At 39.9% G+C, this 253754-nt stretch overlaps 4 protein-coding genes and 1 long non-coding RNA gene across 51 annotated transcripts; 2 read left to right on the forward strand and 3 right to left on the reverse strand.

Annotated features, from left to right (window-relative positions):
* Positions 1–8855: 8855 nt before the first annotated feature.
* Positions 8856–9718, reverse strand: LOC103552573 (uncharacterized). The gene is made up of 2 exons (XR_545280.2): positions 9593–9718; positions 8856–9493 (listed from the first exon to the last, which is right to left on the reverse strand). It is a non-coding gene; the product is annotated as an uncharacterized lncRNA (long non-coding RNA).
* An 86-nt stretch (positions 9719–9804) lies between these two features.
* Positions 9805–119474, forward strand: DENND4A (DENN domain containing 4A). 19 transcript variants are annotated; one of them, XM_070576612.1, is made up of 36 exons: positions 9805–10108; positions 37012–37095; positions 39014–39150; positions 40975–41078; positions 43121–43453; positions 49044–49293; positions 56630–56699; positions 58526–58695; positions 59503–59744; positions 63176–63242; positions 64903–64961; positions 66902–67046; positions 67334–67509; positions 71277–71377; positions 73883–74101; positions 75442–75587; positions 82911–83044; positions 85648–85783; positions 86156–86362; positions 86456–86584; positions 86850–86991; positions 87392–87523; positions 89839–89955; positions 90568–90699; positions 95895–96994; positions 102114–102303; positions 106420–106514; positions 107805–107980; positions 108077–108223; positions 109747–109945; positions 110182–110436; positions 111934–112051; positions 112171–112197; positions 112663–112825; positions 112995–113059; positions 116949–119474. In XM_070576612.1, exons 5-36 carry the CDS (start codon positions 43143–43145, stop codon positions 117083–117085), a joined length of 5757 nt encoding a protein of 1918 aa, XP_070432713.1. In that variant the 5' UTR covers positions 9805–10108; positions 37012–37095; positions 39014–39150; positions 40975–41078; positions 43121–43142; the 3' UTR covers positions 117086–119474. The 19 variants fall into 19 exon arrangements, with proteins under 19 accessions (XP_070432713.1, XP_070432764.1, XP_070432730.1 ...); XM_070576663.1 differs by having other exon boundaries at positions 87395–87523; XM_070576629.1 differs by having other exon boundaries at positions 37017–37095.
* Positions 119475–121525: 2051 nt separating this feature from the next.
* On the reverse strand, positions 121526–149382 carry SLC24A1 (solute carrier family 24 member 1). Of its 2 annotated transcripts, XM_070576765.1 has the most exons (9): positions 147366–149382; positions 136947–137000; positions 135584–135692; positions 131621–131707; positions 130467–130558; positions 126716–127414; positions 125890–125979; positions 124810–124976; positions 122158–123970 (listed from the first exon to the last, which is right to left on the reverse strand). In XM_070576765.1, exons 1-9 carry the CDS (start codon positions 149256–149258, stop codon positions 123721–123723), a joined length of 3441 nt encoding a protein of 1146 aa, XP_070432866.1. In that variant the 5' UTR covers positions 149259–149382; the 3' UTR covers positions 122158–123720. The 2 variants fall into 2 exon arrangements, with proteins under 2 accessions (XP_070432858.1, XP_070432866.1); XM_070576757.1 differs by lacking the exon at positions 136947–137000 and having other exon boundaries at positions 121526–123970.
* Positions 149383–160745: 11363 nt separating this feature from the next.
* Positions 160746–192101, forward strand: INTS14 (integrator complex subunit 14). Of its 23 annotated transcripts, XR_011527433.1 has the most exons (16): positions 162187–162303; positions 163093–163202; positions 165873–166156; positions 167801–167908; positions 171074–171229; positions 172279–172397; positions 173095–173237; positions 175183–175275; positions 176536–176658; positions 177310–177454; positions 179030–179163; positions 180461–180562; positions 182483–183026; positions 187328–187446; positions 189455–189520; positions 191224–192101. XR_011527433.1 is itself a non-coding variant. In XM_070576782.1 (14 exons), exons 3-14 carry the CDS (start codon positions 165935–165937, stop codon positions 191473–191475), a joined length of 1680 nt encoding a protein of 559 aa, XP_070432883.1. In that variant the 5' UTR covers positions 161003–161919; positions 163093–163202; positions 165873–165934; the 3' UTR covers positions 191476–192101. The 23 variants fall into 23 exon arrangements, 21 of the variants coding, with proteins under 21 accessions (XP_070432936.1, XP_070432918.1, XP_070432883.1 ...); XR_011527434.1 differs by lacking the exon at positions 182483–183026; XM_070576782.1 differs by lacking the exons at positions 162187–162303; positions 180461–180562; positions 182483–183026 and adding an exon at positions 161003–161919.
* A 429-nt stretch (positions 192102–192530) lies between these two features.
* On the reverse strand, positions 192531–237112 carry HACD3 (3-hydroxyacyl-CoA dehydratase 3). 6 transcript variants are annotated; one of them, XM_070576947.1, is made up of 12 exons: positions 236840–237112; positions 235705–235798; positions 213843–213885; positions 211886–211959; positions 210458–210622; positions 209008–209059; positions 206659–206769; positions 201226–201353; positions 199593–199705; positions 198004–198110; positions 197281–197412; positions 192531–194248 (listed from the first exon to the last, which is right to left on the reverse strand). In XM_070576947.1, the coding sequence occupies exons 2-12, from the start codon at positions 235795–235797 to the stop codon at positions 194172–194174; spliced, it is 1095 nt and encodes a 364-aa protein (XP_070433048.1). In that variant the 5' UTR covers position 235798; positions 236840–237112; the 3' UTR covers positions 192531–194171. The 6 variants fall into 6 exon arrangements, with proteins under 6 accessions (XP_070433048.1, XP_070433059.1, XP_070433072.1 ...); XM_070576958.1 differs by having other exon boundaries at positions 236817–237022; XM_070576971.1 differs by lacking the exon at positions 206659–206769.
* Between the last annotated feature and the right edge of the window lie 16642 nt (positions 237113–253754).

Consider the following 253754-nt stretch of genomic DNA (forward strand, 5'->3'; position numbering starts at 1 on the left):
TGGCCCTGAGCTAAACACCCATGTCCATCTTCCTCTACTTTATATGTGGGACGCCTACCACAGCATGGCTTTTGCCACGCGGTGCCACGTCTGCAGCTGGGATCCCAACTGGCAAACCCCATGCTGCTGAGAAGCTGAATGTGTGAACTTAACTGCTGCGCCACTGGGCCGGCCCCAAGAAATGTTCTATATCTTGATGGTGGTAGTGGTTCACAAGTGTATACATCTGCCAAACTCAACAAACTGTACACTTTAAAAGAATGAATTTCGTCGTATGTAAATTTTATCTCAACAAACCTGACTTTAGGAAATTTACACCAAAATCTTTATGAAAATGATGGAAAATGATGAAGACTATCCCTGCCCCTTGCACCTCAAGAGTTGTATTCCCTCATACTTAATTACTGCAAAACTCTTCAAAGAGAATGTCAGCAAAACTTGATGAACTCCTAAAAGATTCCTGTGTTGTTTTCATTACATGGAACTTAGTAGTAATGAAAACAGGGGAAGAAAATAAGGTACAATTAATCAGCCAAACAGTTACAACTAGAATGACTGTACTCCATGAGCCGTTAAATTTTGACCCAATTTCTTGTATTAGAGGAAGTGACCTTGTTAACTGTCCTTTCACTACTTCCTGAAAGTAAGATAAAAATTAAAAATGCTTTGCTTTTGTATGTAGATTATCTGCAGTAATAATTCATTGAACAAAATTTAATTTTACAATAGTTTAAAAATACAGAAAAGTGAAAAAAGAAACCCATGTACCAACACAAATTTAATAAGTGCTATAGTTTTGCCACATTTGTTCAGATGCTTCTTTAAGCAGAAATACAAGGCTACAATTGAAGCCCCGACTTCATCCCATTTCCCATGCTCCTTCTCCAGAGGTAGCTAGCCACTATCCTGAAGTGGGTACATATCCTTGTATTTTAGGGATTTGTCCATGTTGATAGATGTCAGTAGATTTCACTAATTTTAATTATTGTATAATATTCCATTTCATGACTAAAGACGTTTAGTTTTTGTCCAGTCATCATTGCTATGAATAACAGCCCAGTGAACATCCTCACAGTGTCTCCTTGAAGAGATTCTCTAGGTTCAGGGGTCTTCAAGTTTTTATGGCTGAGATGCATAGTGAGAAATAAAATTCACATTCAGATCCTGTGCATATAGAGTCAGCCCTCTGTATCCATGGCTTCCACATCTGTGGGTTCTGCATCCACGGATATGGAGGGCCAACTAAGGGACTTGAGCATCCATGGATTTTGGTATCCAAGGGGGTCCTGGAACCAATCCCCCACAGATATCAAGGGATGAATGTATCCATACATTGTCACAGGCTGAGTTGCCTGGGAAGTAATCTGGGACAGAAATTTGTGTGTAGGACATTTATTGGGGAGTGTCCTAGGATCAGCACGCCAGGCTTGGTGGTCTAGTGGTTAAGATTCCGGACTCTCACTGCAGTAGCTCAGGTTCACTTCCTGGTTAGGGAACCGAACCACATTACCCATTTGTTTGTTGTAATACTGTGGAGGCTGCGTGTTGCTGTGATGCTGAAAGCTATGCCACCAGTATACCAGCAGGGTCACCCATGGTGAACAGGTTTCAGTGGAGCTTCCAGATTAGACAGACTAGGAAGGACCTGGCTACCCATTTATGAGAAAATTGGCCATGAAAACCCTATGAATAGCAGTGGAGCACTGCAAAAACCCTGGGCACTGCAAAAAGATCGGGCAGGGTTCAGCCGTGCTGTACACAGGGTTGCTAGCTTATCAACCACCAAAAGCCATGTGCATTTCCCTGATAATTAGGTAATGTTCAATTTTTAGTCTTGCAAAATAGAAATCTAGTCTTGCAAAATAAATCTTTTAATCTTGTAATCTTTTCTGTAACACCTAGCTGAGTGCACAGCATATAACAGTACAAAGTAAAATACCTGTAGGTTGAAGGAGGGAATTCTATACCTAGGCACATAGCATTGAAGACCACTTTTTTTGAGTCCCTGAGGCAGTGTGGTTTGGTAGAAGCCTGTTGGCCCAGGAATTGTGAGGCCTGGGCTCTGTTCTAGTCCGGCCATGTCATTTGGTAAATTCACCCACTTTTCTAATCTTCAGTTTCTTTATCTCCAAAATAAGGATTTTCCTATGTATCTAGCTTCATGGGAGTTTGGAATACTGAGTTCTCTATTATCTCTATTATGATATTTACAGAACAGAGAAAGCAAAGAACTGGGAATCTGGGGATCTGGATTCTAGTCCTGGTTCTCCTCCCACTATTGGATATATACCACCTTGGACAAATCACAAGTAGGCAAATGGTCACCTTTTGTAAAATAAAATGGTCACTAAATGATCTCTAAGTTTCCTTCCTGCGCAAAAACCCTATGTTTTGGGTCAGAGAAACATGAAGTCAATTTATGAAAGTGTCATTCTCATAAAGCCATTAAAACATGGGTCAGACGATACAGTTTAAATTCATTCCTAATTGCCTGCCCCACCTCAATCGCTCTATAACCCAATCCATTCAGCCCTGCCCTTATCCAACTGCCCTGCATGATACCTGAACTTCACCCTTGACATTTTCCTTTGCAACTCATGACCATTTTTATTACCTTTAGTATTTCAATTCTTGCTCCTAACCTTGTGACAAACAGAGCCTCTAGGCTATGTGATCATCAGGAGACTTTGAAATGGAAGAATATGTTTGTCTCTTTGCATAACTCCACCAATACCCCCACTCCCTTTTAGCACAGAGTTTGTTTAAAATGAGCTGTATCACTCTCTTCAGCCCGACATCAAGGATTCCATGGCTCTCCTTTCTTCACTGTACCATCCACCCCCTTCCAGACAGCATGCACAGGTGGGCAGGAGTTTGCCATCACTGCCCTATTGTGCCATCTCTAAAAGACTTTCTTCCATTTCAGTTCCAATGCCTTCAAATAAAAGCCTCATATCAACTTCTTTTTGCTTCTTTTTTAGCATAATTTAAAATTCTGTAAGTTATTATTACAATATCTAAATTCTATTAAATCAATAAAGTGATATTTATTAAATTAGAAATGCTGTTAAAATTATTACAAGCAAATATGAAAATGTGCAGAGTTACAAGCAGAGAATGTAGAGGAAGGATATCCGTTTCTAGGAGATAGTAAAATGATGCTGACACTCAAGAGCCTAAAATAAACTCAGGAGCGGTTTTGGAGATCTTTTTTGTTTCTAATTTAAATCTTTATTACTAAAGTCTATTATTCTCCAAATCCCAAATAAACTAATTATCAGAGTTTCTCCCTTCTGGATTAACTTTGCCCTTAAAATAACTAGCTTGATATAACCAACCAATCCATCTCTTTGTCTTTATGTACATGTGTGCTTATGGACAGCAGAGGCTTAAATGTTTTCTCTCGGTTAAGAGCCTCATGTTGTGAGTCTGAAAGTGTTCTGAATGAGAGGCCGTTTCCACAGTACTGGAAAAGGGAAGGGGAGATGAGGCATAGGCGCTAATGCCCTGCTCCTTTTAGGTAACATCAAGACTGGACATTGAGGACCTTTTCCAACAAGAACAGGAAGAAAGGAGAGGAGGAAGCTAGCAACCTCAAACTACCTCTGGAACAACTGATCATATTTCTTCTTTAGAAAGATCAGCCTGGCAACAAAGGGAGGGACAGACAGAAGAGGGAAAGACAGGAGATAGGGAATCCGATTAGTTGACTGCTGCAAAATTTCAGGTAAAAAAAATCAAATGTGGGTTTGAACTAGGTCAGTGGGAATGGAGATGGAGAGGTAAAGAAGGATACAATTGATGTTAAGCAGGCGACATCAATTGGTTTCGGTGATTGATTTAAGTGTTAAGCAATGAGGGGAAAAAAGGAGTTGATTACTCACAGGTTTTGACTTTTGTGACTGGTGCACGGTGAGTACTATTCAAGAAATTAGAGGCTATAGGAGAAACAGGTTTGCGGTAAAGAAAATGAGTTTGACCTTAGAAAAGTTGCGTTTCAGGTGCACTTGGGACTGAGCTGTCTAGAGGCAATTGAATATACAATCCTGAAGCAAAGCAGAGAGGTATGGACTAAAGATGTGTTTGTTTCCTATTCTGAGAGATTATATAGAAAACAGAAGTATTTTATTTTTTTTTTCAATTGCAGGTGTTTCCCCTTGCCAGCAGGGTTCCTTAAGCCTTGACAATAAAAAGGGTGTCCCTGTTGTCTTCCCTTGCAGGATGCATGTCTGGGCCAATCAATAAAAAGAAAAGACTTACGGTGTCTGATTTGTTCAGCTTCATGTTTTCCAAATATCCTAGCTGTAACGACAGTGCTGAGTACACAAGAAAAGCTGACTCATATTTCCTGCAAGTCAGCACAGAGAGCCATCCTTCCAAATTATTTGAACCTTCGGCCACTCCCAAAGAGAGCCAAAGGGGTGGAACAATTTATGAGCATCTCTTTCATTTGTTGAGAACAATTCTAATACATCTGTTATAAAGATTCAGAGTAGAAAAAACAAAAAAGCTTTTCCTGCCTTGTACGACTCTCATCCCCAAGTCCCAAACAACGATGCCCTCACCTTTCATAGAAAGTCTAGGTTCTCTCAGGATTGGTTCAAATGTCATCTATTTGTCACCTTCAATCCTCACCATCAGAATTAACCATCCAACTCCCCGAGGCTCCCACAACAATGAATTTATCTATGTAGTGCAGAACTTCTCATAGTCTGATTTTTATTAAAGTTATATGCCTGGGAATACACCTTGTGCCTCTAATATGTGCTTATTTTTGTTTTCCTTCTGTGCCCAGCATAGTGCTTTCTGTATAAATACTGACTGAAGTGACTGTTAAAAGTTATACAGACATTGTCTTACCATTTAAAGAAAATCAGGGGGCTTACTTGACTGTGGACAATGACACACTATATAAAAATAACTTTCTTTTGCAGATCATTTAAAACCTAAAGGTTGAATTTAGAAGGAATTGTTGAGAGAGGTAAAAGCATTAACCTGAGGAGGATGTTGAGAGGTGATAATTTTCAAATTCGTGAAAAAGTGCTGAGTCAAAGATATGACTCCTCAGCTGGCCCCCAAGAGGGTAGAGACAGCAGTGGCTCAGACTGGTGCAGCCCTCCTGTCCCTGGACACTCCTCTCAAGAATCAGGTTTAGAATTTGTCATTTGCAACATGATAATATTATTCTCACAAGCTGTTCAGATAATTTGTCTTTCAAAAGTATTTCGTCAGATTTGTGTTTTTAAGAAATAAGTTGATAATTTGACAACATTGCTAGTAAATTTCAGTTTGTGGATTAAATACATTGGGACGTCATTCTAACACTGTTTCACAATGCATAAAATTTGGCAATGTGTATACTGCCTTGAGACATATCCAAAGAGTTTCTAAAGGACTATAAATCCCTGGGGGGAAGGCTTTCTCACCCATAAGGAGGCCCCATGGCATAGATACCAAGAGCCGCTTTATAGAAGGCTCCAGATTTTCATTTAAAGATGTGGCAAATTTCTGGTATAGCAATTAAGGTGAATAGATTTAACAGGTGGAGAGGATTAGGCCGTACAACAGCTCGAGCTTCTAGTGCTTTAAACTTTTACTGGTTTCATGGTTTTCCTTCATGCGTTGTTCAAACCACAGTAGTTAAAAACAATTTCTAAGAAATAGCCAGATAGAGTTCCAGGTGTAAAAGGTGACATAATTTCAGAAATGGCATGGGGCCCATGTTTCTAAGCCACATTCTTCTATCTGGCCCACGCCTGCATTGTTAAGACTCCCCTGCCCAAATCACATTTAGGGTTTAAGTTTGTGTAACTGTGACTATGGTGACATATGCCTGGGATGTTGAGGACTCGATAGGACCGTCAAGGGCTCTGAGGTACTTAAACGCACTTCCTGAATATGCAGTCAAACAGTGCTTATCGTTTTTCCACTGCTTTTTATTATGTTCTTTCAGAAAGTGTTTTCTTTGATTAAAAAAAAAACTACTTCAAAGCTTTTCAACTTTGGAAACTTTTTAGAATTCCGTTTTGTAAACTATGCTTGCAACTATATATCTATAATATTTTAATTGGTATTCTGTAATGTAGATGAAAATATTTAAATTTTCTTGCCAACTGAAAGAGTGCTTTCTGTTGCTAGTCAAATGTTTTCATACACCACGCTGCTCCTCAAAGAAGAATTGACCTGATAGGTGGCACAACAATTAAAATCAATGAAAGGCTGTATCTGCAGCCAGTGAGAAAAGAATGGGAGTTTCCCAAGTGAACTCTCAATTTTTTTTTTACAGCTTTATCGAGATATAATTGACATACAGAGGACTATGCTTGTTTAAAGTGTACAACTTGGTAAGTTTGACATAGGTGTACACTCACCATCACTATAATCTAGATAGTGGACATATCCATCATCCACAAAAGTTTCCTTGTGCCCCTTTATGCTATAACCTCTCCCCTGAAATCAGTGACTGGCCTATAGCCATGTCCTCACTTTGGAGATAAAAACACTGTGGGCAGCGGGGAGAAAGAGTCTAGCCTGGAAAAGAGATTTAGCTTTTCATATAATGGAGTTAAAATGCTGCATCTAGGATGTGCTTAAAAAACAAAAAAGTTATCAACTCAAGTATTTTCAGGTCAAAATCTTGATTTTTTTTGAACTTCATAACTTTCTGGAATGCTTGGTTATTTGAAATATGGCAAAAACTTGCCTCCTTCTTTCTTGCCTTTTTCTAATCCATTCTTCACAGAACAGTGATTTTAAAATTAAATTTACCCAGAGCTGGAATCACATATTTTTTAATGACAATTAATAGCATTAAAAAGACATGCATTTAGAGTAGTTGTACATAAATGGAGGGGGAGGTTGTTTGGGTCATTTTGGAGCATACATTTACAAGACTACAGAGCACATTTTATGGTCATGGAACACAGTTTTTCAGTGCTAAAAATTAATTGATCCTATATTAGTACTCCTCATTAGTATGATGTGTTAGCCATCTGAGCTAAAAGCTTACACTAAGCCTTATTTATTGGGTCATGGTTTCTAAACTTACATGGTATGGTCCAGTGAACCTTCAATGGGAGCAAACAATTTTACTGATTACCAAGGCCATTTGCCATTTTTGGGGGGGAGGGGGTGGATTCACCAGATACCTTTAAAAAAATACACGTCTTAGGGGCCGGCCCCATGGCCAAGTGGTTAAGTTTTCGGGCTCCACTTCGGCAGCCCAGGGTTTCGCTGTTTCGGATCCTGGGCGCAGACATGGCACCTCTCATCAGGCCACGTTGAGGCGGCGTCCCATATGCCACAACTAGAAGGACCCACAACTAAAATATACAACTATGTACTGGGGGGCGGGTAGGGGAGAAAAAGCAGAAAATAAAAAGAAGATTGGCAACAGTTGTTAGCTCAGGTGCCAATCTTAAAAAATAAAAATTAAAAAAATACATGTCTTAGAAAGTAGAATAGGAATTATTGTTTATTGGGTACAGAGTTTCAGTTAGAGATGTTGAAAATGTTCTGGAAATGGATAGTACTGACCGTTATACAACAATGCAAAGGTACTTAATGTCCCTGAACTGTACACTTAAAAATAGTGAAAATGGTAAACTTCGTGTTGTGTTTTTTTGGGTTTTTTTTGCCGAAGATTAGCCCTGAGCTAACATCTGCCACCAATCCTCCTCTTTTTGCTGAGGAAGACTGGCCCTGAGCTAACACCTGTGCCCACCTTACTCTACTTTATATGTGGGACACCTGCCATAGCATGGCTTGCCAAACAGTGCCATGTTCGCACCCAGGATCCGAACCGGTGAACCCCGGGCTGCTGACGCAGAACGTGCAAACTTAACCTCTGTGCCACCAGGCCAGCCCCTATGTTGTGTATATTTTACCACAATAAAAGCACTTTTAAAATTCATGTCTTGATAGCGAATTTCATTTGAAAATGCAGATCTAATTCCTAAAAATACATTTAGAACTACAGCGTCAAGAAATTACACATTTATAACAGTTCACATTCTTTTCCCTCGCAGCTCATTGTGCTAAAATGAGTAAGAATGACTGATTTGCATAACTACTTGCAATCAATAAAAAAAATAAATGTACTTATCAAATAGCATTGATTAGGCAACAATACAGGACACTAACGTAATACACGAAACACTTAGAAACAAATTTCATTATTTAACAATTTTCAGTGAAAGTAGAATTTTTCTGTACAGTCTTATGTGATGCTCACACATTTTTCAATGTTAGGAAACTGAAGGTCAGAGCATATAACTTGACCAACTTAGGGTTGAAGAGGCTCAACCCCAGGTTTGTTTGTTTTACTTTAAAACCAGTTCTTTGGCCCATAAAGTACCTGAAATATAGATACAGATGTCTTATCGCAAACATCACTGTTCCCAACTTCCTAGCTCTAACAGAGTCGTTCTCCACCCTTCAATGGATTTCAGTTGTAATTACAATAAAATCCAATCTTGTTTCTATGTCTTCCTAGGCCCTTGGAGAATGGCCTTCCTTCACCTCTCCAGTCTCATGCCAGGCTCCTCCTTGTACCATGGATTCCCTAGTGCCACAGACCCCACTCAGTTCCAATAGCCAAGTGCCTTCCTACCACAAGTCCTTTGCACAGCCCTTCCCTCTTCCTTAAACAATTCCCCAGGGCACTTCTCATATTACTGGCTCCTTCTTATCCCTCAGATGGGCCTTTCCTGACCATTCTGTTTTTTCAAGCTATCCTTTTATTTGCTCTCCCAGAACTCTGTTCATTACCTTTATAGCATGTTTCCCCCCAGAATGTGAGAAGAACTTATTGTCCCTCTTTTTCCCACTAGACTGTCAGCTTCATGAAGGCAGACTTTTCCTGTTTCCCTCACCACTGTGTCCCCTCAGTTTGAGTTTCAATGGGTGTTTGTTGACTGACTGAATGAATACAATGAAAGAAGTGGAGATAGGAAAGAGCTGTAAACTTCGTTAGCAAAAGGGATTAATGTTTATTCTGTGCAATTTAGGAAAATTGACTTGAAATTTAGAGGGGTTTTTAGGGTCCTGTATCTTCCTTCATTTGTCCATGAAATAATATCTAGCATTTATTGAGTACTTTCAGGAACTATGCTAAACATTTCACATGTATTATAGAATTTAACCCTCAGAGCAACCCTCTGCGGTAATCAACCTTTATTATCCTCATTTTTCAGAGGCAACTTGCCAACAGCCATTAACGGTGGAGCCATCGTCAGGTTTAAGTAGGCCATCTCCCATTAATGTAATCTACACCCCTTCATTCAACAATAGGTGTTTTATCAACGTACTTTTCCGGGAAGCCCTCTGAATTCCCCGTTTTGCCTGACCTTCAGTATCTCGGGACCGAAACCCACTAGGTGGTTGCTAACCCTTCATGGGTTTTCTGGGGAATCTGAGCGCCCTCGATGGAGGAGCGGCCGCTCAGACAGAAGCACAGTGCTCTGGCTAGGTAACGTCAGGAGCCGCGGTGCTGCTGGGGAGGAAAGAGGAAACAGGTCAGTTGGCCCAAGACGGATCCCTAACCCTCCGGGTGGTAAAAGGGGAAGGGAAGGTGCGTCTCGCCCACGCTCACCTCGCGCTCGGGATCTCCAGACCAGAGTGGGAACCACGGCGCGTTTCCCCAACTACACAGCACGTCACCGGTGAGCGCGGCTTAGCCCCGCCCACCTTCTCCGCCCATCTCTCAGCGCCTGGCTCTAGGACCCCGCGACACTCAACCCGGCCCTGCCCCGCCTCCTCGGGCCAGGCCTGGCCCGCGATTGGCGCTTGCGGGTCGCTATCCCCGCCCCCACCCCTTCCGTCACTGCCAAGATGGCGCCGGTCTCAGCGGCGGCGGCCCCGGCGACTGGAGCTAGAGAAGGAGGCGGAGGCAGCGGCGGCCGCGAGGGGAGGGGGAGTCCCGTCTGACTGAGACGGCAGGCCTGGGCGGGCGGGGGTGCCGCGCAGGGCGGAGCGCCGGGCTGGGGATGAGCTAAGCGGGCTCCGAGCGCCGCGGCATTCAGCCCCTCGTGTCCCGCCGCCGCTCGTGAGGGGACCGGGCACCGCTCTCCAAGCTCGACCCGCTGCTCGCGCGGGAGCCAGCCGTGAGGTGAGTGCGGGGGCGCCGACGCGGACAGCAGTGGCATGTGGAGATGTCACGGGCCGGAGCGGTGACAGCCGTGGGCGCAGAAGCGGGGCCGACCGGGCTCGGAGCGGTGGCGCGGACGGCCGCGACCTCCGCCCGTGGGGTTCTCAGCGCCGGGCCGTCCTCCGCGGGCTCGGTCCACTCCGGGATGGCGCGGCGCTGCCGAGAGTACCTCTCGCGCCTCTGCGTCGGACGCGCGGGGTCTCTGTGTGTTCACGCCGGATTTTCTATTCCGGGCTGGCCTGGGGCTCCTGCTCTCGGGAGGTGGGGGCGGGGGCGGAGGCAGTGAGAGGGGAGGTCCTGGAGCTGGGATTTTGACAAGCCTGTTACGTAAGACGGAGGTGGCCGCCCGGAATCCCACCTGCTCGATATTTTAAACAGGCGGCCGCGGGAGCCTGGCGGGCCCCCAGAGGCCCGATTTTCCTCCCGGGGGTCTGCCTAGCTTACCCCGGCCAGCGGGAGCCGAGTCAGCGTCCAAGTTGACCTGCTTTTTTTTTCCCCCCAGTCCTTTTTTTGGGGATGAGGGGGGGTGGTAAACGATTCCTGGTCGCTGCCATTTCCTTTGAAGTTTATCGTTTTCTGGGGGGAGGAGGAAAAAAAAAAAAGCTTGTGACCTGAAACTGGGTCGCGGCGACAGCTTTTCATTATCGTGCTTTTGAATGACAGATGTGCTGGAAGATTTTTGTTGTTCCAGTGTGCTTTTAATTCAAACGTATGGTCACGCCTGGAGCCTTAGAGAAGGGTTTTTGTCTTATAGGACAGTTATTTCTTGTTTGCAACACCAGGACAGGCATCAGTCAACAGGCATGTATTTATTTGCGAAAACGCGTGTCAGCCAGCTAGAGACTCGTGAGGGCAGAAATTGTATTACTCCGTGAATATGTTATTCTTTAAAATGTATTATGCGTTAATGAAAATAATAGCCCAAGTGTAAAAGGAGCAATTTTACAAGATTGTAAACTGTTGTTTGGTGTATGTAGTCTCGATTTTCTGCTTGCCCCAGTCTACCTCATCTTTCCTCCTGGGGCGAGGAGGCGGAGACACCTGTAAACAGCGTAGCCCAGGTTACACTAATCTATTGTAGTACATTTGAGATTATTGTAAAAAGTAGTCTCTGGGGGACCTAAGATTAGGTAATATGTAAGGATTATTGGGCAAGTCATTCAGTTTATGTTTAGAGTAGATCTGGGATTCAGCTTTTGAAAACCTGAGTATACAGAATTTCGGAGCTATTTGAACGCTGTTTGAACTTAAAATGAAACAAAAGATTGTATGTGACTTCTTTTATCGGGACTTTATTTTGTTTTGGCCAAAATTAAACATTTTGGGCAACTTTTACTTCATTTTCACGATTTCCCTTTGAACTGCAGCTCTCAGAAGGAGTCCAGAAGAGCATATATCATTATCATCATCGTCATCATATATACTATATGTTACATAATTTTCTTTTTCTGAGTGATTAAACAGACTCACTTCATTGTGGAATTTTATAAGAATGTACTTGTCAGGAAAGTTAATCGATCTTGACACCAGTCCAATACTGGGAATAAATCTGAGTAAATTTTGACCTAAGTTTTAAATTTGTTTGCATGGATTTACACTTTTGAAAGTTGGTGAAGCGATATAAATTTTCCGTTTGTGCAAGAGAACCTGGAAGCTGATGCTGATTTGTTCTGAACTTTTCCACATGAATTACCGATGGCTTAAATAGTTATTGATTCTTAAGCTCGGAGCTGTTGGCCTATTTGTGGCAACTTGAATAATATTTGGAATAATTGGGAGGCTATAAGAAGGAAGAGAGACAGTACAGGACATTTATTAATTAAAAAAATAATAAAAATCATGGCAGAATTGTAAAAGAAAACTTACTGTTTTCTCACTGAGTGACATTACCTCCATTATCTTTTTTGTTTGCAGGATTTTCTAAGCAATCTACTTACTATGAAAACCTGGATTTAAGCACCCGTATAGATAGAGATGTTTGATATATTACAAATCTTATGCTATTCCTATTTAAACTGATGGTTCGGTATTCTTAGTGGAAAACAAAACTGGCTCTAGCAGGAAAATTGACTTGTTATTCTTGCCCTCTCTGATGTCAGAGACTTATCTTTGTGGGACTTTCTTCTTTCCTACCAGATGTTGAAGAAAATGACTGAAGAAAAGTTGATAAAAATTTCTTCCTTCCTTTCTTGTTTGTTTGTTTGTTTGTTTAATGCCCCAGATTATTGATTATTACTCGGTAGAATTTGTGGGTTGGAGGGGAAGTCAAGCACTCCACACTTTATTACTGTATATCATAGTTATCACTTTGAATTCTAAAACAGCAGTGTAGAACTTTATACATAAGAAAGGGTTAATTTATATAATGTTACTATAATAGTGAAAAATTTGTAACAGTAAAGAGGACTAGTGAAATTAGTGGTAATTAATCCATGTGGTAGATGCAGTTATTGTCATATTTTTTAAAAAATTTACAGACATGAAGCCAGATAGAGACAGACAAACTCTGTATGACTCTACTCATAGGTGGAAGTTAACATATAGACAAAGAGAACTGATTGGTGATTACCAGGGGAAAGGGGAATGGGAGAAGGGCACAAAGGGTGAAGTGGTGTACCTACAACATGACTAACAATAATGTACAACTGAAATTTCACAAGGTTGTAAACTATCATAATCTTAATAAAAAAAATTTACTGACATGAGAAAATATGATACAATGTTGAGAGATAGATCAATATAAGGAAATTTATACTGTGTTATTATTTATGACATATCACATGTATATGGCAAAGTGATTGGCAGGAAATACATAAAATATTAAACGACGTTGTCTCTGGATGATAGGACTTGGGGTAATTTTAATTTTAGTGTTTATACTTTTCTCTGTTCTGTTTTCTGAATAGCGTTACTCTGACTCACAAAAATGACATGAAAATAATTTCAATGGTCATAGGAGAAAATCCTGAAAATCCCATGTAACCACTGCTCCAAGAGAGAAATTATTTTATGGTTCCTTATTAGAAAAACTAACTCAAAATATGGTGCTTATGCAGTGCACAGTAATGGAAAGAGCTAATGATTTAGGTGAAGGCGTTCTCCTAGTTACTGCCAACCTTGGAATAGTTTTACATATATGGATGCTCATATTAACACATATTGTGACTCTCCAACCTCTTTTCTGTTTGCATCTTACGTCCAAACTGTTCTGTGTTGACAGTGCCACCTATTGATGGACTACTTGACTCAGTCTTTTCCTCGTCACCTCATCAGTCAGTAGGCAGTGGTTTTTGAATGTTTATGAGGTGCTAGGTACTTTGCTAGTCACTGGGGATACAAAGAAACATGAATTCTGTTCTCAAATTCTGGTTGAGAGCCCCTTTTTTCCTTCTTGGGCCATCAGTGCGTATTGTGTACTCTGCTTTTCCTGTTTCACTGCTCATGGCTGGGCACCCCTGGTAGTATCTTTTTCCTGGTGCTCATATCCTCTTTTAACTTTCTTATGGGAAAATATATTCTGAGTTCCAGACAACCAGTTTACAAATAAATTTTTGGAACATTACTTGATTGGATGTTGGGGAATCTTATATTCAGAAGGGCTGCTTATATGTTTATCTGTGGCTGTTATTGTTATTTTTAAAGTGTGTGACAGTTTCTTGGTACCTTCGTCTTGCTCCCTTCTTTTAAAAAGCACAAACAAGTAAAAAGCAACGGAGAGAACAGACAAGCTATCAAGAAAAAAGAGAAAGATATCAGGGGAGTTTTCCTCCTAGTGCTATACTTTATTTTCGCTGAGAATAATGAGTCATCAAAATGTACAGTAAGAGGTACTCTTTCTGGTATACTTTTAGTATCTCTTTTGATTCATGTAAAAATGCATTTTCCATGGGTATATTAAAGTATATATACTTACATAAACTCATAGTTTAGCTGTTTTCATTTCCAAATAGAAGCTGAAATGTGGAGATTGGAAATTTCTTTTTATTTCTGTTGTAATATTGTTTTATAGATGAGACATTTTTATTTTTGGAAAGTTTTAAAACTGCAGAAAATTACCAAAAAAGTAGTAAACACGCACATACCTATCATACAAAATGTTAACATTTTTTCGTTTTTGCTTCAGATAGAGATTTAATATAAAAGAACTAGGTCTATTATAGTTATCACACTGAATTCTGAAAGAGCAGTATAGAACTTTATACTCTACTTGAACATTGCTGATCAAGTTAAAGTTCCTTTTGTTCTCCCCAATTTCATCTTCTCTCCTCATATCCCTTCCCAGAGGCAATTATTATGATAAATTAGATGTGTATCCTTCCAGTTTACCTTTTAATAAAATATCTTTATGAACAGTACATGGCATTGCTTTAGATGCTTTTGAAGACTATGGACTTTGGAGCCATACACTCCCTTGGTTTGAATCTTGACTTTGCTAATTAATAGTTTTGTGACCTTAAGCAAAGATTTTCGGTCTCTCCATGCCTCGGAGTCCTCATCTGTCAAAGAAGGATAATAGAAATCTCTGCCTCATCAGGTTGTTGTAAAAAGTAAATGAGTTTATTTACGTAAGGTACTTAAACTGTACCTGGCACTTTTTTTTTAATGTGCTGCTAAATTTAAGCAGCTTTTAATATAATTGTGTCATGGTATACATATTTTGAAACTTGCTTTTTTCATTTTACTTTTTTCCCCCTCAGCCATCATTGGCATGGTAGGTCTGGTTCATTCACTTTGACTGGTGTGTGGTGTGCCATTGAATGTGAATATACTGCAGTTTATCATTTCCTCTATTGATGAGCATTTAGATTGTTTTCATTTTTTGTCTGTTTAAACAATGCCTCATGAACATCTTTGTTTCTCCTGAAGCAACATTCCAGAATTTCTCCAGGTCTTATACCTGATGTCAAATTGGTGGGTCTTAGTATATGAACACTTTCCTTTTACAGGATTTTTTTTTTTAAAGATTGGCACCTGGGCTAGCAACTGTTGCCAATCTTTTTTTTTTTTAAGGATTGGCACCTGGGCTAACAACCGATGCCAATCTTTTTTTTTTCCTGCTTTATCTTCCCAACCTTCCCCCGCGCCCCCCCCCCCCCCCCCCCGGAAACAGTTATATATCTTAGTTGCAGGTCCTTCTAGTTGTGGGATGTGGGACGCCACCTCAGTGTAGCCTGATGAGCAGTGCCGTGTCCGCGCCCAGGATCCGAACCCTGGGCCACCGCAGTGGAACGCACAAACTTAACCACTTGGCCACGGAGCTGGCCCCGGGATATTTTTAAGATGTTCACAATTTCTGTTTCTCCATATCTTTACTAGCAGTTAATGTTGTCAGACTGTTTGATTTTTTTCCAATCTGGTATAAAATGGCATTTCATTTTCTATTTTTATTTCCCTTTATCTTTTCTTATGTATGAGCCTTTGGAATCATCTCTTTTCAGTGATTTGCCTGTACCTATCCTTTACACATTTTCTGTTGGGCTGTCTTTTTTTATTGATTTGTAAGAGATTTTTTTTGTTTGTTTTTAAATATATTCAAGAAAGTTACATTAATGAAATTTGTTTTTGTTTTTTTAAGATTGGTAGCTGAGGGGCCGGCCCGGTTGGCACAGTGGTTAAGTGCGCACGTTCTGCTTTCAAGGCCCAGGGTTTGCTAGTTTGGATCCTGGGTGTGCACATGGCACTGCTTGGCACACCATGCTGTGGTAGGCATCCCACATATAAAGTAGAAGAAGATGGGCATGGATGTTAGCTCAGGGCCACTCTTCCTCATTGAAAAGAGGAGGATTGGCAGTAGTTGGCTCAGGGCTAATCTTCCTCAAAAAAAAAAAAAGATTGGTAGCTGAGCTAACATCTGTTGCCACTCTTCTTTTTTTTTCCTTCTCCCCAAAGCCCCCCGTACATAGTTGTATATTCTCGTTGTAGGTCCTTCTGGTTGTGCTGTGTGGGACACCACCTCAGCATGGCTTGATGGGCGGTGCCACGTCCATGCTCGGGACCCAAACTGGCGAAACCCCAGGTCACCGAAGCAAAGCGCACAAACTTAACCACTCGGCCATGGGGCTGGCCCCTGAAATTTGTTTTTTGAACTTTCCAAATGTCTTGAACAATGACCATTATGGACTCAAGTTATTGTGAATTTTGCAGTATAGTATATTGTTATTAGTGAGCTTTCCAATGTACTTTCTTAAAATATGTATAGTTACATTTCTCTCCTACTGAAACTATGAGAAAGTGTTTCAGTAATATAGTAAAATAATTAAAAATATATTTATTTAAATATATTTAATTTATTTAAATAAAATATATAAATATTTACTATATTTATATAAAAATATAGTAAAATATATTTTACCTAAGACTATTTAAACTTTGTAGACTTCAAAAGCCACATGGAATTTTATTAATATAAGTAGTACCACAATTTTGCTTTAGTCCAAAATTTGAGTGGCCTCCTGCTTAGAGGATAATTTTCTGGTCCTAAAGTGCTTGCCAACTAAGGAATAAAAATATACACATGTCCACGCCCAGGATCCAAACCGGTGAAATCCTGGGCCATGGAAGCGGAGTGTGCAAACTTAACCACTCGGCCATGGGGCCAGCCCCTGTATTTCTATTTTTGTCCAATTCACTATACATGACTTAAAGGACTAAAATCCATCTAGTTAAGGCAATAACTTCCCTACTATTATTATTATTTTATTTAAATAAACTTTTAATTTTGGAATAGTTTTACATTTACAGAAAAGTTGCAAGGAGTTACCATACCCTGCACTAGTTTCACCTATTGTTAATGTCTGAAATTTCTGTGTAACATTTGTCACAACTAAGGAACAAACACTGGAACATTACTATTAACTAAAGTCCATACTTTATTCTGATTTCTTTAGTTTTTACATAATGTCCTTTGTTGGTTCCAGGATCCTATCCAGAATACCCTAGTACGTTTAGTTGGCATGTTTCCTTTGGCTCCTCTGGGCTGAGACAGCCTCTGACGTTTTCTTTGGTTTTGATGACCTTGACAGTTTTAAGGAGTATGGGTCAGATATTTCGTAGAATGTCCCTCAATTTGTGTTCGTCTGATGTTTTTCTCATAGTTAGGCTGGGTTTATGGGTTTGGAGGTGGGTGACCACAGAGGTAAAATGCCATTCTCATTACATTGTATCAAGGGTACATACTATCATTATGACTTATCTCTGATATTTTTAACCTCTCTCACCTGGTTGAGGTAGTGTTTGCCAGGTTTGTCTACTGTAAATTTTTCCCATACTCTACTTTTTGGAGACAAGTCAGTAAGTACAGACCACACTCAGTGGGTGGGGAATTAAGCTCCACCTCCTTGAGGGGGAGTATCTACAAAATTATTTGAAATTCTTCTGTAAGGCAAATTTTTCTCTTTTCCATCATTTATTTATTTATTCAATTATTTATTTATATCAGTATGGACTCATGGATATTCATTTTATAACTTTGGGATATAATCCTATAGTACTTTATTTATTTTTTAGCTCAAATTGTTCCATTTCTTTCATGTTGGCACCTGTGACCAAATATCCCATTGTTTTATTTTTTGAGCACTTCCTTACTTTCTGGCACTACAAGATGCTCCAGGCTCATCTTGTATATGTCCTGCGCCAGCCCTACAATCAACCATTTCTCCAAGGATCCCTGGTTACTTTTATTATAGAATGATGCTAGAAACCAAGATCTGGGCACTGGGTGTGCTCACTGCTGCCAGGGCATCGTTGCTTCTAGGCCCTCTCAGTGTACAGACCTAGGAAATACGTGTATGCATACTAACACATGTAGACAAACATGTAACTATTTTTGTCTCTTATCTATCTGTGACTATAGGAAGCTAAAACCTGAGTTCATACTGATATCTTTGACTCTACTTAAGTACCACGTGGTTCATTCTGGCCTTACCTCCTTACTTATCTGTAACCTCCTCTCCAAAAGTGAGAAACCTGGTTCTTACCGTCTGCCATCCATTTACTTATTTGTTCATTCTTGTTATACTTGTACAGTTTCATAATTGTTGACCTGTGTCTCAGTAAGAAATGATTTGCCAACGATTTGTCTTTTTATGTTTTCCAAAGTTACTTAGGTCAGAACCTTTTTTCTCATGCTCTGTATTTAATCTTAATTTTTATAAACTAGTCTAAATTACATAGTGATTATGTATAAAACTTAGTGAAAATTTCCCTTGCTTAACTATCGAGCCTTAGCTATGTATGGGTTTTTTTATGGTTTTCGTGGCAAAAAAAAAAAAAATCCCTTCTCTGAAAGTAATGTTTCCTGAGGTTTAGTCAGAACAGTACTCCTTCATTTGGTTGTTAGTAGACATCTTCATGATTTGGACTCTGAGTTATTATAGCTTCAGATATGTTTGGTGATACATGTTGAGAAATGCAGTTTAGTGGAGCATTAAGATCTTTGCAAGTAAACAATTATAATAAAATAAAACAAATAATATTTGGGTGCTCCAACTGTACCTGCATTCTTATAATAATTTTATCTGAATTAACTCAATTCCCTCAAGAAGTCTGTGAGTTAATTACTTTATTATTTTGCCACTTTTAAAGAGGAGGAAATGAAGACACTGAGAGATTAAGCAACTTGTCCATGGTCACGGATCTAGTAAATGGCAGAGCTGGAATTTGAATGCAGCCAGTCTGATTGTAGAACCTGCACTCTCAATCACTTTGCTATATTTCCTCTAAATAAACCAGAAAAGTTCAAAGAGTGGTCAGAGTTATGAAGTAAGTCCCATGAAGGATGATGTGAGAAAATGACTGAAAGAGGGTCCTCAGGGTGCTTGTTAGGGAAGTCCTCTCTTAGGAGATGATACTTGACGGATGAGAAAGAGCTGGTTATGTGAAGAGCTGAGGAAAGAGGGATCCTTGTGGGAGAACATCAAATGCAAAGGAGTTTGGGATGAGAACAGAAAGGCACCCAGTGTGGCTAGGCGTAGTGAGCAAGGGCAAAAATAGTCCGTAAGGGCCTATAGCACTTACTGTATGTGAGGTTCCATATAGTAAGTCATTTAGTCCTTAAAATAACCCATTACGTCAATTTTATAGATGAGAAAACTCATAGAGTAGTCTGCATTGGCTGAAATTATTATTTTTTTATTCCACTTACTCTTTATCCCACTGCAGTCTAATTTCTACTTCTGCATATCATTAAACTTGCTCTTGCTAAAGTAACCAAAGACAATAATACTGTTGGCCACTTTCTCAAAAAACTCTACCCTTTGACTTCCACCATGCTGCCCTCTTCTGTTTATGCTGTAGCTTCTCAGTGTGTTGATATTTCCTTTGAGGGCTTGCCTTCCTCTGCTTGTCCCATGAGAAGTGATGTTCCCAGGGTTAGCCAATTGCTCTTCTTAGTCTTCACATTTACCCTAGAATGTCACAGTTATCCTATGGTTTTACTTACCATGTATCTACCAATTACTCCTCAAGCCGTTTGTCCAGCATTAGTATCTTTCCAAAGCATCAGATTGTCTTCTTTGTTTGCTTTTCTTCACCTCGTACTCCGTTTGTCCAAACTGAACTTATTTACCTACTTAAAGTCTTTTTTGATCTGTTGTCATTCAAAGACATCATGGACTACTATTGATTTCATCATCCGAGGAACTTAGGAGTCATTCATGATTCCTCCCTCTCTTTCTCTCTTATTCCTCACATCCATTCATTTACTGAATTCTGCTGATTTTCTCAATATTTTTTGAAGCAGTTGCTTCCCTAGCATCCCTGTTTCAACCACTGCCTTATTAGGAGCTACTCCCTTACCTTCTCACTGGTTTTCTTGCCTTCAGTTTTATCTGCCTGAGACTCATCTTCTCAGAATTGCCAGACTGTATGTCTAAAACACAATTCGAAAATTCTTCTTCATTGATTCCCCATTGTCAACTAGATAAAGTCTGAACTCCTCACCATGTCATTAAGACTTACCAGGATTTGGCCTCTGACTCCTTCTCTAATGTTAACTCATAAATTTCTGCTTTCCGTTTTCCACTCTAGCCATACAGAAATACTTTTTGAAGATTCTCTGAATGTACATGCTATTTCTGAATTGTTGACTCTTGCTTATATAGTCCTTCTGCTTGGAATGACTTCATTTTCTCCTTCCCTTTTCTTTTTGCCTATCTAACTCCTTTGCATCTTTTGAGACTCAGCCTAGGCATTATCTCCTCCAGAAAGCCTTCTCAGACCCACACTCATGTGTGGATTATCAGGTGCCTCCTGAAACAATCAATTAGTAACTGTTATATCTCAGGCACCTAGAACAGTGCCTAGCACAGAGAAGACACTCAGTAAGAATTTGTTGAATTAATTATTGTAGTATTTGAGAGGGAGTATGAAGTAGTTGGCTCTGGATCTGGACTATCTAGGATTGAAATATGGCTTTGATATTTGACTGTGTTATCTCTCTGTATCTCTCAGTTTCTTCCCTTGTAAAATGGAGATAATGATGTCTTCATAAGATTGTTGTGAAGCTTAAATTTGTTAATTCAAGTAAAGCATTTAGAAGTGCCTGACACTTTGTTCAGTAAATAACCGATTATAGCTGTTGTTGCCCTTAGAATGTTTTAATTTATGTGTCTGTGTCCCTTTACTTTTCTAGAATTAGTGAATGAATGAACAAACCAACTAACCCTGGATTTTAAAGAGAAAGATTCCTTGCTTTTGAGAATGTTGTGGCAAGTTGATCATTAACCTTTCTCTCCAGTAGCTCCAACATTTGGTGTTCTGTGACAAATTTGAGATTGCATTAATTATGATTAGCATTTCTTAATTGTTCTATTAATGATTTAAATTTCAGTGCACTTTTCTTATTCATAGCACTTTACTCTAGGAATGCCCTTTATTTACTCTTAATCTTCACATAGCCTGAACTCTAGCATTTGATCCAGACTTTCCTGTTACAGATTAAGGTGTGAGAAAGGTAGCTCTGCTAAGATGGTGCTTTTTATTAATTTGGGAGATACAGTGAAGCATGTTTTAAGGAAAGATTGAACAAGGGGGCAGAATGGGGAACTTGGAAAAATTCCCAACTATTTCTGAGCCAAACCTGCATACCATTTCTTTACTATTTGGTTTAAAATAAATTCTCAGGATATTGGACACTCATAATCAAATGTAATTTCAGTAAACACATTCTAGAGGTAATATAAGTCATTAAAAATTATTGATGCTTCTCCCTTCTTCCATTATGGTAAACAATTGAGACTTGTTTACTTAAAATCCTTATTATGGCATTCACAGTTAATTTTTCATAAACCCTAAAGTCAGTGTCTCTCATTTTTTCCTAAATACCAGAATTGTCTGTGTAATCTTGGCTGATTTGATAGTACTCTTTGTTTTGTTTGTTTTTATCTCTGAACTTGCTGTTACATTTGTAGATTTTCCCAATCTTGCTAAATTTTGATTATGTGAAACTAGTCAGTTTTTCTTATAAATGTAAGTTTGTCCTGTTTTAAACCTAGGAACAGTGTAAGTTACTGGTATTCACTCTCCTTCACTATCCATTTCAAAATTGTTACTAAAGAAACTAGATTTTGGGGTCGGCCTCGTGGCTGAGTGGTTAAGCTCGTGTGCTTCGCTTCGGCGGCACAGGGTTTCACCTGTTTGGATCCTGGCGCGGACATGGCACTGCTCATCAGGCTGCGCTGAGGCGGCATCCCACATGCCAGAACTAGAAGGACCCACAACTAAAAAATATACAACTATATACTGGGGGGATTTGGGGAGAAGAAAAGAAGTCTGATTTGCCAAAGGAAGCTAACAACCTAATGTTGAAGAAAAATGGAAAACCTAATATATAATTCTTGCTTTAGGAGCTAATGCCATATAGTGACTGTGCTATTGGGAAATGCTTCCTTTTTTTAAAGGTCGCTGTCTTCTACCACTGACTATTTTAGTCGAGGACATTCAAATGGCATGTTTTTAACAGAAATGGGTGAGATGAATGGGGAAAATGGTGTAGTATGATATTTAGTGTTTGTTAGGACTGGCAGTTATCATCAGAAAAGACAAACCCCCCACCTCCTTTTTGGTCAAAATTGTAGTAAGTGGTATTATTTTTCTTTAAAAAATAATTTGTTCTAATAAGCTCTAAAGTATTGCCTATCCTTTAATCTCTCATTTTTTTAATGAAGTTTGAAATCGAGTTCTATTCATACTGACTCACAACTATGCTAAAGTTGCATTTATAAGATGTTGTTTGAACCTGTTATGGTTGGTGAATATTTTTCATTTTCTTAAGCTGAGGAATGCCTAAAGAACCAATGTAACAGCTATTTTTTAACAAGGCATTTTTTTTCCTCGTATGAGTAACTGACATTTTGATATTCCTACTTGACCGCTTCATTTTTGAGGTTCTTAAAATCAAATTTCTTTTGTTTGTAAGTAATAGAAACCAAATTCAAACTAACTCAAAAAAAAAGGAAATTAATTTTAATGGCAAGGATACTGGGGATTTCAAGGGACCTGAAGATAGAAGCACAGCCAGGCTTCATGAGGGGAGGGAGCCAGGAACTGGAAACTCATCAGTAACTCAGGCAGCTATTTTCTTACAACCCTAGGGCAGCATGATCTCTCTGTTTCTCCCTGCTTGTCCACTTCATTTTTCTCTCTCTGCATGTTGTCTTTTACCACTGCGCATGGCTGAACAAGTACTCTCACTCTTAAATTCATATATTCACTCATGGTTCGTGATCCCTTTTGAAACCCCTGGGAGAAAATCCAATTTGAGGCATATGTCTATGCCTGGTCTAATCAGCTACGGCGAATGAAACCAAGGTTTCGTAGACTATTTCATGCCCCATTTTTATGGTAAGGGAGTGGATGCAAGGCATACAACTCTCAGAAAAGAGGTATATAGGCTAAATAGATATCCTAAAAGGTGGTGATTACAAAGGAATACTAAACAATGTGAAATAAAACTAAGATTTTTTTGAAATAAAGAGACCACTCATTGGCTTTATATAGTAGTAAAGAACTTAAATTATTTTATCGCCAATCCATGTGTGATTATTGTGAAAGCTATGTAAATATCTCTCTCATTTTCAAATAAAAACAAATGGAACTGATTTTTTAACTTCTTCCTACAGAATTTTGAAGTTTGAGTCCTGCTATTTCATGAACACAGATAACTTATCTTAATATCATTATTAATACATTATGTCATTCTCTATTTGACAAGCGTTTACTGACTGCCTATTCTTTGCTAGGGTCTGTGCTGAAACAGATATTTGCAGAGACAGAAATGTAACATTGCCTACTCTCAAAAAATTCCTAATCTGGTTGTGAAGAGTAGACGTTCAAAGAAATGATTATGGTATTGATAGGATAATCATAATAGAGATATATATTGGGTGCTCTTGAAGCATAAGAAGAGAGAATGACAGTCTGTTCTGGAGAAGAAGTTAGGGAAGGCTTCAAAGAGCAGGTCTCAAGTATTATGCAAGAGCTGGTCATTTGAACAGGGGCATTCTGACAGAAAGAACTGAATTTGCAAAGCTGGTGTGGAGTTTGGTATGACTGAAGTGAATTTTTACACCATTCAACTTAATGAAACTGAAATGAAAACTTATTTTCATATCTGTTCTCCACATGATAGTGAATACTACTTTTTTCAAAGGAGGATTATAGGTTTCAGAATACCCGAATCATTTTGTTCTGTAACTTTGATGTCACTTTGGAGAATGAGATGTCACTGATCATTTGCTTTCAGCCTCCTTTATCAAATTTTTCTAATGGTGGTTGGTTGGTTGGTTTGTTAGTTTACTTTTATGGTGATTTTTCCTGTTCAAGCGTAGACATCAATACACTGGATGACTGAAAATGCTAGAGCTTATGAGAACTATGAAGATGACAGTTTTTATAAAAGTAAACAGTGAAAATACATACTATAAGCCTAATATAATTTTAAGAGATAAATCTCTAAAAATGATCTACGTCAATCCTGAAATTTTATAATTTTAGAGGAAAGAGCAAACATGCACACTATTTTGTAAAATGTTATTTTACATCAGTTTTTTTCTTCTGTAGAATTGTGCCTGTCTTTAAGCAAAACTAGTGTAAGCAGTTGGCAGAATGCTTTGTGCTTCACTACTCTGACCAGTTGATTAACACCTTTACTTCTCTTTTCAATTCCTTTATCCACTCATTCGTGATTCCTACACCACTCCCATCACAAATAAGCAACCAACCAAACGGAAAAAAACCCCCAAACCCACAGCTCCATAGTTGACTGTTCTGAGAAGTGACTGAGGTAGGTGAGGAGAGAGAAAAGGGCGGTAGTTGTGGCCAGCTTTGTGGTGGCAGTACTGGTGGTGGTGGGTGTGTGTGTGTTTCAAGCATGAGGTTCATTTTCATATAGCAAGCTCAAAAATACCACCATTGTCACCCAGGTCACAAATTGTGACCCCTTCCACAAACCCATCAGTCTGACTTTTGTCCTTCAAATATGCTTTTGATACTGTGTAGGAAGGAGGCGATAAGCAGGGAAAAGAAAAGGTTATATACGTTCTACTTCTTGCACCTTTTGTTTGGAATGCTCTTTCATGTCCTCTATTACCCGACTCATATTTCAAGATTTAGATGAGATCTCTTTCTTTTCTAACTCCTCAAGCCTAAACTGTGTGTTCTTCTTATGCTTTCTATGATTACTCTTGTTATAGACTTATCGTTTATCATAATTGCTTGTTTATTTGTCTGCCTTCTCTATTAAACTCCTGTAAGGCAGGGCCATATCTTATTTGTCTTTGTTTTCCCAGTGCCTAGTGCAGAGCCTGGCACATGGTAGGGTTATAATTTTAGGATTCTTGCTTGCAAACAGCAGAAATCAACTCTGATTAGCTGAAGCAAAACAAAAGGATTTTATTGGAAGGATACTAGTTAGCTTACAGAAATGACTGGAAGACTGCAGATTCTGAGAATGAGTAGGAAACCAACCAGCTGACCTCAGGGCTAGACCGTAGCCAAAGTTATAAATATCCTGTTCCTGTTTAAGACACCATTGACTTTTCCCCAGGGCACTACTGAAACGCTGCCACTAGGTGCTGTATGTCACTAACCTAAGAATGAAGTTTATACTGTCTTTGCAACCTTAGCTTTAGATGCAAATTCTGCATGAAAGCATCTAATTAACCAATCTGTGTGTCTGGGCCCTAAACAGGAAAGCAAGTATCTTGTCTTTTTGGCTTCCATGGCTAACTTCTAGGGCCTAGCGTCCTTCCAAGACACACATAGCAGATTCTCTAAACACAGACAGGGAGTTCAGATGCTGGACAGTCAAAAATAAAACGGACACATATCCTTTTCAATGACATTCGATAAATATTTATTAGATGAATGAATGAGAGAATCAGAGTCGTAATTTCCTGTCTCTAAACCTTTACATCATCAAGCATTGAAGTAATTATGGTGCCACTTCTGTAATTCAAAAGAAAATAAATTCCAAATCATAAAATAAGCAAAATATAAGCAAAATCATCAGTTCTGATTTTCTAAGATGATGATACCTCATTGTTAAATCATTTAAATAAAATTGTTTGAATTAAATTTAAACTTCTTTGGTGCCCCTTTTTTGCAATACTCTGAACACATGCTTATTTGCTTATCTGATAATCTAACACTGGACGGAGCCAGGATTTGAACTTACCCAAACTGATTCCAGAGACTTAGCTGCTCTTTTTATAGTCTTCATATAATTGTTTTCAGCCATGACTTAATTAAAACAAAGGTAACAACAAATTAATATTTTAGAGAGCTCTGTCAGAGGAATGTTTCTGCTTAGGAAAAAAAAAGTTTTTATTTCTAAGCCATCTTACCCGTGAAGTATAAGGTCTTATTACAACCACTTTGGAACACTGTTTGGCTTTATGCACCAAGGTTGAATATCCTAGCAATTTTATTTGTATGTATTTTTTTAAATGCATGCACTTGTGCATCAAAAGACATGTACAATAATTTATACATGACTTTGTAATTATTTATAATAGCCTAACATTGGAAACAAGTCAAATGTCTATTAACAGTAGAATGGATAAAATTATGATATCTCAAAATGAAAGACTGTACAGAAATGAAAGTGAACAAACTACTACACGTATGAGTATGGCTGAATCTCAAAAACATATTGTAGAGTGAAAAAGCTAAGCCAAAAGAATACGTACTGTATGAATCCTTCCATGTTCCATTTTCATAAAGTCCAGAAACAGATAAAACTAATCTAGTGTTAGAAGTTAAGATAGTGGTTCTTTTTGGGAAGGTTGGAGGGGGTCTGGAAATTTCCTGTTAACTGGTAATGTTCTATTTCTTGATTTGGGAGGTATTTATAATGGCTGATGTGTTCACTTTGTGAAAATTCCTGGAGTTGTACACTTTTCTATATGCATGTTATAATTTAATTAAAAATTTAAAAAAAACAGACTTCTCTCTGGATTAGCTTTGAGAACATGGCTCTATGAACCCCTAAAGTTGTATGAAAGTTTTATCTGAATATCTGTGTCTGTATTTTAAAGATTTTATTTTTTTCCTTTTTCTCCCCAAAGCTCCTCGGTATGTAGTTGTGTATTTTTAGTTGTGGGTTCCTTCCAGTTGTGGCATGTGGGATGCCACCCCAGCATGGCCCGATGAGCGGTGCCATGTCTGTGCCCAGGATTCAAACCGGCGAAACCCTGGACCGCCAAAGCGGAGGGCGCGAACTTAGGCACTCGGCCAAGGGGCCAGCCCCTGTATCTGTATTTTAAAGGAGAGAAGATCCATAGCACTAATCAGATTCTCAAAGGGGTTTATGACTGCAAAAGGTTAAGAACCCATGTCACCAAAGCCTGCATAGTCAGAAAAACTGTTAAACATATTATTATGGAAAGTTTGTTTTTACAATGAGATAAATCCTTGCCTCTATGATCAGACACACTGTTTCTTGGATCCTATCTCCTCAGTTTCTCAAGGTTTTTGTTTTTACAGTCATCTTCTTATTCTCCTTTATCCTCATTTTGTCTGTCTGCTGGATGATTGCCGTTGGCATACCTCCCTTAATTTCATTAGTTTTTTTTACAGTTCTCTGTTGATTCCATGCCTTCTACCAGTTACCACTCCATTTCCCTGCTCCCCTTCACATCAGAACTCCTACAAAGAGTTATGTATTTCACCTCCCATTTTGTCCTCAGCTCATTCCGGTTGGGTTTTTCTTCTTACTAACACTTTACTGAATGGGTCTTCTCAAGGTTACAGTGATTTGAGTTTTGCTGAAACCAGTGGCTAAATATCTCTATTTGGGAGGAAGCAGAGTGAGAGCACCTCAGGTATAGAGATTTGATTTAATCATATTTCACAGTACACTTTTGTCATTGGCCTGTGCAGGGTTCTGCTTTAATTTTATTTTATCCTCTATCTTTGCTCCCATTCCCTTTCTCCCATAAGTATTCACTTTATTATATTTAGCATATCATCCTGAGTATATCTTTGAAAACTATAGTGCTGTTTTGAGTGTGTTTTTAATTTATATAAGTGATATTTTGCTGTAGATTCCTTTGTTTCCTACTATTCTCATTCAACATTAAATTTTAAAAAATTTATTCATGTTGCTGTGTTTACATCTGTTTCATTGCTTCCGACTGCTAAATAGTATTCAAATCATGGTATCTGCCACATTTTAAAATTATACATTTGGGGCCGGCCCCGTGGTCAAGTGGTTAAGCTTGCGAGCTCTGCTCCCGTGGCCCAGGGTTTTGCCAGTTCGGCTCCTGGGCGCGGACATGGCACCACTCATCAGGCCATGCTGAGGCAGCGTCCCACATGCCACAACTAGAAGGACCCACAACTAAAATATACAAGTATGTACTGGGGGGATTTGGGGAGAAAAAGCAGAAAGAAAAGAAAAAGATTGACAACAGTTGTTAGCTCAGGTGCCAATCTTTAAAAAAATAAAATAATTCATTTGTTTATGGACACTTGGATTTATTTATTCATTCTTTAGCAAATACTGACCACATACTATTCTCTAGGCACTGTTCTAGGTGCTGGTTATCTAGCAGTGACTAAAACAAAAAAATTCCTACCCCCGTTGAATTTGCAATCTTGTGGAAAGAGAGAGAGGTAAATGAAATGAATAAGTATAATATGTAGTATGTTAGATAGTGAAAAGTAATAAGCTGAGAAAATTAAAACAAGGCAAGAGCGAATATGAAGTTGCATATAGGAGGTTGTTGAAATCTTAAATAGGGTGGTCATGGAAAGCCTTACCGAGAAGGTGACTTTTTAGAAGGAACAACCTGAAGGTGCAGCTGGCTTGGCTGGCATTGGGGAAGGCTATTCCAGTCAGAGAGAGCAGCAAATATGAAAGGCCCTGAGGCTGGAATATGCGCATTTGTTCAAGGATCAGTAAGGAGGCTGGCATGTTATCTCCGAGAGTACGTTTCTAAGAGTTTTTTAGTATGTTAAACTTTGTCTCTTACTATTATATTAGGTCTTTTTACTGCTATCATATTTTGTGTTTTTTGTTTACCCTTGTTTCTTTTTTTTCTTCTTTCTCTTTTCCTGTTTTCTAAGGATAAATAAAATTTTGGTACCAGTTTGAAACTTATGTGTTCTATTTTTATTCTTCTGGTGGTTACCCTTTACTTAGATTCATACTTATCGTTATCTGTCAATTTTTAAGCTTATTGATCATCTGTATAATCCTCCCCCTGAACAAGACATGTATCTGAGTAGGCTCTCACAGTCTTCTATTCTTCCCTCATCTCTGCCCCTACCATATTAGGGTTCTCTAGCCTTTTGATGTTCAGGGTTATTATGGGTCTACTTTCCTTTCCTTTTTTTTCATTCGTTCTTTCCCTCTCCTGACTCCCATTGTTTACTTAGCAATAGTGAGCCTTTAAGTTATTTACTCACCCTTCCTTGCCATATCTTATAGAGTCCCCTAGATTTATTTGTCCTCTTATTATAATATTTTCTCTCACAGTGTCTAAAATTCTATGAGTCTCTAAGGATATGCAGTTTAAATAACCCTCAGACTAATAGTTTGATTTTTTTTTATTGTTTAGCTGTTTTCTTGGTAAACCATCTGAGTCTTATATACCTAAGAATATCTTTATTTCACCTTTGCATTTAAATGAAAATTTAGTAATATATAAAATTTCCTTTCTTTCAACATTTAAAAATATTACTCCATTATCTTCTTACATCTAGTGTTACTGATTGGAAGTCTGGAATTAGATTTTTTTTTTTTTGTAGGTGGAGTACCTTTTCTTTCTAGGGATTTAGAATTTTCTCTTTGAGTAGTTCTTAGATTTCTATTCAAGGTGTCCAGATGTTTTTTTCTTCTCTCTCATACCAAACTGATATCTTATATCTTTAATTCTTGGAAATTATTAGTCATTATTTCTCAAGTGTTTCCTCATCTCCATTTGTTTTTTTTCTCACCTCCTGAAAGTCCTATCATTTAGATGTTGTCTCTGATTTTTCTAACCTCCATATTTTGGGGGGGAGGTTTCAGAACTAAATCTTTCATTTTTTCCTTTTAAGTACACGTTATTTTTTAGAGCAGTTTTAGATTCACAGCACAATTAAGCAGAAAGTACGGAGACTTCCCTTGTACCCCTGTCCCCATACATTCAGCCTCCCCAGTATCAACATCCCACACCAGAGTGGTACATTTATTACAATCCATGAGCCTACATTGACACATCATCACCCAAAGCCCATGGTTTACATTAACATTCACTCTTTGTATGGTACATTCTGTGGGTTTTGACAAATGTATAATGATATATCCACTATTATGGTATCATACAGAATAGTTTCACTGCCCTAAAAACCCGCTGTGCTCATCCTATTTATTCCTCCTCTCTAACTACTGGCAACCACTGATCTTTTTACTATCTCCATAGTTTTGCCTTTTCCAGAATGTCATATAGTTGGAATCATACAGTATGTAGCCTTTTCAGATTGGCTTCTTTCACTTAGTAATATGCATGTAAGATTCTTTGATGTCTTTTCATGGCTTGATAACTCAGTTCTTTTTAGAACTGAATAACGTTCCATTGTCTGGATGTACCACAGTTTATTTATCCATTCACCTATGAAGGACATCTTTGTTCCCTCTAAGTTGTGGCAATTAAGAATAAAGCTGCTATAAACATCCATGTGCAGGTTTTTTTGTGGGCATGTTTTCAACTCATTTGGGTAAACACAGTCATGTGTCACTTAATGACGGGGATATGTTCTGAGAAATGAGTCAGGCGATTTTGTTGTTGTGAGAATATCATAGAGTGTACTTACACAAACATAGATGATATAGCCTGCTCCACTCCTAGGCTATATGGCACTAATCTTAGGAGACCACTGTCATATATGTGGTCCATCATTGACCAAAATGTTACTATACAGCACATGACTGTACCAAGAAGTGTGATTGGTTATACGGTACAGGTATGCCTAGTTTTGTAAGAAACTGCCAAAGTGATTGTGTGTCTTCTTGCATTCCCACCAGCAATGAATGAGAGTTCCTGTTCCTCCACATCCTCGTTATCTTTTGGTGTTGTCAGTGTCCTGGATTTTGGCCATTCTAATAGGAGTGTGGTGATATCTCATTGTTACTTTATTTTGCATTTCCCCAGTGACATATGATGTGGAGCATCTTTTCATTTGCTTACTTGCCATCTGTATATCTTTTTTGGTGAGTTATCTGGTTAGGACTTTTGCCCATTTTTTAATTGGGTGGTTCATTCTTGTTGTTGAGTTTCAGGTGTTCTTTATATATTTTGGGTAACAATCCTATTTAGATACATCTTTTGCAAATATTTTCTTACTCTGTGGGTTGTCTTCTCATTCACTTAAGCCTCCATATTGTTTAACATTTATAATATATTATTTTCAATTTCTTTATGCCTTCTTAACACCTCATTATGATCATCTACTCATTGATTTTATTTTTTATTATATTCATTTTATTATTTAACCTATCTGACTTTTTAAATGTCATTTATTAGATTTTTAACACTCAGTATCTCTAGTTGGTTCTTCATTATTTCTTATTATTTTCCTAATATCCTACTTTAGTTTCCTGAGGATGTTTGTTAATGTTTATTTAGGAAATGTGTTTGATCTGGACCATAAATTTTGTTCCTCTGGGGTAAACCATTTGTGTTCTTGGCTTTTTTTTTTCCACTCCTTCCTTGTACTCCTGCAGTGTTTACTTTTTCTTTCCTGGTGCCTATATTCCCTTGAGAATATCACCTACCTTGACTGATAATATGTATAGGGAAAATTCTAGGTTCAAATTTGTGCCCTTCCTCATGAATTTATAGAGTATAGAAAAGTGCATTTAGGTGTAAAGGTGGAGATTTGCCAAAGAAATAGTTCTGTTTTGGTAATTGGTTATTCAGGTAGAGTTATCAAGTAGGCGTTTTGGATCTCAGTGGAGAATCACAGTTGGTGACATAAATCTGAAAGTGAGCAGCAGTTAGTGGGACTGATAACTTTTCTTGGGAATAAGAAGAAAGGGAAGATCCTGGAGGTTAGTTTGATTGCTGAAAGTGAGTTAAAGGAGTTTAAAGAGTAGTAGATCTACTTTGTGTAGGGCTGGTCTTGGCCATCAGAGTGTTTAGAAAGAGCGATGTGTCATCTGGCCTCACTAAGCTGATATGCTTATCCTTGTCAATTCTGGGTCACTGTTTCAGGCTTCTGTGGAATAGTCTGCATGGCACAGTAGCAAGGGATCCGGGATAAGGAGTTGCAGGCCCTGCTCCGCTTCTGATGACCATTGCTACTTTAGGCCAGTCAAATTTGCCTTTTTTTCTACACTTTAATTTCCTCATTAGCATAATGATAAGATTGAACCAAAAGATTTTTAAGGTCCTTTTCTACTCTAAAATTCTATGAATCTTTAATGAGGTACGGTTGTAAATAAACTAGCTCAACAGTTTGATTAAAAATATATATATTTTCTTGAGGTGATTTCACTAAAATAGAATTAGCTAATAAGAGTACAATTAGTTTTAAGTAATTGCTGGATTACTTTTAAGAAAAATTGTTCTAATTCACAATGTCATTAACAATTTTTAAGTGTACTTATTACTTCCCTATAGCACCACTAGCATTGGGTTTAGTTTTTTTTATTCATGTTTGTTAATTTACTGGATATGATGTAGTACCTCAAAGTTTAATTTCTTTAATTATTTGCAAGGCTAACAATTCTTCCACGCCTTTTATTATTTGGATTTCCTTGTGTATGAACTGTTTGTTTGTAGTCTTTGATCATCTAGTAACTCCTACAAATTGTAAAAAAAATTGTATCAATCATTAACTGGAAGAATAATAGAATTCTCAAAGTTGTTTTCAAGGATTAATTCTCAAAATCCCTTTCAGGTGCTTATTAACAAATAAATTGTTATTTGTTACAGTTTGTGAGGAAGTGGAAAGGGACTTTAAAAAAGGCTTAAAGTATATTTAAATAGACGGTGAAATGAAGTAATTAAGAATTGAAATGTTTGACGTTAGTGAAATGACAAAACTATAAATCTTGTATATCTACTTTTTCAAGAAAGGTGATATTTTTAATCAGTGCATCTCATTTTTGTTACACATTAATATAGCTGAATTTTAGATTGCTTAAGTAAATGTGTTTTTAGTCACCCCAGTGAATACTATTTTGTGTAGCTTGTGTAGGGCTGTGAAAGAGAAGAAAAACCAGATGTTTATGTCTAAGAGAAACTTTTGGGAAGATTCCTGGTGGCAGCAATTCATTTTAGATACCAGGTAACAAATGATTATGATAATTCAAAGAGGAAGCAAGAACTTTGTGATGTGGGAGTGGTATGCTTATGGGAAATTAAAAAAAAAAAAAAGATGGTGCAAGAGACAAAATTTAAAACAAGACTTCCCTTTCACTCTAGACTGTTAAGCACCATGTATTTGCATTTTATGTACAGTGCTGGATATGAACAGATTTGCAATACAAGATTGGTGGTTGATTTTTGTTGTTATTGTCAGTTTATAGGGAATCTGATATCACTGTAGGAATGGTAAATCTCATAGTTTCTTTATTTTAAAAGAATGTTGTAAATAGCTTCATAAATTCTACAGATATAATTTCCCCATTCCTTTTTAAGCATTTCTCACTTTTTTCCTTCCCATTTCTGCATTATTTTTTAGTTTTATTCCTTTTATACTTTGCCCCTCATCTTTTTTTATTCCTTTTCTTGCCATTTCTCTTTGTTCAACTTCTTTCCTTTTCTGTTTTACTCTTTTCTCTTATTTTTGGCCATCCATTCTTTTTCTTACCTGCTAATTGCCCTGTTCTCTTCAGCCAGTTTAACTCCTCCCACTTACCAATTAACTTTTTTTGTCTGTCAAAGCCCATGTCCACTAATTAACACATAGTTCTCCCCAGGACATTGCTTTCTTCTCTTCCATTCTTGAACTGAAGTATGGTATAGTAGAACTTCAAATTAAAAGCCGTAAGAATTGAGTCATAAATTGATATATCTGGTTTTAGGCAAGCTGTTTAACTTTCATGCCTTAGTTTCTTCAGTTATAAAAAGAATTGAAACTAAATCTCCAAGAACCCTCCTAGCTCTAAAATCCTATGAATCTGTGATGTCTTAACTTTCCCATTTTTCTGCTGTGCTGACCTCATTCATTTAATAAATATTTACACACCTACCATGTGTTTATAACTCCTATAATATATGTGAGGGAACCAAAAGAAATAAAAGACAGGGTTCCTGGAAATAACTGTGTTATTTCCAGTCTGTTCCTCTTCTCTCCACACCAGTTCCATATTCTCAAGGGAATACCAGCTACTTTAGTTCCAACTTAATTTCTGGTTGAGGGGCAGAGTTGCCCCTTTTTATGTTCTTGTACGTCTAGGAATCTCCATTGTAGTTGTTTTGTAGCATTATTTTATGTTGTCCACTTGATTCCTGTCTGCAGTTTATCCATGATAGGAAGTGTATCTCAGGACTAAGGAAGTTGGTCTTCGCGGTGATTTAGGACATGATCACTCTCTGTCCTTCTTATCTTTTGTGTGCATGCGTATGTCTGTGCATTCATATGTTTGTATAATCGTGTTCGAATATAATGTTCTATATGGCCGAGCAAATGTGACCAGTCTTTCCACATCATATATGCTTATATTTTTTTCTTTGGTTTGTTTCTGTACCTATTTTGTAAAAGGTGGGGGGGTGTTGCTTTTGGAGACATTTTCTTTTCCTTTCATAGCCTGTATATGCTTTCTGGTAAAAATATACCCCTTCACAGGTGTTAGGGACAGTGGCAGGGAGCGTGGGAGAGGGAGGTGGGCATATTTATAAAAGGTCAACACTAGGGATCCTCGTGATGGTACTATTCTGTATCTTGACTTTGGTGATGAATACTTGAAGTTGCACATGTGATAAAATTGCATTGAACTAAATACACACACAACACACGCACAAATGAATACAGGTAAAACTGGGGAAATTAGAATAAAATAGGTGAGTTGCATCATTGTAAATATCCCAACTGTGATACTGCACTGTAGTTTTGCAAGATGTTACCATTGGAAGAAACTGGGTAAAAGGCATATCAGATCTCTATTATTTCTTTCATCTGGATGTAAAGCTGTAGTTATCTCAAAATAAAAGATTCAATTAAAAATAATAGTTTAAAGGAGTCTGTGTTGCAAGATAACGTAACATATGTAGCTGCAGGAAGCACATTGACATACCACTCTGTGGGCATGACTTTCCATTTACATCAAAGGATGCTCTACTGGATAGATTTTACTCATTTTGTATTGCAAGTTTTCTTCTGCACGTGTGGAAAGAGAAGGAATAGCTGGGATGTGTTGTCTCCATTAGTAGAAGAACTTTGCAAACACTTAAGTGTTACTCAGTTTTCTGTCTCATCTTCCAAGTAATAGAAAATCAGTTAATTCTAATAATGGGTCAATTTTTTCTTACAATTCATGGAATCAAAGTAAAGGTTTTGGAAGTTCATTCTGTCAAAGATGAAACATTTGATATTGTGAATCCTATTGTAAATTAGTCTAAAATTGTCAACATTGAAGAAAACACTTTGTTTTTTGAGCAGTAAACAAATATTAAGTTTAGTGGAGCATAGAGTCATGGTCAAAACAATGTTCTTACTATATTAAGAAACGATGTAGCAGAAAATGTTATTTGGAATTGGTTATAGCACATTCATAATTAATAATTGCATCTAAACAAGCCTGATATTCTACCAATAAAATAGGAGTTGTAATTTTCAAAATTTACAAGTATTTTATAAACATAGAGTATTTCAACTAGCATATTTTTATGATAATCTGATGTTGAATTTTAAAAATGTTTCTGCAGGTCAGTATTTACATCATCTCTTTGCTACCTATGCAGCAATAAGATTTTTGAAATAGTTGAAAAATATGTCTACCGTGTCGTATTTACTGACTGAAATTTTTCAGTGAGTCTGAGGTGGAATTTTTAAAACAGATGTATCCATCCTGACCATTTTTAGTGGTCCAAAATGTAACAAGATTGTTCTTATGTTATTTTTCATTCATTCTTTTCACCTTCCATTCCATTTCAAGACACTATCAAATCTTGACTGAAATAATTTTGTCCCTTTCCTTCCTTCTCTCCCACTTCCCACAGACACGCGCACATCAAGGGCTCACTAAATTAGGTAAATCTAGTATCTGTTGCTGCTGCTATTTCCCTGTCATTAGTAGATATTCCATATTGGTTAAAGCTGTGGTTTCTTCCTCTCGATGTTCTTGTGATTACTGTTTTTCAACTTGCTTTCCTGCAAAAGCTTTTGACTTACTGAAACTCTTGGGTGTGTGTCTCCAGCATTATAAAGCTAAATTACAATAAATTGGTACAACACAATTGGACTGGCTACACTCTGAGACTTTGTCAGTGGCATCATCTTTCCAATTTGGTGTTTAAAATTACTCATAACTACAACTTACTAAATTACTCAATTTTAAGAAAATATGATGATGGCATATTGAATCCCGTAATACAGCATTGTTTGTTATCTTGGTCAGAAGACCTGCATTCCTCGATGAGATCCCAGTCATATCTTGTTGTTAAGGATTTGCTATAACTGATTCTATTTCAATAGTATTTTAAAAATTTGTAATACAGGGAAAAACTTTTGGGTATTGATTTCTTTGAAACATGTTATGTATATGGATGTTACTTCGGTCTAAATTTTTTTTTTTTTTTTGAGGAAGATTAGCCCTGAGCTAACTGCTGCCAATCCTCCTCTTTTTGCTGAGGAAGACTGGCCCTGAGCTAACGTCCATGCCCATCTTCCTCTACTTTACATGTGGGACGCCTACCACAGCATGGTGTGCCAAGCAGTGCCATGTCCACACCCGAGATTTGAACCGGCGAACCCGGGGCTGCCGAAGTGGAACGTGTGTGCTTAACCGCTGCACCACCAGGCTGGCCCCCGGTCTAAATTTAAGTTGTCTTAAATGTCTATATTTTTCTTCTAGGAATGAGATACTATACATAATGCTCCACAAATAAGCGTGTTTTCCTTTCTCTCACTCTTTGCTTCTGTACATATTTACTCTTTTGTCCACTTACTTATTCTTTTGTTTCTGTCTTTCTCCCCTTTATCTGCCTTTTTTTTTTTTCAAGTCTGTATCTATTCTTGACTGAAATGTGTTTTCTGAAAGAGCTGAGCTGGTGTTTGAAAATTACTTATTGGCTCTTAACCATATGATAACAACATATGCAATCCTTTGTTTTGAAAATTATCATTGTTAACAGAACTTTAAGCATCCACAGGCATCTAAGGGGGAAATATTTGATTGGAATTAATTTAAGCCCAATTCTTGTTCTTTTCAGCACAGTATTTCTCAAACTCTGAGGCTTGCAGAATTCGCAAATTGAGATCTGGCATCATTTTCAGAGGGAGACCTTCAGTTATGTGTAAGTAGTTTTTGTTTTTCATTTTGTTTTGTTTCTATTAGCTGTTTTCTGTATTTAACCTAGTGAGATCTTAATTTACCAGATGCCTTAAAGAATTTGGCATATATTCACCACATAATGATTATGAGTAACAAGTCACGCAAAATAACCTATTGAAAGAAGATGTCTTAAGATGTGCCCTGGGTCAGTATTAATTCAACACCATGTAGTATCCTCTTTACAAATGTAAATAATACTAGATTAGGGACTAGAGTTTTGCCCAGGCTCTGCCACTAACTAGCTGGGTAATCCTTAGGTAAGCCACCTTCTGTGCTTCAGTTTCTTTGGCTATAGAATCAGGGATTAGACTATGATTAATAATAATCTCTCCTCTCTAAATGCTTATTATTCCTATTTTAACTTTTAAAAAATAAATTATGAGTTGATAATCTTTCAAGAGGGAGCTATCAAATTGCACAGTTATATTTTGATTCCTTGTTATTTGTTTTTGCTTGATAATAGGTATTTAGGGGGAGATGGTTCCAAAGTAGACTGGGAGACAAGTAAGCCCCTCTTGCTCAAGAGATTTGCCCCACATAGTCAATCAATTTGGGTTAATAAAGCTTATTTTTAAAAAATCAAGTTTGCTTTGGGTGGGTTAAACCTTTTTAAAAGAAAATCAATCTACTGTTTTATATGATACACAAATAAGATTTCTTTCCTTTCAAAATCTTCATAGAATGCTGATGTTACAAGAGCGCCAGTTTTCAAAGAGATGGGGAAAGGGACAATAAAGTAGGGATTACTTCTTTGCATGGGGCTTTTGGGGAGAAACTGGTAGGGAAACTCTGGATAGGGTGAAGGCAAGCACGTGGAATCTGAAAGGGTTATAAGGAGAAAATATGGCTAGAGGTGGAATAAACGTATAGAAAGAGAACTAAACAAGAAACTCCTTGAAGAAAGAGGCTGTTACTTTCAGCAGTTGAGGTTCAGCAAATTGATTCTGAATTATAGAAAAAAGACACTCTGTTTGGTATAATATGCTTTCAGGAAGGTTATAAGGTGAACTATTCATTCATTTAACAAATATTTTTTTAAGCACCTACCTACCATACTTTGGGTACTAGCTGAGAATGCAAAAATGGAGTTCTGATTATAGTGTATATTTCTGTTTAATGGAATATTGTGTAGTCATTTAGTATAATTATGAAGATTATAGCAGTTTAGAAAAATGCTTATTAAATAAATAAAAATGCAAATATTTATATTCTATCTCATACTGTGCATGAGAATTAGAAGGATGTTTTCTCTTCTCATAGAAAACTGGGAAACGTTGTCAAATGTAAACCAAATTTACTGTCATGAATGGGATTGTTGAATTTCTTTTTCTTTCTGCTGTTTTGTACAATTTATGAAGTTTAAATGAAAGTCCACATAAATTTAAGTTGTTTTGAAAAATGTGATGAACATATATTGACTAGAAAATAGTGTATCATCAAAGAAAAAAATGAGTAAAACTGTATTTGATGGACAGGAGATAGATTACCTTGGTTGGAAGAAAAATGAGAGATGAAGTTCACAAAAGGTGGAAATGAGGATGTCTAGTTTAGTTTTGATAATGTAAGAAAAGATGAGCTAGATTAGGTTCTTAACTATGAAATTAAGATTAAAAAAAAGAAAATTTCCTCTAGCTTATTTATTTAAGTGAATCCGAGTGAGGGGCAGTTGAACTGGTCCATTGTGTTATTGACCATTTTCATGTGTAAGTTTTGAGTTTGTGGCTATTTATCAGGCCCTCTCTGAAAGACTTTTCCTCCTTTTACCACTTTAGTAATAGTTTATAATTTTGTGAAACTTTTATTATAGTCAGATTTTTTGTTTTTCATTTATCTTTACACTGTTACTTCTGATTTCCACTCTTGCCTTTTCTTGTCCTTAGGGTTAGCCTAGGTAGCAAATGCTTATTAACTACTTTGACCTAATGAAGTGATAGAAGAAGTAAAAAAGAATCTGAATTGATTGGGCGGAGATCGAAAGGGAGGAAAAGAAATCAGTCTTCGTTAGTTGCTGAGTTGGGTAAGAGCTTTCTTGTAATGGTTTCTCAGTTTCATTCTCGAACCTTTTAGGAATAGAGAGCACATTCTTCTTGTTTTCTGTTCTCAAAGAAAATAGATGTAATTTGAAATGAAATACTAGCTAAGCAGGTATCTGAAATTTTAAGATGCTCATAAACCTCTTTTATTTATCCATAAGTTATCCATATCATGTTGAACAAAGAAGAATTGAAAAACAATAATGGGTTAATGATGTAGTGTTATTGTTACTTCAGCTTGAAAAAAAGTTATTTCAGGGTTTTATATTCCTGTGATTATTTAGAGAACTCTTGGATCAAATGCTTATCTTGTGTGGTCCCCAGTTTCCAAAAGTGAATTTGAAGAAATTTACCTCCCCTCAAAAAGAAAAGAAATTTGCCTCCTAATTGTTGAGAGGTTTTTGCTCTGAGGTATTACACTAAAAGTCCAAGTTTTGTGCATGACTAGGACTGCTTTCCTCAAATGCTATTTCCAAGTAATTTTTGGTGGCTCTGGCCAACACAAGGCATTTTGTTTTGATATATACATTTAGTTTTTCCATGAGGATTGTAGATTATACATGCCAGTGGAAGTCACTTGGTTTAATGGAATTATTAGGAAATATTATTAATTATTCATTTCTATATTAAATACTTTCAATATTTTCTTTGACTTGAATTTTTAAGTGTCTTCCACCAGTTCTAAACTTCAAACTTATTTTTAAAACAGTTTATTTAAATTAAAAAGTGGATGTGCATTTTTAGTATTAGAGACTCTTCATGAGTGAATTAAAGAGCATTTAGATGTTGCAGGAAGTCACCTGGAATGTTGCCAGCTATGTTCTTGGCATTGTGTACTTTGTCAACTGTGCCTTAAACTATTTTGCTTGCCTTCTTAATCACTCACGTCCATAAAGAATAAATGGAAAACAGCAATAACAACAACAAGGCAGGAGAACTGGAGTGATATATAATTTACTTTTCTGTCAATAAATGTAAGAGTTTGTTGTCACTACTTTAAAATTGATTGTTGTTATCTAATATATATTTATGACGAACAATAACTTATTCCCTGTTCGTAGTTATTTACTGTATTCAATTGTGAATGAGATCAATTTATTAAAATTTATGAACCAGAAAGTTCTAAGAAAAATAAATTTTTCCTACAAATTTCTCCCAAATATCTGCTTATTAGTGTAATAGCTGTTTATTTTTATTGGCTAAGGTAGTAGCTTCAGAAGAACTTATTAAATATATATATGTTTTCATGATGGTACCGTTTCCATTCTGTTGCCCTGAAAAGTGTATTTATGGTATGCAATGGTGACTATATGCTTTAGTTTAGATAACATGAAGTTAGAGTCTAGGAAAAAGGAGAATATTTAAATCTCTTCATTACAATAAAAAGAAAGTGTTCTACAAAGGCAATTTTGAAGACTTGTATCCATCAAGAGCTTATAATTTAAAATTCATGCACCCATAAAAGCACACAAACACTGTTAACAGAGGCTGGTTATGTGACTTTTGACCTAGTAATTCTACTTCAATAAATTTATCCTGAAGAAGTAATGAGTTGTAGCCAAAGGTTTATGTTCAAAGTTATTCTTCATAGCATTTAAAAAATATTAGCAAAATAAGTAGAAGTAATAAATGATCAACAATAAGAAAATAGTTAGATTGATAATGGTGTGTCCATAAAATAAAATACTAAATAGCCATTAAAAAATTATTTTCAATGACTGTTTAATGAAGTGAAGAAAAAAGTTATATAAATACAAAAGTGCTTAAAAAAAAGTACCTTTTTTCTCCTCTTCTTTAAAAATGAATAGACAGTCATCTGGGTAAAACTGCTTGCTTTTTGCGGAGCACCTATCATATGCAGTCAGCTGAGAGCGACTATTCAACATTTCACGGAGTCTTCTCAGGAGGACAGGTTAGTACTTTTTCTTTACTGTCAGTCTAGTAGACATTTCTGAAAAGTTTAAGCCCTTTATTTTGTGCAGAAATCTTATGTGTAAGGGAATTGCTGCATAGGAGTCATATATATCTAAATAAAACAAGTAGGGACATTTGATTCTTCTTTAGGCTTGTTTTCTAAGCCAATAGAGGGAATATTTGCAGAGTATAGTTGAATAATGGATACACATTGCAAAAAATGTGGCATGAATTCTGAAAACAACATTAGTGATGTAGAAAATCAAATGACTTTTGGGATTATGATGAAAATGGTGATAATTATATTATAAACAAGTATGCTACAGAAGGATTTCTTTGCCCTCAGGTATTTTATAGTCCACAAAAGAAAGTTGTTTAAACTAGCATTTTCTGAAGCATATTCTTTTTCTTCTTTTTTTATTTTTATTTTTGCTGAAGAAGATTGGCCCTGAACTAACATCTGTTGCCAATCTTCCACTTTTTGTACATGAGTTGCCACCACAGCATGGCCACTGACAGATGAGTGGTATAGGTCTGCACCTAGGAACCGAAGTGGGCTGCCAAAGCAGAGTGCACCAAACCTAACCAGTAGGCCACCCGGGCTGGCCCTTCTGAAGCATATTCTGAAGGTTTTTTTCTAGTTTTTCAGTGGGAAAATAGGGTTTACTATTCAAATAGACTTGGGAATTCCTGGGGTAAGCAAAGTTAATCAGGTACCTTTATCAAAGGACTGCTGAGGCTGTAACATTTTTATATATATTGTAAATACAAACAAAAGAGTAATGTAATGTATACATACCTAATTTATTTGTCCAGGGAATCCTTTCTTTGCATTTACTGGAACTAAGTCTAATATGAGACACATGTTGGGAAATTTCTGTTATAGATTATATTAAACTTTTTTCCTACAACTATTATATAAGTAATGACATTACTGTGGTGGAGTATTTTCCGGGTTAAACAAGCAAGTAAGGTTTAAGTGATACTAGACAACTGACGGAGATTTTGCTATTAAAATGTTTGCAAATACGTGATAGATTCTACTTAGTGTATTTTTTCTTTGAATTTGTTATAAGCTTGCTTTACTGTTGTAATCTCTGCCCTACTTTTATTATTTGAAGTTCTTCTGTTTGTTGTATCTGCTGAGACTCATTCAGGGTGGATTTTTCTTTGTGTGTTTTTGTAGTTTTGGAATAAGAGGTCTTCTTCGGCTGGACTTTAACTGTGGAAAACCTGGGTTGAGGGTGTACCCTCTGGCACTGTTTTGCATTTGCTTCCCCAGTGGTATCACTAGCCTGGGAACACTTTTATTGTTAATATATCTGTTTGGAGGTGCCTGTGACTGTGTAGATGGCTTAAGGTCAAACCTCAAATCCAAGTGTGAGTAGGTCTGTTGTTATGAGTTCTGAGAGACTTTTTTCCCCAGGGCCCAGATTGAGGCAGACTTTATTTTCTTCCTGTACCAGTGGATGGGTTTTTTAAATCTACTCTTTAACTGGAGATGTAGGCCTCTGAGGCTCTTGGCTTTATACAGGTGTCTCAGTTTCAATGCCCTATCTTCCATAGTCCCAAGGTCTTGTCTCCTGTCCCTGTAATGTCTTTTAAAACACAAACCCCTTGATTACTGAGGAGATCAAGAAACTTCCCCCACCCAGTATCAGCTTGTACATTGCATTTTGGCTTTTGGTTTCCTCAGTGTTTTTGGGCCCTGAGAATTTCCCTTACATTCCTACAAGTTAATGCTTTTGAAAGGATGTATTTTGTTGTTGTTGTTGCTGTTATCTATTAGGCAATCTAGGCTTCTGTATTGCCAAAAATGGAAATTCATGCATTACTTTTATCATCAAAAAATAATGCTAACTATATTCCCATTTTTAAAAAAGGCATACTTTTTACATACAAAAGTGACATATATAACACTAATGTGTTTATCAGGGAGGTAATGCTCTTTTTGTAGTTTTCTGTTCTTATTTGCATACAAACCTCTTATTTTTATTTGGCTTATTATAGGAAAATACTAGTCTTTTACTTTCCTTTTAGATGTAACCTTCTGTAATGGAAGATGATTGAAGATAAGGGGCCTCGTGTTGCTGACTACTTTGTTGTAGCAGGATTAACTGATGTTTCAAAGCCTCTTGAAGAAGAAATTCACTTCAATGATGCCTGTCATAAAGTAGCTAAACCCAAAGAACCTATCACAGATGTTTCAGTTGTTATTAAATCTCTTGGAGAGGAAGTGCCACGAGATTATATGTGTATTGATCTTACCCCAACTGGATTGTCAGCTGATCTCAATAATGGAAGTCTTGTGGGGCCACAGATTTACCTTTGCTATAGAAGAGGAAGAGATAAGCCTCCACTTACAGATCTGGGGTAAGTATTTTTTAAAAAGAATTATTGTGGGACTGGTCAGGTGGCACAGTGGTTAAGTTTGTGTGCTCCACTTTGCAGCCTGGGGTTCGCAGGTTCAGATCCTGGATGCGAACCTATGCACTGCTTATCAAGCCATGCTGTGGCAGTCATCCCACATATAAAATAGAGGAAGATGAGCATGGATGTTAGCTCAGGACCAATCTTCCTCAGCAAAAAGGAGGAGGATTGGCAGAAGATGTTAGCTCAGGGTTAATCTTCCTCAAAAAAAAAAAAAAGAATTATTGTTATTGATCCAAGTAATATGCCTTGCAGATTTTGCAGTTAATGTCATTTGTCCATTAATAAAGATATGACAGCTTTAGAAAAACAGACACATTTATATCCAGAATGCTGAGTTCTCTTTCTGTGTTCCTTATACCTTTTTCTTTTCTTTTTTTTGAAGAAGATTGGCCTTGAGCTAACTGCTGCCAGTCCTCCTCTTTTTTGCTGAGGAAGACTGGCCCTGAGCTAACATCCATGCCCATCTTCCTCTCCTTTATATGTGGGACACCTACCACAGAATGGCTTGCCAAGTGGTGCCATGTCCACACCCAGCATCTGAACCAGCGAACCCTGGGCCTCCAAAGTGGAATGTGTGCACTTAACCACTGCACCACCAGGCCGGCCCCCCTTATACCTTTTCACTGCCCCTTTGTCCTTCAGGTTCCCAGCACTTTCATCTTGTCTGAGTTTCTTTCTATTAAAGATAGGGGAGAGAATTTGAAAAACATTTATAGAAAAGTACCAGAAAATTAATGTATTATTGTAATCACAAAATTTTTAATTATTTTTAAAGTACTAGAAAAGGATGGCTTTTAAGTATCAGTTATAATGATCCTTGTAGCTGAATGCTTAAGTCTGCATCAAACAAGGGTCTTGGGGTAAATTAATGCTTTACTTAGGGTGCTATATTGAACTTGGGGCTCCTTTTTTATATAACAACTTTATTACGATATAATTCACATACCATACAATTCATTTAAAGTGTACAGTTCAGAAGTTTTTAGTATATTTATAGAGTTGTGCAAGCATCACCACAATAAATTTTAGGACATTTTTATCATGTCAAAAAGAAACCTTGTATTCATTATAGTCACTATCCAATTTTCCATAAGCCCCTCAGCTCTAGGCAGTCAGCAGTCTACTTTCTGTCTCTTTGGATTTGCCTATTCTAGACACTTTATATAAATGGAATCATAGTATATATGGTTTTGTTGTGACTGGCTTCTTTCATTTAGCATCATTTGTGGTTGTAGGTTTTTTTTTGTATTTTTGCTGAGGAAGCTTCGCCCTGAGCTAACATCTGCTGCCAATCTTCCTCTTTTTTTTTTTTTTTTTTTTTGTATGTGAGCCACCACCACAGCATGGCCACTGACAGTCAAGTGGTGTAGGTCTGCACCTGGGAACCAAACCTGGGCCGCCCAAGTGGAGCACACTGAACTTAACCACTAGGCCACTGGGGCTGGCCCTAGCATCATGTTTTTAAGGTTTATCCATGTTGCAGTGTTTGTCAGTGATTTATTCCTTTACATGGCTGAATAATATTCCATCTTATGGATATACCACAATTTATTTGTTTGTTCATCAGTTGATGGACCTGTGGATTGTTTCTACTTTTTAGCCATTATGAATAATACTGCTGGAAATATTTGTGTACAACTTTTGTGTGGACATATATTTTCATTTCTCTTGTTTATATACTTAAGAGTGGAATTGCTGACTCATATGGTAACTCTGTGTTTAACCTTTTGAGGAACTGCCAGACTGTTTTCCAAAGGAGCTGCACCACTTTGCTTTCCCAAGGGCGGTGTATGAAGGTTCCAGTTTCTCCACATTCTGGCTAACATTTTGCATTGTCATTTTGATTGTAGCTGTCCTAGTGGGTGTGAAGTGGTATCTTATTGTGGTCTTGATTTGCATTCACCTCATAGCTAATGATGTTGAACATCTTTTCACGTGCTTATTGGCCGTCTGTATATCTTTGGATAAATGTCTATTCAGAATCCTTTACTCTTTTTTTTCCTTTGGTGAGGAAGATTGTCCCCGAGCTAACATCTGTTGCCAATCTTCCTGTTTTTGCTTGAGGAAGATTGACCCTAAGCTAACATCTGTGCCAATCTTGCTCTACTTTATATGTGGGATGCTGCCACAGCATGGCTTGATGTAGGTCCATGCCCAGGATCCAAACCCGCGAACCTCAGGCTGCCAAAGTAGAGCTAGCGAACTAAACCACTACGCCACTGGGCCAGCCCCTACCCATATTTTATTTCTGTTGTCTTTTTATTGTTGAGCTCTGACAGTTCTTTACATATTCTAGATGCAAGTCCCTTATCAGATACATGATTTACAGATATTTTCTCCCCTTGTAACGGCTGTCTTTTTACTTTCTTTATGGTATCCTTTGAAGCTGAAAAGTGTTTAATTTTGATGAAGTTTGACATACCTATTTTTTTCTTTTGGTATTGTATCCCAGAATGCTTTTACTTATCCAAGATCATGAAGATTTACACCTAAGTTTTTTGTCTGAGTTTTATAGTTTCAGGCTTTATGTTTAGGTCTTTGATCCATTTTGAGTTAATTATTGTATATGGTTGCAAAAGGGTTCCAGCCTCACTCTTTTGCATGTGGATATCCAGTTGTCCTGGCACCAGGTGTTGAAGAGAATATTCTTTCCCCATTTTCCAAAATTAATTGGCCTTAGCGTGTATGAGTTTATTTCTAACTCAATTCTATTCTATTTGTCTGCATGTCTATCCTTATGCCAGTACTGTACAGTTTTGATTACTGTAGCTTTGTAGTAAGTTTTTATGTTGGGAAATGTGAGTCTTCCAACTTTGTTCTTCTTTTTCAAGATTGTTTTGTCTGTTCTGGGTCCCTTGAATTTCCATATGAATTTTAGGATCAGCTTGTCAATTTCTGCAAAGATTGGGGTTCTTTTTAGAAGAGGAATGACTATATATGTATTTTAGGTTTGTATGTAAACGAGGAATGTATAAATGTAAAAGATACATGAAGCAAAAGAGGAACAAAATTTAAAAGGTAGAAAAATAAGATTCCCACTGAAAAACTGAAAAAAAAAAAAAGGCTGAAGGAAGGCGAGGGGTAGCTCTGATAACGTCTTCAAAATAGATGAAGAGTTTATAAGGAATGAGATTAGCCTTTTTGTTTCCATTGCTCTGTTGCAAAAGGGGATGGGCTTAACTTAGAATATTTTGGTTAAAAATAAGGAAGATATCGATATCCCTACTGATGTTACCAGAAGGGGCTATAAGAACTCCATCTCGTAATCTACTGAGTCAGAAAGTGGATCGTCGTGTTTAGTAATTTCTGAGGGGAGATAGAATGAATTGGAAGAGCTCCTGAAGTGTCTTCTGCTTTTAAAATTCTGTTCTAATGTTTGATGGCAAAAAGTTATATTAAAAATGTCTTTATTCTGTTAATTCATGAATTAATGACAGTAACTTTAAATTGGGTTCAGAACAGCTACTATATTGCTTCATATAAAGTTTACGTATGTAGTAAATGACTTGGGAAAGTAACCCAGCTGTTAGATCTTGTTTTCAAAAGATTAGGTAAGTTGGTCCTACGACCACTGACTATCCTCAGAATTCTAGCTTGTGGATAAATTGAAGGGAATGTTGCAGATTCTTGTTAGGATTAGGAGTTCCCTAGTTTAGAGATGAGGAAATTTCCAAGCATAGCAAAGATTCTCCAATAGGAAACCTTGAGGTGGAATGAATAAATATGTTTGTGATTGTGGAGGATATGACATCATTCTTGCCTTGGAAAAGCTTACAGTTTAGTTAGACAAGAAAAGTTACCTAACAATATAAAAATCAAAACTAGTAATACAAGTAATATATACAACATCACAGTACCTGATTAAAGAAAATAAGTATCTTATGTATCAAATGTGTTTATATGCCATATCTTTTCAGAACTGGAGGTAATAAACGGTGGTTTGTTGTTGTTCCATGTGTATTTTTGTTTTTCTTGTTTTCAATTGAGCATCTATTTGTCAGGCACTATTTTGGAGACCTTACTTATACTCTCATCTAATTTTCCAAAAATCCTATGAATTAGATTTTTAAATTTTATAACTTAGTGTACTGTAAGGCTCAGAGAAGTTACGTAACTGCCTAAGATAATACAGCTAGTAACAGGTGGTAGAAATATGAATTCAAATGTGTTTAACTTCTCTCGGTTACAGTGCCTTTTTTTAAGATTAAAAAAACAAAACAGAAAAGTAAGATCAAAAGGAGGAGGAGAAGTAAGCAGTTAAACTAACATTAGGATAAATGTAGTTGCTATGATTAAGCTCAAATTTAGCTCAAAATTTTCAAAACAAAATGTTGAGAGAAAATTTTTTTTAGATTTGCTGACACCAGGACAACAAGGAAATTAAAAATTATATTAGAAAGAAATTATTTGATTTATGGTGCTAAATTTTATTTGTAAATGGAATTTTATAAAAAGGAATCTGATTGATGTTGGGGACATTGCCTGTTATAACAATTTTTATAGCAAATGCAGAAACACATTTAATATAGTAGAGCTTTAAAAAAATTTTTGACTAATGCCAAGGACTTAGCATTAAAGTACAAATCAGTGAATTCTGTGAGGGAATAAACTACTATCATTCAAGCATTATGTTTCCTTTGTGTCCCCAAGAGCTTTAAGTGTAGTATTTAGAAGACTTAAGGAATGGTGCTTGGTCTGCCCTTTATTAAAAACTTATAATTTAACTACAATAAAGAAGAAGAAGAAGAAGAAAAAAGCTTATGTTTTTCACCCATACTTTTTTTCTTTTGAGGACGATTAGCCCTGAGCTAACATCTGCCAATCCTCCTCTTTTTGCTGAGGAAGACTGGCCCTGAGCTAACATCCGTGCCCATCTTCCTCTACTTTATATGTGGGATGCCTACCACAGCATGGCTCGTCAAGCAGTGCCATGTCCACAGCTGGGATCCGAACCGGCGAACCCTGGGCCGCCCAATCGGAGCATTTGCACTTAACCGCTCTACCACTGGGCCAGCGCCTTCACCCATACTTTTGATTAAAGATAGATTTGAGGTTATTTTCTCTTTTGAAAGCCTAAAACTATCTCGTAGACCTGAGGGAACTATTGGAGGTAAAGTGTGCAAGCAGGTTCTGCACTATCTGGCGGTGAGTCTTTGTAAAATTTTAACTTTGGCCAAAGCACAAAGTTGCTTTTTCTAAAGAAGATGCTTGATTTTAGAAACATAAGTAAATGAATAAATATATTAAATGGAACACTAAAACAAGTGCCTTTGCACTTAATTGTTGCCATTCTGTGGTTTATGTCAACAAAGACAAAGGTTAATCTGAATTTTCCCAACATAATTTTAATTTTTGGTAGGGAAAATAGTTATCCTTTCATTTTATATGAGATTGTGCAATTCAAACTTGGAATCAGACTGGAATATCTGCTACACTTAAGAATCAGGTCAGGATACCTGATGATATTACCTTTCATATTTGAGGGTGTTTTGTATTTGTTTGTTTATTTATTTATTTATCTATTTATTAGGGTTTTATATGACTGGAAGGAAAGATTGAAACAAGGGTGTGAAATTATTCAGAGTACTCCCTATGGACGCCCTGCAAATATTAGTGGCAGTACCTCATCACAAAGAATTTATATCACTTACCGAAGAGCCTCTGAAAACATGACTCAGAATACTTTGGCTGTCACAGACATATGTATTATTATACCCAGTAAAGGAGAAAGCCCACCACACACATTCTGCAAAGTCGACAAGAATCTCAATAACAGTATGGTAAGTGACTCTTTTGCACTGATAAAATTAGCCACCGATGAAAAGAGCATAATTTAAAATAAATCTTGTGGGACAGCAGCATAGCACAATTACTGAATAAAAAATATGTTTTTAAAGATGTTGGATATTTTATCTTTTGGAGAGTACTTTAGTTGTACTTTCAAAGGGAGCTGTGCAAAAAGCTCTCCTTTTTTGTTAAAAAAATAATTTTTTCTCCCTAGCCAAGGCTAACCCCTCTACTTGTGCACTAGATCCCGTATACTTACCTGGCTTATATGGCTTCAGCAATTCTCTCTACTCTTGTGAATCCTCGTTTTTTTCCTCTATTGGATTGTTTTCCTCCAGCATGCAAAGCATATTGCAGTATCTCCCATCTTTACAAAACTTCTTGGTACCTATATCCTCATTCATCTATTACCCCATTTCATTGTTCTCCATTACAAAAAACATCTCAAAAGTATGAGTATGTTCTGTCCTCGTCCTCACTTTCACTTTTTCCAGTTAGGCTTTTGTCTCCATCATTCCACCAAGATTGCTCTTGTTGTGGAATCCAATGATCGGTTCTTCACCTTAATTTTTCATGAAGTTTTTTTGCTTTTGTTTTGTTTTGAGGAAGACTAGCTCTGAGCTAGCATCTGCCAATCCTCCTCTTTTTGCTGAGGAAGACTGGCCCTGAGCTAACATCCATGCCTGTCTTCCCCTACCACAGCATGGCGTGCCAAGCGGTGCCATGTCCACACCCGGGATTCAAACTGGTGAACCCTGGGCCGCTGGAGCGGAACGTGCGCACTTAACTGCTGCTCCAGCGGGCTGGCCCCCAGGAAGTTTTGACATAGATGATCACTTTTTCCTTCTTGAAACAGTGGCAGAGGGGCCGGCCCCGTGGCTGAGTGCTGAAGTTCTTGTGCTCCGCTGTGGTGGCCCAGGGTTTTGCCAGTTTGGATCCTCGGCGCGGACATGGCACCACTCGTCAGGCCACGTTGAGGCAGCGTCCCACATGCCACAACTAGAAGGACCTGAAGCTAAGATATACAGCTATGTACCCAGGGGAATTTGGGGAGATAAAGCAGGGAAAAAAAAAAGATTGGCAGCAGTTATTAGCTCAGGTGCCAATCTTTAAAAAAAGTAAAAAGAAACAGTGGCAGGAAGAGAAGATGTATTCTCTTCCTCTGTATTGTCTTGCTTTTTCCTCATACCTCACCAGTCATTCCCTTTCTGCCTTTGCTCAGGCAGAACCTCTCCCCAACCTGTACACAATGGAGTGCCCCAGGGTTCAGTCCTCAGACCATTTATCATCTAAACTCACTCCCTTGATGATCTAATCATTAAAATGCAGGCTATGTGTAGTTGACTTCTAAATTTATGTGTGTAGCCTGGACCTCTTTGATTGGTCATCTCTTCTTGGGTATCTTACCAAATAGATGATCTCAAATTGAACATGTCTAAAACTGAACTCCTGATGTGGCTCTCCAAATCTGCTTATCCCCATAGCCTTCCTCATCTAATAAGTGGAAATTCCACTCTTCTAGTTACTCAGGCTACATATCTTGAACTTGACCACTTCTCAACCTCTCCATTGCCACAACTCTGGTCCAAGCCATAATCAACTCTTAACAGGATTATTACAATAGCCTCCTAATTCAGGAGTCAGGCAAACTTTTGTATAAAGGGCTAAAGAGTAAGTTAGGTTTTCTGGGTCATATATAGTTTCTGTTGCATATTCATCTTTTTTTTTTTTTAAACAACCCTTTAAAAACGTAAAAACCAGTCTTAGCTTAGGTATACAAAAACAGGCCTCAAGGCAAATTCAGGCCATAGTTTGCCAGACCACTGGTCTAACTGATCATTGCTTCCTACAACCTATTCTTCACATAGCAGTGAGTGATCCTTTTAAAACATAAATTAGATCATATCGTTCCTCTGCTTACAACCTTTAATGGCTTCCCATCTCACTCTTAGTAAAAGCCAAAGTCCTTCCAGTGGCCTTACTGCTATGTGTGATCTGTGATTGTCTTTGTTCTTTTATTTCTGTTTTAAATTTCAGAAAAAAATGTGTACTTAAAAAAAAGAAATTGAGAAGGGGAGCAAATTGTAGATCTATGAAGTAAAAAGTGAAAGTTCTTGTTTCTACTTCCATCCTTTATAATCCTTTGCCAGAATTAACAATTAACGATTTGTCTTGTGTCCTTACAGATCTTTTTGTGTGCACGTATGTGGAGTATATATAATATGGATAAATTCATCCTTTATTTTTCAAAAATTAGAAATTTCTGTATATTCTAATATAAGCTTTTTTTCACTATCCATCTTTATCAGTTAATATAACTCTCTGCTTAATTCTTTTAATGATTGTATAGTATTCCCAAAAATACAAATGAATCATTAATACAAGTTATTTCCAGTTTTTCCCATTACTGATAATGCTGGTATGTGGGACACCTCCACAGCAGGCCTGGTGAGTGGAGTAGGTCTGCATCTGGGATCTGAACCCGTGAACCTGGGCAGCCAAATTGGAGTGTGCAGAACTTTAACCACTTGGCCACTGGGCTAGCCTGGGAAGTTGATTTTTAAAACTTATTTATCTTCTCTTCTCTTAAGCTAGCAACATGAGAAACACTGAAGGTTTAGATAAAGCTAGAAGAGGAAGAACTGGAGTGTATTGATATGTGACTAGATACAGTGCACATTTTGAGACCCTGAAAATGTTTTTAACCCCCTCAGTAAGATAGTAAAATAGATCTCTTCTGTGTGGTGGTTAAGATTAGCATAGCCTGGTAGTTCAGAGTATGGACTCTGGAGCCGGAATATCTGGATGTGAATCCTTTCTCTGACACTTGCTGACTGTATGACATTGGGCAGGTAACTTAACCTCTCTGTGCCTCAGTTTCATGATTGTGAAATGAGAATGATAATAGCATCTACCTTATAAGCTACTGAGGTGATTAAATGAATTTAAAACCATGTCCCACCATATATAAGAAAGCACACTATATGTGTTAGCTTGTTATCTATAAGCATCTTTGAATTCCACATTTTCTTTAAGAAAAATCTACAATTTTAAGGTAGTAGCATTATTTTGTTTAAAATGTTTAAATAGGTAATTCAAAAAATGGGTATTGACGGAATCTAAATTGTATCCTAAAAGAATTATTTGCAGCTATGTGACCTCTAATTAGATGACCATCTTTGGTCAACAGCCATACATATACGGAATGTCCTATTCTTTCATGCCATCCTTGTGTATTGTTTTGATTTGGTGATGACGTGTCAGTTGGAGAGATTATGGTGGAGGAAGAAGATCACAGTAGCAAATAGAATTTTACAGGCCTTATGTGGTACTGATAGTGTTGGCAAGAAGGGTTTTTGAACTTTTCCGTGATATGCTATCCAGCTTCGCATCATTTCAGATTTGGTTTGGTATTTTAGCAAGACTCTACAGGCTCACAGATACTTGCCATTTTCCCATTGGTGAATTTTCCATTTATTTTGTGGATATGTTGGTTTTGGATTCAAAATAAATTAAAAATGTCATTAGAACCATTTTTAGGTCTTACTAGTTAATCAAAGTGTTCAAGGTAGACTTACTGCATTGAAACTAAAACCAGAGATAAGGAGTTTCTATTTTTTCTTATCCTGAAACATTGGTCCTGGTATTGTCAGAGAGCATTTATTCTCTACTAAAAGAATAAAGAGGCAATGTAACATAGTGTGAACCGAATGGACTCCAGCTAAGCTGCTGAGTTTGAATTCCAGATGTGTGTCTTGGACGAGTTCCTTGACTCTTTGTGCCTCAGTTTCCTCATTCATGAAATAGGGATAAAGTAGTACTTTATTTCACAGGCTTCTTGTGAAGATTAAATGAATTAATATTTATAAAGAACTTAGGATAGTGCCTGGCACATAGTAAGTGCTATGTGAATTATTAAGTACTCCGGTGGTTAACTCTGCTTAATCACTCCCTTTTGTGTGTATTTAATGTCTGGGAAAGAGCTTTTCTTTCTTTTTTTTTTTGTTTTATTGAGAAAGAATTGACATACAGCAAAGAAGAGCTTTTTTAATTTTATTTTTGCCCAGTGTTTAAGCTCCCCTTAAGTTCTTTAGAAACATTACAAGAATAAAAACCTCTAAAATGTTTGTTTTCTTATTCTTAAATCTAGTATCAGTCCTGAATGTAGAGAAACTTCCTTGATCTTAGCAGTAGATGTCTTTTTATAAGCAACATGTTGTGGTTTATATCTATTAGCAATCTTTGTTTCCATTAACTATAGGTGGTAGTAAAAGCAAATTTAGATCTTTGGAGTAGTTGTACAATGCCTTCTCTTTCAGAAAAGCTAAAATAGACATACAATGTAGAAAATTTATTTTCATGTATATCTAATATATACATAAAGAATCAGAAAGTGGTTAGGATTAAATTATTGATGTGTTGATAATAGCCAGGAGTATAGCTATATAACTTACTCTTATTTTGGAATATTAGGTAGCTTGAATGAAGGCTATCTACTAGGTTTCTAAATCAGGAGAAGAAAAACCAAACCAAAAAACTAATCTAATGGACATGAGAAAATGTGTGTTGAATCTCTTCTTGAGTTCCTATATGATTTTTGTACCAGGCTTACAGTTTTGACCTCAAAAAAATCCACCCCAATCTGTACCCCTAATAAGCTAATGGAAAGAGTTTTCAAAATTATTAGTTTTTAAGTTTTGAACCATAAGCCTTAAGTGGTTTGGACTTTGATTTAGAATAGAATCATAATATTTTAGAGCTGGAAGAGAACTTAGAAGTAGTCATGTTGTCCAAAAATGCAAAAATTGTAGTTAAGGATACTTAGTCCTGGTGCTTTGATTCACACAGCTAATTCTTGCAAATTTGGGACTATGTTCTCAGGTTTTGACTCATTGAGAGTATTTTTTTTTATATTCTATCTAAATAGCTGTTGTTTTACAACCTTTCAAGAGTGTCAGTATTTGATTCAGCAAGTTTGTTTAGAAAAGTAATTATTAACAAAGCAAGTAATTAAATCATGTGCCTAATTCCTGAAAAAAAAAATGCATCTGAAAGTATCTTTTTGCCGTGGTAAACCACCATATGGATATTTTATAGGTTAAACATGTAAAGTATTTTTAGAACAATGGCTCCTCCTGCTTTCTTTTTTGCTGAACCTTGTGTGTGAAAAAATTTTGAAAACCCTCTTATAGTTTTGATGTCCATGGTTCTTTTCCTCCAGAGCCCCATAACTTTTGCTATATCTCAAAGTCCCTGTTATTCATTTTAGAATATTCCTTTTGGTTTCTACCATATCCAAATGGTCATGTACCTTTTTATCATCACAAAGGTTCATTAAAGGTTTTTTGTTATCTCTACCGGTCTGGCTTATTTGGAACTGGAGTTGAGACTTTTCAATAGAGGGCCCTTTTTTTTAATAAGTATTTTACCCACCTGATAAACTAAAAGTCCAGTTTGCCTACCTTCATAACATCCACTTGACTTTTATGCATTTATTCCTTTGATGCAAAAATATGAAAACACTTATAAAAATGAAATCCCAACACAGCAATGAGCATAGTTTAAAGAATAAATGGGTGTTTCTTATAGTAGGCACTTAATATTTAGAAAGTATTTCTTAAAGTAAGTTTATTTTCTCTATATATTTGTCTTTAGTGCTGTGAATCCGTCCTCATATACTGGTTTGTGCAGGCACTCTCTGTCATGTATGCACAGACACATCCTCTCACATTCATTCATTTAACAAATATTAAGCATTGCTACATAACAGGCACTGTTTTCGGTGCTGCAGATACAGCAGTAAACAAAACAAAACCCTTATCATAGTAAACTTATATTCTAGTGGTGGGAGGAAGATAATAAATAAGAAAATATACAGAACGCTAAATGGATTATAAGTGCTGTGAAGGAAAAAAGCAAGACAGAGTTGACAAGGAGGACTGGGCAGGGTAGAGGGAGGTAGATATAAGCTGATGAAAGAAGGGCTCTCTAATGAAGCAGTATTTGAGTTGATATCTAAAGGAGGTGAGGAAGTGTGCTATGTGAATATATCTGTCACCACCTAATGTCAAGTGGTGACATCTCCCAGTTATATCTTCATTTTAGACCTCTCAGTTTAGCTCCATTTGATTCTTCACTTGGATATCTGATAGATATTTCAAACAATATGTCTAGGGGCCAACCCAGTGGTATAGTGGTTAAGTACACATGCTCTGCTTCAGCAGCCCAGGGTTCACAAGTTCGGATCCCGGGCATGGACCTACACACTGCTCATCAAACCAAGCTGTGGTGACATCCCACATACAAAATAGAGGAAAATTGGCACAGATGTTAGCTCAGGGACAATCTTCCTCAAGCAAAAAGAGGAGGATTGGCAACAGATGTTAGCTCAGGGCTGATCGTCTTCACCAAAAACAAACAAAAAACCAACAAACTTAATATGTCTAAAACTGAACTCCTTTTCTTCACCCCAAAATCTCCTTTACCCACAATCTTCCCCATCTCAGTTGAAGCTGGCACTAGAAGTTGAGACTCCTTTGAGAGTAGCTGTTATTTAGAACCGTGGGACTGAATATATGAGATCATTAAGAGAAAGTAAAGAAGATATCACATTTAGTGATCAAGAAAAGAGAGAGGATGACACAAAGGAGACTGAGTAGTGGCTGGACATTTGGTGAGGAGGGACCAGGAGAGTGTGATACCTCAAAAGCTGAGAAAAGAAAATGTTTCAGGAAGGGAGTCATTAGTGGTGTCAAAATCTGCTGAGAGATTTAATAAGATGAAGAGTAGGAATCAGCTGTTAGATTTGGCATCATAAAAGTTGTTACAGTGTTCTTTAAGGGAATGGTGGGATACAACCTGATTTGGAATGGATTCAGGAGAAAATGGGAGATAAGGAAATGGATATGGCAAATTACAACTCTTAAGTTTTGGTATGAAGAGTTGCAGAAAAAATCTGGCAATATCTGAAAGGGGTTGTGGAATCAAAAGGAAGGTATGCACATGAGTAGATATTTCTTAGTTTATCATTTTTGCCCAAAGGTTGGACTTAGAATAAAATCTAAATTGTTGTGGCTTAGTTTGCCTTAAAGCGTCAAGTTTTCCTCATGTTATTGCTGTTGTAAGGGAAAAGAATGTTAAATTTTACTTCTGAAAGAAAAATGATCAATAACTCTAAGAAAATGATGACAAAATAACCAGCTGAAAGTAGCTAACAGAGAGAAATCTGTTACTACATCTTAGATAATATATACTGGAGAGATCAAAGAGCTTCCATTTTATTAAATTACTACCTTTTAAAATTAAGTATTTCCTTTTTTTTTAATTCAGTGGGGACCAGCAGTGTACTTATGTTATAAAAAATCGGTGGCAAAGACTAACACTATATCTTATAAAGCTGGTAAGTATAATTTTTCATGTAATTCTTCATATAGAAATGTATTGTGGGGGCCAATAAGAGTAAAGAAAAAAAAACATCTTACCATATGTTAGTGTCAGGACTGGGACTAAAACCCATGTCTTTTGATTCTGTTTTGTCTTCATCCATACATTTATTGGATACTTAATGGAAGATTAATTTTGAAAGAAGGCAGGGTTTTTTAAACATTAGGTTTAAATAGATAACTAATAAGTTTTTAAATCAGTAGAAAATGTGGAAAGAATATTTTTCTTTTAAATTGTTTCTTTAATATTTATATTTAATCAGATCTGTAGTTCGTATGTAATTATGTTTCATAATAATCTGAAATATTGTAAACTAATTTGTGATTTTATAATGCATAGTTGAAATTTTCAATTGCCGGAAACATCAAAATATCAAACATACTGGTCTTATATACAAGAGAGCAGATTCAGCCTTTTAAAACATTTATTTTTAAAATTAGTGACGTAGACTCTGACCTTTTTCTTCTGCCTTTGATTTTCTAGGATCTACAATTCATCACTATTTCTGTACTTACTTAAAGGCTACACTGTTACCTCGTGACCTGAGAGAGTAGTGGACAGTTAACTAGATCCTCATGGGACGTACTGGCTGGCTAGCATATAATTAGAGAATTTTAGCACTGCCTTGGACCTTAGTGTATCTAGTTTATCTCACTTTATAGATGAGAAAACCATAGTCCTATAGGTATGTGGTTTGTCCAAAGTCACACAGATAATAGTGGCAGACCAACCACTCATACTCCTAGTTTATCATTTGTCTTTAAGGTCATGTCTAGTGATGGTTTCCACTTGACTTTAAGAGTTCAAGGTCACGGAACCTATTTTCTATTTCTAGTCCCACAAAATCCAGTACAAGACTCTGCTTGGAGGATGTGTTCAATAAAAGATGCCTGGACCACTTTCTAGACTAGTCTATTTAACAAAAAAGCATAAGCCCCTTGAAACTCTATCTTCATATAATCTGGGATTATTCAGAAGCTAGGTTTGAGTTGATACTAGTCTGAAGACATTGTAAATATGCAACTCATCTTTTTATGAGTATTCTTTTTGTATTTGTGCTAGAAGTTACATATACACTCCTATAGGATATCTTTTTTAATATTTAAAAAACCCCTGAGGGAAAGTTACTGAGAGCTGATGAAGTGGTTATGTACAGTTAACCATATTGAAAATTTCAAGAAATGGCATATTCACATGCTTTAAGGTAGCATGACCACAAACTGAATTTTAGGAGTGCACATGTTTTTTGGGGGTTTTTTGAGGAGGATTAGCCCTGAGCTAACATCTGCTGCCAGTCCTCCTCTTTTTGCTGAGGAAGACTGGCCCTGAGCTAACATCCATGCCCATCTTCCTCTACTTTGTATGTGGGATGCCTACCACAACATGGCTTTTGCCAAGCGGTGCCACGTCTGCACCTGGGATCCAGACCGGCGAACCCTGGGCCGCTGAGAATCGGAACGTGTGTACTTAACTGCTGCGCCACCAGGCCGGCCCCAGTGTGCATGTTTTTATGCATGTTTCTTTAGAATAATCTTTTCTTGTTTCCCTTACTTAGCCTTTGTGGATGAAGCTTGATAAAATTAAGCAGTTAATATGAGTTGTTATAATATTTGAGGATTAAAATCTATATGAATCCTACTGAAGCAGAGTTATTTGATGAACACATGTGTAATGTTTTGATCTTCCTAATGTTTTTAAATAATAAAGCATTTTAGCATCATTCAGATTATGAGCACCTAAATTCAAAAGATGATGACCTAATATTTGTTGTTGTTTTTATAGGTCTAATTTGTAGATATCCTCAAGAAGATTATGAGTCATTCTCACTCCCAGAATCTGTTCCCCTATTTTGTTTACCAATGGGTGCAACTATTGAGTCTTGGCCACCAAATAGCAAATACCCTCTCCCTGTATTTTCTACATTTGTGTTAACTGGAGCCTCAGCTGAAAAGGTACTATGTGTTTTAACAAATGATATCTGAAAATTTCTTGTACATTTCATATCTTAAGTTTCATGTAATGCAAGGAACAGTAGAAAAAAAAACTGGTTAAATTGAATCTATTATACATACCTCTTCCGCTTGGTTAAAATAACTGTATCCAGAGACATAGGAAACAAGAATTTTCATTCTGTCCCGTATACTCAAATGGTTTTTCTGTGAATATGGTGAAAGATTTTTTTCATCAAATGATGATCCTTCACTGCTCCATTTTCTATGATACAGAAGCTTTGAAAGTAATACAAAAGACATTGTTAAATATTCAATGCTATTTAGAATCATGGACTATTATAGTTAGCAAGGACCTTGGAAATCATCTAGTCTAGCATCTTCATTTTATAGGTTGGGAAATTGAGGTCCAGAGAAACTCAGTGAATTGCCTAAAGCCAGAATTAGTACTTTATCTAAAATTTTGTCCCTCTGTCTACTAATTATTTTCAATTATTTTCTTCTCGAGAATATTGACCAATTACTTTCACTCTTTACAAAAACAAATGCAATTTAATTAAAACACTTTTTTTCAATAAAAAGAGATGTAAGAGTAGCACTGTGTAGTTTTTTTTAATGTACTTCAAGAAAGCAAGAGTGATATCTGTTTACCACTATGTTCCTGGTACCTGGCACCTTGCCTGGCTCATAGGTATAGAATGGCTCTTAAAGGCCTGGCTTGTAATGGCTCACCATTAAATATTTAAGTACTGATGTGATTTGAATAAATGATATAAAGTGAATTTATTAAATGCATTACTTGTTTTCCAGGTCTATGGTGCTGCTATTCAGTTTTATGAACCATACTCTGAGGAGAATCTCACAGAAAAACAGAGACTTCTTTTGGGTTTAGCTTCATCGGCAGATGGGAAGTCTGATAGTTCCAAAACAATTCACACTAATAAATGCATCTGTCTTCTTTCTCACTGGCCTTTTTTTGATGCATTCAGGAAGTTTCTGACCTTTTTGTATCGTTACTCCATCTCTGGACCTCATGTCCTTCCAATTGAGAAGTAAGTTAGAAACCTTCTTGGTTCAAAATTTGGCACATCTTTCTATTAAATGTGGTATATTTGTACTGGTAATTGAATAAATTTTGTGTGGAGACTAGATTTCTCAAGAGTTATTTGAAAAAAAGAGTTTGGTTGTTTCAATCAGGTAATATTTCTCTATTATGTTTTTACAATCATATTATTTTAAATCATTTTATCTCTAACAAAATGAAATAAATGTTTCATTTTTTGATGTTCTTGTGAAGTTTGGAGATCCTAATTAGAAATTTTTTTACTGTCTTTGTAATTCTTATTTTACATATAATTTGGGTTTATTATGGACCTTTAAAAATATTTCTTACTGGAGGCTAGCCCAGTGGCATACTGGTTAAGTTTGCCATGCTCCACTTTGGCGGCCTGGGGTTCGCAGGTTTGGATCCTGGGCATGGACCTAGCACCACTTGTCAAGCCACGCTGTGCTGGCATCCCACATAAAGTAGAGGAGGATGAGCGTGGATGTTGGCTCAGCAACAATCTTCCTCAAGCAAAAAGAGGAAGATTGGCGACAGATGTTAGCTTAAGGCCAGTCTTCCTTATACACACACACACACACACACACACACCCCAAAAAAATTCATTACTATTTTAGATATCATGAATTTAAAGGAAAAATTAGATAAATTTATTCTTTTTTAAAAAAATTTTAATGATTTGCTCTCAGATCACGAAAACTGAATAATAGTTTCATGCAGTAAGTTCTGATGCAAATGAGATCTAAATATCTCCATTGTCTATTTGACTGTTGTTTATTTTATACCATTTATCACTTTAGCTCTTTTGTGTTCTTGGGCAGAATTCTCTGACTTTAACGACAGTTAGAAAGTGATAGAGTTATCATAGGAACATTCAGTGTACAATATTACTCTTTAATTTTTCCTTCTACTTTTCTACTCTCATCTCAGTATTCTAATGCAGCAATTCTTAAGTTTTTTGGTCTCAGGACCCCTTTATACTCTTAAAAAAAATGAGGACCCCGAAAAGCTTTTCTTTATGTATTGTATCTGTCAAAATTTACTATAATAGAAATTAAAACTGAGAACTTTAAAAGTATTAATTTGTTTAAAAAAAAAACAAAAAACCATTACATGTTAACATAAATGTATTTTTTTAAAAAGTAACTTTTCTGAAACAAAAAAAAAGTGAGAAGATCGATGTTGTTTTACATTTTTGTAAATTTCTGATGTCTGGCTTAATTGAACACAGCAAGGTTCTCATATATGCTTCTGCATTCAGTATGTTGCAGTATGTTGTTTGGGTTGTGGTATATGAAAAAGACCTGGCCTCACACAGATGTGTAGGTGGAAAAGGGAGGGCATTTGAATAGCCTTTTCTGAAAATTGTGGATTTTCTTTTTTGACACTGCACCAAAACTTGGCAACTGGAGTTTATTACAGGTTATTTGCAATGTGGAATCTAAAACTTTAGCAATGAACTTTCTTTCTCTGTTACATTAAATTCTATTGGTCTGTCTCACTCTTTGAGTGGAACTTTTGCACCTGCATGACTTTGTGGCATTGTATATTGGTCATTTATAAAATACTGGTTCACTGAGTTAACAAAGATACTTTTAATTATCAATATTAAAAAATCACATTTGTTAATATCATCCCTGTCTCATCAGAGAGATTTCTGAGTATTGAGAAATTGTCCAGTTCATGGTGGCGAAATTCTAATTTTTCCTTGAAAGTTTGAATTTAATTATTGGCGACAAGTACTGTGAGTTATTTTTCTTGAAGCAGTAGGCTCACTTCATTCATTTTTATATGGAAAATATCTGCTGAATATCCAACATTGGATAACCTTAATTTGTCAATTGTTCTTTCAAGGAAAAATGGTATTCTATAGGGGGAAAAAAATCCCAGCTGCTTTTCCTTGAGACAACCATCTTACTTTTTATGCAGCAGAAGTGCTTTATGCGTACTTCCCCTGTTGTCACGTAGGGTATTTTAAAAAGTGTACGCTGCAGGATCAGAATTTAATAAAATTAATAATGTTTACTGCTTCATCAAAGACATTCGTAAGTGAAACTAAATACAATTACTAATACAGTTTGGTGCCACTACCTTGATTCATAATAAGGTGCCAACAGTTTTATCCACAATGTTTTTGTACCATCAGTGCAAATATAAACACAGTGAAAAAGGCAAATGGTGTCTTAGTATTATTATAAAAATACTTTTAGGGGCTGACCCGGTGGTGCAGCAGGTGAGTGTGCATGTTCCACTCTGGCGGCCCCAGGTTCACCAGTTGGGATCCCGGGTCTGGACATGGCACTGCTTGGCAAGCCATGCTGAGGTAGGCATCCTACATATAAAGTAGAGGAAGATGGGCATGGATGTTAGCTCAGGGTCAGACTTCCTCAGCAAAAAGAGGAGGATTGGCAGCAGATGTTAGCTCAGGGCTAATCTTCCTCAAAAAAGAAAATAGTTTTGACGTTGCAAATCCTCCCTGAATGAGTCTTGGGGCTCTTTAGGTGTTTGTGGAACAAACACTTTGTTTTCTGCTGTTCTGACTACTTCAGATAATTCAAGCGGATGTGTGTCCTCTGGAACTCATTCCCCTTATCTTTTTTTCTTAGATTGTGAGTACCTCAATAGTAGAAACTGGGAGTATATGCCTTTTTTATAATTCCCATCATGTCTGGCAGTGTTTTTCTTATACATAGGAAGCAGTCAAAACATGTTTGTAAAATAAAAAAATTTCTCTTCTGTTCTCTGTCTAGTTGAAATTAACTCAGTTGTGAAACCAACATGATTTTGAAATAACATTTAAAAGTAATGCAGTAATAAAATAACTTACTCCTTAAAAAAAGGATTTTCACTATTGCCTTTTTCTTTTCCGTAGTGTTCAAAGAACTCATCAATCTAGCTTTTTGTTCATTTTCTTCTGGGAAAAAACCCATAAAATCAATAATAGAATTTTTAACCTATAACCTATTGTTAATAGAAAGTATATTGTTCATCTTTTAGAAATGGTTAATTTTTCTGGAGTACTCTGGTTGTTTCACTTTTAAAATATGAGCAATTGACTAAAAAATATATTGCAAATGTAAGAGTTAGCCTCTTTGGTAATGTCCACATCTCTGATATGTTGTAGATTATCTACTTAGGGAGAGGTAAAAGTTAGAATGGCTTTTGAGACAGTAAAAATATAAACATTATTGATTGTGAGCAACTATTGTTATGAAAAGTGATTGGATTTAGGTAGAAGCAACTTTAATGAGACAAAGGGTTTTTGGTTGTTGTTTGTTCATTTGTTTTCGTAGCAGCAGAGATTTCGAAATTATAGGTACACAAAACTTTTGACTCAATTTGGACTTGTGACATGTGGACCTTTATAGCATATGATATTCACTTTGGAATCAATTGGGTTTTTGTTTGTTTGTTTTTAAGGCATATTTCTCATTTTATGCATAAAGTTCCTTTTCCATCTCCTCAGAGGCCACGGATTTTAGTTCAGGTAAGATTTTCCTGATATAAGTGCCCTGTTGAATGATTATTGGCTCCGTCAAAGTGTAACGTAAGAATAACTGTTTTAAGTGGAGGAAAAAAGAGAACTAGATGCCATTTCATGTTGGAGTTTGAGCTGTTATTGTTTTATTAATTGCCTCCCAGCAGACATCTAATGTTTCCCCTTAGATAAAGGGTTGAAGAGTTAACAAATAGACAGCAGTAGACATTTTGAACATACAAATAGGGACTTCTTTCACTAAATTTGTTCTCGGTGTTTGAAGGTTTGTCTGTGCCTTTGGCGTTTCTTCCCTAAGTTAAGTGTATTAGAATAAATATAAGGAAAAGTTGTGTGTTGTCATATATTGCAGGAAGGAGTGCTCATGTCTTTGTGACAGGGGGAAGTTTAAAATGAACATAAATTATTTTCCCCGTCTCTTTGCCCAGTTGACTGTATGTGTCTTCTTGTTTACATTTCTTTTTTGTTTGTTCTCTTCATGTGTAAGTTGTCTGCTTATTTAATCATCATTTATAAAGTGATTTATATAAAGAAAATGTTCTCATGTATTATCACTATATATGCTTTACTGTATTTATCACATCCCTTAATAGTGTATCATTCAAAATTAGAAATCATTTTGTAAATAGATATTTACAAATTTGTGGAAATGTGCATAAATTTGAAAATGTAGATAAGAATAGTTACATTATTATATTGATACAGTTAAAATGTCTAGAAAAGTATCATTTTGATAAACTTTTCAATCAGCCTACATATTCACATAACATCCCTATCTTACTTCTTGGTATTTAGTGTCAGAATATATGTAGCACACTCAATTTGAATATATGTAAAAGATTTGTTTTATAGCCAAAGTCGACAAATTTTTTTCTGTTGAGGACCGAACAGTAAATACTTTAGATTTATTTAGATAGTCGAAACTATCATCTCTGTTGAAATTATTCAGCTCTGCTCTTATTGCACAAAAGCAGCTATAGATAATACGGAAACAGAGGAGCATGCCTGTGTTCCAGTAAAACTTTATTTATAAAAATAGGTGACCTGTGCATTTGTCCTAGAGGCCATAGGTTTGCTAACCCTGGTTTTATGGTATTAAATGAATAACTTAGTCTTTAAGCACAAATTTGTTAAATGACATCAGGGGACCATTGAGGAACAGAAAAAAAGAGAGAGGATTCAGAGTAAGAAGAGAGAGTATTCAGAAGAGGTCAGTGATCAAAACATATTTTTCAGGATCTTAATAAGTGATATAAACAGTTCCTATACTGGTGAATGGGTATATTGAAACTTCATGGGCATCATCATTAGTCTATGTTTTTACCAAAAAGTGGTGTTTTGTTTCGGCCAGCCCCGGTGGCCTAGTATTTAAGTTTGGCACATTCCACTTTGGTGGCTCAGATTTGGTTCCTGGGCGCAGACCTGCACCACTCATCAGTAGCCATGCTGTCGTGGCAGCTCACGTACAAAAAGAGGAGGATTGGCAAGAGATGTTAGCTCAGGGCAAATCTTCCTTAGCAAAAAGAGGAAGATTGGCAAGAGATGTTAGCTCAGAGCTAATCCTCCTCAGCAAAAAAAGAGAAAAAAAAAAAGAAGGTATTTTAAAGTTCATCTTCATATTTAAAATACTTTATTTTAAATCTTTTTTCAGTTATCACCGCATGATAATCTGATTCTCAGTCAGCCTGTTTCTTCACCTCTTCCACTAAGGCAAGTAAAACTTCCTTTCTATTCATGTTTCTCCAAATCTAGTGTGAGCTAAAGTAACATTCAAATATTTTCTCTCTTTCCTAGGTAAAATTTCAAGTGTTGATGGAAATATTTCTCCTTTAACTGCTTCTTACTTAAATTCCCTTTACTTAATATTTAAATTAAAGTTCTTAAAGAAAGAAAAAAGAAAAACTTTTACAATAGAGTCTGGTGTTTTGTGTATCCATTTATTATCATCAAGTACTTACTATTACATAAATAGGTATAAATGTCTGTAGACTGTGAAAAGAATTATCTTTAGCTCTAAATATCCTCTGAAGAACGTTCAAATGCAGTTAATTTTAACTCTAACCGCCAAATAGATACTTATAATATTAAACTATGGAATAGAACAATATATTTCATCACCTTAAAAGTTCAGAGAAATTATGAAATGAGTTTTTTCTAAAGTATTATTTCTTGTGACTTAATTAGTTGTGTGATATTTCTAGCAGAGAAATAATTACAGTATAATTATTTTGTAGCACATACCTAAGGGAGACAGCTGCCATCTTTGACATTAATTTTGTAAGAATTGCAGATTATTTCATCACTAGGTCTCAGCCTACAGTGACCAGTGTTTTATTAACCTTTGGTTTGAGCTGAAGATAAACTAGAAATACGGACTGAGCTATGTAAAAATCGTTCTCAGTTACTCAAAAGGCCTTTTTAAAAAAATTTTTTGTTAACAATTTTATTGATAAATAATTCACATATGATACAATTCACCCAATTAAATTGTACAATTCACTATTATGTTCACAGAGTCTCCAGGTATCATAATAATCAATTTTAGAACATTTTCGTTTCTCGAAAAAGAAACCCTGTACCCTTTAGCAGTTACTCTTCCCTCATTCCTCTCATCCCTCTACAAACATACACATACACCTCCTCAGCCCTCGGCAACCACTAATCTACTTTCTGTCCTACAGATTTGTCTATTCTGAACATTTCATAGAAACAGAATCGTGTAATATGTGGCCTTTGTCTTTGGCTTCTTTTGCTTAGCATAATGTTTCCAAGGTTCATCCATGTTGTCGTGTGTATCACTATTTCTTTCCTTTTTGTTTCCAACAAATATTCCAGTATATGGAGATACCACATTTTATTTATCCGTTCATCAGTTGATGGACATTTGGGTTGTTTCTAGTTTTTGGCTACTATGAATAATGCTGCTGTGACCATGCACAAGTTTTTTGTGGACATATGTTTTCATTTTTCCGAGAGACTTTTGTTGATAGTTTTGCTTTACTTTAAAAAAGTTAATTCAGTGAAGCCAATTGTTTAGCATTATATAGACAACATACTGGTTGGCTTAGTGAATTATTTACATGGTTAACACAGTATTTTGTTACCATACAGAATATCTAAGTTTTGGTTATTTATTTGCTTTGTATATGTATATCATCACTTGTTAGCTCTTGATTTCATCTTACTCTTATCATTACAGTAGTAAAGATAATCTATCTATTTGTAAATCAACATTTAAAGATATGTATTTACCCTAAAGGAGGTGGACCTGTAAGTCATGTAATTTTTCTGATAATTACAGTGGAAGATGAGTTAGGTTAAAAAAAACTTCCATTAAAGGATTTGCTTTCAACCAGAGCATCCTTCTTGTAAATTGAATTCTTTATTTGAACATTATCTACATGGCATATCTTTTTATATAAAATGAAGCAGATGACTTTTCATTTGCATATTGAATACAATACAGAAGAATCAGATGATTTTGAAACCTCATAAAACTTCATGGTTTTCGTAGTATATTTCTATCACATCTAAATTTGAACATCTAATACAAATCCTACCCTAATCATGAACTTTTTTCCATTCTTTTGGATAATTAGGTGTTTGGATATTTATTTTTTTTGTTACATATTTTTTGTTTGGTTTGACAGTGGTGGCAAGTTTTCAACACTGCTTCAGAATTTAGGCCCTGAAAATGCTGTGACACTACTGGTGTTTGCAGTAACAGAACATAAGATTCTCATCCATTCCTTACGGCCTTCCGTGCTTACTAGTGTGACAGAAGCATTAGTGTCTGTGAGTATCACAGTTTCTTATTGGCAGTCACTTTCATTTTAAACTTCATTTATTCATATAGTTTAAAGCTATTGTAATGCTTAACCAAAATTCAGAGAGTAATGAATTTTTATGGTATGAAAACAATTTTAATTTTCCGACCATTAACACTAGTACTAATTATTTAATTCATTATCAAGTGTTAGGCATTAGGTATAAATATTTAAAAGACAATTTTTTACATGTGCTGATAAATTATGCTTCAATGTCAAACAGGTAAATATTCTCCCATCTTTTGTTTATTCAAGATGATTTTCCCTTTTCACTGGCCATGCCCGTATGTTCCTCTGTGCCCGCTGGCTTTAGCAGATGTCTTGAGTGCACCATGTCCATTCATAGTAGGAATTGATTCAAGATACTTTGATCTCTATGACCCTCCACCAGATGTTAGTTGTGTTGACCTGGATACCAATACCATTTCTCAGTAAGTACCTTTTAGTGATTCTACACCCAATAATTTACAACTTAATAGTATATTTAGGTAATTGTATATTTTATAAGTGCTAATTAGAATTCTTTTGATCTATATTGTTTTTATATTTGAGGTTATTACCATCTTTGAATGAGCTCTTACTGTACTTCAATGGGATAGATTTAGGATATCAGAGAAGATTTTATTGGAAGGAAAATATACCTTTAATCCTCAGATCTTTAAATATTAGAGAAACATTCTAATCTTATGCTTACTTAGAAATTTAGCAGAAGGGAAATTGAGGTTAGAAATAGAAAAGGTTTATTTCCCTTTAGTCCGATGAGTAAGGGTGAAATCATGAATTGAATTGAAATACTATTCCTTGATTAATATTTCAATCTCATTTCTAGTCTTCTGTAATACTACTAGAATAATAATACTTCATAGCAAAATTAACATAATGTTTTAAATAACGCATAATTTTATCACTTTTATACTCAAGGAATGTAAGGATTTTATAAATTTCCCTCTATATTGGAATAATATCTAAGTTGTAGCTACTGGAGCTATATGTTTTATAGCTTTTTTTATAATTCAATGTTTCTCTTGTATCCTTTATTTTCAGTTTAATCATACTTAAGCTATTCATGGAAGAGGAAATTGATGCAGTGACCACATTGCCTCCACAGGACATACTTAAAATAAATGTTAGTCTATCAATAAAGTCCAGAAGCTAGAATACCTTTTACAGCTTAAATATGCATATGTGAAATAGATTTTTCTCCATTTTTTTAATAAGCCTGTTTCATATTAAAGCCTTTTGATTTCATTCTGAAATTTTGCGTTAATTCTGCTATTGACATATGTCAAAACCTCAATTGCCTAAACCATTAGAAAAGTTTCGTAAAAAAAATAGTTTTCTATTATAAAGCATGCATGCAGTCAGAAAGCAGTAGAGTCAAAGATTCTTTACCAAGAATATTTAATTCTTTAAATATTAAAGTAGTATCTCTTTTCTTTGCCAGTTGTTAATATTACATGACATAGTGTTATTAAAAATTGAAATTAAGGGTGGTAAATGAGTAAATACTGTATTTATTATGGTAATAAGTTGCATTTTCCCTCTTTTTATGCTTTCCCTCAATTTGTTATAAGAATTTTTTTCTTGGGGCTGGCCTGGTGTGTAGTGGTTAAGTTTGTGCACTCCACTTCAGCCTGGAGTTCATGGGTTTGGATACCAGGCACAGACATACATACTGCTCATCAAGCCATTCTGTGGCAGCGTCCCACATACAAAATAGAGGAAGATTGGCACAGATGTTAGGTCAGGGTCAGTCTTCCTCAAGGAAAAAGAGGAAGATTAGCAACAGACATTAGCTCAAGGCCAGTCTTCCTCACACACAAACACACACACACGTAAATTTTCTTCTAATTGTTTTATCTTTCTTTTTGGTCACAAATGAGTTAAAGAATATAAGAAACGTGAGTTATTTGCACTAATCAGTAGTCTTCCTTCTTCATATTATCACCCTTCCAAACCTATGGGAGAACTAAACTAGTGAACTAACAGCTTTCTACTTTCCTTCATCCAGAATTTTTGGTGTCTTGCCCTGAAATTTGAAAAAAAAAACAAATCCTGAGTTATGGAATTTGTGGTTTCCTTTTCCCTCTCTGAGTCTTAGACACATATAAAATACAGAGTATGTTATGAATGTCAAGAAGTTTCTGAGGAAAGGGAAATTAATGTCTGATATGTGCTAGGTGTAAAGCTGTATGCATAGCTTAAATTATTTCATATTGTTCCCTATATTCTGTGAGGTAGTTTTTATTAATCCCTCTGACAGATAAGGAAACCAAAGCTTAGATTTTTAAGTAATTTATCAAAAGGCACATAGCTTAATCTGCCAGAACTAGATTTTGCAACCATCACTTTCTGGCTCCAAAACTAATACTTCTGCCACTAATTATTGGCTAACTATTTATGTAATAGTAATCTTGTAAATGGAAGTGATCATGAATAAAAATGCACATGGCTATCACAGATCTGAATTCAGGTACTGGATTAAACTCCTACCCAGCCAAGTTAAAGGTAGTAAGGGCAAGAAGAGGAAATTATGTAGGTAGATGTGATGAAATGATACCAAGATACTGTTCATTCATTTATGCAACAGATAAATCTTTTTTTTCCCAAGGAAGATTTGCCCTGAGTTAACATCTGTTGCCAATCTTTTTTTTCACTTGAGGAAGATTAGCGCTGAGCTAACACCTGTGCCAGTCTTCCTCTATTTATGTGTGGGTCACCACCACTGCATGGCTGATGAGTGGTGTAGGTCCACTCCCAGAACCTGAACCTGCAAACCCAGGCTGCTAAAGTGGAGTGCCAAACTTAACCTACTGTACCTTGGTGCTGGCCCCTACTACAGACACGTCTTGAGCACTCTTCCTTGCTAGGCACGGCGAATAAAAAGGCAAACCAAGCGCACTCCTTTCTCTTAAATTGCTCCTAATCTAGTCTCGCAAGGCAGGTGTGCACACAGTGAATGATGAGGCACATTGGACATGGTGCCATATAGCAAAGTTTTATCAAGAAAATAATGTAAAAAGGGTTTCTACGTTATGTTCTCGCTGTAATACATTATTCCATGCTCCTGGTCACATTATGAGTGAAATAAAACCTTCATAGCAGGACGTCTGCAATTTGACCCTGCCCTGTCTAAATTTTTATTCTCATTTATGGAAACATAGGATAGATTCCAAGATAGTTGTTCTTTGTCAGCTTAAGCTTTCCCGTCCACTCTTTTTCCTTTGTTTAGTTTTCAAAGTGATATTTGCCCTTTTTGTTCTGTGGGAAGTTTAGGAAACATAAAAAAAAGTTTAGCAAGTTCCACTGCACATCTGTGCTGTGTTGTTGTTGATGGTTAGAACATGAGCGATTTACTTTTCTTCTCCTTTTTCTCCATATTTTTCAAGTTTTCTAAAACGAGTAGTCATTGCTTTTGAAATAGAAAAAAGATTTAATAAATAAAGAATGGAATCAACAAAGCTATAAAGTCCAAAAGCTTTATAGTGTTTTATCACCATGTTCTTTTCTTCTCCTACCCCATATATAGTTTAAAGAGCAACTGTGTTGTTGTAATAGTTATAATAAAGGAGATTATAGGAGTTCCTTGTAGAAACCAAGATTCACTTTCAAGCAGATAGCCTCTTTTTTTGTTATAAAAGTACCTTGGAATGTTATACTTCATTCAAATAATTTAATATTAGGGTTTTTTTTTCCTGAAAGAAATAAATTTTACTTATAATTTTAGGAAACTAAGAAACTAAAGACACCAGAGTATTTTGATAAGCTTTATGGATCATAAGTTCATTGAAAGTCTCCTACAATGCTTCTACAGTTTTCTACAAATCTCCTCAGAATAGGATTTTCCCAATGTTTAGGTGTCTAATGACTCTTAAATGGAGTTTAAGAGTAATGACCACCACATTAAGCTTTGTAGTGATTAGCACAATTCCAGTACAAATGGAATTTACTCAGTACTGACATGATTAGAAATTTTTTAGCTGTATTTAATACAAGATTTTACTCTCATCTAAATTAATTTTTAAATATTAAACATCCCAATTTACCCCTGTAGTACTTTCTTCTGTTAACTAGACTGTTTTGTATGTGTTTTTTGTTGAATTTGTTTCTTTTTTCCCTTTTTCATGTGTAACAGGTATATAACCCCCCCCCCAAGAGTCCATTTAACAAATATATTATTGTTGTCATTTAATCTCAGACCTGGTGACAAGAAAAATGTAGCCTGGAAGATACTTCCAAAGAAACCATGTAAAAATCTGATGAACACACTGAATAATTTGCACCAGCAATTGGCAAAATGTAAGTGTATAACTTAATTAGAAAAGTAATTTAATCTGAGAAAAGGATTCCAATTATTTTGCCTTACTTTTGAAAGGTTAGTGTTTCTTTTATCTAACTGAAAGTTTTTACAATCTCAAAGGCAAATGAACATTAAAGCAAAATTTGTTAGAAACCTAATGAGAGATTTATAAAATTTATATTTTACATCTGTCATATTTTCATAGAACCATTTTAGAATCATAAAATCCAAAAAGAGGTTAAGGTGGTTGTTTTCTTTAATTTTCCCATTACTAAAATACCAGGGAAAAAATAAGAATTTCCACTTGTATATTTTCTTCATACAAAGAATGGAAAGTTACTTTTGAAAATCTAAGACAGATGGTTTAAATTATACTAGAAAATGTTGATGATTTCAGCAGGGTGAGAGCTAGGTTACATGCTTTTCACCTTCAGTGGATCTTAATGCTGTGCTTACCTCAAATAATTTGAAAATAGAAGTTTGCCAAAAGCATTAGGAAATTAATCAAAATGAAAATTGATTAGGATATGGAATATTTCAGTAAAAAGCCTATATAAGAATATATCTTGTCAGTGATCCAGAATTACTGATAAGAATTAAATGTTCATTTACCTGATCATCTTGGTATTTTATGACAACAGTCCATTCAGGGTCCATAATTTAATACTTACTGTATGAAAAATTGTCAGTAATGATATAGCAATATTTGAGGTTCCCATTTATGTATTCAGTGCATGTAAACACAGGAGGTGGCCTACATCCTTGAGGGTTCAAGATGCCTGCAGTATAGTTGGAAATAGATATGCAAAGACAGTGTTAACAAAGTAAACTTTACAACAAGTAGATAATTCAGAAGTGGCTCGTAAGTATGGGAACATGAAAAAAATGACATCAAATAGAACAAAATTTTATCTTGTAGGACAAATAAATTATGTATGGAAGTTTAAGCTACCTAGTTAATTGCTTTCTAAAAGTGCATGCACTTCTTTTGAATAGCTAAGAAGTCCAGCAGATTTTGTAGTAGCATTTAAATATTATTAAAATCAGTGAAATAGCCTATCCAGCTTTGCTGAAGGGCAGAATCTTAAAGCTTAAGACTGTGGACTTCTAAACAATACTGATAGTTAAGGGTTGTATGACACTTCACAGCTTCAAAGCACTTTCACATGCATTTTTTTTATCTTTACAATTATGAGGTTAATAAGTTTGTGGGAGGTAAAGTAGCTTGTCAGAGATCATGCAGTTAACAAGGATGAAGCTAGGATTAAAACCTAGGCTTTCTGTTCTAATGCCCATGTTCTTTCTAGTACTTTTACTTTTTTAGACAATAAGGACTCCAAAAAAGAAACCTCTCTAAGATGATTAATTATTCCTCATATTTTAAAGTTTTTAATTTTTAAGCAATCACGAACTTTTTTTGCCTTACCCTTTGAGAATAGACACTCCATTCACCTGTAAATGAAATGTACAGTCAGTACATTCTCCTACATCACTACAATATAACTATGAAAATCAGGAAATTAACCTTGAGCATTACTGTCATCCTTATCCCTCAGACAAATTCAGTTTTTACCAGTTATCTTAATAATGTTCTTTATAGCAAAAGAATCCATTTCCAAATTAGGTGTTGTATTTAGTTTCAAGTCTCTTTAGTCTTCTTTTCTCTAAACAGTTCCTTGGTTTCTTTCTTCATTTTCTTGGCATTTTTGAAGATTGTACTTACTTTTGTAGAATGGTGCATGACATTGGGTTTGTCTGAGTGTCCTCATTATAAATACAGGTCCTGCATTATTTGGCAGGAATATCACAGAAGTGATGCTGCGTTCCTTTCATGGCATCCTTGTCAGATCACACACAATTTCAATTTGTCCCATTGTTGATGAAGTTGTTATTTTGATCACTTGATTAAGGTGGTGTCTACCAGGCTTCTCTACTGTAAATGTACTCTTTTACTACCTAATGGCTTTAGCATTGAATTGTTCAGGAAGAGAAAGAGTTGTTTTTCACATTTTAATCCCTGTGTGTTCCTCTTCTAGGCATTTATATCTAAAAAAACAAAAAATGGGAGGAAGGAAGGACTGCTGCATTTAACCCTGTGTCAAATAGATATGGTAGTTATGATCTTCATTTATTAGTTTATATATAGTTATTTCAGAACATCAACATTTTTTCTGATGGTAGTCAGATAAACAGGGATAATTTTATGCTTAATTTGGGTGAAATATATTCAGCAGAGCCTAAAAAATAATAGACAAGCTTTGCTAAGGTTTACCTGTGATGAAGTTAGGTAAACAAAGAATTGAGGTAGCTTGAGCTCTTTTGAAAACACAACAAAATTATTTTTTTCTTTCAGTTTTATTGGGCTGTAAGTGACATACATGACTGTATAAGTTTAAGGTGTACAGCATGGTGACTTGACTTAGACAACAAATTTATATTGATAGCATTATGAACACTACTTTTGACGGTTTGGAGAAAACACTAATACTGTTACTTCTTCACAGTACAGCAGAGACCAAGAGAAGATGGACTAATGGACTTAGCGATGAATGACTATGATTTTAATTCTGGAAAGAGGTTGCACATGATAGATTTGGAAATCCAAGAGGCATTTTTGTGTTTCATGGCCTCTATTTTAAAAGGTTACAGATCATACTTAAGACCAATAACACAGGCCCCATCTGAGACAGCCACAGATGCAACCTCTCTTTTTGCCCTGCAAGGTGAGTGAGTGCATAGTTTTATGGCTTTCGTCTTATTGAGCTTAATCTTGTGATGATTCAATTGCTTTTTGGGTTAATAGCTCTTATTTATCAAAATGCATACCTATTTCAGGAGTATGTGAATATCAACTCTGTTGATAATCCATTTCCACAGCACTAGTTATTTCTCAGGCACGTTAGATATAATCCCATTAGCAAAATATGCAGAAGAAACTACAGAAAAGTACAGGGTTCCTAACCATGTACTACAGCACTCTTTTGTGTCACAGATGTGTTGAGATATTGATGCTTTTAGCCTTTAGGGCAGCCAGGCAATGTTGCGGATGCAGAGGAACCCTTGGGATAGTCACTGCTAGGCTTGAGCAGCCTCATTTGTTTTACTCCAGTATGCTTTACAAATATCATTTTCTGTCTGTGCCATGAAGTAAAAACAGTTGGGAAGACCTGGAGTGCAATTTGTGTCCTAATAAATATTTACTTTCTTTTGTAATGTTTAACATTTGAAAGAGAAATTCATTTAATAAGCATGTATTGAGTGCCTCCAAATGCTAAGCATTGGGCAAATGTGGTATGCAAAAGATACATGGTCACTTCTCCCGTGGAGCATATGGTTAAGAAGATAAGCAATTTGAAAATAATATGAATAAACACTTTAGATCACAGAAGGCCCTTCTGAGAAGTTCACATCTGAGCCAAGATCTAAAGGATGAGTAGAAATCAGCCAGGCAAAGGGAAGGTGGAAGAGTGTTTTGGGCAAAGAGAACAGTTAGTGCAAAATCCCGGAGGCTGGAAAGAGTTTGAGTTCCTGGGCCCAAAAGAAGGCCCAAGTGTAGTGTAACTGAGCATAGTGAGCAAGGTGGAGCATGAAATCAGGAAATAAACTTTTACTCTGTTTCAGTAAGTAAGACACAAACATAAATGAATACTAGAGGGGATATAACTGCTGCTTTGAAAAAGCCACATATATATATATATATATATATATATATATATATATATATATATATATGGAGAGAGAGCTTGCCATGTGCGCATAGTGTGCAACACATTTGGGGGAAAAATAGCAATTTTTAAAATTTACTAGTTTATGTGTAATCTTCAAGGTAGTGAGGGGACAACAGAGACAATTCTGGATGAGGATTTGAAAGATCTGAGTTCAAGTTCCTTTCCTATTGCTATCTTTGTCAGGTCACTTCCCCTCTCAGGGGTCTTAGTTTCTTTTTCTGCAAAATGGTGGGTTATAGAGGGTATAGATGGCATTGTTGATCCTTCTAGCTCAAAAATTCTATGAATCTGTAAATGATTTATATGTTCTGACATTATAAATTTATGTTGAACAGCTTTCTTAAGAAGCCGGGACCGATCACATCAAAAATTCTATAACATGATGACCAAAACACAAATGTTTATTCGCTTCATTGAGGAATGTTCTTTTGTCAGTGATAAAGATGCAAGCCTGGCATTTTTTGATGATTGTGTAGATAAAGTAAGTAATATAATAGTACGTCTGCAGTGCCCTAACTTATTTTGTGTGACTGTTATAGTGTTATGAGTTATAGTTTCTATTTATAGCTTTAACTAGGTTGTAACAAAATCTAAATTAATTCCATTTTATCATTTCCCCTTTACTATGAAAGGTTTGGTGGCCTACTACATATTATAAAGCACAACCTCTTAGGAGTACCTTGCGGGATTTTACTAAATTAAGAGTTTTATTTTAGCGTTCGGGTCCACAACCCTGCCTGCTCACTTACAGACAGTGGGAGTTTTGTCCAAGCCTGTGGACCTCTAATTTGAGCATCCTTAATTTTCACCCCTCCTTTTTGTCTAAGGTAGATTGTCACATGCTGAGAGTAAGTGTAGAGCATAATGAATATTTCTAGAATTTGCTAGGGAGTTTGCAGCATAAATTAAATGAATTAATTCTACTATTTTAAATTCATGTGAAACCTTCCCTTCCCCTTCCGTCCTAATATCGTTAGATGGGCTACAGCAAGATGAGTATCAGGCTAGAGAAATAGGAGGTTGGAGAACAGTGGCCCGGAGAGGGGTGTCAAAACTTGAATGAGGTGAGGAAGGAGGAGCAGCCTAGTATGGAGTGTCAGTGCCCAAGCCAGGTGAGGAGAGCATCCATGCAAGAGGTGGCCTAGCATGGGGAATCAGAGGATGAGCAGGATACGGAGAGTGTCCCTGCTGGGGACAGACTACTGCAGGGGGTCAGAACCTAAACATAATGAGAAGAGCATCCTTGCAGAGATGAGGACAGCATGGAGTGTCAGAGTCTGAGCAAGGTGAGGAGAGTATCTCCAGTGGGTAGGGTCAGCAAATGGGGTATCAGGGTTTAATCTGGATGAGGGAGATGCCAGCTTGGTGGGGGCAGAGCGTTGGTCTGGAAGGAGTTGTCAAAGCCAAATTAGGATGAAAAAGTCCTATGCATGGGGGAAGGGTCGTGGTGGAGATAGGAGAATGTTATACATGGGAGGATTGATCAAATAAATATATTAAAGGTAATGAAGTTTCTCATTGTCAGAGAAGGGATTTACAAATACAGAAAAGGAGAAAACTGGAACAAACCCTGTAGTATTGGAATGGAATTGGAGGTTTGGTATGATATCGTTGGTTTTCAATATGTATAGATTGATGAAGGAAGAAATATAGATGTAAGTATGTGTGTCTATGTGTATACACTCATATATTCCCTAGTTCTGTACACTGAGAAGACCTGGAAGTAGCCATACTCCAATAGGAATGAGTACACCTAATGCACAGATTTTGACTTCTAAATACGATTCCCCACTAAAAGGAATCAAGACTCCTTAGAGAGATGATTGGTCCCAGATGTAGGGCAAAGAAGGTACAGATGAGCCCTAAAGTAGCTTAAAGAGAAAATAAGGAATTGCGCCAACAATGATGGGGACATGTTTACACGAAAAGCAACCCCTACACACAAACTTAAGCCAGTTTGAAGGGACTCCTGCTGGCTACCTCTGGGACAATTTGAACATCAAATGTTAGTAACAGATTATAACCCCATTGAATAAAATAGGAAACTATAAGTCTACACAAATATTAATCAAGAGTCTAATGAGAAACAGGATTTTACATAATTTCAAAGTAACTCCACACAAAATATACATTAATTACAAAAGAGGAGAGAGTAACTTTATAGTGGAACACCACTGGCAGACACCACTTTAATCCAGTGATCAGAATGAACGTCATCAATAACGGGACAAATCAGCATCGTATGCCTCTAACAGGCTGCAGTGAGACTGCAACATCAATTCTATGGTATTGCTGCCAAAGATCTATAACCTTTACAATCTCAAGGAAATATCAGACAAATGCAAATTGAGACATTCTACAAAATACCTGTTCTGTAATCCACAAAATGTCAGTTAAGAAAATAAAGAAAAAATTGAGAAACTGTGTAAAAGTGAAGGAAACTAAAGACACATTACAATCAAATACAAGGCATAGTTCAGAACTGTTTGTTTTTGGTATAACATTATTAAGATAATCAACGAAACTTGAATGTAGTTTGAGGATTAAACACGAGTAAAGTAATATATTAATTTCTAGATTTTCATGTTATATTGTAGTTATATAGGAGAAGTCCTTGTTTGTAGGAAGTACACACTAAAGTATTCTGGAGTGAGGGTCATCTGGTCAGCAACTTACTCTCAAAAGATTAAGGGGAAAAAGTTATTTGTACTTGTGAACGGGGCATACATTTGTGTAACAGTTGTTCCCTTTGCCACGCTAACTGAATCATAAGGGACCAAATTAGTGACCAGAGTTTTGCTAATAGTATGCTTTAGACAATAAATTTATTAATCCACATGGGAACACTGAATTAGTTGTAGGAATCCAATTAACAGTGCAGAAGAGAAGAATCTTGTATTCCCTTTTATTTTTTACTCATTTTATGTATCTTGTTCACAAGTTTGTGTTTCAACTAAGAACTTATCTCGTATCACATGGTTTAAAAATACTCAGTAATATTGTAAGACACATAAGACTTACAATTTTGCCAGGTACCTGGGGCATCATGTTCTAAGGAGGATATTTTAGTACTGATAATTACTACATTATGTTGTCCAGGATTTTCTGAAAGTAGGTCACCTGCTATTTACTTGATAAGAGTCAATGCAGGACAGGATTGGAGAATAATTGCTTAAAGAACATAAATTCTGAGAAGTCTTAATAAAGAAACAATCTGGGGCTGGCCCTGTGGCCCAGGGGTTAAGTTCACGTGCTCTGCTTCAGTGACCCAGGGTTTCGCCAGTTCCGATCCTGGGCACTGACCTAGCACTGCTCATCATGCCATGCTAAGGCAGTATCCCACGTAGCGCAACTAGAAGGATCTACAGCTAGAATATACAACTATGTACTGGGGGGTTTGGGGGAGAAGAAGAAGAAAAAAAAAAAGATTGGCAACAGATGTTAGCTCAGGGCCAATCTTTAAAAATAAAAAAAAGAAACAATCCTGTTAAATGTTTAACCATTGTTTCTAGGCAGAGTGTTTTCCTCAAATGCTATTTACCTATTCAAAGTCTACATCCAACAAAAGATCACATATGTAGTGGATTAATGTTATACTTAAAGATTTTAATACCTATTAAGAAAATCAAAACTGAAAAGTTCACTCACTAAAACATAGTTATTTGTATTTGCTTTATAATAATTCAAGAAACTCTCTTATTAGAGAAAAATAACAAAATGTCATGAGATCCAAAATATAAATAACCTTCATATATACAGTAGAGGTTAATTATATTCCTAGTATTATTAAGCAGAGCTCTCTGAAATAGTAAATAATTATATAGTGTTTGTTACTACCTTTCATAGTTTTAAAAATTATTTTATTGGGGTCATATTGGCTTACAACATTGTGTAAATTTCAGGTGTACATCACTATATTTCACTTTCTGTATAGACTGCACGTTCACCACCAACAGTCTAGTTTTTATCCATTATCATAATGTGCTACCTTTCATATTTTAATATCATAATTTAAGTGCACTCATACAGCAAGTCAGTGCTTGCTTTTAAATTGCAAATGTTTTCTGAATATCAATAATACTTTAAAAATAATCATTTATGTGGGGTTATTCCTTAGTTGAGTGAGTTTGAGCTTAATTTTTAAGAAAACAGATCCTTTTACCTTGAGCAGTTTAGCTATGGAAAATAAATAATATTAGGTATGTATTAACTGCCTAAGCCAATCCATGACTACGACTGAACAGAAATTGAACATGTTCATCTTTTGATCTTAGCATATGGAAACAGAAAACATTTGACTGACTTTAAAATGCTGGAGTGAGTAATGCTGAATAGGAATAAGAAAAACAATAGATGAGAATTATTTGAGTTTCATTTATGACTAATTTAAGAACCATGTGTTCTTGTTCTTCATATGATTATATTTTAAATCCTTAAAATCTGTTCCTGTAGGATGATCTTAACTAAGGGCAGTTTTGTGTGACAAGTAATCTGGTAAGATTTTTCTTGGTCTCCCAAGCATTCCTCTGCAGTGTTTTCTGAGCATATTAATGTCTTGTGAAAATATATGAAGAGAATATGAAAATTATTTTAATTTTATCCTGCCGTGGGTGTTGGATTTCTTTTTCTCCCAATAGAAACAGATGTCACTGTGCTTTCCAAAAGACAAAAATGTCCAACTGATAAATGTAAGATTTATTGCATGGCTATTTTTGCAATGATATGCAGAATGAAATTTTATTGGTATACAAATTAAGGGAAATATCTTTTACCAAGGTACTGAATCTACAAATGTTAATATTTTAATAGACTTCACAATACTGAGAATTAGAGCAGTTTTCCTTGACCACAGGTTTTTTCTATGTGAATAGTGCGGTTGGAGAGAGGGAAATAGGCACAGGCTGGAGGAGAAGCTGTTAAAAAAAGAGGGAGAAGCTGTTAAATAAATAAAAATTTTAAAACACCTGGTGCTCATAGACAAGTAGTTCTCTTATAATGTTCCATCTTGGAGACAGGAATGGTTTCCAGCTTTCTTTCCGATGACCTTAGGTGTTTGTTTTAACCTTTTTATTCTGGTCCATCACTTCTCTTTTATTACCATTGCTGCCCTTATAATTAGATTAACGCCATTTCACCTGCATAAAGATGTTCAAGTATAGAGCTGCTCGTTTGTTTTTGGTTTGCCTATGGGAACCATAGTATACTAGGGATACCTATGGTTGAGTTGTCATTGACATGTTTCTAGTGTTGTTTTTAAAAAATATTTTTAGGTTTGCTAATAATGGCTTAGGTATTCTCTGTTTTATTGAAAGTTTAATTTTTTAACACTTTCATTAAATGACTAAAGTGACAGGAAGTGTGGAAAATAAAAGGGAGCAAACACTCTGTAAGCCCAGTGCCCTGACTAATATCCATTTTACATTTCCTTCCAATATTTTTACATAATTGTAATATAGTTTCCTAATTTTTTACGTGACCAGATCTTATAAGCATTTTTTTTTTTTTTTTTGAGGAAGATTAGTCCTGAGCTAACTGCTGCCAATCCTCCTCTTTTTGCTGAGAAAGACTGGCCCTGAGCTAACATCTGTGCCCATCTTCCTCTACTTTATATATGGGACGCCTACCACAGCATGGCTTGCCAAGCGGTGCCGTGTCTGCACCCGGGATCCGAACGGGCAGACTTCGGGTCACCGAACCCTGGGCTACCGAAGCAGAATGTGGGTTATAGCTATAATTCTTCCAATGTAGTTATAGCACAAGTTTTGGTCACATAATTGTTCAGTGTTAATATTATTATCAGTACATATGGAATCGCAGCTAGGCCATATGTATTCGATAATTAAATTTCCTTTTGTGTATAGATTTTGTTTTCCCTGAAGTTAATAATTGCTATATTTTTGTTTTGTGTCTATTTTAATTCATCTCCAAACTCTTCTACAAGAGTGAAAAATCTAAAATCTCTCAGTTTTTCCAACATATCAGGTAATCGATCCTTTTGAGGTTTCGTTTGGGTTTTTTTTTTTTTACTTCTTGCTAGAGCTTTCCATCTTCATGATCCAGTCTGAACTGATTGCTAGTTTCTAGTCTGTCATCCTGGGATTTTCCTTCACCGTCATCCTGGGAATTATATTGACCTCTCTCCGGAGTTGGATCCCCTGCTTTCTGGCTTCAGTAACTTCTTTCTTGGTTTATTTCCTTGTTGTACTGGAGCACATCTTCCAGTAGCTCAGTGAGAAAGAGTACATGGGAGATAAATTTTTTGATGCCCTGCCTATCTGAAAATTTCTGTATTCTCCCCTAATACCTGATTGCTCATTTGGTTAGATGTAAAATTTTGAAGTCATTGCTGCATTGTCTTCTAGCTTCAAATGTTATTGTTCAGAGTAACATCTGTCTGATACCATCTTGATTCCTGATCTTTTGGGTCTAATCTCTATTTGTCTCTGGAAGCTTTTAAGATCCCCAGTCTTCTGAAATTTCATAAGGATATGCCTGGTATAGGCCTTCTTTTCTCCATTGATTTGAATACGTGTAGACCCTTTTAATCTGTCGAGTCATTTCCTTCAAGTTATGAGGAATTTTCTTGCATTTTTTAAAATTTCATTTTTTTTCCTCCATTTTCTCTGTTCTCTGTTTCTGAAATATGTTATTATTTGGATATTGGCCCTCCTGGCCTGATCCTCTTAAGTTTTTTTAATCTTTTTCCATTCCCCTTTCTGTCTCTTTGTCTTTCATTTCCACTTTTTTGGAGATTTCTTCAGTTTTATCTTCCAACCTTTATATAGTATGCTTTTTGTTTCTGCTATCATTTGTAATTTCCGTAAGTTCCTTTTCATTCTCTGAATGCCCTTTTTTTTGTTATTTTAGCATCTTCTTGTTTCACGGATGTAGACTTACTCATTTTAGTTATTCTAAAGGTTTTTTTCTCCTGCATTGTCTCTGCTTCTTCTGAGTACTACTAAAGTGCTTTTATCACTGACGTGACTAGAGTTTAACTCAAATGTGCTTCTACATGTACTGAAGGAGCTTAGGCAAATATGTTATATTTAGTATAAGTCAAAGAGCAAACCCAGGGGGCTGGCCCCGTGGCCCAGTGGTTAAGTTCACATGCTCCGCTTTGGCGTCCCAGGGTTTCACTGGTTCCGATCCTGGGTGTGGACCTAGTGCCTCTCATCAAGTCATGCTGAGGCAGTGTCCCACTTAGCACAACCAGAGGGACCTACAACTGGCACGTACAACTGCGTACTGGGGGGTTTGGGGAAGAAGGAGACGAAGAAGAAGAAAAAAAAGATTGGCCTCAGATGTTAGCTCAGGTGCCAATCTTTAAAAAAAAGATCAAACCCAATATTCTTAACACATACATGCATGTGTATGCATTTAAAAAAATATTTCTTGAACACATTCTCATGATTCCAAATGCAAAATAATGTAAGAAGTATACTTTGGGAAGTCTGAGTCCTATCCCATACCATTCATCTCCCCTTTCCCATATAGGTAATTACTTTTCTTAGTATTCTTGTAATATTTTTTAAGGTAAATATAAGCAAAAAATGAAATATGTTTTAATTTTTCCCTTTTTCTTACACAGAAGATAGTATACTATATACAGTGCTCTGCACCTTGTTATTTTCACTTAATTATCTTGGAGAGCTTTCTATAGTGGTACATAGAGAACTTACTCTTTTTTTTTAATAGCTCTTTAATATCCAGTTGTGTAAATGGTTTATTTAACCATTCCCCTATAGACAAATACGTGGCTAACCAATGTATTTTTTTTTAATGTATGTTTTTTAAACTCCTTCAGGTGGACATGGACAAGAATGGTGAAATGCGACTTATAGAACTGGATGAATCTTTCAAAAGTGAACATACTGTCTTTGTAACACCTCCTGAGATTCCCCATCTACCCAATGGTGAAGAACCCCCTTTACAGTACAGGTATTCAAGGCAAAATGTTTGAGATTGAAAGAGAGAAGCAATCCATCATCTGTGACATAGCTTTCTAAGGACTGTGGTATTTTCAAAAATGCAAACTTTACAGATCTCTAATTTTTAGGTGATAAGGTTATCTCACATCCATTATTAAGTTTTGAGGTGTAAAAAGAAAAAAATTATAATTTTGCGTAACACAAACTTGAGAAGCTCTTTATATCTGCATAGGTATTTGTTCTCATAATTCAGTTGGGGGCCCACCCATCAAAATGTAACACTTTTATTATAGAATTTTGATTTTTGTTTCTCACTGAAGCTGGTTTCCTCACTTCCATTCTGTCCCCCTACACAAATTCATTAGTGTAACCTTGGTTTAGACAGATTAAATCAAATTTTGAGTCAATATTTGTGGCCTCGATTTGGATCATATAATTTTTTTAGGCTATTAATTTTTCTGTAAGTTTTTATTTCAAGTCATGGAAATTTGGAACTATTGGAATTGATCTTGTTAATTGTTAATTTAGGAAATTTGGTCACACTGTTCTAAGTGCTTGGTACATAGACTTGAATGATACATTGTTTCTGCCTTCAAGTATAAGGGTAAGGAGAAAAGTCCTGAGCACAGTGAAATAAGGATTATGATGGAGGTAGATTTCTTATACATCTGTCTATCTGTATATTATACATATATGTTTGTTGTATACTAGAGGTAGTTTTCTAGTATACATTTATTTTTTCTTAAAATGGTATTTCCTTTTAGATTTTAAATGTTTTTTATTCTCCAATAATTTCTTAAAGATTTTAATACTATTTCACATCTATCATTCATTGTCACAGTTTATTTTCATTTAAAAATTTTTCAAGACAACCTCATTTATAATTTGGATTAAATTCTTCCTTTTACAGATGAAAATGTGGTGTAAGAGATATTTGTGAATGTTGGTTAATTCATAGGCCACTTGATTCCTGCCCTTACTTTTCATCCACTAATCATTTTGCTCATGTCTCCTTTTAAAAATCTGTCTTTTGTCAAAGATATTCAAAATATTTCTCCTAATTTCTCTCTTTCTGTCTTTATTTTCTTTGTAAACAAGATCTTATCTCGTTGATCTCTTTTGTGCATTATACTTCTAAGACTTCTTTTGGTATGTTTCACTAATATAGTTTTGTTTTTCTTCTTGTGGTTTGGTTTTAACTTTGTAATTTGAATTTTGCTTTTAGATTTAGTCCTTTAATAAGAAAATTACTTAGTTTAAAATGTTCCCATTTTTTTAAAGAATCTAAGGCATTTTTTTTTCTTGAGACTACCAATGTAATTTTGGTATAATCATACCCATCATGGAAAAACAACTTAAAATAGTTGTCTTTAGTGAATACAGTGGGTCCACTTAATAAGAGATGACTCATATACTTACATTGTCTGTATAAAATGATAAGCCAATAAGTTCCATAAGATACACAGAATGGTCTTATCACACCATGTACATACGATGATTTTTGTTGTTGAGGAAGACTCGTCCTGAGCTAACATCCATGCCAATCTCCCTCTATGTTTTTTTTTAACATGTGGGCCACCAGCACAGCGTCGCCGCTAACAGAGCGGTATAGGTCCACACCAGGGAACCGAACCTGGGCTGCCAAAATGGAACATGCTGAACTTGACCACTAGGCCACAGGGACTGGCCCCACAGTGATTTTTTTAAGCAACATGGTTTTCCTGAACTTCTTTGCTATTTTATGTCTACTTAACATTCAATCATTACCAGTATTTTCTTATTCTACTGAATTTGCCTGTAGTACTGTATAATATATATAGTTTACCATCTTTTATTATAGTTAGTTTTATAGTTAGTTTTCTTCTTAGTTAACCACAACTATTTGTATTCCTTTAAGAATATTATAAAATGGGTTAAGTCTGCTGCTTGGAAGCTTCTGTTGTTTTCAATATCTTTTTTTCCCAGCTACTGCTACCTTTTAAATGCCCAAAACACCTTGTTCCAGCACCCGGATTAGGCCCACTTTCTCATAAAACCGCTCATTCTAATCTTTTCTTCTTCTCCAACCGCCTCAGTTTTTCTTTCTCATAAATGAGGCTCTGAACCTGCTTAAACTAACCTGATAAACCAATTCATGATAACATGAGAGCTTGTCCTGGTGTGCTAATGTGTTATGTAATTCTTTTTAAGAGGGAAGTTCTACAGTACTATGTTAATCCAAAGCAATGATATTGATGACTGTCCTGTTTGACAGCGTACTGATTTGGTGGGCCCTTTACTAACTGTCAGATTATCTGATACGTTTGCTGTGTATTTATATGAATACTAACTTAAAAAGTTTGCTTGAGTTACTTTGGAGTTTGATGTCAAGTTCAGCAAACTTTATATGTATTTCACTTTTTTCCTCCAAAATATGTATTCGAGTCTGTATTTGGATATTATGGTAAGAAAGGTACATTAGCATGAGTATTTGTTGAGTATATATCCTGGTCTGGCAGAGAAAGTAATTAAGATAAATTCTAAGTTAAGAAGTTATTGGTCATCATTTTTTTTAGCTTGTATCCAGTATGATCATCTGTGTGTGCTTGCAAATTTTTTTCTTTTCAAAAACAGCTATAATGGATTTCCAGTTCTTAGGAGCAGCTTATTTGAAAGACCTGAAGGGTTTCTGCAGACACGAAAGAGCAAATTGCCTTCAAAACCAAGTAGTCCTGGTAGCCCTTCTCCCGTGTTCCGAAGAACAAAACAGGTGCTTTGATAATTTTGCATTCTTCATGTTATCAAATATTAGAACAAAAATAAATATGACACATCCTCCCTAAATATACTTTACTACCCCATATATAACTATTACTAAATTATTCTGCTCCCCGGTAGCATTCTGAAGATAATTTAGAGTAATCTGACTTCAAAAGATTAGCTAGTTCTCTCGTCCTAGGACTTCATTTTACACATATGTAATGCAAATTCAAGAAGAGGCTTGAATAGATATTTTAATTCTAGACAGTTTTGTTAGGGAAACATTATAAAAGCATGTGACCCGTACTTGTTCATCATTCAGTTAAATAAAGAGGCTTACATGTGTGAATTTATTAATAAGATCCTTGCATTTTTTCTATAGGAAATTAAATCAGCCCATAAAATTGCCAAGAGGTATTCTTCCATTCCTCAGATGTGGTCTAGGTGTCTACTGCGTCACTGTTATGGACTGTGGTTTATTTGTCTCCCAGCTTATGTGAAAGTATGTCATTCAAAGGTCAGGGCTCTGAAAACGGGATATGATGTGCTTAAGAAAATGCAGTCAAAGAAGATGGATCCACCCGATGAGGTAACAATTATTCTTTGAGGTTCATTATTTCATTCTAGATGCACGTACGTGGATATTTTGTTTCTGTACACTCTGGAACTTACTGTGTTTCAGGTGTGCTACCGCATTCTTATGCAGCTCTGTGGACAGTATGATCAGCCGGTGCTTGCAGTTCGAGTGCTTTTTGAAATGCAGAAAGCTGGTATTGACCCCAATGCCATTACTTATGGTTATTATAATAAGGTATTTACTTTGATTTATTGGAAAAATAACATTACTTTTGTGATTATACGACCTTAATTTAATGGCAAAAATAATTGATGCAAGGGTTATTTGGTTATTTTAGAGTATCTAAAATATATTTTGTAGATCAAGTAAGATTTTTTGTTCTATTTTGTTTTATTCTTTAGATATTCTACTTAGATATTCTTTAGCCTGACTCTACAGCCAGTGTGCATTCATTTATAAAAATTATTTTACTAATGATTTTATTTTGTTGAATGAATAGGCTGTTTTGGAAAGTACATGGCCTTCAAGAAGTCGTAGTGGCTATTTTCTTTGGACAAAAGTAAGAAATGTTGTTTTAGGAGTGGCACAGTTCAAAAGAGCTTTAAAGAAACATGCGCATTTATCACAAACAACTCTCTCAGGTAAAGGTTTCTAAGGGATGCATGTTTTTTATTTTTTCTTTAAAATTAATTGACTAATTACATTTTACATTTTTTAGAAATTTTAAATAGTTTCAAAATATTGAATGTTTTCTAGTTTTTATTGCCATTAAGCAAATCTAATTTTAGAGTATTCTTCCCATTTTAAAAAACACCAAATTTCACTTTCTTTCTTGTAACTGTTAAATTACCAACTTTTGGTGGTCTTGTTTTTAGTATTCATTAATAATTCAAAATAGGTTTCTTTGTTATAGTTGTATTTTGCTAATTATGTGGCACTTTTCATGTTTGGTATTAGTAGATTATTAGCTTGAGCAACAAACTAATGTGTATTTCCAGTATCTCCCTGAGTAGTAAAATGTTGTCAAATTGTGTTCTTAAGCAGATGGCAGTGACCTGGATGCTGTTAGTCATGGCAGCATGGATAGTGGTCATGGGACACACACTGTGGAGCAGGCACCTTTTAATACGGGTTTAATCAAAGTATATGCTACTGATGATAGATCTAGTACAGGTTTGTGTGGGCTTATGTATATGTTTATTACAATACATTTTAAAAACTAGATTTGCAGCTTGTCTTTTTTAAATTTCAGTTTTCAATGATGTATTTAACTGTCACTCTTTAATTTTATATGTTTAGGCACTTGATTTGATATTGTATTTCATGACTATATGCAATGTTGTTCATTCTTTGTTGAATAGAAATAAAAGCTTAAGAGAATTGATTCACATATTTAGTCCATGATAATCCAGTTACCTCTGGATAGCACACATCTCTTTATCACATCATTTTCTTAAGATAAATTCTTCTTTTTAATTAGGAAAATATTATTAGAGTTTAAAGAAGGAAACTTTTAGCCCTGATCTGAGTTAACAATACCATACCAACATCCCTTTCCTAGTTTTATCAACGTACTGTGTTTCACGTAATATGTTATCATTGAGGGAAGCTAGGGAAGGGGTACGCAGGGATTCTCTGTACTGTATTATTTTTGTAACCTCTTGTGAGTCTTAAAGTATGTTACAATAGAAAGTCATAATAAAAAATTTTAAATATATATAAAAAATTTGTAGTATTCTAACACTGAAGGTGGCATTAATTTCATTAAAATATAAGATTTGTACATATGCTTTCTCTAAGTATTATTAAAACTGACACACTTAAAAAATAAGTTACTTGAATAATTCTGCCATTTTCATCATTACATTTAAAAAATTACACAACTTATGGGGCCAGCCCAGTGGCACAGTGGTTAAGTTCACACTTTCTGCTTTGGTGGCCCGGGGTTCCCCGGTTCAGATCCCAGGTGCGGACGTGGCACCACTTGGCAAGCCATGCTATGGTAGGCGTCCCACATATAAAGTAGAGGAAGATGGGCAGAGATGTTAGCTCAGGGCCAGTCTTCCTCAGCAAAAAGAGGAAGATTGGCAGCAGATGTTAGCTCAGGGCTAATCTTCCTCAAAAAAAAAAAATTACACAACTTTCGAATATAGTATAAGGTTCACCTCCTGACAGACAGAAACTTTAGATTTAAAAATCCAAGCATTATAGTAAAATATGAAGGTGTCTATCTCTGCAAATGATGACATTATTTTAGTCTGTCTCCTTTTATGCCAACTTTTTTTTTCTTTTATGCCAACTTTTAAGAGTAATAAATATAAGCTGCTTGTGTTGAAATGTATTTTCATAGTTGTTCTTCCTTGCCTGGTTTTACTTTTTGATGATGCAGTGTGAATTTAAGCAGTTATAGTAGTCATCTTCAGGCATTATCTCTTAAAAATGAAGAAATCTATCTTTTGTTTTTAACTATGACCTTTAAAAAGGCTATCTTAAGGCAGTGAAGAACCTAATAAAAGCATGAATTTCTTTAAGATTATCTTCACATTTTTAAGTTTGTAGTTTCTTTGGAAATAGAGCTGAAAGTTTGATTAGAAAAAATACAAACTCAAAATTATAACAAAGATGTTAAAGTAAATACCTAGTGACACTTAATATAGTTTCTTTAGATAGTTCTTTACAAGTTTATAAAACCATTTCATATATAACCTCTCATGTATTCATAATAACCTTGTGTGTTATGTGTCTTGGAACTTGAGATCCAAACAAAAAGGTTACATGGTTTACTTAAAATCATGTCTCCTAAGGTAAAGAATTAGGATCCAAAACCTATGTTTGACACTAATCTAGTAAAAGGAATTTGCTGACAATTACAGAGAGCCTCTTTAAAAGAAGAATGTATTAGAAGTTTTCTTTTATCAATGCAAGTTTTGCTTTTCTTAATAATTTAAAGCTAAATTTTTTTCTCATTCCCGTGTATTTGTACTCATGTGCAATTCAATAATTATTCAATTGAATTTTCAGAAAAATTAATTACCTATCAATGAATTTATGTAATTAGGAAACTGGTTTTTTTCGTGAAATCATTCAGACATTTGGCTCCAGTGATCTGTGTGTGAATGTTCTGAGTTCCCTGAAGTTTTCTCTGTTGCTTAGTTGGAACTCAGACTTTCACCTAGAAAGGTCATGAACTTGTATAAAAAATGCCTGGTTTGTCTGTGTCTTTTGGAGCCTAGGGTAGTATTGTGAATGTACATAGTTACTTTTGACTGCAGTGTGGATCCAAAAATAAATTATTTTGAGATCATCCCTTTTTTACATTAATAGAGATGAGGGGAGCTAATAAAATAATGCTTTCAATTGGAAGTTATTCAGAAAAATTTATATAAGTAAATCCAAATACTAATGTGTTGCTCCTAATTCCAGTTGTTCTCAATAAAGAAGTTTATGATATGATGAAGAGTATAGGATTTTGGTTTTTTTTCCCCCAGGTGGCCAGTCTGATCTTGGATATAACTCATTATCTAAGGATGAAGTTAGAAGAGGACATACATCTACTGAAGACATTCAAGAAGAAAAAGATAGGAAAGGGAGTGATTCTAGTTCTTGTAGGTATTAAGTTGATATTGTATAAAATTGCAAACTTATATTAATAGAAAATACAAGCAACTTTAAATATAGAAGTACTGATTTTATTTTCCACTTTCCCATTATAACTCCTCTTTCCTCCCATTATAAGCTCTCTCCACCGTCTAATATTCCAATATACAAATACTTCATGTATGAAGTGTATGTCCTCTCAATGGCAAAACACTCTTCAGTCAAATACTACTCTTGTAGTAGAAATATGTATTTCTTCAAACAGTGACTCTCTTCTGAGGTTTAACAATATTTTTAGTTAATGCTTTTGTTAATGGTCTGTGACTTATATTTTCCCCTTGCCTCCCCCATCACAAGCAGTGTTTCACAACCAAAGAAGATATATAAAATGTATGCATGAATCTCTTGCATGATCAGTATTTAGTAATTTGATCCACACTTTGAGGCCTCATATAAGTGGAATCCCTTATTTGTGATTGACAAATAGATGTAGTGGTGTTCAGTAGTTTCTTTTGAGCCTATTTTCAGGTAGAAATATTTGGAACTAAAAGCTTCTTCTCTTTATGCCTTCTATGATGTATATGTATTTCATTTTAACAATTTCATTGAAATCTTTACAGTGTCAGAGAGTGAGAGTGCAAAAGGAAGTGCTGATTGTCTGCCTAAGCTCAGTTTTCAAAGTTCTTCCAGTATAGTTCGCCTCAGTGGTGCAAATAACAACAGTGCTGATAACACCTCAGGGAAAAGCACAGGTGAGTTGAATAGTATACCTCTGTTATATGTAAAATAACTTGTATTTGTATTTCTAGTGAATATTTTTTTTTGAAAAAAGTCTTAATTCTCCAGGCTTATTGTTTTGTATATTTGTGCAGCTTCTCATGGTATAGCTTCGTAGCTTGAATTCTATATTTTATAACATACTTTGTTCAAGCTTTGATTATAACAAAGTATAGGGACAGACCTGTAGGCTATATCCTATCTTTTGAGTTTGAACTCTTGGGACTTTTTGGAAAGGGGAAGTGGAAGCAGGTGACATGATGAGTCTGAGGGTACCATACACCTAGCCAATTTTTAAATGAAGCATATAGTTCCTTAGTCTTCATATTGTTCTTGTTTTTTCAGAGGCAAAAGGTTATCTAATATTTTTCTTTTCAAAGTGCTTTTTGTATATTGTTTTACATTTATTAATACAGCAATGCTTTTATTAGTGAGCGGGGATATTAGCAGTATTTTAAAGAGAGAAAAGGAAGGCATAATCTGACTGTTGGCGGGTGACATGAGGTGACATAAGTTATTAACTAGTTAATGGAAAGGTCAGTTTAGGATGTGGGATAATACTTGATCTTAGAAATTTTTTCCAGACCATTTTTTAGGGATTAAATGTACCTAAGATTCGAGTTTCTAGTAGTAATAGTCTGATTATATAATTACATTATTAGATTTTTGTATTAGCTCAATTCTGCATTAAGTTGTGATCTAAAAGATATTGAAGGACTTATGCTCTCAAGGCTGAACTCTCTCTGTTTGTAAATGGCCTTGCTGAAATGATGTTTGTTTTTCTGCAGCATAGTTAGATATGCCTCTAGCTCAGGGGTAGGCAAATTGTGGCCCATGGGCCAAATTGGACCTGCAGCCTGTTTTTGTACAGGCCCACAAGCTAAGAATGGTTTTTGCATGTTTAATTGGTGGGGAAAAAATCAAAAGAAGAATAATATTTTGAGACAAATGAAAATTATATGAAATTACGTACTTCACTGTTCATAGACCAAAGTTTATTGGAATATAGCCACACTCATTTACATATTCTCTATGGCTGCTTTTGCACTACATGGCATAGTATGTTTTAACTTTTTATTTTTAGCTACCATATTTAGCTATGTCATAGATTATGTTATAATCTGGGTTGGTCGGTTGGTGGCATTTGTTTCCCAGCAGACAGTATTCATTCAGTAATTATTTTTTGAGCTGCTGGTGTATGCTACCATATACCAGGTGCTACTGGGGATATAAGGAACAAAAAATAAACATGATTCCTGCCTTCATCGAGAAAGCAGGTGAGAGGGATAGGAAGACATTAATCAAATAATCAAGTAAATGTAAAAATCCTCTGAGATTAAATAACATGAAGAAGGGCTGTAAATTGCTATGAGGACATAAAATAGAGAGACATGTCCTGGGCTTGGGGGAACATTGTTCAGGGAAGGTTTTGTAGGGGAGGAAGACAATTCCTCTACCCTCTCTAGGTCTTTCTCACTGGGCTATGAATTAAATTGACATGAGACAGAATAACAGGAGAAAATTAAACAAAGCTTTATAACATGTATACATGGGAGAGACTCAGGAAAACTGAGAAGGTTGCCACAATAGCTGAGCTGCCAGTTTAAATATCTTCTTCAGCTAAAGAGAAAGGAGGGTGTTGGGGGTAGTGGTTTGGGGCTTCAAAGGGGTGGAAGGCAATTTACATGGAGATGGAAATGTAAATGGGCCAACTATAGACAATGTGACCTGAGAGACACGTTTTTACATTACGTTGCAGTTATCTTATGGTATTAGGTACTTCCGGAAGCAGCCCCTTCTATTTTAAATTCTTTTAGGCAGTTGGGGGGGAAGTCAAAGTTTCTTTCAGTCTTTGGTTCTTAAAAGTAATCAAGCCAAAGAGACATATTTTGGGGTGGCCAATTCTGATCCCCAACAGCTTCCTTGAGAATACAGTCATGCAGCACTTAATGACAGTGATATATTCTGAGAAATGCGTCATTAGGCAATTTCATAGTCATATGAGCATCATAGAGTATACTGAAATGTAACAAAATTTGCCACCCCAAAATGTGTCTCTTTAATGTGAGGATTGTTTTAGGCTGATTATTATTATATTTTTTAAAGATTTTATTTTTCCTTCTTTTGCCCAAAGCCCCCCAGTACATGGTTGTATCTTTTAGTTGTGGGTCTTTCTGGTATGTGGTAGTGTGGGTCAGTTCTGGTATGTGGGACGCTGCCTCAGCATGGCCCAACGAGCAGTGCTAGGTCCATGCCCAGGATCTGAACCGGCAAAACCCTGAGCTGCTGAAGCAGAGCACGAACTTAACCAGTCAGCCATGAACCGGCCCTAGGCTGATTATTTTTAAAAAGCAAAAGACTCGGGAAGTTTTCCTTGTTACCTCCCCCTTAACTGCCTGAAAGAATTCAGATAAAAAAACCCATCTTAGGAAACAAACTATCACCTTAGCATAACATAAACTAGGTGGTAGACAGGGAGGAACCTAGAAAAGCCTGTTTGTTGGGCTCCCCTCTGTGTTCTTCTGTTTCTGTGTAGCCAAACACACACTTGTTTTCCAAACATTTGCTCCTTTTCACCCACCTGTGAATTGCCTTCCCTTTGAAGTCCGTGACTCTCCCCACCCCCAACATCATCGTTTGTCTTTAGCTGAGAATAGTATTTAAGGTGAGGGTTTCAGCCATTTTGACAAGTTACTCGGCTTTTCTGAGTTTCTCCCATGTGTACATATTCCTCCCCTACAGTACTTACACAAACCTAGATGGTATAGCCTACTACACCCCTAGGCTATATGGCACTAATCTTATGGGACCAACAGCTTATATGCGCTCCATTACTGACTGAAATGTCATTATATGGTACGTGACTGTATGGTTTTTGAGCTTAGATCTGAAGGATGAGTAGAGAATAAATAAGGATGGGTGTTGCAAAGGAGGGCTTGAGAAGGGAGCATTTCAAGCAGAGGGAAGCAATATGTAAAAGGCTGTGTGGTAGGAAGGGATTATAGCTTGTTCAAAGATCTGAAAAAGGGCTAGTATGTCAGCAAAGAATTCTTTCAGCTTTAAGTCTCAGAAAATATCGTTAACAGTGGCTTAAACAAGTCAAGGATTTTTTTTTTTCTCTCTCAAATAAGAAATTCAAAGGTAAACAGTTGTTCAAGACATTGGTTCAGGAGCTTTGCCATCAGTTCTCTCAACCTAACCATGATTATAAGATAGCCACCAGCAGGGCTGGCCCCGTGGCCGAGTGGTTAAGTTCGCGCGCTCCGCTGCAGGCGGCCCAGTGTTTCGTCGGTTCGAATCCTGGGCGCGGACATGGCACTGCTCGTCAGACCACGCTGAGGCAGCGTCCCACATGCCACAACTAGAGGAACCCACAACGAAGAATACACAACTATGTACCGGGGGGGCTTTGGGGAGAAAAGGAAAAAATAAAATCTTTAAAAAAAAAAAAAAAAAAAAAGATAGCCACCAGCAACTTCAGGCATCACCTATCTATGCAAGGCAGAAAATGAATGGGCAAGGAGACCACCAGTCACGTCTATCCCCTTTTACCAGGAAGCAGAAGTTTTTCCAGAAACCCTCGAAAACTACCACTTTTAGTAGTACTGGCCAGAATTACGTCATAGAGCCACCTGGCCCAAGGAAGTCAAATAGTTTGCAGCCTTTGTGTTAGAGGCACATGGCATCCAGCCTAGTCTGATGGAATTTAGCATGTGTATAAACTTAAGATGAGACAAACTCTTCTGTAAATGGCCAGACAATAAATATTTTAGGCCTTGAAGGCCACATACAGTCGCTGTAGTCTGTTCTTCTTTGTGGGTATGTGATTTTAACAACCCATTAAAAGTGTAAAAACTATTTGAAACTGTACAAAAACAATCCACGAGCCAGATTTGTCTCAGAGATGTGGTTTTCCAACCCCTAGTGTAGTTTGATAACCAGCTTTATTTGCCTTTCGGTCAATAAATAGCATTGTTCTGACTTTGCAAAGCAACCTTTGCACGTCTATTTAAATCTAATGCCTGAGTATTATTTTGGGTTATAAGACTCCGCCAAATCTTTGATAACATTTAACCTATCAAGCAGAAAGTTGCCCACAATATCAGAAGAAAGTGTATTCTTGGTTTCTTATGTCCTTAATCATAAGCTGATATAGAAAAAAAGAATAAACTACCTCTCTGCTATGCTATTTCCCTTGTTAATGATATATGCTTATTAAACATTATTAGTTGGTAGGCTTTTATGGTCTCTAGTATTCCCTTTTATTATCTCCTATCCTGTTACCTGAATGCATCACATGACAGGAGAAAGGGACATTTTTAGTAATTGCCTAGTTATAGAAAGCTGATGTTGCTGGATAAAGCATGTAAAAAGAATAGTTGACAACATACCTAGACTAATGCTTTAGAACACTCCCACATAATAAGGACAATTAAAGTGATCAGAAATCTAGATTTCTGCTTTCAACATTGGTTACCTAAGTAATTTGGTAAAAAGCAGCAAACAGTGTTTCTGAATAGAAAGTGGCCATTCACGTTTAACTGGTATAAACTTGTAATCAGTATGTAAAGCAAAGGTAAAATTACTTGGCCACATCTATAGTCATAAGGATTTAGAGCTTTCAAAATATTTTTTATTTATGGATAATGCTTTTTATTTGGTTTGGTTTAGTGTTTTTGGTTTTGTGTTTCATTATAGGCAGAAGACTCAGAATCTCAAGACCATCTAGCACAACCACAATTGTATAACCATTTTTATTTAATCAATTTAGTGAAATTAATATAAATTTATTATTATTAAATGTATCAAGGGTAAATATTAATCTTAATTTATAGGTTTTAAAAATCAGTGCATTCTGATGTTCAGGAGCGTATCCGCTATACTTAGTCAAATCTGGATTTGAATCCCAGTTCTATCACTTAAGAACTGGGTAGCTTTGGTCTAGATGGTTAGTCTCTCTGAGGGTCAGTTTTTTCTCAATCCATACAGATGTTGGAGTGATTATGGTAGCTAATGTGATTAAAGTGCCTAGTATAGGATCTGGCAAATATCAGGCATTCAATGAGTGCTTGCTGTTATTATTTTCATTACTAGTATTTAAGATATTTAAGACAACTTATATTTGCATGTTACATTTTTCATGGCCAAAAGCATTTCTCTTGTTTTTCAGAAAGCACATCTGAGCTGCTTGTAATATCATCTTTTGAGGACACAAATGAAACAGGAAACATTCAAAGTAGATGCTTCAGGAAAAGACATAAAAGTGACAATGAACCTAATTTGCAGCAGCAAATGTCCTGGGGAAGTAGAAACCGCAATCTTAGTGGAGGAGTACTGATGGGACTTATGCTCAATAGGATGAACCAGGAAGCAAACCCTGGTGATATGGTTGAAAAATTAGGAGCTGATGCAAAAATTCTTTCAAATGTTATCTCAAAAAGCACAAGACCAAATAGTCTTGACATTGGAAAGCCACCTGTAAGATCAAAAAGAGACAGTCTAGAGAAGGAATCTAGTGATGATGATACACCTTTTGATGGTTCTAACTGTTTGGCAGATAAAGTGGATTCTCCCGTTATTTTTGACTTAGAAGACTTAGACAATGAAACAGATGGATCAAAAGTGGGATATGTTGCTACACAAAATCCCAAGAGGATTCAGCGTATGAGCAGCAGCTTTTCAGTAAAACCTTTTGAAAAAACTGATGTTGCAACAGGATTTGATCCCCTCTCTCTTTTGGTTGCTGAGACTGAACAGCAGCAAAAAGAGGAGGAGGAAGAGGGGGAAGATGATAGCAAAAGCATTTCAACACCATCTGCCAGACGTGATTTAGCTGAAGAAATTGAGATGTATATGAATAACATGAGCAGTCCTTTGACAAGTCGTACACCAAGCATTGATTTACAACGGGCATGTGATGATAAATTAACCAATAAGAAAAGTCCAACATTGGTCAAGGCATGCAGAAGATCTAGCCTGCCTCCTAATTCTCCTAGGCCAGTGAGACTTACCAAATCTAAAAGTTACACAAAAAGTGAGGACAGGCCAAGGGATAGACTCTGGTCTTCTCCAGCCTTCTCACCCACTTGCCCTTTTAGGGAAGAATCTCAAGATGCATTACCCCACTCATCACCTTCATTTAATTTGGATACACTACTAGTACCTAAACTGGATGTTTTAAGGAACAGCATGTTCACTGCTGGAAAAGGAGTAGCCGAGAAAGCAAGCAAATGGTATTCAAGGTTCACCATGTATACTACATCATCTAAGGTGAGTTTTGTTAGTATTTTCTGCTTTTCCTTTTACCCTCCTTCACCACCAAAAGTCCCTTACTTGCAAAGATGTCTGTTTTTCCCGTCCTCCTTAAACACAGCTTTACAAAAAAGACTCCTGGGATATGTATGGTTTGTAAGCATCAGAATTTGAACTTGAATAATAACTAGAAAGGAAAAAGAAAATTCACTAACTAAGATAATGTTTATAGTTCGGTTTTGAGAGAAAGTGATTTGTAGCTGGAGTAGAAATTAGTGTTATGTGAAAATGCTTACCGAGCTTCATTATTTCCTTCAAAATGCAGATTTTTTTCAGACACAGTGTCCAGCATGGCTTCAGAAATTACTGGCCAGGCATAGGATTTCTCCTCTGGTTAGGAGGGAGTAGCTTGTGATTATAGCTCCCAAGAGCAAAAAGCTATATGAAATCTAGAAAGTATCTGTTTAAAGTCATCGGAGAACTGCTAAAGCAACTAGAAAGTAGAGGGGCAAGATTTTAGAGAGAGGAGAAGACGTTTGCTTATCTGGAGCACAGAGCAAGAGGTTGCAAATCCAAGCTTTGCCTTATCAGAGGACTGTGGAGCAGTGAGGGGGCCAGCAGAGCTTTAGGGATCTTGTGGAGCTGGAGAGACAAAATTTGAGACTTGGGATCCTCAGATGCTTAAGTTTTTTCCTTCAAGACATTTTCCAAAGACTGATACTGCATGAGACAGAAGGCTAAAAAGATAAGCAGAAAGTCTCTGACAAATAAGAACTCTCAGCAGTTTCATGGTACTGGGAATACAATAGCTAGAGTTCATGAGCTGCTAGGGGGAGGGGGTGGGGGAGGCGTTGGTGAACACACCAGACCCTTCGTTGGAAGTCTTGCAGAGCTATGCCTTAGGAGCACCGGCAAACCAGAGGTAGACTGATCCTGACCAAAACTGCAACATAGGCTTGACTTAGGTCATTCTGTGCTTAGGTTAAAATAATCAGCCTTTACTCCAACAGAGGAAAGAGTGTACCCTTTCTGAAGGAATAGAACATCATCTGGAGTCCTTACAACTTTTTATACACAATATCTGTCATTCAATTAAAAATAGCTATACCAACGGGCTGGCCCCGTGGCCGAGTGGTTAAGTTCCTGTGCTCCGCTGCAGGCGGCCCAGGGTTTCGTCGGTTCGAATCCTGGGCGCAGACATGGTACCACTCATCAAGCCACGCTGAGGCAGCGTCCCACATGCCAGAACTAGAAGGACCCACAACGAAGAATATACAACTATGTACCGGGGGGCTTTGGGGAGAAAAAGGAAAAACATAAAATCTTTTAAAAAAAAAAGCTATACCAAGAGGCAGGACCATAACTAAAACAGTTGAAAAGTAGATGGTGGACACAGACCTTCAGGTGATCCTATTAAACATTGAAATTGACAAGGGCCTTTGAAATAATTATAATACGTTCAAGAAAATAGAGGAAGAGGTGAAAAAAAATACCTGAAAAGATGGAAGCTTTCATCAGATAATTATCTGTTTTAAAAAATCAAGTATAATTCCTAGAACTGAAAAAGATACAAAATTAAGAATACAGTAGTTGGATTTAACAGTAGACAGAACACAGAAAAAGAAAGGTTAGTAAACTAGATGGCAAGTCAGTAGAAAATATGCACACTGAAGCACAGACAGGAAAAAAGTTGGAAGATATAGAAAAGAATGTGGGGTTCAGTGAAAATGCCCAACATTGATATAATTGCGTTCCAGAAGAAGAAGAGAGAATGAGACAGAAGGAGCATTTAAAAAGCTAATTGCCAAGAATTTTCCGAAAGTGAGTAAATATACCAACTCACATATTTAACAAGATCTACAAATGTCAAGGAGAATAAATATAAAGAAAACCATACTTAGGCACCTAATATTAAAATAGAGGAAAACGAAATACAAAGAGAAGATCTTAAAAGGAGCCAAAGAGATATATTACCTTTAAAGGAGCAACAATAGGAAACTGACAGTGGTCTTCTGAACAGAAACTATGATGTCAGAAGACACTGGAAAAACACCTTTAGGGTGCTGAAGGAAAGTGACTGCCGATCTGTTTTTCTATGCCCAGCAAAAATATTATTTAAAAATTAGCATGAGAGTTCTAGTTCTACTGTGGTCCCATAAGACCACTACAAACTCTCCCCCCCACCCCCCACACTGATTACAACTAAAAACTCCAGACAAAAATACAGAAAACAACCATGTAAGGTTCTGGAAAATGAAAGCAGACACGTTGTGGGGAGGGTCCCACACAGAGGTGAGTTTCCCATTTTCTTTTCTCATGCATCTTTGCCTCAGGAGCAGGTCCCAGTCACAGTGTGGCATGGTAGCCCTGGCAGCTAACACTTCAAGAGAAACTGCATATTTCCTGGACAGAGGAATCAGGGAAGGCAGCCTCCATGGGCTGGAGAGTTTGAGGGAAGTCTGAGAGAAGAGGATTCCCTAATTCCCTAATTCTGAGCCCATACGAGTCTCAGCCTAACCCTTGAGCTACACCTGTATGGGATAGGTGCAAACCAGCATAGGCGAGGCTTAGAGAACTGAGTGAGGATTAAATCACCACCTACAAAAATTGAGACACAAATTGCAATCTGAACATAACTCACTTGACTGCTTGCTAAAACAAAAGTTTTTTGTGTTCTCCAAGAGATTATAACAGTACCCAGACTGCACAACATAACATTCACAGCGTCAAAAATACAATCCAAAATTACCTGATAGATAAAGAACTGGGAAAATGTGACCAGTTCTCAAGAGAAAGACCACCCTGAGATGACCCAGATTTTGAAATTATCAGACAGAAACTTTAAAGCAGCTATTATAACTAGATTCTAGGAGGTAAAGAAAAACACATTTGAAATAAATGAAAAGAAAGTAATTCTCAGTAAGAAATATAAACTGTTAAAAAAGCGAACAAATTTTATAACTGAAAAATATACTCTGAAAGACACTCATTGGATGGGTTCAGTAGTAGAATGGGGATCACAGGAGTCAGTGAACTTGAAGACTGAGTAATAGAAATCATCTGATTGGAAGAATAGAGAGAAAAGACTTTTTATAAAAATGAACAGAGCCTCAGAGACTTGTGGGACAATATCAATAGTTATAATAAAAAACTGGAGTTCCGGAAGAATTGGAGAAAGAGATTATGGTGGAAAAAATATTTGAAGAAATAATGGCTGAAACTTCTCAAATTTGAATTAAAAAATTAGATTTACAAATATAAGAGACCCAGAAAACTATAGACAGGCTAAACTCAAAGAAAACCACGTAAGAAACTGCTAAAAACCAAAGATATTGTCCGCTAATAAGAAAATGGCTGCTGGGAAAAAAAGAATGAAAAAATACCTTGAAAGCTGTTCAATGACACATTAACTACAGATGAATAAAGATTGGAATGACCACATGTTTTTCATCATAATCCATGGAGTAAAGAAAAGACCTGTCAACCCAGAATTCCATATCCAGTAAAAATATTCTTCAGGCATGAAGGTGAAATAAAAACATTTTCAGATAAAGGAAAAGAATTCATGGCCTCAGACCTGCTCTATAAAATATGCTAAAGGAAGTTCTTCAGGCAGAAGAAAGATGATAGCAGAAAGAAGCTTGGATCTTCAGGAATGAAGGAAGAGCAAAGTAGATGGTAAATAGCTAGTTAATATAAAAGACTACTTTTTATCTCCTACATTTCTTAAAATATTTATAATAGTCCAAAACAAAAATTGTATCATTTCATTGGCTCTTCATTATATGTAGATGTTTTATAGTGGTAAAGGGACTCTCCCCACTGATAGTCATTGTAGTTATGTTATATATGAAATGGTACAATGTTAACTAACATAAGTAACATTAAGTAAGACTGTAAATGATGAAGTATGTTATACTGTATTCCCTAGAGCACCCACTTAAAAAATACGATGAGATGGACCCAAAGAGCCAGTGGAAATATTCAGATAATCTCAAAAATAACAACTTCAGTGAAATAAGCCAGATAGAAAAGGACAATCTCTGTATGACTCCACTCGTATGAGGAATTTAAACATGTAGACAAAGAGAACAGATTAGTGGCTACCAGGGGAAAGGGGGGGTAGGGGGTGGGCACAAAGGGTGAAGGGGTGCACCTACAACACGACTGACAAATAATAATGTACATCTGAAATTTCACAAGATTGTAACCTATCATTAACACAATAAAAATTAACTTACAAAAAATAACTCAGTGGCACACACACACATACACGACTAGAAAAAAAATAAGTTGTATTATCTGGGCAGTGGAATTACAGACCTTTAAAATATTTTTTCTTCATACAAAAATTTGTATCTACCAGATTTTCTTATATATTATTGATATAACCAGAAAAAAAAGTAACTTATGCTTTGGTGTTCTCAAAAATGAAAACTGGAAATATATAACTTTGAAACCTGGATAATTGTAGAAAAGAATAGGATCGGGGCCAGCCCCGTGGCCAAGTGGTTAAGTTTGCGCGCTCTGCTTCAGCGGCCCTGGGTTTTGCTGGTTCAGATCCTGGACCTGGACCTGGACATGGCATCCATCAAGCCATGCTGAGGCGCCATCCCACACAGCACTACCAGAAGGGCCCGCAACCAGAATATACAACTATGTACTGGGGAGCTTTGGGGAGAAGAAGAAGGAAAAAAGATTGGCAACAGATATTAGCTCAGGTGCCAATCTTTAAAAAAATTTTAAAGAAAAGAATAGAATGTAGACATAAATGAAATTTTTTTTAAAAAAGAATAAAATGTAATTCCAGTGGTATCATTCTGGGCTGAGATTTACTGGGAGGAAAATTAACAATAAATGAAGATTTAAAGTCAGCAAGAGTATCTTACTAAGAGGTATCTACTTTGATCTGACTAAAAAAATGCTGTCTTAAAAATAGATCTCCAGCACATTTGTCCAAATTTGTCTACCTTTATAAAATTGGGGTTTTTTCAGAAGTTGTAATGTTGATTAACTGATCATCTGAGTAGTTAAGTGATTATCTGAGTAGTTTAGGCATTTCCTCTGCCTCAGAGGTGACTTTTTAAATAATTAACTTTAAATATGAAGGAAATTAAGCTTATAATTATGTCCTTAGGATCAAAGTTCTGATCGTGCCAGTCTTTCTTCAGTGGGAGCCCAGGATTCTGAATCTGCCTCTTTAACAGATGAAGATGTCTGCCACGAGCTGGAAGGAGCCGCTTCCTCCCAAGAGAGCAGTGCCACTTCAGGGACCAAGGGAATTGATTTCAGCAGAACAAGCCTGGGAAGTTCTGCCTCCTTAGAAGGTTTGTCCAAAGTATCATACTGCATTTGATTTGTGGTACCTTTACTTTTTGTCCTGTATGTTTTAATTTTGTAAAAGGTTTGCATGGCTCCGAAGTCAAAACGGTAGAACCAAGGCACTTTCAGAGAAGTCCAGCCTCCATCCCCACCCCTTCATCTTGTTTACTCCCTATCCCTAGGTGTAACCATTTTTATTCATTTTGGTTTATCCTTCCATTGTTACTTTTCTTTTTTTTTGAGGAAGATTAGCCCTGAGCTAACTACTGCCAATCCTCCTCTTTTTGCTCAGGATGACTGGCCCTGAGCTAACATCTGTGCCCATCTTCCTCTACTTTATATGTGGGACGCCTACCACAGCATGGCTTTTGCCAAGCAGTGCAATGTCTGCACCCGGGATCCAAACTGGCGAACACTGGGCCTCCAAGAAGCAAAACATGTGCACTTAACTGCTGCACCACCGGGCCGGCCCCTCCATTGTTACTTTTTAAAAAATATAGGGGTGTGTGTGTGTGTGTGTGTGTGTTCTTATTACCTCTTCTCTTCTTTCTCAAAAGATAACATACTGTTGGGGCCAGCCTGGTGGCCTAGTGGTTAAGTTCACATGCTCTGCTTCGATGGCCTGGCGTTTGCAGGTTCAGATCCTGGGTGCGGACCTACACACCACTCATCAAGCCATGCTGTGGTGGCATCACACATACAAAATAGAGGAAGATTGGCACAGATGTTAGCTCAGGGCCAATCTTCCTCAAGCAAAAAAAAAAAAAGAAGAAGAAGATTGGCAGCAGTTGTTAGCTCAGGGCCAGTCTTCCTCACCAAAAAAAGCAAAAAACAAAAACAAGGTAACATACTGTAAATACTTTCCCACTCCTTGCTTTTTTCACTTACCAATGTATCCTGAAGATCATTCCAGATCATCACATATCAGTGTCCCTCGTTCATTTTTACAGTTACATAGTTCATCATGTGTGGATGTATCATAGTTTATTTTAACCACTTTTCTGTTGATGGACGTTATGATTCCAGTCTTGGACTGTTATAAATAATGCTATGATGCATACATGTCATATATTTTTGCTAGGGTATCTTTGGAAGATACTTCAGAATTCTTACTTGAAGTGGTATTGCCGAAGCCCTTCCTCAGGGGTGTACTATTTTGCATTCACACTGATAATATATAAGAGTACAGTCATGCATTGCTTAGCGACAGGGAGACATTCCAAGAAATACGTTGTTAGGCGATTTTCTCCTTGTGCAAACATAATAGAATCCTAGATGGCACAGCCTACTACACACTTAGGCCATATGGTACTAATCTTATGGGACCACAATCATATATGCGGACCATCATTGACTGAAACATTGTTATGGGGCACTTGACTGTAACTATTTCCCCACAGCCTTGTCAGCAAAATATGTTGGCAAACTTGGATTTTTCCATCTGATAGGTGAGGAATGTGTTTCAGTTTAGTTTTCATTTCTATTTCTCTTATAAATGAAGTTGAGTATCTGTTTATATGCTTAAGGACTATTTGCATATCTTTTTCTGTGGACTGTCCTTTGCCTACATTTTGCTTGTTCATCCTTTTATGTTTGTTTGTTTTAATAGCTCTTTTTTATGTTAAGGAATCAATCTTTTGTTTCATGTAAGTGGCAAATACTTTTTCCAAGTTTGTCAGGTCTATTTTGTTTTGTTTTTGCCAAGCAAAAGTTTTTAATTTTATGTCATCAAGTTATCACTTTGCTCTCTTGCTCCTGGCCTTTGAGTTGCTGGGCGAGGTGTCCCCTTGCCCCAGTTCACCGTTGTTCACTGCTGGTGCTTCTCTGGTTTCCTTGCTAACATTTTCTCTGGTCAGCAGACTTTTCTGTAAAGGACCGTTTCATAAACATTTCAGGTTTTGTGGTCCACATACCTCTCTGGCACATATTCTTTTTTGTCTTCTTTTTTAACAATGCTTTAAAGAAGTAAAGACCATTCTCAACTCGTCGCCATTCAAAAGTAGATTTGACTCCTGCTCTAGATATTTAGTGCATTTGAATTTATCCTGGTATATGATGTGGGGAATGGATGCAATATAATATTTTTTCATTTGCACCTTTGCCATTTTAAAAAGCTTTTATCGTGGAAATTTTCAAACATACACGAAAGTAGAAGGAATAACACAATGAGCTCTCCTATAAAACCCTTCACCCAACTTCAGCAGTTGCCAACAGATGGCCAATCTTGTTTTGTCTTTTCCCCTGTCTCTTTTGCTGCCAACATTTTTTCCTTCCCCACTGGATTATTTTAAAGTAAATCCCAGACAACATATAATTTTATTCATAAATACTTCAATATGTATCTCTAAAATATAAGGACTTTAATGTTATATATTTTTTAACTTAACTAATTTATTTAATAAATCTTTTATATTACTATACGTTATACATATAATGTGTACACTTTTATGTAGTAAATACATTTCACAAATTGAACACACATGAGTAACCAGCACGCAGCTCAAGAAACAACACTGACGACATCCAGAACCTCCTCTCTTGCAGTCACTGCTCCCTTCACAGGGAGACATTCTCAACTTCCAGCACCATCTGTTAGCATGGCCAGTTAACATTTTATGGACTCATACAGTATGTATCTTTTGTGAAGTATTCATTTTTTAAAAACATAATTGTAATACCATTATCTCATTTTTTAAAATGTGACAATATTTATCATAAAATATATCAAATATTTTGTTTAAATTTTCACATTATCTCATAAAGCTCTTTTTTAGGTAGTCTGGTCAAATTGGGATTTAAACAAGGTCCACTTGTTGCATTTGGTTGATATGTCTGTTAACTCCCTTTTATCTTTGTTCCCTCTCTTTTTGTCCCCCGTTGTCGTATATTCATGAAGAAATCAGGTGATTGGCTCCCCTCTCTCCTTTGTTTTTTTGACCTGCAAGAAAAGTTTGTTGTGCTAAGCAGATAAAACTTACCTCACAACCTGATTCATATTTATTAAAATGAATATTTATTCTGTGCTATAATTAATTAGATACAAAAGGTAGGCTGCCCACATATGACTGAATTAGTCAAGGCTAATAGAAGGTATTAGAAAGCAGTTTTGACCTAGCTTTAGCAGAGAGGGATAACAGAAGGTTACTGGGGAACCATCAAGGACAGACCTGTGGTTCCCACCAGCTCTCAGCGTCTTCAAGGAGGATGTGAGGCTCAGTTCTCTCCCTGCCACTCTTCATCTCTGTGCAGCAGGGCCGAGAGCCAGTGGTAGCTCTGGAGCTACCTTTTTGTTCCCTTGTCACTTGTTTGCTGAAGCAATCAGCTCATTAATCTGGATTATGCTGAATGCATTCCCATAGTGGCGGTGAACATGTTTTCCTATTCTCTGTTTCTCGTAGTTTATACTATTACTTTTTGTTCACCTTTGTATTTATAAAAATACCAATGTTCATTCATAAAATTGAGTAACTAGTGGGAAAAAACTGTATAGAGAAGATAGAGATTACCTCCAGTTTTACTAACAAGATACAGTCACTGTCAACTATAGATTTGATCACAGAACTCCCCTTACTTTTTGCTGTTGTTGTTTTGATCACTACCAATATCCCATTTCTCTGAAGAATGTTCTTGGAGACTCTTCCCTAGAGTTTAAGAGCAAGATTACTGTACCAGGTCTTAAAAGATCCTTATAAGGCGGGGAATTGCCAGTAAATTTTGTCATGATTTGAAATAAAATTAATTTTATACTTTTTAGACCTTAGGACTAAACATTTTCTTGCATTTTAAGCATGGAAAAGTAGAAACAGCAAAATAGTAATTACAAACAGCTGGAATGCCTTCTAGCCTGCATGTTACAAAGTGCTTAATAAATGAGTAATGCGTGAGCACACCTAGCAGGCGGGGATCAGTAGAATGAGAGCACATTTCCTAGGTGTGTACTCAAAACAAAAATGCATGCATTGAGAAACATTTTTTCATTATTTGTTTGTTTTTAAATTACCTTTAGTATTTTGAATAGAACACTTTGACATTTTATCAAAGAATTTATGAGAGCGAAAGATTCTCATATCCTTTCTCGTTAATTTTAATGGTTTTGCTCTTTGTTTTTTATTAATGAACAGGATCCCTGTCAAAGTTCGCCTTACCTGGGAAATCAGAAGTGGCATCTTCCTACAACACGAGTAATACAAATATCTTCCAGAACTATGCAATGGAGGTATGATTTTAATCAAAAGAGCACCTTCATGTACTACTTCATAAAATTTATATTTCTTTTGTATTGATCGTCATGAGTAGAATAATAAAAAGTTGAATATATAGCAACTGAAAATTTCAGAATATATATTGTACCTGAATAAACTTAAAATCCAGTTTTAGGATATCTAGTATTTCAGATTATTGAAGTCATACTACTTTATATCTGTTTAGAACAATTTGATACTTCCTTTGAGATTTATCATAATACAAAAGCATTTTCATTTTCAATATTTATGCTTTCTTATATGTAAGTTCTCTTGGAATTTTCATTTTACATCTTAAACACAACCAATTTGGCTATGCAAGGACCTTTTTTGATGAGGGTACAGGAGAGTTTTGGCATTGCTATCAACTTTTTCCATGATGTTTTTCATTCTTTGTGTCAGTTTGATGTACATATCTGCTAGATAGGCTGCTATATCCCATTTTCTTAAAATTAAAATGTTATACTTTTACATTTTAAAAAATTTACCTAATTTTTTGGTAAAATTGCTTGCAAATACATTTGTGAGTGTTGTTGGTATTTCATGCTAATTTGCATAAATTTGGAAAATAAATTTGCATACAGCTGGAAAATAAATGATGAGCACTGATGTTGCAATTTACAAAGTTTCTTATGGCTTCAAAAATTTCTCTATTTTATTAACATAACGACAGCATTGACACCTATCTATAGCAATGCTTCTTAAGCTGTCTGTAGTGACGGACCAGGGGCTTTTGTTGTTGTTTTAATTTCCAAACTGTCATGGCTGATACGCTTGTGATACATTGAATACACTCTTAGATGTTGCAGCAATGACAAGTTGCATTAAAAGTTTCTAACTCCTCTTCTCCATTTCTTTCTTCATCTCATCACAAACCAATAAGAGTTTGTGGACCAGCACTTGTCTGGTGACCACACTTTGAGTAGCACTGATCTATAATATGTAATTACAGATACCTATTTTGGGTATTAAAAAATTAATGCTTTTCCATTAATAAAACCATGGCAGATTTTATAGTAATTATAATATAAAAATGCTCCCTTAAATGCAGCTTTTTCTTTCAGACAAAAATTTTGGAGTAGGTTTAGCTGAAATAGTTAAAGATGAGTATATTATATAATGCACTGAATGTAATCCATTCTTCTGTTTATAACTTCTGAATCCTTCTGAGTTTTAGTTTTCCAATGGATTTATGAATTGAAAAGTTTTTTAATTGATAATGTGCACTAACAGGCATACTTTATAAACAATGTTTTCTCCCATAGGTTCTCATCTCAAGTTGCTCTCGGTGTAGAACTTGTGACTGCCTTGTCCATGATGAGGAAATCATGGCTGGCTGGACAGCAGATGACTCAAATCTCAATACCACGTGCCCGTTTTGTGGCAATCTTTTCTTGCCCTTTTTGAATATTGAAATAAGAGATTTAAGACGACCCGGAAAGTAATGATTTATGCTTTTTTTTTCCCCTTCATGTTTAAGGATCATGTTTCCTAGAATATTTCTTTTCTCAAAAAGTTTCTTTGACTCACATTACAGATACTTTTTGAAGTCAAGCCCATCTGCAGAAAATATGCATTTTCCGTCTTCCTTTTCAAGTCAGACAAGACAGTCTTGTATCTCAACATCAGCCTCTGGTCTTGACAAGTCTGTTATCTCCGTTCCAGGGAATTTTGATCTACATAGGTAATTATGGTTTTATGGAACTATATTTTAATGACTGTTACACACGTTTCAGACAATGACAGAAAAGTAAGGTGACCATTTTAAGGTTTAAATTTCTACGTATAATAGATTCATAACCTTAAATTCTTACTTCTAATTAGAACAATATTAAAATTCTCTAATAACCTCAATGTTTAAACAGTTATAGTTTATGTTTTATGAATCCCCAGAGTTTAAGCTGTATAATTCATATAATGTTTAATAGTATTTTAAAGGTAAAAATTCTGTAGAACACTAGAAGTTTATAGTGAACATCTTTCTCTTACCCCTATCTTTTCAGGAATTAAGTCAGTACTAATTTACTTCTGCCTTGTTATATTTAGTTTTCTACTTAGAAATATTTAATAATCTAAGAAAACATTTGGAGCAGATAGAGGAACTATAAAATTAAATTTATACAGTTAGCTGGGGCTGGCCCCGTGGCCGAGTGGTTAAGTTCACGCGCTCCGCTGCAGGCGGCCCAGTGTTTCGTTGGTTCAAATCCTGGGCGCGGACATGGCACTGCTCATCAAACCACGCTGAGGCAGCGTCCCACATACCACAACTAGAAGGACCCACAATGAAGAATATACAACTATGTACCAGAGGGGCTTTGGGGAGAAAAAGGAAAAAAATAAAATCTTTACAAAAATAAAAAAAATAAAATAAAATAAAAAATTTATACAGTTAGCCTTATATAAGTAAATCTATGCTTAGGGCAAATGCAGAAATCGAATCCGTTTTGGAGAAGTGCCAAATACATCGTATATAGCTGGGCAGATGACACCATATTGCTAACTGCACATGCAGAAGAAAATGCCTGTATAGTACTGGCAGGCGAACGTGACTGGTTTAATCCTGACTGCTTATCTGTGTGTGCACCTTCTGTCGTCATAGGTCTGTTGGAGCCCTTTCTTTTGCTGTCTCCTACTAGCTTGTGACTACTGAAGGAATAGGGTGCCCGTTTTCTCTGCCTTGTATTCTCTGCGCCTAGTGTGGTTTCTGCTGTATAAAAGTTGTCTACTAAATGTTGTTTGGGGTTTTTTTTCTATTTATTTATTTTGAGGAAGATTAGCCCTAAGCTAACATCTGCCACCAGTCCTCCTCTTTTTGCTGAGGAAGACTGGCCCTGAGCTCACATCCATGTCCATCTTCCTCTACTTTATATGTGGAACACCTGCCACAGCATGGCTTGCCAAGTGGTGCGAACCGGCGAACCCTGGGCCGCCAAAGTGGAATGTGCGAACTTAACACTGTGCCACCGGGCCGGCCCCCTAAATGTTTTGAATAAATGACTGACTCTTGAATATTTAAAGTTCACTGGATAAAAAGGAAAATGTGACTAGACTGCTTAAAAATATATCCTGATTCCTGGCTGAAGCCTGAGTAATATCTTTCCTTTGATTTACTTTGCTATGCCCAGCTTTGATTCTAAAGAGAAGAACATGGTCTTTCTAGAAATTAAATCTAGACAATGATACGCTTTTTCTTTTTTAATGCTCAAGCAAATCTAAACTGCTGGAAAATTCATGTGCCCGAAGTATTCAGATCCCTGCTGATAGATCAAAAACAGCTGTGTCAAAATGTCCAGTATTTCCAATGGCCAGGAGCGTCAGTACTTATGGCCCCTTGGATAAAGAAGACACTGGAGGGCAGAAGCTTATTCCTACAGGCAGCCTGCCAGCAACTTTACAAGGAGCTACAGTATGTATTTTGGTGTTTTTTTAAATTTGGACTTTGATAACTTACCTATGATTTTGTTCCCCTTGTCCTACACAGCATTATTAGCTTCAATTTTATTATTGTCAAGAAGAGTCTCTTGTCCCATGATACAATTATGGTACCTTTCTATTATATGGAAATCATTGACAGGAATTTCTAAAAAATGATTTAGTATCATCGATTTGTATTTGTCATTTATGTTTTTATTTATTCAACAGGATGCTTTAGGATTGGAATGGCACCTCCCAAGTCCAGATCCCGTCACTGTTCCGTATCTCAGTCCTTTGGTGGTGTGGAAGGAACTTGAAAGCTTATTGGAGAATGAAGGCGATCATGCAATAACAGTGGCAGATTTTGTGGACCATCATCCAATTGTTTTTTGGAACCTAGTGTGGTATTTTAGACGTCTTGACTTGCCCAGTAACTTACCTGGATTGATTCTTTCTTCTGAGCATTGTAACAAATATTCAAAGGTATGAGAGTAAAAATTAACTAAAAGGCAATGCTTCTGTCACCATTGTAATGTTTTCATATTCCTAATGACAGAAAAGTAATTTTTATGCTAAGTATTTTTAATAACCATCTGAATCATTGGGTCAATAAAATTGTTTTAGTTGCGTTTACAAATAATTTTTCTTCTTACAATCTAGCAGTAAGACAAAGTCATGTTTTTTAGGCTTCTTGTAAAATTTACACAAAATGGTCTTAAATTTTTGTTATAACCTCAAGAATAAACCGTGAATGACTTATGAGAAGAGTTTGTGAGTTGGCCCCACTCGTCTCATACCTGCTTTAGAAACAAGCCCAACACTCTTTTAGGAGGAGATCTTAATTCATATTGCAGTCATGTGCTACCATTCTCTTCATTCCTTTACTCTGAATTCTTGCTTAACCTTTTAGGTAATTAGTTTGTTGTGTGTTCACTTGTATTTTTGATATGTTGTTCTATAAACTGTTTTTACTTTTTCATGTGTTATCACCACCACTAAATTCCAGAGTCTCTAAATTCAGGAACTTTGTCTTGTCCCTTCTCATACTTCATTTCTGTGATTGTACATGTGCTCTTTCAGTCTGTGATGAGTGGGTGACCAGGAGGTTAACTCAGTCAGTTATCTGGGCTGGGGTCTTCGACTGATGTAGAATGGGGCTCCTGGGTCCATCTTGCTGCAGCCCCTCAACCATAAGCTGGTCAAGATTAGCCCTTCATGGTACCTTCCTCACTGATCTCAGCACTTTGTTATATCTGCTTTTTAGAGATCATTAGCTGCTCAACTCAGCCCATCTGCTCAGTAGATATAAAATGCATACAGGGGCCAGCCCTGTGGCATAGTAGTTAAGTTTGTGCACTCTGTTTTGGCAGCCTGGGGTTCACCAGTTTGGACCCCAGGCACATACCTACACAGTGCTCATCAAGCCATGCTGTGGTGGCATCCCACATACAAAATAGAAGAAGATTGGCACAGATGTTAGCTTGGTGACAATCTTTCTCAACAAAAAGAGGAAGATTGGCAACAGATATTAGCTCAGGGCCAATCTTCCTCACACAAAAAAATTATAGAACAATAAAAATAATTATAAAAGTAAGTAAATAAATAAAATGCATACAAACAGTCATTTTCTCTTCTCTTTTCTTTTTTCTTTTTTTTGAGGAAGATCCACCCTCAGCTAACATCTGTTGCCAATCTTCCTCTCTCTGCTTGACTGCCTGTGCCAGTCTTCCTCTATTCTGTATGCAGGTCACCACCACAGCATGGCCACTGACAAGTAGTGTAGGTCCACGCCCAGGAACTGAACATGGGCCGCTAAGCAGTGTGCGCCAAACTTAACCACTAGGCCATGGGGCCGGCCCCTCTCTTTTCTCTCTTGTACCCATACCTTCTAAAAAATATTTCTAAAGATCTTTATAAAATATTTACAAAACGTTATTGTGTAAGGATCATTAATAAATATTTGTTTATTCTTCAATACAGATTCCCCGCCACTGTATGTCTGAAGATAGTAAATATGTTTTAATACAAATGTTATGGGACAATATGAAATTACATCAGGATCCGGGTCAGCCCTTGTACATCCTCTGGAATGCCCACAGTAAGTGCTATCGTAGAATGCTGACTTCATTCATAGGGGTGTAATCTCTACTTGCTTTAACCAGCCTAAACTAATATATAACTGACTTTTATTTTACTATACCGATTTTTGTCTTACAGGTCAAAATCGTACTCTTTTGTTTGAGAGTGAGTGTTAAGTTTGAATTTTTAGTGCTACCTTATATGGAGGTCAAGGTTGTCTTTTGTTTTTGTGTTTTTGAGGGGTGCTGTGTATGTGCTGGAGGGGTTTTGTTTTGTGGAGTTCGGCTTTCAGCACATTGCTTGTCCCAGTTTCTTCTTTTTACTCATTTTTTGTTTATTTCCATCCCAGGCTGCTGATTTAGAATTTCCTCCAGGGGCTGTATTAAGGAAAACTGTGTTTTTAGTTATTGTCTGTTCTGGCTACAAAAAGCTTTAGGCCTATTTTTTATCATTATTTGTCTTATTTTTTTCCTTTTTTTCCTTCATTCTTAGATTTCTATTCCTTTATCTATTGCCTTTAATTTATCTTTAGTGCTTTGTAACTTCTTTAATATTGTCGATTGCTGCTTAATTACATTCTCCTATCTACGTAGAACATTTTCCTTTATCTGCTCTTTTGTTCTTTTACAGCCCAAAAGTATCCAATGGTCCATTTATTGCAAAAGGGTGATAATTCATTTAACCAAGAACTATTGAAAAATATGGTAAAAAGCATTAAAATGAATGATGTCTATGGACCAATGAGTCAGATTTTAGAGACACTGAATAAATGTCCTCATTTTAAAAGACAGAGGTACGTCATTTTCTTAAATGAATATGTTGTTCCTGGAAGCAGATTAATATTGTTTGCTTAGTAATTCGTTAGACTATCTTATGCTTATATTAGCATAAAGATTTTTATAGAGACTTTTTATGTAGGCTCTATGAATAATAATATTTTCTCCACTCCTTTTCTCCCCTAGGAGTTTATATAGAGAAATACTCTTTCTCTCACTTGTGGCACTGGGAAGAGAAAACATTGACATAGGTAATTCATCATAATATATAACATGTAATGTTTATGTATCATGGTATAGTTTTCAAAATGTTTTTATATTGGTAGTCTCTATTATTAATATTAAATTATATTAATATATTAGAAGAATTGTTTCTTTGATTTTTTTGATATAATGTAAAAGATACTTTGATACTTTGGTCATGTTAATAATAATAATGATAAGTAATAAAAGCTAATGTTTTTTGAGGGCTTAGTATAGCAAGTACTTTGCATGTATTACGTCAAATAATTCTCCCAAAAGCCCTGTGAGATATGTAATATCATTTTCATGTTGTTACTGAAGTGACTGAGGATCTAAGATCTTAAACTGGACTTTCACAGTGAATAATAGAGCCATATTTAAACCAAGCAGTCTTAATTTCCAGTCCCACGCTTTTAACTATTGTGTCATATCACTGATTACATTAAGCTATTGCAGAGAAGATGTAAGTTAGCTAATTATGTATTTTAGGAGGTCCCAGACTTTTTCGGTTGATCGTCTTCTCCCAGTTATTGTGCTTGGCCGCCTTTAAGTTTCCACTTCCCATTCCTAAGAAAGGGCAGAAATAACCCCTAGTGGACAAAAAGAAGGAAATTGGTGGCTGTCAGGCATTGAGAGACTCAAGCATCATTTGGGCATTCTGAGAATTTATAATGTGAATAGGTTGGAAAAATGATAATTGATACATATAATTCATCTGACTTGAGTGGCTTCTGACTTGGGTGCCCTACTTAAGCCCACTCACCAGTTAATAAGAGAATATGTAATAGGCCCTACTTCTTTTAGATGATTGTGTACTGTCTTAACAGAAACATATCCAGTTCTTTAGCACTAGTCAACACTTCAGTTGACTTTTAAAGTGCCTGTGACATTTCCCATAGCCATTTATTAGTGTCATCAGAGTCAAAATGATGATGATGTATAATAAACCTAATGCACTATTACAGGTTGCTCAATCAGACCACATGGAGCATGCGTAGAGAACAAGGGCTTTCCCTGTGGTACTGGCTTCCCAACAAGTTCACTGAGGGATGGGAGAGAGAGCAGGAGTTAGTGAGTGAAGCAGAGGGCTAAGAGCAGCCTTACTGGGTATCTCAAGGGGTTATCAGGTGCCATCTGACCGAAGGTGACTGTGCTGCTGGGAATTGTCAGCCTTGATGCCAGAGAGAGATTGTAGAATTTGGCAGTGAAGATATGTATGGGTGAAATGGCAAGCATCTTACAGAATGGAATTATTAGATGGAAACCAACACTTAAAGGACAAAGAGACTAATTTAGTTAGAAAGAAAATAACTCTTCTCATTTAGAACATAGCAGTGGGAAATTGGCCTTTCACTAAAATGGCCTTTAAAAATTTAACTATAAATCTAAGCCCGATAGAGATCAATGTTTAATATCTTTGAAAAACAAAGTATGACCCAGAGAAATATAACCAGAGAACATTGTAGTCGAAAGTCATGTTAAATCATTGATTACCTAGTTGAAACAAAGTTGGAAAAGTTTGGAAAATTTCCAGTAAAAAAGTAAAACTTATTTAGAATTAAAGAATATTTGTTGGAGAAGGCTAAAGGAAATGTAACTGTGTTTAACCTATAATTTTGTTTGTAAACAAATATTTATGAGTGTCTTGAGCTGCCCTTTCCATTGAAAAGAGGAAAAGAATAGATGGGTTCTAATTGCAAGCAGGAGGCTTTGAGCAGAATGTTGTCAGTATTTGTTTTTTTAGCTTCATGGTTGTGAAACACTGGAGACTATTAAAAATAAGAAACTTGACAAATGATTCTAATGTTCAACTGGAAAAATAATCATGTGAGAATAGCCAGGAATCAAAAATATGTGGTAAAAGAATTAAAATCTAGTTTAATCTATTAATCTAATCTATTAAATAGATCTAAAAATCTATTTAATCTATTAATCTAGAGAAGTAATATCTAGGTAACTCAAAAGAAGGCAGTATGGAAGAATTGAGAACCAAAAAAGACAACAAAGGGGCCAGCCCAGTGGGGTAGCAGTTACGTTTGTGCGCTCTGCTTCGGCGGCCCAAGGATCACCAGTTCAGATCCCAGGCGCAGACCTACACCCTGCTTGGCAAGCCATGCTGTGGCAGGCATCCCACATATAAAGTAGAGGAAGATGGTCATGGAAGTTAGCTCAGGGCCAATCTTCCTCAGCAAAAAGAGGAGGGTTGGCAGTGGATGTTAGCTCAGGGCTAATCTTCCTCAAAAAAAACAAAACAGATTGAAGACCTAAGTGTGAGACCTAAAACTCTAAGAAGAAAACATGGGACAAAAGCTATATGACATCGGATTTGGCCATGTTTTCTTGGATATGACAGTAAAGGCTCAGACAACAGAGAAAAAAAACAAATTGAACTTAATAAAAATTATAAATTTTTGTGCATCAAAAGGTGATATCAACAGCAACCCACAGAATGGGAGAAAATATTTACAAATCATATATCTGATAAGAGATTCATATCCAGAATATATAGAGAACTCCTAAAACTCAACAACAAAAAATGAAGCCAATTCAAAATGGGTAAAGGACTTGAACAGACATTTTTCCAAAGAAGATATGCAAATGGCCAATAAGCACATGGAAGATGCTCAACATCACTAATTATTAGGGAAATGCAAATCAGAACTACAATGGGATACCACCTCACACTATTAGGATGGTAACTATCAAAAAAACCCGGAAAATAACAAGTGTTGGCAAGGATATGGAGAAATTAGAACGCTTGTGCACTGTTAGTGGGAATGTAAAATGGTACAGCTGCTGTGGAAACAGTATGGCAGTTCCCTCAAAAATTAAAAATAGAGGCCAGCCCTATGGCCGAGTGGTTAAGTTCACGCACTCCGCTTCGGCGGCCCAGGGTTTCCCCAGTTCAGATCCTGGGCGCGGACATGGCACCGCTCGTCAGGCCGTGCTGAGGGGGCATCCCACATGCCACAACTAGAAGGACCCACAACTAGAAATACACAACTATGTACCCGGGAGCATTGGGAGAAAAAGGAAAAATAAAATCTTAAAAAAAAAAATTAAAAATAGAATCTCCGTATGATCCAGCAATCCCACTTCTGGGTATATACCCAAAAGAACTGACAGCAGGGCCTTGAAGAGGTATTTGTATGCCCATGTTCATAGCGGCATCATTCACAATATCTAAAACATGGAAGCAACCCAAGTGTCCAATGAAGGATGAGTGAAAAAGAAAAATGTGGTATATATGTACAATGAAATATTATTCAGCCTTAAAAAGGAAGGAAATTCTGACATAGGCTACAACACAGATGAACCATGAGGACATTATGTTAAGTGAAATAAGCCAGTCACAAAAAGACAAATAACTGTATGATTCCACTTATAAGGTACTTGGAGTGGTCAGAGTCACAGAGACTGAAGTAGAATGGTAGTTGCCAGAGGCTGGGAGGAGGGAAGAATGGGGAGTTACTGTTTAATTGGTATACAGTTTCAGTTTTACAAGATGAAAAGAGTTATGGAGGTGGATGGTGGTGATGGCTGACAACATGAATGTATGTAATACCACTGAACTGTATAGTTAAAAATGGTTAAGATGGTAAATTTTAGTTACATATATTTCACCACAACTTAAAAATTTGGGAGAAAAAGTATTTTTAAAAGTTGGCATCTTAAAACTTGAAATTTCACTGATCTGTGTAATCTAACTCTAGCATGCCATGGATTATAAGGTCTCCTTTCCAGCTCTGAAATTGTGGTCCTTTAGTTGGCAGAAGTAACCTAGGAATTCCTTCTTGGCCTCTAATTTTGCAGTTCTGTAGTCTTACCAAAACTTGATTATTGTTAACATCAAATATAAATTTCTTTATGCCTTTATTTATTTGTGAATTTTCGCAGATGCATTTGATAAAGAATACAAGATGGCATACGATCGTCTCACCCCTAGTCAAGTCAAGAGTACACACAACTGTGATAGACCACCAAGTACGGGGGTGATGGAATGTCGGAAAACCTTTGGAGAACCTTATCTTTAAGATGTGTGTGTGTATACTTTGAATATGTATTGTATAGTCAGTGTATAAAATAACGCTTGTAGATTCTAAACTTTTTTCTTCGATTTTTGAAAGTGCATTTGTAAATGGTTCAGAAAGCCCAGCTAGTTTATGTACAGAAGGTTTTAAGAAGAGAATAGTGACAACAGGGGAGAGAACCCCTTTGTTTCCCATTTGTTTTCTTTTTCTTTTCTTCTCCTGTAACAAGTAATTAAATATTTTTGAAATGAGGAAATCCCTAAACAAAATAAGCTCTCATAAAATAAGACAACTGTTTTATGGTTTCTCTTGGAAGAGACAGATTGAAAAATCATGTATGGAACGTAAACAAATATGAGATCAAAGCATCTCCTGTTTTCATAGACTGTTCAAATGTTTTGACCATGAAGTTGTATTATACATATTTTAAATTGTTTATAGTAAGTTGATATTTTTTTAATTTTTAAACTTAATATAGCAAACTTAAAATGAACTTAAACTTATGAAGCAAGCAATTAAGTGCTTATTTTCCTTGTCTGCTGCTCTTTGAAGTAATAGTACAGCTGCAGATCTCTATGTGTATATCTCTCTCTCTTTTTTTTATTACTTGGGAGAATGATTCACATGTCAGTGCCAGTGTCAGTGTTGTCCTAGGACTGCATGTCCGCGCTCCCGAGCCTGACGGCAGCGAGTCCTGGCAGAGTGCACCGCTCACACTGCCTCGCTGAGCCTTGTGGAGGGAGAACCAGAGAGGGTCAAGGTCTGCTTCTGCAAAATCAGGCTCAACATGCCATGATCCCAAATGTTCTCTGTTGGTCATAAATACGTACGGTACACAGGGCAAAGAGCTTACAAAGCCAAATAGCAATTTAAATTTTAATATTCTACATGCACACTTGTATTGGGAAGTATGTCAAACAGTTTACTCTGTTCCAAATTTTACCCTTATTTTAATATCTAAAATATTGGGTATGATGCAAATTGTACTATATTTATCTGGAATATGACCTACTGGGGAGTATTCTGTTAATATTATATATATAAATATTCAAAATATTTTTTCAAAAGTAGAAAAATATTAACTCTCTAAAAATACAGCCAGGTAGAATTTCCCATATTGAGGAGCTTGCTTTTTCAATAAGCCTTCAGAATCTGAAGTTTATGGAATCTAAAATCCAGAAATATCCAGAAGTCAGACAATAAATTGAATGTTTAAGCACCACGGATATTAAATAGACTCTAAAAAATATTTTTTGTCCCGTTATTTCTAATATCACTTTCTTTGGGTAATTTCTTATAAAAAGTATCGTTTGGCTGTTAGAATTATTTGTAGATTTTCAGTATGTGTGTGTGTATGTTTGCACACGTTGTTTGTGAAGGAATTCTCTAGCCACTTTCAAAGAAGAAAACAATAGATTGTCGCAAATTAAGTGCACAGAGCCAGTGGGGTCCAGGACACTTGGACTGGAGCTCGCTCGAAGTCCTGAGACACAGTCAGTTCCGCTGCAGAAAGACCACCTTTTGAATTCACACCATTAGTGACTAGCACTAAGCTGAAACGTTTCACAGCTTTCTACTCTGGGAAATAATGGGGAAAGTTTAAAAATGTAAAATTTTAGTTTAGTTTGGGGCTGAACTTTCTTACTGGAAAACTCTGGTGCTATGCACATATGTCTGCCTCTCCTTTGTAAATACCACTCCGACTTCATCCTTCTTTACTATTCAGATCCAAGCTTCATGCTCTAATTGTCTTAACATTCTGTGAATCATTCAAAAGTTGTCAAATGAGAGAAGCATTTGATAAGTGAGGCTTTTGGCATTGGTGACAACCATCCCTCCAAACAGGATTCTGGGCTTCTATTCTGGTTTTTTGTTATTGTTTGGTTTTTTTCCCTGATAAGAACAGCTTTCACTATTGTTTACCTTTTTTTTTAACACAAACAATATGCAAGAATAACAGTTTATTGATTTCAAATATCTGACCAAAGTGAGGTAAAGCCCATTCTTTATGGTTCAAACTCATTTGAAAAAGTGAATGTTATGTTCATCTTCTCCCCCAACACCAAGTTTTGTTTCTGCTTTTGGTTGGGTTTTGCTTCCCGTACTTTTAATCCCCAGGGAATATTATTTGCACAAATTTAGTCTTTAGAAATAAAACCCAAAACATGAAAGTGGTAAGCCCTGCTCAAAAGAAAATTAAAATATAGATCATCTTTTAACTCTATACAAACTTTTCTTCAGTTTTCTCTCTGTTGACCGTACGTTTTGGAGAGTCATGGCCAATTGTGTTGGAGAGACATAGCCTTTTACTATTTATCTGTCTCTTATTTTCTTACTCTTAGTTTTGTTCATACATTTAATAGTTGAAAATAAACCATGCTGTGTCCTCGTATCACTTGTTTACTACTTCCTCCCATTGTGTTTTGAATGTCACACATTTGTATTTTATATATTTCGATATTCAACTTTCTCCTCCTATTGTCAGATAGGGAATTATGCAGCCTGTTCGTATTCTGATTTTTGTCTTTTTTGTTTTTTCTGATTGGGGGAGGGAGGTTGCTTTAAAACACTAAAGCCACCGGCTTATTTTATTATAAGGTTTTGTAATATGTCTTGCCATTTTCGTATATAGAGAAATGGCCCTTGAAAATATTGGTTCAGCATTTTCGGTGATAAATACTTATTTTACTTTATGCTGGTAATTATTATGATATTTTAGTGCAACTAGCAAGTGTTAACCTGCTGTATATAGAAGTTATGTTTTATTTCTAAATACTTTGTAAGTATATGGTAAGAAAATACCCATCTGTATGGTAATGTGCAATAGCTCAGCTTTATTTTTATTTCTCCCACTAGAACTTGAAAGCTGCTATTAGGCACTTTATGTCAGAGCAGGAAGGGAAAGAGTAGGCTTGCCTCTTTGAGAGGGCTCTTGGCCCACCTTCGCGCTAGAGTTAGCATGCTCTGCCCTTCCTGTTTGGATACAAGACTAAGTTTTATTTCAGAATTGATCGTCTAGCAGCTGCATACCAGTTTACCTTAATATCCTCAGTACCTGGTATCTTCTTCTTATCCCTTCATACTGCCCTCTTCCTCTGGCCTCAAAGTAAGTACACTTGCTGCCTCAATTATTTTTGTTTACAAAATTAGCAGTGCACAGACTAATATAGGAATTTCTGTCTCTGATTCAAAAATTCTGTGTGCATATACTTATTCTCTGAGATGGTAACAGACTCTTCTGATAAAGTTACTGCAGCCTTTCCGCAGTTGCTGTTCATTTAGATGGCTCCCTCTTTCTGTATTTAAAGATTTTCTTTTCGAACATAGTAGTGTGATAAAACCACTGGAGCAACTGATGGAATTTTCTGTAAATGAAATTCTCCAGATTTTGCCTACTCATCACAGTGAAGAGCCTGAAGACCAGAAGCGTGCCTTTGGTTGTATAAGCACCTTAGGCCAGGGTGTCCTGCCCAGCTCTAGTGACCCCCCAGGGATGGACAGCCCTGATCATGAACCCTCTCTTTGCACCTTTCATAGCAGCCAGTTCCAAAACACATTGCAAGCTGCACCTGCAGGGGGACCCTTCCACAAAAAAGAAGTCAGAACCAAGGGTATTCTTTGGCACATAAGGCCATCCAGTTCTTCAGATCTATCTACCAGCCTGTGCCCTAAATATTAAATTCCAATTCCTGTCCCTTTTGGTACTCAATCTTTAAATAAATTATAATTATGATATAGACAATATATGAAAGACCAAGCCTATAATTTGATAAAAACATTTTCAGATCTATTGAAGAGAGTACAATATAATGTTCAAAATGGATAGTAACCATTTAAACATATACCAATTTTCAAAAATTCGGAATGCATCCTTTTCTTCTGGTACTATATAACATCTTAACCCATTAAATTAGGAAGAGTTTCACACTTTTAGAAATTTGGCCCAAACCTGTTACCAGGGCCATCAGGAAATGCAACCTCATGGGGGATGAAGGAGAAGTAATCTATGCCAGCCGCTGTCTTCCAATTCAGATACCCATGGGGGACAGTTCAGACTTTCTGGGCTGGACGCATGACCTAGAATTTGTCCCATGTAACTATACAGATCATTTTGGCTATCAAATGAGAGGACCATCTCTTGACATTTTAACATGGTACTTTCCCCTCTAAGACAGTATAATTTTAATAAATTATAGTAGATTTGTAAATGTATGACAAAAATTTTAATTTCCAAGCATAACAAATTGATCATTCCATCTCTGTGAAGTCTCCTCTTTCTCCCCCACCCAGTGAATTCCTACTCATCCATCAAGACTCAGCTTTCATTATATGTACTTGACCCTTTCTGTCATAGTGTGAAATGATTGGAACTTCCTTTCTAGGCCAAGAGAAATGCCAGAAATTCAGCAAACTGATCAGGAAAAGGATGTTAGATCATTAGAGTTGATTTTAAAGATTTTATTTTTTCCTTTTTCTCCCCAAAGCCCCCGGTACATAGTTGTATATTCTTCGTTGTGGGTCCTTCTAGTTGTGGCATGTGGGACGCTGCCTCGACGTGGTTTGATGAGCAGTCCCATGTCCGCACCCAGGATTCGAACCAACGAAACACTGGGCTGCCTGCAGCAGAGCACGAACTTAACCACTCGGCCACGGGGCCAGCCCCAGAGTTGATTTTAATCATTAAATGGCTGTCCAGCACTTCATCATTCAGAACATTTCACTGTCCCTCTCTCCTCAGTCAGTCATTCAGGGAAGAGAATCAGATCCTGGGCTATCAGTGAGGAGGTGACATCCCTATGGCTAGCTGGCACTGGCTGCAGAGACCAGGTTGGTGCCTAGAGTTTGGGGATTGGCATCTCCCTCCCATAGGCATTGGTCTTTCCTCCTGTTCTTAGGCCATGGCACATGGAGACCAGGCAGTGCAGCAGCATCAGGATTGAGGATAACGAATTGAAGAATAGGGAATTTGAACACGCTTCCATATTCTTCTTCAGTCTTCTCTTGAGCATTCTGACAAGTAACCTAAAGATATGGATGAACCCATCCATGTTTGTAAAATAAAATATCATTGGGACTCACAATTTATGAAAATTTAATAAAAAGTCATCTCCAAAGAATGTGAATCCTAGGGTAGTGAGGCCATTAAGTAAATTAACCGCCCATCTTAAAAGATAGATTATGGACTGAAGTACTTTGAACACAGCCCTTCAACACCAGTGTCTGATTTTCTTTTCACATCACCTCTGTCCTGCTGTCTTCTAGTCGTCAGTGAATCCTCTCTTGTGTTTGTAATTAAAGCCACATTCACCATCATAATCTACAGTCGCCTGAGCTCTGAAACCAGGGACATAGAACTGTTTCATTTCTACTGTGTTCCTTAACTTGATGCTAGTAAAAGCAGCAAGGAGTGGTATTTAGTATACAAGCACTTCAAATTCCACTTGAAATGTTTAAGTAACCCCACAATTTTTAAAAACACAAGTGTCCTTTACACTAGCTACCTTGGAAGTAGTAATACTTTTTTTGCACCATGTTGTCATTGTGTTAAGCATTTTTGGAATTTTTCCTTTGCGATTGCCTTAACATCCACTTACAAACCACACAAGAAGTCAGTCCTCTTGCTTTATAGTCCTGTCTAGGTTGACATGCAGAAGTAGCATTGCCCCACTGGATCTCCTGCTTTATAAACCAGATTTGGCTCTGCTGACTTTGGACTCTCTCTAAAATTCCTTTCCTTCTTACTAGTAGCAGTTGTCACTGTTGGGTGAGAATATGCTGGAGTGAGGACAGCTTTGTTAGAATGTCTCATCCCTCAAGGGGACCACTTGATGGAGACACTAACTTGGATTTTCTAATAAGTACATATTTTTAAATAGCCCTTAGACTAATTTTCCTTCCCTAATATCCACGCCTTCCAATTCAGGGGCAAATTATAAATTTTAATTTCTTGGGCTACTTATTTTAATTTCACTTTTCAGAAATGCAACAAGCTAATGTAGCCCTCCTTTTAAGCTATAAAATATTGGCGCACACTTTAGTGGACTATGATGTGTAATGACAATTGATTCCTGTTATACTTCTTTTCCTATAGCCTTAGCTCCTTAAACTCACCAATAACTGAAGCTGTAATGATTACAAACCTGATAGAGCCTCATGTTTTGGAAAGAAAGAGAAGACAGCATATTGCAGGGTTTCTTGGGGCAGGGACCTGGAGGGTGAGATGTAAATCACATCTGCATCTTTTGGATCAGTGGCCCTTCAGGAATGATCAGGGAACTGTGAGCACGGGAGCTTGTCTTATTGCTCCGGTGCCTGTCCCAGCCCTCCTCCCCAGTTGTCCCTCATTTAGAAAACCTTGTGACTCCAGGGGTCCTTCTGTGGCCTCCATGTGATAGCTGTCTGCATCCATCTGGGGTAGGAACTCCACCTGTCCAGAGGTGAGAGTCTTATTCCACAATAAGCTGCAGGTATTTCCAGGCAGAAACTTCAGTCCTGCATCCCATTCACATTAGAGGCTCTTGGCCACTCAGTTCAGTCTCCTGGATCACGTTCATTCTTTCCATAATGTAACAAGAGGTGCAGTAACTTCTGGCATGGTTTTCTGACCCATGTCCATTTTGAGCAACAGTGACTCTGACTCAGACAGATACAGGGCAGGATATGATTCGATCTTCTAACATCACACTGATTATTAGGAATACAAAGTAGAGGAGGAACATTGTGAAGCCCAGGATCTTGTTCATCCTCCATTTGCATGATGCAATTGAAGAGATCACAAACACGAGCATGAGAAAAAGCAAAACAATTGCACAAAACAAGCCATTGCTGCTGACTGGAACAGGCTGTAATCCATTGATAAGAGAGAAAAGAAACCAAGGAACGGGCAGGCTGCAAGATTGAAGAAATAATGTGAATATTCTTAATGTTTGTAATAATCCCCTATACTTAGTATTTTACCATTTACAAAGCACTTATTTTCCCCACAAACAAATGTTTGAAATAGAACAGAAAATATTAGCACCATTTCACAGATGAGGAAACTAAAGTTCAGGGAAAGTTAATATCTACATTTTTATGATAAGGTGTAGTTCAGGATAATATTTCTTTAAAATCTTTAGTAATCAGGGCTCTCCTATGCCCTTTTACCTGCCCCCTCCCCCAACACACACACACACACACAAATTCAAATTAAAGAAACCAAAGCCGCCACCCAAGTCCAGGACGTGATTTCAGGAAATGAAAATAGCACAGGTGCTCTGCTCTGACAAAGTTGAGAGGAGGGGGTAAGGAAATGGGTACGGGAGGGTGTGGCATTTGCTTATTTCTACAAAATGCTTTTAGAGCCTGTGGGGTGGCAGGAGCCCAGATGCAAAGGAGCAGGAATATCAGGAAGTGAGACTGAATCATTGCTGCTTCCAGCCCCACCTCCACCACCTGGGAGGTCAGTGAGCAGAGCGTTTGACTGTAGTTGCTATTAGAATTTAATGGACTTTATTTTTCAATTCACCTATAAATTCTAGGCGGTTACATTTCAGGCAGTATTTTAGTTCTCTTATGCCATCTGGCTGTGATGAATGAAGGGAGGATACTCCGTTGCCTTGTAGAAACTAATATAAATGCTCTTTTATTCCATGTATAATGAATGAAGCAGAAAACCAGCGAACAGAGCCAACACAGTGTTTTCCAGTCATACTTAATATGCCTTAGAAAGCAACTTTGCCACTCACCCCACGGTGATATCAAATATGTTACTGCCCACAGAGCTTGACACAGCCATGTCTCCCAGGCCTTTCCGAGCAACAATCACACTGGTGATGAGGTCAGGAATTGACGTGCCTGCTGCTAGGATTGTCAAACCCATGATCTCTTCAGAAATCCCTATTGTTTCACCAACCTGGTAAACAATAACAGGAATGAGAAACCATAGCAACAGCAGGTAAAAAGTCTGAGGCTCTTCAAAGCACCAGCCACATTCTACTTTGTGCAAACCCAGCACCGGCCACAGAGCCTGGCGCACTCCCTTGCCTGAGTGAGGTAGGGCTATGGTGGGACTGACAGCTGGAGAGATGGGCCATAGAGAGAAAGAACGGGCCCCCTGCTCAAGGCTTCAGGGAGTGATGCTGCTCTTTTCTAAATTGGACTAAAAGTTCATCTATGATACCACCTCCCACTGTCCTTCCAAATACACCACTACCCTCCCCAAAGAACTGCCCCTCCAAAGATCTGTTCATGTCACCCGTTTCCATTTCCAGAACCATGGACCCCTGCTTTGTGCCAGAAACTAAGTTAAAGGTTGGAGATAGAAGTATGAGCAGTACAACACAGACCCTCTTCTCCCCCTGGTGAAAGAGAAAAGCTTGTAAACAACAATTACAGCTTTGTGCTAAGGGCAGTATTCCAGCTGGAACAGAAAAGCCATGGGTACTCAGAGGACGACTGATAAAATGCCAGAGAGGAGGCAAAACTGGGCTGGCTCTCACAAGTGTACACGAGTTCACCAGGTGGAGAGGAGTGAGGATGTGTGACAGAGAAAACAGAGAATGAGGCTATTAAGAAATGGTCAGCTGAAAGCAGACTGTGAGGGGCCTTCTATGTCATGCTACAATGTGAATGTAAGACAGAAGAGCCACACTTGAAAAGCACTACGTTCACTAGAATTAAAAGTCTACTTTTAAACCTTTATAATGTAGAAACTGTACAAATTCACTTAATCCTCACCATTCCCTGGGTACTAGAAATTCACCTTGAAGGAAAAAAGTGTCCTTGAGCTCTTCTGATGCAGGATTTAGTTCCTGCTGTTCACTCACCTGGTGAGCCCACCACACCATGAGGTATGAGAACATGGCTATCCACGTGATGGATCCCAGGAAGGTGATGACAAAAAACTTCCTAGACTCCTGTGTGAAAGTTTGAAAAGGAAGAGAAGTAAGTTGCAGAGGTCCTTCCAAGTGAGCCCCAGAATCAGTGACGAGATCTGGAGGAGTGCTGGAGAGGATCTGGAGATGTTTGCGCTGAGATCTCTGTCTCCAGTGAGGACCTTGAGATGGCTGGGAAAGGAGGAGGTTTGTGGCCCATAGGGGAGTCTGGCCCGTAGGGTGTTCAGCGGTCACCAAACTGAAGAGAGCTATTTGCTTGCCCTGGAACCAGACCATTTTAGGGATTTGGTTTGGCTTCTGCAACTTCTCCCCGCCCCTTCCTTCTCCCGACTCTGAGACAGAATATGGTCTGCCTTTGACTGGGGTATGTGAGTAAGACCTTTCCCCAGAAATAGGAATGCTGGGGAGAAAGAGCACTTATAACCCTAGTTTTCACAATATCCCTGTGAAATATGGAGGGGGTGTAAAGGCATCATTCTCATATTAAAATCAAGGAGCAGATGAGTCAAGGAGGGACTAGTTTACATTGCTTACAGTGGTGGAAATAAGCACATTCTAGGGCCTCCGAACTCCATCAGTATGTCCCCCTAGGGGCATGGTCCCCTCCAGAGCTGCAAATTCCATCCCAGATCCTCTCTGTGGTTGAGCCCTGCCAAGCTGGTTTACCCTGTCCTCTCCCTCCTCTTGTGTGGGAATGCCTAGAGACCTCACAGCCTCTCTGAGGATGGACAGCTGGGCTACGGCTGGGCAAACTCACCAGCCTCCGGACGTCAGGTACCGTCAGCCAGAGCGGGAGCACAATGGGCAGGAGGAAGAGGTACATGGCCTGCTTCTGCCTGGTCTCAGGCCACTCCAGGGACAAAGGCTCCTCATTTTCCTCCTCCTCCTCCTCTTCCTCTTCTTCCTCCTCCTCCTCTTCTTCCTCCTCCTCCTCTTCTTCCTCTTCCTCATCTTCACCATCACCTCCCCCTTCATCATCTATACCTTTCTCATCACTTTTGGCTTCACCTTGATTTTCAGCATGGAATTCCTGCTCTTCAGCTTCACCTTCATCACCTTTCATTTCCCCATCTTCTCCTGCTTGGATTTCAGCTTCACTTTCATTGTCTCCTTTTCCTCCTGCTTGGATTACAGCTTCACTTTCATTGTCTCCTTTTCCTCCTGCTTGGATTTCAGCTTCACTTTCATTGTCTCCTTTTCCTCCTGCTTGGATTTCAGCTTCACTTTCATTGTCTCCTTTTCCTCCTGCTTCGGTTTCACCTCCATGTTCATCTTCTTTTCCTCCTGCTTCGGTTTCACCTCCATGTTCATCTTCTTTTCCTCCTGCTTCGGTTTCACCTTCACCTTCTAGTTGAGTTTCACCTCCACCTCCCTCTCCCTTTTCACCTTCACAAGGAGCTTCAACCTCTCCGCCCATCGTTTCCCCTGTGCTTTCAGCTCCAGCCACATCACCTTCCTGCAGTCCAAAGCCAAGAGATTAATGTGTAATCACTGCTCTGCTTGGTTTCCTTCCCAGTTTCTCATTATTTTTAGTTTTGGTTGTTCTCAGAATGTATCTAAAAACTTGAGTATGAGGAGAAAAGTAGTGCAATCATTCAGCAAAATTACCTTCACAACATTCCTAGCCAGTGGTTGTCTGGTCTTTATGTGATCACTTCCAGAGATGGAGACTCGGCACCTAAAGCGGCTTCTTTCATCTTTAACAACTCTGATTACTTTGAAGTCCCTCTTTACACCAAGGTTCTACCCCCGTGTATAGGTTTACTCTTTGGAGCCACACAGAACAAGGCTAATCACTCTCCCATAGACAGCTCTCTTCCCTGGGTTAAAGATCCCCAGGTCCTTCTATCATTCCTGCATGCCATGGCCTAGGGCCTCCTCCCTAGCTTCGTGAACTCATCCTAGTTAGCTTATATCCCATGAGGAGGCTTCGAAAACTGAACACAGGACACTGCGTAGAGTTGAATAGAATCATCACCTCCTGTGTTTTAGATAATATGCTTTCATTAATTTTGCCTAATATGGCATGATATCTTTTGGTGGTTACATCGCTTTGCTGTGTCCACTAAAACTCCTCAAATGTTATATTACCTTACATGTATAAAATAATGATGATGATAATACCTATTTATTAGGAGTTTTTATGTGCCAGGCACCATGCTAAGTTGTTTAATAATAATAATTGCAGCTAGCACTTAGTATGTTTCATGAGTTAATTTATGATATAGATAGCATCAAACCCATCTGACTGATGGAGAAATGGGTATAGAGTAGTTAAATAACTTGCCCACGGTCCACACAGTTTGTAAGTGATGAAGCTGGGATTTGAATATGGATAGTCCAACTCTCGGCCTCTTAACCACCAAGCTCCTCTACTTTGCAAATGCCGGGGCCAAATGAGATATTTGGTTCCCAAAGCTGGTAGCCCGGGGAGCTTATTAGAAATGCAGATTTCCTCACCCTACTGGACCAACTGAATTAGAATCTCTAGGACTGGAAGCCAGGAATCTACTTTCACATTCTCACAACTACTCCTAATAGACCCATCTGCAGACCAGTGTTTGGGAACCTTGAACTGACACCATGCACTCTAAAAGTCACTGGTTCTGAGAGTCCTCAGGTTAGGCTGCCAACTAACACATAACAATGTGCTGGTCCAATCCTTTGAGCAAAGGACCTGGGCTGTGTGCTCATGGAGTAAGTCATCTGTCACAAATTTCATGACAGCCACTCCCCAAGGGATGCTCAGTGTCTCAACTCTGCTGCATATTAAAGTCACCTGGAAGCTGTAAGAACATTCATGCTCAAGGATCCACCCCAGATAGTCTGACTTAACTGGTTGAGAGTGGGGCCTGGGCATTTTTTAAAGCTTCCCCAAATTATCCTAATATGCAACCAGTGTTGAGAACCCCTGATGAAGCAGTCAAATATTAATATCTGTGAGGCCTGTGCTTTGAGAATGAAGAGCCAGAAAATTTTAGTCACCATAATTCCTGCCCTCATTCCCCAACCCCCATCAGGAGAGAAGGCTTCCTGGAGGAGATAAGTCATTGAAATAGAGAGGCATGGGAGTGTCTGCCCAGCCTGCACCCTCTTCTCTGAGAACTGTAATCCTTAGCAGCCCCTGAACGGGTGGCTCCCTTCTTCTGTGCTTAAGTCACAGCGCCCCACCTCTCTTCACCACAGCTGATTGGACACAGGCTGGATCTCTGACCCGTGACCTGGTTTAAACGAATTCTCTCTCTTCTGACAGTGGGAGCCAGTCACTGGTTGATCCCCCTCCGGCCTAGAGGACTGGGATAGTGGTTAGGGCTGTGTGTGCCAGTAAGGAAGCAAATGGAGCCAGGCTTCCGGGAGAGGTTGTGTGATGGAGCCTGCACACAGAGAAGGGGATGTGAGAGAGAGCAGGACGTGGAGTGAGAAGCCACCAGGGTCACAGAGGCCCTCCCAGGCCTAGGTCCAGCTCCTTGTGAGACCAAGCTTCACATCCTGCCCTGGGACTGCAGGAGGTACCTCCATATCCTCAAATCCCTTTACTTAAGCTGGCAGTAATGGGCCTACTCAGTACCCTCATGTTACCATGAAGATGTTCTAGACATTGCACCCAAAGTTGCTGGCTTAAGGATGAGATATAATTGAGTGCTTCTGGCTGTTGAATAGAAAAAACAAACAGGGAGGGAACTTGCAAACTGACTGCCTATTTACTGTCACTCAACCCTTATTGAGCACAGCTGTGTGTTAGGCATTGCGTTTCTCTCTGTGGGAGAGACAAAAACGACTCCGACTTGGATCCTGTCTTCAGCAACCCCACCACCCAGCAGGAGAACTAGAGAGACTCATACATGGAGTACAAGGAAGGCAGTGAAAAGAGCCCTGAGAGGGGGACAGAGTACCATGGGTATTCAGATTGGGGGGATCAGGGAAGCGTCACAGCAAAGGCGGCATTTACACTGGCCTGGAGGGGCGGGTGCGATTAGGATATATGACAATGGAGGGGAAAAGGCATTCTGGGGGAGGAAACCATGTGGGCCAAGGCCTGGGGGTAGAAAAAGAGGGAGACAAGAAGTCCAGTTGGCAGGAGCAGGATGGAAGAAGAGGCTGTGAGGCTGTAAAGGCAGCAGTGTCAGGAATCCATGAGGCTGAGGTGCCTCAAAAGGTTCCCAGGCCTTTACTCACCTACTCCCTCACCCCCTAACCCTTGCATTTCGAGCTACCTGGTCTCACTGTCCTCTAGTTGCTAACAGACCCCCTAACAGTTATTCCTTCTGTTCTTAGAGCTTGAGACAGTTGGCAACCCATTCTCGTATATATTATCTCCCTCACACTAAGGTGTTAGGTGAATTAACTGGCCCCATGGGGTATTTGATCTTCAGAGAAAGGACAATGCTTATCCCAGGAGAATGAACTTCAAATAGCATTTCAGACCTTCAAGAAGGAAGGACTTTTGGTCAGCAAGTCCTTCCCTGGGCCTCTCAAGTTCCTCCACCAGGGAAGAGGCTTATGCCTACCTGACCACCAGGATCCTCCTCCTGAGCTCCCTGGACGTCTGGAGCAGGGGCTGGTGTGACCGTGACCAAAGGTAGTTGGGCTGACTCCTCCTCTTTAAAGGATAAACAAGAGAGAGAGGTCAGAAGAGTGTGCCAGGTTCTGAGGGCAGACTGGTGTGAGTGGCTACAGAGCTATTGGACTTGTCCACTTCAGGGTCTCAGAAGGTTGGTTTGGGGAATTTCTTGTAGATAGGAAAAGTAAAATAATGTGAATTGCTATTGCCCTGTCCACAGAGATATCTACAGAGGAGAGGACAGTTGGGAAGTAGCCACCCTTGTTCCCTCTATATTTGGAGACATTTCTATCCTCGCCAGTGTGGCCAATGATGCTGTGAACAGCTTGGACAGCTGGAGCAGGGAGAGGGCAAAGCCCCAGCCCTCAGGATCTGACGCCTCCCCAACCAACTGATGATTTCAAAGGCAGCAGCTAGAAAGCCTTGGAAGAGGATTGAAGGGGAATGGAAACTTGGAGAGTCTGGAGAGCTGGATTTAGGTACAGGCTCTCTCACTTCTTGGCTGCGTGGCTTTGGGCAAGTCACTTGACCTCTGAGTCTCAGTTTCCTTATCTATAGAACGGGAACAATGACTGCTGCTCTCCCTCCCTCCAAGGGCTGCTAGGTGCATCAGGCAGGCCTGGTGTGCTATACAGAGCCCACTGCAGTAGCTGTCTTACTACCCCTGTCCCAGCTGCCACACAGATGCTGGACTTCTGTGTCACTGGATCCCTGGTGGCCTTCCCTCACTGGGGTTGCTGGTCTCAGACCAATCCCTAGCAGCACTGTCCTTTTGTAGCAGTGACAGGAAGAAGAAATTGAGTCCAAGAGAGTCTTATTTGGGACAAGATTTAGAAAAAAAGAAGTGGGAATTCAACAACCCCCGACCTGGCCTTGCCTACCCACTCTGAGGAGAGTGCAAAGGAGTTGCTCAGGGCTGCCCTCAGGCCACAGCCGTGTCAGGGAGGAGAAGGCGGAGCACAGCAGAGTGCCAGGCAGCACCAGATCATCACTCCGCTGACTGGCTCAGAGAAGCCAAGAGGCAGGGCTCAGTCAAGAGGCTGGCCAACAGGAGGGAGGAAGGTGGCAGGAGAAACCCCACTGGTCTCACCATTCTCTCACCTTCTGCTTTGCTCTCTGCTTTGACCTGAGGCTTGGCTTTGGCCTCCTGATTCAAGCTCTCCTCCTCCTTGTCCTTGGAGGGGCGGTCTGTGAATGAGAAAGGAAACACATCTTATCTGGGACCACAGTGTCCCTGCCATACCCTTCAGTTAGGCTGGTCAGCTGGCAGCCAGAGCTGCTGAAGTGGTTAGGAAGAGGCTGGCCTGGGAGTCGTGATGTCTTGTCTGGATTCTGGTCCTTCTAGGCTTGTTCATGGTGCCCAATTTCCAAACTTTTGTCTTAAATTCCCTGTACTGTCACTAACTGGCTGCACCCTTGGGCAAATCACTTTCCTCTCTATGCCTATTTCTTTTCTGGTAAATTGATGTGGTTGGACTCAGGGGCAACAAAAAGGATTTATTTCCTTTATGAGCTCAAGTGATGGCTGCTTGAGTGCTGAATTGAGGGGAATTCTGACCCAAACTTGATAGGAGAGGACCATGATTGATCAGTGATGTCTGCAATGGGCAGAGAATGGAGAAATAATGGCAGGGAAACATTTTTGCCATCCTTGGACTAGATTATCTGTAAGGTCCTTTGCAGTTTACTTTCTGTGGCTCTAGAACACTAGAAGCTTTACTACAGCTCCAGGGGCACTACTGGTGGCCATGTTTATGAGCCTTCCCTCTCCAGTGGGAAAGGGAAATAGCTGACCACCAAGCTCCCTGCCACACCCTGTTTGACCCCAGACACCTGGAGCCCAAGTGACGCCTCCTTCCAGATCCCTGTGCACATGCTTTGCTGGAGGCCCACTGAGCACTGTGCACAGGATGGTGCTGCCCTGATTTCCAGGCAAGAAAAATGGGGAGGACAACTCTCTTTCAATGTGACTATGTTCCAGGCAACATGCAAAGTGCTTTACATGTGGAATTTCTAGGTGGGAGGTGCAAGAGCTCATGAGAGTCTACCTCACAGCTGTGCAGTCCAGGAGAGAGAGGACAACGGCACAAGTAATAGAACAAAGTGGTACCATGGGGTCTATTCTGGATTCCAGGCTGGCTCTGCACTGTGAGCATTGGGTGACCTTGGGAAGACTGTGTACCCACTCCAAGCTTCAGTGTCCCCTCTCTAGAAAGGCAACACCATGATATACTCAGAGCACTGATGTGATGGTCTATGAGACAAAATAAATAATAGTATTTTAATTGCTGCAATTAAATATTGTTATGTTAGCTCAGATTCTGGAGCCAGACAGCCTGGGTTTGAATCCTAGTTCTGCCACTTGCTAGCCCTGGACTTCACTGGGTGATTCCTTAATGTCTCTGTACCTTAGATTCTTCATCTGTAAAATCTTACAGAGTTGTTGAAGAAATAAATGAATTTATATGTGAAGGTGCTTAAAACAGTGCCTGGCACCTAGAAAGCACTATATAAGTTTTAGCTATGACAACAATGATGAATCAATAACAGTAGTTGAGAACAGCCGTCACACCCAGGAAACAACTCTTCAGTGACAAGGCCCAGCATTCCAGAGGGTCTGAGTTAGAAGGGAACCTGAAGATCCTCTGGTCCGTAATATAGACAGAGTGAGAAGGTGAGATCTGGGAAGCTGGGTGGATCAGACTCTGCCTGGGTCCAAGATGGGCAGGAAACATAAACGGGTCTAGAACTTCCTCCTCTCAACCTGGCTCCTAAACTCTCAGAGTTGGTTCAGCTGCAGCCATTTCTGACAGGCTCCATCCTGCAGAGCTGCCTCTCTGGCATGTGTGGGCCCACGAAGTGTCCTGGCGGGCCTGCCCAGGAGATCTTCGTTAGAACTGAGACGTCAGGGGCAGACACTCCACCGCCTCCTTCATCCAGACAACTCCAGCACCCCCTTGGCACTGATCAAGCACTGCAGTCTTCTGTTGAGCAACATGTAGCTGTTATCAAAGGAGGGCTCCCCTGGTTCCAGTCCTGGTGCTGAGAATATCTGCTGACTGTGGCCTGGAGGGGCTGGCAAGAAAACCAAGTTCCCCTCTTTCCTTCTCGTCGCTCATCACAAACCCTGACCTCTCACTTCCCAAACCTCTGAGGAAAGCAGGTCAGTGGCAGGGTCTCCCTTTGTTTTTCTCTCTCTTTCTTTCTCTCTGTGTGTCTCTGTCTCTTTCTCTCTCATACACACACACACACACACACATCCAAGTGAAATCACCAGAAGAGGCATGGGATCCTGGAGAGGTAAAGCCCCTTCACAGGGCAAGTGAAAGTTCAGACCACAGATCAGCTCTGTGGAAAGAGCTGGGACACCTGAAAGGAAACCTGAAAGGACAGCTCCTGCATGATCCCAGCCGCTCCCGGATGGAATCTCGGGTGTAGAATCAGGGTCGGCTTCTCTGATCAGGACTGCGTCCCAGAATATTGGCAATCATTCTCCGTGAAGGCCGTTCCATGCTTGCCACACACGCATACAATGTACCAAGCATGCTCGTCTTCCCTGGAATGACTGTCACTGGCTCCGCCAGTGCTGGTTTCCTCACATGACCTCTCAGCGCAGCCAGATCATCTCCTTAGTATCAATCTCCTCTGACCTCGGCCTGACCTGGCCATACATAATCCTGTTAGGACAAGTAGGCCAGCTGGCGGCTGTTGGCCGTGGAAGCGGCCCAGGTGGGGGCCTCTGCAGTCCCATTCAGGAGAAGGTCTTTATCTTTAGGACTTTGCTGGAGTCAGTGATTCCACGAGGAGAGGCCAGGCATAATCCAGAGATACAGCTTCCTTCGCTGTGCCCAGGCCGGGCATGCGCCAGCACTGATCACCCACAGGCTGCCAGGTGCTGTGGACTCCCCCCTCGAAACCCTAGGGGACTGTTTTTCCAGAGCTGATATTTAGGGGTGGCCTCTCTCAGTGTCTGCTGAGGCTCACCTTGAGGATTTTCTAAGAAGGTTTGATCACCTCGTTCCTGACTCTGCTTTTCACAGTACCATCTACTTGTTTTAAACACTCAACAACCCTATATTGTGTCTGAAGAAGACACTTCAGGGCCTGAGGAAATTCTGAGCTTCCCCAAATTTGTCCCTGAACCAGAAACGTCAGTCAGGATGCTCCCTGGGGCTCATGAGTCAGTCTCTGGATATTCAGCTCAGTCCTCAGCCCTCCTACCCAGTCGCACTCTGACTCGGCTTCTGCCCAAAGGCCAACCTTCCCTTGATGGGCCTCCTGCCTGAGCTCCCAGTTCTGCACCAGAGTCCCAGAGATGGAGGAGCCCAAGGAGAGCATGAGCCCACCCGAGGGGTGCCATTTAGGGTCCTGAGAAGCATGTTAGGGGCAGCTCTCTGGGAAAGGGGGTCAGAAGGCAGGACTTGGTAAGGTAGATGGTGAGAATCTCAGCTGCCCGCATCACTTATACTTTGGGATTCCTGGCTTGGCGGCGGGGGCGGGGGGGGGGGGGTGGTTAGCAGCTTTCCTAAGCCTCCAGAGCCAAATACAGAATAAAGAGAGGTGCCGCTCACAGGTTCTGGGCTGTGGGACCCTACAGGAGGTGCCTCCAGAAGTGGCCCTGGCCAGTCAGCCTGAGCCAGGCTGCCTGGCTGGAGACTCTGTGGGACACTGGGGCTGACTTGTGGGTGGTGGGCTTTGCAGGGAAGTCACTGAGGGCAGCCCCAACAGGGACCAGCGCAGGGCACATGGCACTCATGGCCTCACTAACTACAGGTGAAGTCCTTCATTTTACAGGCGGGGACACGGGGGCAGGGAGGTGGTGGGATGTGAACACTAAGGACCTTAGCTCCTTGGGGCCCTCTCCTGTGAGTCCTGTGTCTTTGTCTCCACTCTGTCCCCCGGGCCACCTGCCTTTACCACCCACTCTCCTCTGCCAACTCTCTGTTCCTACTCCCGCCCCCACCCCACCCACTACTCTCAGTTTTGCAGGTCCCAGTTCTTGTCCAGCCGCAGGAGGGAAGGAGTGGACAGGGAAACCGTGCAGTCTGGGGAGGCCTTGCTTACCTTCCCCCAGGGGGTCCAGGCTGTGGACGATGAGCCGGAAGATGGTGCTGCGGATGGTGCTGTTGTGCAGAGAGGCCGAGCTGCTCCCTCGGGTCAGCACAGACGGGAGCTGAGCAGGGGAGAGCCAGGCCTCAGTGGGCCCCTGCCCGAGCCAGGGGAGGAGCCACACGAGAGCTTCATTAACCCTGCCTCCCTCCCACAGAGGTCAGGGTGAATGCACAGGAGGCTTACCCTGGCCTCCCCAGGAGAGTTATACTAGTTTCTTTCGCAGCCCCCTCTCCCCCAACTCTTCCATGACTGGCTAATTCTACATACTGAATAATCCCAAGGTCTCAACAGGGAGCAGACAATGTGTAAGAAGGGTATCACATTACCAAGGGTCTGTCCATCCCTGCAAGTACAACCTCACAGAAGCACACACTCACCCACAGACCACACAGCAAGACCCACTGCGCAGGGGTACAGCCCTTTACAGTCCACAAAACATCATGGTGCTTTATCATTGCCCTGCCCCCAGAGATAAGCAAGGCTGTCACCCCTTCTACAGAAAAGGAAATGAAAACTCAGTGAGGCTACGGGGCCTATCCGAGGTCATATGGGGAGTAAATGAGAGTTAAGACTAGCACCCAGGTCTTCTGATTCCTAATCCAGTTCTTTTTTTTCTACCCACATGCTCGAGAGACCTTCACAGGCACATACCTACACACCCCTGTGTGCAGACACACAGATTTGACACAAATTTATTCACTGTGACACACTTAGAAACATCATCTGATCTACAAAGGAACATCCACAGACAATGCCTGCTCAGCCCCTCCCTTCCTCTCCCGCCCGGTCCCTCTGGATCTGAACTCTTCTGCCATCTAGTGGCTGTGGTAACAGAACTTCACAACAGGGATTTTCTTTGGATGGGGAAAGTTTCCTTCAGGCCCCAGCCTCTTTACGGTCCCCATAATTCTTCCTAAATATCCCAGAGGCCAAAGGCAGTTAAGACACAGTTTTTCGGAAATCTCAGACTCCCCTGCTCCTAGAGTTCCTTCTAAGTTTTTCTTAGTTTGGGGCATTCCAAAACCACCGGTAATTAGCCTTTTAGATCAATTATAGGATGTTGGGACTTGAGTTCATCTAGTCCAGCCATTTTACAGAATCGGCAGAATCTGAGGCAGAAGCTAGTGGCAGAGTGAGCAGTGACATTCTGCACTTAGCTCGCAGACTAGCACCTCCTCCACGGCCACTGGGAGGTCAGAGTCAGGGAAGCCAGCACTCCCAGGACCCCAGCATCAGGGCCACAGTGCCCCAGGTCTGTGGCTGTCCTCTGAGACCGTGTGGTTTCCCCTCTGGGCTGACTCCACATGGCACCCACCTTGAGCTTCCTGTTTTCCTGTTGCTCATCCACGGCAACTGCCCCATGGCCCAGCTGCAAACAGGGACAGGAGTCACGAGATGTTTGAGGAGAACCTGCTTTTTCTCCCTACGTCCCTGTCTCTCCAGGGAGCCCTCTGGTTGGAACACAGAAACACACCCAGACATAACCTGGTCTCAGAAAATGTTTTAACATATCCAAACCTCCAGCCTGGCCTTCCACAGTCTGGCTTCAGCCTGCACACAGTTTCAGGTCTCCACTTACATGTCACCTTCCTCTGGGAAACTAAGGTGCCTGTCTAATTCTCTTTTATAGACTCCCATTCTTTTCCTTCATAGCACTTTCCCCAATTTACTTGTACGTTATTTGTATGTTAACATTTTTTGTCTGTTAAAATTTGTATGATAACATTTTTTTGCTAACACAAATAAATTGCCCCACTAGCATCCTGAAGGCAGACTGCCTATTTCATTCACCACTTTGTGACCAGCATGAAAATACTGCTGACATTTAGCAACCTTTCAATAAGCATTTGTTAAATGAATGAATGAACTGTCCTCTAAACATAACTAATGTATTCCAACTCCTGATCTCTTGTTCATGCCTTTTCCCTCTGCCTAAACTGCTTTCTCCATTCCTCTATGTCTACCAATTTTTCAGAAAATTCAGGGTTATTCTTATATAAATCTTTCCCAAGTGGCCCCTTTTACCCCAACCCCCACTCCAGCTCACTACAATACTAATCTACTCGAAAGCTGCGTAACAACAGTGAGCACATTTTGTGATACCAAAATCTGGCTCTGTAATCAAAGAAGTGCTAGTGTCCCGGGGAAGCCGTAGGACAGCTAGCTGGGAAATGGGACAGCCCTAGAAAACCCAAGAAAAAGATTCACTAAGCACACAGTGCTTACTGGCTGGACCACAAACTGGCCACTTTGCATTTACTGCCTTATAATACCACTTGAGCTTTTTAAAAAATCATCGTTTAACTTTTCGCATATATGAGTTTACTCAGTGAGGCTCCACGTTTTTTGAACTTATGATACACTCATCTCTGTTCCCCTAACCTGTGGCATAGTGTCTTGTACACAGTAGGTGCTCAGTGAAGGTGAGCTGAATGAGTAGATACTCCCAAGTGGCCTCTGGTGCTATCTTCAGGCAGTAGGGTCCCTAATGGCTGTCCCTAGTCATTGTCTTTACCTTCCCATTGCTACCTTCCATGGCCATAGAACAGGACTTGCTACACACCCTTCTCTATAGAAAATGCTGCCTGATCCAGGGCTACCCACCCCTCCATCCACTCAATTTGTTCATTCATTCAGTTCTTATTTCCCAAGCACCTCTGTGAAATGGCACTGTGCTAGTACTGTAGAGACACAAAGATGTTTAGGACACGGATTCTATGTCCCGAAAGGAAATGAGACCAATGATAACACAAACACATGACAAAGCAGAACGTGGTTCAAGAAGTGATAGGCGTAGATAAAGGTGCGGTGCTGGGTTGGACAAGGAAGTCTTCCTGAAGGAGGTAGAGTTTGGGTAAGCTTTGAAAGATGAAGGAGGTCTGAATGCTTGGACACACATTATTGAATGAATGAGTGAACAAATGTCCTAATGAATGAAACAGAGCAGAAATAACCAATCTGAATACAAAGGGAGCACTGTGGATTTTCTGAACAAACCCACTGCCTCTTTCATGACACCTGTGTAAATTTAGTGGGATACAAGAGGCTGCAGCACCAACCCTCACTGGCCTAGCCATCTCATTCTTTATCACGTCCAACCCTCACCCAGTGCTTTCTTCTTGGAGGCAAAGAACTATGAGGGGCCAGGATACCCTTTGAGAAGGCTGGTTCCATCTACCAAAGGCAGGAGAGACCCTCTTTTGCTCCTTGGTGCACACACCTAATGATTTCTCTGTCCTTCAGATTTATTCAAGCCAAAATACTTCTCTATGTGTTCACTGTTCATTGCACGTATCAGCATCTTCTAACTTCAGCGTGCATTTCTAACTTTCTGAAGCCCTTCACATGCATTTGCTCATTCAATACTACTAACTCTGTGAAATGGACAAGGCTAGTATTATTATTGCTACTTTGAAAGATGAGAAAACTGAGATGTAGAAAGATTCTGTGACTTGCACGTACTCACAAAGATGGTGACAGAACCCTCATCTCCTAATCTCCTTTCAGAGTTTTGTTTTTGTTGTTTTTTACTAAATCACATTTCTTTTCCCAAGAACAAATAAGGAAATGAGGTCAAATCCATATTTCCTAGTGGCACTGTTTCAAATTATTGATATTTCAAGTAAATGGACATGAGTATTTGTCTACACTCGGGTATGGCTTATGGGTCATTTATGGGTGGTAGTACCAGCAAGCAGGTGCTTTCAGAATATGCCCTACTACAAACACATTCCCACATCCACCTCTCATACCACACCATCCTCCCTCCTCTTTCTTCAGCCTCATCACCCCACCTTCTCCTTCTCCTCATGAAAATTAGCAAAGGGGCTGAGGAAACCGAAGAAGATGTCCTCACACCAGCCAAGCCCCCAGCATCTGTGATGCACCTTGCTGAGCAATGGGATCCCTTGCAGCCATCCATAGGAACCTAGGGTGGCAAACATGGCAGCCCCTCAGGGGGCTTCTCCTCCTGACCTCCGATTTCTATTTCCCACCGAAGTGGCAGTTAATCATTGACCTCTCCCCTTCTAGCCCATCCACGAGACATTTCCTGAACCACACATTTTAGTCTGTGGGGTTTTTTTAATATTCATTAAAATATTTACTGAATCCCTGGTCTGAGTCCTGCCTTCCCCCGACTCACACTCTAGTAGGGGACTCTTCACTTTAGTCGTTCGCTGAGTACAGTCTTGCACTCTGATCCACTCATTTGTGTAGGCTGCAAACCCAAGAGTCTATCCCAGTCCCTCCCTCACAGCCCACATCCAATTAGCCGTGAGACCTAGCTCCTGAAAGTCCTCAAATTTGGCCTCATCTCTCCGTTCTCCTGCCTACAGTCTTGCAACAGCCTCCTGACTCCTGATCTGTTCCTTTTCTGGTTCATTCTCCACCCCTCAGCCAGAGTGATTTTCTGAGCAAAGCACATCATCTCCCTCCCCCACATCCTGGGGACTCACCGTCCTCAGGAGGGAGTCCAGCCTCCTTAGCTGAGTACACACCAGCCTCCTGCTTACCTCCAGTCCAGCGCTGACCAATAGAAATAGAATGAAGCCACATACATAATTTTAATGATTTTAGTAGCCACATTTTTTAAAAGTAAAAGAAACGAGTGAAATTAATTTTAACAATATACTTTATTTAACCCAGTATATCAAAAACATAATTCAACATGTAATTAATATAAAAATATTAATATTTTATGTTTTTTTCACACTAAGCCTTTGAAACCAAGTGTGTATTTTATACTTATGGCACATCTCAATTCGGACTAGCCCCATTTCAAGAGGTCAGTAGCCATGAGTAGCTAGTGGCCACCATATTGGGCAGTGCAGCTATAGTCTCTTCACACTCCATTCCCCCGGCCTTTACACGTGCCTAGGAGACTCCCTACCCTCCTTCAGTCAGCAAACCCATGCTTGTCCTTCAAGATTCCGCTGAGCAAAATCTCCTCTAGGAATCCCTCCCTGACTGTCTGGTCTGTTGAGGTGTCCACTCTCTGTAATATTAAATCCCTCGGCACTTACCTGTATCATTACACATGAGTTGGTACCTATTAGTTTCAGTCGTCTATCTTCCCCACTGAGGCGGTCCAACCATGGAGCTGATGCAGCTTAAGCTTCAAGGCCCATCTCACCCCTACACAAACCCTTTCCAAGGCCTTGGTTTTGTAGCAATGGTTTTATATTCTTTTTCTTAAAGTGCCAGGCCTCACAAAACCTGGATCGACTCCCACTCCTCTGCTAGGCTGAGCTCCTCAAGGGCTGGGACTGTGTCTTTTTCTTACTGTATCCCCAGACCCTACACAGGTCTCATACAAAGGGATTCAATAAATGTCTAATGAATGAATAAACATTGGAGTTCTTTAGGGCTTAATCCTAGACTCACCTTGTCTCTCTCTCTCTCTCTTTCTCTCTCTCAGAGTAGTATCAGCCAGTCCTTGATTTTAATTAACATACACAAGTTGGCGATTCACAAATTTCTATTTTCAGTCCAGACCTTGTTCCTGAGCTTCAGGCCCATTTGGGCAACTGCCCCCTAGACACATCCACTTGGAAGTGACATAGGCACCCAAATTCACCATTCCAGAGTGGGAACACTTGAGTATCACTAAACCTGCTCTTCCTCGAGACTTCCCTTTCTCACTGCGTGGCACACCATCCACCCTGCTGCTCAAGCCAAAAACCTGGCAGCATCCTTGACTTCTCCTGCTGTCTCCCCCTCCACATCCACTTCATCACCAGGCCAGATGCTTCTGTCTTCAAAACATCTCTCAAAGATACATATAGGCTGTCTGCCCACAACAGCCTCCTAAGTGGACTCCCTGCTTCCACCCTTGCACACCTACAATTCATTCTCTACACAGCAGGTAGGGAGTGACCTTTTAAGTATGGACCCACATTACATCATTCCCTATTGAGCTCCCACCCTCCCCTCCGGCATTATTCTGTACCACCCTCCCCTTACTCAAGAACCATGCTGGCCTCCAATTCTTTCTTCTAATGCACCAAGCTCTCTCTAGGCTCGGAGCCTTTGCAAACGCTGTTTCCTCTTCAGGAACTCTGCCCCATGGAGCATGGGATGGTTTCCCTTCTCATTCTGCAGATCTCTATTTGGACTTCCCCCTCCAAGAGGCCTCCCCTGCTCTCCTTTGCTAAAGGGTGCCCACTACCTACAGTCACTCTCCATCACATGCACTGCTTGTTTCCTTTACAGCACTTGTCACACTCTGAAATTATCTTCCTAATTTATTTTACTTGTTTATTGTCCATATGCCCACTCCCCCACACAAAAAAATCTTCTGTTTGTCTTATATTTCCAATTTATATAGGTGGTAGAGCATCTAGAAATCATGCTGTTCCTTCTAGAAAGCCATGAATATCTAGTTTTATGTTTAATCCCATCTTATACACTAGGAGAAAATACTACTGTGTTGTATGACTGCACGTAAAATCTCAACTCCAAGCATACACACACCCATGAAAACAGCAAGCTATTAGGCCAGACACAATCAGATGTTTGAGTTTTTCTGTTAATATTTGTTTGCTTCTTATGCATTCATTTTGTCATCTGCTAGCACCCACTAGCAGATGAACACTGAAAGCTTAAGAAAATTTTGCGAGGAATAGAAGCCTTAAAATTGACAATTCTATTCTTACAATCTTTTCCTGACAACAGGGGGGAAGCTGACTATTATTCAAGGAGATAAAGGAGGAAACCCCTCAGCCCAGGCAAAGGTGGGCTCTTTGAGAACAGGGTAGATTCCCTGCAGCCTAGGATGCCGGGGCCCCAGGGGCAGGAGGGGACCTGGTGGCTGCCCCCTGTCCGCAGCCCTCTTGTCTCCACAGCAGGCAGCTGGCTGTACAAGCCACTGATGGGAGCCCTTGGGATAAATGTCAACCCTGACAAGCAAAGGAAAGATCGGCCCCACAGGAGGCACCAGCTTTGTCTGCTGGGGGCTCCTGTTGGTTGGTTTCATAAAAAGTCCTGCCAGGAAAGAGTGGCAGACTTTTCTCCAGAGTTTCACGTTCTGAAGTATTCTTGAGGGCAGAATGTGGGTATGGGGTTTCCAGAGGGGCCCAGAACAGTCTCATTCCCCACCTTGCATCCCTTTTCACAATTGGTGCCCCACAGGGCTGTCTTGCCAGGCAGCATCTCATGTAGATGGCTGGTGTTCCTGGCTAAACTCCAGCTCTCTCTATAAATAAGGGCCCCATGGCGCTTCAAATAGAGGTGGATAAGGCTTTTCAGCCAGGCTAGAACCTCAGCTTTACTGTTTGTTGGCTTTCTGTGACTATGCATGGTCAAGGCTGGCCAGATATTTACCATCTTTGACCAACACAAATACATTGAGAGCTTCAAAATCAGGCATAAAGTTTCAGAGAGGCGCTGGCCCAGTGGTGTAGTGGTTAAGTTCACACGCTCCACTTCAGCAGCCTGGAGTTCACAGGTTCGGACCCCAGGCATGGACATAGCACTGCCCGTCAAGCCACACTGTGGCGGCCTCCCACATAAAATAGAGGAAGATTGGCGTAGACGTTAGCTCAGAGACAATCTTCCTCAAGCAAAAACAGATGTTAGCTCAGGGCCAATCTTCCTCAAAAAAAGATTTTTTTCAGAGAGAGCTAAGTTAGACTGTGTTGATAACTATACAAACATTTACCATTTCCTTACTGGGGTCATTAAAGGCATCCTCAAACGTTTGACATTGTTGTCTGAAATATTTTTAGCTTTGATTTTTTTTCAGCCAGCATCAAAAGAGAGACTCTAAAGTAGTTACCGTGTGTCTATGTTCAAGTCTACAACGTTTATTTTTTCTGGAAATACTCAAGTGAATTCTGATTAGAATCATTCCTAGAAAACCTTTACCCTGGTTCTAGACTATCAGAGCAGAATAAAAAGTAAAGTGAAAGGTCCTCCCGCTCAGAAACTCTGCAGATATTGGCTGGATATTTAGTAAGAAAAGGACTCATTCTCTGCTGATCTTGCATCTCCAAGTTGTTTAGGTAGGAGAACACCTGCGAGTATGTCCCTCTCAGTAAGACACCACATGGACATTCCCATTTGTTTATTTATTGTCTGTAGCTGCTTTCATGCTACAATGACAGAGCTGAGTAATTGTGACAGAGACTGTATGGCCTGCAAAGCCTAAAATATTTACTGTCTGGCACATTGCAGTAAAAGTCTGCCAACCCATCTACTAGTTCATCCCGTTCACTTCACTGATGAGCAATCTAAAGCCTGGTTGAAAAGCAAAGTGACTTTGCAGCATTTTGCATAGTGTCCCCTTTATCACACTTACTCTTGTCTATGCCTGTCCCTTCTACTGGAAGGGATACAATCTTTTTATTTCCCACACTGCTACTTATTTAAATGCTTAATAATAAAAGTTTGTTGAATTGCATTGATTCGCCCAGGGTAACAGGGATATTTAGCAGTAGAGCCTGGGTTAAAACCCAGAAAAATACAGATTCATGAACCAGTGGTAAGGACCACCAACTAGCTACATAACTAGCTGAGTTAATTATCCTCTCTGAGCCTCAGTTTCCTCATCTGCAAAATGGGGATCATAATATACCCATGTAGGGTTTTTATGAGAAATTGTTGAGATAATGTACATACGGAATAGGCCCTCCGTAAGTATGGATTCCCTCCCCCACTCCTTTCTCTCTCTAAACTGGAGTCCCTGAACTGTTAGGGTTCCCTGAGAAAACTAAACCAAATACTCACAGACTTTCTGCTAGGGATGAGGCCCTGGGCTCAGCCCTTTGAGAGATGTAAAGATCGTTTCCCCATTTAGTGGCAATGATGAGCCTGATGTTGTGGCCACCCCCTCCACACTTCACCCCAGGCTGGCAACACAGGAAGGGGGAGGCCCAGGTGTCTTTCCTGTTCCTGTTTCTCTCCAGAAAGGAGCTGGCTCACACTGCCCTCCACTTCTCTTCCAGCTGCTTAGACCCTTCGAGCAGCTATAGATCCGACCTCGCCTCCCTAGTCTTCTTCCTGGGCTCCCTCCCAGTCTGTCTGGCCTTACCCTGCTATGCTCTGATGTCCTCATCTTTGGGGTGGGGCTGATTGAATAAGCCCAGTTTCTCTGGCCCCCTAACTTCCCGAGGTGATGCTCAAAGAAGAGATCGATTAGTCAGGGAGAGGAGTGAACCTAAGTTAGTATGAGTGAGTGAGAGAGCGAGGCATGTTCATTTTTGTAGTTAAAGTAAAATAGTTTACAGGGGTGAGTATGCACTCTTGCATAAAAACAAAAACAGATACCCCAACACAGTTTACTAGATCAAAGATTGGATAATCAGAGAATTACTTCATGAATTCAAAACAGAATGGCTTGCGCTCAGTCTGTCAGTGAAGTGCAGTATAATTTATCTCCCTCTAACTAGACCACAGGTCTTGGCCAGCCAAACATAAACATAAACATAAAGATATAAAGGCAGTTTCTCTCTCTCTGGCTATAAGAAATGTGAGGTGAAACTCCAAACCCAGAAGTTTTTAAAAACCATTTCTAAATAATTATAGTTCTTAAGTTATCTGGACTAATTTTTAGAAGGCACTTGTTAGTGCTGTAGAGTTCTAACTATAAGTTGTTTTTGAGGAAATTGTCTCTGAGCTAACATCTGTGCCAATCTTCCTCTATTTTTGTGTATGGTACACTGCCACAGTGTGGCTTGATGAGTGGTGTGTAGGTCCATAGGTCCACACTCGGGATCTGAACCTGTGAACCCCAGGCCGCTGAAGCAGAGCAGGCAAACTTAACCACTATGCCACTGGGCCAGCCCCCTGGTTCTTTTTAAATAATGCTGTTAATTAAAATTCATATGGGACCTGTTTCAAAAAATAGGTAAGAACAGGGTTGTAATCAGCACCACTCTCCCTGATTGGCAAAGAGCTGCCACTAAAGTCCTTGAAGAGTCTCTCAAGGAGGTTACAAATTCTCTTTTGAAATCATGATTACAATTCCCTTGCTTGGAAAGTTTTGCTTTGATGGTCTAGCTCTGGCAAAATAGAAAATTCAGAATTTGTATAGCTTAAACAAAAACAGAATTACTACAAGGAACTGGGAGGCAAATCAGAGGCATTTTGAAAACTGCTGGCCAAGGCAGAGGAGCCTACCAGGCTTCCTGGCCACCCTCAGCAAGGCTTGCCCTGAGAGCTTCATTAGGAGGGAGGTCCCTGGTTCCTCATATTAGACATGTAATGCTCTGAGCATCCCTTTCTTTTTTAAGCCTCTGGCTTCATGGAGCAGTTGTCTGGTGGGAAACAGTGCTGAATGGAGAGTTAGGGTACTGGGTTCCCATTCCAGTTCCGATATCTGCTGGCTGTATGACCTTGAGCAGGACATTTCTTCTTTTGGGGCCATCTGCAAATAAGGCAACTAGAACTCAGTTGACCAGATCAGACAAATGACCACTGTGCAGGCCCTGCCAGAACTGAACTCACTTGGACAACAAAGATTAGAGCTAGACAGGACCTTTTGGTGATTAGTTGGACTCTGTCATTTCCCCCAAAGAAGCGAAGGGACCCATCTAAGGTCACACAGTTAGTTAGAGGCAGAATTGGATTAGAACCCAGGTTTCTGGCCTCTCAGTTCCGTGCTCTAGCCAGAACACCACATTATCTTTAAAATCCTAAAGGAAGAACATTTCATTTCTCTTGCATCATATATGTCCCAGACATGTTGCTGAGTTCGGTCTCCATCCTGCTCACTCATCAAAACTGCTCTAGATTAAGTGGCTAAGTCCTCCTGCTCTTTGCACGCAAAATTCTTCCTGCACTGGTAGCTTCTCTGAGACCCAAAACAGGGAGGCCAGGAGCCAACATTTGCCCAAACTCACCCTCTAGGAGCATGAAAGAAATGGGTCTGTGTCCCCCAGGGTACCCTCACTTTGGAGTCTCAAGGAACAAAAAACCTTGAGATGAATTTTCAGAGATCACTTCCCAAATTTAATCTCATCTTCTAGGTTACTGAATCATGCAATAAATTTAGCAGGAAGGTCCCTCACAGGGGCAGAGAAATTCTTGGAAAGGAACTTTGGGGCCAGGAGAAAGCCTCAGGGTTGGAGCTCCTGATATCCGGTCTCCACTTGGCACAGAGAGAGGGCTCTGCCCCAGGGCTGGCTTGTCAGTGCATGAGTGGAGCTCCCATTTGCTCCAATTTTTTGAAAACAAAACAAAACAAAAAAACACTCCCCTTTGTCAGATACCATCCAAGCTACCAGCCCCTCCAAGTCTGGAATGTGAACCAACAGGATTAAATGAAAGTGAGGGTGCTAGATAAACCCTAAACACCATGCACATGGAAGAGATTATCATTTTTCCCTGCCTTATATCTCCTTGGACATTCTCCAAACCCCAGCTCAAACATCATTTCCAAAGACCCACTCAGACCAACCCGGGTTCAAATCCTGGCTCCACCGCCTATTTGCTGTGGGACTTTGAACAAGTGGTTTAACTTCATTAGGTCTCAGTTTCTTTCCCTTTCGATGGGGGATCATCATAATAATCATTTTATAGGGTAACTGGGGGTTGAACAAAGGGCAGTCTTGCAAAGGTCCCAGCATAGTGCCTGGCAGGGAATAGGATTCTGTAAATGTTGAATGAACAGCAAGGGAATCAGAGAACCCATCTCTTGAGTTCTGACCCAGCACTTTTCACTCTTCAGTCCCTGGCTTCCCTCTACCCTTTTGACCCAAAGAGGCTAAAGAAGCCTGAGCCAGTCTGTCCTTACCTTGCTGAGGTCCCCTAGGGCCATGACCTTGGCCACTGGCCTCCTGCTGAGCTGCTCCTTCACCCAGACCTCAAGCTGCTTGTTCCACTTCATGGTGAACACATAGAAGGCATAGGCCAGCAGCAACAGCAGGCTCTCCCACCAAGCAATGAAGCTATCCAGGAAGAAGAGGATGAGCATTATCAGGTCAAGGATGTAGAAGGAGACATCACGGAACAAGGGCCACCAGGTGAGGTTGAGGATCTCCCGGGAGAAGAGGGCACAGGTGCCTATGACAAACAGGATGTTGAACACAGCAGAGCCCACGATGGTGCCGATGCCCACGTTGCTGTGGGAGATGAAGACACCAATTAGGGAAGTGAAGAGCTCGGGGGCAGAGCCTCCAGCAGCCATGAATGTGGCACCTGCCACATCCTCAGAGATCTGCAGCTTGTCTGTGATGATGCCCAGGGCTGGGACAAAGTACTCGTCGCACACGATGGCCAAGGCCACAAACACATACATCATGCCAAAGATGTGCAGGACCACCCAGCCCTGCCGCCGCTCCTCCACACTGAACAGGTCTGGGGGGTACTCTCCCTTGGGGGGAAGGTCTGACCAGCCAGGGGGCAATGCTGAGGAACTGGGACTGGGCACCTCTGGGATCACAGCTGTTGTCAGGCTGGGGGAGGGGACAGTGGGCACCGGTGGGGCTGGCTCCACAGCCACACAGTCACGGACCTGGGTGGTCGGATTTGCCCTGACCCTGGTGGATGCTGAGGTGCTGGATGCTGTGGAAGTTTTCTTAGCCAGCCCCCAGAAGGTGGATGAGGATATTCTGATGGGTGGTTTACTGGTTCTGGACGAGAGATTCCTAACAATCCAGGCAGTAGTAGAGGCTTTGATTTCTGCTGGGCTACTGCCTGTCATGGCGCTTATCATCCCCTCAGAGGTGGCTGCAGTGTGCTCCAGGACTGTTCCCTGTGGAATTGCCAGGTTGTTTTTTCCCAGTAACTCCTGGGGGCTGGTTGAGCTATTAATGTCCATTCTTCTGGGGGTATTCAGGGTGTTCTTTTCCACCACACTCCTTGGAGAAGTCAAGATGTTTGTCTCTACATCATTTATCAGGAAAGTTGGGGTGTTATCAATTATTCCCTTGAGAGTTGTTGGGGTGGTTTCCTCCACTATTCTCTTAAGGGCGTTGGTCTCTAGTATTTTGTTGGTTGCCATAGTTTCACTGTCTTTTACTGTTGTTCTGAAGGTGATCCCATGGCTCCTTATCACTGTCTTGAGTGTGGGTGGGGCATAATTGCCTACTACTCTACCAAGTGGGGATGGGATATATTTCTTCACCTTTCCTCTGGCTTGAGTTGGGTGGTAGCTCTGCATCTCTCCCCTGAGTGTTGTTGGGGTATAATTCTTTACTGTTGGTCTGCTTGAAGTTGGGGTGTAGTGACTCAATACTCCACTAGGTGTGGTTGTGGTGTTTTCCTTCACACTTCCTGTGCCTGCTGCTGTTGGGCTGTAGTTATTCTTGAGTATTGTTGGAGTGATGTTGGCTATTCTTCTGGGAGTAATAGGGGTGTTCTCCATTGTTATGCCAGGGGTTGCTTCATCTTTGCCCACTGTGGCTTTGGGCACCAGTGTCTCACCCTCCATTTCAGAGCGAGCTCTTGGAGGGTCACTGCTCACCATCATCATCTCATTGTTGGGGAGATCCCGGCTGTCCAGTTTTATAGGGTGTTGGGAAGAGACTGCTCCCCACAGTGAGGGGAGGCCCCGGAGGCTCTTCAGGTGCTGGTAGGTGGAACCAATGATCAACATTGCCAATAGGAAGAGGAGGCGACTCCAATGAAGCCGCTTTTGCCAGAGCAACCGCCTTTCCCGCACCCCCATCCTGATCAATTTCCCCATGATGGCCAATTATGCCTGGTTACAGAAACCCTCTCATTCTGTCCATGGAAATATGGGGGTTGTTCTGGGATTCAGGTTGGTGATCAGTGACAATTTCTGCATGAAGCCCAGCCAGGGGTATCCACAAACCTAGGGGAAAAAAAGAGGTCATTTGCCCCTAAGAGGAGAGCTGGGATCCACCAAACCCTCGGTGGAAAAGAGTGACAATTCACACAGAGCCTTTGTGGTGGGAGGTAGTTATTTCTGGAACAAAACAACCCCTGCCCCCTGCTCCAGGGGTCACTGTCTGCTCTTGGGAAAAAGAGCATCCAGTGGCCCTCTGCTGTGTAGGCATGCCAGTAGCCCAGCTCTGTGGAGTCCACCCAGCCCTCCCTGGGATCCCTACTAGAGGTCTGCCAGCACTCCTCAGGTCCAAACCTGAGTTGCTGGGAGCTCAGTTATCCATATTGGCACCCCAGGCCACAGATCTCACCTTATCAAAGGCAGGAGGGAAGTAAGGAGACATGATTTTAAGCTTTAGACAAAAAGAGGCAGCAATGGAAAGCAGTGCTAGGCACATCAAGTCTCCACATGTTTATTTTGGACTGACTTAAAATGATTCTACCATATCATCCAGAGAGGACAAAGCCTAAAAGTTAATGTCATGGAGCTTCCCAGACAGTATGGTGTGGTGGGAGGAAGATGGGGAATGCAGTCAATGGCCTGGATTCCCAGCTCTGCTGCTTATCAGCTATACCACCCTAGACAGGCTGAGCCTCGTTTCCTCATCTGTGAAATGGGCATGATAACATATGTGCTGATTATGCAAAGATGATCTCTGGAAAGACATCTGAAGAAGGGAAACTGAGGGTCAGGGTCAGAGGGAGACTTACTTTTCAGTATGGCCTAATGTTCAGTTTAACTTTAACCTTTTTATCAGGTGCATGTTATGATATTTTAAATCTAAATTAAACTTAGTTTAATAGAAATATCAATAGTAATAACAATACCAATCTATGTCATGGGAATGCTAGAAAACACATAAGGTCTGTGAAAAGCATTGTACATAATCAATCAATCAAAAAGCATTGTACACAATCAATGCTACATAAGGGTTAATTTTACATAAGGACGCAGGAGGGAAGAACACACAGGCCCTCAAAGAATCCTCAATTTACAAAAAAGGAGATAGAGGCCCAACCCAAGTAAATATTTATTAAATCTCTAATCAGTGTCCACAGATTATTGTAAAACAATAACTAGAAATGATCGGTTTTGCATATGAAGTAATATATTAGAAGTAAGCTCAACAACCCATAGATTCTTAGGTTGTTAAAGGCAGAAGGAATTACACTGTTTAGTGCAGCTCCCCATTTTACACATGAAGAAACTGAGGTCCACAGAAGTGATTTGCTCAATGTCACACAGCTAGTGAGTATCAGTGCAGATGAGGTTTGTCACACCCTAGTCTTTCCAGTACACCACACTAATTAGAGATGCAAATGCAATTGTCTTAAAAAGCAAAAAAGGGACACGCAAAAAGAGAAGTATGGAATAAACAGATTTCCTTCTTTGTTCTTGTTTCCCATAATTGTCTTTCCACTGTCCACCTGCAGCCACCCTGTCCCTGGGCCATAAACTCAACACTTTGAATCTCCTAAAGAAACTTCAAAGGGTCTCTCTTTCTGGTGTGCCTGTGTTATGTAAGAGCTGAGCTGGCAGCCCAGCTGATCCCTCCTACCTAGTCACATCATTTACCTTTGAACCTGGACATCTGGGTGTCTTCTCAGCTCTGGAAACTTGTCAGAATCCAGGGTCTTGAAGAGTGGGTCTGAAGCTGAACAGCAGGGAACACCCCATTCTCCCACACCCAGCTCCCCTCTGGAATCCTAATTCAAGGCAGGGTCAGGTGTGAAGGGCATGTCAGGGGAAGAATATCCAATCCCTGCTAATACCCACCTCTAAGAAGCTTATTAGGGCATTGTACAAGTTCTGGGTCCCAGTGCCTCTGCCAGAGCCTGAGAGGGTGGACCTTGCACCAGGGACACAGATAGGTTCTCTGTGGCCCCCTGCAGTCAAGTGGAAATCTTGGGGAACTTCTCAAACATGTTTCTAAATTCAGGGAATGAGAGGTGTGGTCCAGGGTTTCCCAAGCTTAGGAAGAGGAAAGATTTGGAGAGATTCAGAAGGCGCTCTGTGGGAACGAAGAGAAAGTGCCTGGGGCTTAAAAGATCAGAAGATCTCAGTTAGCACCAGGCTTTGTTCGCCACTGTGTGACTCTAAATGTAACTTAAATGTAAATGTGGAGATAGTAACTGTCCTACCTATTGTAGGATGGATGTGAGAATCAAAATTAAAAATGAGGAACAGCTGCTCAATATTGCTGTGAATCTAAAACTGCTCTAAGAAATAAAGTCTATTTAAGAAAATGAGGGGGGCTGGCCCCGTGGCCGAGTGGTTACATTCACGGGCTCCTCTTCAGCGGCCCAGGGTTTCGCTGGTTCGGATCCTGGGAACGGACATGGCACCGCTCATTAGGCCATGCTGAGGCAGCGTCCCACATGCCACAACTAGAAGGACCCACAACTAAAAATATACAACTATGTACCAGGGAGTTTTGGGGAGAAAAAGGAAAAAAAAAAATCTTGAAAACAAAATAGAAAAGAAAATGAGGGAATGTGGGAAAAATATCAACTTTAAAGTATTTCACACATGAAAAATACTTTATTAGGCCTAAGGGAAATCCCTGAGAGAGAGGGCACTGACACAACTCCTCAGCGCAGGCTGGGACATCCCAAGATACCTGAGGAGTTAGCTGATGGAAGTGGGAGTAGAGTGAGGCAATGGGGGTCTTATGATCCTACCCATTGACCTGGAAACCATCTCACTCCTTCAGCTAACACTGCCTGATACTCACTGATTGCTCCTTTCTCCCCTCCCTGTTGCCCCCAAGGTACAGGGATAGCATGCTGCTTTGATTACTTTCATCTGAAATGCAGGCAATCCTTCAAGGCCTCACCCCTGCCCTAACTTACCCTGAGTGGCCCCTAACAGTAAGAAGGTACCCAGCTTCCTCTGCTGAAGCACACAGTGGTGCCCCCCCGAAGAACCACCTTCATCTCTGGGTGTCCTGGGGTCACTCCGGACATTGGAAGCCTGGGTAGAGGGTCTGACCTCTGTTAGTTACCACAGCCTTGCCTGTAGACTGCTGTAGGCAGAATCAGATCTAGCTACTTCCCTTCTCACACCAACTATCTAACACAGTCTCAATCTTGGCTAGGATGGAAAGATGGAAAAAGGAACCAAATTCATGAGGTGGAATGATGAGTGATCCTTTCTTTTTTTCCCAGAATAATCTCACTATCTTTGAATGTTATTTGTGCAATATAGAAAATTCAGGAGAGAAGCAAATCCCAGAAAAGAGATTCCTTTCTCTCATATACTCATAACTGTCTCCAAGTTCTTTCTAGTGTCTAACCTATATCTGAACTGCTGGGGGTGAAACTGGTTCATTGTCTTGTTCTCATGGGGTTGTGGCACATTTTGAAATTCAACAGGCCATAGAAAAGTCTGCTGCTCAGCCAAGAGTGGAAGCACCATCTGTACTAGCAGTGTGAGTTTGGGGAAGTTATTTAACTTCTCAGTGGCTATAAACCTCTTGTCCTGTAAATTGAGGGTGATAATGACACTATCCGCTTGGTAAGTTTGTTGTGAGGATTAAGTAAATTAATATGTCAGACATATTAACAATGTCTGGTGCTTATTGTTGTTGCTATTATTATTATTATTATTCTGCTTTTGGAGATCGTAGTCAGACAGTGCTGGGGGGCAGCAAGTCCCCATGCATTCCACTGTGACAATGCTCTACTGTATATTTATTAATGTGATCACCTGATTAATGTCTACATCCCTTACTAGCAAGTAAGCTTCAAGAGGACAGGTAACTTGACTATTTTACTCACGGGGGAATCCCCAGAGCCCAGAACAGTGTCTGGCACCCAATATATATGTTTGTTGATGGGCTGAAGAAGTACGTCCCAGTGAGGAGATGCTCAGAGATGGGGCACCTGAGCTACACATGGTGGGTGGGGGAAGGGATGCCCACTCACAGAGTCTCATGGCCTTTCAGAGGGCAAACTACTGGAGAAAAACCAGCACCACTGAGGGGAAGCTGATCTGATTTGTTCCACAAGGTGGCCTGGTATTATACTCTCCCTGAAACGGGGTGGACGGGCAGGTGAGGCAGATCTGCCTCTGTCCCTCACAATAATAGTGGGGGTTGAAGAAGGCAGGGCTTAGAGGCTGGGCAGGAGAGCTGGGAGGCCTTTCCTTACACTTCGCAGCTCAAGGCCTTTCCCATGGTTCTATTGGAACAGAAGGAAGAGGGAATGAGACTTTTTGCAAGACTTGGGTTTGTAGTCGAGGCTGGTTTATTTCTGGGCCTACCTCAGGAGTTGATATGGACCCCATAGTGGCCCAGTGGAAAGCAGACAAGATCTGGCAGGGGTTGCAAAATCAAATACCTTCAGAGCCTGTGTGTAGATAAAATGAAGTTAAATCAGCTCTATTCAAAGTCAGTGGAGAGTAATGAGGGCTGCATCTGGACAGAGAATGCATGACCCGTCAGTAGGCATTCCAATGTAAAACAGTTTTAAAATATTAAAGGGTAAACAAAATGGGGCTGAATTTGACCTACAGGTACTACTTTGCAACATCTAATAAAGTAACAAACCTGAACAAGAGCGAGACTCCTAACGTCTCTCATCTTCAAGTTCCTCATCTATAAAACTAGGAACGAAGAGCTTCCCTGTGGGGTTGCTGTAAGAGGTACAGTGAGAACCTGTGGAAAAGCACTTGTATCTGTCAGATGCTGAACTGCCCAAGGTCACAGCCTAAGACATTTTGTTTATATTATATATATTGTTGATAGGATTAAAAAAATGGCTGTACACCATCCCACTACTGGGTATTTATCCAAAGAGCTTGAAGTCAGCAATCCCAAAAGTCCTATGCACCCCAATGTTCATTGCAGCATTATTTACAATAGCCAAGACATGGAAGAAACCTAAGTGCCCATCAACAGATGAATGGATAAAGAAGATGTGGTATATATATACAATGGAATACTACTCAGCTGCAAAACAGAACAAAATCATTCCATTTGCAATAACATAGATGGACCTTGAGGGAATTATGTTAAGTGAAATAAGCCAGCAAGAGAAGGATAATCTGTGTATGACTCCACTCATATGAGGAATTTAAAAATGTGGACTAAGAGAACAGTTTAGTGGATACCAGGGGAAAGGTGGGGTGGGGGGTGGGCACAAAGGGTGAAGTGGTGCACCTACAACATGAATGACAAACATTAATGTACAACTGAAATTTCACAAGACTGTAAGCTATCATTAACCCAAAAAAAAAAAAAAAAAAAAGGCTGTACAGTTGTCACTGGTGCCAATGAGCAAAATAAACTCCAAAACATTCCACGACACTTCATCTCTCCTAGTCAGTGGCTGGAGCCATACCTGAGGCAGGGAGCTGCAGAGCGTGACGCTTCAGGTTGGCAGCAGTTCACAGACAGGGTTTTGGCCTCACAGTCAGGTACCCATCCCGAGGGGTCCAGAGTTTAGAGGAGAGGTCAGACAGGTGCTATCAGAGGACTTCAGTGTGGGCTCGTAGGAATCCACACAGTACCAGTACTATTAACCACTTCCCCCTAAGTAAGTGAGAAACAGCCCACTAAAACTCATCACATCAAATCTGATTTTACAAAGGAATACCAAGCGAAGCAATAGTGAGTTTTGTTGTTTTTTTTTTTTGCTTATCAGTTGACAAAGACTAAAAAATGTAATATCTAGTGCTGGCGAAGATACTGGTGAGAGACTATAAATCTGATACAACAGCACAAATGACATTGTTAAACTGTAAGTCAGATCACGTCCCTTCTATACTCCAAATTTTCCAGTGGCTTCTCACCTCAGTCAGAGGAAAAGCCCCTATAATGGTCTGCAAGGCCCATTCCAGCATTGCTGGTAAGAGGAAAAACTGAAATCTATCTAAATGTCAATGGAAAACTGGTTACATAAATGATGTCACATCTTTCCAGTAGTCAATTATATACCAGTTCAAAGGAATGAAGATGATGTCCAACATATATTAATCAATTAATAATAATAAAAGCAAGATGCAGAACAGTATATATGACATTATGCATTTAGTTAAAAAGTATTATATATCTAACACTACTATGCATGTGTGTATATTTACGTATATAAATACACATGTACACACACATCGGTAGAGACAATTTTGCAAAGAATATATAAGAATGGCTAGATTTGTTACCAGTAGATATAGAATGAACAAAATCAAACAAAAAATCCCTGGTACTTCATCTTTCAAGGCCAGTGGTTGGAATCATACTTGAGGCAAGGAGATACATATGGTTACTTCTAGGAAGGGAAACACTTATTTTTCACTTTGTATATTTTATAACTTTAAATTTTTTCCCATTGAAATGAATTACTTTTATAATTTTTTTAAACTACTTTTGTTTTGTGTTGCTTTATGTACTTTTTCATAGAAAGATGCTACCAAAGTTTTAAGAGGACGAGATGTGAGCCCAGCAAGACAGACGCAGGACTGGATCACGAGAAGTCTTTAAAAATTTAGGGTTTATTGGGGGCTTGCCCCGTGGCCAAGTGGTTAAGTTTGCACGCTCCGCTGCAGGCGGCCCAGTGTTTCTTTGGCTCGAGTCCCGGGCGCGGACATGGCACTGCTCATCAAACCATGCTGAGGCAGCGTCCCACATACCACAACTAGAAGGACCCACAACGAAGAATATACAACTACGTATGGGGGGGCTTTGGGAGAAAAAGGAAAAAAATAAAATCTTTAAAAGAAAATTTAGAGTTTATCAGTATGAAGATTTCTCAAAAAATTAAAAATAGAAATCCCATATGACCTAGCCATCCCACTACTGGGTATCTATCCAAAGAACTTGAAATCAGAAATTCAAAGAGACCCATGTACCCCTATGTTTGTTGCAGCATTATTCACAATAGCCAAGACGTAGAAGCAACCTAAGTGCCCACCGACTGATGACTGGATAAAGAAGATATGGTATTTATATATACAATGGAATACTACTCAGCCACAAAAAAGAGGATAAAATTGTCCCATTCACAACAACATGGATGGACCTTGAGGGCATTATGTTAAGCGAAATAAGCCAGATAGAGAAAGACAAACTCTGTATGACTCCACTAATATGTGGAAGATAAACACATGGACAAAGAGAACAGATTAGTGGTTACCAGGGGAAAGGGTACTACTGAAAATACAACTGAAATTTCACAAGGTTGTAAACTATCATAACCTCAATTAAAAAACAAACAAAAGAAAAGGTTGTAGAAGAATCTACAAGACAAGGGGCCTGGACTCTTAAAAAATATCAATGTCAGGGCCGGCCCAGTGGCGCAGCAGTTAGGTTCATACGTTCCTCTTCTTGGTGGCCCGGGGTTCCCTGATTCGGATCCCAGGTGCGGACACGGCACTGCTTGGCAATGCTGTGGTAGGCGTCCCACATATAAAGTAGAGGAAGATGGGCACGGATGTCAGCTCAGGGCCAGGCTTCCTCACCAAAAAGAGGAGGACTGGCAGTAGTTAGCTCAGGGCTAATCTTTCTCAAAAAAAAAAAAAAAAAAAAAAAATCAATGTCATGAAAGAGAGAAAAATAAAAGGTAGGATGATACTTTTGTAGCTTAAAAGAGGCTTTAAAAAACTTAATCAAAAGCAATGAATGATCCTTGTTTGGATTCTAGATTGGGAAAAAAGAGCCAAAAGGGACAAGTGGGGAAAATTGAATATGGACTATATTAAATGATTGTTTTGTAGCAATATTAAATGTCTTAGAGTGATAATGGTATTGTAATCATGCAGGAATGATCACTTGTTCTTAGGAGATTCAGGCTGAAGTATTTAGGGGTGAGGTATGATATCTGCAACTTTCACACGGTTCAGAAAAATATAGATGTACATATATAAAGAGAGAAGTATAGCAAATGTGATAAAATGTTAACAATTGGAGACTAGGTGAAGAGTATGGGTATTCATTGTCCTATGCTTTTAACTTTTCTGTAGGTTTGAAATTTTTTAAAACACAAAGTTGGGAAATTTTTTAAGTAAAGAGGGCTAAAACAAAAAATAATTTAGAGTTTATAACACTTTTCAAAGGAGAGGGTGTCTCAAATAAAGACGTTCGTTTCTACTTTCTTAGACAAATATAATATCTATAAAATTTTCTCTGCTTTCCTCTTTGAATTTTTTCTAATAACCTCTCTTGTTTCTTTCCTATCTTCTTTCCACAAATCCATATCTGGTGTCACATGCCAGACCCTAGGGATCCAGAGGTGGATAAGGCTCACCCCTATATCTACAGAGCAGAGATGAAGTTAATTGGAATTGTATAAAATAATTTCTGTGTTCAGTGAATCTTTTCATTATTTTAGAGCAAAGAAGCTTTGTGGTTTTCTCAAATGCTGTGGAAAAGACTGAAGGAAGATTGAGAGCAATTCAAAGACAGAGGTCACAGTATCTTCATCAAATATATTGCAAGGGAAAAAAGATATGGAGGAAGAAACCTATAGATTAAAAGAATCTTCAGAGACATATCAACAGATTGCAATGTCTTGATCTTACTTGGATCCTGATTCAAACAACCAACATGTAAAAAAGTAAAATTTATGATATGTATGAGACAACTGGATATTTGAAAGCTGACTGGGTATTTGATTATATTAGGGATTCATTGTTAATCATTTTAAATTTGATAATGGTATTGTAATTATATATATTTTTTAAAGTCCCTTTCTGTCAAGAGAATGAGAAGACAAGCCACAGAATGGGAGAAAATATTTGCAAAACACATATCTGATAAAGGACTGTTATCTAAAATATACAAACAACACTTAAAAATGATCAACCTGATTAAAAAATGGGCAAAAGACTTGAACAGACATTTCACCAAAGAAGATATTCAGATGGCAAGCAAGTATATGAAAAGATGTTCAACATCATATGTCATTAGGGAATTGCAAATTAAAACAACAATGAGACATCACTCTACGCTTATTAGAATGGCCAAAATCCAGAACACTGACAACACCAAATGCTGGTGAGGATGTGGAGCAGCAGGAACTCTCACTCATTGCTGTTGGGAATGCAAAATGGCACAGCCGCTTCAAAAGATAGCTTGGCAGTCTCTTACAAAACTAGTTACACTCTGACCATATGATCCAGCGCTCTCTTTCTTCGGTATTTATTCAAATGAATTGAAAATGTACGTCCACACAAAAACCTGCACAATGATGGTTATAGCAGCCATAATCATAATTGCCAAAAGTTGGAAACAACCAAGATGTCCTTCAGTAAACTGTGGTACATCTGGAAAGGAGAATATTATTCTTCACTGAAAAGAAATGAGCTACCAAGTCATGAACAGACATGGAGGAACCTTAAATGTATAACACTAAACAAAAGAAGCCAATCTGGAAAAGCTACACATTGTATGATTCCAACTATAGGACGTCTGGAAAGCAAAACTATAAAGACAATAAAAAGATTAGTAGTTGCTCGGAGTCAGGGAAAGGGGAGGGATAAAAAGGCAGAGTACAGAAGATTTTTTTTTTTTTTTTTGAGGAAGATTAGCCCTGAGCTAACTACTGCCAACCTTCCTCTTTTTTTGCTGAGGACGACTGGCCCTGAGCTAACATCCACGCCCATCTTCCTCTACTTTATATGTGGGACGCCTACCACAGCATGGCTTGCCAAGCAGTGCCACATCTGCACCCGGGATCCTAACCAGGGAACCCCAGGCCACCGAGAAGCGGAAGGTATGAACTTAACTCCTGCACCACCGGGCCACCCCACAGAAGATTTTTAGGGCAGTGAAACTATTCTGTCTGATACTATAGTGGTGGATACATGTCATTATTCATTTGTCAAAACTTATGGAAGTACAGCAGCAAGAGTGAAGCCTAAGGTAAACTATGGACTTTGGGTGATAATGATGTGTCAATGTGGGTGCATGGATTGTAACAAATGTATCACTCTGGTGCAGGATGTTGATCATCAGCAAGGCTGTGTGTGTATACAGAGTATATGGGAACTCTCTACTTTCTACTCCATTTTGCTGTGACTCTAAAACTGCTCTAAAAATAAAGTTTATTAATTAAAAAAAAAGTTCTCTTTTAGAGATACATACTGAAATATTTATGGACAAAATGTTATGCTATCTGGGATCTGCATCAAAATAATATGCTGGGGGGAGGTGGGTAAGGGTATAAATGAAACAAGATTGAGTTGACAGTAGATGCTGAGTGAAGGGTACATGAGGATTTATTATGCTATTTCCCCTATCTTTGCCTATGTCTGAAAATTTCCAATAATAAAACTTGTAAGAAGAGAGATGGGTCACATCTACGATCTCTTTGGATTTCCACTTTGGTGAAAATGGTGGAATGGGGTGGGGTGATGGGGAAAAGGGGATAGCCTGAAGCTTGCAAGTATGATTTGGGAGTGGACAAGGTCCAGACAGGAGGCGGGAAGGAAGACACAGGGCAAAGAACAGCATGCGAGAGTGAGAAGGGAGGGAAGAACAGAAAAGGGATACAGGCTCACCGCTTGCCCTCTCCCCTCTCCCCTTTTCCTCACTCACTCACTCCTACCCTTCATCTCTGTAGACGAAAAATCATCTTGGGAACTTAACGATGAAGATTCCCAGGCACCAACCCATGAAATTCCAATTCGGTCAGCCCGGCCTGGGAATCTAAAATTTCAACGGGTGCCCTAGGAGAACTGGATATCTGAACTTCCCTCTGAGCCCCGGGACCTGACGCCTGTGAGCAGCTTACTATTTCTGTCACTAACCCTTATTCTGCCAGACTAGGGACCTAACCACTCAGCCTTTCAAAGCCTCTGTGACAGTGGTCCACGGTTTCAAAGCAGCGAAAAATAAAGGGGATGACAGATTATGCGAAGGAAGTTGTTTAGTGATTTCCTTCAATGTGTATGTGGAAACATCCAAACGTTGAGGGTCTCTTGAGTGGGAAAAAGAAACTCATTAGCCAGCTGTGGCTTGAAAGACACCCCCTTTAAGATCTTCTAACTCTTGGTGCTGATGTTCTCTGATTTTATATTCACTGAACAACCTTCTCTTTTTTTTTTCTTTTTTTTGAGGAAGATTAGCCCTGAGCTAACATCTGCTGCCAATCCTCCTCTTTTTGCTGAGGAAGACTGGCCCTGAGCTAAGATCCATGCCCATCTTCCTCCACTTTATATGTGGGACGCCTACTACAGCATGGCTTGCCAAGCAGTGTCATGTCCGCACCTGGGATCCGAACCGGCGAACCCCGGGCCGCCGAGAAGCAGAACGTGTGACCTTAACTGCTGCGCCACAGGGCCGGCCCCCACCTTCTCATTCTTAATGGGATTCTACTAAGAATTTTTAAAAAGGAGCACTTACCACTTGCCCTAACTGATGCGGGCCTCTTGGCAGTTCTACCTTTTAGCCTCAATTTTAATAAATTGCCCTCTTGCCTCCCCAGTCTCCTGAAAGCCTGTATTCAGAACCAGGTCACCAAGATCTGATCACCCGTCAGCAAACTAATAAACTTGAGCTTCAGGACTGGGTAAGGGAACCAATCGGTGCCTGGAGCTGGGCTGGAACCAGCGGGAGAACGTGACCCACGGCTGAGCGTCACCACGTCAGGGGTAGCCCAGGCCCTCGCCCAAAGGGGGGAATCAGGCGTTACCACTCCGCAATCAGCATGGGCCGTCACTAGCCAGGCCCCAGCGCCTGCTCAGGCAGAACACGGTCTTGGGACGGTGAGACTAGCCAAGCTGAAGAGAACAGTTCTGAAGAAAAAGGGCCGTCTGCAGGCCGCTGGCATTCCCAGGGACTGAGCCGCCTTCCTCGGCCACCTCTGATCTAAGGAGACAGGAAAGAACGACGAGCAACCGGAGCCTGCTCTCTCCCGCAGAACAAGCTGTGAAAGGCAGACAGGCCCGCCGCGCCCCCGCCCCGTCCCACCGACTCAAAGGCCACGCCCCGAAGGCCTAAGGCCCTCAGGAGGCCTCCCTGTGGCCGCTTGTAACCCCTGTGGTGGAACACGGTTCTTTGAACCGCCACTACCCGGGGCCTCCTGGCAGCCACAGGGGCGCCTCAGCTGGCATCTCCTGCCTCCTACATGGTTAGAGTCACTTCCCGTCCCCTCAGGCCCGCGCTGAGGCACAGGCTGCCGGGGGACAGCAGGTGGCCGGAGGGGAGGCAGTGAGGGCGTCCCGGGAGAGCCTGGGTGCCCCGCCCGCAGTGAGCCCCGCGGCCAGGGCAGGCGACCCGACCGAAGCCGCCCTCCGCTTCCCTCAAAGGCGGTGGTGGGACGGAGCGAGCGTCGCGCTGAGGAGACCAAGGGGAGAAGTCCCGACGAGCCAGCTGGCTCCGGGCAGCTAAGAAAAGCGGACAGCGTGCTTAGGACGACACCCCTCAGGCGGCAATTACAGTCTAAAAGGAGTATGGAGAGGATTCTGTCAGCCGGGCCACAGGCCACGAGCGAGAGGCCCGAGGAGGACTGGGAGAGGGCAAAGATCAGTGAGGGTTAGGCCGGGACAGCCACTGGCGCGGGTGAGTGGGGGAGTCGTCGTGTGAAGGGTCCCAGAGTCACCGGCAAGAGGGGCAGGCGGGCAGGTGGCCAGAGGGAAATGGCAGAAGAGCCCGACAGTGGAGAGCGGGGGAAGGAGCGAAGACACGACACAGCCAGGGCTCAGCGAAGTTGGGGCTCTGTGGGGACAGCCGGCGCCGCGGATCCGGGGCGGTGGAGACACGCTGAGAAGGGCGCGCCCCCTAGCGTCCCCGCCCCGCCAGGGCCCCGCCCCCGGCCCCGCCCCCGGCCCCGCCCGCGCGCAGGCCCGGCGCCGGCTTCCCTTGTTTCGCGCGGCCCTGTAGTTCCGGCTGTGGCGCGCGGGGGGAAAGTTTGTGCGGACGGACCGTGCCGACAATGGGCGCTGGGTGAGTGGGAAAGCCCGGGTCTCCGGACTGTCCTTTGTTGCTGGTTGGAGCCGCAGGAGAAGGGGTCAGAGGTGGGGAACGACGCAGGGCGGGCGCCCGGCCTTCCTGCTGCGCAGGCGGTCGCCCCGCGCCATCCCTGCGGCGCCGGTTCTGGGGCCCTGCTCTCGGCCTCCCCTCGCTCCGTGGCTGCGGGTCTCCAGCTCCGCGAAAACCCCAGGATTTCGGCCTCCTGCCCAGGCTTGGCCGCCCCCTCTTCCCCTAAGAGACTTCCAGATCTCAATTTTTGTTTGACTGATTTTATGGTAAAAATGCACCCCTAGTTGCAATCCAAACGCAGGAGTTCCGTATTTCCAGGCGGGCGGCTTAGAGATGGAGTCGCATCTGTGAGCTCGGCAGGACTCAGGCGACGGAAGTCAGGGTGACCGGGGGACCTCAGGGTGGGCGGGACCCTGGAAATTCGAGTGCCATCGCGCTTTGAGGGCGAAACTGCTGAGAATCATTCTTTATGAATGAGCTAATTGTCGTCCTCAGGGAAGAATCGTAAATGTGTGCTGATAGAGACTTGGCGTTAAGGCCATATCGGGTGGCTAGGGTCTCTTCTCAGGAGTAGATTGTTCTTGAGAAAGAGGACCCCTAGTTGTCTTAAGCTCTATATGTAAACAGTGAAAGGGGTGGGGCGGGGTCGGGACCTCGTGGGTAAGACTCAACCCACGTGAGAAAAAGATCGTGTTCTCACAGAATTGCTGGACTGTGATGGGCAGGGATTCTTTTTTTTTTTTTTCTTTTTAGGCCTAGACTGCTTGAGTGAACCATCCTTCAAGAACATTCAGTTCTCTCTCTCCTATGCTTACAACCGGAGTATTAAATTGGTTTCCCATGACTTTGCCGCCGTTAAGGAGGTGTGTTTGGGGGTGGACACAAATGCAACAGTCAGGAGAAAGAGCCAGCTCTAGAGGTGTCTGCAGAGAAGACCAGACTGCCAGCTGTGGTCACCTGTTTCAGTGTTACAGCAGATTTCATGGGCTTTCTTATACCTGACCTAAATCTATGTCTCCTATTCCCCATTCTTCTAAGAGGGGAGGGCAGTACTCCTCATGATCCCCAACTTTGCATAACATGAAGGCCTCTATGCATGAATGGCTGCTCTGCTGTGGGAGCTGGGTAAACTCTATAGGTGGGTAGAGGCATGAGTCCCTAGTATCTCCGCTTGAATGAGGAGGAGAGGAGGAAATGCATTTCTGGTGTCCAGAGTTAAAATTTATCATGTATTTTGCCAAATAATGTTCTCTCTAGTGATTAGGGGTAGTTCATTAGCCATTATCAAATATTTTGTCCAGCACGTACTGTGTGCCGGTTACTGTGATAGGTTCTGAGGGGACATTGGTGAGCAAAATCTGACATGATCTCTGCCCTTAGTGAGTTTATGGTCTAATGTAGTGTAGTTGCACCAGTGTTGTAGAGCACCTCACTTTTTGAACAACACAGCTGAGACCCAGAAAGAAAATAAAAAAGACTGAGTAAATGAAACAGTACCAAGTTGATACACCAAAGCTCATGCATTTGACACTGCAAGAAACCCACAGTCTCTCAGAGCCTGTTAACTTTGACTTTGGACACAGTTTTAACAAGCTTGATTACCTGGCTTACCAGCCTGTAGTAGCCAAGCAGCAGCGAATTAGAAAGAGGGAGGATGATTACAGAGGGTTACTGAGAAAAGTGGAATGCAAGCTGATGGTCTAAAAATTAATTATAAGGAGGAGGCTGAAACAGGGCACAACAGCCTGGATCCATTGAATACAAGGCATTGTTTCCATGTGTGTTCTATACAATACTTGTTCTCTGGGACCTGAACAGTAATTATGTGGAGAAGAGTTAAATGGGAAATACAAGGTTAGCAAATTAAACTGTATTCTTTGCTGTAGAAGTTTTCAGCATCTTTAATAAGGCCTGAACTCGTTTTTCTTGGAGCATCCCTCCAGAACAGTGTTCTGCAGCACACACTTGAGGGAGTGCTGGTATAAAGTAAAGCATCAGGGTAGCAGTGTGCTGGGCAGTATTGGGGTTTAGAGTGGTGATGCCACCTCATCATAACAGAGTGAATTATGTTTAACACACAGTGTTGAATGAGGCAGAAAAGAGGGATACACATTTTAATTTCTTCTATCAAAATGGTTAAACATTTTGGAATTCTAAGGAGTCTGGAAAAGTAATTTTTATCTCATTTAATCTTTATTGATACATGAAGCATTACTGTATTTGAAATGTATCTCAGGCCACTATGTGGTAAAAAGGCTTTTCATACTTGACTTGAGTTCCTGACCCCCATTTATAACATTGTTTCCACGAACCAGTATGTTCTGAGTTCCCAATAGCCTATTTACAAATGGAATTTTAGAATATCACATATTTGCAGGTGAACACTGTACTAAAATGAGCAGTCTAGCCACTGTTAAGTTTTTGAAGGAAGTTCTAAAAAAGAAAATGGTGAACATTAAATTTCTAACCTGTTTATGTCCATCCAGTCTTCCCTAATTGTACAAACACAGTGATTTTTATGAAGCTGTGATTAGTGTATACATACAATCCTGTGACCTGCTTTTCTCAATGACTAATACATTATATAAATATTTCTGATATCTACATATGTGCAATTATTTATAGCTATATGATATTTCATGTGTCAATAGACTTTAGTTTGCTTAATAATAGAGTAGCAGCAAGCTGTTGTCCCCCTGAGCAGGTCTGTATATCTGTGAACGTTTGATTTTTGAGCACAGGAATGTTTTCTTTATGCTACTTCTCAATCCATAATTTTACACAGCTCTTTGTTTTCTCCATTTCTTATACATTTTGACTTTAGTACACAATTTCATGAGATAATGCCAGCTGTCATACATATTCTTTAATTTTGTTCTTTTCCTTCACAGTTAGAACGCTGTTGCTCAGTTTATGTACGATGAGCACTACTGAGACTAGCAGTTGATTGCTTTTGTCATGCTTACAGATTTCCTGCTTTGTCTAATTTGGATTATGGCTTTACCAGCCCTTTTATTTTCATATGTTGCATTCATTTTAACCAAAAAAGAGGCACTAAACAACAAGATAATTAAACATTTGCACAAATACAGCTCTATTGATTAAGATAGTGATAGTTCCCAAAAAGAATGACTGATTGTCAAAAAGCGCCACCATATAACAAGTAGAAATGTTCTTTAGTAAATTAAGTGTTGGAGAGGTGATGTAGGCGTGTTTGTTATATTAAGTTGTATAAAATTTGAAAGTATAAAAGTCAAGGCTACCTGAATTTAATGTTGTTTTTTTTTAAATACAAATACTTAAGGTGGTCCTTGATTTATGACCACTTAGTGAGTGACTCTAGGAGTGGTCCTCATAGTGAACTAAAAGCTGCTTGCTTCCCTCCCACTGAATTCTCTGCAGATTTGCCCTCACCTCAGCTTAAATGGGGTTTGCCTTCACTCATTTCTGGAAAGTTTGGTTAAAATTATGGTGAAAAACATACTTTTTTCTCTCCATGACATGTAAGACCTAATTATATTTACTTTCTACAGCACTTCTCTATCTATAGCTGTCTGTCTACGTTCTGACTGGGAACACTGGGATCATTTTCATCATGCCGACGGTGGTGGTGATGGATGTATCCCTTTCCATGACCCGACCTGTGTCTCTCGAGGGGTCTGAGGAATATCAGCGCAAGCACCTAGCAGCCCATGGTTTGACAATGCTGTTTGAGCACATGGCCACAAATTACAAGCTTGAGTTTACAGCCCTAGTGGTTTTTTCATCACTCTGGGAGCTGATGGTTCCCTTCACAAGAGATTATAACACCCTCCAGGTACAAAAAGGAATGAGTTATTGTGTATACAGGACCCAAATTTATAGGGAGGAAAGCAGTGTTATCATGTTGCACTGAATATTTAGAAGTTGGTATTATTTAATGATAAGTCTATGAGTATAATATCTGAGTGTAGCTGTAAAACAAGGATTCACAACCAGTAGGCCATATGCCTTTGGTAGAGCTATGAGTTAGAGCTGTGAGTTGTAGCCTTATTTTCTGGACTTCTCTGTGGAAACGGGAGGATGTCAGCATGTAGTGCCCCATTCCCTAAAGTTAGGGTCTGTAGGTTCAACACTTTACTCTTCTACTTTCCTGTAAAACTTGAGGAGATGAAAAACAACCATTCCTTAGAAAAAAACTTATTCTAGAGTAATTCAAAACTGTATTTCTTCTCCAACAAATAGCCTTTGATTTACAGATGCTAAGAAATTATAATTTATAAACCTCAATTGATAGGTGTTATTTTCCAAAGATGTTGTCTGTGATATACCAGAGAATTTACTTTCTGATATCTAAACCATTAACATTTCCAACAGTGTCTTGCCCATAGTGAGCAGTCAGTAAGTGTCTGTGGAATTAAATCAAAGAATTTAGTAATTGCTATGCAGTTGAGAAATCCAGGATCAATATAGTGTGATTTTTTTAAAATATAAGTAATAAAATTTTTAAAAAGTCATTCTGCTTAATAACTCACGTTTTTAAGTGACTCAAAAGCTTTCATTTTTTTAAATCATTTTCTAAAAAGGTTTTATGGGTTTTTTTTGAGGAAGATTAGCTCTGAGCTAACATCTGCTGCCAATCTTCCTCTTTTTGCTAGGAAGACTGGCCTTGAGCTAACATCCATGCCCATCTTCCTCTTCTTTATATGTGGGACTTCTGCCACAGCATGGCTTGCCAAGCAGTGCATGGGTCCGCACTCAAGATCTGAACTGGCAAACCCCGGGCTGCCAAAGCAGAACGTGTGAAGTTAACTGCTGCACCACTGTACTGGCCCCTCAAAAGCTTTTTTTAAAATTGCAGTGGATTTCTTAAAAGCGAATAAGGATTTTGGATGGTCAGCAGTTCTGAAATTTAGAGAATTGCTGTATAAGTAGTACAGAGTCGTGATTAAAACCAAGATTCCTGGAGTCAGACTGACTGGGTTCATATCTAGACTCTGCCACCTCTAGGCACAAGATCTAGGAAAGTTACCTAATCATTCTGTACCTTAGGTTTCTCATTTTAAAAATGGGTTAATAATCTATACCTTATAGGATGTTGTGATGATTAAATGCATGTAAAATGTCTAGAATGGTGTTTAGGAAAGAGTTAGTACTCAGTAAATTTTGTCATTATTTTTGTGATGTGTTAAAAATTCTTGATTTTAATTATTTCCTTCAAGGTCCACTCATAAAGATAGGAACTTGGTGGACTGTTTACTCTCACCTGATAAGAGGATGGAATAAAGAGAAGCTCTTTTAATTATCCTTCATAGTTGAGGAAGTCTGTTTTACTGTTTTTCTTTAAGAACCTATGCTTTTGGGCTCCCAGAAACACAATGTCCCCTGTATAACATTCATACTTTGAACAGTTTATCTTGTTTTCTAATAACAAATTAAAACAATAAAGAATAATGAGCAATTTTATCTTTTATTCAATCAGGAAGCACTAAGTAATATGGATGATTATGATAAAACCTGCTTGGAGTCTGCATTAGTTGGTGTTTGCAATATTGTTCAGCAGGAATGGGGTGGTGCAATTCCTTGCCAGGTAATGATCAATTCTTTTTCATTGCCCTGAGTTAAAAACATTAACCACTGAGATGCTTTGATTTTCTTCAGACTCTGACACAGCATGCATTGTAATTTCCACAAACTACATTATACACTGTTGATATCTTTTTAAAAGAAGGCACTAAATCAATGCTAATATGCTCAGAAAGCAGTACAGTTATGCCTTAAGGAAAGCATCCTCCTAATAAATTGACTTATTGCAAACTAATATTGTTTGTATAAAGCACAGAGGGCTCACAGTGGAATTTCAGAACTAACACTCCCTGAAAGGGGTGATTATAGTTTTGAGTGATAGGATTATAAACGTTAGTACAATATAGTCTATCTTCATTATCTCAGTGTAGCATTTATTTAGCAAACTTGTAACCGTCTCAACTATTTGAGTTGTCTAAAAAGTGAAGAGTATGAATTTCATAAAATCTCTTGTCCTTTACTTAGAGTCTCTAGTCAGTCCACATTAGTATCAAATCTGAGCAGAGTAGTAGCAGAAAAAGAGAATTGGAAGTTTGCTGTAAACAGGTACCTTGAGAAGTAGTAGCATATTTTAAAGGGGAAAACAGAAAAATTGCTAAAAGGAAAATTGTAATAGTCTACAACAGGAGTCAGCAAACCTTTTCTGTATTTTAGGGTTTGTAGGTGTCTGTGGCAACTCCTCAACTCTGCTGTCATAGCATGAAAGCAGCTGTAGATAATAAGTAAATAAATGGGCATGGCTGTCTCCCTAATAAAACTTCATTTACAAAAACAGGCAGTTAGTCATAGTTTGCCAGCCCCTGGTGTATGATTTTTTTTTTTTTGGAAGATTAGCCCTGAGCTAACTGCTGCCAATCCTCCTCTTTTTGCTGAGGAATACTGGCCCTGAGCTAACATCCGTGTCCATCTTCCTCTACTTTATATGTGGGATGCCTACCACAGCATGGCTTAGCCAAACGGTGCCATGTCCGCACCCAGGATCCAAACCGGCGAACCCCGGGCCACCGAAGCGGAACATGCGAACTTAACTGCTGCACCACCCAGCCGGCCCCTGATTTCTTATTATGGGGTCAAACATAGAATTCCTCAGTAGTGTCAGTGGCATCCCTGGTATTGATTTTTTAATTAAAAATAAGGTTGTGGTTGCCTGGGGGTGAGGAAAGGATAGGGGTTGACTCGAAGGGCAAGAGAATATGCGCAGTGATGGAACTGGTCTTTATCTTGATTGTAGGAGTAGTTACATCACTGAATGCAATTGTCAGAACTCAGAACTGTATACTAAAAAGGGTAAAATTTATTCCATGTCAATTATATCTCAATAAACCCAACTTTTTTTTACATTGTTTTTTATTACTGCAAAAACCACCTTGTTTTATGCAGTATGAACTCCTGGGTTAATGAAGACCCTGAGCTACGACTAAAAGGTTAAATCAAATCACTTTAGTGGACACTTTCTTAAAAAGCCAGTAAATGCCTTTTAATCATTTTCTTTTCAGAAATAAAAACGTTTGGCAACTTACTTGATAAATAATATTTATTTGGTAAATCCATACATACAGAATATCTAATTTCCTGACAGTATACTGAATAAGTGAAGTTTCGTTGTCAGTATCTTTTGAACTGGAAGCTAGCAGGTAGCACAGTTTCATTTGCTACTTCAGTCGTCTCAGACAAAAAACTCGGAAAGTATGTCAGAGCCAGACATTGTGCACCATGCAGACTTCTGCATTTTGCTGTTTTTTTCTTCCCTTGCAAAAAGGAAGACTCTGCATTTGAGATGTACTGTACTCTGAGGGCAAGGAGATGGGCCTGAATTCACTTGGACTGCTTGATGAATTTCGGGGTAAACCAGGTCCAAAACACTGTACTAGAGGTGGAAGTTATTAGAGATTGTTTTTTATAATCAGTTACTATCAAATGGATTTATTTTAATATGCAACTTTTTAACTAATCTTTTTGACAGCTGGACTATGTTTTCATTATCTGAGGAAAGTCTGTGTCATTTTGACAATACATGAAATATTTCATTATCACACAGCGTCTGAAAAAGTTAGTGGTAGAAATGAATCATTATATAGCAATTGTTGGTACCTAGAAGAGAAAATTGCCTAGTAGTCAATTGACTGTCTTCCCAAAAGATGACATCTCTCCAGGGGACCTCTGTTAAGCATTCTTGGGCTTTAGAAGTAAGTGCCAATCTTGGTACTTCATATTGTGCAACCACCTAATGCTGCCTTAATGGCCTGTTATTATCAAGTTACTAGGCTAGGCTAGGGAGAGCAAAAATAATCCTCCCCTGGAATGCTTGGAAAGCCCACCTCCCACAGAATTGCTTTGAAGCAATGAGGAAAAGGAAAATGATTTGTAACCACCATCTAATGTTGGTATATTTTGAAAGCTTTTTCAAATTACGGAGTTGATTAAGAATGCATTTTAAAGATCTTGTACACATCTGGTTAAATGGCTTTTACAAATACGTCTTAAAAGCGGTTGTCATTTTAGTCAACTAGGGGTAGAGTTTATCATCTTTGAAAATAAAGTGTCAAGGTGCAGACTTCTGTGCTGGTACTTCCTAGGGACGCGTGTAAAATAAGTCCTCATGCGATTTTTGACATTGGTGCCTTAGGTGCCAACTCCTTATCTTAGAGATGGAGTTCTAGTTTTAACACAATAAAGTAAGAACTGGTTATGAATGTTTTTGCCCTTTTTTTAAGTGTTCATAGGTAGATGCTTTTTTTTTTTTAGGTTTAATTAGATAAAATACAGTAAAATGCATAGATCTTAAATACACAGTTCACTGCATTTTGACAAATGCATACGTCTATGTAACCATTACTCCAATTAAGGTATAGACATTTCCATTACCCCAGTTTCCTCATGCCCCTTTCTAGTCAATATCCTCACACGTCCCAGACCCCTGTTTGATTTATCTTAGCTTTGTTTTACCTGTTCCAGAACTTCATATAAATAGAATCATACAGTGTATACTCTTTTGTGTCTGTCATCTTTCACTTGACAAAATGTTTTTGAGATTTATTCACTTGGTTGCTTGTGTCCCTGCAGAGGCAGGTTTTTGAGTATAAATGCAATTAGGGAGAAGGGAAAAATTGCTAAATGAAACTGCTTTAAATGTTATTTCATGTACAAACCTCTCACTTTTTGTAAACAGGTTGTTCTTGTGACTGATGGCTGTCTTGGCATTGGCAGAGGGTCCCTGCGGCATTCCTTAGCTACTCACAGTCAGCGAAGTGAGAACAACCGGTTTCCACTGCCTTTCCCTTTCCCATCTAAGTTATACATCATGTGCATGGCAAATTTGGAGGAGGTGATGCGTTTTACTAAGTTCTTTATCGTTTGATTAGATACATTTTAAGACTCAGTTTATTTTTCATTATATTCTATTAATATTTTATTGCATGTACTAGAACATTGAACTCCATTGGTTTCAGTTGAGGCTGGTCACTAACTATATTTGAAAAGACTGGGTCTCAAATGCTCTGAGTTCAGAGTGTTGGGGCCGGCCCGGTGGCACAGCGGTTAAGTGCACACGTTCTGCTTCGGCGGCCCGGGGTTTGCCAGTTCGGATCCCGGATGCGGACATGGCACCACTTGGCAAGCCATGCTGTGGTAGGCATCCCATATATAAAGTAGAGGCAGATGGGCACGGATGTCAGCTCAGGGCCAGTTTTCCTCAGCAAAATGAGGAGGATTGGCAGCAGTTAGCTCAGGGCTAATCTTTCTCAAACAAAACAAAACAGAAAGTTCAGAGTGTTGCACCATCTCAGGGAACACAGCTGAGTTGTTATCCATCGTGCTTCCCACAAAGACTCATCAATGCTGAGGCGTTGAATGTTCTTTTGGTATTAGGTATTTCCCTCATTTAGGAATTCTTGTGTCTATTCCATCAGAAATGTTGACAGAAGTGTGCTTGATTTTTTTTGTAAAGTATCGTTACTCTGATGTTTGTTTTATTAAACTCTGCTTCCTGGTTTTCCCACTTATTTGGGAAAGTTATTTAACCTTTCTTCACCTCAGTTTTTCGATCTGTAAAATGTAGATAATGATGTTTCTTACCAAAAGATGTTGGACACACTTTGGAGGGAAGATACTCTGTAAATACCAGCTGTGGTCACCTCTGAGAATCTTTGCAAAACTACTTCTGAATGAAATAGCTCTAGTGTTATCATTTTATATAACATTCCTCTTTGGTAACCTTTTGTCAAAATTGTTCCAGTTATTTTCCTTCTCGCATTGTTAAAAAAATCATCATTGTTATTTATTGCCTGTGTTGTTGTGATGGGCATGACCTTGGTGTACTGATAGTAACCTGGCATTTTGTGCCACTTTAAAAGAGTCATCTGTTTTGCTTTGTAGCTTCAGAGCACTGATTCCTTGGATTGCCTTGAGCGTCTCATAGATTTAAACAATGGTGAAGGGCAGATTTTTACTATTGATGGCCCCCTGTGCTTGAAAAATGTACAGTCTATGTTTGGGTAAGTATATACTTAGAGCTTTCTTGCCTTCTTACAATCTATTATTACCATTTGGTATCCAGCAATAAAATCTATTTTACTATTTCTAATTGTGTCGTTTCATGTTCCCCAAGTTGCACATTTTTCAGATATGATAATCGGTAGTAGTGATTTTTGTTAAAGTTCATTCCCTTTTAAATTAAGCGTGACTAAATCTATAATGCCTGTTGATGTTGACTTCCTTACAATGACTCAGCAATTTCAAAGATTAACTTGCTTTTGGGCTTTTCAGAGTTGAAATTTCCGGGGCCGGCCCAGTGGCGCAGTGGTTAAGTTCCCATGTTCTGCTTCTTGGTGGCCCGGGGTTCGCCAGTTCGGATCCCAGGTGCAGACATGGCACCACTTGGTACGCCATGCTGTGGTAGGCATCCCACATGTAAAGTAGAGGAAGATGGGCATGTATGTTAGCTCAGGGCCAGGCTTCCTCAGCAAAAAGAGGAGGACTGGCAGTAGTCAGCTCAGGGCTAATCTTCCTCAAAAAAAAAAAAAAAGAATTGAAATTTCCTTACCGAAAATGTCAGATTTTGTTCTGTTTCACAAATGGTCAGCTCTTAGTTTTGGAGTCAGCTTGAAGGGAAAACAAACTTTGCATCTTGAAAAAATTACTTTTGTATGTGTCATACTATTCTTCCTATAACAATTAATTATCATATTCTAGAAAACTGATAGATCTGGCATATACGCCTTTCCATGCTGTTCTCAAGTGTGGCCACTTAACTGCTGATGTGCAAGTCTTCCCCCGGCCAGAACCTTTTGTTGTAGATGAGGAAATCGATCCTATCCCGAAAGTCATTAATACAGGTAAGTTTTTTTAACTTCCTTCTTAGTTCTTCTGTTATCCTTACTTTCTTCTAACTTCTGACTTTTATTCTCTATCCAGGAGGGTTGAAAAGAAATATAAATTCTGATACTAGGGTGCTTTTGTCTTCAGTGTACATTTTAGATGGGAGGATGAATTGTGTTAAGGGGTGGTGGATTACTGATCTTTCATGATGAGGTCATGAGTTACTCTCCAATCCTAGATAATTGTAACCACAAATTACTAGAGTTGGAAATCGTGGCCAGATTCACTAGCATTGAAATCCTTGAGGTAATTCTTAATAGAGATACTAAGATTAATTAACATCATAATTAAGGTCATATATGAAGTGCTAACTTCTAGACTTGACTCTTCCTGTGTGACCCTGGATAAGTCACTTCAGTTTTTACTGGTTAGGTGAGTGGAATCAACCAGATGATCTCTAGGGTCTCAGCTCTAATGCATTGTACCCCTCTAGCCCACTGCTTGTATTATGAGTAAAAGAAAGCGATGTGCTACTGCTGTTACCTGGTTCATGTTGCTGGTGCTGTGCTTAGCTGAGATTGGCAAAGTGAAGAGTCAAAAGTAACAAGGAATAGTGCAGAGGAGAGTTGTCTCCTGTTGGTGGGTGGGTTCCTTGAGTGGTGGGTACATGCTAAACTGTCACTGTTTCAGTCACCACTGCAGCTTTAGTAACTAGCATAATGTCTAATGCATTGCAGGTGTTCACTAGGTCATTGTTGAATCAACAAATGATTAACATTAAGTGCACAGTAAATGTTAATTTCATTTTTGGGTTTGCAGATTGTAAGGAGTTTTAGAGTGAAGGTCTGTGCACAGGCTTTTTATTTTTTGTGCCTTTTGCTCCTGCTGTCTGAAGTAGGGCATCCATCTCCTCCATTGTGGCTAGACAGCAGTGTAGTAAGCTGTGCCAAATGTCGTATTGCCTTCAAAACAGTTAGATTCCACTTCCCTCCCATCCTTTTCTGATGAATAACTTTGAATAAGTCTTCTCTTTCCCGTATAAACTTTTAGTTCAAGATCTTCATTAAAGCTTATATTTAAACCACTTTAAAATGTAGGCCTTTTTCTGCTCAAATGAAAATATAACTGCTTATGCTGATTCATTTGTTACTCTGCTAAAGAAGGTAATGACAGCAGATCTCCAGAGAATCAGATTTCCTGATGTGTTAGAAGTACAGTGTACTTACCAAGATCCTGATTTTTAAAACTTGTTTTGAGAAAATGAGTGTCTATATGCCTAGAAGAAAGACTGAAAAGCAATTCAATAAAACATTAATAGAGGTTTTCTTTGATGATGAGTGACTTTATTTTTCTTCTTTACAATTTTTCATGTTTCCCAAGTTTTTATACTATTTATATAATCAGAAAAAAAAGTTTAAAAAAGTACTTTGGGTTGCAACTTTTATTTCTTATTTATTTTGGGTTTTCAAAAAATACTTTTGGTCTTTAATACAGCTTCTATAAAGCAAAGAAATCATTGTCATATTTAGAGTGCTACCTTGGTTTTGTAGAGAATATATTTCTTTATCAGGGAAATGTTTTTAATGCAATACTGTTACCTCCAAGGACAGCTGCTTGTTGTAGAAGTGTTGACACTGCCCCCTGGTGACCTGAACACCCCTAACTATACAGAGGGATTTGACTTTTAAGCTTTTTTGCCTTGGCTGGGGACCTAGCCTCATAAAAATAAAGTCTAGCTGATTTGTCATATAACTTAAATTCCTTAAATAAAAGACAATTATCTTTATTTCCTTAGCTACTTAAAGTGCAAATTATTAAAGTCATCCAGAGAAACTTCTAATAACCTTTCTAGTCATCATATTTGAATTCCCAACCTAAACATTGTATTTATGAAACCTAGTATATAGAAAATAATGTACTTTCCCAGCATGAATTAATTCTATGTTGATTCCTTCCTGTTAGATTTGGAAATAGTGGGATTTATTGATATAGCTGATATTTCAAGTCCCCCAGTTCTGTCCAGACATCTGGTCCTACCTATAGCACTTAACAAAGGTGAGTTCTCTTTCTGTTCATTTGAAGCATCTTATTATCCATATGAAGTATCTTATTATCTAAAGTTATTCTTGAATGTTAGATAGTAGGATAGCCCATTTTGCAGAATTTCAGGGAAAAGAATAGTGATTGGATTGAATTTTTTAAAAATGGAATGTTGCCTAATATATTAGAAAACTAATTCTGCTACTGTACACTGTGGAAAGCATTTTGACACATTTATTGTATGTTGCTTTGTTAATTTATAGTCCTCTTTAGAGATGAGAATGTTGTCTCTTATCCACATCTCTGCCTCTCCTGGTAGGAGCATGCTGAGGAAGCTAAAGTAGTTCTTAGAGGGTTCCCTGATAAATATGGAAGTTAAATACAGCTTCATAAGGGGAGGGACCACATCCCTTCTCTACCAATGCCTAGCATGTAGTAGATCTCAGTAAATTCTGTTGAATGAATGGATGAATCCAGGCCCTTGTGAGGTGAGGCCTCATCACTGCGGAATATACCTCTCCAGGAACTGTAAAGTCATGTCCCCCAAATTCAGCCTTCTTTGGAGAACGTTAGTCTTTAGCACTTTAAACTTCTCTTTTCTCTGTTGTAGGCTGACCATCCACTTTATATTCACCTGCTTTCTCCAAGGAGTGTATGTAGTCAATCAGGTTTCCACTCACTGAGTTATGATCACATTCCATTTATGTCCAGTTATCTCAGTTGGAGTGTTGGGTATTCCGTAACCCTTAATCATACATTCAGAGATATGCTGATCTTGATATGTAACCACACATGGCTTATTGTGATCATTGTGTTTATAATTTACCTTATTGTTTTTGATTAGATATTGATAACAAGCAACTTTCCCTTATTTCTAAGTTCCTGGGGGAATTCTGCATGCCCATATAAACTTCCAAGAAAGAAAATGGGCAAAATGAAGAGTTTGTGTAGGGGAATGGTGGAAAAGAAAGTATGGGAAGGCAAAATGGGACTTTCTTGTAAGGGCTATTGAAAATCAAGCTAAACTGGGCAAATTCCTCCTGTTGAATGAGAAAGTCTTTGAATGAGATTAAGCGACAGATAGTTCCAGAGGGAAGTTAATTGTAGGAATATTCATCTGTCAGCAGAGTGTATAAGAGAACCTGGAGTTGGAGAGTCAGGTCAAGAAGCTTATGGAGTAATTGCTGTTCACTTTTGGGGGTCCCATCCATGTGCTGCTTGAAGATGGTCAGTTGAAAGCACTCTTGACACCTCTGAATCTGTGGTTCTATTTAGATGGTGCCTGGGGCCAGCCCGGTGGTGCAGCGGTTAAGTGCACACATTCCGCTTCGGCGGCCCGGGGTTCGCCAGTTGGGATCCCGGGTGCGGACATGGCACCGCTTGGCAAGCCATGCTGTGGTAGGCGTCCAACATATAAAGTAGAGGGAGATGGGCATGGATGTTAGCTCAGGGCCAGTCTTCCTCAGCAAAAAGAGGAGGATTGGCAGCAGCTCAGGGCTAATCTTCCTCAAAAAAAAAAAGATGGTGCCTGAAGCCTGCAGAGAGCATCTATCTGAGTGTCCTAGTGGAAACTGTGGAAAGCTGATCGTTTTGTGTAGCAGCTTTACTGAAATATAATTCACATACCATACACTTCACTCATTTAAAGAGTACAACTCAGTAGTTTTTAGTGTATTTATAGAGTTGCACAACCATCACCACAGTTAACGTTAGAATTCGAGTTTTAGAATTTTTACCCCCCCACAAAAGATACCCTTTAGCTGTCAACCCCTAATCCCCATCTCCCTCAGCCCCAGGTGACCGCTAATGTCAGTTCTGCCTCGATAAATTTGCTATTCTGATGTTTTATATTAAATGGAATTCATATAACATATGAAAACTGATTTTTATATAGATGTTGGAAAACCAGAATATGAGTTTTTCTTACTTATTATAATACTCCTTTATAACTTTGTATACTTTCCCTCCTAGGCTAGAAACAGCCAAGAGTATAAGTGGGGTTTGAGGTTTATGTAGTGAATCTCAGCCTGACCTGTTTTCTTTTCGCAGAAGGTGATGAGGTGGGTACTGGCATAACAGATGACAATGAAGATGAAAATTCAGCCAATCAGATTGCAGGCAAAATACCCAACTTTTGTGTCCTCCTCCATGGCAGCCTAAAAGTGGAAGGAATGGTGGCAATAGTTCAATTAGGGTAAGAAACTTTGTTTACCTTTTGGCTGAGTGAAAGGGAGAATCAATTTACAGAGTGAAGTATTTCCCAGACTTTTCTGAAAGAAATAGAAAGATCCTCATCACCTTTTTCCTCTCCTCGCCATACCCTTCCCACTTCTCATCACCTTCTAAACTGTTCTTTAAATCGTCCCCTAGAATAAGTACAGAGTGAGCTTTTTCATTATATTGCTTTTATATCTTTTCTCAGTTTTCCTCTTTTCTTTCCTATCTGGGAAACCTGGGTTCAGTTATAGCAATGCTACTAACTTGCTATAAGATCTTATGCAATATTCACAGACTCCTCAGCTATAAAATGAAGGGGTAGAAATAAATTTTAAAAGATGCTGATAGGGGCTGGCCCCATTCCCAAGTGGTTATGTTTATGTACTCTGCTTCTGCAGCCCAGGGTTTCGCTGGTTCAGATCCTGGGCACGGCCATGGCACTGCTCATTAGGCCATGCTGAGGCGGCATCCCACATGCCACAACTAGAAGGACCCACAACTAAAATATACAACTATGTACTGGGGGGATTTGGGGAGAAAAAGCAGAAAAAAAAGATGCTGATAACATTGATTGAACATTTTACTATGGGCGAGGGACTCCTCTAGGCACTTGACATATGTTAACTCCTTAATTCTTCACAACAACACTATGCAGGAGGTTTCAGTATTATCCTCATTATATAGATGAGGAAACCAAGGCTTAGAGAGGTCAAGGAACTTGCTCAAGGTCACACAGCTAGTGAATGAAAGAGCCAGGATTCTTACCCTGCATTCTGACTCCGGAGCCCATGCTCATAGCCACTCGGCTGTATTCCTTCCCTACAAGGAAGGCCCTAGTAGCTTTCGCATTTGCTGCAGTCTTGGAATTTGCAAAACTCTCTTCTTCCCTTTCTGTAATACCTATTGTTAGGAAAGAAGAGGTGACTGATCATCTCCTGGCCGTCACCTGGGGTTGACTAGTATCAAGAGGTTAGGAGTACTCAGAGGAAGCACAGCTCCATTTCTGCTTCAGTTAAAATTAGCTGGTCCAAAAAGAAGAATGCTGTTATAATTAGGTATCAGTTTGCTGTGTGTCTTGGTACCCAAGCTAATTGTACTGGCTCTGACTATGAGAATCACCTGGAACCCTTTGAGAAGCAGAGACAGCTAGGTGATGGCTTTGTGCCCTGTGTTAGAAGGGCTTCTCTGTGTTGGTGCTGCTGTGACTGACTCAGGGAGGCAGCTGAAAAGACCTATAGTGGCAGCCCTTACTCCTCACCACCCCTGCAGCTACTTGCTGCCCTTGTGATATTTTTGTTCTCTTTTAAGACTGCTTTTGATTTCCATATCTGCATAATTTTTCCTGAATAATACTACATGTCCCAGAGGAATGGTAATATTAGGGGGCAGCAGTATGCATTTTCAGGTTTAGGGTTTGGCTTTAGTAAAAGTGATGCGCCGGATTTCAAAGCTGAAGTCCATGTCTCTCAAGAGAAAAACACAGGCTAGACTTATTTAACTTGACAGTCCCAGGCTTGATCTTCTTCTGATCTTCTATCTTCTTTCCGTCTAGTCCTGAATGGCATGGAATGCTCTACTCCCAAGCTGACAGCAAGAAGAAATCAAACCTCATGATGTCTCTCTTTGAGCCTGGCCCAGAACCTCTCCCATGGCTAGGGAAAATGGCACAGTTGGGTCCTATTTCAGGTATCACCCAGATCAGATTTTATTTATCTTGCCTTTGTTTTCTCTTTGCTATTCTGAATGGCTCTGACTGTGCAGTCAGAGAGATGTGTGATCTCTGTTATGGGTATGCTGTGGTCTCTGATGCAGGATTTGTATATGGAAAACCCCAAGAGAGTTTGATATTTGAACTTTTAACTTTACAGCTCAGGGGATACCAACATTTAGATTGCTTTAAGTAAATATAAATGCTCTAACTGCTTAGAATGAAAAGCTACTCTCCATAAACTTTTTCTTCCTTAGTGTACTTCAACCTAGGTAACCCCCAGTCAGTCCTAGATAATTTAATCCCCTTCCTTCTTGAAACTATTTTCCCTTAGGTTTCCTAACACTGCACTCTGCTGGTGCTTAGCTTTTTCTTTGGCAGCTTTTCTTTATCTTGTCTTATCTTTTCTTCCTTTTGCGTCATGATTCCCAAGATGTCATTCTTTACCTTCTTCTCTTGGGTTATTATTCTCTCATGGTTATTTCATCAACCCTTATAGCTTCAGACTCCCCCAGATCTATAACTTTTATCCTGCCTGATCTCTCCTTGGAGCTTGCATGTCACGTTTCCAGTTCCCAGTTGGACCTCTCCAACTGGATATTCTGCCACAGTCCCAAGCTCAGTATGTTTGTTATAGAAATCATTGTCTCTCACTCCTTTCCCCTTAAACTCTTCCTTCTTCTCGTTCTCCTACTCCTTCTGATTGAGGCCTTTGTGCTCCTAGGTACTCAGTCTCAAACTGTAGAGTCATCCTTGACTCATTTGGGCCCATTTCAAGTTCAGGAACATCTACTAAGCAGCCTATTCTGTGCCAGGTCTAGGGTATAAAAGAGTTAACAGGAGTTGCTCAAAATCTAGTGGAAAGTGGAGTAATAAACACGGACTAGCACAAGATTAGAGTTGGCCTGAAGGAGGGGATGATCAGCTCACCTAGAGGACTCAGGAAAATCCTCACAGAGGAGAGACGCCCTAGCTGAGTTTTGAAGAAAAAGAGGAATTTGCTGAGCTCATGAAGGAAGAAAGGGCATCCTGGACAAATGGAACACCTGTAGAAAAGAAAGGAGCTAGAGTGAAAAGTGAGGGTGGGGGTGGGAGGACCAGATAGTAGGTTAGAGGTGACAGTGGCTGGGGCAGGGCAGACCTCATCTGAAATGTGAAGAGCTGAGACTTTTTTCTGAAGATACCGGGAAACCACTGAAGGGGAGTGATATGATCAGATCCTTCTGGCTATAATGAGAACAGTGGACATACTAGTTAGGAGACTTTGTATTCTAGGTACTGGTGCCCCCTGGAGTTGTGCAATATGGCTGAAATCCAAGTGAGAGAGAATACATTTGCATTTAGAAACATAACTCTGTGGAGTGTGGATTTGAAAAGGTAAGGGCATCCTGCAGTTAGAAGTCTCCTCTGACAGTCCTGGAGATGTGAAGGTGAGAGCCTGAACAGGGGCAATGTCTGGGGATAGACAGGATGAGATCTATGCAAAAGCCATATAGGAGGTAGAATCCACAGTCTTTAGGTATGAGAATAAAAGAAAGAGAAGAGGGGCCAGCCCAGTGGCGCAGCAGCTAAGTGCGCACGTTCAGCTTTGGCAGCCTCGGGTTTGCTGGTTCGGATTCCAGGTGCAGACATGGCACCACTTGGCGAGCCATGCTGTGGTAGGCGTCCCACATATAAAGTAGAGGAAGATGGACGCGGATATTAGCTCAGGGCCAGTCTTCCTCAGCAAAAAAGAGGAGGATTGGCAAATGTTAGCTCAGGGCTAATCTTCCTCAAAAAAAAAAAAAAGAAAGAGAAGAGTTGAGAATGATCTCAGGTTCTGACCTGGGCTGCAGGGTGAAAGGTGGTACTATTAATTGAAACAGAACAGAGAAGAGTAAATTTGAGGAGAATGTCTTTTGTACATGTTGAGTTTGTGCCTATGAGATTTAGGTGGAGGTGCCTAGAAACAATTCCTCTGACAGTGTGGAAGTCAGGGGAGAAGGCAGAGTTGGAAATACAATTTTTACTTGTAAGCATGTCACTGATAGTTAAAATGGTGAGAATGAAGGAGATTGCTTGGGGCAATAGTTCTCAAAGTTGAGTTTTTGTGTACAAAAATAAACCTGGAGAACTCCTTTAAAAATTCTGTTTCCTGGGTCCCACCTACAGAGATTCTGATCTGTTGGGTCTGGATTCAAGCCCAAGAACTTACAGTTTTACTGTTACCCAAATGATTACAATCCAGGTGATCCATAACCACACTTTAAGAAGCCCTAGTCTCAGGAAGGTATAGAGATTAAGGGAAAAAGAGAGTCAAGGAGCATACCTCTAGAAAGGACCAACTACTAGGGGCAGTGGGAAGAGTGCTAGTAAAGGAAAGTGAGAAGGAATAGACGGATGAAAGAGGAAAAGTACATGAAAGTGATGTCACAGAAGCCAAGAGAATAAAGAGACTCAAAAAGGAAATACAAAGTCTCATACACATGCATGTCAGTTAAGGTCTGAAGGATGCCTTTTGCCATTGAAGCCTAAAGATTTTGACTGAACATAGGCCCTAGAGTCTAGGCCAAGGGTCAGCAGACTTTTCCAATAAAGAGCCGGATAGAAAGTATTTTAGACTTTGCAGGCCATGTGGTCTGTCATAACTACTAAACTCTTCCATTGTAGCACAATACGTAAATGAGTGGGAGTGACTGTATTCCAATAAAGTTTTATTTATGGATACCAAAAATTTGAGTTTCATATAATTTTTTTAAATTTATTTATTTATTTATTTTTTAGGAAGATTAGCCCTGAGCTAACATCTGCCACCAATCCTCCTCTTTTTGCTGAGGAAGACTGGCCCTGAGCTCACATTCATGCCCATCTTCCTCTACTTTATATGTGGGACGCCTACCACAGCATGGCTTGCCAAGCAGTGCTGTGTCCACACCCGGGATCCGAACCGGGGAACCCCGGGCCCCCAAAGCAGAATGTGCAAACTTAAGTGCTGTGCCACCAGGCCAGCCCCGAGTTTCATATAATTTTTATGTGTCACAAAATATTATTATTTTGATTTTTTTTCTCAACCGGTTAAAAATATGGAAACCATTCTTAACTCAAAAACAGGCAGCAGACCATAGTTTGCCAACTCTTGAGCTAGGATCCAGGGGCTTGGGGTTTTAAAACTCACACGGGGCAGGTGACATGACTTTGGTCCCAAATGTCACAAGGAACTGAAATCTCTTGAGTAAAGCTGGGAGTGTGGAAGGTGAACCCTCTCAGTGAGTGGATGACAAGAAAAATTCTACCCATTGTTTCTATCTGCTTTTCTAGATATAAAGAAATTAAAAAGTCTCCTATTTGAGAAATCGAAGCCCAAGTCTTGCACCATGCAGATTGACACTGCCCATTCTGAAGTGGGGACCTCCAAAACCAAATAATGCAAAAACTGGTTCTGAAGCAGTGAAGCCCTTGGTGCATCCTCCGGAAGCCAGTGGCTCTGTAGGAATGCCTCTGCAACCCAGGGCAAAAGGACTTCTGTAGAAAAAAGCAAATGTCCACTGAAGATTTCATGATTTGAAAAAGTTTTTAAATCATGAGAGGATTTTATCTCCTTTGAAGGAAGGCCAACAGGTGGATTAGCACCTTGAGAACTTAATCTGAAAGAGACTGTAGAATGAGTGTTTTAAGTGATTAAAGAGTTTTAGGAAGAAATAGAAACCAAGAGAAAAGAAGAGGACGCTATGAATCAAGAGTCATTTGAGGAGCCGGCCCAGTGGCACAGCGGTTAGGTGCACACGTCCTGCTTCGGTGGCCCGGGGTTCGCCAGTTAGGATCCCGGGTGCGGACACGGCACCACTTGGCAAGCCATGCTGTGGTAGGCGTCCCACATATAAAGTAGAGGAAGATGGGCACGGATATTAGCTCAGGGCCAGTCTTCCTCAGCAAAAAGAGGAGGATTGGCAGTGGATGTTAACTCAGGGCTAATCTTCCTCAAAAAAAAAGTTATTTGATCTTTACAGTCAGGAGATTATTGGTGGCTTTATAAGAGTAGTTTCAGTGGATGGTTAGCCCGGAGACAGGTTGAAGAATGAATTACGGATGAGGAAATTAAGATGACAAGTTTGGCCACAAACAGAAGACAAAGAGGACAGTAATTGGAGGAGAATACAGGGCAGAGGAAGGTGTGTGTGTGCGCGTGTGTATTTGTGTATGGAGAGATTCCTTGCTTCCTTTATTCCCTCTGTGGCATTCCTACATCCATTCTGCCTTTTCGTTCTCACTGCTCTTGCGTTGTTCTGGCTTTCTTTCCCTTTCACTTAGATCAGCAGACAGCTAACTATGGCCTGCAGGCCAGACTAGCCCACTGCTTGTTTTGTAAATGAAGTTTTATTGTAAAATTGTATTACACAGTCATTCTCATTCATTTACGTCTTATCTGTGGCTGCTTTCCTGCTTCAGTGGCAGAGTTCAGTAGGTACAACAGAGACTATATAACCCACGAAGCCTAAAATATTTACTGTCTAGTCCTTTACAGAAAAAGTTTGCCAACCTCTGACCTAGACTCTTGTGATGCTTTTCTCCACAGATGCCAGTCCATAGTCTAAGATAGTAGTAGTCAAATTCCTTTCTGATCTGGCTTCTAACCTAGCAATGATTGGCTTGTTAGGCATATTCTTCATTCAGATTGAACAGCTGTTTACTCAGCCCTGTATTCATCTTTGTTTTTTTCCTTCCTTCTGGGTCTGTTCTTCTTTTCAATGATAATAAGAGCTAACGTTATTGAACTTAACTTTGTGCCAGCCACTGTGCTAGACACAATGAAGTGCATCATCTCATTTAATTCTCACAACAGTCTGGGAGAGTTGAGATTGCCATTATGGTAACAAGTAATAATTGGTAATAACCCACCCTAGAGGGTTGTTGAGAGAATTGATGGAGAGAATGTGTATAAAATGCCTAACACACAGTAGACACGTAATAATGATAGATCCTGCTGTTTTTATTATGTTTTTTTAAAAATCAAAGCAAAGCATGCAAAATAGTACTATTGTTTATACCTATCCCTCCTACTCCTAATTCTGTTCCTAGAGACAATTCAACTTTTAATTGTTTCTTTTGGTATTTACTTACATTTCTAAATAATATAAGTATATAGCTATTTCTAGACCTTTTTTTTCATTTTAAATATCTTTTTTTGACTTTTTAAGGATGACTGCTTAGCTCTCTTACCACTGCCATAACTACCTACCCACTCACCCAAGAAACACATTTTTCCCTTCCTCCATCCTTCCAGGGTGGTTATGGTGTTCCTTTTGGTTAAATCAGTATTCTTTCCTTGTTGGGTGATGTAAATGTTATTTACAGCTAAGCCATGTGGTATACCAAGTTACATTTCCTTTGTTCCCTGCCCCAGTTGTTAATTTCCTTTTTTAAAAAATTATATACTTTTCTCCTTTTTTCTAGCAGGCAAGATACATGTATTCTGACTAACTTCAATTAAAAGGAAGGCTCTGTTGGAAAGATGCTTAGGTTCCTCACAGACTCCAGTCAAGAGCTGGGCAGCCAGGCTGTCTGGGGAGCCGGCAGCCGACGAGTGCAGCCCTCACTCCGGGCTCTCTGACTCCCTGATGGCCTGCCTCTACTTTCTTTTTTTTGTATTTGCTGTTTTCTGTGTATCTGTCACTAATTCCTACCTAAGTAAAATACATTCTTCAGGTATTTTTGTCAGTTTCCTTTTCTTTTTGCTTAGAGTCATCTCCCTTCTTTGTGTTTCATGAATGGACTGGTTTTTCTCTAGGCCTGTTGCATGATCATCATCCTGAGTCTTCCCTTCACATTCTCCCATGCATCTCCTGTTTCATGAATCCTCCTGAGAAAGGGATACATGGGAAGTAAATGTCTGACATCTGGCGTATTTGGAAGTGTCTGCTTTTCATCCCTTACACTTGATTGATACATTTGGCTGGATATTGAGTTCTAGGCTGGGAATCCTTTTCCCTTAGAGATTCGAAGCATTGCTTTGTTGTCTCTTGTGGCTTCCGGTGCTGCTGCTGAGAGACTAGTGCCATGCTGACTGCCAGGGCTTTGACCCGAATCTGTATTTCGCCTGCACTCCTTGGGGCTCTGCTTTGTGTTCTGGATTTTCAAAGCGTTGTGCCTCCTTGCTGGTCTCTTCGTTCATTGTGCTAGGCGCTTAGTGGGCCCTTCCATCTGGCAATTCTTATTCTTCAGTCCTGGGAATATGAATTATGTCTTTTATTTTCCCCTCTCTGTATTCTCTCTTCTCCCTTTCTAGAATACATATTTATGATTTGTGTGTGTGTGTGTCTGTGTAATTTTATCTTCTACCCATTTTTCCATTTTTCTTTTTGTTCTACCTTCTATGAGGTATCTTCAACTTTACCTTGCAACTGATTTTAATTCCGCTGTCATATTTCTTATTTCTAAGAGTCTCCTGTTCACAAATGTTCATAAATAAATTTTTCATAAATGCAATATTTCCTGTCTGCTAAGCCAGTTACCACATATAGGGTCCAAACAATTAGAGATGCTACAAGATAGGCTATGATTAGATGTTGAAATGTTTGGTACTGATACTGAGTGCTGTAGGGTAAAATGTTCTAGAGAAATCACTGTCTGCCAGAAAAACTTGGGACAACTTCATGGAGAAGGTAGGATGGGATCTGGACCTGGAATGTAAGTAATTTGGGGTAGGTGAGGAACAGCTGTGTTGAGAGATGGAAAAAGTGTTGGCTTTGGAACAAGGCCCAGCTGAGTCACAGTGACCCCTGCAAAGGTCCAACCTCTCTGAGCCTCAGTTACCTCATCTTTAATAGGACTAATAATATCTACTCTCTAGGGTTGCTGTCAGGAGAGAAATTGTATATGGAAAGTGTTTTTGGCACATAGTTGAAATCTTATGGTTTTTATTATGTAATTTCCTTGAGACCAGAAAAATACCTTCTCTAGCCACAATTCCTAGCACAGTGCTTGCAACATGGTGAGCTCTTACTATAGATAATAAATGAGTAAATGAGTGAGGGGATAAGTGAATGAGAAAAGGAGAGCATTCCAGGAATAGTGGCCGGGAAGTTGAAAATAAGCATGTTGTTGGGATCTTTGCCTGACTAAAAAGGTTATATATTGACAAGTATCATGGAAATATGTCTGCCAAGCAGAGCCAGTACTTTTTGGAGGAGGCAGGAGGAGGTAGTGTGGGGCCAATATAAGGCATTTAAATTAATGACCAAATCGGAATGAGAGAGTTTCTGGCTCAGTTAGAGAAACTGGGCTAACTCAAGTTTTCAACGTAAAATATTTGAGCAAGGGATTTAAGCTCCCTGAACTTGTTGGGGAAATGATTCCTGCTCTGTCGACCCCAGAAGGTGGTAATAATAAGGATAAAATGAGCCAGTAGATGTAAGTGTGCTTTGTAAAGTTATGGCAAAGTTTCATTGGCTCAGGAAGCAGGCAGAAAAACAGACACCCTTGTTTATCCAAGTGGCTATAAAACCAACATGGCTTTAAATCTTTGGAAGCAATAACTAATAAGCCATAAGGTGGGATATGTTTCACCAAAAAGAAGTGTTTCTTCCCTTGCCCTTTTCCTTAATTTAGCTATATATAATTTTCATTTTTAATTTTCCCAATGCCTAGATGTATGCTGTCTAATCCGGTAGCCGCTAGCTGCATAAGGCTATTTAAATTTAATTAAAATAAATAAAATTTAAAATTTAGTTCCTCAGTCACACTAGCCACACGTCAAGTGTTCCATGGTCACGTGGTCTAGTGGCTACCATTCCCTCATCGCGGAAAGTGCCGTTGGAGAGTGTTGGGCGACTATATAGAATTGTATGTATATATATTTTTCAAATATGTACTTTAGTATTGTTGTATGTATTAGTTTTATGCTGTCTGACCTTAATTTATAAAGCAGATAAATGAAGCTTGTTTCTCTAAAAACATTAAGCTCTTTTTCACTTACATGGGCCTCAGTTGATTGATTGGTTTCCTATGTCAGAGGCTCTCTATTGAGAACAGTTTGATGGATTTTCTTAATTAGGGAAGTAACAGGATGTAGGAGATTGAATGATTCAAAGACCTTGTAGCCTAGTTGGAAATGTAATAGTTTTTGTTTTGCTAGATGTCATTTCAAGAATGTATTTTTCTTTTAAGATGCTAAAGAAAACCCTTATGGTGAGGATGACAATAAGAGCCCATTCCCCCTGCAGCCCAAAAACAAACGCAGTTATGCCCAGAATGTGACGGTCTGGATCAAACCCAGTGGCCTGCAGGTAACATTATCATTCATGATGCTGTCCACCGAGGACAGGAGGAGGGATTCTGGCAGGCAGGCAGACATTTGATTTGATTTTCCTTCCTTTGATACTTAGTAACTCATTTACTTCTAATGTTTGTCATTATTTCCAAAAAGGATTTGAGGTGGCCTACAGTAAAACACCTATTTGGCAAAATCATTTTTTACAAAATTTAGAGCAGTAGAAAACCTAGAGGAAGAGGGGAGACAATTGTGCCGGGAACCCAAGGCAAAATGATAATTGTATTTGGCTCTGAGCTTCCTGCTACCAAGGTCAAAAAAGAAACAAGTAGGGTTATATGGTTTTTCTTGCCTGATTAAAAAGAAGCATATTAGTTCTTCTAGAAAGACACATTTTCCTGGCATTTAATTTTAATGTAAAGTTTTTAACATGGTGAGGCATTGAATAACATAATGGGTGTTATCTTTAACAACAGTTTTGAGAAAGATTTAAAAATCTTCATGTGATTGTTTCTTCCATTCCCACAGTAGAACCCAAGCCATAGCATTACATTGTAATTCCACAAAAACACTTCCTTGGGAAGCTAAGATTCTACTGTTATCAAGGTATGCTGCTTTCAGGCAAGGCTGTCACTGACATTTCTCCTTCAGTTGACATAAAGTCATTTACACCTATTTTTTTAAAAAATCACTTTTTGAGCCTTTTTTCTCATTTGAGCAGCATTTTATTTTCTTTGTTCTTCCAATGAGTCCAGTGTAAGTGAAAAGAGGCAGTCAGACCACCTGACAACAGAAGTAGCTTCTGTTGATGGCAGTCTCTTCTGGCCTCCTTTTCACAGAGAGTGTACACGTCCTGCCATGGCTAAGGGGCAGGGGCCTCTTCTCTTTGTTGGAAAATCAGGTTCTCCCTCTTTCCTGCCATCCCTGACCCTGGCACTTCCCTGTCAGAAGAATAGCTGAATGTTCCTGAAATTATTTTTTAAATTTTGTTTTGGTCTGGGTGTATTTTTTTATTGTTGTGAAATATATATAACAAGAAATTTACCATTTCAGCCATTTTAAAGTATACAATTCAGGGGCATTTAGCACAATCACAGCATCATACAACCATCACCACTATCTAGTTTCACAACATTTCCTCACTCCAAAAAGAAACCCTCTGCCTTAAGCAAGTCAGTCTACATTCCCATCTTCCCCCAGCGGTTGGCAACCACTAATCTGCTTCTCTCTATGGATTTGCCTATTGTGGATATTTCACATAAATGCCATCATATAATATGTTTGCCTTCCTTCACTTAGCATAATGTTTTCAATGTTCATTCATGTTGTAGCATGTATCAATACTTCATTCCTTTTGATGACTGAATAGTATTCCATTGTATAAATATGCCACATTTTGTTTATTCATTCAGTCAATGAACATTTGGATTATTTCCACCTTTTAGCTGTTGCAAATGCTGCATGAACATTTGTCAAATTTTTTTTTTCTTTTGTTGCCGTGCTGTTGTTATAGCTAAGAAATCATTGCCAAATCCAAGGTCATAAAGATTCACCCCTCTGCTTTCTTCTAAGAGTTTTATAGTTTTAGCTCTTACATTTAGGTCTCTGATCCATTTTGAGTTAATTTTTTGTATATCATGTGAAGTAAGGGTCCAACTCCATTCTTTTGCATGTGGCTATCCAGTTGTCCTAGCACCATTTGTTGAAGAAACTCTTCTTTCCCCCATTGAATGGTCTTGGCACCCTTGTCAAAAAGCAACTGGCCATAGATGTATGGGTTTCCTGGGTGTGTTTTTGTGAGAGAAGTTCATTTCTGTCACCAAGGAATTCACTATCATCAAGCATTTTGAAGGAGGGAAGTGCTTTACTAATGAACAGAATGGTGACAACTCAGAAGGGATTCTCGTCTCGACACTGTATCTCTGTTCTCATTTTCATTTCTTTAAACATTTAAAGCCAGCCTTTTGTAGTCTTTCCCTTTTTACCACAGAATTCTAATGTTGAATTCTTTTCACCCTTGATAGACAGATGTACAGAAGATTTTAAGAAATGCAAGGAAACTACCTGAAAAAACCCAGACGTTCTATAAGGTGAGATTATCAAAATTATAGAGGAGGAGGGTAGGCCCTGGGATGTGTGCCAAAAATAAACGGTTCACAGTAATTAGCGTGTGGGGTAGTAGAGTGAACATGGACAGGGATTAGAAATGTATGGCTTCTGCCTCAGTTTTTTATCAGTAAACTCAGTAGAAGTGATAGGTCCATTGCTGCCCTAAAATCCAAAAATTGGAAGTGTGTAAATGGCCTGGTTCTGTGCAGAAGGGCTTCTCTGTGTTGGTGCTGCTGGGAATGGCTGAGGGAAGTTGCTGAAAGGACTGAGTCGTAGCCCTTAACCGCCCTCACCACTCCCATCTGGGTACCCATCTAACCCCAAGCTACCAGTGTACGTGACTTCCTGGGATGGTGATTGCCCAGAACACTCCTACTGTACCAGAGAAGCTGCTTCCAGGAATGACTTCTAAAATTACGCATTTATGAATTGTAAGAGGATGGCTAATCCAGAACCGTTGGTGGAGAGAATAAAGCTACGTAGGGTGGAGGGAGTAGGGGAGGCTTTTAAACTCACTCCTTCTTTCTTCCCTGTCCTTCTGGTGTTTGACTGAAATTAAATTAAGTGGCAGTGTGAGGTATGCTGTGTTGTCAGTTGTGTCCTAGCTTGCTAGTCTTAAAATGTGGTACACACAGCGTGCCCCAGGCTAGCATCTCTTCCGGAGAACATACATACTACTTTGTCTGGGTGTTATCTCATTACCTTTATGTCACTGTTGTCTTCAAACTTAATTATGTAGCGAGCTGGTGAAATCAAGCAAAAGTAACTTTAATCAGCGTCCAACCAGAGAGCTGCTCAGCCCTCCATGCGCCCCCGTAACTGAAGCCCATAATTCACACAGACCCGAGATGACCACTCCTTGACTGTAGCCCTGCAGAGCTTTCTACACACAACTGTCAACTGTCTATCCAAAATGGCACACTTGTACTTTGGCCTTCTTCTGAACTTTTCACTTCTTAACAGATGATAGTAGAGGTAGTCAGAAAGCCATTTCTCTTCTGGTTTTATATAATCCTACATATCAGAGCTGGAAAGGGCCTCTACCAGGTGACTGCAGTGGGCAAGGAAGAGGCTAGGCTTCTCATTTTGTAAAGGAGGCCACTGAGACCCAGAGAGGCTGCACAGCTTGCCCAGATCGCACTGCTAAGTGGTAGATGGGTCACTTCACATTACTCTGCCTCCACCGCTCAACCTTTCTTTTTGTGGCAGTCTTTCAGGTCAGACTTCCTGACTCCTTCAGTGCCTCCTCCAAACATGTTCACTGTCATTCCATCTGAGGCTCACCCAGAGAGGCACTGGAGGGTAAGGGGCCCTCTGAGGTTTGGTGCAAGCCTTTTCCATACCTGAGTAACAGGAAAAGTAATCCTCAGAGTTACGAGTAAATGAAATGACGTATGCAGAGTGCCTCACCATGTCTGGCGTAAGTGCAGACTGTGGTGATGATGACCGCTGCTTCAGACAGCTGTCTTCCTTACCTAGCTCTCTGATCACCTGTAGAGGAACTCTTTCCCAGTCAGGTCATCACGCTCCCTTGTTATTGGCATCTCTATACAAGCATTTGTTCTCATATAAAAATGCTCACTCAAGTTCAGGGATCAAGGAGAATGTGTTGTAAGCTGAGCACTTACAAAGTATGTGATGAGGAAAGTGCACTTCAGGAACGTTGGTGTTTATCTTGTTTCAGGAGCTGAACCGTTTGCGAAAGGCTGCCCTGGCCTTTGGTTTCCTGGACCTGCTCAAAGGGGTGGCTGACATGCTGGAAAGGGAATGCACACTGCTGCCTGACACAGCCCACCCTGATGCTGCATTCCAGCTGACCCACGCTGCTCAGCAGCTCAAGCTGGCCAGTACTGGCACCTCCGAGTATGCTGGGTATGACCACAACATCACACCTTTGCAGACAGACTTCTCTGGGAGCAGCACTGAAAGAATGTGAAGCTGACTTAGGGAACCTTCCTTCTTTTTTTATTTTAAGTGAAATGATTTAGGGTAAAAACCTTTCCAGTCTGTTCACCTCTGCAATAGCCACCCAAAGACCTCCCCGAGGCTGCCTCAGAAGCACCACTTGCTGGTTTGAATGACCCTGCTACAGTCTGAGAAGGGTTCTGAAGGGTGGTTGGCTGCTTGGGCTTTGACCATAGCTTTCTGGGGCACAGAGTGTTTAAGCTCAAAAGACAACTGTTACTCCCACGATGGGCACATCTCCTGAGAAGCTTGAAGGACTGATAAACACAGAGCTCTCCCCACCTTCCTCAGGAAACCTAACCAGCAAGGGTTCTCTGGCTTCCTGAAAGGCATCTTCTCCTCTGTCCTCTCTCAACCATAAGGACATTTTCAAGCTTCTCTCCTTGGAATGAGCAACCTAGAATGTCTGGGACTTGCTAAGTACAAACCCAACACCACTAAGTTTTAGAACTTGAGCAAAAACTTGGTGGTGACCCTTAGGTGCTTTTGGTATGTCTTGAGATAGACTTTTAAACAGCAACCATAAATGTATAAAATGATTCCCATTTCCTCGAGGTTTTTTTTAAATGAAAATAAAATATTTCATTTTCTATAAAATGGTTTCACTGGGAAATTTACTGTCTCTCCTATCACCTGAATGTAATTTCAACTTCCTAAGTGGCACAGATTCATAAATCAGGAGGGTTCTTTGGGCTCCACATTGACTTCCTTGTTTCTGACACTGGGTAGGCCTCACTGCCTAAGCCAGGTCTCATCCAGGTAGATTCTGACATAATTGCCGTTATGGTTCCAGTTCATCAGCTAGCTTCATGACCTTAGGCAAGTCATGTAACTTCTCCAGGCTTTATTTACATCATCAATGCTTTTCAGATTGTTCTGTGGATCTCCTAAGGTTTATTCCCTCAGGCTTCAACCCAAGCAACCATTTTGGTTTAATGCTGAAGTGTTATTTAATATTTCTCTGAACAAAGGACTTTATCGCTACCAATTTGAAAACCATTAGACTAAATGATTTTTAAACACAAGTTATTAGGATTTTGATTGTAAATGTTTAATAGAAATACACAATCTTTTGCTTTCTCAGACAGCAATAAAGAGATTTATAACAACCACTAAGAATACAAGATTCTGCCACAAAGATGCAGCATCATCTACTGCAAAGCTGATCTGCCCAATTACACACAGAAAGTCAGTTGAAAGAACATAAGAAGTTAATACAAACAAGTGTTGAGAGAAGTTACAGACATGCAAAATATCCTTCAGTGCAATGAACTTGTAAAAAATGAGCCAGCCTATGCTAATCAGATGTTTTTAGGTCAAACCAAGTTTCCATCTTGGGCTCAGAGAAACAGCATTAATTCATTGAGTCCCCTTTCCTCCAGGAACAATGAATGGCAGAACAGAAAGAGCTATCAAGCCTTAAATTTGTTTATACAAGCGTTACTTCTAGCACTTTATTTTACTTGGTTCACTTGGAATGTATTAGAGGAAACTCATGTTTTTGACAATGACCAAACTTTAAATTGTCTAGATTTTTTTCAGTTCCTCTCTTGGTGGGTTTCCTGCCAGGAATCTTTGTTAAAGGACCAGCTGGTCGTCCTCGAGCCAGAGTTCTCACTGTTTTCACTGTCCTACTGCAGACTGGTGAAACAACAGCGCAGTAAAAGCAGGTGTTTTTGAGGTGTATTCAGAAACAATCCCACCACTCACTCTGACAGGGACACGGGTAAATGGACTCAGCCAGTGCAAGGGAAGGCAGGCTGAGTTATTTTAGGACTGTGCACAGCCCAAGACAGTTTTGTAGGTGTGTTTAGTCTGGCCTACTGTAATGTTTCCAGTTTGCCACTGGCTGCATTGTCAGCAGCCATCTTACTGCCAGTTTGACCTATCTGACCCCTGTAGCCATTTCGGTTTGGAAGTCTTATCATCTCATTGTTTTCTAACTAATGTTTCATCTTTCTTTTGTGTTGAAAATTGTCCCAGTTTAACTATGAATGAAGTAAGTGATCATGGTCTTCCAAGGTTCTGAGTGGTTTCTGTCAAATCACTCTGCCTCGAGAGGCCCCACACAGGGAGGCACTGCAGTCACAGATGTCAGAGAGGCCAAAAGATTCAGAGGAAATACATGTTCTCTAGCCCCACTCAGACTCACAAATGTTTTATCAATCATTTCAAAAAATCAACGCCACCCCACTTAACAAGTAACCCTCTGGTTCAAATACATTAGTCCTGTTGAGTCACTTTTACAGCCTCCTATAAAGCAACAGAGTCTTGTTTTTTTTTTTTTCACACACAATAGCTGAAAAGAACAAATCCCAGCTCTAAGAATGGCCAGTACCTGGGAGGGTCAGGAAACTGAAGAATTATCTCTGGCCTGTGTGAAACAGACTGGACACAGAGTGGGTGGGGGTAGGGCTGAGTTTTTTGCCGTCACTAACAGAATATACAAGAATGAACCTGTCATGAGATATCAGGAATCCATGTCATGCAAGGACTACACTAAGATAATACGGTAAATTCAGGAATGTTACTGGGGAAAAGGGAAGATAGCCTTGCTGAGAATTCAATTGTTTCACTTTTTAAAAAGACTTTTACATCAGTACAAGAAGGTAAAACTGTAGGAATTATAGATTAGGCTCAAACTGGCAAGAAGTCACCTCTCTCTTTTTAGTGAATCTTTTTCTTTTTTTGTCCATAGCGCCGCCTGCGCTGTTTATAAAGGTGACGGAAATTTACGTATAACCCTGAAAAAGAAAAGAGGCCAATTAGAAATGAGAATCTTTGTCTTTGGTTACAACCAGAAGCCCTTGGGGCAAGGACAGTCTCTAGTTGTCTGTTCTTCATATCCCACAGCACTGTGCTTACTGCAGCTGTTCAGGACGTACAACTTAGAACCAATTACTAACAACGCACTAGAGACAACTCAGTGTTTTCCCAGTGGGTTTACAATTTAATTTTCTCCCATTTTTTATTATGAAAACTTTCAAACATACAAAAAAGGACTGAATCATTATATAGTGAATACCACCTTTAACTTTTTATTATATTTACTTTATCTCATACCCATTCCCATCTCATTTTTTATGTATTTCAATGTAAGTTCCAGATCAGCACACTTTACCCCTAAATATTTCATTGAGTAGAGTTCCGTATTCCTTTTTACTTTCTTTCTTTTAAGGTAAGATTTACATAAAATGAAATACACAAACCTGAAGAATAGAAACAACCCAATTTTTTATTTTTTTTTTTTAGGAAGATTAGCCCTGAGCTAACTACTGCCAATCCTCCTCTTTTTGCTGAGGAAGACTGGCCCTGAGCTAACATCCATGCCCATCTTCCTCTAATTTATATGTGGGATGTCTACCACAGCATGGCTTGCCAAGTTGTGCCATGTCTGCACCCAGGATCCAAACCAATGAACCCCGGGCCACTGAAGCGGAACATGCGCACTTGACTGCTGCACCACCAGGCCGGCCCCACAACCCAATTTTTAATTCAAGCCTACACACTAACATGTATTAAGCAAAGTCTAAAGGCATGAGACACTTTTCTAGGAAGCACAACTCAGTGAATTAGAAAACACAGGATTTCAGAGTGAAAAAATTTCAATCCTACTTGACCACTGACTTGTCCTGTGGCTCAGCCTCACCTCAGTTTCCTCACTGTATAAGAGGGTTAAAAACATTTATTTTACAGACTTATTGTGAGAGAACATATGTTTAGAAAAGCACTTGATCTATGTATAAATATAACTGGTTGTTATACTGCTTCTAAGTTATGAAAATTGAGGATTTATTTCTTTCTGAAGAATAAGAACAATTACATGTTCATTGCAGGCAAACTAAATATGAGTATACAGCCTTGTAAACTGGAGTGTGCGACCACATAACACGAAGAAAAGCGACTAGGGTTAGTGCACATTAAGATACTTCTACCCTTCTAACTTCTTTAGTGAAATATTTTAGCAGTCTTTCCAATACTTACTGCTCTTTAATACTTTATGTATGCCCACCCCATGGAGCCCAGTTACAGTAATACTAGATTCATATAGAGGTAAAGAGCTCTTCTAATGAGTGCATTTCCCAAACTGAACCCTAATCCCTTCAAGGGCCAAACATTTTACCATTTTTGGCTAGAAATCTTTCTAAAATGCATTATATCCTTTCTGAAATAGAAAAGAAATGGAATAAAATTTAACCTTTGGTAAATGACCCACACCCATAATGTATATTATTTAACTGTGCTTCTGCCATGTGCTGATACCCAGAGGCGACCCTAAAGGGTGTAGGTCTCTCATCCCCCAGTACTAAGTGACCAAGACCACTGGGCCTTCCGGCTTCTTGGTTTTACTTTTTGTGGTCTTCCTCTCACTGTCTGGGGTGGCCAGCCTCCAGGATGGTCCCCAATGATCCCTACCTCCTGGTATGTCACACCCCTGTGGAGTCCCTTCCTGTACTAGGTTGGTCTGTGTAATCAACAGAATGCGGCAAAAGTGACGGTATGGCACTTCTGAGATTAGATTACAAAAGGCATGTGGGCGTGATAGAGGTGCTAATTATCACTACAATGGCAATCATATTACTATATATAAATATATCAAGTTGACATGTTGTATAACCTTAAACTTACACAAGGTTATATGTCAAATACATTTCAATAAAAAACAAATAGATAAATTTTTCAAAAGGCAGTCTGGCTTCTGGCTCCCTCAGATCACTTGCTCTGGGGGAAGCCATGTCATGAGCAGTCATATGGAGAAGTACTGTGGCAAGAAACCGAAGCCTCCTGTCCACAGCTACACGAGTGAGCCTGGAGCAGATTCTCCAACTGCAGGCAAGTCTGCAGAAACTGTAGCCTCAGCTGAGCTGACAGCTTGACTGAAACCTCATGAGGGACCCCAAGCCAGGGCCACCCAGCTAGGCTGCTCCCTGACCCTCAGAAACCATGTGAGATAATAAATATTTGCTGTCTTAAGCTGCTAAGTTTGAGGATAATTTGTCACACAGCAATAGATAACAAATATACTATCTGCTGTCACATCCTTCTGTTGCTAGACCAGCCAGCCATACTTATTTAGGGCTACCTCAAGACTTTGTGAACTAAAGAAGGGAGAAATACATAAATTATATTAAAAGGTGTTAGAACGTTATCTAAAGTAAACCACTTATAGTTAGGAAGGCTTTTAAAGCTCTCATATTTGCAACAATTTAGGTTTACTTCTTTTTGCCATCTTTTAGTTCTTAGTTTTTATGAATGAAGGCAAGAATTCATGATTTTTTATGAAAGGAAATGAATAAGGAAGTGAGCAGGGTTGACATGAGGAGCAGGGGGGTTTCCTACTGTTAGGCAGAGGCTTTACGACATCTTTTGGCTGCTCAGAGGCCTTTGTCACCTTCTTCCTTCCTCCGTGCTAGTTGTATTAACACCTCTTTAAACTCTGGATAAGGAATGTGCTACTCAAATTAGTAAAAGTAAAACAAGCTTCTTATTCTATTTCCAAGGAGCTTCTTACATTGTTTTAAACACGAAATATCTTATGGTAACTTCCCAGTGACCAAGAGCACTTCAAGAAGATAACCCCTGGAGACTGGGAAGAAAATATTTCCACACATAGCATATTCTCCTAGCGGGTCTGTTTTGCAAAGTAATCTTTCTCTAATTCTACACTTCTCTTTTGGAAATAAGAATCCTATTAAGGACTTTTAAAACCTTGAATCTTTTAACTCTAGCCTCTAAGAAGTGACAGGAAAAAGTCTATTACAGAGCCAATACTTACCTAAAAATAATATTATAAGATAAATCTGAAGAAAAAAGGAAAATCTAACTTTGATTTTCACTGGATATGGCAATGTGAAACTGAATCTTCCTGTTTCATTGAACACTGGAATGGACTGGATCACCGAGACAGCTGAAAGCAGAAACAAGAACTTGTTAGATGCAAATGAAACAAAGTCACATCGATTGACGGAACCTTCTAACCTCCAAGTTTAACCTCTGGGTTTGTTGAAAATGTTTCGTCCTCGTTTCGTACAGAGGGCTCACGACTCCTCATTTTTTTTTCCTTTAGTTTCCCTAAGAGACGAGCCTGCAAGCTGACCACAGGAAGATGAACGAGGAACAGTCATTTCATAGCACTGGGCTCCAGCGTCCTAGTCTATAAAATGGAGAGGGAAATCCCTGCCAGACTCACTCACTAGATGCTTGTCGGAATAAAACAAAGTCATCAGTATGAACTTGCTTTGGAAAATTTAAAATAGCATATAAATAGGAAGTATGCAGTACATGACCACCCAGCTTCCAAACCTTACAAAATGAGCTACTTCCCTGAATAGTCTGGGTATCAGGAATATTATGGAAGGAAGCCACTATAAAAACTTTCTTGAAAAGTCCAACACTCATATATCAGGCTAAGGCTGGCAGAGGGAGGAAGAAAGGTCTGGGCTATCGGCTTTGCTAGCCCTTAGAACTAAGCTATAAAACCTAAAGTTCCTGAAAGTACCTTCTGCCAAACATCCCAGAGGATACAGGGGAATCCACACAGTGTAACGAAGCCATGTGAGCACCTTCCAATCCATGTCAATGCATGAAAGCATGTAGAAGGGGTACCTATTGAAAATAAGGAATTCGGATGTTAAAAGCCATTTCAGGTTCTGAGAGCAACCCTAAAACACCACTCAAGAAGAATCATTCATAATCAGTCACACACAGCTTCTTCAGAACAGAATTATAATCCTGGGCTATCTACCCACACACTCCCACCATGCTCCTCCCCAGTCTTCAAAAGATATGAACTCTCTTTAATGGCAGACTAGGTTTAGGTCTCAAAGGAACCCACCTTGGAAGAGTTCGGTATATAGAATGAACACTCAGAAGCTTTTTGGCTTTATTCCTAGTTCTGATCTATGGTCCAAGTAGGTGAGGATGACAGACACTTTGACAAACAATTTCTCTCTGGATAACTGAATGTTATCAAAAGTATACAAAAGACCTCTAACCTAAAATCAGACATACTCTATTTAAAAAGAGAGATGATACAAAAAGAAATTTGTTTCTTCCCCATCAGCAAAAGTTAGTATTAAGTACCTATAATCTCTTTCACCTTTGTGTTAAGGAGATTAGAGTCTCCTGGGTGCCATGGGCTACAGACCACAGTTAAGACACAATCTAGGGGGGCTGGCCCAGTGGCACAGTGGTTAAGTTTGCGTGGTCTGCTTCAGCGACCTGGGGTTCCTGGGTTTGGATCCTGGGCACGGACCTACACACCACTTATCAACTCGTGCTGTGGCAGTGTCCCACACACAAAATGGAGGAGAACTGGCACAGACATTAGCTCAGCAACAATCTTCCTCAAGCAAAAAGAGGAAGATAGGCAAGAGATGTTAGCTCAGGGCCAGTCTTTCTCACCAAACAAAAAAAAAAGACAGAGTCTAGGGCTGCTACTGCCTGTTCTCCCTCTCAACTGTTAACGTCTCCAAAATACCATCAAACCTAGAGCTGAGGAGTCAATTTGCAAAACCCTTCCTCCACTTGACAGAAAAAGGAAGAAACATGGAATACGTATGGTCTGGTAGACAAGAATACATCTACTTTGACTGATCTTCTTTTTTCAAAGATATTTCTTTTATTGACAACTAAGAATGGAAGAAACAGGTAAGAGGTTGATTCAAATTTCAGTAATCTTGTAGCAAAAGATTCATTTCTATTATTTCTTCCAGAGGCTGGTCCTTACTAGTTCCATCCAACCTGGATTGCTCCTTCAACCCCACGGTTCTTCAGCCCTTTCAAGAAATTCCATGCGAAGGAGTCCTCTCTTTCCAACAAGACAGCAAGATGCTGAAGGGTAGGACGGGTCTTTCATTTCTCTGACCTCTCCCTCTGCTCCCCAGCACACAGGCTGGTACCATGATCCAATGACTGCTTTAAAAAACTCCGCCTCCTCTTTGCAGAGCACACAGATGCAGCTAGAACTCTCCACACATGGAACCTTAATCCCAAATCAAATGAGACTGGATAAGACAGTAATTCCCTCAAGAGAGCTACTCCACAGGAGAAAAAGCATTCCAACACCACGCTGGCATTTCTACCTACCTGAAAATTTCAACTGTGCTCCATGTATAAAACACAAAGAAAACCACAGCTTTGTTTTGCATTTCTTCCATGGTGCCAAAGATGATAAACAAAATGAAATTTCTTCCAAGAAGCTATTAAAAGGACCAAAAAGAGAAAAAGTTTAAAAATATAGTAAAATATATATATATATATGTGTGTATATATATATAAATGTATCTGAAACCTAACCTCACTAAATTCAAGGTAAATAGAAAAAGATTGAGCTCAACTAGCCTAATCCTCTGCTTCAGTTTTGGAACAAGTTAAAGTGCCCAAACCAGTCTTTCTGAACAGATATGTGTGTGTGTAAGTATGTCATCATAAATAGTATATTTTTAAAAATACACACACACACACACACACACATACAAACACAGTTTAAAGGATACTGTCAAAAGAACATTTGTGTCTGCATAACCCAAGTTAAGAAACAGAACATTACCAGTGTGGCAGCTCCCATAAGTAACTACCATCTTGTGTTAACCATTCCATTGCTTTTCTGTATTTGTTTACTGCTCATGTATGTATTCCTAAACAGTATATTGTTTCATTTTGCCTATCTTTAAACTTTCTGAAATCATGCTGCACATATTATTCTGTGACTTGCTTCTTACTCAATGTTACTTTCCCGAGATTCATCCATGTTGATGCCTGTGGCCCTGTCCAGCTCCAGGAGGCTTCACACACACTGTATTCTAAGTGAATGGCACTCCCTGGAGCCGTGCGATGTGATGATGCTGAACTTGACCCTCCCACTTTGCCCTAGAAATTCTACCCTAATGCTTATTTGTACTAGTCCTTGATATACAAAAATATTGTTTCATTTTAGTGGGTTGCCCATTATCCCCTTTTATCTTTTAAACTAAACAAAACAGCCTCTTTCCAAGGACAGAAAAACTAGAGCTAACAAGGCTATTGTATTAACACTCTTTACCATGCAACTGATCTAATTAGAAAGCCAGAATACAATTAGAGTCAGTATACTAGAGAAGGGTAGAACTATAAAAAGAACACTCCAGAAGAGAATAACCAACAATCACCTGGTTCCCCGAATGCGGGTGGGAGGTATTTAATGTTATGTAATCACATAGCTAGGAAACAGGGCAAGGAGGCTGAAAGACTCATGCCCCATTGCTGATAGCAATTTTCCAAATACTGGGAAACAACAGAGATGTATGCAGTGGGAGAAAAATCCGCACATGAGTCAGAAGAACCACCTTCGCATGTGGAAGAACGCCCAAGTGAAGAGTTCCTAGGCATGACACTGCCTTCATCTACCCAGGTGGGAGGAGACCAAACCCGTCTCTAAAGGATCAAAGGGAGGTTTTTCTGCTCCTGCCTGAATCAAGTTTCCCTAGTTTTAAACCTCTTTTTGTAACTTTATGATTTCATGAACATGTTAAATGCAATGAAACAGACCTGAAATGGCAAACGTCTACTTTGGAAAATATCCCTGAGGCTTAAAGTTTTCCTCCTTGTTCAGATAAAACAACGCTATCCCTGTGCAAATAGCCATTTTTACTAATTGAGACTTCTCAGCAAATTGTGGCAAACCTACTAAATAAACACTGAAATCTTTCACTCCCCAACCTTGAGCTCAACTATTCAATACCTGTATAAGACAAGGCATCACTGGTGACTTAGTGACTCCAATTGCTGCATTGATGGTTTCCACAACTGACAGCATCTGGCAGAAATACATCATGTCAGCCATGGTGTGGAATGTGTCATAGAAGGACTCTATGGAACAAAGACACAGTGAGGGTAAATAAACTGACAAATCCTAACAGAATTATTTCTCAAAGTACATAACTCCTCACATGAAAGGAATTTTAGTAAAGGTATAATAAACATCCAGACAGATTCAAGTCTACCATTCAACTAAGCTAGTGGGAAACAGGCCTGTGAGGTTATTAATTAGTAAACTCTACTGGTTACCAGAAAGTTAACACATAAACCCTGTATGACCTTTTCACTTTATTTTTTTATTTTTATTATTTTTTTTTTAGGAAGATTAGCCCTGAGCTAACTGCTGCCAATCCTCCTCTTTTCGCTGAGGAAGACTGGCCCTGAGCTAACATCCGTGCCCATCTTCCTCTACTTTTTTATATGTGCGATGCCTACCACAGCATGGCTTGCCAAGCGGTGCCATGTCTGCACCCGGAATCTGAACCAGCGAACTCCAGGCTGCCGAAGCGGAACGTGCGAACTTAACAGCTGCGCCACCTGGCTGGCCCCGACCTTCTCATTTTAAAAGGCAAGAAAAAAAAGTATACCTAGAGTTCATTCAGTTATTATATGCTGAAAAATCTACATATCAGGCACATTGATAATTCTTTTAAGGTCCATTACCTCATTTAATTTAAAGCTAAAACTATACTACATATATTGAATGCAATCCAGCCTTTTAAAAATCTCAAAAACTGTACAATCATAAATAAATGCAGAGGTGAAAACTTATTGAATAAAATTAATTTTCAAAAACCTTATGTTCATACATTTAATCCTAATAATTCTTATTCTGAGAATATATCCTAACTAAAATATCTAAAATGAAAACAAAGCTTTAGAAACCAAGTTGCTCTCTGAAACATTATTTCTAAGTGCATTAAAGTAGAAACGGTCTAAACGTCTAAGAGTATGGAAAGTTTGAGTGAACTATAGCATACCTACTTCATGGGATAGTATACAAGCAATTTAAATGACAGTTATTGCTTAGATGAGGTCAGCAAATGTAGTATCAATTCTGAGTGGTCCATAATATCTTTTACTTTTCATACTGATCCTCACTTGACATCCTGATTCCTACATTCCGCTTTGCAGTGTTTTCTCAACCAGGGCACCACTGACATTGCAGGAAGTTTAGGATTCTTGGCTCCCTGCCTATTAAATACAAGTACTAGAGCCTCTGAGGATCTGGCAAAGTTAGCTAACGAAGTTGACACTGTGGGAGCACCATAAGAGAGTGGTTTAAATATTACATGAATAAAAGAGGCCCTTGCAAAAACTGAAAAAACGCTCTACTATTTTTGCAAAAATGATCCACTTGACAGCCCTGCTACAAAGTCAAATGTGAAATGAAGAATGGTACATACTCCTATTTTATAATTTTGCCATAAAAATTCCACCAATAAGTTCAAAAATTGACTAATTTTCTTTGAAGAACTAATGCAAAATTACAATTTAAATTTTGCTATATGTAAGATAAAAAATTTATTTTCATAATTTTAAATGTCTTTTCAAGACAAAATCCCAATCAAATCTTTTTGCAACCATTTACAACAAAATTCTGGGGCATTTCAGGGGACTTAAGGGGATTCACTTTAAGTGTCATTTTTCCTGGACAAATCATCTGAAAAATCAGGACCTCCTATACTTTGAAATAGAAAGTCATGCCTTAAGATTTGGCATGTCATAAACAAAAGTTAGATATTGTTGCTCTGTCTCTGATTTTATGGGAAATTCACCCTTATTTCAATTCAGGAATAGAAATCTGATTTCTAAAATGATAGCTATAAAGAATATTAATAACATTAAAAAGCTTATAATATTGTTCTAAAAACAAGATGCAAAATTGTATATACAGTATGGTCACAAATTTTAACTAAAGGAGATAAAAAGACTAAAAGGAAATGTACGGAAATATTAATAGTGATGGATAGTGGCTTACTAGCCTCCTCTTCCTTCCCTTCACACCTCCGCCTCGGTTTTGCCCTATTTTCCAAACTTTCTTAAATCCATACATTTACTTTTATGGTTTGAAAAAAAATTTTTGAAAGCACTAAAAGGCACTCGTATGTTAATGGCATATGGATCTAAAGAGTGGCAGTATACATCAAAATCCTTAATAACAACATGCCCTTTTATCTCACAATTCCACTTTTGGAATTGTTACTAAGGAAGTTATGTGGGTTTGAAAAGATATATACCAAGGTGCCAAGGACCTGTTGCTCTCATGGATGGAATTCCGAGAGTTTTTGTTTTGTTTTATTTAAGTCTTTATTTTCTCATTTTTCTGTAATTAACACTTATTTTTATAATTAGAAAAAAATAAAAATTTAATAAAAAAGTATTCCTTAATAGAGAGCTAGACAAACTCAAACAAGAGTTTCTACATAAGCCCAAGAGTTTGCTGCTGTTTCCTCAGCATGAGAAGTTTAACAAGCACATGTTTACATGACAGAACAAGTACATGTGTGGAATTTGCCACTCACCCAGCATCCTTTATTCAAAAGGAAAAACTTACAAGAGGCAAACTATGACCCTGGGTGCCAGGCCCCAGGTCCCTACTACATCTAAAGCAGCAGTCCCAAACCAGTAGGTAGTCAGGAAGGGGCTCAGAGCCAAAACAGAAATTACAAATCCAGGCAGCTCACTTTAAACACATGACCCAGATAACCTAGCAGCCAGCAGGCTTGCACGGGAATACTCAGAATCAGCCCAACTACGTTAGGTTAAATAAATTTTTTATGTATTTGAATGTCCTTATTCATTCCATGGGACTTGGGATAAATCCATACTAATAAAAGCTACAGGTCTGAGAATAACTGTGTCTGAGACTTCCTTTGTTTCTTTAAATAACTCATCTGTAGACCTCTGGTCACACATGACTTTAAGACACCAGGCATTTGGACAGTTTTCCACCAGCCTGCTACTGTGCTCTGCAGAATTCCAAGGTGTACAGAAGGCTGAAAAAACAACACGCACTTCTTCTTTCAAATGACTCTAAAGCTAACTACAATTCACCTCCACAAACTTCAGACGGGAAAATTTAGGACTGAAGACTAAAAGAGCCTATAGGATTTTTTCCTCTTTTTAAATAAAATTCATATTTTCCATAATACTTATATTTTTCTTCATATTTGCTTTATAAAAGAAAGAAATAATTTTTAATTATCCATTCAAACCATTTGAAAATGGTGCATTTTCCTCCAATCTTTTTGCATGTACTGGTTAGTTTTTTTCTCCTTTTCATATTGGTGTGATCAAACTGGAAGAACAAACTTATATGTTACTTTTTTAGCCTATCGTAAGTATTTTTCCACGTTACTACAAACTTTTTAAACACTTTATATTTGCTTCACAACATTCAACTGAAGGAATGTTCTAAAGCAATCCCTCATTGGACATTTAGGTAGTTTCTAATTTGTCACTAATATAAATAATACCATAAAGCAAATCTTTTTTGAAAAAGCTTTTCTTGAGGTTTCAATTTTCTCCTTAGAACTTATTTTCAGGAGTGACAAACCAAGTTCAAGGATATGAACAGTTAAGGTTCTTAATGCACCTTGTTAAATGATTTCAAAAGAGTTGTTGTCCTTATGTCCCCTCCCAATAGCCACTGGAGTGTTCACTAAATTTAGCCTACGTCCTCTTGAATTAGGTATCTTTTATAACTTTGCAAAATTGGTAAATAAAAAATAATATTTTACTTTTCAGTTCCTTCATCATTGCTGAGTTAAACATTTTGCTGTATGTTTAATTAGCTTTATTTTCTCTTATGAACTATCTATAATGATTTTTGTTTATTTATCTACTGGGTGGAGTTTTCACATTTTTAAATCAATTTGTACAAGGTTCTTTATACGTGAAAAGAAAAACAACTCTTGCTGATGTTTGTTACAATTTTCCACCGACCCTCTATTCCCATGCTGCTCACCTCAATGTGCTTTTAAACTTTAATGTTGTCTTGACTCAGATGTTGTTAAATATACATGAATTTAGGTATTTTACATAGTCAAATGTATTGAGCTTTCTTTATTTCTTCTAACATTTTTAAGCTTAGAAAGTCCTAACTCTCCATATGAGATTTTTATAACCATTTACTTATATCTTCTACTATGACCTAACTTTTTGATACATGACTCTTAAATCCTTTGGGGAAATTTATTTTGTATAATGTGAGAAGAGTCAAACAGATTGCTTGTCTCCCTCATGCACCCAAACCTAACCAATTTTCCTAGAAAATATTATCAGATTTCCCATCCAATAAAAAATTAGTGGATAATATTCCCCTTTCCATTGATTCATGATTCTTTTTGTATCACATATATATTTTGGATACATATAACGTAAGAATTATTTCTGGGCCACCTAATCTGCTCTGTTGATTAGTCTATTCTTATACTAATGCTATATTATGTTAATTACCATTCTTTCATATCAGGTAGAGAAAGTCCTCTCCCATTACTCTTTAGTCCCCCAAATTTTATTATCTATCTATTGCTCTTAATAAAACTTCAGAATACTTTAGATCACATTTTCAAAAATTTTCCATTGTCATTTACTTTGTCCGGAATTCTATTAAACACATAAGTTAGGGGGCTGGCCCAGTGGCGCAGTGGTTAAGTGTGCACGTTCCACTTCGGTGGCCAAGGGTTTGCCAGTTTGGACCCTGAGTGCAGACATGGCAACACTTGGCAAGCCATGCTGTGGTAGGCATCCCACATATAAAGTAGAGGAAGATGGGCATGGATGTTAGCTCAGGGCCAGTCTTCCTCAGCAAAAAGAGGAGGATTGGCAGCAGATGTTAGCTCAGGGCTAATCTTGCTCAAAAAAAAACACCACATATAAGTTAATTTAGCAAGAACTAGTATCTTTGTGATAGTCTTTTCATTCAGTTTTAGAATAGTCCATCTGAGAATCTATTTAGGCTCCAAAGAGGTGAGATCCCTTTTGGACTTGCATAACTTTGGCATGGAAGTATCATAACATCAATTTATTTAGTTAAAAATGAATATCAAGTAGTGAATAGGAAAGGGATGCTAGCCCAAGATGTGCCCCTGGTGAGCTGTGTGGACGTGGACCATTTCTTTGACCTTCTCTAAGCTTGTTTCCTCACCTGTTAAATGGCCAGAATATCTAATCTGCTTGTTTCACAAGACCAGGGGAAATAAGAGATGTGAAAGTAAATGAAGGCATGAAATGCTACACAAACGTGGGGGGTAGGGGCTATTACAAATACCAAAGGCAAAGAGTGTTACCTTTGGTGAGTAGTGGGCCAAACTACTGAAAAAAGAAAATCAGGCTTGAAATTTTGACTTGCCTTTTCCCAAGATAAAGAACCGCACAGTCATGTTGACAAATATCCAGGAGAATCCCAAGAACTGAACAAGATTATACATGAATAGGTATCCTTTCTTCAAGCTTGTAAGAGCTGAAAAGCAAAGCAAGGCAAGAAGGTGTTCAAAGCAGTAATCACAGCAGGAGAGGGGTATATGGGGAAAACCCAGATGACTTCATCCCTCTTTCCTACTTGGGTGCCCTAAGCTCCCACACAAATACCTGGCCCAGGTCTGAACCAGCCTGGGCTCCCGGCCCCAGAGAGAAACAGATAAGGAAAAATTATGAGGAACATTGTACTCTAAGCTATGTCTTCAGTGATCTTTCCTGTCACAGCCTTGAAGGGTAAGTATACAGACATCATAAATCCAAGAAGAAAAAAGAAAAATTGCCCCTGGCAAAGAATGACCAGCTCAGGAGGCATTAGAGGAGGGAAATAAAGTTACAACCAGCTCCTGCCCTTGTCAATCTTAATATAACCTACAGTTTCTTCTTTGCTGGAATTTTTTAAGGTCATGCAGGTCAAACTAGGTCAAAGAGATAGACACAGTAATGAAAAAAAAAAATCCTGATATTTGATTATATAGTCATTCAACCTAGTATTAACTGAACACCTACAATGTGCAAGGTGGTATGAGGGGAACTACTGGGATTTAAAGATGGTTAAGACATGATGCTGCCCTCAAAGATTTTACAATCTAAAAACCATAACACAAGATGGAGAGAGACAGGTAATACCTTGTGAAAATTCAAGGTGAGAAAATGACACTAGCTGGGGAACTGGGACTCAGGCAAGTCTGCATGGGTGAGATGGTATCTGATCTGGGCTTTGAAAGATGGGTAGAGTGAGGATAAAACCAAAGGAGGAAAATTATAAACTGAGAGGCAAGGGAATGGACATTAATCTTGTCTGTAGCATAAGGTTCGTGAAGACATAGCCAATTACAGAGTTAAGGAAGGAGTAAGGAGCTTAGACAGAGTCCTGGTTGAGTCCAAGAAGCAGGGTAAACGCAGGGACAATTCTCCAAGAGAAGAGCTAGGGAGTTCAGATTTTGCTGCTACATATTTATTCCTAGGCTACAGATACTTTACATACACACTTCATTGATGCTCAGTTAATCACGGTAAATAGCATGGTCAATCAAAAGAAACCTTATCCTAAGGAGCCAAAAAAAGTCAGACTTTTAACAACATCTAACTAATTAAAATTTTTTCTTCAACTACAAAAATTTATTATACTTCCCCATGATAAAGAAATTCTTTCACCACTAAACTATGAATTTAGATTAAAAAGAGTTAAAGCTTTAACTAACATCCTAAAAATCCATATATATGAATTTTTACATATTTTTGAAGTTTATCCCCCTAAAACACTAAAAAATTAATTTAAGTCTCAAATTGGCCTTTTCATGTTGTTGTTATTCTTTACCTCCACTAATCCTCTCCCCTTCTTTGCTTTTCTAAATGAGTAGTCCTCTAAATTAGTAGTTATTCAAATCTTTTTTAAAGAAACTTCACTGAAAATCCCAATACATACAACACCAAAGCAGAGCTGCTCTGACTGAAGTGGACCTGCTTGCTCTTATCCCTCCAAAGCATCTCTGGGAACCCCTGGGGCACCATGGAATAGAGTTTGAAAACCAGTGCTCTAAAGCTTTACCCTTCCCAACTTATGGCATGCCAACTAAGGACCACTAAAATCTGAAAAAGCTCGATTTAGGACAAATGAGGAACCCTTATTTTATTCTGCTTCTCAGTGTTAGTTTTACAAACTTTCATGGTCCTCCCTCGAGAATGCAAGCTCTTAGAGCTCAGGCACTATGATGAATTCATTGGCTCCGCACCTCAAGGGCCTAGTACAATGCTCCCCATATAGCATGAATTTAATAGATAGTTACTGAATTTAATTTATGTCATCCAGAAGATAATACATTTACAGAGCTTCTTGCTTATAGGTGGGGTTGGACAGATAGAAATGGATTTTTTAAGTTGGCAACCACACTAATCTGTGGCACAGCCCTTGAGATCTCTGTTGGGAAAAACACCAGGCTAGAAGGAGTGTAGCCTTGGGTCTGCATAGCATTTTCACATGTCTATGCAGGACTCGCTGCCACCTAACATTAGGCCAGTCCAAGAGACTAAGGTTCTACCAGCCCTGGTGTACTCAGATGATGTCAGACGCCAAACAGCAAGGATTCTGATGTGGGTGTGCACAACTTAAACACTGAACATTAAGGATTTCTCATCAGCTCAGCTACACAATCACACTCATGCATACCTCCATCTCTATCTCAAGTTAACTGGTAACTACCACACCACAGGGGCAACTTACTTTCAGGAGAGCCTTGGCTTTCCAGTCTGAGTTTATTTAGGCGTTCTTCTTCCTAGAATTTGGACAGAAGTTTTCCAAGAACACAAGTTAGAACTCCCAGATGCTTGCAAAAGTCCACATGCTAGATAAGTGATCTGACTCCCTCAAAGCCACCTCCTCCAATTACATCCATGCTTTACTGGGAAAAATGTCCTAGTTCATGATGCCGAAAAGTCTGACTCTTCCCTACTGGGTAGCACCGGCATCACAGAATGCCCATCCACTGCTCACAGGAATAAACCAATCAGCTGGCTTCCAAACTACAAAGCGGGTAGTCTTGGAATCTTAGAGCTGGAAAAGACATCCAGAAGATTTGTCACAGTTGTAAAAACAAAACAGAAATTTAAGGCAGGAAATAGATTGCTTTTTTATTTTTTAAGACTTCTAGATTTTTAGCATAATTTTTCCAGAAGCTAAAATCATGAATCCAATAGTATGAATTCATATTAGGTTAATTCAGATACAGATGGATACATATACAAATATTTATAGATATACGTATATGCATAGGTGTGTATACACACATATAGTTCCTTGTTCTGTCAGCTGAGAGGGCCTAGTAGCAATGACACTCCAGTAGCAATGAGCATACCCAGAGCCCAGATTTGGTTTCCACTACCATTCTCCAATAAAAAGAACAGAACCCCTTAAAGAATGGGTGTTTCTAGGGCTAGTGCAGGGAATATACAAGATAAGCCTAGAGCAGCTTATAGTGCTAGAAATTAAGGAAGTGCCCCCACCCCCCCAAAGCCCAACAATGATGGAGTTTTGTCAAAGAGACAAAGAGCCAACTGGAAGAGCTTCCAATGGCCAAAGCTGGAACAATTTGAGCAAGAAAATAAATAACACAGTATTGGATTATAACCCAAATCATAAAATATTCATGAGTCCATGCTGATATAAATAAATGGGAGAAAATAGACAAATCTCCCAAGCAGAATTCCAACTAAAGTATGTCGATACTCCACCCTAAGGATGGAAAGCATAACTCCTCGCTCCTTAAGCATGGGCTACACATAGTGACCTCCCTCCGAGAGTATACATAAGGAAAGGGAGGGAGTAACATTACAGTGGAGAAACATGACAAATATTACCTTAGGCAGATGATTAAGATTAATAGAGAATGAAATTAATTAATAGAGAATGAAATTAATAGAGAATGAAACTTCTGTGGTCTTTTCCCCAAAAACCCATCACCCTAGTCTAATCATGAGAAATACATCAAACAAATCCCAATTGAGGGACAGGCTACAAAACACATGACTAGTATTTCTATAAAACCATGTCTCCAAGTCTTCAACTGAATTTGTAACTTTGTTCTTATTCTATCAGACCCTGATAGCTATTTGAGGTGGCCCAAATATCTTGTGTTCCTCATGATTTCTGTCTAGATCCCAGGGTCCTTACTGACCTTGGCTCTGAGCTCCATTTCTGCATCAGACTCGTCCAGCCAGCGGTCAAAGTCAGGGGCCAAAAACAGTGGGCGCTTCTCCTGCTTGGTGAGTCTTTCCCACCACTGACTCACCTTCTTCTGTACCGTAATGTTTACCTGCCTCTGGGTCAGTTTGTAAACCGGCTAAGAGAGAAAGTGAGAATGTGAGAATGCCCTCTCCTTCCCATCCCTCACTCCTTCCCCTGAAATTGCACCAAGTCAGTGCGGCTATACAGAGAATCTGCATGGCATGCTTATCCCTCTTCCTTCTCTGTTCCTACAAGTCCTGACACAAAGAGAACATGTGGATCAAGGGTTGATATAGGGAAGAACTGGTAAGAACAGCACTGTCTTTCTCCGATTCCCCCAATGAATGACACAGGAGGAAATCAGAATAACAAAGGCAGATAGTTCCTAGTTATCCTAGAGGAAACTAGCATGAACCTCCTGCCAGATCTATATCATGCAAGGTACTGCATCCAATCTCTCTCTCAAGTGCATCCTCACTTTCCAAATTTTCCTCCCATGAAGGGGACTGAAAGCAAATAGTCAACGGTCCTGGCAGAGCGACCCCCTGTTTTACAAAGGTCTAACCAAGGCCAGAACTGCACTGGATCAGTTACACCTTTTTCACAAGGGTCAGCCTAGGAAGTCTTCCCAACTAAACTCAAATTCTTAGATGCTGTTCCAGTTCATCATTCCTCCACATGGCCTGTCCCTGTCTCCAAAGCAAGAACCATGACAGATTCTCTACCCCTTAAACCATTGCTGACTATTAAAACAAATAAAATAACTGAGCCCTCCTGCAGAGAGAGATCAACATGCTCAAGCCTGCAGAGATAAGAAACTGAAATATGCCAGCTGTTGGATTCTCTTCCTTCCTGTTAGAGAAGCTTCCTCAAGTTCTGAGAGAAGGGAAACTTCAATTATACTTCCAGCATTCTTTCTAAAGATCAGCTGCCTCCGCCTTTTCTGATTTCTATTGCCCCTGTGGTAAAGTCACATGAAAGTAACACTGTGGCATGAGCTTCACTTACCCTATATAACTCTGCTCTCTATAGGTGCCATATTCCTCTGTCATCAGTAAAAACCAGAGACTATCGGAGCTGGAAAGGATGACTAGAGATCACTTAGTTCAACTCTTCATTTAACACATGAGGAAACTGGAACTCAAAGAAGTGAAGAGACTTTTCGCTCTGCTAATAAATGGCAGAGCCCAGATTCACTTCAGGTTCCCCGACTTTCCCATTCCTCTGCTGCTAAAACCTGAGCTCTGCTCCAAATAAAGGACATATTGTCCTTTGGTTTTTATCTTCTCCTTTCCCACAACCCCTGCTCCCCATTTCACTAAACTACTGGTATTTACTTCCTAAAACGGAAAGGGAAGTGAGAAAGGAAATAACATACCTCTGGCTTCACAAGGTCTAGGAACTCCAGGTGAAATTCATAGACATTGTCTCCTTTGGCACCGTGTCCCTGAGCTATAAAGAAAGAAAAGTCGGTTACTGTGAACTTGAGCAGAGCAAGGCCATCCAAAAGCTTGGTGCGGTTCTTTAAAAATTACACAAATATTAATGGGTGCTGCCAAAATGAGTAGGGGCTTGTGAACAGAGGTATTCAACAGCTAGACAAGCTAAATCCTGGACAAAAACGTTCTCTCTATACATCCTTCCTGATGATCAGTTCCAGAGTATTTACTTAATCTTCCAATGCGGCCTTGATGATACCCAGTAGAAATAATAGGCAGGAAAAAGAATACAGGATGCAAAACCAAAGGTACCCCATAGATAAAAATTTAACTTTCACATTTACTTTGGCACTGAATCCAGAGCAGAGAAAAATCAGGTAGATGTATTATCTTGGCTGCAGTTAAGAAAAGTTGCAGGGTACACAGAAATGCTGGATTGTCTCAAAGAAAGCTCTGAATCTAAAACCTCCTAACCAGAGGCAGAAAACGAAGAAGCTGAATTCTCCTTCAGTACATCCCAAATGGAACAAAAAAGAGAAATAAAATTTTCTCAGTTCATTCCTAAGAGAGGAAAAGTAGAACTGGGAGGAAAGTCCCGGGGTTGACCATTATGCCATCCCTGTGCCCTGACATGGCTCCTTTCCCCAAACCAAGCAGACACTAGGCCTAGGTGCCAGTGACTGCTGGATATCCCTTCCCCTCTCTGACTTGTCTATCACTTGGTTCCCTCCTGGGATTCTCTTTCCTCATCTGGCCATATGTGGTATAACTTGCCTAATATTTGCTACAGGTGGCTATTGTTCTCTAAAACCACAAATTCTTTAAGGTAGAACAGTCTACAAGCTCCAAATGGCAAGATACACTTTTATCATTTTAACTTCCTTTCAGATGTATAACTCCCCAAAAAATCTGAGCTGCTACCACACTGCTCTCAGCTTGAAAAGTACATACAAAAGCCAGGCTGTGCTTTCAATGCAAGGTAGATGGAACCTCACGTAAAACAGAAACTCTTCAATACCCCATAACCTGTCACTTAGAAATGACATTCCAAGGAACAAGGAGAGAGAGAGTAGGGAGAATGTCCCCTCCGCACTGGGTGACAATGAATCCACACCTACCCTCTCAGGCACAGCAGCAAATCTGCTGATGAACTGAGCAGAAAGGAGATGGAGGTAGATTCACAGAATCAAAGACTGTCGGAGCTGGAAAGGCTTTAGCTATGCATCACCTAGTGTGCAGTATTTCTTAAACTGATCTGTAAGTGTAATATCAGGGAGCCAAAAAGCCTCATTAAGAAAGTTTCTATTTTTTGTTTTCATTATAATCTGAGGAAAAAAAAGCAGCAGCATATTCCAGATCATCTAGATGGCTACTTTATAACCAAGTACTGCCACACAAGTTCAGTGGCTGCCTTTGCATCTGTGTTCACAGCTGCAACGGAGCTGTCACTTAAAGTGACCATATTTAAACTCTTAACATGTTTCTCAATCTGGGGTCCATGGTCCTGGAAGATCCTGAAGACATATTCTCAGTTGTCCATGGGTCTGAAAGTTTGAGAAACACAGATTATAACGCAATACCCTCATTTTATAGGTCCAGAGAAGTCAGTAAGTTGTCTGAGGCAGTAGCAGAATTAGAGCTAGAAAACAGATCTCCCAATCTCTAGTCCAGGATTCTTTTTCACTATATCTACTGCCTCTCCAAGAGGAGAGCAGGATTTTAAACAAATTCTTTGACTTTTCTAATCAAATATTTCAAAACAATCTAGATCCCAAGACTATCAGAGAGGTGAGCATCAATAGAAAGTGAATAAAACAAATAGACAAAAATAAAAAGAAACCAACACCACACTCCTTAACTATGTAGAGAGCTGGGAGCATTTGCCGGGATACTGACCTTTGAAATGCAGCACATTTTCAGTGATGCTTATGGCAGGATTCTGTGAAAAGAGACCAAGGATGCAAGAAGGGCATTTTAATGAGGATAAAAATGAAATTAAAACCAGGGGTTTACTTTCCTCCATCCTTCCCCCTTGGAGAACTCGATCTCCTACCCTGTGCCCCACCCAGAGAATATATGTAGTTGTTGATTCACACCTCTGTGTGAGGCTTCTCTATGTCTCTCTGTATCCATCTGAGATTGCAGGCTCCTGCAAGAACGACCCTAAACTGCTCTCACTGTGCAGAACAACCAGATACTCAGTCAGTCCACCCTGAAGATGGCAAATGGCGCAACGTGCTATCTGAGGTGTTATGGGGGAACACACAGATCTCTAAGACTCGGTCCCTGAGCTGTGGAGGCAGAGAATTTAGTGGAACAGATGAGTCATTTCCTGCGAGTAAATATCAAATAGTATTAAATAATGTATGCTCAAGACCAAAAGAGTAGTAAAAAGAAGTAATTGTTACAGGCGTTTGGAAGAGTGCGCACAATAGGAAGAGAATGGTTGGGCATAACCAAAAGTGAGACCTATGCTGCAACGTGAAGAATAAATTAATTCCAATAGGTGGAGGGAAGGGCTGAGGATTACAGGTGGTTGGATGAAAGTGAAACATGCAGTGCCTTAACCTCAGGCTCCACACTCTACCTTCAACAAAACCAAGGCTAAAAGAGATCAAAATTCTCCAAATTGCTCCTTTATTCCCAGAATTTGCTACATGCGTTTAACAGTATAATTCAGAGTGAAACTATTTAATCCTTTTCTTCAGCGGATGAGAAACAACTCACCTCCTGTCTCCCAGCTCAACGTTGATAAGCAAGAAGCAGCATGTTTCCAGTGCCATAACTAATTCATTTATTTCTCTCCTGCAGACTCAGCTCTCTGTGCTCTATCATGCATCAAAGGAAACCAACGAGAGAGAGAAGGTTGGAGAGCGGGTATACTAGCGGGCAGTGGGAGCCTAGATGCTCTACTCATAGCCAAGTGTTAGGAAAAGGGGAAGAATGAAGGCTGGAGGGGTAGCACGTGAGCCACACTTTATGTTAAGAATGTTCCCAGTGAGAGAACAGACCTCAGGCTAAGAAGCTCACCCAAAGGAACGAAAAATCTAGACGACCCCTGTGGCAGGAAGAGGGAGTCAGGGAACCTCTTCAAAAAGGACTACACTTCCAGGGGCACGGTTGCTCATCCACGGAAACGGGGTCTTTGATGTAAATATTATCATAAAAGCTCGAGCTATGGCGTGTCTTAACAGTAAATTCCTACCTAGGTCACTTCTTGCCCAAATCTGTGTGCTCTCCATACCCTAATTCACTTGGAAGAAAGAGCAGGTTTAGGGGCCCGGTTTAATCTCTTCAGACAGATAAATGTGTGCAACCACGGTGTAAGTGTCTAGCACAAGCCCAGGAGTTCACTAAGCATTTCTGTGAGCCAGATTTCAGATGCTAACTTGGCAATTATGGGACAGCTCCTGCCCAGCAGTACCCTGGGCACGTCAGGTTCAGTTTCTCCAAAGGTGGTGGTAGTGGAGGAATATATTTCAGTAAAAAAAATGCTTATGCCAGAAAAAAGTTCAAAACTGAATAGGAAGAGACTCTGAAGCACTTAAAAAAAATTAATATCAATATTTATAAGTGAGATTGGCCTATAAATTACCTTTCTTATATTTGCCTCATAAAATAAGCTGGAGAGTGTTCCCTTTCTCTCTTTTAAAGGTTTTTCCTTTTTCTCCCCAAAGCCCCGTGGTACATAGTTGTATATTTTAGTTGTGGGCCCTTCTAGTTGTGGCAACTGGGACGCTGCCTCAGCATGGCTTGATGAGCAGTACCAAGTCCGCACCCAGGATCGGAACCAGCGAAACCCTGGGCCGCTGAAGCAGAGCTTGCAAACTTAACCACTCGGCCACGGGGCCAGCCCCCGTCTCTCTCTTCTCTGGAAATGTAAGTGGAAGTCTGGGATGGTAGCCAGCCTTCAAGATGCCCCCCAGGATCCTCTCCCCACTATTTACACTCTTGTGTAGTCCCCTCCCAAATGACGTCAGGGATGATCTGTATAAGCAACAGAATACAGTGGAAGCAACAATGTGACTCCTGAATTTAGGTCATAAAAGGCATTGCAGCTTCCATCCAGGCTTGTTGGGCCCCTCACTCTGGGCAAAGCCAGACACCAAGGCATGAGAACACTCAAACAGTCACATGGAGAGGCCTATGTGGAGAAATAACTTGTGGGCACCAACTTGCCAATAGGTGAGTAAAACATCCTTGAAGTGGATACTCCAGGCCATCATATGGCCTCAACCACAACTGACATCTGACTACAACCTCATGAGAGAACCCACAACAACCCAACTGAGTCCTTCCTGAAGGACTCACAGAAACAGAGAGATAATAAATGATTATTGTTGTTTTAAGCCACTACACTGTTGGCTGATTTGTTACGCAGCAATAGATAACTAATAAAACTGGAATTACTTCTTTAAATATTTGGTGGAACTCTCCAGTGAAGCCACTTGAACCTGGAAATTTTTTTTTTCTTTTTTTTTTTTTTACAGATTTTATTTTTTTCCTTTTTCTCCCCAAAGCCCCCTGGTACATAGTTGTATATTCTTCGTTGTGGGTCCCTCTAGTTGTGGCATGTGGGACGCTGCCTCAGCGTGGTTTGATGAGCAGTGCCATGTCTGCGCCAAGGATTCAAACCAACGAAACACTGGGCCGCCTGCAGCGGAGCGCGCGAACTTAACCACTCGGCCATGGGGCCAGCCCCATGGAAATTTTCTTATGGGAAGATTTTTGACTACTGATTCAATTTATTTAATGGTTACTGTGCTATTCAGGTTCTCTCTCTTTGATAGAAACTATCTTTCTTAGAATTTGACCATTTTATCTGATGTAAAATTATTTAATATTCTCTTCACTGTTTAATGTCTGTAGCTTCTGTGGTTGTCTTCTTTTTCATTACTGATATGGTTTGTGTCTTAATCTTGTCAAGAAATCTGTCCATTTTAATTGTCTTTTCAAGAACTAATTTTTAGTTTTATTGATTCTATCTCTGTTTTTTATTTTTGCTCTTATCTTTATTATTTCTTTCCTTCAACTTTCTTTGGGAGAATTTGCTATCTTTTTTCTACTTTCTTGAAATGGATTCATAGGACATTAATATTCAGACTTTACTCTTTTCTTTTAATTAATGCTGTTAAATATAAGCATTTAAGAATATACACTTCCTGCCAACTCCTACTTTGGTTGTATCTCTCAAGCTTTGAAAGCAGTATTTTCACTATCATTCTATCTAAAACATTTTCTAATTTCCATTATCATTTTTTTCTTGAAACATGGGTTATTGAGAAGTGTTTAACTTCCAAGCTTAAAAGATTTTCTAGTTATTTTGTTATTAATTTCTACCTCAATTGCACTGTGATCAGAGAACAACCTCTGTATGATTTTAATCATTTCAAATTTGTAGAAACTTGTTTTAGAAAGCAGTATACAGTCAATTTTTGTAAATGTTCTGAGTGAACTTGAAAAGAATGTGCATTCTAGAGTTGTCAGATGCAGTGTTCTATATATGTCCATTAGGTTTACTGTTTATTACTTGTTCACATAATCTATATCTTTACTGATTTTTGTCTTATTATCTCAATTATTGAGAAATCACACTATTGTACTCTTGTCTATCTCTTCTCGTACTTCCATTAATTTACATATTATCAAGGCCATATTACTAGGTACACATAATTTTGATATTGTTATATTTTCCTGATGAATTGTATCTCTATGATCATGAACTGACCTTTTTATTTTTAGAAATACATTTTTGCCTAAAACTCTTATCTGATATCAGCATAGCTATACCACAGGGATCTGCATTTGCTTTTGCCAGGTACCTAGGGACCTACCAGTTGAGACCACTTTAAACTAAATTCATGGCTTGAGAGCTTCTAGATCTCCAAAATTGCATAAATTTAGGCTGTATAATCTTTTGAGAGCCAACTAATGGTTTTAACTCCTCAAGGACTTTTTCCTCTACTTTGCTCAGTGCTAAGGCATCTGGGGAGGGGGAGGTGGGATAGATTTACTCCCAGCTCACCCCTCCCTTAAGCATATAGTTCTCTCAAGTACAGTTTACGGGGAGAAGGGTTTCCTATTATATATTGTCGCTCTGGTGGGCTTTGATCTGACTTCTATCCCCTGAACTCTGTCAGGCTATCAAAACCAAAGTTCAAGTTTACTCAGTTGAGCAAATATTCTTAAGGTAAAAGCAGTTTCAATGTTTAGCTTACCTCTCTGACTTTCCACTTTAATTTCTAGCTTGTTAACTCTTTGATGACTTGAGGATTTTTATTCAACACTTTCAGTCGTTTTTAGTAGAAGAGTTGATCAGCACAATCTAGCCCATCTTTTACTAGAGACGGAATTGTGCCTTTGCTTATGAAAGAGGAGTGGTTAGCGAAAAGGGAAAAAGGTGGCTTTGAAGTCAGATGGGCCTGAGTTCAAATTCTAGTTATATCACTTTTTTTTTTTTTAAAGATTGGCACCTGGGCTAACAACTGTTGCCAATCTTCCTCTTTTTTTGTAAGGATTGGCACCTGGCCTAACAACTGTTGCCAATTTTTTTTTTTTTTCTGTTTTATCTCCCCAAACTGGCCCCTGTACAACACAGTTGTATATCTTATCTTAGTTGCCGGTCCTTGTAGTTGTGGGATGTGGGACGCTGCCTCAACATGGCCTGACGAGCGGCGCCATGTCCGCGCCCAGGATCCGAACCCTGGGCCGCCGCAGCTGAGCACCCGAACTTAACCACTCGGCCACAGAGCTGGCCCCCCACTTTTTATTTCTATCACTCACTTTGAAATCCACAGCAACTGTCATCATTTTTAAAACAATAAAACCAATTATTTCACAAGATTGTTGTGAGAATTAAATTATAAACATACAAAGAGTCTGGCAACTAGTAAGCACTCTATATTCTAGTTGCTTTTCTTCCTGTGACTAGAATGCCCTTCTAGGCTTCCATATCTATTGAATACTCTTCATCTTTCAAAATCCAAGTCAAATGTTAATCCCTCCTCCCTCCTACTCATCACCAACATCAGATTCAAACCTTCCTTACAACACTATCTGATACATATCACACTGTCCTGTAATTTAGTTTATTGCTTTACCTGCACTCTAAACTTGAGTTTCTTAATGGCAGGGACTCTGTCTTATTTGTCTCTGAATCCCTAATGCCTCAATAACTGTTCAGCAAACCGAAATTAAATCAATTCACTCTATTTGCATTATTTCAGGCAAAACTACAGAGTTCAATGAACTATCTGCTACCTAACCCTTTAGACAAAAGTTTCCTTTCTCATTCAAATTGTTAATATTGATCTTCGAGCACCGGCACATGTAACTCATATACGCACAGGAAAGAGTTAAGATAGCTGCTGTGAGGCTGCTGTCTTTAAAAGGGACTGTTTCCAAGATGAGACTTTAGCTGGCTTTCCTCCATCCCCTAACTGATGGAGCTGGTTCAGTGTACCTAGACCGTGCCTACAACGTAGTTTATGGTGAACACTAGCTCTCCTTCTGGGACTCTAGAATTTTGGTACATGCTAGGCAGAGGGTACCTAAGTAATCAGCCTCCAATAAAACCATGGGTGCTGAATCTCTAACGGGCCTCCCTGAGCAGAAACATTACACACAAATAACTGCATTTTGCATTGCTGGAGAAAAGAGCACACTCACGCGTACCCCCTCACAGGAGGAAAGCGGATGAGGAGGCCTGTGCATAGACTTCTGTGGATTCCACTTGTGTTTTTTTTCCTTTGCTGATCCTGTTATACATCCTTTAACTGTAATAAACCTTACCCATGAGGACAACTATATGCTGAGTCTCATGAATCCTTCTAATGAATCACCAAACATGTAGGTGGGTATTAGGGACCCTCCATAACAGTGTCTATTTTTAATGTGATTCGTCTCACTCTAACATTTTATCTTGAAAAATTTTAAATCTATTAAAAAATTGGAAAAAAAATAGTACAATGAATACTCATATTCCTTTCATCAAGTGATTACATTTAGTCACACTTGCTCTTTTTTTTAAAAAAGATTTTATTTTTCCTTCTTCTCTCCAAATCTCCCCGGTACATAGCTGTATATATTTTTAGTTGTGGGTCCTTCTACTTGTGGCATGTGGGACACCACCTCAGCATGGCCTGACAAGTGGTACCATGTCCGCACCCAGGATCTGAACCTGCAAAACCCTGGGCTGCCGAAGCAGAGGGTGCAAACTTAAACACTCCGCCACTGGGCTGGCCTCCACACTTGCTCTTTATATGCACTTTTTTTCTGAAGCATTTCACAATAGCTTGCAGACATTATGACATTTTACCCCAGATATTTCAGTACGCTTCTCCTATCAATAATGACATTCTCTGACATAATTGCCAGTTTTCTCATTCCTGAGGACAGTCATTTTATATCATCTAATAAACAGTCTATATTCAAACAATTGTCTGAAAAATGCTTAATTGTTTCAGTTATCTTTAGAATGCAAGAAACCACCTCAAAACTTGGTGGCTTAAAACCACCTTTTTTTTTGAGGAAGATTAGCCCTGAGCTAACTGCTGCCAATCCTCCTTTTTTTGTTGAGGAAGACTGGCCCTGAGCTGACATCTGTGCCCATCTTCCTCTACTTTGTATATGGGACGCCTACCACAGCATGGCTTGCCAAACGGTGCCATGTCCACACCCGGGATCAGAACCAGTGAACCCCGGGCCGCCGAAGTGGAACGTGAGAACTTAACTGCTATGCCACTGGGCCAGCCCCAACACGTTGCTTTCAAACTAATAGTAGTTGAAACGGATGCCTCAGAATTACAGGCTCAAAATCCCAGAAAAACCTAAAACTCAACTGGGGAAAAAAGATTTATTTTTTCCCCAAAAATAAAGGATTTCTCTCTCCAAAAGAAAATTCTATTTTTTCCTCCACCTTTACATTTCTTTATTTTAACTATATTTCAAACATACACCTTCATATTTTTAAATATACGAAATATGATTAACACGTGTTCATGTTTCTTAACTAAGAGGTTGGATCTTTGAAGAAAAATATAAGTATGATGCATTCTTTCATTTGTCCAACTAATGCTTAACTAAATACTTAAAGAGACTATCATAACACATGTTCTGAACTTTTCTGATTGATTGCTGGAAGAACCCTCTCTAGATGGAGACTTTGGTCCCCATCTACAAAGATTTGTTTGCTTTTTCCTTTTTTATTAAAACACCCTGGAGCACAGTGGAGGAAGACAGCACGGAACATCTAGTCATTCTCTGACGCAAAAGTATAATTCAGCCTGGTTTAACACATTAAATGACACACTGCGCCATGTCACAGCCTATTTAAAGGTATTCTGGCCAGTATTGTCTTTATCTTTCAATGGGAAAACAGGTTTATACTCCAGAAGCAAAGATTAAATTCAACAAATTTAAGTCCACACTCGAAGAGGGCCTAGTTTTGCAAGACAATATACCAGATACGCTAGACAGGTCCAAACATAAAGGCCTGACTTAGAGGCAGAGGGAGGTAAGGGAAGTGAAGGCACTTCCAAAGGGCCACAGATGTCAAGAAGAGTAGGGAGTAAGGATGACTGCAGAAAGAACATTCCAGACTGAAAACTCGGGTTCCACAAAGACTGAAATCCTGGATGATTCGGACAGAGACATGGGGGTACACAGGTCCTGAGATCTCTACCACTGACGAGGCCTCAACCTGTTCACGTAGGGGGCCAATGAGATGAAACAGAAACGCTCAATTTAACTTAAGCCCATTTTCAAGTTCTCTATGCAACTCAGCAAATCTGAGCTCACAGCCTTCAGAACGGAGGGGAAAATCACTTCTTCGAGGTCTTCTAGACTTACTAAAACGAACAAGAATGATTACCACCACGGAACGGTTGGGAGGTGGGTGTGGCCCCTCTGAAGCAGCGGCGGACCTTGTGAGGGTCCGAGGCGACTGGCCGGACCTCTCAGGCCAGCGCTGAGCGCCCAGCCACGGCCCAGCCAGCCGCGGTCACACCGCACCCGCGACCCAACGAGCTCGTCCCACGCCTCGAAGGGCCTCGGCAAATCCGAACTCCAACCACCAGGCCTCCAGGGCTGGGCTTGGGCACCATCAGGCCGCAGCCTGGGAACAAAGAGGAGGCCCGGGGCAGCCTCCGAGGCCCGCGCGGGACTCCCGCAGCCCCGGAAAGTACCTGCAGCCCTTGGGGCCCGGGGTCTGCGGCCGGGCCTCGACGCCGGGAGTGCCCGGTGTCGCGGATCCCGTCTGCACACTGCTGGCTCCCCGGTACGCACCCGGACAGAGGGCGAGGGTCCCGGTGGGTCCCAGGAGCCGCGACCCCGCGCGCATCCCGCCGCCCGGCCCTGGCCTTTACCTGCACGTCACTCAGCTCCACGCGCAGATACAGCTCGCGGTGTCGCTGAGCCCAGTAGACGTGCGGCGTCAGCACCTGATTCTCCATAGCCACAGGGCCCAGGGAGCGGAAGACTGGGCTCGCTGCACCTCGCTGTCTCAGGTAGTACGCAGCTGGAGCAAGCCAAACGCACGCCGCAAACGCCCGCGCTCCTGACGGCCGGCAGCCGGCAGCCCCGGAAAGCTCCCAGCTCAGTGGGCCGCGCCTGCGCGGTGACCAAGGAGGGCGGCAGCCTGGGCTCCCGGCCTTGGCGCCAGCCCGACCGGGGCGCAGCAAAGCGGGGCCGGGCAGGGCGGAGCGTCTGCGAGCGTGTGGGGCCTCTGCTTGCCCAGGCCGCCTTGGGAGCTGGAAGCAGCAGGTGCACCGCGCTTCCCTCTTCTTTTCAGGGCGATGATTAAAAATAAGCTTAAAGAGAAAACACGCTGGAGACTCATAAGGAACTGATCAGCATGGAGAAGGGGCTTGGGACTGGTGTCTAGAAGGTCCCTCCCAGTCACATTAATTCAGCACTTACTGAGTGCCCCCTGACGTCCTGAAACCCTCAGTCTATTAAAAGAGACAAGTAGTTACAATGGCAAGTGGTGTGGGAAGAGGGTGGAAGAGTGTTCTGAGAGGCCAGAGATTTCCAGCGCTATCCCACAGAACTTGGCGCCATGGTGGAAATAGTCCACTCTGCGCTGTCCAATACAGTGGCCACCAGCCACATGAGGTTTTTGAGTACTTGAAATGTGGCTAATGAGAGTGAGAAACTGAATTTTTAATTGTATTTACTTCTAATTAAATAGCCGCATATTATAATGGCTATCCTATTGGACAGACCAGAAAACTTCTGTCTCTTAAAAGTAGGAAACCCAAACTAGAGACAACACTAATTTATGTCCAATTTAAATTGTATCTGTATCCACTTTCATCCCCAAGTTTGCTACAGGGAAAAATGTAATGGGAAGCAACATTACTATGAAAACTAGAATTCTGAGACAAAAATGGAACTTGTAATTCAGTTCTGTTAGCACCCATTTATTTAGCAAAGTGCTGAGCACAGGGATCCAGAGATAAAGAGAAATGATGCCAGTTCTCAGGAAACGTTTAGCTTGGGTGGGAAGGATGGAATAAAATAATGAGAGTTTTAATATGGGGAGCGTGCTGAGCTCGCAAACAGGCAGGAAGGTAGGAACTGAGGGTTGTAGGAATCATGGGTGGACATTTGAGAGCTGGACAGTGAAATGTGAGGAAGAATATGATAGAGGAAGAAGCAGAGGTAGGGCATTGGAAGCACAGGGCAGGAATCCAAAGGTGGAGATGTGGAAGGTTTTGTGTACTGAGGATTAAGTGCATGGAGGAGAGAGGTCTCCCTGGATCCGGAAAGGCAGATAGAGAGTGGATTAGGAATGTCTTTGTTTGCTTCAACGAGATATTTGTACTGTATCCCAAAGACATATGGGAGCCAAGGAAGATTGCTAAACTGAACGTTACAGGCTCTTAATTAATACCGGCCCTGATATCAGTTCCCCTACATTGAACCCTGCGTAGATGGGGTTAAAGCCAAAAGCATTCAACCCCGTTCCCTGCTTCTTTAGTAACACTCATATGTAAATATGTTTCTTTAACCTTGGACTCCCTGAGCTTTACAACCAAATAGAAGTTATAAATCAATCATTAGAGCCCAGAAGTCTGAAACAAACAACAAACAGGTGGCCTCAGCTCACACAAAAGTTTGGCTAATGGGGGGGAAGGGGGAGGGTCCTTGAAGTTTGTTACAGGGAAACTGATGTCCAGAGACTATCAAAAACTGAAGCTTCCTACAGCCCAACTCCTTGGCTTCCTGGTACCAGAATCTGCCACATGCCATGGAGACAAACAACCAAGGACTGCTATCTGCGAATTCCTTTATCTCCTCCTTGAAAGCAGCCTCACAAGGCCAAATGCGGGCTGGTGGGAAAACGACAGCCAGCAAGGTCACAGGATTCCCCTTCCCCACATTCCTTGCAAACCTTTAAAACCCTTCACCTGTTTCTTAATGAGGAGCTAGCAATTCTCTTTTTTTTTCTTTCTTTCTGCTTTTTCTCCCCAAATCCCCCAGTACATAGTTGTATATTTTAGTTGTGGGTCCTTCTACTTGTGGCATGTGGGATGCCACATCTAAATCTGAACCAGTGAAACCCTGGGCTGCCGAAGTGGAGCATGTGAACTTAACCACTCGGCCTCGGGGCTGGCCCCTGAGCTAGCAATTCTTAAGGCACTAGCCATTGCTTTACTCCCTCTGCCTGGCAAAGAAAGTAAAGCTGTTTTTTCCTGTTCACTGAAGACTCTGTTCTCGTTATCTGGGTTGGCACCAGATTCAGAGACTGAATTTTCAGCTACCTAGAAATTAACAAAATCAGTTATGTACCTGGCAGGCTGACCTGTCAGTGAGGAGGAATTGGTAGCAGGCAAACCACTTGGAGGTGATACAATCTTCCAGGTATGAGAAAATGAAAGCAATAACTGTGATAGCCTTGAATTTTAAAAATGAAGCATTTTTTGAAATTATAAATGTATTTTTATTGCATTGCCTTTACTACAATGCAGATGCAATAGACAGCACTTTTTTAAAAAGCTGAGGTATAGAGTGGCCTTGGAGGAATTCCAAGATGGCGCCGTGAGTAGTCCTCTTTGTCTCTCGCCCTTCGAGTCTACAATTATTTGGACACTTATCGCTTGACAAAGGATATCCAGACAGCATCTCAGGACGTCTGAGACACCCACGCGACTATACATCGGAAGGCGGACGGACTTTCCTCCGGGAGGATGTGGAAATAGGTGAAAACTCTCCGACCCCGACGGGCAGCCTAGTACCCGCAAGCGGCTTTCTTCCAACGGACGCCCCCAGAGGATCCACACACATCTAGGGCAGGAGCGAGAACACAACAGAGGAGCGACGGTGGAAACAGGTGACCAGAACCCTACTTAAACCCCCCGCAATTACTCCTAAACGCAGAGGGAAACTTTGGAGTTGCACACCTGAGCCCGCGGGGAGAGTCTCTCCCCGCCATTGGCGGGGAGACCCGGCCTGGTGCTCGGGGCGCCCGGAGGGTCCCAGAGAGAGACACGGTGGGCACGGAGGTCTCCCAGCTGCCGTTGCCCGCCCCGTGGGACTAGGGATTGCCGGAGATCTCGGAGAGGACCGGGGCGGGGGAACTTTCAAAGGCCGGATCGGCGACCCGGAGGGGAAGTGCCGGAGCTCCCCCAGGCAGCAGACAAAACTCTCTGTCTGCCGGTAGCAGAGGGGCCACGCTGAGCACTCAGGGCTCCCGGCAGAGGCCCGGAGAGAATCCCAGAGGGCGGGGCGACCCCCAGCTGCCGTTGCCCGCCCCGTGGGACTAGGGATTGCCGGAGATCTCGGAGAGGACCGGGGCGGGGGAACTTTCAAAGGCGGGTCCGGCGATCCGGTGGAGAAGCGCCGGAGCTCCGCCCGGGCAGCAGACAAAACTCTCTGTCTGCCATTAGCAGAGGGGCCACGCCCAGCATTCAGGGCTCCCGGCAGAGGCTCGGACAGAAGCCCAGAGGGCGGGGCGTCCCCCAGCTGCCGTTGCCCGCCCCGTGGGACTAGGGATTGCCGGAGATCTCGGAGAGGACCGGGGCGGGGAAACTTTCAAAGGCGGGTCCGGCGATCCGGTGGAGAAGCGCCGGAGCTCCGCCCGGGCAGCAGACAAAACTCTCTGTCTGCCATTAGCAGAGGGGCCACGCCCAGCATTCAGGGCTCCCGGCAGAGGCTCGGACAGAAGCCCAGAGGGCGGGGCGTCCCCCAGCTGCCGTTGCCCGCCCCGTGGGACTAGGGACTGCCGGAGATCTCGGAGAGGACCGGGGCGGGGGAACTTTCAAAGGCGGGTCCGGCGACCCGGAGGGGAAGCGCCGGAGCTCCGCCAGGCAGCAGACAAAACTCTCTGTCTGCCGGTAGCAGAGGGGCCACGCTGAGCATTCAGAGCTCCCGGCAGAGGCCCGGAGAGAAGCCCAGAGGGCGGGGCGACCCCCAGCTGTCGTTGCCCACCCGGTGAGGCTAGGGATTGCCGGAGATCTCGGAGAGGACTGGGGCTGGAGAGAGTTCCAGAGACCCAGCTTAGTAGCCTAGGGGGAAACCTTACAGGCTCACAGAAGCCTTAGGGAAAGCCTCTGCACAGCACCAGTAGAAGGCACCCAGCCGCCAGCCACAAGGCTGGAAGACCCCAGGGCAAAAGCAGCATAGCTAGGTGTACTAACCACAGACTGTAGAAGATGCCAATAGCTCTCCTGCGACCCATAGAGGACAAGTGAGATTTGGTGGGTGCCGACAGCAACCGAGCGACAAATAAAAGTGATCCCACCCCTGGCCGCTGGAAAAGCCCATAACACCGTTGCAGACCCCAAGGAGAGAGCGCATCTAGGTGGGCAACAACAGTAGGCACCTGCAGTCTGAAGCCCCCCGTGACGGCCCCCACGGCAGAGGAGGGAATCCAAAGGGCCACTGTGGCTACGAAGAGGGGCCCAGGCCCAGTTAGCAACTACGGACAGGGTTCCTGGTTGGTGAAGTATAAACAGCTGCTCCCCCCACCGCAGCAGCTGAAACAAGTGAAAGGAGCAACTAAACTCTATCTCCATGCGGAGGCACAAATCAACATCATCAAGCAATATGAAAAAATACATTAAATCTCCAGAACAGAAAGAAAGTAACAAATACACAGAAAACAATCCCAAAGAAAATGAGATATATAACCTAAATGATGATGACTTCAAAACAGCCATCATTAAAATACTCACTGAGTTAAGAGAGACTTCTGACCGACAACTCAACGAGTTCAGGAGCTATGTCACAAAAGAGTTTGATACGATAAAGAAGAACCAAACAGAAATACTGGAAATGAAGAACACAATAGAGGAGATTAAGAAAAATCTAGATGCTCTGAACAGTAGGGCCGATAATATGGAGGAAAGAATTAGCAATTTGGAAGATGGCAATATAGAATTGTTGCAGGCAGAGGAGGAGAGAGAAGCAAGACTTAAAAGAAATGAAGAAACTCTCCGAGAATTATCAGACACAATTAGGAGATGCAACGTAAGGATTATAGGTATACCAGAGGGAGAAGAGAAGGAGAAAGGGGCAGAAAACCTATTCAAAGAAATAATGGCTGAGAACTTCCCAAATCTGGTGAGGGAGATGGATCTTCAGGTGACAGAAGCCAATAGATCTCCAAACTTTATCAATGCAAGAAGACCAACTCCACGGCATATAGTAGTGAAGCTAGCAAAAGTCAACGACAAGGAGAAAATATTAAGGACAGCCAGGCAAAAGAAACTAACCTACAAAGGAACCCCCATCAGGCTATCAGCAGATTTCTCAGCAGAAACTTTACAGGCTAGAAGAGAGTGGAATGATATATTCAAAAATCTGAAGGACAAAAACCTACAGCCGAGAATTCTCTACCCAGCGAAAATATCCTTCAAATACGATGGAGAAATAAAAACTTTCCCAGATAAACAAAAATTAAGGGAGTTCATTGCCACAAAACCTCCTCTTCAGGAAATCCTCAGGAAAACCCTCATTCCTGAAAAATCCAAAAAAGGAAAGGGGCTACAAAACCAAGAGCAGAGGAGATAAGTAGAAGGACAACAACAGAGAGTAGCAGCTCTACATCAGAACAGATTAAACCATGGGACGAGAAACAAAGGAAACTGAAGAAAACCGGAAAACAAGACACAAAATGGTAGTGGTAGGCCCCCACGTCTCAATAATCACTCTAAATGTAAACGGATTGAACTCCCCAATCAAAAGACACAGAGTGGCAGGATGGATCAAAGAACAAGATCCAACAATATGCTGCCTCCAGGAAACACACCTCAGCCCCAAAGACAAACACAGACTCAGAGTGAAGGGATGGAGAACAATACTCCAAGCTAATAATGAACAAAAGAAAGCAGGTGTCGCTATACTAATATCAGACAAGGTAGATTTCAAAGCAAAACAGATAAAGAAAGACAAAGAGGGACAGTATATAATGATAAAAGGGACTCTCCACCAAGAAGACATAACACTTATAAATATATACGCACCCAACACAGGAGCACCAAAATTTGTAAAGCAACTCTTAATAGAACTAAAAGAAGACATCAACAACAATACAATAATAGTAGGGGACCTCAACACACCATTAACACCAATGGACAGAACATCCAGACAGAAAATCAACAAGGAAATAATAGAATTAAATGAAAAATTAGACCAGATGGACTTAATAGATATATATAGAACACTTCATCCAAAAACAGCAGGTTACACATTCTTCTCAAGTGCACATGGAACATTCTCAAGGATTGACCATATTTTGGGAACCAAAGCAAACATCAATAAATACAAGAGAGTTGAAATAATATCAAGCATCTTTTCTGATCATAACGCTATTAAACTAGAAATCAACTACAAGAAAAAAGCAGAGAAAGGTGCAAAAATGTGGAGACTAAACAAAACGCTTCTCAACAAACAATGGATCATTGAAGAAATTAAAGAAGAAATCAAATATTATCTGGAGACAAATGAAAATGAGAACACGACATACCAAATCATTTGGGATGCAGCAAAAGCAGTCCTAAGAGGGAAATTCATCGCAATACAGGCTCACCTCACTAAACAAGAAAAAGCTCACGTAAGCAACCTCAAACGACACCTAACAGAACTAGAAAAAGAAGAACAAACAAGGCCCAGAGTCAGTAGAAGGAGGGAAATAATAAAAATAAGAGCAGAAATAAACGATATTGAAACAAAAAAGACAATAGAAAGGATCAATGAAACAAAGAGTTGGTTCTTCGAAAGAATTAACAAAATTGACAAACCCCTAGCCAGACTCACCAAGAAAAGAAGAGAGAAATCGCAAATTAATAAAATCAGGAATGACAGAGGAGAAATCACAACAGATACCAATGAAATACAAGAGATCATAAGAGAATACTATGAAAAACTATATGCCAACAAATTGAACAACCTGGAAGAAATGGACAAATTCCTAGACTCCTACAATCTCCCCAAACTGAATCAGGAAGAAATGGAGAATCTGAATAGACCAATCACAAGTAAGGAAATAGAAACGGTAATCAAAAACCTCCCCAAAAACAAGAGTCCAGGACCAGACGGCTTCTCTGGAGAATTCTACCAAACATTCAAAGAAGACTTAATACCTATTCTCCTCAAACTGTTCCAGAAAATTGAGAAAGATGGAGAACTCCCTAACACATTCTATGAAGCCAACATCACTCTGATCCCCAAACCTGACAAGGACAACACAAAGAAGGAGAACTACAGGCCGATATCACTGATGAACATAGATGCAAAAATCCTCAACAAAATTTTGGCAAACCGATTACAGCAATACATCAAAAAGATTATACACCATGATCAAGTGGGATTTATACCAGGGACACAGGGATGGTTCAACATCCGCAAGTCAATCAACGTGATACACTACATTAACAAAATGAAAACCAAAAACCACATGATCATCTCAATAGATGCAGAGAAAGCATTCGACAAGATCCAACACCCATTTATGATAAAAACCCTCAGTAAAATGGGTATAGAAGGAAAGTACCTCAACATAATAAAGGCCATATATGATAGACCCACAGCCAACATCATACTCAATGGACAAAAGCTGAAAGCCATCCCTCTGAGGACAGGAACAAGACAAGGGTGCCCACTTTCACCACTCCTATTCAACATAGTTCTGGAGGTGCTGGCCAGAGCAATTCGGCAGGAAAAAGAAATAAAAGGAATCCAAATAGGTAACGAAGAAGTAAAACTCTCGTTGTTTGCAGACGACATGATCTTATACATAGAAAACCCCAAAGAATCCACAGAAAAACTATTAGAAATAATCAACAACTACAGCAAAGTAGCAGGGTATAAAATTAACGTGCATAAATCAGTAGCATTTCTATACACTAACAATAAACTAACAGAAAAAGAACTCAAGAACTCTATCCCATTCACAATAGCAATGAAAAGAATAAAATACCTTGGGATAAACTTAACCAAGGAAGTGAAGGATCTATACAATGAAAACTACAAGACTCTCTTGAAAGAAATAGGCGATGACATAAAGAGATGGAAAGACATCCCTTGCACATGGATCGGAAGAATAAACATAGTTAAAATGTCCATACTACCTAAAGCAATATACAGATTCAATGCTATCCCAATCAGAATCCCAAGAACATTCTTCACAGAAATTGAACAAACAATCCTAAAATTCATATGGGGCAACAAAAGACCGCGAATTGCTAAAGCAATCCTGAGCAAGAAAAACAAAGCCGGCGGAATCACAATCCCCGATTTCAAAACATACTACAAAGCTACAGTGATCAAAACAGCATGGTACTGGTACAAAAACAGGTCCACAGATCAATGGAACAGAATTGAAAGCCCAGAGATAAAACCACACATCTATGGACAGCTAATCTTCGACAAAGGAGCAGAGGGCCTACAATGGAGAAAAGAAAGTCTCTTCAACAAATGGTGCTGGGAAAACTGGACAGCCACATGCAAAAGATTGAAAATTGACCATTCTTTTTCACCACACACCAAAATAAACTCAAAATGGATCAAAGACCTAAAGATTAGGCCTGAGACAATAAGTCTTTTGGAAGAGAATATAGGCAGTACACTCTTTGACATCAGTTTCAAAAGAATCTTTTCGGACACTGTAACTCCTCAGTTGAGGGAAACAATAGAAAGAATAAACAAATGGGACTTCATCAGACTAAAGAGCTTCTTCAAGGCAAGGGAAAACAGGATTGAAACAAAAAAACAGCTCACTAATTGGGAAAAAATATTTACAAGCCACTTATCCGACAAAGGGTTAATCTCCATAATATACAAAGAACTCACACTGCTTAACAACAAAAAAACAAACAACCCGATCAAAAAATGGGCAGAGGACATGAACAGACATTTCTCAAAAGAAGATATGAATATGGCCAATAGACACATGAAAAGATGTTCATCATCGCTAATCATCAGGGAAATGCAAATCAAAACTACACTAAGATATCACCTTACCCCCGTTAGATTGGCAAAAACATCCAAAACCAAGAACGACAAATGTTGGAGGGGTTGTGGAGAAAGAGGAACCCTCATACACTGTTGGTGGGAATGCAAACTGGTACAGCCACTATGGAAAACAGTATGGAGATTTCTCAAAAAGTTAAAAATAGAAATACCCTATGACCCAGCCATCCCATTACTGGGTATCTATCCTAAGAACCTGATATCAGATATCTCAAGAGTCCGTTGCACCCCTATGTTCATTGCAGCATTATTTACAATAGCCAAGACGTGGAACCAGCCTACATGCCCAGAAACTAATGATTGGATAAAGAAGATGTGGTATATATACACAATGGAATACTACTCAGCCATAAAAAAAGACGAAATTGGCCCATTCACAACAATGTGGATGGACCTCGAGGGTATTATGTTAAGCGAAATAAGTCAGTCAGAGAAAGACGAACTCTATATGACTCCACTCATAGGTGGAAATTAGTATATTGAGAAGGAGATCTGATTGGTGGTTACCAGGGAAAAGGGGGGGTGGGGGGAGGGTACGGAGGGGGAAGTGGTGTACCCACAACATGACTAACAAAAATGTACAACTGAAATCTCACAAGGTTGTAATCTATCATAACATTAATAAAAAAAAAAAAAAAAAAAAAAGCTGAGGTATAGCTTACATATAGGAAATGGGCACATTTTTAATGTTCAGCCCAAGCTGAATTTTACATACGTTTATACTTGTGTAATTAATTACCACCCAGATAAAGATCTGGAACATTTCCAGCATTCCAAAGTCTCTCTCATGTCAGTATACCTTTGCCCCCAATCCCTCCTCTCAATAATTACTATTCTGACTTCTATCATCATAAAGTAGCTTTTGTCTGTTCTTGAACTTCATATAAATGGAATCTATGTACACTTTTGTGTCTGGCTTTTTTTACTTAACATAATGTATTTGAGATTTATCTATGTTGTTGTGTGAATGTGAATGGGTAGTTCATTCTTTTTTGGGTTTCGTTTGTCTTTGCAGTGTAGTATTTCATTGTATGAATATACTAAAAATTATTTACCCATTCTCCTGATGATGGATGTTTGCATTGTTTCATTTTTAGCTATTATAGATTAAGCTGCAATGAACATTTATGCACCTGTCTTTTGGTGGATATCTCTTGGGTAAAAACCAGGAGTGGAATTGCTAGGTCATATGGTTGAGCCTTAATAGATACTGCTAAGCAGTTTTACAAAGTGTTTTGATCAATTTACACTCTCACAAGCAATGTTTGAAAGTTCTAGTTGTTCTATATCCTTGATATTTTCAGTCTTTTTAATTTTAGCCATACTGTGGGTGTGTAATAAAAAAAAAAATTTTTAATCCAGCATATTTGAAACCTGAGGCTTATCTGCTGACCTCTATCCAAGGTGAAAGCTATTGATAAGCAAGGGGTTGAATCTTGACATTTTGCCTCTAATGCTCCATAAGAAAGGTCCAGTGGAAGGGAGTCTATCCAGCCTGGTTTGACCCCAGCTAACCTACTGGATGACTTCTCTGGGCCCGAGTTTCCATATCTGTCAAATGAGGGAGTTAGACTCAGTCCCCTCCAGTGTTCTTATCAGCTATTTCTAAATTTTCCTGCAAAGAGGCCAGCTATTGTGGACCCCCCTCTCCAGGGGAAATCTAGTAAGAAAAAAAATGAAATAGAGGAAAGAGTAGCATCCAGGTAAACTATAAAACTAAAGGATGGCAGAGGGGGTAAAAAGGCAGAACCAACTAGCACTGCCAAGCTGAAGTAGGTAGGACTGAGGATTTTATGGTAATACTAGTCAAATGAAAATGCAAATTAAGCACAGTCTTTGAGTCCTACCTGCTCCATGCACCCTTCTCAGCCCCATTTGGCCCAGGGCCATCTCTCCCTTATCAGCCACACTGGCAAGGGGCTGACAAATCTCAGGCAAAAATGTCTGTCTGCACTTAGCTGCTGGCTGGCTCACCATTTGTTACTGAACCGGATAAGTTTCTGCCCGCTGCCCAGAAATGGCACCGAGCCGACAAGATGGCAGCAGACAGAGGGTTTACTCACAAAGCAGTCACTTGAGGAAGCAAGAGTATGAGCCTCAGATTCGCTTCCCTGAAAATAGGGACTCAGGCATATTTATGGGGTGGGGGGGCAAGGTGGTCTGAAATGTGGAGGTAGGTGATTGGAGGTGAGGAGAGTGAGGTAACTGACGATCTGCACAAGCGCAGTCAGACTTCACGCCTCTTCATAGGTCCCATGTTCACAAAATTATGGCCTTAACATGATCCGAGGGTGGAGTTTTTAGCCTTTTGACGTCAACAGGTCGCCCATCAGACACCTGCCCAGGGCCAGTTGATGAGTTGGCTGTCTCAACCAGCCTGAAGTGGACAGAGTTCTAATTCCTGACAAATAGCTCACACACCCATTACCGTGGTGACCCAGGCTCCAGGGCGATGTTATCTGTAGGAGCCTAGTGAGAGTCAGACAGCATATTGCCTAAGCAGCACAGTTAACAATGCGCGGGTTAAACAGCTAAAAGCTATAATCAGTAATTGCAAAAAGGAAAGAACTTTAGTACCGAGATACTTAATCATCAATGGCTGTTTGCCGGTTTCCTAGTTATCAGACAGGCCAGACGACCCCCTGGGAAAAAACCCCAGCACAGGGGAAATAGACAGCCAGACCCTCTCCCAGGACCTCCTACAAATGACTAGGAAGTGGCACAACTAGAGGCTGATATTCAAGGCTTAATAGGAGTGATTTTAGAGGTGTTTGCTCCCAAAGTTAATTGGTCAAAAATTGAATTATGCACTCAGAATGAAGGGGGACATCCAAAAGCCTTTATCGCACATTTTATATACAAACTTTTCAAAAGCACACTGCATTAAACCCAGAAGCCCTAGAACATATGACTCTCCTAATTTATGCTTTAGTTGGAAACTTCCTTCCTGATATAAAAAAACAAATTCAAAGTAGTGTGGTTGGTTGGTCAGGGCAACCGTTAAGCGTAATAATGGAGGCTGCTACACAATTCTTTGAAAATAGTCAGCATGAAAGCAAAGGAAAAAGAGAATTAAAGACAACTCTTCTTGCTTTACAAGTTGAATCTTTTGAGAAGCAAAAAGGCAATTCTAAAAGTAAACTAAAGCCCACTCAGAGGCCTCCCCATTGGCCCCCAGACAATTGCAGGTATTGCAAGAAACCAGGGCATTGGAAAAGACAATGACCTGCTCTTAAGAGAAGGGAAAATTTTAAAAATATCCCTACTTGCCTCCAGAACTCCCAGAGGCTCGTTTTTCTCCTCCTGAGGGGCACTTCTCCCTTAAATGATGGGGTCAGTCAATCCTCAGTCGTACCCCTGAACCTACCGTTAAATTTAAAATAGAAGATCAGGAACTGGATATTTTAGTTGATACTGGTGCAACTTTCTCTACTATCCCTTCGAAGGATTTATCTCTACCTGTCACCTCTGATTCTATTTAAGCTGTTGGAGTCTCTGGGCAGCCTATTTCATTGCCCAAATCTCAGCCTACTCCAGTATCTTTAGGCCCCCTTAACACTCATCATGCTTTTCTGGCCTCTGATTATTCACCAGCAAACCTCCTCTTTGGCAGAGATTTGTTATGTAAATTTAATGCCACTATAAATTGTAATGAAAAATGTGTTTTTATCTCCTTGCCCTCTGGCCAAACCCCAAGTCTCCCACTTTCCTTGCTAGAAACTTGTCCTGATTTAAATTCTTCCGAAGAGGATGAGTCTTTAAAAGATGTCACAATCAGTTCTCGTCAAGATGGTGCTGTGAGCAGACGTTGAACTTGCCTCCTCCCACAAACACAACCAGGTTACAACAATTTTAGGAAGAATCACCCTGGATTGAAAACTGAAAACTGGATAAAAAGAACCCCCACAACAAGGGACAGTCCTGATGAAAGCAGAAGAGGCAGTAACTCCGGCCAGAGAGGAAAAAAGCCACCTTTGGGAGCAGCGGAGCTTCTCAGCTGGCCAGGTGGGAGCCAACCTAAGATACGTAGCCCTCCCTGGAGGAGTGAGGTCCGGAACGGGGGCGATACTGCTATAACCATCCTTCAGACTCAGCCCAACTGAGAGGGGAGTCTTACTGTCTGGCTTTGCTGGCTATTAACTGCAGCGAGGACACCCCAGAAAAGCTATCGGCCGAAAGCCGAAAAGATCCGGGTCTTAAAGGGCCCACGCACAAACTCACTCATTGCAGCAACCTAAAATCACCAGAGAGAAGGCTGACTGTCCTTTGGTGAAACGAGACTCACCTGGTGGGCTCTGGGGGCATCTTGGTGAGAGGAGGATCTTCTCCGGAGACTGAGACATTGGTGGGGGCCGTTGTTCTGAGCTGGTCCAGGCATGCTGATATGGACACAGGTGGGGGCCATTGAGGTGCATCCCTTGGGCTGTTAGCCCAAGGGTCTACCACACCCACTAGAGCACAGATTTAATCCAGTTCAGCCAGGGCAGGCAACCCGCCCTAGGGACTGGCCCCACCTAACAGCAAGCCCTCAGGCTACTTTTCAGCCTGCATTGACTGAGTGCCTTGATCCTCTACAGGCAGGCAAAGGTGTCTGCCTCTGTGGGGCAGGGCCTGTGTGAGGACCAGGTGAACTGTGGGGGGCATTGGGGGAGAAGGGGGGCCTCTGCAGTGTGGCACTGGGGTACGCTCCAGGGGGTTGAGAAGTGTGCATGGACCAGGACTGTGCTGACAGTGTATGTGGTCCAGAGCAGGGTGAGGCTTATCAGCGGCAGAAGACTTGTGTTTCACAAATAGCCATAAAAAGGATCAGCCCCACCTTCCAAAGCCTGAAACAGCTGAGTGCCTCCATGCCAAGGGCTAGCCCCACTCAGCTGCACTCCTAAGAGAACTGACATCAGCCTTGTTGGCCTCAGGCCTATTACGACTGTACACCCCTGAGCCTAGCAACCAGCTACACTGGGTACCAACCCACTTAAGAGGACAATTGCAATAAGAGTGTGCTAATAGGCAGGACCAAGATGGCGGAGTGAGTGGTCTTCTTTGTCTCTCCCCCGTCGAATCTACAACTAATTGGACATTCACCGATTAACAAAGGATATCCAGATAGCATCTCAAGATGCCTAAGAGTCTTGTGCTACTATACATCAGAAGGCGGACGGACTTCCCCCTGGGAGGAGGTGGAAATAGGTGAAAACTCTCCAACCCCCAACCCCCAGACAGCCTAGTTCCTGCAGGAGGCTCTCTTCCAGCGGACTCCCCCATAGCATCGCCACACACCAAGGGCGGGAGTGTGCGCTCACCAATGGAGCAACAGTGGAAACAGGTGACAACAGCGCTACTCAAGCCCCCTGCGATTACACCTAAGCCCAGGGGGAATCCCCAGGGTCCTGCACCCACCGTCAGGGAAGGCCTCCACTCGCCATTAGCGGGGAGGCCCCGCCCAGAATCCAGAACAAAGGGAAGCTCCCAGCGGGCGGATTCCCCAGCACAGCACCAGACCGCAAGCTGCTGCTGGGCCCACGGTCTCCGGCACACGGGTCGGTGCAGGGGGTGCCCGGACTTCCCGTGGATGTGCTTGGGGACAGGGTTGGAGCTCCAGCTCCCGACTCTGCAGCTCAGGGGGCGGCTCCGGGGTCCGGCACCACCCCCAGCAGGGAAAGCCTCTGCTCTCCATTAGCTGGGAGGCCCCACCCAGAATCCAGAACAAAGGGAAGCTCCTGGCAGGCAGATTCCCTGGCACTGAAACAGACCACCAGCTGCTGCTGGGCCCACAGTCTCCAGCGCATGGGTCGGTGCAGGGGGTGCCCGGACTTCCCATGGATGTGCTTGGGGACTGGGTGGAGCTCCAACACCTTGCTCTGTGGCCCGGGGGGACACTCCAGGGTCCCGCAACCCCCCAGCAGGGAGGGCCTCTTCTTGCCATTGGCAGGGAGGCCCCGCCCAGCATTCGGAACACCAGGAAGCTCCCTACAGCAGAATTCCCCACAAGGCAGCAGCTTACAAGCCACCGCCAGGCCCATGGACTCTGGCCGTGTCCCAGATGAGGCAAGGGGCTCCCAGATATCCCGTGAGAGTGGAGTGGGGCAGAGTGAAGCTCTGGTGAAACAGCTATGTAGCCCAGGGGGGAACTCCAGGTTCCTACAGCAGCCTCAGCGAAAGCCTCTGCACAGCACTAGTGGAGAGGTCACGACTGGCAATCGCAAGGCAGGAAGGCCCTGGGGCAAAAGTAGCACAGCTAGGTGAGCTAACGACAGACTGCAGAAGATACCCATAGCTCTGCTGGGACCTATAATGGACAAGTATGATCTTGTGGGCTCTGTTAGGGACAAAGCAGCGATTATAGGTGATCCTGCTCCTGGCTGCTGGGAAAGCCCACAACACCGCTGCAGACCACAAGGAGGGAGCGTGTCTAAGTGGGCTGCAACAGTAGGCACCAGCAGCCTGAGGCCCCCTTGCGACTGCCCCCACAACTGACGAGGGACCCCACAGGACCACTGTGACTACGAGGAGGGGTCCAGGTCCAGTCAGTAACAGCTGACAGGGTTCCTGGTTGGTGCAGTCTAAACAGCTGCCCCCCACACACACACCAGTCGCAACAAGGGGAAGCAGCGACTAAACTCTATCTCTATGCGGAGGCACAAATCCACGCCATCAAGCAGTATGAAAAAAATATATTAGATCTCCAGAGCAGAAGGAAAATGATAAGCACCCAGAAAACAATCCCAAAGACAATGAAATCTATAACCTAAATGATGATGATTTCAAAACTGCCATTATTAAAAAACTCAACGAGTTAAAAGAGAACTCAGATAGACAACTCAATGAGTTCAGGAGCTATGTCACAAAAGAGCTTGACACTATAAAGAAGAACCAATTAGAAATACTGGAGATGAAGAACACAATGGAGGAGATTAAGAAAAATCTGGACTCTCTGAACAGTAGGGTCAATAATATGGAGGACAGAATTAGCAATTTGGAGGATAGGAATATAGAAATGCTGCAGACAGAGGAGGAGAGAGAACTATGACTAAAGAGAAATGAAGAAACTCTCCGAGAATTATCTGACTCAATTAGGAGATGCAACATAAGGATTATAGGTATACCAGAGGGAGAAGAGAAGGAGAAGGGGGCAGAAGGCCTGTTCAAAGAAATAATAGCTGAGAACTTTCCAAACTTGGGAAGAGAGATGGAACTCCATGTGACAGAAGCCAATAGATCTCCAAACTTTATTAATGCAAGAAGACCAACCCCAAGGCATATAGTAGTGAAACTAGCAAAAGTCAACGACAAAGAGAAAATACTAAGGGCAGCCAGGCAGAAGAAAATAACTTACAAAGGAAACCCCATAAGGCTATCAGCAGATTTCTCAGGAAAGACCTTACAGGCTAGAAGAGATTGGAATGAAATATTCAAAACTCTGAAGGACAAAAACCTGCAGGCAAGAATACTCTACCCAGCGAAAATATCCTTCAAATACGATGGAGAAATAAAAACTTTCCCAGATAAACAAAAGTTAAGGGAGTCCATCGCCACAAAACCTCCTCTTCAAGAAATGCTCAGGAAGAACCTCATTCCTGAAAAATCAGAAAAAGGAAAGGGGTTACAAAATCCAGAACAAAGGAGATAAGCAGAAGGACAATAACACAAAGTAACAGCTCTCCCTCAGGACAAAATGCAAAAGAACTGGAAAACAAGTGATAAAATGGCAACAGTAGGCCCCAACGTTTCAATAATCACTCTAAACGTGAATGGATTGAACTCTCCAATCAAAAGGCACAGAGTGGCAGGATGGATCAAAGAACAAGATCCAACAATATGCTGCCTCCAGGAAACACACCTCAGCCCCAAAGACAAACACAGACTCAAAGTGAAGGGATGGACGACAATACTCCAAGCTAATAATGAACAAAAGAAAGCAGGTGTTGCCATACTTATATCAGACAAAGTAGACTTCAAAGCAAAACAGATAAAGAAAGACAAAGAGGGGCAGTATATAATGATAAAAGGGACGCTCCACCAAGATGACATAACACTTATAAATATATACGCACCTAACACAGGACCACCAAAATTCATAAAGAAACTATTAACAAAACTAAAAGGAGACATCAACAGCAATACAATAATAGTAGGGGACCTCAACACCCCGTTAACACCAATGGACAGATCATCCAGACAGAAAATCAACAAGGAAATTATAGAATTAAATGAAAAATTAGATCAGATGAACCTAATAGATATATATAGGACACTTCATCCAAAAACAGCAGGTTACACATCCTTCTGAAGTGCACATGGAACATTCTCAAGGATAGACCATATCTTGGGAAACAAAGCAAGCATCAATAAGTTCAAGAGGGTTGAAATAATATCAAGCATCTTTTCTGATCATAGTGCTATGAAACTAGAAATCAACTACAAGAGTAAAGCTGGGAAAGGGCCAAAAATGTGGAGACTAAACAACATGCTACTGAACAAACAATGGATTATTGAAGAAATTAAAGAAGAAATCAAATATTATCTGGAGACACATGAAAATGAAAACACACCATACCAAATGATTTGGGACGCAGCAAAGGCAGTCCTAAGAGGGAAATTCATTGCAATACAGGCTCAACTCAATAAGCAAGAAAAATCTTACATAAACAACCTCAAACGACACCTAACAGAATTAGAAAAAGAAGAACAAACAAAGCCTAAAGTCAGTAGAAGGAGGGAAATAATAAAAATTAGAGCAGAAATAAATGATATTGAAACAAAAAAGACAGTAGAAAGGATCAATGAAACAAAGAGTTGGTTCTTTGAAAAAATTAACAAAATCGACAAACCCTTAGCCAGACTCACTAAAAAAAAAGAGAGAAGTCTCAAATAAATAAAATTAGAAATGAGAGAGGAGAAATCACAACAGATACTGAAGAAATACAAAGGATCATAAGAGAATACTATGAAAAACTATATGCCAACAAATTGAACAACCTAGAAGAAATGGATAAATTCCTAGACTCATACAACCTACCCAAACTGAATCAGGAAGAAATAGAGACTCTGAATAGACCAATCACAAGTAAAGAAATAGAAAAAGTAATCAAAAACCTCCCCAAAAATAAGAGTCCAGGACCAGACGGCTTCTCTGGAGAATTCTACCAAACATTCAAATAAGATTTAATACCTATCCTTCTCAAACTATTCCAGAAAATAGACGAAGATGGAGCACTCCCTAATACATTCTATGAAGCCAACATCACCCTGATCCCCAAATCTGACAAGGACAACACAAAGAAGGAAAACTACAAGCCAATATCACTGACGAACATAGATGCAAAAATCCTCCACAAAATTTTGGCAAACCGAATACAGCAATATATCAAAAAGATTATACACCATGATCAAGTGGGATTTATACCAGGGACACAGGGATGGTTCAACATCCGCAAGTCAATCAACGTGATTCACTACATTAACAAATTAAGAAACAAAAACCACCTGATCATCTCAATAGATGCAGAGAAAGCATTCGACAAGATCCAACATCCATTTATGATAAAAACCCTCAATAAAATAGGTATAGAAGGAAAGTACCTCAACATAATAAAGGCCATATATGACAAACCCACAGCCAACATCATACTCAATGGACAAAAACTGAAACCCATCCCTCTCAGAACAGGAACAAGACAAGGGTGCCCACTTTCACCACTCTTATTCAACAAAGTACTGGAGGTTTTGGCCAGAGCAATTCGGCAGGAAAAAGAAATAAAAGGAATCCAAATAGGCAATGAAGAAGTAAAACTCTAGCTGTTTGCAGATGACATGATCTTATATATAGAAAACCCCAAAGAATCCGTAGAAAAACTATTAGAAACAATCAACAACTACAGCAAAGTTGCAGGGTATAAAATCAACATACATAAATCAGTAGCATTTCTATATGCTAACAATGAACTAACAGAAAAAGATCTCAAGAACTCGATCTCATTCACAATCGCAACAAAAAGAATAAAATACCTTGGGATAAATTTAACCAAGGAAGTGAAAGATCTATACAACAAAAACTACAAGACCTTCTTGAAAGAAATCGATGCCGACATAAAGAGATGGAAAGACCTTCCATGCACATGGATTGGAAGAATAAACATAGTTAAAATATCCATACTACCTAAAGCAATCTACAGATTCAACGCTATCCCAATCAGAATTCCAATGTCATTCTTTACAGAAATCGAACAAAGAATCCTAAAATTCATATGGGGCAACAAAAGACCCCGAATTGCTAAAGCAATCCTGAAAAAGAAGAACAAAGCTGGAGGCATCACAATCCCTGACTTCAAAACATACTACAAAGCTACAGTAATCAAAACAGCATGGTACTGGTACAAAAACAAATGCACAGATCAATGGAACAGAATTGAAAGCCCAGAAATAAAACCACACATCTATGGACAGCTAATCTTTTTTTTTTTTTTTTTTAAAGATTTTACTTTTTCCTTTTTCTCCCCAAAGCCCCTGGTACATAGTTGTATATTCTTCGTTGTGGCTCCTTCTAGTTGCGGTATGTGGGATGCTGCCTCAGCGTGGCTTGACGAGCAGTGCCATGTCTGCGCCCAGGATTCGAACCAACGAAACACTGGGCCGCCTGCAGCAGAGTGCGTGAACTTAACCACTTGGCCACGGGGCCAGCCCCTGGACAGCTAATCTTTGACAAAGGAGCTGAGGGCCTACAATGGAGGAAAGAAAGTCTCTTCAACAAATGGTGCTGGGAAAACTGGACAGCCACATGTAAAAGAATGAAAATCAACCATTCTTTTTCACCATTTACTAAAATAAACTCAAAATGGATCAAAGACCTAAAGATTAGGCCTGAAACAATAAGTCTTCTAGAAGAGAATATTGGCAGCACACTCTTTGACATCAGCTTCAAAAGAATCTTTTCAGACACCATAACTCCTCACATGAGGGAAACAATAGAAAGAATAAACAAATGGGACTTCATCAGACTAAAGAGCTTCTTCAAGGCAAGGGAAAACAGGATTGAAACAAAAAAACAGCCCACTAATTGGGAAAAAATATTCACAAGTTATTTATCCGACAAAGGGTTAATCTCTGTAATATACAAAGAACTCACACAACTCAACAATAAAAAAATCAAACAACCCAATTACAAAATGGGCAGGGGACATGAACAGACATTTCTCCAAAGAAGATATACGGATGGCCAATAGACACATGAAAAGATGTTCATCATCACTAATCATCAGGGAAATGCAAATCAAAACTACACTAAGATATCACCTTACACCTGTTAGAATGGCAAAAATATCCAAAACCAAGAGTGACAAATGTTGGAGAGGCTGTGGAGAAAAGGGAACCCTCATACACTGTTGGTGGGAATGCAAACTGGGGCAGCCACTATGGAAAACAGTATGGAGATTCCTCAAAAAGTTAAGAATAGAAATACCTTATGACCCAGCCATCCCACTGCTGGGTATCTATCCTAAGAACCTGAAATCAGCAATTCCAAAAGTTCCATGCATCCCTATGTTCATCGCAGCATTATTCACAATAGCCAAGTCATGGAACCAACCTAAGTGCCCAGCAACTGATGATTGGATAAAGAAGATGTGGTGTATATATATACAATGGAATACTACTCAGCCATAAAAAAGGACAAAGTCGTCCCATTCACAACAACATGGATAGACCTTGAGGGTATTATGTTGAGCTAAATAAGCCAGACAGAGAAAGACGAACTCTGTATGACTCCACTCATAGGTGGTAGTTAACATATGGACAAAGAGAACTGATCGGTGGTTGCCAGGGGAAAGGGGGGTGGGGGGAGGGCACTAGGGGTGAAGTGGTGTACCTACAACATGACTAATAATGATGTACAACTGTAATTTCACAAGGATGTTAACTTTCATAACCTTAATAAAAAAAAAGAAAAAGAAAAAAAAACATGAAAGCAAAAAAAGATGTCACAATTAGTCTCTAGGCTACACAGGCAGATGAGCTGGATTGTTGCTTATTGCAGAACCTGTGCACATTACTCGGAAAAAGAACAAACCGTTTCCATCAGTAGCCCAATGCCCGCTCTCCACAGATGCAGAGTGAGGAATTGAACCCATAATAGACTCCCTTTTGCAAGAGGGTGTACTAGTTTTTACTTCCTCACCCTATAACACTCCAATCTTGCCAGGAAAAAAAAGGCAGCAAATTTGACTCAAATGGGAACCAAATCTATAGATTTGTACAAGACCTCAGAGCCATAAACTCTTTTCTAATTCCTTGGCATCCTGTGGTTCCCAATACAGTTGCATCCCGACCTCAGTAGCTGCTAATGCAGCTTTCTTTCTGCTCTGCTTTCTTTTTAATCTTGTTGCACCCTGACTCACAATTTCTTTTTTTTTTAGATTTTTTTTTTCTTTTTTCTCCCCAAAGCCCCCCAGTACATAACTGTGTATTGTTTTTTAGTTGTGGATCCTTCCAGTTGTGGCATGTGGGACGCCGCCACAGGCTGGCCTGATGAGCAGTGCCATGTCTGCGCCCAGGATTTGAACTGGCAAAACCCTGGGCCGCCGAAGCAGAGCACACGAACTTAACCACTCGGCCACGGGGCCGGCCCCTCTTTTTTTTTTTTTTAAAGATTTTATTTTTCCTTTTTCTCCCCAAAGCCCCCCGGTACGGAGTTGTATATTTTTAGTTGCAGGCCTTCTAGTCGTGGCATGTGGGATGCCACCTCAGCATGGCTTGATGAGCGGTGCCATGTCTGTTCGCAGGATCTGAAACGGCGAAACCCTGGGCCACGGTAGCGGAACATGAGAACTTAACCACTCGGCCACCGGGCTGGCCCCTCACAATTTCTTTTTGTATTTACATTTAAAGGGAGACAATTAACAGGGACTCGCATACCTCAGGGATATTGTGAGTCCCCCTCAATATTTTCCCAAGTCCTTAAAGCTGACTTGCATTCTGTAGCTTTTACTCAAGGCTCCACTCTTGTTCAATATGTGGATGACCTTCTACTCTAATCAAACTAAGCAGGGAGCCCCTACAGACTCCCTCATTCTCCTGAGGACACTAGCTGAACAAGGCCATAAAGCCTCCAGATCTAAACTTCAGTGGGTGCAAACAACTATTACCTACTTAGGGCACCAGATATCTCAAGGTATTCAAAAGCTCACCTCCAGACACCTTGAGTCAATTTTGTCCATCTCTCTTCCCAAAACGAAAAAAGTTACATAAATTTCTAGGAGCAGCTGGTTACTGCCACCGGTGCATTCTTAATTTTGCAGCCCTTGCTCTTCTCCCAGATATCACTCCAGAGCCTATTTCCTGGCCTTCAGAGGCAATAAACTCCTTTGAAGCCTTAAAATTAGCTCTGTCCATACCTCTGGCTCTCGGCTTACCTAATTTTGACAAACCTTTTCATCTATACTGTCATGAAAATAATGGAATTGCCTCAGGCATTCTAGGACAATCTTTTGCCTCTCAAATACGCCCTATAGTATATTTCTCATGCCAACTAGACCCTGTGGCATCAGGTATGCCCCCATGTTTATGTGCTTGATTGACAAAGCCAGTACTTTAACATCAGGATCTCCCATTCATCTCTATGTTCCCCATGCTGTGTCTGATATTTTGCAAGTACATAAGACCCAACACTTCTCTACATGGCAACAGACCACCTATGAGCAGGCTCTTTTAACCAACCCTTCCATCATCTTACGTCATTACAACACTTTAAATCCAGCTACTTTACTGCCCCACCCTGGTGATGGAGAACCCCACTCCACCTCACATGATTGCCTTGCAGCTATAGAAATGGTGTCAAAGCCATGAGAGGATCTTTCAGACATCCCTTTAGACAATCCAGACTTACTTCTGTTTTGTGACGGCTCCTATAACCGAATTTCTGAGGAAACATAACAGCTAGTTATGGCATAGTTTCCTCACATGAAATGTTTGAAGCTTATTTTTTGCCCACTGCAAAATCAGCCCAAGCTGCTCAACTCATAGCTTTTACTAGAGATTACACATTAGCAAAAGGAAAAACTGCCACTCTTTACACAGACTCTAGATATGCTTTTGGAGTCTGCCATGCTGTTGGCACAATTTGGAAATCCCATGGATTCTTAACTTTTGTAGGAACTCCTATTGCTAATGGACATTTAATTGCAGCCTTACTACAAGCTATTCACCTCCCTTCCAAAATTGCCATTGTTCATTGTTCAGCCCATACAAAGGAGAGTGATGTCATATCTTTAGGAAATGACAGGGCTGACAGAGCTGCTAAACAGGCAGCTCACAGCAGACCCCCTTATCCTTTTTCCATCCCATTTTTAAACCTGCCTTTATCCCTGACTGATACTATGAACTATCAGGCAAATGCCCCACAATCTGAAAAAGACAATTGGATACAAAAGGGTGCCAAACAATTATCTGACGGATTATATATTGGGCCAAACGGACTTCCTGTGGCTCCATTTCCTTTGACTCTTTGGCTTGCACTTATCTCCCACCAAGTAAGACATATGTGCAAATGGGAGGTAGTTAAGGAACTAAAAGACAATTGGTTTTGCTCTGACACCCATAAAATTTCTGACCAAATTATCTCACAGTGCACCACTTGCAAATCTGGGAGTTTCTGGGAGAAATCAGCATACCCCAGGAAGCCCTCCCAGGCCCACACTGCCCTTTGCAGCACTCCAAATGGACTTTACAGACTTGCCCCCAGCTTTGGGCAACTCTCACTGATTGGTTATCATCTGCATGTTTAGTGGATGGACTGAATGCTATCCAACTAGATATTAAGACGCCACAACACTGGTAAGGAAATTAATAACTGAAGTTATTCCTCATTTTGGCATTCCTTTATGGATTGAATCAGACCAAGGAACTCATTTTATAGCAGAGATAAACCACTTGCTTGCAAAAACTCTGGAGTACTCATTAAAATTTCATACCCCATACCACCCTCAGTCATCACGGCAAGTGGAACGTAAAAATCTAGACATAAAAAGGACTTTAGGAAAGGTCTGTCAAGAAACTGGACTTAAATGGCCACAAGCTCTGCCCTTGGCCCTAATAAAGATTTGAAATACTCCAAATTGGAGACATGGATTAACTCCTTTTGAGATAGTCTTTGGACACCCGATGCCTACTGTTGTCTCTAAGCCTTCCATTCCTGGATTAAGTGAATATTATGGGAACTTACGTGAACAATTTGATGCTATGACTAGCTATATACAGAAATTAACTAGAATACTTGAAGCATATCGTCAACAGGTAAAAGAGGTGTGGCCCCCACCTTCTGACAAGCCTTGCCATCCCTTTCAACCAGGAGATTGGGTGTAGATCAAGGTCTTTAGAAGTAAAAAACATGCTGTCACTTCGCTGGGAAGGACCTTATGAAGTCCTACTGACTACCTACACTGCCATCAAAATAAAGGAAAAATCTTCCTGGATCCATGCAAGCCACTCCAAAATAGACCCAGAACATCGTTCTCAAGACAACTGGGAGACAGTCCCCACGGGTAACATTAAACTAAGTTTTCCATGGCCAATTCCCAGGCCCCAGAAGTAGCCAACATCATGAAGTAGACAGCTTTTCCCAAGATCATAGATCAAGAAAGCTGGCTTTCACCTATTTTCTCCCCCAAGCATTTCTCCTTATACACACAGACATAAAAAAACTATTAGCAAATATATATATAATCTTTTAATCATTTATTAAAAAGCTGACTGGAGAGCACTGGTCTCTATCTGTCCACTTCCCCTCTCTAAGTTTCCACTATGGGCTCTTTTCCAACCTGTGTCTTGCTTTTACTAACCCTCTCTTTTTCAACAGGTAGAGCACAGACCAAACACCCCCTTATGCCAGTTTACCAAGCTGTGGCCGTGCTAACTAATCAGTCTGACTGTTGGCTATGTTAACAGCTAGATAGCACAAAAGAACCCAAACTGGTCTTTGTTCCTGCTGAAGTGAACACCTGGTAGACTAAATATGGAAGATGGATGAACAACAGGGTATGATATCCACGACAAGGAAAACTTCACTCTGCCTCTTCTCCTGGTGAGTCATTTGGGCCCCAGAAAGACTCTATAGAAGCTCCAGGACTGTCCCTTGACCAGGTAAAGACAATAAGTGAGTTTCCCCCCCTGCATTGTAAGTAAACATGACACTGGACCTTTCCTGGATGACATACCAGGAAAATATTGTAATCAAACCCTGTGGTTTAATTCCACAGGTGGCATCTTCAAACCTCTAAAGGGAGTTTATAAGTGACTCTAACACTACTCCCTTTGGCACAAACATCTGCCAAATCACCAAATGCTCTGGAAGGCTCATGAGATAGCCATGTACAACTTGGGGTATTGCAGCTGCCCATATGGTTGTTTCCCAATACCACAAACTATATATGGATGGATCAAAAATCTGGACTCACTTGGTCAGGTGACAGGAGCAGGCTTTATAGCTGCCGAAATCAGACTGCAGGCTTCCTGTACCAGCTATTCCACAACCTGTTCTCTTCTCACAGATTGACAGGAGCACATGGAAAACGGAGATGTTTAGGCATTAACAGTACCAGTGGCGTAGGTCATGGAATACTCCAGACCGTGGGAACTACAGATTCAGTTCTAACCTTGTTTATAAACCACATTGGTCTTTTTGTTTTATGTGGCAACAAAGTACATAAAGGATTCCCACCTAATTGGTCGGGATGCTGTGGACACAGATACCTGGCTCCTTCTGTCACTAAATACTCTACCCTAAATGCAAGCCAAATTGCAAACTTGGGTTTCTTTGTTCATAAGATTGTGCCACATAAACATGCTAGTTGGGAAATCGTGCAGAATCCACTTGTATATCACAACTCCAAGTTCTTTTCAGCATTGAGAGTCTTATTCCCCAGCTTTGGTGATCACGAGTTGGAAAAGTTGATCTTAAATCTCTCCATGGTAACGGAACAAGAGTTCAGCACCACCATGCAAACTATGAAAATACTCCAGTCAGAGAGGAACAGCCCAGCCTCGGTGGTACTCCAAAATCAACGCGCTCTGGATACACTAACTGCCCAGCAAGGAGGAGCCTGTGCAATCATCGGTGAAAAATGTTGCTTTTACATGAATCAAACTGTGCAAGTAGTATCTAACTTACGTCTATTAAAAGAGAAGATTGACATTTTCCATCAGATAAATGAAGCTCACACATTTTATTGGACTGACTTATTTCCAGGATTGGGAGACTGGTTTAATGGAGTGTGGGGAAATATGCTACGATTTGTTCTTTTCTGCTTGTTTATCCTCATTCTAATCTATGTTCTTTTCTCTCTTTGCAGATTTCTTACCACTTGGCTACTAACTGGATTTTTCTCTCCACAGTCACCAGCTCAGCTTTTAATATGTGAAGTTTCCAGGGAAGTTTCAGAGAAGGGAACTGTGGTTCAGGGCAGGCCACCCCAAGATGTACCACTCTGGTACGCAGATTATTTTGAGCTGCAGACAGTAAAGGCTCAGAAGACTCAGGAAGGGGCCAGCCCCGTGGCCGAGTGGTTAAGTTCATGCACTCCACTTCAGTGGCCCGGGGTTTTGCCGTTTCGGATCCTGGGTGTGGACATGACACTGCTCATCAGGCCACACTGAGGTGGTGTCCCACATGCCGCAACAAAAAGGACCCACAACTAAAAATATACAACTCTGTACTGGGGGAATTTGGAGAGAAAAAGCAGAAAAGAAAAAAAAAAAGATTGGCAACAGTTGTTAGCTCAGGTGTCAATCATTAAAAAAATTAAGATTAGGGGGCTGGCCCTGTGGCCGAGTGGTTAAGTTCGCGTGCTCCCTGCAGGTGGCCCAGTGTTTCCTGGGTTCGAATCCTGGGCGCGGACATGGTACCACTCATCAAGCCATGCTGAGGTGGCGTCCCACATGCCACAACTAGAAGGACCCACAAGGAAGAATATACAATTATGTACCGGGGGCACTTTGGGGAGAAAAAGGAAAAAAATAAAATCTTAAAAAAAAAAGAAGACCACTCAGGAAAAAGCATCTGACCACGCCCCCCCTCCCCCTAAACTGCCTAAAAGAATTTAACATAGAAGGCCTGTTCCAGGAAGGAGCTCATACCATATGATAGCTATAGTGTGATGTAAAATAGGTGTGATAAAAGAACACCAACAAACCCATTTTTTTGGCCCAGGAAAACCTGTTTAACAAATACTTGCCTTCCATCTCTATGTAAATTGTCTTCCCCCTCTTTGAAGCCCCAAATCACTATCCCCAACATCCTCCTTGTCTGTAACTGAAGATACAGGCAGCCTCGGCCAGATGGCTGAGTTACTTAGTTTCTCCTGGGTTTCTCCTATGTATACATGCTATTAAACTTTCTTTGATTTTCTCTTGCTAACCTGCCTTTTTGATTATTTGACCAGCCATAATACCTTAAGGAAAAGCTGGGGGTGGGGGACACGGAATTCTCCCACTTCCCCAACAATAGAAACAAAAAAGTTATGGTAGGGTAGTGGGATTATTGGTGGATCTTTCTTTAACAATGTGAGAAAGTTATGTTTACACTAAATTCTAGTTGGAAGAATGATGCTTGTTGTTGGGTGGAGGTGGTACAGGTAGTGCTACCCAAAAAGGCTTTGGGGATGCCCCTCTGGAAAGCCAGTGTTCCAAGAGTTTCTCTTCCTTTGATCTGGGTCGTGCTCTAAATCCAGGAAGATATTAGTACATGTTGCAGATTGATTTCAGAAGTTCCATTTGGGAGTTGCCGATAAGTAGCTGTGTGATTTTGGGCAGATCATGCTCCCTCTCTGGACCTTGGTTGTCCTTTCTGTGAAATAAAAGAATTAGGCTCAGTCATCTCTAAAATCACTCTCAATTCCTTGGTACTATGATTCTTTAATTTTAAGTGTAAATATATACATATATCTATAGTATATATGTGTGAATGTATTTCGGAGGGCTGGGGCCAGAGCCAGAATGGTCTTTCCCAGGGAAATGGCCCCAGCCCTAACACTAGATCTCTGGGACATATTCAGGGCTCATGTTCACCTTAGCTGCCTCTTCCTTCCTTTCCTACCTTGCCAGAGGAAAGGTTTTTGTTGTTAACCTTCATCATCATCACCACCATTAATAAATAGAATTAATAAATGGAATGCTTATTGTGCACCAGGCATTGCTAAGCACTTTAAATGCATTATTTCATTTATTCATTTCAACAGTGTTACTGTACTCATTTTACAGATGAGAGAAATAAAGCTTAGAAAGGCCCCCATATTACTCTGTTTGTAAGGAGAGGAGCTAGGATGTGAACTGAAGTCTGTTGAACTGAAGGAGTTGATGCTCGTACCCATGAGTACCTGAGGGAAAGTACCACTGCCTAAAGATTGTGGACTGCTAGATACAGAAGTACTATTAGACACGTTGGTCTCTGATGAGGCCCAGCGTGGAAAGGCATCAGGTTCTCTAAAACATGAGTCTAGAACTGGACAAGGACCTGACTCGCTCAAATAGGCCCTGGCTCTGGGATGCAGCCCAGGTTTGCTCAGGAAGGTTCTCATTTGGCCTTACCACCCTAGATTCCACTCACACTTATTTGCCCGCTGTCCACTATGCCAGGATAGGACTGTTTCCTTATGCTTTGTGATTTGTTTTGGCCTACAGCAGGGACGGATTTGCAGCAGCCCTGCCATACTATTTTTCAGACCTCATGTAGTAGATAACGTGCCTTTTCCCAAACAATTCCTAGAGTTCAGGGCAGCATAAAGCTAAGTAGGCTTTGTCAAGCACACACACAAGTTTGGCAAGACCCAAACTGAACTGATTCAGCCACTAAAGGTATGACAAGCCACTTTAGATTCTGACAGGTTATTACTTATGCAGCAAAAGGAATGTCGACGAAAATAAGCCATAACCAATCTATAAATGAAAATTTGGGTGAGTTTATTCTGAGCTTAAATCTTAGGATTATAACCCGGGAGAGTCTTTCCACAAAGGAACAGAGCACTCCAAAGAAGTCGGGGTACAGAGGGCGGTTATATACCCTCAAAGAGGGTGTTTCACATATGATTGAGATGTCCTTCCCACAATAGTCACAAGATTGCCCTGTCAGCACAGCGCTTGATGGACACAGCAGGTAGTGGGTCTGCTATCTCGGTGGGCGTAGCAGGAGGCAAGTCTATTGTCTCGAGCTGGGCAGTCACAGGTGAGCGCAGCAATCAGCTTCTAGCCTAAGGAAAGATACTTAATCCTTCAGGAGACGCCAATGTTGGGAGGGGGAGGGAAGTTGCACCTTTACCTGAAGGACCTTTGTTCTTGCCATAGGGAATATCTAAAGCAGACATACAATGCATGCTCAACGGCCCCAGTCAGGCCCTTTTGGAAAGACAAGGTCAGGCCGAATTAGGTTTATATCAAATGGCTTCCTCATATTCTCCAATATATCCTATTGCTTGCCATTTTTATTTGACAGGAAGAATGCATAAAGGTGCCAACTGTCAGTGGTCCTTGTCCCACACGTCAAAAAGGATGATCCTGAAACAAAAGGGGCCAGATGCCTGGAATGTTGTTGTGGGATATCTGCTTGCTGAAGAGCCAATTCTAGACTGCAACTCAGAGATTGTTAGATTCTGCAGCTCTGTTTTGAGGGCAGGGGGTGCAGAAAGCCCCACACCTCCTCAGAACCTGGGAGGAGATGAGAAGCTGTCTCATGACAGCCTTTCAGAGGAGATTGCCTCTAGGTCCTCATAAGCCTCCTGTCCTCTCCTGTTCTGGAGAGATCACAAAGCATTCTTCTTAGTCCCAGATAAGCTTTGGTTCAAGTCTTTGCCTGTGAGGCCTATGGGGATATGTGCAAGGTTGCCAGGGTGCGTGGGAGAGATGTTCCCTTATAGCTTTCCCAGGGTTTGAGGCTTTTTAAATCTGCCAAATAGAGAGGAAAATAAGACTGAAAAACAAGAAATCTGAATTCAAATCTAGTTCAATCCATAATTAGCCATGTGATTCAAGCAAGTCCTTTACCTCTCCAGGGCTTGTCATTTTACACCCATAAAATACATACTTTTTGTTTGTTTGCTCTTGGGGAAGTCTTTTTCCTCTTATTAGAATGTAAACTGCACAAAGACAGGGATTTTGCCTACTCTGTTCACTGTTGTAGCCCCAGTGCTTAGAACAGTGACAGACACGTGGCAGAGATTCAATAAACACTTGGATGAATGAAATGAAGTGCAGGATATTTCACTGTATTTTGTTAGTATGTGCACGTGCATTCAAAATCTTAAAACCTACTTTTTTTCATTTGCAGAAAATTCATAGAGGAGTCCCGGTGAAAATGACTGTACCTTTCTTTTAGGAAAGCTCAACTAAAAGCCTGAGGGAAGACTCACTTCATCTCAGAGTGAGAAATTACATAACTGAATGTAACATGGCACCCAAATGGATCTATACTAGTGCAATTATTATAAATCTTAATGACACTGATGTGGATTAAGGCTGCCCCAGCTAGAGAAGCCCAAGGTGACCTGGCCTACATGCCAAACTATATGACCTGGTGGATTTTTTTTATGGTATGAATTAGGGCTGCCCCAGGGAGAGAAGCCCAGGGCATCCTCACCTACATGCCGATCTATATGGCCAGATTCGTATCTAAAAGTTATATGACCGCACAGTAACCAGACCCCATCTGCACTGAAATCATTTAATGACTTTTTACATCATCTTTTCTTTTTCCAGTAAAAGTAAGTCACGTACCCATGCCTTATAAAATTAGCCCTAATCCTCAACTCAGGGCAGCAGCAGGAGCTCTGACTGTCCATGGGCCTCCCCTGCGCAGAGCTCTGACCCCATGGGTCCTGCCCCATTCCTGTCCCCATGCAGGAGCAGCAGCTCTGCCTGCCCATGGGTCCTGTCCCCATGCTATTCCACACTATTCTCTAAATAAAAGAGCACTACTGCCAGATCTTGAGAGTCCAAGAAATCTTTCTTTCGACTCCTCGGCTCACTGACCCCGCATCAAAACCTCTGGCACACAGTTTCCTGTAACAACAGAAATCGAGGAGGCCCAGCTTTTCCAGTGTCTTGTTCTATGCCTACCACTTTCCCAGTCACATCCCCAGCCTCCCTTTTTCTCTTTCTCTCAGCCAATGTATGGTATAGACAAGGAAAGAAATTGCAGGTCAAGGAACCTGCCTCTGGTTCTGATCACAGCATCATTTCCCTGCTCTACGCCCCAGTTTCTTCATTTTTATGTGTTTGTATGACACATAGTTTTCCCTAATTCCAAATAAGTGTTATTATATCTGCTTTACAGATAAAGAAACAATGGCTCAAAGGGATTGA

Source organism: Equus przewalskii, chromosome 1 (assembly GCF_037783145.1).
Source record: "Equus przewalskii isolate Varuska chromosome 1, EquPr2, whole genome shotgun sequence".
Taxonomy (NCBI): Eukaryota; Metazoa; Chordata; class Mammalia; order Perissodactyla; family Equidae; genus Equus; species Equus przewalskii.

What these genes read in the sequence shown, in the direction of transcription:
- DENND4A (XM_070576612.1), top strand. Translation starts at nt 43,143, where the DNA reads ATGATTGAAGATAAGGGGCCTCGTGTTGCTGACTACTTTGTTGTAGCA. An exon ending in CACTATATCTTATAAAGCTG is followed by an intron (nt 56,700 to 58,525) that starts GTAAGTATAATT and finishes TTGTTTTTATAG; the next exon opens with GTCTAATTTGTAGATATCCT. An exon ending in TGTATACTACATCATCTAAG is followed by an intron (nt 96,995 to 102,113) that starts GTGAGTTTTGTT and finishes TTATGTCCTTAG; the next exon opens with GATCAAAGTTCTGATCGTGC.
- SLC24A1 (XM_070576765.1), bottom strand. Translation starts at nt 149,258, where the DNA reads ATGGGGAAATTGATCAGGATGGGGGTGCGGGAAAGGCGGTTGCTCTGG. An exon ending in CCCTAGGGGACCTCAGCAAG is followed by an intron (nt 137,001 to 147,365) that starts GTAAGGACAGAC and finishes CCCTGTTTGCAG; the next exon opens with CTGGGCCATGGGGCAGTTGC. An exon ending in AGGAGGATCCTGGTGGTCAG is followed by an intron (nt 127,415 to 130,466) that starts GTAGGCATAAGC and finishes TTTGGACTGCAG; the next exon opens with GAAGGTGATGTGGCTGGAGC.
- INTS14 (XM_070576782.1), top strand. Translation starts at nt 165,935, where the DNA reads ATGCCGACGGTGGTGGTGATGGATGTATCCCTTTCCATGACCCGACCT. An exon ending in GCATGGCAAATTTGGAGGAG is followed by an intron (nt 171,230 to 172,278) that starts GTGATGCGTTTT and finishes TTTGCTTTGTAG; the next exon opens with CTTCAGAGCACTGATTCCTT. An exon ending in TCAAACCCAGTGGCCTGCAG is followed by an intron (nt 187,447 to 189,454) that starts GTAACATTATCA and finishes CACCCTTGATAG; the next exon opens with ACAGATGTACAGAAGATTTT.
- HACD3 (XM_070576947.1), bottom strand. Translation starts at nt 235,797, where the DNA reads ATGCCTGGACCAGCTCAGAACAACGGCCCCCACCAATGTCTCAGTCTC. An exon ending in AGCACAGTTGAAATTTTCAG is followed by an intron (nt 198,111 to 199,592) that starts GTAGGTAGAAAT and finishes TATTTTCAATAG; the next exon opens with GTACCCCTTCTACATGCTTT. An exon ending in TCTGGGATGTTTGGCAGAAG is followed by an intron (nt 197,413 to 198,003) that starts GTACTTTCAGGA and finishes TTCTGCTTTCAG; the next exon opens with CTGTCTCGGTGATCCAGTCC.